Here is a 245607-nt window from a genome sequence, read left to right as displayed (position 1 = left end):
GGTGCAAAATGGCTTGACAACTTTTACTATAAAGCTTTAAGAATCTCTTTTCTGAAACAGGTTGATTGGCTGTGAGGCTAACCTGAAGGGGCTTTCTCTTTACCTACTGAAATGATGTGAGGGTCAAAGTGGTGTTCTTGCTGGAAAGTACAGACAAGTTTACCGTGCACTGCTCCCTCGTTAATATTGACCCTATAACTTGGAGAGTATTCCATGAATGAGACTCGAGCAAATGGCTTTTGACAATCATTCTGATAGAAAGGATGAACTGCTCCCTGTACTATGTTCATTTTCTCAGAATTTGTTACTGAGTACAAAAGGCCTCTGATGAAGTGAAGAGAAAGGTGCTACTCTACATAACTAAAGCAGCAAAACCTGTGCCCCTGCTATTCTGGATTTAAAACTACTCCCATTAGTCATTGATGCTATTTGCTGGTTGTGTGAAAGAGCTACATACAGCCGCCTCTTCTTTACTGGAATGTTACCTCAAGTTGGTTTCCAGGGTAGTTAGTGAGTTCACCACGCAGTGAATTCAGAGCATATTACATTTGGTGATGGTGGGATTCAATCAACCTGAAATGGGACTGTGCACTATGTAGCTTAGCTATGAAGGTATTTCCAGTGGCTACACCAGCTGTTTCATGTCCTCAGCTGGTGGCACATTAGTTCTCTCTTGAGGCTGGAGTAATGCCATTTATTATGTGATGATTTTGTGAGGAGATTTCTTTTGAGAGTAAGGCTCTGAAAAATTTTTCTGCCATTGGTTCTCACTTCTTCATAAAACTTACTTTTACTTAATTATTATAGAACTCTGTATAATATACTGCACTTGCATAAATGGAAAATACATTATTTTACAGTAATGTACTTTGGTAATGGAATAGAGTAGCTGAAAACGAGTAGAAGAAATCATCCAACCAGCCATCTCTGTTTCAGACATCCATGCTCTCTCAAACCTAGACTGTCTACTTTGGGTAAGAGGGAGTATCTAGACTGCCACAGAAAATCTTTTATTCTATATTATTTTGAACTCACTTATACTTCCACAGATCACACTGACTGCAGCAGTTAGATTCTGGGGAAATTGCAATCTTTTAACATACTTAGCGATTGCTGGCTTTGAAGGCTTCCTATAGAAGGTGGTTATCTTGTCAATGGTCCAAGAGTAGATAAAGCAGAGATGGCAAAATGGAGACTTGTGAATATGCTTTCCAAGTAATTTAAGTGCCAAGGTACTGAATGCAATGTAATTCTGTGTAACACTTCTGCTTGGGGACAACAAATACTAGGCAATCTCCACTAAGTTTGTTTCTCTGGCCAGAAATGGGGTCTGTAAAGTGCAATTAATAGAACGCACAACAGCTGGGATCTCCCTGAAGCCCATGAAACAAATACCTCTATACTATTTAAAGAAGAGCAGCCTTTTGGTTTCCATTTACCTGCATGAAGACAGCCTTTCATAGTCCAATGGACAGTCACAGTCAGTCAGATTCCAAACACTTACATGGGGGGGGGGGGGAAAGAGAAATTGTTTGCAAGGTCTTGGAGTTCTTCAAAGCTGTGTTGTCCAATGTATGCATTGCCAGGGTTGTGCATTTGTGCCTCATGTGCTACAGCTGAGATGTGCCTTTGAAATGCCGGTGAGGTGAGCTATAGCCTTACCGCTACTCATTTCCTGCTCCAGGGAGATAAAGCATTGTGTGCAGTTCCTCTTCCTTACTTGTGTACATCTCTGAGGAAGAGGGGAAGAAGAGTACAGTGTAGGTGTGCATATAGACTTTTTGGCAGAACTCTAGCTAACAGCAACATTTTTCCCCTTCAAATGATCATCCATAGGTACAACCTCACTCCAAAACAGGGCCCATGTACCTTGTGGTGAGCCTTGGATTGTCCTCTGTTAAACAGCAACTAACAGATCTTAACCAAGCAGCATCATCTTGGGCAGTTTCATGTATATATTGCATGGTAAAGTTATGTACTACACTCCAGGTGGCTGCCCTGCAGTTATTGGTTATGGAAACTGTGCAAGGATGCTATGGAAGTTGCCATTCTGGTCATAATCAAGTCTGTCAATGTTGGTTCCATCTTGTGGGTTTTATGATGCAGACAGGTACATGGTTGGACAATGTCTGTACTGTCACTAGGCCCATTAGATCTCTCAACTAAGGAAACCAAAAAGCTGTGGTGACTTTCTGAAAGGTTTAGTGCTGTGTAGATAAGAAGACAAGGCCCTTTGGACATAAAGCAAATGTGAGGGCGCCTCCACTCAAGAAGAAAGAGGTCTGAGAGAGAGACTGAGAGCTCAGATCTAACCCAGCCCTTTGCCAAAGTGACCATCACCAGGAAAGCGTTTTCATGGAGAAGTGGAGCAGAGTACACATTGCCATAGGTTCAAACAGCAGCCCATTCTGAGATAAGAGGACCAAATTTAGGTTTCATTGTGGAATGGGATTTCTTATTTGGAGGAAAAAACTTTGATCAAGACCTTGAGAGATCTCAGCACTTTCATACGAAAAAATATGACAGCCATCAACCTGAAGAGGATTGGCTGAGATAACCACGAGGTATTGTGATGGAGCGGATGGATAGTTTGCATACTTGAGATGCCGCAGATCTCCTGGAATAGAAGACTGATTAGGACTAAGCTGCTCACCTGGGACTAGCTATGAAAGCTGATGAACTACCTAGGAAAGTAGGTCCTCTTTTCTGCTGTAAATAAGAACATCCCTGATTTGGGCAGAGCACCTCCACTCCATCTCAGAGCCATATAGGAACCAGGCTGTGAGGTGAAGGAAGTGCAGGCTTCAGAGGAGTGCTCTCCCTCTGCTCCCAGTAGGGAGACTAGCCAACGCCACATTTTGTCCAGTTTGCAGACTACCTGTGGCATCAGAGGTGTGAATCAGAAGGCAGGCAGGAGGGTTTACCACCACAAGATGAGGGAAGTATTAGCCAGAGCTTCCTGCAGTGTAGAGACATGCACTTCCTATTGATACCCAATTCAGTGAATTCTAATTTTAGGCCAAAGATGGATGAGAGAACTAAGATCTTTATCTCCACTTGTGATATAGAGAGAAATCTACTAATACGGCCTGCCCTGGTAATAGAGACCAAGGTGCTATGCTGCAGGACAAACGTATCTGATGCCAGATGCGCTACTAGTACAAGTAGACCATTTTCCTATGTAGATGGGGCAAATCTTGCTTTGCCCTGCTAATGTAAAACATTAAGGTGGTATTTTGCCACTATCTGTACCTCATACACCCAGATGCACTGAAAGAAAGCTCTTACTGTCCTGAGACTATACCTTGATAGTCTTATCTCCTTTGGTATTCAGAGACCCTGCACTCAGATGTTGCAAACCTGAGCTCCCCAGCCTAACAGAAAGGTAAGTCTGTCACAATTGTCATAGGCAAATGGGAGGTGAGAAAAGGCAGTTCTTAGCACACAACGAGAAGAAAGCAGAGACAAAATTACAAGGGGAACATCACTTTCTGACTAACAGGATGTTCCCTGTAGAGAGAGGACCTGGGGATCACAGTGGACAATAAGCTGAATATGAGCCAACTGTGCCCTTGCTGCAAAGGCAGCTGTATTAATAGGAGCATTGCCAGCAAATCAAGGGAAGCAATTATTCCCCTCTATTCAGTACTGGTGAAGCCACATCTGGAGTACTGTGTCCAGTTTTGGGCCCCCCACTACAGAAATGACATAGACAAATCGGAGAAAGTGAGTCCAGCCGAGGGCGTTGACAATGGCTTATGACAGGAGTGGGCAACTATTTTGGGTGGAGGGCCACTTACTGAGTTTTGGCAAGCAGCATAACAGGCACCCTGGGGCAGCTAAATATTAGTTTTCTAAATTTTTTAGGGGCCTTGCAGGCCAGATAGAATGGCTCGGTGGGCCACATCAGGCCACATTTTGCCCACCCCTGGCTTATGAGGACAGGATGAAGGATCTGGGCTTAGTCTGGAGAAGAGAAGACTGAGGCGGGATTTAATAGCAGCTTTCGACTACCTGAAGAGTCATTCCAAAGAGGATGGAGCTGGACTGTTCTGACTGGTCTCCAGTTGTAGCAAAGGAAGTTGAGGTTGGATATGAGGAAACACTTTCTCACTAAGAGGGTAGTGAAACATTGGAACAGGTTACCCAGACAGGTTGTGGAAGCTCCATCCTTAGAGGTTTTTAAGACCCCAGAAGACTGTTTTGGTTGGTATGATCTAGTTGGAGATGGTCCTGCTTTGAGCAGGGGGTTGGACTAGATGACTTCCCCAGGTCACTTCCAACCCAAACTTTCTATGATTCTGTGAATATACACTTCACAAGGCAGCATTTACCTTCAGTGCAACCTGGGTTACAGTATTACACAAGTACAAGGTAAATGGTAGGAAATTGGGCCCCACACTGTATTACAAATGCCACAGGCTTTCACACTAATTACATTTGTAAGGTCCTGGCTGTATGTCACCCTGTTGTGGGAACAGTAGTTACAAAGATTTAAAAATCTCCTTTAGTACTATGGATGTTTCAACTGGGAGCTACACTGTCTGTGTCTTACTGTAATAGCTCTCTTGATGGAGAGTAGAACAAAGTGACAGCTTCCTTTTTTTTTAAACAGTAGCTCATAAAGGATTTTAGAAATAAAAAATACTTGTTGCTTTTCCTGCTGAGAACTCTTAATCGTTTTCTATTCTATAGCAACTTTTTGCTTTGCTGACAAAATGGAATTGGATTCATCACTACTGCTTTCCTCTAAAAACTATTTTCAGATGCAGTGCTGCGTGATCCATGAAGTTTTCCATGACAAATTGTTTTAGGAAAGCACTGAGAGGAGGTTTTATGAAATTACCTCCTGAGAAGATTATCTTGTTCTTCACAGAACTGGTTCCAGCTAAACAGCAACAATGAAATTTCTTTTGGTCCTTAGGCTGCCAGTGAATGGGCACGGTTATCCATAACAACAAGTCAAAGAGAAGGTTGTTTCTGGGAAGCGGACATGACAAATAAAATTGCAGGCACTATTCATCCTTCACCTAGATATCAGTTCTTGCCAAGATTTGGTGGCTTTATAACCCCTGACAGGGCAAGAGGCCACAGAGTACAGCAGCATCTCTGCCATTCATTAAAGTTTTCATGATGTCCTCTCTCCAGCAACAGAAACATGGAATCCTAATTTCAACAAGAATAAAAAGGAAGAAGCAAATGTTTAAAAATGAATTTGAGATGTGCAACTATAGAGCAGGATCAACAAAAGCAGTTCATCCTTAAGGGCTTCTTTCAAAAGGAACTCAATTCCACAACCTCTTGGCTCATGCATCAGTTATCGTCAGGGATAATTGGATCGAGTGCGGATGTCATGCCAGCATTGCATTCTCCCTGTTTCCATGATTATGTACATGGAACAAAAGACATTCCATTTCCTTAATTCTCTGCTTCCCATTATCATTATCATCCTTTCCTGCCACTTTGCTCCTATGACTGTTAATAGACTTCATCTTGTCTGTCCAATTTAAAACAGCGGTGCACTCACCACATAGTCCTTGGGGCTTGACCCAAAAGCAGTACCCATAGTAGCAAATGTTTGCAGCATCAGGCCCTGTAGATTGTAATTTTGGGGGGGGAGGGTGGGATTTGGGGGGCAAAGACCTGTCCTTTTAAAATGCCCTATAATAATAGTGCTGGGTCACAAAATGCTTGGATAAAGGACTACAGGTAGATGTTATTTACTCAGATTTTAAAAAGGCCTTTGACACAGTGTCGCATCCAATTCTTATAAACAAACAGTTGCAACGTAGTTTATTACACAGTCTGGTGGGTGGAAAATTGGCTTATGGGATGCAGCAAGAGAGTGGTGTTGGATGGGTCATTTTCGACCTGGAGGGATATTCGTAGTGGAGTTCCCCAGGGCTCGGTCCTGGGGCCTGCACTGTTCAACATCTTTATCAGTGATCCGGATGTGGGTGTGGAATACACGCTGTCCAAATTGCTGACAACACCAAGTTGTGGGGTGAGGGGGGCACGCTGGATGGGAGGGACAGAATCCAACTAGATTGATGAAAGCCTGCTGCGCCCCTGCTCCCCCCCAGAGACCATCCCAGCAGCTGTGGAGCCCCCCCCCACCCAACCTCCAGCACAGCCAGAGATAAGCAGGGCCTGTGGTGGGAGGGGGTTAACCCCTTAGTGAGTGGGAGGAGGCGGCTGAGTGGAGCCGAGCCAGGTCTCGCCCTGCCCAGGCCCCTACTTCACCCAGCCCCCCAGGGAGCCATGCAAACAGGCTGCACAAACAGGTGCACTTGTCTGCCAGCGCATGAGTTAGCACAGAGTTTGTGCAGAAGGCCGAGTGGGAGGACCCAAGGCCCAGCCTGTGAGCCCCCTGAGGTAGAGGGACTCAGGCCCAGCTTGCCTACCAGCAGCATGCCGTGGATGGGCACGTCCTGCACCCCGAGTGTCCCCTCGGGCTCTGTAGCCCCCCACTCTGGCACCTCAGAGGGTCCCCTCGGGCTCTGCGGCTCCCCCCCGCTCTGGTATCTCAGAGACGGCCACCCAGACAGTGCCCATAGTTCCGGGCTCCACGCAGACGGAGCCCCTGGCTCTTGGCTGCGGGGACTTCCTCTCCCTTTTTCAGGCTCTGGGGCCTGGGAGGATGGCCACCTCCCCTTGTGAGGTCTGCTCCCTTTTCGGGTCTCTGGCATGCCAGCTGGAGGAGCTCCAGGCCACAGTCCAGAGACTGTGTGCAGGAGATAGACTCCTACTGCCAGGCCCTTCTCCCCCAGGAGCCGGAGGGTAGGCCACCATCTCCCTCCAGGACAAGGGAGGACTCCAGGACTTCCCACTCTGTCCAGTCAAGGGCATGGACCAAGGTGGTCAAGGGCCCTAAGGCCCACTGCAACAAGGCCCCTGCCCCACTGGAGCTTAGCAACAGGTATGCACCTCTTGCAGCCTCAGCAGAGCCTGCTGAGTTGCCAGCTCCCCAGGCAACACAGGCTCGACTACAGCTACCACCCCCACTCTTCCCAAGACAAAATGTGAGGTGTTTGTTGTGGGAGACCACATCCTGAGGGGACTGAGGGAGCAATCTGCCGCCCCGGCCCCTTAGCCCGGGAAGTCTGCTGCTTCCCGGGGGCCCACATCCAGGACATTGCAGAGAGGATCCCTAAGCTCATCCAGCCCACAGACCACTATCCCATGCTCCTTATTCATGTGGACACCAGTGACACAGCTTGGAGCACCCCCAGCCAGGTCATGAGGCGCTACAGGGATTTTGGAGCGGAGCTAAAGGGTCTGGAGGCACAGGTGGTGTTCTCGTCAATCCTCCCAGTCTCGGGCTATGGGCTGAGGAGGGAGAGGAGCATCCACGTAATCAACCAAAGACTGCGGAGCTGGTGTCATCGGGAAGGCTTTGGCTTCCATGATCACAGCCCGCTCTTTGGTGAGAGGCAGTGAGCTGCTGGGAAGAGATGGCCTCCACCTCTCTCCCCTGGGGAGGAGGCTCTTCTCAGCCAGACTGGCTGACCTGCTCCACTGGGCTTTAAACTAAGCCTGCTGGGGGATGGGGGGACTACTGCCACTGCTGGCCCGCTGAGCGACCCTTGCAAAGCCAGCAGACCAAGGCACTTAAGGGAGCCCACCCCTGCCCCAGCCCTGGCACAATCTGTGGGCAAGGCAAGAGCCCCCAAGGGCACACTTGCCTGCCTGTACACTAATGCCAAGAGCTTGGGGAATAAGCAGGAGGAGCTCGTCCTCCTGCTCAATGCAAATAATTATGATGTCATAGGGATAACGGAGACCTGGTGGGACTCCACCCATGACTGGACCTCGGGTATAGAGGGCTATAACCTGTACAGGAGGGATCGTGTAGATAAAAGGGGCAGGGTTGTAGCTCTCTATGTTAAGGAAAGCTACACGTCCCTGCAAGCTGATGTTGGTGACCAGGGTGGATGACTGGAGACCCTCTGGGTTAAAATCCGTGGGGAATACGGCACAGGGGACACAACGGTGGGAGTCTACTACAGACCTCCCACTCAAAGTCAAGAGCTTCACCAGGAGTTCGCCTGGGAACTGGCTGAGGCCACACGCTCCAGGACCATGGCCGTCATGGGGGACTTCAATTACCTGGACATCTTGTGGGAGGATCAGTCGGCAAAATCCGAGCAGTCACAAAGCTTCCTCTTGTACGTGGATGACCTCACCTGACTCAAGAAGTCTTTGGGCCCATGAGAGGTAAAGTGCTGCTCGACCTGGTACTGGCTACTGGGGATGACCTAATCGGCAGCCTAGTCATCGATGGGAAGCTGGGTGACAGCGACCACGAGCTGATCACCTTCACCATCCGCCGTAAAGCTAGCAAGTCAGTCAGCAACACGGAAGTCCCTGACTTCAAGAAAGCCGACTTTGACAAGCTCAGGAGGCTTGTCAGTGAGGCCCTAAGGGGCCACAACCCCAGGGAGAGGGGAGTTCAAGAATAGTGGTTGCTACTCAAGGGAGCAATCCTCAATGCACAAGCTAATTCTATTCCAGCTCAGAGGAAAGGCAGAAAGAGGGCACAGCAGCCCCTCTGGCTCTCCAGGGATCTAGTAGACCTCCTAAGGCTAAAAAGAAAGACCTACAAAGGTTGGAGGATGGGATTCACCTCCAAGGAAGATTATTCTGCGCTGGTCCTGCAGGGAGCAAACCAAGAAAGCCAAGGCTGCAACTGAACTCCAACTAGCTTCGAGCATCAAGGACAATAAAAAGTCCTCTCTCAGATATGTGGGGAGCCAGAGGAAAAGCAAAGACAACATTGGACCCCTGCTGAACCAGATGGGGCAACTGACAACTGACGCCCAGGAAAAAGCCAACCTATTAAATGGGTACTTTGCGTCAGTCTTTCATCAGTCCCATGGGATGCCCATCCATGCCCGCCACGGGACAGGGCGGTCCAGGTGAGGGAGATCCCCTGCCCTCCATTAATGCTGACCTCGTGAAGCAACACCTTGAGAGGCTGGATACCTTCAAGTCAGCCGGCCCTGACAATCTACTCAAGGAGCTGGCAAGCATCATGGCCCAGCCTCTGGCATGGATCTCTGAAAACTCCTGGCGCTCTGGTGTAGTGCCTGAAGACTGGAAGAAGGCCAATGTGGTGCCGATCTTCAAGAAAGGGAGGAAAGTGGATCCAGCTAACTATAGGCCCATCAGCCTGACTTCTATGCCCAGGAAGATCTTAGAAAAGTTTATTAAAGAGGCCGACGCCAACATCCTAAGAGATAGCCAGCATGGGTTTGTTGCAAGTAGGTCTTGCTTGACCAATCCCATTTCCTTCTACGACCAGGTGACCTATCACCTGGACAAGGGAGAAGAGATTGATGTCATATATCTTGACTTCAAAAAAGCCTTCGATCTAGTATCCCATGATCACCTCTTGGCAAAACTGGCCAATTGTAGCCTTGGGTCCACCATGATCCGCTGGCTGGGAAATTGGCTCCGTGGTCGGACCCAGAGGGTGGTAATTGATGGAAATCACTCATCGTGGTGTCCTGTGACCAGTGGGGTCTCCCAAGGCTCTGTCCTTGGCCCCATATTGTTCAACATTTTCATTAATTATGTGGACATTGGAGTCAGGAGTGGACTGGCCAAGTTCGCTGATGACACCAAACTTTGGGGCAAAGCATCCGCACCTGAAGACAAGCAGGTGATCCAGGCTGACCTGGACAGGCTCAACAAATGGGCGGACGAGAACCTGATAGTGTTTAACATCGAAAAATGCAAGGTTCTCCACCTTGGGAGGAAAAACCTACAGCATCCTTATAGGCTTGGCGGTGCTACGACTTATAGACTCAGCAATCCTATGACCCCAGCTGACTTCTTGCCCTTCGGGCAAGGGGCTGGACTCAGTGATCTTCCAAGGTCCTTTCCAGCCCTAATGTCTATGAAATCTAGACAGGTTGCAGAGGTGGGCAGATGAGAATAGGATGGAATTCAACGCAGACAAGTGCAAGGTGCTGCATCTAGGGAGAAAGAACCAGCAACACACCTACAGGCTGGGGAATACCCTTCACAACAACACAGTGGGAGAAAGGGATCTTGGAGTCATTGTTGACTCCAGGATGAACATGAACTGCTAATGCGAGGAAGCTGTCAGGAAGGCTAACCGCACCTTGTCGTGCATCTACAGATGTATCACAAGCAGGCCCAGGGAGGTGATCCTTCCCTTCTATGCGACAATGGTCAAGCCACAGTTGGAGTACTGCATCCAGTTCTGGGCTCCAGAGTTCAAGAGGGTTGAGCATTGAGAGGGTCCAGAGGAGGGCCACTCACATGGTCCAGGGGCAGCAGGGGAGGCCTTCTGAAGAGAGGCTAAAGGGCCTGAACCTATTCAACCTCCACAAGAGAAGGCAGAGAGGGGAACTGACCATTTACAAACTCACCAGGGGGTACCAGTGGGAATTGGGGGTCTTCAAGAGGAGGCTGGACAGATATTTGGCTGGGGTTATATGACCCCAGCACCCGTTCCCGCCCAGGGCAGGGAGTCGGACCTGATGATCTGTTTAGGTCCCTTCCAACCCTAAGTACTATGATACTATGACACCATATGGGGGGAGGTAAACAAACTAGACAGCAGGGAGCAAATCCAGGCTGATTTGGACAGGCTGGGGAAGTGAGGAGAACAGAACAGGATGCAGGTGAACAAAGGTAAGTGTCATGTGTTGCACCTAGAGAGGAAGAATCATCAACACTCCTACAGCCTGGGAGGTACCACTTTAAGTAGCACAACTGCGGAAAGGGATCTGAGTCATAGTCAACTCCAAAATGAACACGAGTCACCAATGTGATGAAGTAGTAAGTAAAGCTAACCACACTCTTTCTTGTGTAAGTAGCTGCATCACAAACAGGTCCAGGGAGGTGATACTCACCCTCTATGCAGTACTGGTTAGGCCACAGCTGGAGTACTGCATCCAGTTTTGGGCGCCGCACTTCAGAAGGGATGTACATAACCTGGAAAGGGTTCAGAGGAGGGCTAGTTAAAGGTCTACAGAAAAAACCCTACAAGGACCGCTTGAGGGACCTGAACCTCTTCACGTAAGAGAAGTCTGAGAGGTGGTCTTGTGGCCATCTACAAACTCATTAGGGAAGCAGAGCAGAAAATAGGGGACACAATGTTTACCAGTGTGCCATCACGGTAACGAGAAACAATGGCCACAAACTGAGGGACAGCAAATTCAGATTGGACATCAGGAAAAAATTCTTTACAGTGAGGGTTGCCAGAATATGGAATACACTTCCAAGGGAGGTTGTGCTGTCCCCTTCTTTGGAGGTATTTAAGAGGAGATTGGACAGACACCTGGCTGAGGTCATCTGACCCCTGCACTCTTTCCTGCCTAGGCCAGGGGGTCAGACTCTAATAGGTCCCTTCCAACCTAAAATCTATGAAATCTATGAATAGTAATTGGAAATCCACAGAGGCTACTTCCAATTTTGTATTTATTTAAATATCACATGCTCTTAAATTTGACATGTACCTTGTTTTGGGAAGGCTGAATGAGGGGTAAAAAAGACTTTTCCTTTTAACCAAACTGTTCATAATCCGTTTCCTTGCTTAAGACATGCACACTAATTTTGGGGAAAAGGCGAGTGTGGTACATGAATAAATAAGGTAATCTAAAGTGCTATTTTGTTGTTCTCTGAGGACAGATGCAAAAGGTCTTTCTATGGAATACAGAGGTGTCACAGCATGCACAGAACCGCTCAAACAATACAGCTTGGCAGGACAAAAATGGCAATCCATCTGCATAACCTGTGGCAGCAGGAAGAAAGATACGTGTACCATACAGAAATATAGGGGGAAAATAAGGGAGAAATTGTTCAAGCACCGGGATCCAAAGATAAACCCTGTGTTCAAACAGAGCAGAAGACAACTTGAATGGGTGAAAGCCGCCTCTGCCCTGTAATTCTGAAGTATCTCAGGACTCTTCAAGAACTGAAGTGGGAGACAAAACCCAGGCAGTTTTTTAGACCTATTAAAATAGGTTTCTAAAGACAGATCTACAGCTCATCAGTTCCCTACCCTGGGATGTGCAACACAGCAGTTTTAGTCCAAATTGTATTAAGTCTTCCAGCTTTGCAGCTACAGGTGACAGACTACATATACCAAAAGGGGCACCAGCACTGAGCAGGATGCTTGCATGCAGATCTCCTACTAAAATATCTTGTTAGGTAACGAAAGACAGCAGCATTCCCATTCCCCCACCCCCACTAGCTTTGCTTCTAATTTCTCCAAACACCTCTACGGTACAATCACAGGAGCAGTCATTACATGGTTTGTACAAATAAAATGGTTTAATTGTAACTACAGTAAGGATATTTGCACTATATACATTATGTTCACTCCTTATATTATCAGTTGGCCATGCATGCTTTATTGCACATATAAATAGAGTACAAAGATTCATGAAGATTTCTTTAGCCATACAGGTTAAGACTGCGTAAAAAAGCTGTATTACAAAATATTTAGAGCCATTTACAGCCAACTTTCAGCAAATACTGAAGGACACTATCAGGAGAAAAATCAAACTTTAATTATGAAAAAACAAAGATTTGTTAAAATAATAATTACAAAGCTTCATGTTGCCATATATACATTGTAAAAAAATACTCAGGAACCTGCATTTTACCCTTTAAGATGCAGCAATGAATATTCCTATTTATATAGTCAATCTTTGAATGCTTATTTTTTAAGTCTGATATACTCTGAGTTGAAAACTTATTTTCTTTACATTGTTCAGGCTTTTTGACAAAACAGGTATTTGTGCATCTCTGTCAAACATTAAAATACATTTTAATTTAGTGTTAAAGTGCACAGTACATTTTAATAGGAAATAATATGCTAGCTGCCAATCAAAATTACAATTTAAGTCAATGTTCCCTCGATAAAACAAAAGCTTTTGCTTTGGTTGAAATAACTGGATATTCCATACATACTTTAAGTCTCATTATCCTGGATATCACTTATCCCCCTAACAAGTTGCTCTCAATATACTCCAGTACACCAGCAATTTGAAATGTCAAAAATGCTTAGTCTGCATTCAAATAGTGTATATTATTCAAGCTTAAAAAAAATCAGTTACTGGAATATGGGGATTTTTAAATGCCTTGTCTTTGTGTGAACATGCTTAAAACTCTGCCTAGAATATGGAGTATTGTGACAATGATGCACTGTTCTTTCAAACAGCTTTAAGCTTTTTATTTCTACCCATCCACTTGCTACTTAAATCCCTCTCTACATTGTCTCACCTGTGTGTAATGCACTTCAAATGCTACTTGCTTGAATGTAACACTGACCCTAACACCCGTCCTTTTTGCCACATACATCTTCCCTGCCTTGTTTGCCTAAATGACCTCACCAGGTTTTCATACAAAGGAAATTGATGTTCCAAATATTGTGAATACCACTGTGCTCAAATGTATCTACCTAGAATATTTTTCCAACAATGCTTTGATAATAAATTAGGCATTTAAAACTTCTGAAGTTAAAAATAACATGACCCCTTATTTTCTGTTCCTCAGTTGGGACAAGAAATCTAGATCTGGCAAACATTCACCACAAAATGTTATGCTCAGTGTTATGTGAAATCCCAAAGGAACTACATGGACTATAATGAGATTATAATCACTGTAGTAAGCACAACACCAAGCAGTGAGTATTTGACAAAGGGCCTTTAGGATGGTAGGCAATCTGAACAACTGTATCTTCTCTTGAAGAAATCATCAACTGCACACATTTTGGCTAGCTGGTAAAACTTCCTATTGTTTACTTCCTTGTGCTATTTTTTCCTTAATTTGTCCTGTAGTGCTCTCTTCTTTGAATATCACTCAAGTTACAGTGCAAAATTCGATTTCAAGACACATGATGCTAATGCACATCATTTGCTTTGCTGTGGTAAAAGTTTAATGTCTTGTGCATAGTAAAATAAGTATCAATCAAAAATAGTTGTTCACATTTATGTTTTCAAGTTTAATCTTTCCTTATTTATTTATTTCTAACAACAGCTATATACAAATAAAATGGGTGTGCTCTAAACTTCAACCAATTTGATCTAACGGGGGAAGGAGGGAGGTGCTGCTGGAATGTAGGAAGCTAAAGAAATGCAGACAAATGTTACCCATGTTCCACACATCTGAAAATGAATGAGTGCCTTCCCAGCCAACAGTTCTTTTCATAAAAGCACCTAGTGTCATTTATTGTTACGTATTAGAAAATACGGCTTCTGGAGGTCTAATACTACTGCACACCAACCAGAATAAAAAATAACTAAATATTTATATTAAAATAAAGTGTTTAACCACAAAAAAGCAGTAATAAAATACAGTTTCCTAATTTACATTTTGCATCCAAAGGATGAATAACAATTCACTAATAAATAATATTTATATAAATATTTTAGGTCTGGGTATTTTTAAAAAGCAATGGCCTGAAGCAACTGCAAAAAAATTAAGGTGGTATAATTCCAATATTTTTCTTTCCAAAAAAAAACCAAACCAAACAAACAAAAGAAAGATGGTTTTTACTTTAATCGGGTCAATGTATCTTGCTGCAAGACAGCTATATTCCACACTTATGGAAGTGGCAGAGAGGTGGTCGTTTTAGTAACTACTGTACAAGTGACATAAATGCAGTGAAGTGCCAATCTGCTCTATAAAATTATTTGTTTTGTTCCTGATTTATAGCTTGATACATGTTCAAAATCTGAAAGATGAATTTCAGGTCAGGTATGCAGGAATGCTTTCTTGGAGCAGTAGTGTATTGTTCAATGCAGTGTGAAAAGATGAGCAGTGTGTTTTAATACTTGGATGGCACAGCAGAGCTGATTACAGCAGACCTCGTGGTTTCACGTGAATAAAGCTTGTTTCGTTGTAGTTACGTCTAGTAATGCTTGAACGGTTATGCTCACTTTTACCAAGCCCTTTTCTTCTAGGATGTGATGTGGTAGGCAGAGCTTCTCCTAGAAGGAAAACAAAAAAGCAAAGATTAGACTTACTGCTTAATCTTTTGGTATGTAAGCATAACTAGAAGAGTTATTTCACCACTCAGGACTCATTGTTCTATTTTATTTTAAACTTTCCAATGGAAATTATTCCCTCATGCTTCTGATTTATTTGGCCTAGTTTGAGTTTTTAGCTGGTCTGGTTTACTACAGGGCTAAGAGGTTACCATCAGTCTTACTGCTAAAGTTCATAATTAATTGTCAGCAACAAACCTGATATTGGCATCATATATCATACACATATTAATTCAGATTTAATAGCCTAAAAAGCACAGATAGTGAGCGTTGCAGGCACTATGAGATATTGTGACAATCACCTATTAGAGTTTTAAAAATGCAAGCTAAAATCACAACCCTACTGAAGTCCAAAGTTTTGCCACTGATTTCAAAAGAGCCAGTATTTCTCCCCAGTACATGCACCTTAGAAAGAACTCATTAGCATCTACAGATTGAATGGGAACGAAGTTTTGCGGTGAATGGATATATTTCATTCTGAAGGATTCCAAAGTGCTTTAGAAACTTGCATTGTTTTTCAAAGGAAAATCAGTACCTGCCCACTAAAACGAAGCAGCCACTGTCAGGGGGAAAACCTACCAGTTGGTTACAGGACGTAGGATTGTAACACCTGAAGAAACTAGTAGTAGTCTGCCTCTGACAAGGGATAATACCAGATCTTCCCAGAAACTCCATAGTGACAATTATGGAAGAGCCTAGCCACAGAGTAATTTTTTTTCTAACCCCGATTGGTTGGTGGACTGTTCATGTTTCCCCTAGTAGAACTGGGAACTAGTTCTTACAAATGGTCTAACTGTTTTGTAGCTTGCTACACTTACAATCAGTCTGACAAAGGTATTTAGGGGCCTGACTTACCATTATGCTTAAAATCAAAGGTGCGTTTAGTACCTAAATTCTTCTTGAATCTGGACTGTAGCCTCTGAAGATATCCAATGGCAATGAGTGCTATATGTTACTATGCAAAAAAGTATATTCTTTTATTCTCTGTTTTTTAAAAGTTGTTGTTTTGAATTTTCCTGTGAGTATATATCATCTCTAAAAAAAAACCAACCCCAAAAACTGGGACCCTTTTATTCCTATGATAAACTTTTCTTCATCTCTAATCTAATCCTTCATTAACCATCTCTGAATGCTTTCTCATCTTGAATTAACAATCCAGGTGATTGAATGCAACAGGTTTATACAATAATGGTGCAATATTATTCTATCCCAGTGGCTTCTGCATCATATCAAATCTCTGCTTTTTAATTAAGAGATCAATGGTAACGGTGCATAGTGGTCTGCAGGAAGTTCTGAGGGATGACAGCTGTCCACTGGTTAAAAAAAAATTCACATTACTGTTACTATCCCATCACTTAATGCATCTTACTTCTGTCCTTCTTCCTCCTTCCACCCTTCTTGCTACTGCATATTGACTTTCCCCCAAGTGATACATGTGATAGTTTCCTGAAGGGTTACATTTCAGTTAAAACCCAGTGATCTGTATGAAGAGCTGATGTTACTTCTTCCAGTACTCAGGATCTTGATTTTGCTACCAGTAAGAGGTTCCATTGTCACTGTGCTTCAGATTTAACTTTAGACTTTTTCTTTAAGACTTCTCTTAAAAGTGCTTTAAAGTTGCTAACGGTCCTCTCTAGCTTCAATGACCCATAGTAATTTTTAACCATATGTCAGATTTTGCTACCTTCACTTCCTTTCTCAGAAAACTGATCAATACGGTAAGCCACGTGGATGTGTTGGGCACCCCACTGTTAACCACAGCATATAGTGAAAACTGACCATAAATTCCAACTCTGTTTTCTGTCTCAGCCAGTTTCTAATCTAAAAAAGTGCATTCTCTTTCACACTAAGACTAGTTGTTTTATGTAACAGCTTTGTGTGAAGAATTTAGCCTATACTTGTAAACAGAAAGTTCCATGGTATCTTTAATGCCTGTAAGTCAGGACATCAGCCATAATGGGGTTGTCTTCAACACCACAGTGACAAAGTGCTCCAGGCACTGGTTCAAAGCTGTCTATAGAAAGGGAAAAAGTACCACTATCTACTGTAACCATCATTAACACTTTCAGTCAGAAAAAAAAGTTTTTCCTTTGTAGCCTTCTCTCCAAAGTTGCACCTAGTCAGATCCTACTTAGTTTGAGATTGACATACAAAAACACAAAGCTAAACAGCGACAGGCCACAAACATCCTGTCATAGCCAACACAGGCAAGTTGAAAACATTAAAATTAACTGCAAATTTTATGCATCAACTACATAGCATGAAAAGAAAAGACAAAAGTCTGTTCCAAAATCTTGCATCAGGCTACTGCTGCTATAATTTATCCTTGAGCTCTAGAAAGGAAAGTAGTGTTTTGTTTTTTGAGTTCTACTTGTAACTAGTTGCGATAGGGAAATGCCTATAAGGAAACACTATATGGTGTCCTACATAAAAGATGTTGTGCAGGTCTCCTATAGATGGGTTACCTTGTTAATTGGAGTCAGTAACTTCCCCCCACTCTGTTGCCCCTTTGCCTCTGGTTTCTTCACTAGTGTGTTAGCTTTTGACACTACAAGTCATCACTGAATTCAAAGCTGTAATGAAGCACACTATCTCTAATAGTAGCCTCAAGGCTTATTAATGCTGTCAGTGCCTTCAGCAAGCAAGAAAGGGATTTAATCTTAATTGAAATCATACAAATAATTTCATTGGGTTTGTTCTTGTGTAACTGAGATATTAGAGATTTGCTAACTCGCAGGCAAGACTGTCCTTAACTATTACTTTCTCATTATACAGTCATATCTTTGTGCAGAGGTATATAGAAATTGTAAACCTTAATATGTATCCTTAGATGCAAGCTGGCAAGCACCTTCATGTAGAACTGGTAGTGGGAAAACAGATGAAAAAGAAAAAAATCTGGGATTTTTTTTAGTTTCTGGGATAAGGATTTTTTTTAGCTTCTGGGATTAAGGATAACAAAAAGTCCTTCTTCAAGTATACAGGTAGCAAGAAGAAGTCTCGGGGTAACATTGGACCCCTATGGGGCAGGGCAGGGCAGGGCAGGGCAGTTGGTGACGGACACACGAGAGAAGGCAGAACTCTTCAACAAGTTCTTTGCCTCCATGTTCCTGTCTGCTGACAACGGGGTGCTCTTGGGTGATAGCGTAGAGATGCCCAGGAAGGATGCGAGTCCCCCGACTGTTAGTTCAGACCTAGTTAAGGATTACCTGGCGGGCTTAGATGTATCCAAGTTGGTGGGCCTGGATGACCTTCATCCGCGGGTGCTGAGGAAATTGGCTGGTGTCATTGCAGAGCCATTGGCACGGCTGTTTGAGGACTCCTGGTGCTCGGGCCAATTCCCGGAGGACTGGAAAAGGGCCAATGTGGTCCCTATTTTCAAGAAGGGGAGGAAGGAAGAGCCTGGCAACTACAGGCCAGTCAGCCTCACTTCTATCCTGGGGAAGGTCTTTGAAAAAATTATCAAGGGCCACATTTGTGAGAGCCCTGCAGGGGAAGTGATGTTGAGAGGTAACCAAACATGGGTTCGTGCCAGGCTGATTCTGCTGGTCAGGCCGCAGCTGGAGTACTGTGTCCAGTTCTGGGCACCGCACTTCAAAAAGGACGTGGAGAACCTGGAGAGGGTCCAGAGGAGGGCCACTTGTATGGTTGGGGGCCTCCGTGGCCAGCCCTACGAGGAGAGGCTCAGGGACCTGAATCTCTTCAGTCTCTGCAAGAGGAGACTGAGGGGAGATCTTGTGGCTGCCTACAACCTTATCAGGGGCCAGCAGCAGGGCCTCAGGGAAAGACTGTTCACCAGGGCCCCCTTTGGAGTCACCAGGAACAATGGCCACAAGCTGAGGGAGGATAGGTTTAGGTTAGATATTAGGAAGAACTACTTCACTGTAAGGGTGGCCAGAGACTGGAAGAGGCTGCCCAGAGAGGTGGTGCTCTCACCTTCCCTGGAAATCTTCAAGAGGAGACTGGATGGGCACCTGGCTGGGGTCTTATGACCCCTGGCACCCCCAGTGCTCCTTCCTGCCCATGGCCTGGGGTTGGACTAGATGATCTGTCTAGGTCCTTTCTGACTCATTGATTCTATGGTTCTACGAAATCAGTTTAAAAAAACATAAAAATATCAATAATATTCACATCCATCAACACAGAGGCTTATCCAGAAGGACAAGTACAAAGTTCTTCACTTTGGACAGAAAAAATTACATGCATAAATACAGAGTGGGAAATGACTGGCTAGATGCAGTACTGCAGAGGACCTGGACATTACAGTAGACCATAATCTGAACATGAGCCAGCAGCGTGCTATTGTTGCAAAAAAAGAGCAACAGCTGTTGTTGCTGTTGTTTGTCCTTCTAATTCAAAGATGAACATGACATCACTGGTTAGTTTGGTTTCTGTGAATGTGTGAATGGCTGATCAAGGCAATTTGTGCTTTGAACTATTTATAGCACACTGAGCAAGAAGTGCCACTTTGGGTTGCTTGATCAACAGTGGATGTGCTGCTCTTGTAAGATTTACACTGTCTGCACTTCTGCTCTGCCTCAACAGTTCTTTTCTGCTCACATACGCCAACTCCACCATGGATGAGGCTTCGCCAGGTAGAACGATCACAAGCACTCCAGTCTTCCCAGGACTTGGGTCAATGTTGAAACATTTCAAGGATTACTTGAGAGAGTTCCTGAAGCATTTTTTTGGCCTCCCTGAGAATACTTTCCCTCCTTTAGCTCACAGTAAAAGATCTTTGGCAGTTGCTCATCTGACATCCTGGTGACATGGCCTGCCCATCTCCTCTGTGATTTCATCAAGAGTGTGAATGCTTGGAATGCTTGCCTGTGCAAGAACCTCAGTGTCTAGGACTTTATTGTGTCATCTTATTCTCATCAGTTTCCTCAGACACCATGCGTAAGTGGTTTAGTTTCATAGCATGGCATCTGTAGACCGTCCAGGTTTTGCATGCATACATCAGAATTAGCAACACAATGGCTTTGTAGACCTTCAGTTTTGTTTGCTGATTGATGCCTCTATGCTTCCACACGTTTGCGTATAATCTGCCAAAGGCAACACTTGCTTTAGCAATTCTTGCATTGGTTTCACCAATGATGTGTACTGCATGTGACAGTGTACTGCCAAGATAGGTGAATATGTCCACTGCCTGGAGAGCTTGGCCATTCACTGTGATGGTAGGCTCTACATAATCCTGCCTTGAGCAGGGGACTGGTGTATCACTTCTGTCTTCTTGGTGTTGATTGTGAGACCAAAGTTGTCACAAGCTGAAGAGAAAACAGTTCATACTCCATTGCACATCAGACTCAGATTTGGCATTCAGGGAACAGTCATCAGCAAACAGAAGGTTATGAACAGTCACTTCCTGTAACTTCCTCTTCACTTGTAGTCTCCTCAAACTGAAGAGTTTGCCATCCGTCCAGTAACTGATGTCAATCCCAGTGTTGAAAGGCATCTATAAGCAGGCTACAGAAGAGCATACTGAAGAGGGCTGAGGCCAACACACAGCCCTGCTTGACTCCACTGGTGACTGGGAATGGTTCAGATGCTTCACCGTCATCCCCAGTGTGAGCAAGCATACCATCATGGAATTGCCAAATCATTGCAATGAATCTCTGGGCAAACAAATTTTGCCGTGGTCTTCCAAAGGCCTTCCCAAATTACTGTATCAAATGCTTTTGTCAGGACAATGGAAGTCATGTACAGGTTGGAGTTTTGTTTCTGGCATTTCTCCTGAAGTTGATGAGCTGCAACCATTGAACAAAGGCTCCTGCCTGAGAGTCAGTGTGGTTTCAGGAAAGGACACAGGACCATAGACGTGGTGTTTGCAGCTAGTGAAAAAAAAATAGCCACAATATACTGGATTGCATTAACAGGAGTATCACCTGCAAATCAAGGGAAGTGATTCTTCCACTCTATTCAGCACTGGTGAAGCCTCACCTGGAGTAGTGTGTTCAGTTTTAGGCCCCACACTTCAAGGACATGGACAGTTCGGAAAGAGTCTAGCATAGAGCAACAAAAATGATAAGGGTCTTGGAAGCAGGACTTATGAGGAAAGGCTTAAAGACCTACAGTGATTACTCTGGAGAAAAGTACACTGAGGGGGACTTGATAACAAACCTCAAATATCTGAAGGACAACTAGAGAGAGAGGATGGAGATGGGTTTTTCTTGGTGGTTGTAGGGAACAGGTCTAAGAGCAAGGGCTTCAAGTTTCAGCAAAAGAAATTTAGGTTAGAGATTAGGAGACGTTCTTGATGATAAGGGTGGTCAAGAGCTAGAACAAGCTACTTAGATTAATTCTGAAATCTCTGACCTTGGAAGTTTTCAAGAGTCAGTTAGACTTACACAACTGAGATGGTCTAATCCAAGGCAATCCTGCCTTGAGCAGGGGGCTGGACTAGGCGACCTTGTAAGGTCCCTTTCAGCCCTGTTTTTCTGTGATCCTATTTGCATACCTCAAGTGATTCAAAAATTCCTGCCAATCTAATACCTCAAGATACATCTGCTCTCAATACCCGCATCTTAGAATCTCTAGAAAAAACACACTGACGGTTATTTCCAGAAATAAAGAAATATACGTATTAGAGATTAAAAGCATGATATTCACATATTCAAAGTGGACATAATTCTTTTAAAACTCCCTTCTAGTCCCATCTGCTGTCCTCTCCTATCTCCTGACTGAATGTCAATTATTTCATTTCCTTTGCATTCTCAGATATGAAGCTACTGTTTAATTATGCTATTGCAAACTGACTAGAGTATCTGCAAATCAAAAGAGAATAGTTACAGGTCTTAAATAACAGACTACCAGACCTTACTGGAAAACATTTTTTAAAAACGGATAAATATTTCACTTTCAGAACACATTCAAACGTATCAGCTGACGGAGGCCAAACATGCAAACAGCTCATTTTTAAGATTTAAATATATGCAAACATTTTTAGCAAAACCTTTTTCACCCTTCATGCAGCAGTGGAGCTCAACCTTTTAAAGCCATAGGCTGGACACTTGTGAGCCAGCACTTAGGACCACCAATCCCCTCTGGGGAGAGAGAGAGAAGGGACATAGGAAGAGAACTTAAATTTGCAGCATCTGCCTAGGGGAAGGGAAGAAAAAAGAGGGAGAGAATAAGCAGCGCCAGCTGTAGAGGAGAGGGGAGGAGAGGGACAGAGCAGAGAGGGCTGCAGAGGGTAGCAGCACAGCACGGCAGCACAGCATGGGGTAGGGAAAAGGACTTGCCAGGCTGACCTGCTTGTTTAGGATCCCCTATGCCGCAGGCCAAATCCAGTCACTTTGAGACCAGCTCGGGCTTGTGGACCATAAGTTAAATGCCACTAGTCTATACAAATTCGGAAAGCTCTTGTTTTACCTATCAATCTTTCTTAGCTACACTGTGCGTTTATTGTCCTGCAATTAGTCATAAGCCATAAGAGAACCAATATCATTTCTTCCTCCTTTATGAAAATACATTATCTAGTTCAGTGGTTCTCAACCAATCAGCACACTGCTGCGCCCCATGTGACATCCTGTTACAATATTTTTTTTAATTGATACAGAACAAGTAAGTTGTGTGGGTACAGCCTACATGACACGGTGACAGCTACAAGTGTGGCCCACTATGGCAAATAGGGTGAGGACCACTGATCTAGCTCTTGACTACTGCGATAACCTAAGATCCAAGTATAAAAGCAACAGCTATGAGCTCTATTCTCAAATACTGGAAGCTATTTAAGGGCCCATAAAAAGGCTACAGAATTTATTTCTAATTTACAAATAGATCAGAGTTAAGAAAGACAAAAATCTTTATAAGAAGCATGATTACATTCCCTGCTGTACACCTGCCTATTTCTGTTAGTTCTTAAAACTTTTGTGTGTTCAAAGCCTTCCACATTATTCACCAAAACCTTGAAACTGTGAAGTTAGAACAGATAATATGCATAAGTTGACAAATATTCCAGCATTGATACTGGATAATGAATAATATTCCTCACATCTCATCATCTAACTCACTAAATTATCTCATTCACCTCAAGAAGTCCAAGTCATGAGCATTACCTTCCAAGTTTGCTCCACACCGCACATTATTTCTAAAAGGCCAGGGAAAGTTCTTACCTTAGCTGTCAAGGTATTTGGATGAGACCCAAATATTCCCACTAGAGTAAATGACAGTATTTCTGAACTTATCTAGAAAGCTGGCTTCTCTAGGCAATTAGACCTCACCTTCTGAGAAACTTGCCCATCACAATAATAAAACTGCAGGTGACAGACAGACTTTGTATACCTTTCTTAATGTTGGAAACAATTTTTCCCTTTTGCACTATCCAAAAAAATCCAGAGGAGGAGTCAGCTCTTGCAAGTCAAGTCATCAGTGAAGTTTCCTTGCTGAAAAACCAGTGGGGAAAGACAAGAATTGGGCACTAACATTTAAGACAAGTGAAGATCCTTGAAGGTTGTCAATCACAGAGAGAGAAGCCATATGTTCCACACAACAGCAGATATACCCTGAAGAACTAATCAGAGATTGAAGGTCTGATTTTGCTAACTATGAACAAAATACAAGCAGGAGACTTGCAACCAGGCTAACCGATTTCCAAATTTAATTTCTATTATGGGAAAAAGAGAGACCTGCTCCTGAGATAATTTGAAGGGAAAAAGAATGTACTTTTCAAATTTATCCTGAAGCAGAGAACAAATTTCTTCGAGTCCACAATGAGCCTACAAAGAAGGAGGCAGCCAGTACGTTGAATCACAAATCTACCAGCAGTAACAAAGTGAACGCAGAGTAAGCTAAGTATAATTACAAATTTAAATGTTATCCTTAGAGCAACAAGAAGATAGTTGATTTGGCTGTGCTGGAAGAAAAACAGGAAATGAAAGGAAGCTAACAAGCAAAGGATCCAACACGAGTTTAAAATGGTATATGTACATCAGTCTCCTTTGATATTATTTGCTGTAAAGTCAAGTTTAGCATTTGAATTGTATTAATGTAGGATAGCCAACAACAGCAAAACAACAGAAATATAACTGTGTTTGTTACACAACGGAGGGACTGCAGCCACTGAATTAGATAGCCACATAGTAAAGCAATTTTAATGTATTTTATTTTCAGATGTTAACATTCAGGACCCAAATGTATCCGTCAACAAAATGAGAAAGGATGAATGAAATACTACAAGGTGGAATATTTCTTCTTGTTTGTAGACATATGGCTATGGAACTATGGAAGAATAAATATTCTGAAAAAGTTAAAACACTGATATATGCAACTTTTCACAGAGTACAGACAAAAAAAATCAATCGTATGCTTTCCCTGTAAATACTTAGAGCTATGTATTTTGAAATGTATAGTCATTATTTCAATGAAGAGGAACAGCAATTTTAAACAGGTGCTTGTCAAATTTGCGTGCTAAATCTTTCTTAGAAGTCTGAAAATCAAGTTTCTTTAATAAAGAATTAACCATTTTCTAGTTAGCAAATGTTTATTTCCCACCCCTTTTCCTTCCCATAGAAACCTAAAATTATTATGCCTTTTTATAACTTCCCTTGCTCATATCTGAGAACTGATTGTTTGCACAACAGTAGAAATTGTTTATGTTGTGAGAAAAGGAGAACGAAAGTTCTTGCTTTGTGTATAGATAGTTCCCATAAGAAGTGGCTTAAAAAAAAAACTTCCTGTTGACTAAATAGTATTCTTTAATATAGATATTTAGGATCAGGTTTTTAAAAACAGACTTCAGATATGTAGGTGTAATTTCATTCACAGTTCTAACAGAATCTGCACAGCAGTCCAGTCAATCTAAGGATCCCGTTACATTTAGGGCATGGTTAAGGTGTTAAGCACACCATAAATAGGCTGTGTGAAGTGGCTAGTATTTGCTTTGGATTCAGCCAATTTGGGGGACAGTGATTCGAATCACTGTCCTGAATCAATTTGGCCAAATCTGATTTGGAGATTTGTCTCCTGCTGAATCAGTTGAATCTTCGAATCAAACAGGCCCCATCCCCTTGCCTGCTCTCCCAGCCCTGTCAATGGCTGCCCAATCCAGCCCCAGCATCCTGGCTCTTTTTTTCCTTTCAAAAGTCCTGCTCTCACTGACTCCTATCCTGCAGGAGGAGGGGAGGGGGCCTCTGCCACAAGCCCTGAGAAGCCCTAGTGGTCGCTAGTGTGGGGCTTTTTTTTTTTTTAAAGAGCTGGGACACTGGGGCCAGACAGGGCAGCCATTGACAGGGCTGGGAAAGTGGGCAGGGGTCAGGGGTGCTCAGGAGGACTGGGGGAGCAGGCGCAGGCACAGGATGGGGCCTGGCAGGGGTCCCCCCCATGGTACATTCTCACCTCCTCTAGACACCCTGCCCACCACTTACCAGCATGGAGTCTGTGTCCAGCTGCCTTCAGTGGTGAGCAGAGACTGCCTGAATCTCCCTTAATCTTTTCTGAATTGATCTGGAGGGCTTCGAATCAATTCAGACCTTTTTATTGGCCTCCCAATTCGATCTCAATTTGGAGATTCAGCCACTGAAATGGGCTGACTGTCCTCTGAATCGAATCGACAACTGAAGCTTCGCACAGCCCTAATAGCAACCCTGTCACATGTGAAAGTCCATTTGATGACGTGATAATAGCAAATGAGCCACAAAGATATCCCACATATAAACATATACCTGTCGTTCATTTGTATCATACCTTAAATTAAGAATGTATGGCATGTTGGGGCTGACCCATTACAGATCAGGATCTGGGGCAGCTGCCAACACCTACCCAATTGGTGGGTAGGTACAGCCCCAGGTCCTGGAATCAGCAATGCCACTTGGCATCCCTCCCATCTGCCTCAGAGGATCCATAAGTCTGACATCAGGCTCCCTGCACCAGGACCTTTAAAAAGTCAGTATCCGGCTGGAAGCCCCAGATGCATCCTTTTTTTTTTTTTTTTTTTTTTTACATATATATCCCAGGCCACCTGCAGAAGCAGCTGCTGAGTTAGGAGTGCCCCACTCCCCAGCTGGTGTGGGGCACAGAAAGCTGGGAGTGATTTTGGAGATGGACTATAATATTTTGCAACCCCTAATTGTGCAATTGCTTTAATGTCTGTCAGCAACTAAATGTAACAACAGCTGTAATTAATTGCAAGGGGAAACATTCATAAGCACAAAACTGTGGTACACTTAGACATTTAAATTATACTGAGTTAATGGGGAGGAAGGGAATACTTTCCATATGCCAGCTGCTTTACAGAAACTATTTTGTGTGTCCATTCCTACCCCACAGTAAGTAAAAGCTAGAATAGGACAATTTATCGCTGATGGAACAAGGATAAGTTTTCATGGTGTAGCCTCCATTTACTGCAGCAAAGGAATGGACATGAAACACTAACTGTTGAGCAACTGGCAGACAGTGAATCCCATCCCATTTCTAAATTGGTATAATTAGCCTGTTTGCTCATATCATCATATCTCCAACTGAGAGGGCAGGTTGGGGCTCTTCAAGGACCTTTCAGAGCCATAAGAAATGTCTTATGATTCCATATAATTTTCAGACAAATCAAATATTTTGCCTAAAATACTTGATAATTTCACTTTAATATTCTAAGAACATAAGAACTCTAATTTAGAGAGAAGAACCGATTCCAAAAATCCTAACAGTGATAGAGAATTATATTAAATAGCAACAAAAAAAGTATGCATCAAAAACCAAAATGAAATGCACCAGAACCTTTCACATACCCAGTTTTGTGAGCTGCATACAGAGCTGATGAATAAGTAACTGTAATTTGTATGGTAAATAGTGGGATTCATACCTGAAAATTTCTATAATGCAGCTCTTCCCTTTCCACTCAACATAACACTCAGATGGCATTATTGTCAGTGTTGTAATACCTAGATCTCTCATTTTCTTTACATGCTTATATGAAAGTTGGGGCACGGTGTGATACATATTCTATGGGAATCTCTGCTCATGTATCAGCAATGCAAAGAATCCTCTCTGGGGGAATCCTCCCAGTTGTGCATTTCTCATTGGCATTCACCAACCTGGGATGCAGCCTGCAAGCACAGAGGAGGGAACCCCTATGGGAGTTCCCCACTCCATATTTTCAGTTCCCCTATGGGAATCCTCCTGTAGGGTATACCTGCAAAGCATGTCTGAAGGGGGTGAAGGGATTCCTCACTTGCGGACACGTCTGAAATCAGGGTAGGGCACCTAGGGCTATTGTATGGTAGGACTGGGCCCCTGAAGCCCTAGGATTGGCAGGAGCCTGACTATGGGGTGACACCCCTGGCTGCATCTGTAAGCATCAGTGAAGTGGATCAGATTTGCCACAACACATCCCAGCACAGCTGATGCCACTCAAAAGCGATGTTTGTTTCCAGCCTTAGTCACTCAAAGCCTAATTCAGAGATCACTGGAAGTCAATGGAAGCTTTATCCAATGACATTTAGACCTGCTTTGGATCCTGAAAGGGTCTCAAGCTAGGACACCTTTAAAAATACATTTCAGAAGCAAAGTGGTAGGTTAGGAAGGTACTGAACTGCATTAAATACTTGCAGTGCCAAGATAATGGCACATGGTATATCTAGCTATTATTTGGCTTGCCAGAAATAATATAAAAACCATAGTAGTATTTTAACAGTGTTTGTGCATTAATTAAACAATAATTGCATATTTTTATTGCACTAGGGACTGATAAATCAAGATCAAAGGAAAATGATGCTAGGCATTGAATAAACATAGCAAATTGGAGTAATTACACTTACTGAATAGATTACAGAGTTTTAAAATTTCCGGATGATCATTCTGCCATTGTCACCGTAATCGAAAGCCATTCGTACAAGGAAAATGTGGATATCCTTCACATTATTCAAAAATGGGTATGTATGTGGGCATACTATAGGACACGATACTTTTGCCAGTGAGCCATAAATTCAAATAAATACCAAGTCTTTCCACACAAATTTTTCAATGGACCCAGTAGATGGAGCTGTAAGTGTTATAAATAAAGTGTAGGCTTGTGATTCTCAATGTTTTGGGACTCAAGGCACTCCTCCATAACTTCTGTGAATTCTATTTAAAAAGCAAATGCATGTCTTATGGTGCTTACCTCCTTGCAGAGGGGCTCACTGGTTGGGGTTGGGGATTGGATAGGCAGGATCAAGCCTGAGCTTATGCTTAATGTCTCACACCTCCTGACACTTTTCAAAGGATCTAGTGACAACACAGTTGAGAATCATGTGTGCAGACACAGAGTTCAGAACTGACCAAAGCAATCCAAAGCAGATGCATAAGGTACATATTGTTTTTATAAATCAGTTTTGCTCCCTCGGTAGGTAAACAGATGTAAGAGAATGGCAGACTGTTTTGTTTTTTTTTTAATTGTACATTATTGTTCATTCACCTGTCTATTTACACCAATGATACAGTCCCTATTATGAAGAAACTGTAATATATTTTACTCATCCCTGAGGTATTGGAACTTGGGGAAAAAATGACTGGCTTAGTCTGGCACCTCTGAAGCAATGATTCAGCTCCCATTCCAAGTGCTTAGGCTAGTAAATCATTCAAAACATTAGGGACGCAAATCTTGCTTCTTAGCACACTGGCAACCTGGCAACGATTGACCTATAACTTCTGTTTTGACTTGATGTAGAAGATTTTGGATACTCTGAGCAATTAATCTAGTAAACGTTTTCACACTATAGTCTAGTAAACTATGCCCTGACAGAAATGTATATATCACGTTAGGAATTCTATTACAGGCCAGTAGTAAAAAGTTTATTCACCTCATATTCTACATTTTAAATCCATAGAAAAATACTAATGTGAATACCATGGGAAGAGTTCATGGAAGAACTACTGCAGCATGAAAAACACTGGCAAAAAACATTTATTTACTTTTCTTATTGGAGCTGAAAGGGTGAAAAATTCTGGTCAAAACACAATCAATGAGTGTTTTGTCACTGACTTCAGCAGGGGGCAAAATTCTACCTCCCCCCACCCTCCCAATATGTACACTGGGTTTTAGAGGATCATATTGCTAATAGATCCTGAACTTATTCAACTTATGCCCCTTTCCACAGCTGTACTTGCAGAAGGATATCACATGAAGACAAAGATCTACGTTAAGAGTTTCTGAAAAGGGATGCCTAAAAATTATATTCTTCAGCACTAATTAAGGAAATTAATTAAGTATTACCTACATTTAAACACATGCAGCTCCTATGGATGTGTGGAGAGCCTGCTCTGACATGCTGGAAATCCTGTGCGTCAGAGCAAACTCGATTAACTGAATCTGGTGAAGCACAGAAACTGATGTGTCCCAGCAGCTTTCCGTGTCATGTCTATCAGTGTCCCTGCGCTAAAAAATGGCGACAGGGTACTCTGAAATAAAACAGTTCAATGAGCTTTAGTTCAAAGCACCCCACCACCATTTTTTCAGTGCAGAGATACACGGAGATGCTGTGGTGTGACGTGTGGGCGCTTTTAATTAGTGCAGCTCGCTAATTAAAGCACCTGGTGCCGCATCCCAGAACATGTGTAAAGATGCCCATGAATGCTCCATTTGAAGTTACCTAGATTCATCGCATTTAAAATTAAGTACATGCTTAAGTTCCTTGCTGACTAAAGGGTGAAAGTTATAGACCTATATCACTGGTCTGGTTAAGTACTTAATCATTGAAGTTTCTGCAGAGGACTTCTGCCAATAAAGCAGAGATGTATGTAAAAGGAGATGTTGAGTGCTCAGCACTTTTGAAAAACAGATCTTTTAGATGTCTAAATATGAATTTTGTAGTCTAAATTTAGATTCTCTAAAAAAAAATCTTGGAGCTAATTATTAGCTTCTGTAAAACAGATTTTAAGAGTCATGGGAGCTGAGCACAAACCCATTTAGAGAATATTTAGTTTTTACAATGTTATAGGGTGGGGATGCATGTAATTTGGTACTAAATTATCAATGTATTACTACAACAATTTGTAAATAAGTACAAAGATACTCTATTCTGCTGCTCTTATTGAAGATTGTATAAACAATTCTCAAATGGTGATAATGCAAGTAAGGAAGGAAATCTTGTTCCAATCATCAACAAAATGTTATTTTAGGTAGCAACACTTTCAGCTGTAAATCAAAGTTTTCTTTTTTTGGGGGGGAATATATATATATATATAAAATGTGCAATATATAATATATATAAAATAAAATTTGCAGTCTGAAGAGGACTTTTTTTCCAAATCAAGCTTCAGGCATATCATATTGCACATTTAAGGAGTCCTTAAATCATTTTATGTGATATCATTTAGGACTCGGCTAGAAATAAAAGATCCTGCAAAGTAAACTAGGATATGAATTTACAACACAACAATTACTCTGCACTTGTTCCCAATGTGGATACTCTTAACATTCACAGTAAATACAAATCAGATAAATACACTTTTGTAGATTCGTACTCTACTTTGCGGTAACTTCCTTAGGAAGACAAGCCCTTAACTTGATGAAAAAGGTAAAATAGTGGGTTGCGGTATATGCTGTTCTATTTTTAATAAACAGATAAAGGGAGCTTTATTTAAGATTCTACTCTTTACCTTCAAATTTTTATCTGGAAGGTATTTTGTTATTTGAATTTTGTGGGAAATTCCAGAAAGAAATGAGTATGTTTATTATATATCCAGGGCACTGGCTGTCTTGAACAGACTAATTTGATATGTATTATTAACATCTTACTACTAGGGACCAGTGGAATTTGCGCTGGAAGCATGTTATGCAGCAGCTCCTTTAATCTCGCTGTGTCCCCCACATGTTCCCTGCTGCTGATTGGTGGAGGGGCCTTGTTAGCCTCACTGCTCACCCCAACGGCTGGGAGGCAAAAACCGCAGTTTGAAATATACAACGATTTTTGCTTTCCATCTGGTCAGCAGCAAATGGCAAGGCTGCTGGGGCCCCTCCACCAATCAGCAGCAGGGGGCAAAAAGTGGCATATTTAAAACCATGGTTTTCTCCTGCCCACTGATCAGAGGTGAGCAGCAGGAACCCTCTGCCAGTCAGTGGGGGTTGTTGGGGGGGTGGACTTCTACAAGATTAAAGGAGCTGCCATGCAGCACACTTCCTGTGTTAATTCCAGAGTTCCCTACTTATCACATGTTGGCTGGACTGGTGTGGTCAGGGATGATCTTGCCTTGAGCCGGGGAGCTGGACTAGATGGTTGCATGAGGTCCCTTCCAAACCTACTTCCCTATGACGTATGTAAATGAATAAATATAACTGAATGTATAAATTATAATTATATACTTACTATAATTTCTATAATGGAGGACAATCACACGAGTGGTGTGACTTACTTAACATTACACACACACACACACACACACACACACACACACACACACACACACACAACTAATGGCAGACACAGATATGCCAACTCCCACTATGATGCCCTATTTACTGCACTTTGCAGTCTCTATTACCTTCATTTCTGAAAAGTCCTAAAGACCCTTACAAATTTGGGGCTCATTTTACCCAGTTCAGCATTATAGCCAGTGCTTGGGTAGAACATGAAAAAGTATTTAAAAGTACACAGCAACACTGCACAGTTCTGTACAAAAGTACAAAGGTAAGATAACTATAACTAATGGAAAGTGAAAGAAAAATTTAGGAAATGAAAGTATAATTACCATGAACCACAATTTGACCAGAACATAGGCCCTTGCAAAAAGCGCTATGGATTTTTAATGGTTGTAAGGGCCCTGGCTTTTAATTCATCTTTTGAAAGATGGCATTTCTAACAAGTATCATTCTTAATATAATACATGCTGCAAATTTGGGACTGACTAGCATAATGCTGCCTTTCACTGAACTGCCAACATCATTTCCTTCACTAGCTGGATTTTCCACAGTTTCTCACATGCAGATACTGGATAGGTTCAATACTGCTTAGTTTGTATGAAGTAATGAGTTCACAGCCCAAAAGGGTATAGATGCAATTTACTGCATCTCCATACTCTGTGTGTAACCCAGGAAGCCTGGATGCAACAAGCTGTGAAAACAGGATACACATAGGCATTTAAGACTGGCCTGAGGTTAGGAAGACGTGTCTTGTACCATCAGTTAAAAATTCTACCTTCTCTATTTAAGAGATTCAAGAAAGGTTACAGGGGATGGAAGTTTGCAAGATAAAGGAAGGAAATTAAAGTACCTGTAATGTGTCACAGATATAGCAGAAAGTTTGTGTGCACATGCGAACAGGTTATGCTGTTAGCGCATTCCAGTGATAAGTTATATACATCAAGACTACAAAAAGTATGTGGAAAAGACAAAAGCCTATTAGATCCCAGGAGCGAAAGGTAGAAGTTGATTGTGGGGGTTTCTCCCCGAGGGCCAGCAGAGTGTCAACAGTCTTTCGAATGTGACGAATATCCGACTGCAGGATGTCATACGGAGAGCAGAGGTCAGCCTATCCCGAAGGGCAGCCATTAGAACAGAAAAAAACAGTGCATAAAATTAAAAATACAAAACTATAAAGTGTTTGATAAATAAAGTATCATAATATTCTGTTACTAGTATAAATATGTAGGAACAGATTAAATGAAGCAAGAAACACTCCTTTGTTTCTTCTAAATAGTTAAACTAGGGTACAATATTAAAATGGTAACAGAAATATGGGACACAAGCTAAGCACTCAATCCTGCAAACCGTTAAACAAATATTTTAATGGGACTAATTATAGGATTCAGATTTTGCGAAAGCAAAGAACAAGTCAGATCTGTTAGCAACTCAGACAAACCATGGTACTGAAAGCTGAAGAAAAAATACTAGAAAAAGAAACCATTAGAAATAGATGTAAAATTATTCACCTAATACTGTAAACACCATAAAATCTGGTGATCAAATAATTTCTGTTGGACAATGCCCTGGTTGGAAATTTAAAAAAACTATCACTTAAAAGCATAAATATTAATTTTAAGGACATTTCTAAGATAAGCAGTTGGACAACCAAATTTCCTATTAAATGTTCTAAAATTTAAAACAATATACTGTATGAACATATCCATCCTATCATTACATATATTTTGGAAGCTATTAATGATTTGGGGAACAATTTTGTTTGGAATACAAGCATCAAAGCAAACTGCACCAAGCAATTATCATGAGGCAGATACGATATGTTATCATTAAGCAAAATCAAAACCAAGTAGCACTCTGATAACTTTAAAATTTGAAAGACCTGCATAATGTGTCTTGACTTGTATCTTAAGTCAAATCTCTCCTGCCCATGTAACCTCACTATCAATTTCCAACTCAGCCAGTCTATATACACATAAGAATATTTTTTGGAAAAAGACACAGTAAGCACAGACAGTAGGAAAGACAAATCCCCATTTCAAAAGAATATTTCAAACTGGTCCTTAATAAACTGTTTTGTTCAAGTGTACTTGGATATTAAAGGAAATGAATGTCTGGGATTAAAAATGAAAATGTTTAGATGTCCAATTTTATTACTACGAATCTTCAAAATGTAGTTTAAAAATATGTCATTGATCTTTTGAAAGTATGAAGAACAACTGATGTCTGTAATGTGAACAACAAAGTAGTAGCAACTGTGTTGCTGATGTACAAGAAGGAAGAGAATTCTCTTTTCTTGGCAGTGTTGGTTTTGGATTTAACTGGAGTAGAAGGATGTAAAAGGCGTATGTTTTTTCACACAAGTCATGAAATGCGATAGTGGGGAAAAGATCTCATTAGCTGTGGTGGTACCAGTTTCCCCTACTCACTTTTTCCAGGGGGGCTGCACACTTTATATTCAATAATTATATAAATCTCAAAGAAACACCTGAATTATGATTAAAAATAGAGGAAAACACGCATAATTTAAAAGCAAAATAAGCTTTGTTTAAAATTTTGACTTAAAGCATTAGATTGAGAACATATACTGGTAATAAAGTTCAGAAACTTTTTAATTATAAAATTGCTTCCACAAAACTAATTTAGAGCCCACAAACTACTAAAAAAACCCCTCATTGACTAGCAGAAATGAAACGTATATACTTTTACTGAAGACACTAATACATCTGAAGACACTAATACATCTAATCAAAACTCTGTAATGAAATAAGATAAATTTAATACCTGATAAAATTATACACAATAATGAAAGCCTGAGATGTTCCGAATCTAAACTTAGGTTCACTTATTAATATTAGACCATTTTCTCTCTAATTTGAGACAGATATCATCAGAGCAAACTGCAGGCACAAATAATTTCAGTTAGTGAAGAACAAAGCAGCTGGCACCAGGTCTAACTTTACAGGGAGCAAGGAATCTGCTGACCAGCCATTAGCAAAAGGAGAAGAATCCAGGCACAGAAGCCAAAGCATGTAGGAGAAGCAGAAGCATGCAAAAGGAGTATTCTACAAGAACTGCCAGGCAGCATTTTAACCAGTGAGATTAGAAAAAGCCTAAAGACCATCTGACTGTTTTGCATATTTGCATACACTCTGTGGTAGTGAAGCATTTGCAGAACAAAAGCACATATTTCTCAAATTAGCAAATATTTCAAAGCATGCTATTCCATTTTTACCTGCTTGTACTAAGTAAAAAGGATTATACTATATGTGTCTCTCTATTGCTTCTGTAATGGAACTGGGGATAGAATATTCCATTGCTTTTTGGTAACTAAGGCATTCTGATTTACATAACCAGCATTTTACAGACACTGTGAAATTAAAGTGCTAAAACAAAACTCAGCATAAAGATACATTATAGAAGAAGCATCAGGTTGAAATACTCTGCCTTCCTCATTAAAGAGTACGTACGCTGTTATTAGTCACAACTGAAGAGTTAAGCATACCTTTTGACCCATTTATCATCAGCTTTTTTAAAAAGTGTCTGAAGCTGCATGCCTAAATGGATCATGCAGCTGCCAAAGCTGCACATGCAGAATAAACATATACAGTAGAGGGTTTTAAGTGTAAACATTGCGTGTCTGGCATGCTCAGACTGCTTCTATTGTGCATGCATCAGCAATACTTGCACAAACAAATCAGATTTATAGTTTTGAAAACCAAGCTCATAATTTTTGACACCTAAGAATAAAATCTCAAGGGTAAGTACTCAGGATTCTACCAAAGTGCACAGGACTTTGTGTGCACATTATAAGGCATCTGAGAGTTAGGGCTTAACCTCTTGAAATATACCACAGGCCAAACGGTATGTACTGCTTAACACAGTGGGAGAAATTCATACCTGATAAAATTTACTGCAAGTCCATGGAAGCCTCAGGACAAACTCTGGTAAGGTAACTGGTTGTGCAAATGGGTTAGGGCTAAGTGGCAAAATAGTGCATTAACTGGGATAGAGAGAGCAATGTAGGAATGAAAACAACTAACAAGTGACATCCAGCAAGCAAGAACTTCTTACCTTACTCCAGCTAATAGGTTGCTATTTTTGCTACGTTCTTACTTGTTACATTCTCACAAACACAGAATTGTTTGTGGTCGTGCAATGAAGACCCCATTCTAGAAGCACTGCATTTTCATTGTTGACTGTTTTTATAACTAAAAACTATAATGCTGCACTGGCATGATGGTTTCTACATTCCTTCCTTCAGCAATCTTATTTTTCTACTTTAAAAAATATCAAAGATAAATGAAAAAAGCACAACTGTAAGTGAAACAAATGTACATACATGAACAGAAAGAAAAAGTGTGCTTTTAGTTTTACTTGTGAGTTCCCATACTACCATTAACCATTCCTAGCTTTTCACTGATTTTTGGCTGATACTCTGTTAAATTGATTTGATTTTTGGGTAAAAAGGTATAACGTAATTGTACATACAGTCTTCCATAGATATGGAGCTTGCACATAACAGCAATAAAAACTTTTGTTAACTCTAACCAGCACCAGTAACTTGTTTTGAGTAAAAAAAAGCAACCTCTTACCAACTCCTTTGTGCATCTGAGCTTAAATAGGTGACTATATTTGAGACAAGGATCAAATTCCCCATTCCCCACCAGAAGAAAATCTTAACAACAAACTCCACCACACTGGTCTATTAGATGCATCTATCAATGATAGCAAAATACAAAGTTTGAGGATTCTGCTAAAATGATCAACTGTGAAATAATTAATTTATTTTTACTGGGTGTCAAAATTAACACTACACTGAAATCAATAAGGGCAATTTGTACTAGTCTCAGAACTACAGTTTTCAGCTGTTTTAGGCATTGCTGCCTGGGTTTATACTCACTAACATTTTGAAGATTATGTCTGAAGTCAAAATGACTCTAAAGAAAACAAAGCAACATTACTCCTAAAGAGAGTTTACATCTTGGATCATATTTATGAAAGAAATTCAAAGGAACAAACATGTGGCAGCTTATGAACTGACATAATCATATATCCAGACCTCTGAATAATATTTTGTGTTAAAGAAAAAACTTTGGTTTCTCTGTCCTGGAAGCAGCCATCTAATCTGACATCTGATGCCAGATGCTTAAATCATGCGAACAGATGCTTAAGTATCTCAACAATGTGTTCATAGATATTAATATTGAAGTAAATTTGAAAGCAAAAAGGCAAGTGTGTGCCAGTGTACAAAGATGGACTGTCTTCCTACACTGAAAATACCGTATACCCTGCTTTTGCTAGAAAACTTCAGCAAACTATCTGGATGATCTTTTTCTCTGGGACCTAACCCCTTGTGAAAAGGTCGTCCTCCAAATCACCCTACATGTTTACATCTTTATTCTACAGTATATGTTTCTGAACACCAGTCACCAAATTCAGGGAGCATATATTGCCTTAGCACCAGCACTAAACTGGAAGCAACGCTGTTCCTAAACTGAAAGCTCCGTTCTGTGCAAAAACCAGCCTAACTTAATGATTTTGACTTCCTTCTTACAAGTAAACATTCAGCTGACCATTACAGCAATGTATTTTTCCTTCAGAGGCATCTGCTAACATGACTGGAATAACATTAGAAAGGCCTCCCTATGGTATGATTTACTAAGTGCAAGAGCTGCCAAAAGGGGAGCCTAGACAGTGCACTAGCATGCTGAGTTGAAGGTTTAAACGTGATGTGATACTGCTATGCTGTAAAGTAGTAATGCAAGTGACAGCATCATATTTCCAGAAATATGAATTAACAGTGAGCCAATTATGTCTTTTAATTTAAAAAGTTGCTAATAAAGTTGGGCAACCCACAGAACAAGTACTATTACTGACTGGAGACAAATATTGCAGATGGTCCTAGGAAAGTATAACAGAGGTCAAGACAACAAAGTCTCAGACCCATATGCGTTTATGAAATTAACAACCTGGTTCCCAGTTTTACCCCTGCAATGCCAGTAGGAAGAGTCAAAATGCATTAGAACTGATACTCTCACCAACCTGTATCCTGCATTTACCATGGGCACTTGGCACTTTGTCACTATAGGGACTGGTTCTGTTGATGATACAAAGCTGTTAGGAGCTTCACTAGAGTTGAAGACATGGGGAGGAAAAAAAAAGCTCAGGTACTATTAGGCAAGAGGGGGTGGGTAACTGGTCTGCCTGGTGATTCAAAACACAGTCCAAGTATCTCAGATAAAACTGCTTAAAAGAACAAATTCCCCCATGCAACCATCTTACTGTTACTCACTCAGAAGTCAACTGCCACTTACTGCAACGCTTATATAGGGTGCATCCAGACAAGCACGGACGTTTGTTTCCCTGGGGAAAAGCAGCAGCGGCACAAAGTGGGGAACTTCCATGCCACATGTGCTTTGGCACACCACAGGTTAACCCGGGTGGAACAGGAGAGGCTGGGACCAGCGACTGTGCTGGCCCCGACAGCCTTCCTTGGGGTTGTGGGGGCCTCTTAGGCCTGCAGCTGTGGCAGGAAGCCTGGCCAGCAGCCAGAGCATGACTCCAGCTAGCAAGGCTCTGGTTTTGAGTGGCATGTGCTGCCGCCATGTGCACCAGCCCGCTTTCTTCTGGTGTGGGTTTTTTGACCCTGGGATCTCCCAGGGTTCGCCACCTCCCCAAAGCTGCGAAGTAGCAGTCCAAGGAACGCCTGCACATGCCACGTGTGGCATACCATACCACTCGTCTGGATGCGGCCATAAGGTTCAATATGGAAAATGTTTATGACAGGAGATGCTGAGAACTGGCACTGTTCAACTGGCAGCACAAAATGAATCATTATTTAGCAGTTTTCATGCAAGTGAAAGCCTACATGCCATTACCTATTTACTAACAAGTACTGTGAATAGACTCCTTCCTTCTACAATCCTTCAGGTGTTTATCCACCACTTCTCTGACTGCAAAAAAATACAGATTGTGTCTTGTAAAACGAAGCCCAACTGGCCTGACAGAGGTCTGACCTCTTGTGAATAGCATGTTTCATTCCAAATGTCAGAAACAAAAAATTGTACACAAATCTCTTTCCCTGTTGTAATGACGTTTCTGAGAGCCTACAAGACCCAGAAAGAACCTTGCTGTTTAGTTTTCTCTGAAGGATTAGCGACAGGCACTTTAAGAACCCAATGGCATTCAAAACATAATACAACCATTGATTAATGCACCTTCTATACTTAAAACAGGAGCTCTTCCTGGACCATGCTGGTCCATTGCCTCCTAAAAATGAACGTTTAGTGGTGGAAGTACTTGAAGCACAAGATCAGTCATGTTAGCAGATAGATTTAAGATAGGCTTCCCTTATACATGTGTTTTCTTATTTTCAAATGCCATGATCTGTATATAGCTACATATGACAGGATACTGTCCTGATTCTATGGATTTTTTGAAGAACCTGTATATTCCTCTATCCCTGTTACAACTGTAGTTAGCTGAGACCATAGAGTGATAAAAAAATATTAAAAAAACTATTCAGACTTTGTAAGGATATGAAATTGGATCAACAAATATTCTTCAGGATGTGGAGATAAGTGTAACAAGAAATAACGGCAGGAAGTACAATCTAAAATTGGAATGCATCGCACACCCATAACAAGGGGCAGTTTCACTGCAGAACTTCTCTCCAGTTTACTCCATTCCTCAAACCGGATTCTCCTGAGGCAGTCAGGCGAGGTAAGAATGATCAAGAGGCAGATAATTTTTTATTGATATTTTTGTAACCTACTGCTCCTAGACATTTTTCGTTTACCTGACTACGTGCCTTCTGCTTGCTTCCCACACACACATACATATCTGGCTTTCACTAAACACCGAGTTTCCAACATACATGGTTCTCTTTCTCAAGCACAGCACATTCCAAACACTTCCTCTCATCTAAGCTCCAAAACAATGCATTTTCACAAAGCATCTCAGTTTGCCAATTGGCACACACGTCTAGTAAACTTGAATTCTCAAAGGACAGAGATTTCCAAAAAAATCTCTCAAAGTAGAAACCTTAAATAATTCCCTTGGTATCTATGTAAATGAACTTTTTCCTCAGTGGAAGATAACATTCTTTTATTTAAGTTTAATCTTTGACCCTTTGTTTAAACCTCAATGCAGACTTGAAATAAATAAGCAGTTAATCAAATAGTTTAAAAATGCATGAAAAGTTTACGATATTAGAAGAGAAAGTTACACATTTCATTGACAGCTGAAAGAAAAAGAAGTAAATTCAACCTCCCACCCTCTGGTTCTCAAAATACTGAAACATAAATAGTTATTGCCAAATAAGTTTACAGCAATTTAAGCAAGGAAATTCAAAATGAAGAGATCATCTCATCCTATGCCATCATATAGTAATGTGGTACTGCAGGGTACTACTGTGGTACTCATATTAACACAATTTTCCTCAGAAATTTTCCTATGACATTTAATTTCACCCCACCCCCTTTTGAAAAAATAAATAAAGGATATATTAGTGGGGAAGGTAAAAAAAGTGGTCACTACCTCTCCCTTTCTCCAAAAGGCTGCTTCCAAGCACCTGAGACCTGTATTCTAGTGCTGAGTATACTTTGAGGTGTGAAGATCAACAAACTTCGGTACATGTTCCATGCACACTAGGTTTAGACTCTATCTATATGGATCCTTACTTTAGGAAGACATGTTTTGAACTTGAAAATGATAATTTACAACATGGAACCTTTCTAATATCCTGCATTAACATTTTGTGAGCAACTTATCATACAGTAAACATTAACAAACAGTGATAGCTGGCCAATGTTAATCATTTAAGAATAGAGAAACAATATAATGGGATAAAGAATGTTGCAATTCATGATGTTAACAGCAATTCACTGTAGTTAAAAATGACCCTCCCCACAACCTCTTCCAAACTGAAAGAGACAACATATCATTGGTTTTGCAGTCCTTCAAATAAAGAGTAGAAAAATGTTTGGTTTTTTTTCATATTTAGTAAAAGGACAGATTTGAAATATTTGCATTAGGTTCATTCCTGAGTTTAAAACCAAAGTCTTGATTTTATATTCAATAAAAGCAGAACTTAAAAATAAAGCGACCCTTAATTATACTGTGAAATGTCATCAACAGCATGATGAAAATACTAATATGCAGTTTCCACATCTGTAGTTTTATATTTTACTGCACTGAAATCTTGTCTATGATACCTCATGCTGAAGATGAACTGTTTGACATAAATTTTCCTATACTTTTGTAAAAATGTTTTCAGAATCTGGGAAAGATTCTAAACTGCACTAACGTAAATTGGCAGTAATTAAATTGGATAATACAGAATTATCAGAGTGTAATTATGATGATTATATTCATCACATTTTATCTTTCACAGGTTTAAAAAACACTATGCCTTTATTTTACCATCGCAATAGAATCTCAGTTGTGCACATCCCATTAATTCACAGAGAGAATGACTTCCTCTCCTTAAATCACAGCAAAAATAGACTGCTGGGATGAGGGCTTGTTACTACCAGTTAGTTTTACAAAATGTAAAAGTATCTAATAATTTAATACAAAGTATTAATGTATTAAAATAAATGAGGCTTAAAAGCTAAAGGAACCAAGCATAACAGTTTTTACTGTAAAAACCTTGCCAATTTTTCTTAACATTACCTATTTGTTGTATTGTCCAGTTGTTCCCTATACATACAATGAAGTATTGGGAATACTGCAATACTAAGACACCCATATCTCCTTACTGAAAGAGAGAATGGCATGTTTTTAAGTGCTTTGAGGACTACTCAAGCTAAGTACAATACAAGACGTACTATTACTACTACTAACAGTTTTGTGATACCACTTGCTTTTGTTGCTGAGAGTTCACCAATTCATGAAATTTAGCAATCTGCTAATGAGCTCTCCAATCATGAGAGGAATTTGACCCTAATCCTGCAGTGTTCTTGAGTATATGCTTAATTTAAACACTGATGCCTATAAGTACGTCTACAGGCTTACAAATATCTTGCATGAATACTTCTATGGAACTACCTGTATGCTTTAAATTTTAAGTACATACAAAAGCACTGCAAAACAGAGTGTAAAAGTAATTCTGTAATATTTTATAATATATATGTGAATAATTTTAGCATCTATAAAAAGTAAATATCCTTCAGCTATAAAGTAATAGCTGATATATGCTTTTTAGTGCATTTCACCTAGGAATGGACTTAATTAAAAATTACCTCTGGTATTCCCAGTTTCCTACATGCATCCAGAAAGTTTTCTACATTTCTCCTGCATTTTGCCATGCTGAGTTTAGGCTGTCAATAGAAAAAAACAACAAATCCCTAGATTAATATGAAAGAATCCAGTGATATACAGTAGTCAATAGAAAACTCTGTTTATGACATAACCCGTCTACTGCCAATGCCACATGTTATTTTTTTCCTGAAAACATATACTGTATTTATAAAATGTAGAAAACTTCTTTAGAATAAAACGTGACAGTAGAAAATGGAAACAGAAGTGTTTTGACAATGGAAGCCAAAGTCTTCTGTAAAAAACAACACAATAAAACAAACAAACCACAAAGAAAAAAAAAATCAAGAAAATACATTGGAAAAAAATTTTGTTTTTAGAAATAGTATAAGAATTCTTTGATGTCCTTAATCCAAGGGTTTTCAACCTTTTTGGGTCAGTGTACCCCCAGCAGTTGGACGCTGAGTGGGGTGAGGGGAGTACATGTGGTCAGACACTGAGTGGCAGGGGGTGGAGCATGACCGGATGCCAAGTGGGGGTGGGGGGTGAACATGGAGTGACAGCAGATGCTGCATATGATCTTCCCCCACTCCCTGCGTCCGGCTGGGTGGGTGGCACCTGTCCAGGATGCTGCAAGACAGAGCTCAATCCCCACCTGCCTGCACGTACCCCCTATGGCTTTCTCAAGTATCCTCAGGGGTATGTGTACGCCTGGTTGACAATCTGTGCTATAGTCCATGGGTACTCAATTCCTAGCCTACAGACCCGAGTTATCCAGCCCACAAGGCTCCCCACAGGTCCAGAAATTTGGCATCAGGGGAAGTGTGGCACCACTCCCTCACTGCCAAATTTCCAGAACCACTGGAAGCCATGGGCCCTGTTCATTGGAATGGGTGCCTGATCCCAGTATGCAGGGCTGGGCAGGGGCAATTCTTGTGTGGTAGGTTGGGAGGGGGTGGTACCTCATGGCCTAATTCTTGTGTGGTAGGTTGGGAGAGGGTGGTACCAAGTTCCTGGGGCTGAATGGGGGACAGAAAGCCAGTGCTGGAGCCCAATCCCAGCATGTACGGCAGGAGGGGGTGGCCCCCAAAGCCCACTCCCAGCATTTGGAGGCAGGAAGGGGTGGTGCTGGGGCTCAATCCTAGCATGTGGGGGTGGCACCAGGACCCTAGAACCCAATACCAGTGTGTGCAGTAAGGAGGGGGCAGGACTGGGCCCCAGGCCTGATCCTGGTATGCAGGGCATCATCTGGCCCATAGGGCCCAAAGGTTTGAGCATCACTATTGTAATCAGATCCCTGCGAGTAGGTCATTGCCTCTGAGGACCCCAAAATTACAGAACAAGAGCATATTTCTCTTGTATTCTATCTGCAACAAAAAAGGAAGAATTGCCACATTTAGCAGAAAATGTATGTGTTGCTAGATGGGACTGATAAATCAATACATTGTTAATGTTAATAGCATTGCTATTCAATATCTTTGCCATATGTATTACATGCAGCATGTTACTAATCATATTGAAAGCTATGACAGGAAAAATTAGTGAGGCCTCTTGCAAGGAAGTTAAGGAAGTATGGGTTGGATGAATGGACTGTAAGGTGGACAGAAAATTGACTGTATCGTCAGGCCCAATGGGTAGTGATCAATGGCTCTATGGCTAGCTGGTGACCAGAATCAAGTGGAGTGCCCCAGGAGTTGGTCCTAGGGCCAGTTTTGTTCAATATCTTCAGTAACAAGCTGGAAAATGGCATAGCACACCCTCTGCAAGTTTTTGGATGCCATCAAGCTAGCGGAAGTACACTGGAGGGTAAGGCTAAGATTCAAAGTGAAATAGAGAAATTGGAGGATTGGGCTAAAAGAAATCTCATGAGGTTCAACAAGGACAAGTGCAAAGTCCTGCATTTAGGATGGAACAGTCCCATGTACTGCTACAGGATTGGGACCAACTGGCTAAGCAGCACATCCACAAAAAAGACCTGGGGGTTACAGTGGACAATAAGCTGGATATGAGTCAATAATAGTGTGCCCTTGGTTGCCAAGAAGGTTAACAGCATAATGGGCTGCATTAGTAGGAGCCTTGCCAGCAGATTGAGGGAAGTAATTAATTCTTCCCCTCGACCCTACACTGGTGAATCCACATCTGGAGTACTGTGTTTAGTTTTGGGCCCCCAACTACAGAAAGGATGCAGACAAGTTGGAGAGTCCAGTGAAGGACAATAAAAATGGTGAAGGGGCTTGGGCACATGACTTACGACAAGAGGCTGAGGAAACTGGACTTATTTAGTCTGGAGAAGAGAAGATTGAGGGGGATTTAATAGCAGCCTTCAACTACCTGAACAGGGGTTCAAAAGACAATGGAGCTAGACTGTTCTCTGTAGTGGCAGATGACAGAACAAGGAACAATAATTTCAAATGCAGCAAGGGAAGTTTAAGCTGAATATTAGGAGAAATTGTCTTACTAGGAGGGTGATGAAGCACTGAAATGGGTTACCTAGAGAAGTGGTGGAATCTCCATTCTTGGAGGTTTTTTAGGCCTTCCTTGATAAAGCCCTGGCTGGGATGATCTAGTTGGGGATGGTCCTGCTTTGAGGAGGGGGGTTGGACTAGATGACCTCCTGTGGTCCTTTCCAAAACAATTTTTCTATGATTCTAAGTGTGGGGGCTAAATTTAAGGGAAGTATTGTCTGGAACAAAAGTCTTGTCAAAAGATATTTCCTTGCAGCTCAAAAAAGGAGGGAAAAAAATCTGAATTACGTTAAACATATCAGTTGTTTAGACAATTAATACATACACTTCAACTTGCTACAGACCAGCTTATTCATAACATAATGGTTAGTGTACTTTAATGGATATTTGAATATTGTTTGATAAATCATCAACTTCATGTTTTAAAAATTGCTGACTTACTACTGCTGGTGAAGGTACATGGATACTTCCTACAGATCGAGGACGAACGTGATTGACTAAATGACAGAGAACCACCCCATCCATAAGAGCAGATCCCAAGTCTTCAGGCAAACAGATCTTTAGTCTTGTTTCAATATTCTGTAAAGGAGAACAAGCAAGTCACCACTTTTATACCAAATTAGATTGAATGGACAAAAAATCCAAAGCAAATATTCATAAGCTGCATTACAGTCCTCATGTGCCTTTTCCCAATTAAAACCTAAAGTGACCACCTAAGTCTTGCTTTGCCAAAACTACTGATATTTTCTCATTCATACTATGGCTTAAAAAATGCCTACACTCCTCTTCTATATTATCCACTATGTTAACTGGTGGCTGACTCCTGTTGCCACATGCTACTGATTGTCCCCATTCCACCACCACAGCCTGGATCACAGCTCTTCATTGGCCAGACCTATGTTGCCAGCCACTGAATAATACTGTTAAAACAGTGATTTTGCACTATTAAATCAATGCTAATGTGAAAATGGTCTCTTACCACTACTTTGGTGGGTGTACTGTTTACTTCTTAATAGATATAACAGAACTATTTTAACACCCAGTGACAAACCATGTCTTTGTTGTAAAATTGCTGGTTTAAATGTGTTTGTGTTGTAAAAATGTTCAACGTCCAGTTTCCTTAAATAGCTAGTACAGGTGGAAAGAATTTAAGACAGACTGAAGAAACCAAAGCTGCCTTCCCTTATGGAGAAGTGATGCCCTTCCAGTAACAACTGAGTAGCCTTCAGATGGGGTTGGTAAATATCCATTGGAGGTGACACGAAGAGGCATCAAGGGCACAGATAAGGATGGGGCAAATGGATGGAACAAAGTGAAAAGCTGGAAGTCCCAAGAGAAGGCAAAGTAAAGTCAAAATAACTTTGCGGTGCTCTTAGACTGTGTAGTCTGGACTGGAGACAGATTATTGGCTTAACCCTTTGGAGGGGGCAAGGACTCTGCTTTCTGTACTGCAGTTGCTCAATAAATGACTGTTGAAAAGGAACAGTCTGTTTTGCTTTTTGGGGACTTTGGGGTGCAGTTATTTTCCCTTTGATGAGGTAATTTCCATGTCAGAAGCTGGAAGGTAACTCCCTGAGCGAGGACCAGGGACCACAGGCCCACATCTCAGGGGTATAAGGAGCTAAGTGCTAACCTCACTCTGGAAGCCACACCTGGGCTGGCATCAGTGGGTATTCAGAGACTATACAAGGCTGGGAGTCCCAAGCAAGTGCTCCCCTGGTGCAATCTTTGATGCACCACACAACTGGGTAATTCTGCTGAATAAATCTCACTCATTGTCCTTAGATTTTTCATCTCCATTTTACAGATAGTGAAAATGGGGCAGAGGTTTACAGATTTTAAGGACACAAAAGACCACTTAGTCTCAATCGCAAAACAGAACACAAACCCACACCTCCATCATGCCACTTCTTAACTTCCTTTTCAATTAACTAAAAATATTGAGCTTAGTATTTCTCACAAAGGCACATCATCCACACGGAATCATTCTTATAAACTCTTCACTATCCTTTCTGAAGTTTGGCTATCAGAGCTGGATCCAAGATTCTTGTAAGTGTCAAACTAATGATGCATGCAGGAGTAACATTTTCTTTTACTCCTACTTGGAATTCCCCTGCTAATACATCCAGCAACTGCTTTCATCCTAATGCTATGTGAATCTCCAAAAGGTGGCCAGAAAACACATGCTTTGGCACCGAAGTCACAGCCTACCACTGTTACATACCTCCCGCAGTTGTTCTACAAGTTCTCTCTCTTCTCTCATCTGTTCCATTTTCCTTCGAATTGTAAACTGAGGGTCTATTGATTCCAAATTTCTCTGTGGTCTTAAAAATACTGCGATTAAAGAAAAAGATATTTAGTAAAAACAAGCCAGTTCATGATATATTCATTTTCATAATAAGCAAAATTTCTATACTCTCACAATCATGTCTATAGAGGCTGAAACTTTCAGTACAGAGATGGAAAACTTGATTCAGAGTTGCAGACAAAACACAAAGTTGCCTGGTGATGCTCTTAACAGAATTCATACCTCAATGAATTAATTATATGGATATCAATGGCCAAATCCTATTTGGGAGAAAAATTTTGCAAGTATTTGTCCCTTAATGACTTTATTCAGTAAGCTGTGGATTGTTTCACCTTTCCCATAGCCACAGGCACAGTTCCTTGGAGCAACGGCATCAAGTCTCTGAACATTTTTATTTTGTTCCAGTGACTGTTTTGCATGTTTCTCTCTCAAATAAATATCTGGATGGCTACACCCATCATGTTTATTTAGCAGACTGCAGATGCCCTGGTGGACAGTTAGTACCCTCCATTGCCAGACTGACTTTGAACCTGTTCACATTTTGGGAAGTGACAATCTAGAAAGAGCGAGACATCTTGTTTTTATTACTTCTTTTAATATAATGCAACACCGTAGGTAGGGGATCACTGACACTGGGGGTCAAACCTAAGACCTCCAGTTCTAGACACATTAGTCTCTACTGCCTGTGCAAAAAGATTCTGCATTGTTAGCTCCACTCTGTAGCACAATCAAGCCTGCAGCCACTAAGAGGGGAAAAAGCACATACTAAGCAACCACAGGTTACACATTGCCATGGCTAGCAAAGTTTAACCTGAACTTCCAAGGATATAGCAGCCCAAATGAACCACTACTTGTTGTGCAATGCCCCTGGGTATCTTGGCAGTGACATCTAACCCAATGGCACAGTAGCAAGCATGGGTTATTAGGTGCAATGTTTGCACGGGCTTATATTTTGCTGTAGTTGCTTGCTCCATGTGAGTGCATGTCCTCCTCTCTCAGGACTGTTTTCCCTCCTGAATGAAAGATTTCCTTTGCATCTCTATACCTATAGGTGTTAGGTCCTAGTACTAGAACTGAAGATGTCCACAGCCACCTCCCACCAGGCTCAACCTCTTACCCACTGCATTATACAGTTGGCTAAGATGGTGCCAGGCCTTAATCCGAGACTGGAAGAAAGTAAGGGGGTGGCCTTCTATGACCACTAGGTTCACTAGGAGGCAGAGAGGGGGAAGCAGACCAAAATGTGTAAATATAAGTAGAGAGACGGCCAACAGTGGTTAGTAGTAGCATAATCAGGCCCCAGGGGAGGTGCACTCAGGCCAAAGGTCAGTGAGGATCTAGTCAGGGAACTACTGGAGGGACTGGACATATTTAAATTAGCTGGTCCTGACGATCTTCACCCCAGAGCACTGAGGGAATTAGCTGAGGTCACTGCAGGAGCCCAGCACAATTTTATGAGCACTCATGGTGCTCTGGTGTGGTGCCAGAGAACTGGAAGAGGGCCAACATGGTTCCCATCTTCAAAAAAGGGAGGAAGGAGGACCCAGGAAACTATACGCCAGTTAGTCTTACCTTGATCCTGATAAGCTTTTTGAGAAAATTATTCTGGCACATGTCCATGAGGGGCCAGCAAGGGAGATTATGCTTAGGGGCAACCAACATGAGTTCATTTAGAGGCAGGTCTTGTCAGACCAACCTGGTGGCCTTCTACGACCAGGTCACAAAATCCTTGGATGCAGGGGCAGCAGTGGACATAGTCTTCCTGGATTTTAGGAATGTCGTTGACACCATCTCTCACCCCATTCTCATTAAAAAACTTGGGAACTGTGGCATCGACACCTACAGTCAAATGGGTCGCTAACTGGCTGGAGGGCTGCACCCAGAGAGTGGTGGTGGATGGGTCATTTTCGACCTGGAGGGATGTGGGTAGCGGGGTCCCCCAGGGCTCAGTCCTTGAGTCTGCACTGTTCAACATCTTCATCAGTGACTTGGACAAGGGGGTAAATAGCACCCTGTTCAAATCTGCTGATGCCACTAAGATGTGGGCACGCTAAACAGGAGGAATAGGCTGCAAATCGGACCTAGACAGGTTACAGGGGTGGGCGGATGAAAACAGGATGGATTTCAACAGTGACAAGTGCAAGGTGATGCACCTGGGGAGGAAGCACCAGCACCATACCTACAGGCTGGGGAACTCCCTTCTCATCAATGCAGAGGCAGAAAAGGAACTTGGAGTCATCACTGATGCCAAGATGAATATGGGCTGGCAGTGTGGGGATGCAGTCAAGAAGGCCAACCGCACCTTGTCATGCATCCACAGATGCATCTCAAGCAGGTCCAGGGAGGTGATTCTCCCCCTCTATGCAGCACTGGTAAGGCCGATTTGAAGTCCAGTTCTGGGTGCCACACTTCAAGAGGGATGTGGACAACATGGAGAGGGTCCAGAGGAGGGCCACTCGCATGAACAGGGGGCAGCAGGGCAGGCCCTATGAGGAGAGGCTACGGGACCTGAACCTGTTCAGCCTTCACAAGAGAAGGCTGAGGGGGGATCTAGTGGCCTGTTACAACTATTCAGAGGGGACCAGCAGTCATTGGGGGAGTCTCTGTTCCCCCCAAGCACTACCAGGAGTGACTAGAAATAATGGTCACAAGATCGCAGAGAGTAGGTTCAGGCTAGACACCAGGAGGCGCTACTTCACTGTCAGGGCGGCTAGGATCTGGAACCAACTTCCAAGCGAAGTGGTGCTGGCTCCTACCCTGGGAATCTTTAAGAGGAGGCTAGACAAACACCTTGGTGGGGTCATTTGACCCCAGTACTTTTTCCTGCCATGACAGGGCGTCGGACTTGATGATCTGCTCAGATTCCTTCTGACCCTACAAACTCTGAAACTATAATGAAGGTGGGGCAACTGGGGTACCATCAGGGTAAGCCTAATTCTTTAATGTTTGATACAGGCAGAACTTATGCTGATGAAGTATGCAGGCTAGATCATCAACTGCTAACAAATTCCCTTATACAGGTCCTACAGCATAACCAGTGTAAAAATTCAGAAGAATTCCATTCAGGACACATACATGGAAAAAAACCAAACTAATAATTAAGGTGGCATGAATGATCATGTTATTCTTGGTCTAAATGTTTACAACTACATTGGCAAAAATGTTAACTAACATTATTTTAGTTGCAAATGTTACATAATCATTATTTATCACAGAAGGAATATTGCAGGTTTAGATTAGAAACATATCTCCATAGTATAGTCCATTGCTGTGTAAGCTACCCCCTGCGTACACACATGCATGCATATCACTACCAGGTATCATCTATACGTACAAAAGGAAGCTTGTTAAAGAAGATTTTTCAGACGTTTTCTAGTAATCTAAATCGTTCTGGAGTTGAGAAATATTTTACTAAAATTGTTAGACATTAAACAGAAAAACACCAATCAACATTTGACCAATAGTTGGAAAAAATACCAAAAACACAATTTAAAGAGCTCAACTGTAAAGCAAAGTAAGCTCTTCCATTTTCAAGGACAAGCAGAGACATTTTGCCATGTCTTCCATTAAAATCTACACGGCAAAGTAAGACAAAGTCAGATTAGGTTTCCATATATCAAGTTAATTTGTTTTAATTGTTCCTAACTATACTTTAGGAATGATAAAAATCTCATCCCATGTATAAGTGTTCAACAATATTTTATACTGCAAAATTAGTAAGCATATTATTGTAAAACAGAGTAAACAATACTTAAAATTCTATAATTAATATTTGGCTTATGCTGTTTACTCTCTAGAACAAAATGAAAGATGGCTGGTAAACAAATATTATATTTACACAGAAACACATGAAAATACACACTAACAAACTGTGTTAGCATCTCCATTCCAGTTGCAACAGCAGCAACGTTTCAAAGCACCATGGCCACCGGGCTAAGTTTTCTATTCTAGTCTGCATCTACCTTGGAAACTTAGTTTCATAGTTAGTAGGGTCGGAAGGGACCTGAGCAGATCATCAAATCTGACCCCCTGCCATGGCAGGAAAGAGTACTGGGGTCAAACAACCCCAGCAAGGTGATTGTCAAGCCCTGTCATAAAGACCCCCAGGGTAGGAGCCAGCACCACTTCGCTTGGAAGTTAGTTCCAGATCCTAGCCACCCTGATAGTGAAGTAGTGCCTCCTGATGTCTAGTCTGAATTTATCCTCTGCCAGCTTATGACTGTTATTCCTGGTCACTCCTGGTAGTGCTCAGGGAAACAGGGACTCCCCCAGTGACTGCTGGTCCCCTCTGAATAGTTCATAACAGGCCACTAGATCCCCCCTCAGCCTTCTCTTGTGAAGGCTGAACAGGTTCAGGTCCCTTAGCCTCTCCTCGTAGGGCCTGCCCTGCTGCCCCCGATCATGCGAGTGGCCCTCCTCTGGACCCTCTCCACATTGTCCACATCCCTCTTGAAGTGTGGTGCCCAGAACTGGACCCAGTACTCCAGCTGTGGCCTGACCAGTGCCGCATAGAGGGGGAGGATCACCTCCTTGGACCTGCTTGAAATGCATCTGTGGATGCATGACAAGGTGCGGTTGGCCTTCCTGACTGCATCCCCACACTGCTGGCCCATTTCATCTTGGCATCAATGATGCCCCCAAGATCCTTTTCTGCCTCTGCACTGACGAGAAGGGAGTTCCCCAACCTGTAGGTATGGTGCTGGTGCTTCCTCCCCAGGTGCATCACCTTGCACTTGTTAGTGTTGAATCCCATCCTATTCTCATCTGCCCAACACCGTAACCTGTCTAGGTCCGATTGTAGCCTATTCCTCCCTTCTAACGTACTCACATCCCCCCCATCTTAGTGTCATCAGCAAATTTGAACAGGGTGCTTTTTACCCCCTTGTCCAAGTCACTGATGAAGATGTTGAACAATGCAGGCCCAAGGACCGAGCCCTGAGGAACTTGTTTCTTGTCGTCAGTCTATCAAGCTCTATTTATCCTTGCTTACAGGATCTGCTAAACTAATGCTTATAAATAAGAGTGTTGATCAGCTTTATTTGGTATGTATCTTCTTTTTGAGATGATGAAGGAAGAAACAAAACCTCCTTTCTATATTGTAATGGGCTTACATAGTACAGGATTAGGAAAGAATGTACCATACTGGGTAACCCTCAAGTTACCGTCTTTGCGCTTTTAGTTACAAGTCTTGTGAGAGAAGACTCAAGTGAATGCTAACGTTTGATCTTTGTGAAACATTTTCTTCTGCTATAGGATTTATTTATAAATATGATCACTGTCTGGGGTTTTTTTTTGGGGGGGGGGGCAGTTAATAAATGACAATCCCCAAAACACAGTCAGATGCCTAAAATTTTACATTTTGTACATAAAATGTGAAGAACCAGCAAATATCTACCTATGGAAAATAAATATCACTTATGAGTAAGACCAAAGAATCATATACGATGAGCATAGCCAATTCTGGAAGCAAACAAGCTACTTGAATTAACAAGTGAATAAAACAGTCTCAAGTTTCTGCTAGACCTCATAAATAAAAGACAAAATGTTTGTTCATTCGGAAGTTTCAGTAATGCTGTGTAGGCAATTATTCTGCATTAGTCGTTTGCTCCTGCAGGGGGAGCCCACAGCACATAGATCTGTGGTTCTCAAACAGCTCTTACTTTTCACTCATTTTTGACTACTGAAAAATAGAGCAATTTTCCTGTTGCAAGAACTCAAAAAGATCACACCAGGTCAGAATGCCTTTAACACCATGGACTCTTATTTGAAATCTCTTGTTTAATCTTACGAATCACATTTGCACACCTAACAGAGCTTTCATGGCATCCTGCAGCACCTCTGAAAGGATAGCAAGGCACACCAGGATGCCACATCACCCTGGCTAAGAATCACTGCCATTGATGCATCTCTCAGCCAGACTTTTCCTTCAGATATTAGTATCAGAGTACTATTGTCTGGCCACATTTCTTGTCAGTTAAGCTGGCTAAAAAAGGTATAACGTTAGTCTTAATAACATTTTGTTATGTATTTTTAGCTTGATTTTCACATTAAATAGGCAAAAATATTTAGTGTAATCCAAAATTCATACCCTTGTATTTAGTCTGTCAGTAAAGCGCAGATTTAATGTTATCTAATTCCCAGTTGGGTGCCTACAATTGCTAAGCAGGAGTCATTTTGCACCTGAAATGAATTTGTAACATCATTCAGGGCCTTTACTGTGGCAAAGACTTTACTTGCGGGTACCATCAAGTGCCAAAAAGGCCTTATCAAGTACCAAGTAAATTAAATAATATAAAAATTATTTATATACCTGCAAATATCTGTGGTGGCAAAACAGGCTATAAGTAATAAGAAACACAAGCCAAGGCAAGATGAAAACTTGTCAATAATAGTTTATTCTAATTCATTCAGTTCAGATTTCTTTAATATATAAAAGATGTATAGCTAGAGATATCTGCATACCATTAAGCAGAAAGACAAGCCAATTGTTAAGGCACTAGCCTAGCACTTGGGAGACTTGGGTTCAAATTCCTAGGCAAAGTGCTTATCCTCTGCACCAGGGGTCAGCAACTTCCAGCCCCTGGAGCCTTTCAATTAGACCTGCAGAGCTGTGGCTTCAACAGCGTTCTGCGGCAAGGCATTCTGCCCACACCAGGTCACAGTTGGCACCTGAGGGGTGTTCCAGTGGAAAGGAGCTCTCCTTCCACTGTGCTGCAGTTGGGCAGCAGGAAGAAATGGCAGAGGCAACCAGATCCCAAGCTGAGTAATTCCAGCTCCTTACCAAAAAGCATTACCAATCCCTACCCTAAACATGTAAAATCCTCACTTGTAAGATGGCAATAAATAGAAATTCCCTAACTCACAAAGGTGTTGTCAGAATAGGACAGTAGACAGCACCAAGCAGGTACCTTAGGTAGACTGCAGAGCAAACTTTTAAATAAATCAGGAGTGGTGATCAAGCCAGAGACCTAATAAAAAATTATATCCTGAAACTTCTAAGGTATATACAACACTAATATCTGCAGTTGGCTGAAATCTCCCTGATTTGAAACTGTTCTAACTATGCTTCAGCTTTTCTGCACTGTTCTTGTTCTAATAAGACAGTATAATTACACCACTAACCTCAGGTTAGCACAGATCATATTACCTACTAAATTCCTATCAAGAGAAGTTTAAGCAAAAGGAAAATGAATAAATCTGGATCACTCAGCTGGTGTAATATAATTGAAATTGACTGCTACCCCAGATTTAAGCAGCTAATGAGGTAGCTTCTTGATTCTGATATCAAGGTTAATAGGCCTGATTCTCCACTGTCTTGCATCTCTTGTGATTTTTTACACTTGGGGAAGACCAATGCAAAACAAATTTAATGTTTGATCAAATCAGAATAGCAGCATTTTGCAGCCACTTCGTGCAAACATAAATGGCAGTGCAATGCAAAAGAGAATGCTTCCAGAATTCAAACATACTATCTGCATTCTCAGAAAACTTTCCATATTGTCTAATTCTTAAAAAACATTTTCCTTTTAAGTTGTAAATCATATTTTGTGGTTTGTCTCCTTACACTAGGAATAAACTAATATACTTCAATGGGTAACCCATATGAATTCAAGAGCAGAACTGTATTTCAGCAGGAAGAACTCAAGTCCCCTTGTTAAGATATAACAATAATTTGACTAGTTTTCACCCCTAACTCTAAGCAATTCCTGATTTTGCTTCTCTCCAGTACTTTATTAAAATACTGGTAAGGGTGAATAAAGAATCTGTTACTTCTACATTAATTGTGTTTTAAGTTTGAATTATGTGCGGATTGAATTGAAACAGTGTTCAGTAAGTAGCTTAGCATCTAAAGACTTTAAAACCATAGCTCTGTAAATTCCACCAAAATGGGACGAAATAAATACAAAACAAACAATGGGAAGAATTTGGATAAGTTTAGAAGACAAAGGTAACAGAGAGCAAATACTCTTGATTATTTAAAAATGCAAAATAAAATCCAGTCAGGATTTTAAAAGACTTCTACTTATATACCAGTACAGCAATCTATCAACCCATATAATCTATTGTACTAGTAGCTATGTCACAGAAAGGGACAAAACTATAATAGGTCCCAAGAATCTAAATTGTGAAGAACAGCCAAAAGTTAACAGATTGTTTTTCCAATAAAAAAAAAATACATAGTCCTCCACGTCAATGTTATAAGACTTTTGCATGTCACTAAAATCCCTTTCATTCTTCAGAAGCAACCAGGGTTTTTTCTTCAATAATATACTAACTGTGCTCTACTGATGCACCTGTAGGTAGATCAGTCAGATCTTTTAAGTGCTACATCCACCAGGATCACCAGCCATTTGTCATTTCCTATGCTGAAAAGGATTATCTTTAAAACAAATGGATGCTCTGGAAGATAAATCTCTACCATTTAAACTGGACGAGGACTGGTAATGATGTCACAGACTTTCCAGAACTGGAAAGAACTGGGAAGCCTTACCAAACATTGTCCAAACTTCCAGTTAGCAAAACTTGTGAAAGTTAAAAAAGCAGTGAACAGAAACAGTAGTGAAAAAGGACTAAGATGGTGTTAAGATGCTAATACTTCACTAAAATCAACTTCAGATAAGTTTTTAGTGCTTTCTCTGTTTAAGGCAGACTTTCAGGGCTTTAGATTATAAGGTCAGAAGTATCAAAAGTATATAGTTATAGATTCCAGTTTAGAACAATATATGTTTTTATATGCTATGAATAAATAGTGCCACCAAATGTTCTATGACTCTTCAGAAAAGGGTCTTATCCTTCAGTTCCAGATGTGATGTTTTAGTCTTAGAAGCCAGACAAGTGGGAGTACTTGGCTGCCAGATAACAGGCTACAAGAGACCTGTTTTTATTTCAAACAGCTCAGCACACACAATAAATTATTAATCAATGTCCCTTGCTTAGTATTCAGAAAATGTGCTACATACTACTCTACTTTATGTAACAGTATTTTCATAAAAAGAATGTGAATTCCAATACTTGGACAGATCCTAAGGTGCAGTGTACTAACAACCAGTGTACTTGTGAGTATCTTAGAAAACTGTGAGACAATCACCTCAATGACTTTTTAAATCATGCCAATGCTTTCTACGTATTGTCTAAGAAATCCATCTATTTTTAGATTAATTTCAGAAACAAACTGTGCTAAGACTATTTCAAGTTATCATGTATTCTGTAGGCTGGATCAACTAGCAGATCAACAGACATACCCTCAAAGCAAAGAAGGGGGAGCAGAGAAAGAAAAAGGAGAGGAATCCCAGTATACAGCCTATTCTTCCCTGTGGAAAGACCTGCAACTTCTACAGTCAAGCACTGGACTCTTAATGAGACATGGTAGAGAATCATCCTGAACTGAGCAACTGCCAGCAATGATAATGTACCAGGGAGAATTAGCAATACCTGCACTCTGCCAAGTACTTAACACATTCATAAAGGTTTGCTTGTGTGAGAAGTATTCTCTAATAGTATATATATACTTTGTTTATTACAAAGTGGTGTTTAGCAAGCTGGACAGTCCTAAGCCAACCACATTTTGCACCTCTAAAATGATGATGATAAAGAAGAATATGTTATCGTGGAGACAAAAATGCACAACTGCTCATTTTAAGCAATGTTTTGTTTATTAGATATGATGTATTTATCATCTGGTAGTGCAGTGTTTCATAGGTCTCATGTACTTGCAAATGTGCAGAAATTTAATCTTCCTGGGATAAAGTATATTGGCTGAGCTGGCTGATAAAACTCTCAATAACGTCCATCGCCAGAAAAATAAAGCAACAAATCCAGCACAATAATCCAAGCTATTCCCATATTGATCTCCGCTAACATTGGATAAATAATACTAGCACAGCTACTCCCTATCCTCTCCCCCCAAACATTAAATATAGGATTTGCTTTTTTTGTCTGGAACAAACCAATGCCTGAGGAAGGCCAAAGTAGGTTAATATTTTTTTATATTGATTTCACTCTGACAGGATACCTCTTATTGTCTAAACAAATATCTAAACTCTCCTTTCACCTCTGAATTCCTTCCTTGGAGAAAGAGATGGTGTTAAAAATGCTATGAAGTAAAATGTCTAGGTGGCCAGAAAGGCCTGCTAATGATGTTTCTGGGAGAGTTTGCCTTCTTTTGTAGCAAGGGGGAACAACTCTCTTCCTCAGATCTCCTGAATGCATTTTAACAACCCTTGCAGCGGCAAGACACTAGCAGCTCTTGTCTCTCCACTTCACCTCTGGCAGGTTAAGTTCCTTTCGGTGTCTTTGAACAATATGCCCTATAATTGTATGACAAGGTTGATTGTGTATTTTAGGAACAGGTTAGACAGAATGGTTTCAATATGGGTGATCCTGCCTCAGCACAGGGTTGGACTAGACAACCTCTGGAGATAACCCTTCTAGCCCTACTTTTCTATGATTGGGTTTTCCTCCATGTCCTCCTTAACAGATATTTTAAGACTGCATAGGCAACATCCTTTTGGGCTGGACTTAGATATTTCACTTCAGTTTTTTTTGTTTTACATGAAAAACACAACATGTATAGCATAGTGAACTAAAGCAAACATTTTACAGACTGAGAATGAGCTTCCCCCCTTTGTTTGAGGCAAGACCTCCTACTGCAAAATGACTTCTTGTTGTTTTCATTATGTTGCTGTATATCAGCTTTCACTTTTGACACCATCAGACATTATTCTTAATTATTATCATCAGTAAGAGCACCTCAATTCTAAGTACACTTTTACAAGTAGGAAAGATGACATCAAAAGATAACTCAGGAAAAAGACTACTAAAATGTATTAAAACAAATTACACATGCAATCCACCAATTACTTGTAAGCAGCTTTCTTCTTTACTTAGTCTCAATGTCTTGCACCTGACACGTACTTAGTAAGAGGCAAGAGGTTCTCACAGATAACATCAGCAGATTTTCTGTTGCTTTTGTAATTAGGATAAGAACTAGAAGTTCAGTGATAAGGTCATTCTGGAAATTCACTTCAATTGACTTTTCACACAATGTCTCTGGCCTTCATTATGCATGGGAAGGGCTGATGATATACAGATAACTTCTGACAGACAGGAACCACCCTTTATTTCTTCCTGATTCAGTTCTCTTAGCATTGTCTCCATTTTAATTTTACATTCCAATATCCCTTCTCTAGTTAAGCTAAGTATGCACCTGGATACAGCATTGCAGATGGGAGGAGGACACATTTTAATTACTGTCATATATAGTATGTATAAAGAACACATACTCAAGCACTAAGCAAGAAATTAACAAAATTAACTGTTGCAGTTAATGCAGCTTTCACAAGAACTTGAAAATAAGCAGAAATTATTCATTTTATGATTGAAATAATTCTAAGATTGGTTATCATGAGAAGAAGATACTCAGACAATCTTGAAAACACTGAGAATCCTAGCTGGTTTACTGTATTTACTCAAATAGAAGACAACCCTGATTATAAGATGACCCCCAATAATTTAGATTCTTTATATGGAAGATGCATACATTTGTTACAATCTTCCAGGTATAGAGCCTAATTATTGGAGGTTTGCTCTGAATCTGTCCTCCTCCTACTGCTCCAGCAGGAAAAATAAATCTGGGGGTTCAGGTAGCCCTTTGCTCTCTGCTTTCCATTGCTGAGAACATGTTGCTTTTGGCAGCAGTTTAATGATAGATCATGTATTTAATGAAATTTCCTTGTATATGTCCAGGGATCCTGGTTTTCTCTGATAAAAAAATCCCCAATTTTCAGATTAAAAGAGTAACCTAAAATCCATGTTTCCATGATTAAAATAAAATACCACTATATCTGTATCCAGGATCCCTGTATAATACTATAAGACAAGAGCATTTTACCCCCAGGCCAAATGGGGGTGGGAGGTAGGGGAACCTCATCTTGTATTTGAGTAAATACAGTACCCATATACATACCAAACAGTAATTAACATGCTCCACCTAAGTGTTTGTTTTTTAACCCCTAGTTTTAATACCCCTGACATTAAGCATGCAACTGCCTGTCCTACATCCTTAGCTGTGGGGAGCACACAAACACACAGTAAATTCAGTTTTCTGAAAACATAAAAATTAAGTAAGTATATACATATATATTTTTGTATCACCTACCATTGTCACTGTCTCCTTCAGATGGGATACTGTAGCTATAGTTGTCCCATGTTTGTGCCTGTGTAAGTGTGTCGAAGGAGATAGGAGGAAGAGTGAGGGATGGGTCTGTGGGGAGTAGGGAAGGGGTGAGAACCAGTCCATACACAGTAGGTACAAGGACCAGGGTAAACCAGAGGGGGCAGCAGCATTTCATATGTGGTATTAGGATTGTATGGTAATGACGAGGATGCCATTCAAATGTGATTAATATAGCATGTATAATTTTGGAAGAAAAGAATGAAAGATGGTGCACAGAATAAAAAGAATGAAAAATTTAATGTTAGTACTTGCAAATCATACATTATATAAGCAGTTAATGCTGTTAATCTTAAAAAGATCATTGCAACCGTAGCGCTCAACACAATTGTGTTTACAGCTGGCATTTATTAAGAAAAAGTACCCATAGATTAAATAGTGTGGGCAAAAGAAGTGTAAAACTTGATGTTGTGAACTGATAACTTTTTTCAACAGTGTAACTGTAGCAATGAAAATTAAAAAAAAAGAGACTAAAATGTACAGTTATCTCTTGCACCCTTTAAGCAAAGGGCACTTTTTCCACACAAAGGAACAGACACAGACTTTAATAAAACTAGTAAAAGTGTATTTTTAATTTTAAAAATGCCTCCTACTGTCTATTACATGCCTAATTGTCATTATATTAACCTTGTGATACTCCTATGTGAAGAAAGCCCCATGACCACATTTATTCTTTGTCTTCAGCATTACTGTTTCCAACTCAAGCATTTCCTCCCCCGTTTTCCATATTGCCTTATCTGCTGTGCTAGTCCCACGATTCTCACTTAAATCATCCTTTCCCCTGCACCCTCCTCCCTCACACAAGACCTTGCAGTTTCTTTCAGAGATGACTGACAATGACACCACTCCTCCAATCTTCCATTCTACTTTTCTTCCTTCTTTATTGGTAAACTGCATCTGCTCCTCCACATCAGAGCTTCTTGCTTACTCTTCAAATCCATCAAATCACCTCCTCAACCCCTTCACCTCCTCATTTAATTGGCCCATGGTTTTCCATACTGATTAGCAGAAGCACCTCTGCTCCAGCTTCTCCAAAACCCTCACTGCTCCCTTACAAACCATAATCCTTACAAACCATAGCTGTTCAAGATCATCTTAGCAGATCACTCTGAAAATGTAACTTGCCTTTGATTGATTGTTTTCCACCTCCTTCTCCTTGTTTTCCAAACCTTTCACAACTATACCCTTCCCTTCTCTACCAAGCCACTTTAGTATCTTCCCACATGGCCTCCTGTCTTGTCTGCTGCACCAATGATATAAGCTTGCAAACCCTATTGCCATCTGTTTTACACATGGAAAACCTTCCTCCCCAGACCTATCACAGCTGCTGTTTTGAATACCAAGCTGCCTTGCTAATTCAACTGAAAACAGGAAAAGTCCCTTGTATCAAACAAGGTTCAATATACACATCAAAACTAGTATTTAGTTTAAAAAGCAATCCTGCATATCAGTGAAATGAAGGGTTTTTTAAAATATTAAAATGTAAAAAAGGCAAAGACAGCATTAGTAACAAACAATCCCTGCTCCAGCCCAAATAAATGTATGCAGTCAGACTGAAAATAAAAAATCCCCCTCCAAAACCTGCACTGTCATTTCTGTGATCTGACTGAAGAAAAAAAAGCTAATTCAGAAATAATACCATGTGAAGTGCCACATAATCTTCTCTCCAGGCATGGCTGCTCTTAATGTTTATTCTCTTAAGACATATTTGTTCTAAACCCCAGCTCATTCTGCCTCTAGCTACTCCCAGCTCACTTACACCCTTCTGGGATAACAAGGCAAGCTGTATCAGTTTTGGATACATATCACCCAAAACACTTGCTGGGGAGAAAGCAAACATCATAATCAAAAGGAGGATGATAGTTACTCTTCTTCTAACCAGTGCATGAAACAAAAATTATGACTGTGTATGAATGGTTTTAATTGTTTCTCAACTGCTATTTCCTACTTGGTTTCTCCATTGCAATTTGTAAGCTAAAAGTTTTCACAGAGATAAAAATTAAAGTATTTCAGAGAGATGTGTTTTAGAGTTCTGCTTAATTAAATATATTGTAGCATATCTTCATTTCCTGTGGAATTTTTAATGTAAATGGTTTTGTATCTTACAGTTTTGCTAGAACTTCAGGTGACCTTTGAGGACACAATAACTGCTCCTGTTAGTTAGTTTTGGCAGTCACTCCATTCAGCAAAAGTCATGAAAAAAAATGGCACAAAACGAAAGTAGGAATGTATACTTCTAAAAGCCACAAAAGTTGTAGGAGGTGTGAATACATCCAAATTCTGAGTAAAGTTGAGATTTTAACATGAAAATGATAGCAAGCAGTTGAAAAAATGTTTCAAATGTATTTAAAATGATGCAGATATTAACTGTGTATTGATTTGCACATAGATGGAGGGTAAAAGATAAAATTCATGAACTGATTTGAGTCTTTTCCTCTTCAGGCATGAAAGCATTTCATAGCAGCAAAATTACTGTTTAAGGGAAAGTTATATTACTTGGTTTCTTACACTTTTCATTACTTTCAAGCATTTTCCTCAGTCACTTACGTGACCTGGAAAAGTCTGCTCTTCATGAAGCATATATGAAAAAAGTCTAATTTGAAATCTAATGAACCTCATTTTACATTCTCTTTAGCAGGCTGACCCTCTTAAAATGCTAACTGCCAAAAGCCAGGGAAAGAATATTCATTACCTTTTTGAAAAACATTTTCTTTGGATACCAAATTAGGCACCAGATACAGAGGTTTCCTTGTTTTGGCTAGATTTAAGCTATAGGAATAAAAGGACTTTTAGCCATGAACACAGGTTTAGTATTGATTTATCCTTTGAAAGCACTTTGCTTTGTATATGTAGTGCAGAGCTGGAATCATTACTAGAAAACCAGTACTTCATTTAGTACTACCTATCCTAGAGACCCACATTTTTAAAAAACAATAAAAATAGCCATATAGAGGCTACTTTGTTAAATTTTAAGGAGAACCACACAGGAAAAAACAACAAGAGTCTGCTGAGGGCATATTGACAATAGATTGTTGGAAAAACTTAACTATCCCCAAAGGCATTTTCTTTTCTTTTTTTTCAGATATCCTTCTCTGTTTTTGTTTTTAGAATACGATTTACAAATTCTGGTTAAAATAATTTCAAAACACATCTTGCTCTGTTATTGAATTATGTGCTCCTATACAATTTAAACCATAAAACTAAATAGCTAAAATGATTATTTCAGTGCATTTTTAAAAGTTCTTTCCCACAAGGTTACAGATTACTTAACCAAGAATGCTATTAAACCTCAGTTTTACATCAAACTAAACCATTTTACAGGGTTACACAGCATACTTGGCTTCCAACACTAGCCTTGCAGCAATAAGGCATATAACTAAGAACATTAATTAAGCAGAGAAGAAAGCTTTAAAAGCAAAATCATATTAACTGGAAGGATTACAGATGTATCAAATGAACCAACTCTCACTGGAAAAGTTCATTAATACATACATACAGTTCATTAATTGTACAAGGCTCACACTAGGAATCACAATAAGATCCATAACCTAAGTATCAAAACAAGAATGTCTGCACTTCAGTTTAGTTCACATCTTTTGATTATCCTGCTTAATTTGCATATAAAATATACAGTGGCTTTAAATACCCTCTATATAACACAGTAAATGTTCAACAACATTTTCCTTGTTTTCATTAAACACTTGATTTGTTTTACTAAATTCTATGGGTACAATTTCTTAAAATACATTGAAATATGAAATTGCTGCTGTTTTTGCCAAAATATTTTTTATTATAAAAACTACAACCTTCTAGTAGTTTACCAGCATTCAATTAAAGGTATTAGTGGTGAAAGAGAGAAACCAGAATTAGTCTTAGGAAGCTGAAACAGTGAAAAATCTGAATAGGCTACGTTTTTCTTAAGAGACAATGTGAGATGATTTCCAATATTGCTATTTCAGCAAGCAGAAGATAAAAATTTAGTCATCCTTGTGCTGATTCCATATTTAAAAAGTGAATTTGTTCATTCTGAACACTTTAAGCAGTCGAACACCGTGATAGTTACAATGGGTTCTTATGAACTTTTCTGTTTGTTGAAATGTTAATAATTATGCAGATTTAATGCATCATGGATTCATTCTGAACCCACACCTATATTAACTTCTATTTATTTTTTAACATATGTACTCCTGTTGAAAGGCTTGTGAATATATTTCCATAGCAATTGCACTATAATTAACAAAATGAACCTTATTCATATATACTGTCCATACACAGCTATAAAATACTTCCATACCTGCCAACAAGATAAATACAGGATCCTCCAAGTACCATATCAGGTAGACAAAATGATTTAATTGTATAAATACAGTATAAAAATAACCCATGCAAATATGCTGAAAGCTTAGTGTTGCTAAAATACATTCTCAAACTCATGAATTTAACGCTGCAGTTCTTCAAAGGATATTGGGGACAGAGTTTTCACCTCCTTTCTTATCAAATGTCTACTGTAGGTGAGTATTTACCATCAATAAACACGTGTTAAAGTGAAGAGTTTTATTAATTCCTGTTGAAAAGGAACAAGATAAAAGCAGCAAGTATTCTTGAGTTTGCCAGTAAAAGTAGGCTGTTGAAATTTTGTCTTTCCCACAACATTACCTGATCGCGGCTTGAGGCCAAATGGAGCTGTTTTGTTTGTAGTAGGAGATGCAGGTGGAGTGCTGTCCCTACCCTGTGTTTCAAGAAAACAGATAAGAATAAGTGTTGAATACCATACCTTAGTGCTGCTGTTTAAATACAAATTAACAATAACAGTTTTAGGGAAAAACTTGTTGTGTTTCATGGTTATAGGTTCAAATTCTGTAAATCTAATTCACCCCTAATTCCATAATATGACTGCAAAGTGGTTTCTGAGAAAAGACCATAGGATTTACTCTTATTCTAACTACTGATTATTTCTCAATTTTCTATCACAGCATCTCTGTTATTATTGCATAAACATTTTACATAAATACTAATTCATAACTACGTGAAGGATTTTAGAGTAAACAAGGGGAAAAAACACTTCATTATGGACATTCTGTTGTTTCACAGCATTTCTCTTCCTTCTAAATGTGTTTCCCACAAGCTATGATATTCTGCAAAAGGGAAACCCAACTGTATTTTAGCAGCAAAAAGCAGAAAGAAGAATGTTAATCAGACTTATCAAGGCATCATACCTACCCCTTGCAACCTGCACTAGGTTTGAAGACTCCAAGCATAAAGTAGAAAAATAGTAAAGGTATGGGAGGGCATAAGTGAGTGTTAAACATATCACTAGTCAAAATTAGATAATAAAGACACGTGGTAGAAATCAGCCTTAAAAAGGACCTGCTGGGGTAGCAAGAGGAAGTGGAAGTTCAATCACCACGGTTTCTATGGAATTACGCTGACAGAAGATGGGCAGAAATTTGCAAAAGAGCCCAATGTTATCAATGATCATGCCCTTTCCCCTGGTAATTCCCAGAATTTGTGAGCCACTTGCACCATGTTAAAATGGGGGAGAAAGCACTGGCTGCCCAATGAAACTACAAAGGACAAATCTCCACAAGGAAAACCTCAGAGCTTTCATTTCCTTTGGCAATGGCTTCATGATGGGGATAATAGGGGTGGAATGGAATCCATAATACAGGATGATGATTGCTGGAATCTAATCTGGTCTGTAAATGTAGGTCCCTTGAAAAAATGGGTTATCACCTGGGATCAATGGGCACTACCCAGCACAAGAATGAATCTTGACAAAATACAATGAAATTAAAGAAAAGGTATACATATCCTTGCATATAAACATGCTGTGGATGACATCAGCAATAGCTCCAGGGTTGTAGTTTCTGGTTTTCTCAAACATTTATGAAAAAGATGACCAAATGAAATAGGCAAATACAGCTAAAAGAGTATCATGAATGAATTTAACTTGAATGCAGCTGTGACATGCTAACTGTAGGTACTGTATTTTTAAAGTCACTGTGTCATTTGTCAATATGTAAATCAAAATCATGTCTTATATAACAGACGCACAAACAACAGTAGCATCCTACCTCATCGTGAGAACTTTGTCCTCCTATATTCCAAACAATCAGATCATTCTGTGTGTTTTTAAAAAACCAGAATGGTACAATAAGTACATTTCTTGTACAAGCACAATACCTGACACCAAACGGTGTGGACAAAAGTAAATATTAACCTCTTTAAAGACAGAGAGGAGTGCTGCTTGGAAGCGCACTTCAGCTGTTATGATCTAACTTATAGCCTTATGATCCTGTATCAAACAAAAAGTCAGTTAAATCAATTTAAATTGGATCCTGAATGAAACCGGATTAAAGCTGCAGGATGCTACACTTACATCATTGCATTACAGAAACATTCAGAGGTAACAACTGCATCATGGCAACTATTAGTATCTCTTAATATTGATACTATTGTTATGTCCATCTATCACTCAACACATTTCTAAGGAGCATTTTTGTTCTTTAAGTAAATTTATGTCCTAAGTTGGGAGTACCCCTATATCTCTATTTTCATCAAAAAGTATTAGAGCAAAGAGGTGCTCAAGAGGAAGAGGCGCTACAGTTAGCTCTTGAAATTAGCAGAGATACGACCATTTCCATTTTTGGAATGGAAAAGCACATATACTGACTAAGATGGCTATTAATTTGTTAATCTTTCACTGAAGTGATTTTCCCTGAAGACCAACAGGTTTATAGTTCTAATCTTAAAAAGCTATCAAACTTTTTTAGGAAGAGAAAACTTTCCAATTATTTTTCTTTGTTTAGCAACAAAATAAAAGCATTCTTCCAGTAACCTATTATATGCAAGTTTGTTGGTACATCAGACTCATAAATGAATGTAATATAATCTTTCAAGACAGAATTGGTCCAAGGGCAGAGAGGTTAGTATTTCAAGGGGTTTTACCAAAGTCATAATTAAAACAAGTAGCAAGCAAAAATATTTTAATACAGATCTACAGACAGGAAGTGATTTGCCAGGAGTTAGTTATACAATAATAGTATAACAATCTTATCTATTGCTGATGCCTTAACTATGATTAGACTGATAATGTGTATTGCATATTTGATAAAATAGTTTACAAGTACAAATGCTGTATGATGCATATGTAAGCCAGTGGGTAGAAACATCATCTAGGTAAGATAAAGTGAAGGCCAAACTATAGTTCAGTCCAAGGTCTTTCCTCAGGGCCAACTTTATAAACACAAAAAGATTTGAAACAAAAGAAAAGTAACTTGGAACAATCAGTCCCAGCCATGAGAAATGTTTCTAATTCTCAACAAGCTAGGAGAGAAAGAGAGATACCTTTTCCCCTGGCTTTAAACAAAGGACAACTCTCAGGGTCTTACCTCAGCCCTTATCTCTACACTGAACCAGAATGATTCTTAGACATCAGATCCCACTCTTACATAAATCTTGTCTGAAGACAGCAACTCCTCAGGTTAAAGGGGGCTATAGCTTTTAACAGACATGGTATTCATGCCAACATTACAGCCCAAACCTCTGCTTTAGTCTACATAAGTTGTTAATCATATATCTAAATTTGTGCCCATCACTGTTGATATAAAGTATTTTCTATTGCATACAGTATACAGCTGCCTGTCTTTCCTCATGACAAGATGGGTAACTCCTGCAAAACAGCAAGTGCCTCCAACTCCCATTTGGCATCACTGGCAAATCCAGAGCACTCTCAATTTCTAAGGAAGTTAGCACATTTCAGGATTAAATTTCAGAAATCAAGATCCTTCTAAAAGCATTGAACATCTTGTTTTATAAAAATTCAGTACTGCGGAAAAACCAAAAATATTCTGAAGCAGTCTAGTATTAGTTACAGTATGAATAATGCACTTGGAATGTGTTTCAAAGTGGTGCAGGATATGATACAAGTTGAGTTCTGATATGGGAAACAGAAGAAAATTATGATATTGAACTACTAAAATACATCTTTCAGAGAAAAAGCAAAGATGTGGACAACTATGAAGACAGACGTCCTAATATTGGGCACTAGTAATAAACAGGAGTGGGAAGAACATATTACTATGCTCTCTAATTCTTGTTGCAAGTACTATACACAGTAGAAACCAATAATTCAGGATACTAAAAACAGATGAATTAAAAATAATGTTCATAATTCTTAAATACTGGAGGACCAACATAGGTACACACAAAACCAGGACACCTTGAAGTCAAACTAATATCTCAGCAAGTAATTAGTTTGCTTTTTAAAAATGAAATTATTGAGTTTTATATACTGCATTTATGAAAACCTTGGAGCATACAAAGTTTGGAGCATTATTTTTAAACATTACTAAGAACCCAAGCATGTCAAGTGTCCTCACTTCCCCTACAGAATGAAACTTAGGACAAAAATGTACAGGACCAACAAACAAATATTCCTCCCATGGGTGGATGTCCTGAATTTCATTCCTCTCCTTCAGAAACTAGTTCTTTTTAACTTTTGTTCTAAAAATAAACCCTGAGATCCATATCAAGGCCTATTTCACAAAATTAATCAGGTTTTCTCTTCTCATTACTGTCAATGAATTTCTTCCAGAAAGTCCCTCTTCAAATGAGTCCTATAGCTAGATAAACATACTTTCCCAGGATCATCCATACCTGACTTAATGGCTGCTTTTCATTCTGTTCAAATGTAATTTTGGCCTCCACTTTTGTTTTCTCCATAATCAATCCCCTCGTCTTTTGGAATTCAAGTTCCTTCTCAGCATTTTCTTTCTGTAACATACATACCCATTTAGATTTTATGCATATTACTGGTGAAGAGAAACAAATATACAACTCTTCCATAGCATGCTCTCAAAAGTAAGTCTTAGAAATACTGGGAAGAACAAATAGGGAAGGAAACTATATGAAAGATGCTCAGTATAAGTGGTTACAAGCAGATAATTTTGGAAGTCTGAACAAATAATTCTAAAAGGAATACCAACAGTTTACTGGACAGGATATAAATCAAATAGTAAGCAACTAATACTAAATTGAGTTCCAAATTGTTGTCTAATTATAATTCGGTGTAACAATAAAAGAAATATTTTTTTTCTGTTTTGTAGTTTGTAAAGAGCTTTAGGAACACTCGAATGCCTTACTGTTTTCTAGCTACAGAGCAAGTGGGTAGAGAAAGAACTAGCACAAGTACATATGGTAATGACTATCAATCTACTTTTAAGGTATATTATCTGAAATATTTGGACAAATAAAAAATAGTTGTGACTGCAGAGACAATTATTGCTAGACAACAAATGCAGATTAAAGCACTATTGGTAACCTCTAGAAGCTAAAGTCCAGAAGAGCTATCAAGGTAGCATGTTTTTGGGGGTTTTTTTAAGTTCTACAAAAAAATATACGTTTTCAAAAGAATTGCATCTATTTCTATCCCGAAACCACTACATTTGTGTACATTTTTACTATTTACATTTTTAAATTTTTAACAGCTAAAAATTAAGGAACCTGTTGACTCATTTTCCATCTCCTCCCTGCATATTGTGAATATTACCATATAATACAACCTACCTGATAGATACGGGACATTTCTGTCTGCATTTGGCCACTGTATATAGATATAAAAAAGAAAGCACAGTAAACTGTAAAGTGTAGAAATTTGAATGTTAGAAAACCCATTATTTTTCTTAAAAAGGTAGATAAACACACTTTACTGTAGACTCCTGAAATTCTAAAGCTGTTGCAGGTTCCACAGGATACAGATTCACACCACTGTCCTCAGTAATATCCAAGCTTAATCTGCAAAGTTTGAAATAAAAACAATGCAGTGGGGTACAGCTTTTGATAAGGTTCTACAGAGTTTAATTTCAAGCAAAAGGAGATATTCAATAGTTTAAATTACCTTTTAACTTATTCCATACTATTTCTTACTAACATCGTTAATAAATTATTGTAGAAATATATTTTGATTCTTAAGCTTCACAGCTTCATATGTGGAATCTCATCTTGAGCAATGAATGGGTTCAGAATGCATGCTCTAGTTAGCATAGACACTACCTACTTAAGTACATTTTAGAATCTTAGCCCTTAGATACTGGAAGCATCTACCCCTACAAGTGATATCCACAGGCACAGGTTAGGCCTAGGTCTATGCCTAACAGGGACAGCCTCAGTATGGGATTCACAAGAGCTTGAATGCTGAATGGGAGGATGCCAAAACCAGCCAGCAGGAATGCTGAAGAAGGGGACATGTCTGAAATCCTGTCTCACTCCAGAATTTAGGGCTGCAATGAAGCACTTAAGTAAGGCACATATAGAAGACTGAGATTCACAGCTCAAATACCTCTTTCATAAAAGCACTTAAGTTGATCCTGACAGCACAGGTAACTCACTCTTTTTTAAAACACAGTTTTGGGTGTTGCCACCAGAGGCTAGTGGTTAGAGCACTTCACTGGCTACCTCACCCTGAATGGATTCAAACCTAGAAGCCCCTACTTCCCAAGAGAATAGGCTAACCACCAGGCTACAGGTTATTCTGTGCTGAGGACACTCTCAGTCCCTCTTGATGAAGCCAGGCCATTAGAATAGGTAAGGCAGCAAAATTCATGGGACCACAGAAAGCATGTAAGCAAAGACTAAGCCTAGCTTTCAGGGTGTGGGGTTACAGCACTGTTTCTGTATTGTATCTAAACACCACTAAATGTAAAAATGCATAGACAGTATTTAAGTAGTTCAAAAAAGGCCACAGCAAGATCTCTTCTCTACTTTTCCCTCTATTGGTTTTGTATGTGTGTGACATGACTGGCAATCATCACGAACAATAAACAAGCCAATGGACAAATTAACAGTTCAAATATATTTTCCTCAAAATCATCAATCAAAAACCTTCAGAGTAAAATTAATGGAATTCTGAAGTATTATAAAGGTCTATATGTATTTTAAATGCCTGTTCTCTGTTCGGAAGGGAGGAAAGGGGGAAATATGTAGCTTACAGCAGCAAGTCAAACTGAAAAACAGAATTATTTACAAGATTAAGAATTGTTAATTTAAAACAGATTTTTTTTTTTTTTTTTTTTAATTAAAGGCAACATCTGCTCCAATTTTAAGAACAGCATACCATGGGTGCAGAGCAAGAGCAATACAATGCTGCAGCACTGAATCCAAAACTGATATCAACAAGCTTTTCTAATAAGTGCAGTTACTTTCTCTTTTACCAAGTGGAGACAGCTTCACCGAGCTAAAGCAAACAGTTTAATAAAGATTACTGCCCAATAACAGCCAAAGTAAATTCATATTCTCAACTAAACGGGGACAATTTGCAAAGTGAGCATGCAATATGGAAAGGAACTGTTTAAACTAAAGACAATGCTGGCATGAGAAAAAAAATGGTATCAATTGGCCATAAATAAAATTTAGGTTGGGAAGTAATAAGCTTTCTAATCATCAGAGGAATAAAATTCTGGAACACTGTCACAAAAGGAGTGCTCTAGGGGAAGTAAAACTGATTCACTTTTCAAATGAAGATTTACTAGTTAATGAAAGGGAGACTATGATGTGACTGCCTGCAATAGCAGAGGACTGGACTCAGTGACCTACGTGATCTTAACTAGTGCTAAGTACCTATTTTGTAGAGCAAATAAAAAACAACCTGATCTTGTGCCCATTCAAATAAGAAAGACTTCACCTTTCTCCTGTTCTCATTATGAATATATAAAAGAGCTGATACAGTTCTCTCCTGATGCAACCTTACAATTTTAAACTGTCCTGGACAAATCTTTAGAAAACACACCATACAGCATTACTGTGCATGGATGACTTAATGCTTTTTTGTTCTCATTTGTATTTTTCTATTAGGTTTGCAGTTCCTGTTAACTACATAGGAATCCTGTGCCTACATTCAGGGTGAAGCATCTCACAACTTTCCTTAGAAAAAATGCCACATACCATGTTTACATCAGTAGAAGACAAGGCTCCCCACCCCACCATTTAACACAGGGGGAAAAAGTGCCATGCCTTACCATCAAGCATAAGGAAGTGGGGCAGGATGGGAAGTGGGGGTAGGAGATAGCTGTTGGAGCTGAAACCGGAGTTGCTACCTGCCCCCTGCCCCCACCTCTGCATGCTATGGCACTCTCCTTCCCTCTAGTCCCCAGCCTCCCCACAACATTACTTCAATCTCTCTCTTCCCCCACTTCCCCCCCACACTCCTCCTTACTAGGGTAGCATGAGGCTGAAAGTGGGGGGAAGGGGGCAGGCACAATGGCCAGTAAGTGGAGGGGGGGGGGTCTAATTTAAGATGATCCTCCAATCAGATTCCATCATGGAAAATTACAATACATTTATAAAAGATATGTGTGTAGAATCTAATTATTGGGGAAGGCCATCTTAAATTCAGGGTCATACTGTATTCAGGTAAATAAGGTAATTACTTTCCTTTTTTTTTTCCTAACAACTTGTCAGGTAAAGAACACCTAATACAGTAAAAGCTCTGTTATCCGGCAACCATGGGGGGTGCCGGTTAATCAAATATGCCAGTTATCTGAGAGTTATACTTAAATCCAGCCTGGTGGGTTGGAGACATCTTTGCCTGTTCGGGCCGCTGCCCCTCCTGCCGTGTCTGGTGTTCCCAGGCTTTCACTCCCTGGTGTCAGTGCGCCGGGGGATGGGGAGGGGGGACCTGCGCAGGCTGCTTTGCCCTGGGCCATGGTCCACAAGGAAGAAGAGGGACTCGGTTCGCGGTGGCAAAACCAGAAGTGCCACAGTGAAATAAACACGGGTTAATAGAGCATTCCAGATGGTAAAGTGCTGGATAACACAGCTTTTACTGTACTCCAGTTCTGAAGAACATCTTCTATATTAGCAAACCACTGTAATAGCCAGACACTTTCAGATATCAATAAATACAAGAAATACTTTTGGTTTGTTTTTTTGTGGGGGGTGGGGGAGTGTTGGATTTGACCTCAAGAGTTGCAACTGCCTCTTATAGAAAACTCTCAAACATTACTCACATCACGCTGTGTCATGAGCATACCTGTTGGGATCTTGTAATAAATCTACTGCTTCTCTTAGCTGATCTATCATTGCTATATCAATATTTGGCTCTTCTGATGAATTTGTGCTATAGCGGGAAACAAGCATAGGACACAAAGGCATTGCAATGAATTTCAGAGAAGCTAGGATTTAATTTGATGGACTATATTTTCAAATTGGCTGCTTAAATTAAGCATATGATGTATGTGAAGGCAGTGAATTCAGAAAATCTCTCCCCCTTCCCCCAGCTCCCTACATACTAAGCAGATAATGATTCCTCCGGTACAGCATTTTAATTAAACAGCCTCAGATCTGAAGCTGAAATAATACATTAACTAACAATGCATTACACCTTGCCTTTTCTATAAGTAAAAAAATAAGAGCAAAACAGGCCTTACCTTGTTTTCTCATGTCTAATACTTTTAGACCTTTAGAAACTGTCTTCACTCCACTAGCCAATTCAACCAAGGTATTTTTTCTTTTAATATTTGGCAAATACTGATTTTAAACCTGAACTTACAGCATCTTCAATACAAAGTTCATTATCATTCTAAATTATGTTGTATGTACTCTAATCAATGACTGAGGTTTATCATCAATCTTTTAATCACAATTAAATACTATTATAGTAGAGCAAATTAAAAAATGGGCAAGACAGTAGGATTTTCCTCTAATCACTATTTTTAAGATCTGTTTGATACACTTTAAAAAATGCTATAATAACATTTAAACAGGGGCAGTCAGTTACCAGTAACCAAAAAATACTTGTGTTTCCTTTAAAAATAACAACATTATTCATTCTTAGACAAATATATTAAATACTTTTGACTATATTAATAACATTTTACAGATAGTAAATTTTTTTATATATATATATATGTTTTATTATTTTACATATATTTATATACACATCATGCTTCTAAGTATACAGAATTAGAAGCTGATAAAGAAATTCCTTAAAAGCAGAATTTATTGCAGAATTTATAATTTATGGTAAAATTATATGGATTATATCTTTTAGGCATATAAATACTTACATGTCTTCGGTTTGCCATTGTGTGTCCTCTTCTATTCGTAGTAATTCATCACATTCCTCTGCTCTGCCCTATGAATAGACATACTGAAGTTAAGAAGACAACTTTGCAATTAAGAACAGATAATAAGTTTCATTTCGGCCTCAGCAGTGACCTAGTTCATTTATGAATTTTGAGTAGTTAGATGAAGCAATCTAAGATGTGTGTTTCATTCCTACCTCCCCACCCCCATTCTAGGATACCCCATCTTTTATTAAAATGTTAGATTTTATTGAGGTCAACTGTCCTTAGCCTCTTTTAAAGGTAAAAAGCAGCCAAATAACATAAACATTATATTCCTGAATGCCCCATATTTCGCCTATATCTTTCTGGCACAGGCAAACAAATCATTAATTAAAGCAGAAGATGATTTTTCTCTCCATTCCACCATGTGCTTTAGGAGTAACTCTAATGAAATCAATGGGGGAAAAGAGGATTTGGCGGGGGGGGGAGGTGGGGGGAACGACACTAAGAAAAAAATAAACCCCAACTTTAAATTCCTCTGCTTTCACAAGATACGGCTTGAGAAAGTAAAAGTTCTATCATGTGAACTAAAGAGTTCAGCAAATATCGCCAATTAGAAACCAACTAGAGAAATACCCTGCCCAAAGACTGCTCTTGCTGTAGTAGGGCTGTTAACTGTCAAAGATCAAAGTCTTTGATTTCAGATGCCGATGGCAAAAGGTCAAATGGCAAAAGGACAGAAGCTAACACAACAAACTCTGTAATTGTAATTTATCCCTCTGCATTAACAGTGCTGCATATACACACCCCTATCTGTGCCTCATTTCAAATTACTTGAGTTCCCACACAAGAGAGACACTAACCTTGAACAAATTGCAGCGTGGTACCGTGACGTCAAAAAAAGATATCGGTACCCACGGTGACCAGATAAAAATGAAACTACTTTAGTGAAGTTGTAAAATTAAATAATATACTATGCACGCCATCCTGTGACCAAACAGGACCAGTACCACCCAAGTAAAAATAACCCCCCTTTTTCTGAAACCTGAACAAACAAAGACAGCACAAGTGCCAACTCGTTAATTATTCATGCCTGGCGTATAATAATTGGTCACCTTTGGCAAATATAACTTTGAAAGAACTTCCTCCCAAAGCAGAGAACTGTGTATGCACTCAAGAAGAACAGATTATGCACAACAAATTTTATCTCTCCGCCTACGTATCTTTCTGGCGTATCTCTGTCTTGCTGGCCCGTCTATCTCTCTATCTCTGTCGTAATCTTTCTTATCAAGAGCTCTCGGTAATCTGCAGACTGCAATGGCTTGTGTGAATCGCTCGGAAGCAACTGTCTTACCCATCCTGTAGATGCTGGGTAACATGATATCTGCATGCTGTAACTGAATAAATCAACTCCTCTGCCTACGCTGCATCACATCAATAGCGTAAGTAAAATAAATTTTCTGTGTTACCAATACGCTGTGTTTAAATCCTCTGACTCCTGCTCACCGTTATCACCCACCTGTCCGGTTATAAACCCCCTCCTCGCGCCAAGCCGGTTGTGCCGACCCAGGCTTGCAGGTCAAGGGTGCACCGGCATTAGGGGCACGACATTAACTACAGCCTGTACACTGGTCTCAGCTGTCAATATAGCAAGGTGGTATTAAAATCCAAATCCTGTAAGAATACTAACCTGGGCAACATTTTCACTATACAAACTGTGCACAAATGAACCAGGACTGGTAACACTCTTCGCAACAATGTGCAAGAGGTGCTGACTTATAGCTGTGCTGAAATCACTACTGGAAAAACACCAACCAGCATATACAGTATGCCACAATATGGGACAGTAACATACCACAAAGTGTGCAATGTTGGCAGCCGATCATGTGCCACTCAACTTCAGTGTGGGAAAGGAATAAAGGAAGAAATATTCTTCCTCTTACCCTTGCTGATTCACCTCCACTTGCATATTTACTCAAGTTTTGTATGTGGGGAAAGAACGTCACCTTTAATTCCTCTATGTTGATCTGACATTATGCCACATACACTGCCGTAGAAAGGTGATGTGACCAGTAGTGAGTTAATGCTTATAAAGTTTAGAAGCTGTAAAGCATTATATAAGTATTAATCAGAGCTAGGAGATTTATTATTATTATTTACCAGTATTATTATTTGTGAAAACTTCTTTTGATAATATAATTAAAGAAAACAAAGGAAATATTTTGGTTGCTTATTCATGTTGCTTAAAAATATACATTTTTGCCCAGGACACTGGAAGTGGTAAATTAAAAAAGGGTCAGGGGCAGGGGGAGGAGGGAACAGATAGGACGCCATAATGTCCTTGTATTTTTCTTCAAACTTTTCCAGTACAAAAAGGTTTTATAAAGTGAAAAAGATCTGAAAAATCCTCTGCATGCATCTCCCACCCTCCATTTTCAATTCTTCCCACCCCACAGAACAAGGGAGGGGTTGAAAATGAGAGCAAGCTAGACTGAAAGAGAAAGTTAACTTTCATTTTGAAAAAAATATCTCTCATGAGTGATATACCTCATATAAAAAGAAGAAATCAAAGGTGAGAAGAAATCTAGAAGAAAGGGAAGAAAGCCCCATGCGAATAACATATGGCTGCAACACTCATTTGATGTCTTCCTAATACAGCATGGCAAAAATATCCATGATTAATCTAATGAACTGGAGATAGTTCACCCCCCAATGACTTCACAAGTATTTGCTTCAATTAGCTTTAGTAAATAAAATATCCAAATCATAATTAGCTTTCTGATGTATCTGCAAAATCAATCTGAAAAATATCAAATAAATTACTGCTTTAAAATGTATAGCGTGTAACTTTTAAAAATGAAACCTACATCTATCTCCAAGTTATGAATAATATGTATTAAAGTTATATCAAACAAGAATGCACGTCTAGTAGAAAACAATCATTAAACCAAGGTTTCCTGATTTAAATCATTATTTAAATTGATTTGATTTAAACCAAATCCACCTTGCCTGTGACCATAATGGAATACATTAGTTCTAAACAGAACCCAGCAGGACTATCCAGCAAATATATTTTCATAGGCAAACAAATGCCATTCAAAGCTTGGCATATAACATTCCAGAGAAATCCTTCTATTGATCAACTTATCTGTGTATTAAATCATTTTTGGACAGATTTAATCAAGTAAGCTGTATTACATAATGAACTAAATTAATTTCAGGTGTTACAATATGACTGTATTCATTAGTGATTTATATGGATTTTAATGCAACTTTCTCAAAGACATATTACCCAGATACATTACGCAAAACCCAATGCTACAATTAAAAAGAGCAGCAGACTATAAGGAAATCAGGGAGCACTCAACTCAAAAAACCACAAAAGGGGTATAACTCTGCAATTTATGATAACAATTCATAGAACCATTATAAAAAACAGCCAGACGTGTAAGCAAACTAAACCATTCCCCAGGCAGATGAAATTTACACAGCTGGACACAGCAGGCTGATAACCAAAGTGCTCATTAACCGTGGCAAGAATACAAGAGCAATATTTTTACAAGGATTAACTAGCTACCCACAAGGAAAGTAAAGGGGCAAAGCCAGAACTTGGCCCATGTGCAGTCATACACACCCTAAAGCCACCTTAGCTTTTGTTGGCAATGATGCAGATCATGTATATTAGCGTATAAGAAAAATATTGATTAAAAAATCCACTGCCTACCAACAGAGTCTGTTAAGAAAGGCAGTCGCTGAATCTTACTGCAAGTATTTTTCTAGAGACATAGTACTTTGTTCAGCTTACCAAAAAGTAGGTGATATCCTTGTCTTTAAATATTTCTACATTTCTCCTATGAACTAAAATATTTCCCTAGCTACATCCATTGTTCATATTCCACCATCTTTTCATAATTTCTGAGACTTAAGCACCATTGTAAACTTTGCACCTTCGAAACAATTGCCCAATTCAAAATATAAGAAAAACTCTCATAGGCAAGTGCTGCACAACTTGCCCATGAGAGAACTGCCATATAATAATTTTATTTAAAAAAACAAGATCAAATTTTAAGGGGAGGAGAAGATGCCTTTCACAAGGATCAGAATAAGAGTTATGGGTAACATGATCTTCCAACTTTAAAATAATGGTGATGATTAATCTATCTGTTTATGTTTTCACTCTGTGGCTAAACCGATGACAATGAATATCAACTGCACTTCTCTTATTAATAACACTGTGCCAGCAGTTTGTCATTTCTGCTTCTTCTGTGCTTATGAAAGTAGTATTGAGATTCTTTTTCATTCAATATAAATCAGACTTGCCTTGATGTAGCTTATAAATTCAGCAGTGAGAGTATCTGATCCATCAGCAAACTGGTTTCCTGCTTCTCTTGATTTATCGTTGTCAATTAGAGGAGGTGATCCCTGATGAAATTCCACTAATGGGAAATGGAGTAAAAAACACAAAGATATCAAAATGATTTCTGACCCAGCATTAACTGTTCAACTGAATTTAAATCAGGTTTAGTGAAGGAACTTCTTAAATGCAGTAGGGCTCAGTAACAGCTGAAACTGAACTCTAAAGGACACAAGAATTGTCAAAATAGAAACTTAAAACTTTTGGACTATGCTGGACTGGACCTAAAAAAATATGTAAATGTTGTATGCATAAAGCCTTCATGTTCAAATATGTGGACAGATTTCAACCTTATACAAGTGCAACTCACAAACAACTCTATTGATTTCAATGGAATCGCTTCCAAGCTACACCAGCATGAGAGGATGAAGCGGTCTATTTTAAAGACACAACAAATACCATTAGCAGCACGGAAATGGAAATACAGGCTAGGGTAAATTTAAGACAGTCTAGGAACCAGAAGCCTGATCCACTTATTTGCACTTTAATCCAACCTCAGAGTTACGTTATTATGAGTACTTTGAATTCTTCTAATACCACTCAAAAGCAACCAATACAGAACCTGTCAGCCTATTCCAATACTGTATTTACTCATGGGTTATGCAGACCTTTCTCCCAAAATCAGCCCTCCAAAATTTCAGTGAGCATCTTAATCAGAGAAACTGATTTTTCTTCACTGGAACAAAAGCAGCAAAGACTACAAGTATGAAGACACCATGCTCTAATGGCTAATGTGATACTTGCATGTAGTTGTTTTCCACAATAAGTTTGATTAAGTTTGTGCAGACCCAACAGCATGATTTGTATCAATAAAGAGAATGGTGCATAATTTAGAAAAGTAAAATTTTACTACTATATTTTTATTTTTAAAATAAAAATAAAATGGAAACATGGAAAGTAATACAATACTTTTCATGTTCTGAAGGACTCTTTTATTCAATTTCAAATAAAATTCAAAGTACTGATTTTGACCTATACAATCCTAAACTGATTTGGTGTTGACCACCAGAGAAACCAATTCTCCATATTCATGTTGCTAAAGGTCAGGTGAGGTGTCTGTGTTTTGAATTTATCTGAACTGGGATCTGGAAACAGGGCAGGCACTTCTGAATTTCCATCTTAATGATTTCAGGACATGGACAGAAAACATCTTCTTGATGGGGTTTGCCTGCAGTAGGATTAATGTGGCTTAAATATCATTTTTAATACTAAGGCAGACAAGTTCTTTGGGTAATTTTTAATACTAAAGTATACACACACTCAGAGCTTGCCAGTAGGTGTATTTTAGAATTAAAGAAAACAATGTAGTCTAATGACAGTAGGCAAATGAAGTCTGTAATAATGAGATTAATAAGAAGGTTTCTGACCTGTGCTAAGGGGTTGGTACGTAGTCTCAGAAATACAAACAAAAAATGCTAAATAATTAAAATATTTCAGGCATAAATGTGGTAAACTAAAAGTGTGTATTTTAAGTACATGTTTGAGGAAGCTTAGAAAATTGTGTTGGGATTTTTTGTAGACGACACCCATAACAGCATTACATACAGAATTCCTGTTACTGTTAACCTTCTCCCCTTTGTATTCAGACCTTTTATTGAGTTTGTGTTGCGACCCAAATCTTCTTTTATAATTTGATCTTCTTCCATAATGTTTGACATTGGTATATTAAGGCTGAGGGTATCTTCATCAGATGGCTAAGAATAAGAAAGAAAAGCTTTAATTGAAAATTAAAACAAGAATGAAATGACAAATTATATGTTTATTAGAGATTCAAATTTTTAAAAGATTCTATAATAACCTAGAGGTAGGAGGCTATTTGTCCTATATAGCTACTTATAATTCACGCTATTTAGGAAAATGGTTAAGTTTATAACCTTTATTTGTTTAAACCTATATATGCAAACTATGGAAAAACTCAAGTAAAGTTCAGTCGCACCTGCATTTCTTTTAAAGATGCCATCATGATTATCTGTGCCCATCTGAATTTGCTCAAAACAGTTACAGTATGGCTTTATATAACTTGACACAATTTTAGATTAATACAAATAGTATAAATTCTTTTTGAAAATATCAATAGTTATTAAAGCTTTAATTAAAACAAACAAACAAAAAACTCTAAAAAGGTTCTTGTCAACTCATATGGTTTTTATTGCTTGTTTTAACATCCTTGCCAAAAAAAGAAAATTAATTTTGCCCAATACATTCAGGAATTTGAACGACCTTTCCCAAGAATGACAAAAGTTAGGAGTGATTTAACTTAGTATTTCACAACTCACCTATGTTTTTATTATTTAAATCAATATATATGTGGGAACATTCGTTTACTTAGATTTAAAATAAAAATAAAAGGTCCTCATACAAAAAGCTCAGGGTACAGTAATAATTACAATCAGAGTGCTGAAACCCAACAACTTGAAAATAATTACCTATGAGAAATAAATTAACTTGGGCAGTCATTAAGCCAGGCTAACAGTAAAGTCCCTTTCCAATCTTGCTGGGACATCTCATTCCTCCCACAAATCCTGTCGTTTACCACAGTTGGCTTTTTGCAGTGCATCCAGAAAGCCAACATATTCAGGATATTTTTTTACCAGAAATTCAAACCTCAGCTATTATTTATCAATTCTTATTTTTAAATATTGCAATTCTGTGATATACTTTCTCAGAAACATAATCAAAATTCTGAAAATTAAAGATTCAGCAAGCGTGTGTGTGTGTGTGCATGTGTAAATGTGTGTGAGTATGCGCGCGCGTGCTCGCATGTGCATAGTTTAGGAAAAAATTTAGAGTGTTCAAAGGCAAATGCATTCTACCTCATTTGCAATCAAATAATTCCTTTCATGGGCTATTTAAGTCTGGGTTTTTAAATAGGACTAGTTGTCTACACTGTTCTGCAACTCATTCCCGGGGTTTCCAGTATCCTACCATATATGACATCTCCAAACCAATTCTGAGTATTCAAAAATCATCACAATACTTTCACAGATGAGATACAGTATCTTATTTCCTTCAGCTAACAATGGAAGCTGTAGATAGACTTACACTTAACACAGATCAAAAGGCAGACAGGATGAAGAGTACATTTTTTTTATATTAAAAACATAACACTACTGTAGCATGAAAGCCAAACAAGTTTCGTTCCTGATGAAGCCTTGTAAACGGTACTTCAATCCTATTCTACACAGCTGGTGCTAATGCACATTCTGGGATGAAGTGGTGGACCAACATCTAAATCTGCACTGTCATCGTAAATCCTAGTCTTCTTATCTATACCTCACATACTACTGTTAATGGAATAAAAATACTCAGTTGTTCTAATGATTTTTAAACTCAAGAAGGAAGCCTTAAACTAGAAAAAAGGTGAACAAAGGGTTATCTTGTATTCCTAAAGAATAATGAGACGCAGGTAAAAGGCGATATTATTGGCAAAACAGGATTCATCGTCTCACAATTGCCAAATTTATTTTTTCTTAAAAAAATAAATGGAATTAGATGTATGTGTGTAATATTGGAACTGCCCATACCTTCTTAAGCTTTAAAGAAATTACCCTTTCAGCACTGTCAGAACAGCTAAATCAGCTAAATAGACTACATCCAACTTGCTTATTCATTCCATTATCCTCTGCCTACTTTCTATATGGGCCCAAATGAATATTTGCAAGCTTCCTAAAATGTATATTAGTATTAAATGAAATAAAAACTTTGTATCATGTGAATGAAGGTTCCCCTTATTTAAATTACACAAAATATTACACATTTTATTAAAAAAAAACAATCCATGAACATAGAATGTTATAAATGTTCTCAAATATGAAAGTGTCAGGGCTGGATTGTTGCCGTAGCCATGATGATTCAGGGAAATAAATGAGAAGCAAGGGTTTCTTTGGTGATATCTTTTATTGGACCAACTGTATAGCTGGGAGAGAGATTATATATCACAAGAAATCCCTTGATTCTCACATATTCCTGAACTATCTGGACCATCCAGTTGGGTCTAATCTGTCTCCTAACTATATAGTTGGTCCAATTAATGATAGAACTAAAAAAGCCCCTTGTTTCTGAAATAGGAAGATAAATGAAGTTGTAGTTTGTTTTGATGCTTTTAACAAGCTGTTGGTTATATTAGTTATATTAAGTTATAAAAATGTGGAGTGGTAATCACAATGCACAATAAACATTTTGCAAAGTTTGATTAGTGATACAGGTAGTAAGAGAAAAGAAGTGATGTCATTTACTGCTACACACATTTGGGATTCATGATTATCACCTCCCATGTTCTCTACTAGCAGGCAGATACAATTGGATAAATGAATAAATAAATGCCATATAATTAGTATTCATAGTACAAAAAAGGGGCTGTTTCACCCTTGTAATTTCCTTAGCACTTCTTCTCCAATGTAGGGCTGTTTAAATTTAATTACAGGAGAACAATCCATCATTAAAGATGTTATTTACAGCCCCAGAGAAAGCTATACAATAACAGTTCTTCATTAACAAGGTTAGTCACTTTAAGTAAAACATGTTGGAAAACAAAATAATTTGTCACACTCCTTCAATGGAATTTATGTTCTCAGAAATGTTAGAAACCTATTAAAAACTTCATTTCTTGTAAGAAACTTGCCAAAATATTTGGTGATTGATGTATTTTTAATGCTCTGTTTTAAATAGTGTAAATTGTAGTGAATGTTCATTATTTTCAGTTTGCTTTATTATCCATAAAATCTATTACACTACCTTCTAAGCAGCAGCTTCTCTAATTTCTGACAGGCAGATAAGCACTTAGACAAGCACTAACAATCATAAAAGCTTTCTAAAAGGAAAAAATGCATTTCTTTATTGCAATCTGAAGACTTTCACTTAAATCAGACCAGAAGTCCTATGGAAGTTCGGCCAGGTTTCTGAAAAGCTACCCTTTGAAGAATATTTGCTCCTCCTTTACTTTTATATACTTAGTACCAAAAAGTGTGGGTAATGTGTGCAAAGCACAATGCAGTCATGTCCAGGAATGCCTGAGCTAGTTCTTCTTAGCAGTGTTAATTAGCTTGGGTGGAGTGTTAGCACTACTTTCAGTAGCCAAGGTCCTACATTCAGCTATTAGGGATGTGCAAAATGGGCAGTATTTGATTCAGATTCAGCCCAAATCGGGGACAGCCATTTGATTAGTTGATTCGGATCACTGTCCCCAATTCAATTCAAATGAATCTGAAGATACAATGCTGATTAGGGAATAAGTGATTTGCCCATAGACACAACTTTAAATGTTTTTTCTACATACCTCAAGGTACCAGGTGTGGCTTGTTAACCCTGCAATGCTGAGGTGTATGGAGCATCCCACAGGAGTGCACAGGAGCCCCCTGCATGCTCAGTGGTGAACCCAGAAGTGGATTGGAAGCACTTCCAGTTCACTTCCGGGTCCACTGGGCAGCAAGCAGGGGGAGACCCCAGGGGGCCCCCCCAGACTCAAGGGGCACCAGTTGCTGAGCCGGGAAGGTGCAGGGGGCCCCCCACATGCACTCTCCAGAGGACCCAGAAGTGGAAAGGAAGTGCTTCTGGTCCACTTCCGGATCTGCTGCCAAGCACGCTGGGGAGCTCCCCACACCATTCACCCCAGCATCACAGTGTTCACGAGCCGCCTGGTACCTTTAGGTATTTAGAAAAAACATTTAAAGCTGTGTCTATGTTCAAATCGCTGAATCTTTCTGAATTTCTCCGAATCAATTTGGAGTGTTCCGATTCAATTCAGAGAGATTAAAGGGTCTCCTAATTCGATTTAGAGGTTTAGCCACCGAATCAGGCCGAATCGAATCAGGGACCAAAGCTTCACATAGCCCTATCAATTAGCTCACATATGTTATTATTCTAAGCAGACATACCCAGCGTGCCCCATGTGTTGATCTTTTTCACTACCCTTCAACACTGCGATTGTGGGACCCACAAAAAAAAGAATAAATCCACAGATGTCCATGTAAGAGTTCCTAGTGTGCAAAGGTGGGTCACAGCTAGGATCAAGGGAGGCCACCCACCTTCCTATGAAAAGAGACACTTTCGAAAACATTAGAAAATGACAGCAGCCTTTCCACAAAAATGAAAAGGAAAACATATACCATTCATTATATGACTACGTGATATTACATTTTATTACTTAGGATCAATAATGTGGGAGTGGTACATGCTATACAAAAACAAAGGCATGCTCTTTATAATCTGAAAGACAGGATAAACTGTGAACTGTATTACACAGTTAACACAGGCAATGTACACATGTTCAACTAATCTGGGAAAATTCTCTCAGGTTTTTTTCTCCCGGTAGAAAAAACTTACTCAGAGACATCTGAATAGACATCCAAATGCTGAGTGCTTACAGAATAAAGAGATGAACAGTGCAGATACTGCACAGCAAGGGGCCCCCCTGTACATACATCTCAGTGTGCTCTGCAGGCTCCCTCAGTCTGCTGGGAGATAGAATGGCAGCAGTGCATATGGTAGTGCTGATTGTCTGATGTAGACTACTCACTCAGCCTGCATCTCCTGGCAATATAATGTGAGGTTTGTGAAGAGGTCTATGTTCTGCTCCCTACTTGGACTTAGTAGCATCCAATGAGTGACACACTGTATCCCAGGAGGTGGGGGAGAGACAGAAGCAAAGCACCCTGAGATACTAGAGAGCTGTGCTATGACATCTCTAAGAAAAGAACATACAGAAACATTCTCTCTCTCATTCACTCCTGGGAGTGATTTAACCCTGATTGCTGCCAGGTTATTTTTCTCCTGGAGTAATTATTTTTGCTCTGGAAAAAAAATCCTGAAATCTATATACTTATGATTTTTCCTGGGAGAGCAGTGATTCTCCCAGGAGAAACTTAATATCCTTATGTGGCCTTAGTTACACATTTCCTATTCTCTTTCACACTCTTTGCCATTTGTTCCTTCTTATTCTCTCTCCTTAACCCCTCTAGTTTCAGTTTCTCTACGCTACTATTTTTACAATACCTTATTCCTTCCCCAGCCTCTCACCCTATTGCCCACCCTTCTTTTTCTTTCAAAAATACCACATTCTGAATCTCAGTCAACCAATTCCAAAGGAATTTTTAGGAACATACACCTCAAAAAGATCAATTCTCAATTCAGGGCTTCCAAAAATGTCATGTCAGCAACAGTGTCATTCTAGTATCTGTTTTCATGAATATTTACAGAATCAAACAGTCAAATTAAAAAAAAAATTACAAAGCAGCTATAAACATTGGGTCTGTGATTTCAAGTGGCATTTTGGGTAGTGAAATGATCAACAGTACACCAAGAATTAAAAAGTAAACACAAGAATGGAGAAGGAAGAACTTCACATTTAACTCTATTGAAGACACACACAACTTTGCACTGCTTTTCACTTATCATTATATTACGTTAACAACTAGATATCAAGTGTTAGATTTTCAAAAATGCGATATTAGAAGTCTAATTTACATGAACTGGGCTACTTTTGGCACATTCCAAAATCCTGCATAAGACAAACAGTAATCCATTTCTGATGAATTTCTGTTATTCAGTAATGGACTGTTAAACTACCTGAAATCAGTGTTTTGACTTCCATCCTCGGAAGGTATCCAGAATAAAAATTGTTTTTTACCCTCATTGATTCCAAGTCTACTGTTACAAAAAGTGCTGACAAAGGTTGGGCTGCATATTTCTAATATCTAAAGGGACATTTTACAAACCTAGCCAACTGCAAGTGTAAGCCAAAATGATTGAAGAGCAATAATGCAGACACTTTACCTCTGTAGCAGACAAGCGTTTATCGCCGTTATCACTACCAACACCCGAATCAGAATCCTTCTTATTTGGATAGATGTCATCCATGCTAAATGTAAATAAAAGCCAACAGAAAACTCTCTTAGTATGTAACGAGAATCTGATGTTGGTATCACAGAAGTCAATGGTAAAACTAGTGTCTTCCAAGGCACAGAATCAGATACTTACTATGCTAACATAACACATTTAAGATACTGTTGGGCAAAAGTTCAATTGAAAATGGAACAGACATAACACTCCACAAGTTATTCAATAAAGATGTCTGGCAGTACAATTAAAACATTTATTAAGACTGAGACACAATCTACAATAAAGTCATTTTTGCTCTCACGGAAGGTAAAATTTGCTAGTTGTTAGCTAGTAGTTTAGCCCCACTAATACTATTTAAATTCCTGAACTGACTTCAGATCAACCAAAATGCTGAATTCAGACTATAGTCAACAGAATTGTAATCTTAGAATTAATAAACTAAAAACTAACTAATATTCCAGAGTTCTTATGTATCTCTGAAATGTAAAGTAATTATGACATAGGAACCATTTTAATGTGCATTGATGTAAAAACAATCTTTGTTGGTTAATGATGTAACAAGGGAATCATAGTAATGTCAGGCACTTTCTGCTGTTTTTATTGCCAGATATGACCACTACTCATTCTATAGTAACTGTCTGTTATGTTCTCCTTTTTATTAAGATAGTACAAGTATCATCATATCTTATTTCAGTTTTTCATCACAGAGTTTTTTCCTAGTTATGAAATTAAAAATCATTATTTTCATCACAGATTTTTCTAGTTATGAAAGTCCTAAATCATGTTTAAATCTATCATTTAGGCATAACAACCAGTTTCATTTAAGCTAGACATGTTTATCAAGAAAATGAAAAATGACATTTTAAGATTCTCTAAGAGCCAGGTCTCTTATTAGGTCTAATCTTTCACCATCTGTTGTCAGTAAACACTGTGATTGCCTGTGAAAACAATCTGTTGACATTTCTGCAAAGTTATGTATTTATTTAAAAACCTTTAACCAGAAGATTTTTCTTAATAGCATGAACTATTTTTAATGTATTTTCCATACATTTTGATTTCTCATTGGCTACTGCTTGGCTCTGTGGATTTGCATTCGCTAAATAAATAAATAAATAAAAGTGGCTGGTAAAGATGCTAGTAAATGAAAAGTACATTTGTTTTCAAAGGACATGTAACAATTCAGAAAGTATATTATAAAATATGATATATTATATTACATTACACTGCCTTCTCGACAAGTAAGTTATTTGAAACTAAAGGCCTGATTCACCAATATACTTTGGCTACCCTGGCTGCTCTAGGGATATAAAACAGAAGAAACAGCAATAGGTTGTGACTGCTTTTTACTGTCCCAGTGTACTTGCCCTTAAAAGTTAACATTTTAACACAATCAAAGTTATTAACTTATTCATCAGAAATACAGCATGTAGCATTATTCTGAGTTTCTCACTCAGTCTTTAAATATTATATTTTTGCTAATTAATTCATAAACTGAAGTTAAGGTCGCATGGACAATTAAATAATTTAGGATAAAACCCCTTATTTTAGCTTCCAGAGACAAAATGAGAAGGGAAAGATGCAAGGCAACAATGTGGATTTAAAAATAAATACATTTAATCTGAACCCACAGACAATAAAATGCCTTCATTAAATAACATGCTTATCATATGTGGGAAGGGTGATATTTCATAACTACTCAAAATCATATTAGTTACATAAATATCATATTTATTCTAAATTATGATGGGGTTTTCTGGAATAAAACATATTAATTTGGATCAAACTTTCATTCAACAGGTTACATAGTTGAATAAAAATGGAATAGGAAACGTATTCTACTTGTTCTAGTCACCAAAAACATATGTGAAATAATTGAGTGTAAGCTCTTTATACTTACTTCTCCTCCACAGGTTGTTGCAAGTGTGGACGTTCTATGGCATTAAGATAAAGCGAGTCTGCTGTTTTAATCTGACATGCCTGTATGCTCAGGTATTTGAATATGTGCACTTTACCCTTTGTGCAAATCTATTTGAATGAAGGGGAAAAAGTTGGAAGAAACAATTTGTTCAAAATGACAGGGTAGGACATTTTCTCTTAGATTCCCACTTTCTAAAAGTCACAATGTATATCTTGCCATTTTAGAGAAGTAGTTAAATAGTAATATTAGAAACAATGAAAGTTTTAACTGCAGCACTGTAATTCAAGATGGTCTGGACAAAAAAGTTTACGTCAACTAGACAAAACAAATTCAGAGTAATACAAAGCCTCTCTGACATCAAAAATGATGAAAATCCACACAAGAAGGGATCATATCAACCTATTCAATATTGACAGTCTACAAGTAATGTACATATTTTCTCCAACTGAGAAATATTACATAACATATATTCTGTAGTTTCTAAGTAAGCATGAAAATGATTCTTTTAAATTAACTGAAAGGGCTATTAACATGCCCCTTTACATTTAGCTATAATTTCTTTACAAAATGTCTATACACTTTTGAGACGGCTATTAACATCTAATAATTTTTCTGGGATCTACCTTCTAACATGAGCATCATTTTTACCTTGCCTTTAAACGGGCTTTAGGGTTAATATAAAATAGAACACATTTTGCTTACTTAAGCAACTGATCTTCTATTTTTATTGTATGCAAATAACAATTGTCAATGAACAATCATTTTAGCACTTAAAAAAAATTATAGTTAGAATCTGTCATTTACTGAGTCAAAGCAACAACAGAAAACAGTGTCCAGCAGAAGATAACCTAAGTACAGTGAAAGTTCCATGAACCGGCATTTAAGTATCTCACTGTGGGACATATTTAGTGATGCAACCCATTAGTTCCTATGTGCATCCATCCTATACAAGAGGCTTTACAGATAAAAGTTTTGATTGGGTTATTCTCTAGGCTGCATGTATTAGTGACCTGTGACACAATGGTAAAAATCACATCCAAAGTTTCTGAAATAGTGTCTTGACTTATCGACTGTAGCTATGGAATAGAGGTTAATCCAGAAAATTTTCAGTGATCCCCCTCCACCAGTATACAATATCCTGTTCATTAAACATTAAGCAGTGAACATATACAGAAACCAAAATAAAGCCCTACAAATAATGCATTTGCAGTTTAAAAGGCAGAATCGTTTAAGCTCTCTTTTCAGATGTAGTATGTCCAAGTGCAAAAGTTGAGAAGATGTATTTTATATCTCAAAAAGAAAAAGCCTAGCTAAATCTATGGGTGTAAAAATTAAAATTTATAGATCACTACTGGACTGACAATCTTGAAAAACAAGAAATAAAATAGTTTTATACTGCAGTAATTAAAGCAGACTGTGCTTGACATTTGCTATGCTTCTGCTCTCATGCTAAAAGAAGAATTTGAACAACAGATGTTACTTACTTGGGCTGGTGGTGACTGAAGAGGATTATTCTCAAGCAATAATATTTGTAACTGCATCATCTTTCTAAAACAAATTGGAATCACGAGCACTTTATTGCAGGAAAAGTCAAATTTTACCAAGGGAAGCTCTACTAGTTCTAAAAGTAACAGAAAGATCATCGTTATTATATTATTTTTTTACACAAAATAAATGAACCAACTACTGATTACTCCACTTCTAATGAGAAGAAGTAACAATTCCACAGTAGACTAAATCCAATTTATCTTCTAAGCACATGTACAATCTTGTAACTTAAATATATATATTTTGCAGGCCCTCACATAAAAATATATTCTAACAGTCTCTACATACTGACATGGACAAACCTCAGCAATTTCAAGTATCTAGGCCAACTAAGCTGCTATACTGACAGCTGCTTGAAATTAAATCCAATACCTCTCATGCTGTAAAGGAAAGCTTGGCTATTTCAATCTATACATTCAATAAACTCAAACAGGTTTGTAAAGAAATTCCATAACACATTAAATAAAAAGCACACTCTCCAACTTTCGTTTCTAGAAGTCAGAAGGACTGTTACCAAGATTGGGTAAAATATACTGTATGCATTCTTTGAAGGAGAACAGGCAGGCAGTGGCCTTAAACTGCTCTGATGGAACTATTTTGGGGGGGATTAGACTATGCTAGAAAAGAAGCATGGCTCTCCAAAGGAAGCCTCAGCATCTCAAATTACTGACTTAGGGTTAGTGCTGATGGGACAGACTCAGGGAATTTTGACAGGATCTCCCTGAAGGTAATGTTTCCATAAAAGGAATGGAAATGGGATTAAAGTGCAAGAAGTAAAATGAGCTTAAATGTATTCATCACTTTTCCTATCACATGATCAACGACTGTCATGAATCAAAGCCAGACTGAGTAACTGAGTTTTCCTTTTGCTGGAAAACTTTACTACTGAATCCAATTATTTTCCAGGGTTCTCATTATCATTAAAGAATGTGAAACTGCTGAATAATCTGGTCTGTACTTTAATTTATCAGAAATTTTATCTGAGTAAGAATTTCAACATTAGTCTGTCAGGCAGAATTCATGGAGGGAGGGAGTTGGTCTCAAATTTATCCTATGCTCATACACCTTGTAAATTCAAATTTACGTCAGGTTTCACAGTTTGCTACAGTTTGTTTTGTTGTGTATGTATCTCTATATGCCATTACTTCATAAGAATCATGTAAAAACTGCTCCACAACAGTTTACTGGTGGCCTGACAATCAAATACTAGGAAACAACAGGTGAGTGCATACTATCCTTTAAGTCCACCTTCTATTTTGCTTCAAGATGGTTAAATTAATTCTAAGATTCTGTGGGGTAAATCCTCAACTGGTATCAAGTGTTGCAGATCCATTGCGAGAAGGGAAACACAGCGACTGCTAGGCTCGGACAGTAGAAAAGGACATTCAGAATATTCTGAAGCTGTAACAACTTACAATAGCTGAAGATCTGCTTCCATGCTATTTGTTATCAAATGCTATTTGCTAATACTTTAAAGGCAATATCAATCACAAAAGAATCATCACATTAAAAAATAGAAACTGCACACCTTGCTTCTCCTTGTAAAGTAAAAATGTTGCAATTGTTTTAATGGGCAGTAACTTGAAATGGAACAAATTTTAACGCAAGAAAATTGATATTTTTAATCTTATTGATTTACACAATCAAACAAATGCAAATTTTCAACATTCCAAATTAAAAGAATTTTAAAGTTGGGGGGGTTGTTTTGTTTTTACCTTGTGGTAAAACTTTGAGGTAATTTCTTCTGATATTCAGTTCTCTTAGAGATTTCAACTGACCTATCTGCTGTGGTAAAGCTGTGATTTCATTGCAGCTGACATCCTATAGCAAAAGTAATTATGGAAATAATGAAATACCAGCCCCTAAGAATTGAGTCTTACAATGCAAAATACAAAGAAATTTGTTGGTATCATTACAACATTGTTTTTCAGGGTAACAAATCTAAATTAATGTAACGCACCGTATGTTGCAAAATTAGAAGCCTGGTAAAAATTATAGGTGTTACATCACGTAAAACTAAGACACAACATCTACTTGGACACAAGCATATTTAATATAGTACCATTTGAGTTCCTTGTTTAATTTTCTACAAGTCTTTCTGTTTAACAATAAACTTCTAAAGGATTTTAGGATCAGTGTGGAGGGGGGTGGAAAGCTGCAGATAGAAATAATTTCCTAACAGCAAGCTGCTTGTTTCTGTTGTACTTCAACCTAGATTACCTGAAGAAAAGTCCAAGGCAGGGTATATTAGAAGTACATCTTTTATGTTAACATATACTAACATCAATTTTTATCTTCTTTCTTTAAATCTTAGTGATAGCAACTCTAAGACATAACACAAGTGAGACAATTTTTAGGTAGTAGTTTACAAAACAGATGTAGGAAGAGGTTCAGAATTACTATGTATACAATTAATATTTTAAAATCTAAATGAAGAAAAATATTTTTTCTCTTTTTTACAAAGTACTGTATTAGAAAAAGGAGGATGACCCGGCAACTCTATGGACTACAGCAGGGGTTGACAACCCCTGGCATGCAAGCCGAGTGTGGCATGCAAGGCCATTTTGCTTGGCATGCCGTGGCCAGCCCCAGCTCCAGGAAGCTGCTGCCAGCAACAGAGCCTGGGCTGCTCCCCACAGGGCTTGCAGAGTCCCAGCTGCCTGCTGGGAGCAGCTGGGATCCCGACTGGCAGCAGCTCCTCAGAGCCAGGGCCAGCTGCAGCTGGGAGGCTCCAAACATCTGTGCCGGGCTCTGGCACCAGCTCCGCACCAGTGCATGCAGGTGCACCTTTAAGTGGGCGGTGGGGGAGGAGCCTGAGGCAGCGCAGCCCCAGTCTCTCCCCCACTCTCAGCATGGAGGTGATGAGCAGCAGGCTGGCTACAAACAGCTGCACCGGGCTCATCACCTCTGTGCCAGGAGCAGCCTACACCTGGACTACAGTAATTCAAGGTGTAAGAGAAAGAAACAAAGTGCCCCTCATTTATAAGACTCACCCACCATATGACAGGAAATACAGATAGCTAAAAAGACATTAGGTTAAAAATAATCAAAACAAAACAAAATAAAAAACCTCTCAAATATCCCTGAAGCTCAGTGAAACAGGTTTCTCGGTTATATAAGTGCTTTACATGCCGTCTTAGTTGAGATGCTTCAAGTTTACTTTATTTGAACAAGTATATAATATGCTTTTACTTAGAGAAATATTCAGGAGTCAGGGTCCTAAATTCGCCAAAAACATGCAATGCAGCAAAAACCGAGAGCATGTCACTAGGTAATTTCTGATGACTAATATGCATGTTCCATCAGCTGCATTCCTCTGTTCCAACAGGTTGTTAAAATTTGTAAAGATACAGATAAAAAAGATGCTTGTGCATTTCTACAATCCATCCACTAGTAAGAACAAAGCAGATTATGGTAGTGGAGGACCAGTGACATGATGCTAAAATCAGATGTGTAAAACATTAGAAAATGAGACCTAACTCTGATAATATCCACTGAACTTCCTGATAAAAATACTACTGAGAAAAAAGTAGTAACCGTCTTGAATCAATTTAAAAACTAATGGAATTATCCACCATCTTTATTAATTTCTTTATGGTGTCTCCCACGTATTTTTGGGAACCTCCCATGCATTCAAATGGCATCAAGCAGGAAAAGCTCTAATGGAATCCACAAACTATACCCTAAAACTTAGTCATCATGATGAAATATAAACATGTTACTATATATCTTGGAGTTTCCAAGTAACTGAAGTTCTAGAAGACCTTACTGTCCTAGGCCAAGTACAGATATTTGGGAATGTTAGGGGGAGATTAGATCGGATTCAAAATGGCCACCTGATCCAAAGTAAGTCAGGATGTAGGGCTAGCAGGGGGTCTTGGGAGGCAAGATGTGGAGGCAAGTAGGCTGGGGAGGGGAAAATTGGGGGTTAGCCGGGGGATGAAAAGGCAGGTATGATCAGCAGGGGGGGTGGAAGGCAGGCATGATCAGCAGGGAGAGTGTGGAGAGGCAGGCGACCTGTGGGAGGAGTTGAGGGAGATTAGGGGGCAGCAGGGGTTCACGGAGGGCAGGTTACTGGGGTCTGGGAGGGTCTAGTGGAGTCAGAGGGACTTGCAGGCTCTATGGGAGGACTTGAGGGGGGATCAGAGGCTATTTTTAGCTCCCAAGACCCCGGTGGACGTAGCCTCATCCCTCCAGCTCTTCCCTTCACCAAGACTGACTTACTCAGCTCTGGAAGCAGTGAACATCACTCCAGTGAACCCGGGGAGCAGCATGTGGGATAGAGAGAACATGGGAGGGCATGGGGGCCAGAAGGCTAAAAATAGCTAGGTCCCAGGTGAACAGGCATGAAAAAGCACAGCCCCGGTGGGGGCAGTGAATGCTTTCCTAGCCCTGGGGTTGAGGACTTGAGTCAGTGGTTGCTTTCCTAGTCTGGGGGATATCCCTGAAGTGGATATTTCAGGGAACAGCTGGGACTGTACCCTCCTTAATAGGGTAGAGTTACTGTGGCTGGCAGTGACATACTTATACACAAAGCATTGCTCCACATGCATAATCTCCCCAGAAGCAAAAGAGCTGTGCTTCCACAGTGCTGTGGCTACACTAACTAGGCCACTGGCAACACCATGCAAATACAACACTGATACTTTTCATTTGGGAGATGCTATGTGCATGTGCAGTTGAGCACCTGAAGTTTGCAGTGTAGGTGTGACCACAGTATAGACATGGTATTTCATTTTCATGTCAAATAAAGAAGTGGCAATAAAATGAAAGGGTACTGTGTAATTAGTGTACTCCCTATTCAGAGCTGAAATTGCCCTAATTTCAATTATTTTAAGAACATGGACCAAGACAGAGCCTATGTCTATGTCATATTTTTCAAAAGAACAATTGCTCTGAGGTAGATTTTATAAAATTAAGATGTAGTACAAGATGACATTGATCAATACAAGGTGTGAGAAATTAACAGATGCATTAATATGAGGAATAATATTTAAAGTAAATGAATTAACATTCTATGTTGATACATTAACCAAAAGTCTAAGTGCCTGAAATCTTCAGTCAATATTATTTTCTGTAATTACAACATTTCCAAGATCATTTGAATGTATAGGTTTTGATTTACATTACCAAATATAAGGCACTGACAGACTTGGAAAAAAACAACCCCCACCCTGCCAAAAACCCGTGCTTTACAGGAAGCAGCAATGCATTACTTCAACCTGGCTCCACAATATGTGTATAGATTGGGTGCTTTAGTGGGGCTTTTTAAATCAGCGATTAGATAAAGGCACCAAAACAGCCCTACTAAAGTGCCCAATCTATATAGACATTGGGAAAGCCAAGTCTAACTAACGTGCTGCTTTTTCTGTGCTGGACTCTGTACAGAAGTGTGGTGAGTTTCAAGTAAAGCACCGTTTGTTTGTTTTTCCTCTACATCTGCAAACAGCCATATTGACTAACTCTTAAGTAATCTGACTAAATATCAATGAAGCTCTGGGATATCTATCTATCTCAATCTCCAATACTTATATTCCTAAGGAAACATGGGTTTAGTTTTTTAAAAGCAAGTTTAACAATCTTATCATACCTGGTGAGGGAATTGATGTAAAGACATGTCACCTGTTAAGTCACAAGCAGATCAGTACCTCACCTTTGAATCTCAGGTTAGTGCATTTTATATTTTTATAGATATATAGATATACACACACATAGACCTTAGCTAGAATCTATTTTATTGTATGGAATCTAGCCCCTATGTAGTACCAGATCAGTACCCCACCTCTGTAACTCAAGTTAGTAAGTGTGTGTGTGTGTGTGTGTGTGTGTTCTCAAGTTAGTATGTGTACACACACACACACACACACACACACACACACACATATTACTAACTTGAGATTCAGAGGTGAGGTACTAATCTGACCTTCTGGACTTTCTTCCCCCAGGAAATCTTTACGGAAATTATCAATTGATAGTGCTCAATTTTGACCATTTTACAAGGCATTTCATACAATCATAGAAGTAGGGTCGCAAGGGACCTTATAGATCTTCAAGTCAGACCCCCTGCCTGAGCAGGAGAAATAATGGGCTCAAATGACTCCAGCCAGGTAGGCATCAAGCCTCTTCTTAAAGACCCCCAGGGTAGGAGCCAGCACTACTTCCCTTGGAAGCTGGTTCCAGATCCTAGCCACCCTAACTGTGAAGTAGTTCTTAAGGATGTCTAATCTAAACCTACTCTCCAACAACTTGTGCCCGTTACTCCTTGTTATGCCAGGGGGTGCTAGGGGAAACAAGGTGTTTCCCAAACCCTTCTAAGTCCTCCCCTAGTGAGTTTATAGACTGTCACCAGGTCTCCCCTCAGCCTTCTCTTGTGAAGGCTGAACAGGTTCAGGTCCCGCAGTCTCTCATTGTAGGGTCTGCCCTGTAGTCCCCAGATCATGCAGGTGGTCCTCCTCTGGACCCTCTCAATGTTGTCCACATCCCTCCTGAAGTGGGGCGCACAGAACTGGACGCAGTACTCCAGCTGTGGCCTGCCCAGTGTTGCATAGAGGGGGAGGATCACCTCCTTGGCCCTGCTAGAGATGCACCTGTGGATGCACGACAAGGTCCAGTTAGCCCTGCCAACTGTGACCTCGCATTGTCGGCCCATGTTCATCTTGGAGTCAGTAATGACTCCAAGATCCCTTTCTGCCTCCATGCTCTCGAGAAGGGAGTTTCCCATCTTATAAGTGTGCTGCTGGTTACTACTGCCCAAGTGCAGCACCGTGCACTTGTCAGTGTTAAAGTGCATCCTGTTTTTGCTAGCCCACCCCTGTAACCTATCCATGTCTTGCTGCAGTCTTTCCCTCCCTACTACCGTGCTCACCTCACCCCAAATTTTGGTATCATCAGCAAATTTAAATAGGTTGCTTTTCACTCCGTCATTCATATTGCTGATAAAGAGATTGAACAGCATAGGCCCAAGGACCAAGCCCTGGGGGACTCTGCTGCCCACTTCTCCCTAGGTCAAATATTTATCCTAAGCAATGGAATGAAGATGTAACCATCCCAATTTTTAACAAGGATGAATGAGAGATCCTGCAGCATGTTGCCTAATTAGTCTTCCAGCCCATATAAAAGGGAGACACTCACTCTGTTATTTTCAGAAATCCATGTTTGTAAACAAGAACCTGGGAGAAGAGAGAGCTGGTTTTAGAAAAGTTTATTTTTGCATGAACCATTTTTCTCAGTGCTGCACTATTTGGCATCCAAATATGTGAAACAACAAAATAACTTATATGTAACTATATAATACATGACTATACAGTGGGTATGGCAAGGATGTTTGTTTGCTCTGCTAGTTTCTTAATCTATTTCTGGATGACCTAAAACACGTGGTACTAACAGAAAATCAATTCCATGCACCTATGCTACTGAATGATTTTATCCCTGTTTTGCTTTCTGCTGACGATGCATTACTGTCACAATCTCAGATAGGTCTTCAAAGGTTACTAGATGCTTTTCAGCAGTATTGTCTTAAATAGCTTGGAAATTAACACTGCTAAACCAAGGTACTGGGGGTTGTTTTGGAAAGGAAAGGAGGAAATGGGAATGTTTTTGGTTTTTTGTTTTTACAGAAAAAGGAAGTGGAGGTTGTATCCTCATTTAAATATCTTGGGATCTATTTCAATAAAAATCTGAGCTGGCATAATCATGTTAAAATATAAGCATTAAGGCAAAACAAGCTTTGGATGAAGTTTTATTCTTTTACATTAACACTGGTAGATGGACAATACTGGCAGCACTAGGGACCTATAGACATTAGCTAGAGTCTGTTTTACTGTATGGAGTGTAGCCCCTATGTAGTTCATTCAAAAAGCGGGGGAGGAGGGGGGAGAAATTGCATTACTGTTTAAGGTAGTTTTTTTTTCTACCCAACCTACAACTGGTGGGACCCATGAGACCTGAAAGGGGGCATCTTACTGTGAGCACTTTAGCTCAATTAAGAACTCTAAATTAGCGCATAAAAATTAGAGCCTGTACCCCTAAGCAGCACATTTTTGAAGTCTCTCTTCTGAATAAACTTATTTGAATGATTAAACAACATACTTATGCTCCATAAAAATGGCCTGGGAAACATGCTGACAGTGAATGACCCAATATTCTCCCTATATTTAGAACAAGACATGAACATAAGAATTAAAGATGCCAGCATGCAGACAAATATTCAGGCAGTGAAATCTTCTCAAACTTCTCCTTTTTTAAAATTAATAAAACACTCTTAGGACTAGAAACCTACCTATCTGAAGGACAAAATGACAAACAAAGAGGCCATTACTAGACAACAATTCACTCAAGAGATGTGCAGTTGTTACGGGCAGGTGGTGTCAGACCCCATATACAACCAGGGTATGTTCCCATGGGAAGAACAGGAAGACCTATTTAAACTGCTATTTATGGTCCTGCTCATTCTTTAATGAAAGAAGAATAAAACAGATTTTCTTTCAACTGAAAATTTTGAACTGGCAAATGAAGAAAAAACCAATAATAATTCACAGCCTGTCCTATACTCCCTGGGTATAGGGAGTATTGTGCAAAGAATAAGGGCCAAACTCAAAAAAATTTCCTGCTGTTATTCTTTTACTCTGGCACATTGATATATTTTACCTATTTTTTGTACTTCTATAATATGTTTGTTTTAATTTAAATAGGTAGAATGTGTAATTTTATTGCGTGCTTTTATGCTGTCTGTGCAACACTGGTCTCTCTCTGTGACACTGGTCAGGCAGCAGCTGGAGTACTGCGTCCAGTTCTGGGAGCCGCACTTCAGGAGGGATGTGAACAACATGGAGCGGGTCCAGACGAGGGCCACCCACGTAATCAGGTGTCAGAAGGGCAGGCCCTCCAAGGAGAGGCTATGGGACCTGAACCTGTTCAGCATCCACAAGAGAAGGCTGAGGGGGGATCTAGTGGCCATTTACAAACTAGTCAGGGGGGACCAGCAGGCATTGGGAGAGTCCCTGTCCCCCAAGTACTCCCAGGAGTAACAAAGAATAACGGTCACAAGCTAGCAGAGAGTAGTTTCAGGCTAGATATCAGGAGGTGCTACTTCACTGTCAGGGCGGCTAGGATCTGGAACCAACTTCCAAGAGAAGTGGTGCTGGCTCCTACCCTGGGGGTCTTTAAAAAGAGGCTGGATGAACACCTTGGTGGGGTCGTTTGACCCAGTACTCTTTCCTGCCATGGCAGGAGGTCGGACTTGATGATCCTCTCAGGTCCCTTCTAACAGTACCAACTATGAAACTATGAATAATCATACATTACATAGTTCTGTTATACTATATATGATTCTATTTTCAATTTGTCTGTACTGTTTTAGCGAAAGCTGTAAATAAACTACCTGATTGTGACTACAGTGTCCTAGTCTGTTTCAAATGCCACCTAACAATGAGACAAGAAGAACCAGAAGATAGCATATCTTGTAGGGCAGTGTTTCTCAACCCATGAGTCATGACCCAAAAGTGGGTTGCAAGAATATATGAAAGGCTCATGAACAAACTTTAAAAATAGATTCTCCTTTAAAGGAGGTAAACATAAAAAACCATGGATTTCCCCTTGCAGGCTGGCAGAGTTCCAGCCTGCAAGGGGCTGCTAGGGCCTGGGGGGATCAAGAAGAGTGGTATTACACATGCCAAACACACATGCACATGGCAGCCAGCAGCATGGAGAGGAGATTCTGCAGTTCCGTGCAGGGGTGGAGTGGGCAGCACAGATGACACAGAGTGGGTGGGGGGTACAGGCAATGTGCTGAAGGAATGGGGAGGCATGTGCATCCCCTGATTTGTGCAGCTACAGTAGGCACAGGGCTGCAACCTGGCCAGACCAACACAGGCAGAAGCCACCTCTGTGGCCCAGCACTAAGATCCAGAACAGGAGGGTGAACCAGGATGGCAAAATTTGTTGCTGTCATCACCAGCAACCCCATACTAACTGTGCCTCCAACACCATGAAAAGTAATGGACTGGGGGGGTGGGGTGGGGAACTGCACTGCTCTCGCCTCCTCCTGACATTATTGACTGGGCTGCAGCACTACCCCAGAACCATGACTCGGCCACTACTGCCATTCCCCTTACACTGCAACTCCACCCCAAAGGGGAGGTGGGGTGGGGGTCAGCATGGGTAGCAACAGCAATCACAGAGGCCAGGCCATGGCACGAGGTATAGTCATGGCCCAGCGTACAAGCGGCTGCTGGCAGGAGGTGAGGGCAGCGCAGCCCCCAGTCCATTACTTCTCGCACTGCTGGTGGCAAGGGGGTCTGGCAGAAGCAATGAGTCTCACCACCCACTCCACTCTCCCGTGCCAGTTCCTGTCCACTCAGCTGTGGAGGTGGTTTCTGCCCATGCTGGTCCAGCCAGGCTGCAGTCTCATGTGCTCCCACAGCAGCCATATCTGGGAGGGTTTGTGCCCCCCTATAACCCACCCCCTGCCCTACACACTGGAGAGCTGTGTCCTGGGGTGCAGGGGGCTGTTTTCTACTTAAACTATTTACTGGGTTACAACTGGCCATGGATGTTTACAACTGGGTCCTGGTACAAAAAAGATTGTGAACCACTGTTTTAGGGCATGATTTCAGTGGCAACAACATTTTCTTGAAAAGCTAAGCGAATGCCTTATATACTCTAACTCCTATTCTTTCAGTTGATGATTTGCACAGTATCAGCAAGCTCCAAGATCTGGGGCAAAACAGAAGCCAATCAAATTTCAAATTCAGCCGTCTGAAATGGAGCTTTTGCAATACTATTCAAAGGTGTGCTTCAAGAACAAAGAAAAATTAACAAGAAAAATGGGGAGCAATAAAGCTCTCCTTGACAGTACCAAATCACATATGAGAGAAACAAAATTCACCTCTTAACAGGATCCTGTTGCTGCCAAAAGTTCCTTTCCTTGTCCAAACAGAGTCAGGAAATTATTTTAGCTTTTAGATAAGGAAATTAAAACTCCTTGTTAATGAGTGCAATGGAAATCACCTCCTGTGCAAATCAGTGTGAAGCACTGTTAATTGCATTGTTCTCAAACTAAATATTATAAGAGGTTTACTACCCTATTTTTAATTTAAAGACTTTAAACAAGTTCATAATTAACCACTCACTTTTTGGAGTGTACAGATTAAGATAAAGTCACCTTGACATAGAGATATTGTAGGGTAAGGGTCTCTCTAGAAGCATACTTCTATGAATGTGTGAACTGTTAAACATGCCTACGGTTTCAGGGAAAGGGATTTTTTCAAGGAAAATGAATACGTTTTTGCAACTCCAAGGACAAATTTGTCTTGTGGCCTTTAAAAAAAATCCCAAGAATAAGATTGATCTATTAAGATGGAATATTGGTAGTTACAAGATATGCAGAGACAGTAGTGTCCCTTCATCCCATTAAACATAGCATGTAACACTTTTTATTTTTATTTTGTTTGGACATTTATGACAAATCAAGAGCTGTATATTTATTTTCATTAGACTTTGCAATACTTTGCCTTGGTTTTCTTTCTTCGTTTTTAGGGGTATATTTACTTCATCTTAAGCTTTAAAATTGGAACCAATGTTATCAGTATTACGATCAAAGAGTTTTCTAACTTTAAATTAAAAAAAAAATAATCAGGGAGCTGGCTGTTTTGTACCAGGCTTTCAAGACCATCTGTAGACAACTGAAGGCTAATATTTGCTGTAGGTCAGACTTATTGTAATCGTTCCATTTTACTCTTAATTAGTCATTTCCTTCTTTGACAACACAAACTCTCTCAAAATTAATGACATTGAAAGGTTAATTTCTATATCAAGTGAGAGATGGTGGTCAAGTAGCAGTATGCAAGCAAATTATCACTGGTAGATTAATATAGTTAGCATTTTCAATTTGCCTACAGTACTGGCCCTACATGATCTCAAAGGGTGAAATTCAGAACAATACTTAAGACAATCACACACACCACTTTAGACCTATGTTAATGATATAACATGCACAGAGGAGTTGATGCAAACCTTCTACATTGAAGTAAAATTCACCCTTCAGATCCATCTACAAAAAAAACCAACAAAAAACCACAACTCACTCACAATGCAAGGTTTTCATAAGCAGGCAAACTGTCCTCAAGACTGTGCAACCTGAAACCCTACTGAAAGCAAAGGAATGTAACTAAATAATTGAATGGCCACAAGATAAAAATTATGAACTTAACCAAAAATGAAAATATTGCGAGTTTCTACTGTAAAGGTAAAAGCTTAAGAGAAGGTCAAAGCATTATTCAAATCTTTTAAACAGGATATAACAGATTTATACAACATACATAAACTTGTTCCTTGGAATAAATTTGGAGTAGGTAAATAGAACATATATAAACATATACAAGTATGATATGTGGCAATAGCATCAGTCTCCACTGTTTTGGAACATTTTTAGAAAGGCAATTTTTACACTTTCTTGGGCCCTCAAAAATTAACTCTGATAGCTTGATATGACTGGAAAGCCTCGCCCTTTTTTTAAGGAGGTGTTGGGCATGACAGTTTGATCCCAATTTTCAATTAAGTAAAATCCCTCAAAATCCATGCCTCCTTCTGGATGCAATTTGCGTTGCACAGAATATCCAATGTTGCTTTTATTTTTAACAGCTAAAGATCTGGACAAGAGCTATTAATCTTACTAAAAACACTGCAACTTCCATGCATGAAGCTGTTTTCAGGACATGCAATGCTAATCCATGTTGTTGGTACATGTCAACCTTACTCTGGAATGACTCCCAGGGATGAGAAAATCTCTGATGAAACAGCTAGCATGGGCCCAAATGACATGTCAAAATACAGCATGGAACCATGGCCAATAGAACCAGACTGTGTGTGCTAAAGATATGAACCGTGGGGCAAATCTGGCCCACAGAGCTCTATCATCTGGCCCTCTACCTGTGGGTCTTGGCATGATTCCAGCTCCTGACCAGGATCTGCGGAGCAGCCACCATGTACAGCACAGCTCCGAGTCCCTACACTGCACGTGGAAGCTGCTCCGGGACTCGGGGATTGTGCAGCAGAGCCCTGCAGCAACAGCTCCAGAACCATGCAGCATAACCCTAGAGTAGCCACTGTGTGCAGCAGGGCTGCTCCAGAGCTGTGCTGCAGTCAGCAGCCACTCCAGGATGCAAGCGTACATGGCACCTACTCTGGCCCACAGACCTGCCCCCTGCCAATCATCCAGCCCTGGAGGCTGGATGAGTTTTATACCCCTTTTTAAAGTATTCTACATCCATATCTAGAAAAGACAAGCAAGTGGATGAGCATGGACTTTTAGACACCAAAGTGATAGCCAACTTGGAAATACAAAATAGGTGCAGTAAAAGAGAGACAGCACTAGTTGGAACAACAATGAAATTTTTATTAAGCATTCAAGAGTAATGTTGGAATAACTGTTTCTAGTATTTTAGAATACCAAGGGCTATTCTCAAAAGGGTACACTTTCAGAAATAAGTATCTCAGAAAATTTACATCTCAGTAAATCTGTGACATACGAAGGGGAGGCAAAGAAGAAAGGGATGGAAACATTCAAATATACAAAATTTTTTACATACAACCTTCTGATATTGTTTTTCAATTAAAAAAAGAAGTAAAAATACCAACTAAATCACACTCCTCCACCTTTGTTAACTGGATATCTTGTAGCTACCACAGAAGCGCTAGGTTTTAAGGAAACATCTGACATCAAAGAGGACAGTGAGCTCTTCTGGATCAGTTCAGAGAAGCTATTCAGTGCATGCAGGGCAGCATGAAACTACTGGTGAGAGGAACTGAACATGGACTGACAAGATCAACTTTGTTAAGGGGAACATAATGCTGTTAAGAAGTAGAGACTCCTAGAAATATATATGAAAGGGCTGACATGGCATTAGAACTAGATGCCACAAAACAGGGAGCAAGCAGAGAGGGATGTGAAAAGGTAGGGAGTACAACAGGTAAAGAATGCTGTACATAACAGCTTTTCTTTGTATGAAACTGAAAGGGTGATGTAGGTTACAGACAAGCTGGAGAGAAGATAAGAAAACATTACTGTATAACCATCTGATGCCCTTAAGAAGTTCAGCAGATAAAACTCATGAAGTGTGTAATAGGGGTGTGCTGTTTCATGAGATCTAAACAGGAAGTTGTCTGCAAAGTTGCTTACACTGTAACCAGTAAGAAACAAAAAAGTCCAAATCAGTAACATACCAGTTCCATTAACTGTTTTAGCTGACCTATCTCTTCTGGCAGGGAACCTAGCTTATTGTTACTTGCAATTAAGACTTTTAGAGGAAGACCACACAGGCAAGCTGGCAAAGAAGAAAGTTGATTTCGACTGCAACAGAAAAAACAAAAACAAACATTAAAAATGCAAGTCACATTCTAGCATATGCTCACTTAGAAAATCAATTGCATATGAAAAAACCGAGCTACTGAGATATCTTAATAAATCAACATGTATGAATATGAGAAGAACATTAAAGTTTTAGAATAAAAATGGCATTAACAGAAAACAACTGCACATGAAAAATGTGCACATCCTGAATAATACAGTTTTTTTGAAATACCACCCTCTGTGAAGAAAATGAATTAATTTTATCATTTCAAGCACATGCATATAGAGCAATTCAACAAAGACTGATGACAACATATAATAGCTGTTTCCCTTCACCAGAAATGCAGTAAACTCAGGGAGGTGCTTACAAATATTAAAAAAAATCATACAGGTTTACTGTAGTAAACAGAGGTCTCAGAGTTTTAAGCCAACTGAAAGCCAAACCACCAATTAGTCAAAGGGGAGGGGACGGGAAGGGAGGGGGAATGGGGCACGGACTAGAATGCCTACTGCTCCCATAAATGTAGCTATATACATTTTAATCAATGAACATTCTATTCTCCTATGATACCTTAGATTAGAAAGGCTAAATACTTTAGCCCATTACTTAAGCATTTATTTTCAGTGACTTGGTCAACAGGAACAGACCACAATATTTTCCCTATCAAGGGTAGTAATACAAAGTCAAGCAATCATATTTAAAAATATATTTTAAAGTTTTTAATTTTTTAAATAAAAATATAAAAACTATGAAAAGCAAACGAGTGTTGTTCTCCCAGTACCCCACAAAGTTTCCAGTGAGTTAGGAAAGCTATCATTTCATTTTGCAGATGGGACAACAACGTACTAGAAAAATTAAAATAACTTAAAGAGGTCACAGAGGAAGTATGTGGCAGAGGAAAGGTCTTGGGAGATTTCTACATGTGCTCCAGAAGCTGCAGGGGCACTTTAATTAGTGAGCCACACTAATTAAAAGTGCCAGAATGTCATGTGTATCAGTGTCCCCTGCACCGAAAAATGGCAGCAGGACGCTTTGAACTAAAGCTCATCGAACAAGCTTTAGTTCAAAGTGCCCCACTACCGTTTTTCAGCACAGGGACACTGATGCATGTGACGCAGAAGGCTGCTGGAGCGCATTTATTTCTGTGCTCCAGTGGACTCGATTATTCGAGTCTGTTCCAATGTGCTGGATTTCCTGTGCACTGGAACTGGCTCCCTGCACGTCTATAGGAGCCCTTGATTCCCAAGTCTGACTCAGAAGTACTGCCCCTACCCCTTTTCACGTGCCTGAAAGACTCATTTGTTACTACTCTTTCTTCATTCTCTGCTCCCAAGTTTGATGCCATTTTAATGTAAGAATGGAGGTTAGCCTGAGACTATTTGGGTAAAAATAAGAATCCTGTGTGTATTAGAATATGCATTAAGATTCACTTACCCAAGGGAAAGGGTAGAAGCTGGGAACCTCTAAGGGAGTTTATACACATGTTCCAGGAAAAGGGGGGGGTAGGAGCTTTAATCAGAGCAGCTCCAAGAACTCCTCTAATTAAAGCACCTGGAGCATCACATGCATCAGCGTTCCCATGCAGAAAAATGGTGGCAGGGCACTATAACTAAAGCTCATCAAATGAGCTTTACTTAAAGCAACCCTGCTGCAATTTTTCAGATTGGGGATGCTGATACATGTGACACAGGAGTCAGCTGGAATGCAGTAATTACCATGCTCCAGCAGACTCGATTCATTACAGTGCATCGGAGCATCCTCACTGCATGTGTATAGGCACTCTAAGTTCCTTTCTCTGACTTCTTCTCATGGCTTTGACTTAACCTGGTTTGCAGTGGCAAAGCACATCAACACTTCACTGACGATGATTTACCATCTTCCAGAATCCGTAACTGATTTGTTACATTTACTGAAACAGTGCTGAGGCAGTAAACTCTGCCAACATTAGCCAAATCTAGTCAGAGAGCTGCAATCATTCATTTCAAAAGGGACTAAAATAGGTACATAATGACAATACTTAGATGAAGATTTAACAAAATTTTTTATGTTGTTGAGCTGTAGTGGGTAATTTTTCTCTTTTGGAAAGGCTATGAATAATAAGAACAAAAACACAGCAAAGTTGTATTGCATCATCCAAAAAAGGTCACAGAAATCTTACAAGGGGGTAGGGTGGAGGAGTATAATGCAGTTTCTATACAGTTTGTGTGTAGTCAACCAGTTCAACAAAGGACTATGTTCCCATAATACTGTCAAGGAAAAATCTTAAGTTTGGTGCTGCCATCACAGGGAGTTGAAACTACAGACAGGCCCCCAGAATGTGCCCTCTGGGTGACCTGGAGGCTTGTCAATCACAGACCATGAGGTAATCTGATCTAACGCACATGCTCAGTTCACTGACTGCATGATGTAATTTGATTAGAAATTTCTCTGTGAAGAGCGTTCTGATTGGCCACTAAATTCTTATAAAAGGTTTGTGAGCCGCCACCCGGGTGTGGTGAGGTAGCGTGTGTGTGTTTTGGAGGAGAGACTGTGCTCGATCCTGTGAGCAGAGGCTGCGGACAGCAGGGACTGTGAGGCGCAAGCAGAGGCTGCAGACGGCAGGTGGAGCAACTCGTCTTTTCGATTTCGGTTACGGGACTGTTTGGCTTCGATTTTGACTTCGGCTTACTTAGTTCTGGCTTCTCATCTCCGACCTCAGTTTATGGACTGTCTTTTGGACTGGCGTCACGACCCCGTTCCTCGATTCACTACGTTACAGTTTTGTTGTTTGTTATCCTGTTCATGAGCTGTTGACCAGCCCTGGGACTAGCTAATGGGCAGCCGCACCTATCCCTCAGGGGGTAGAAAGCAAGGGCTCGCTAGTGAACCCCGTGGGTCAACAGACTCCTTTGTTGTTTGCTATACTGTAACTGAAGAAATATCTGAGCCTCCGCTTCCCAAGCGTGAATAAATAAATCATCTTTGTTTAAACTTCCCGTACAGCTCACACTCCACCGCCACTAATCCCACCTGTTCGTATTCCAATTGCCACCCCAGCCCACCGTGACCTTGGGGCCCGATTCACTCGGTGTTCGGTTACCCCGACAAATACCAACATAGAATGTATACAGATTGATTAATTTGCTTTATACCGAATTATTAGGTGGGAGAGAGCTGCTAGTGTAAGTAGCCAACATAATCAGTATACTATGCTATATTGCCATTGGTGCCGACAGCCATATTTCTGCTAGTTCCCATCTCTGAAATTGTACTGGAGAACTATTTTATCCTCCTCAAGAAAACATACTCAATTTCTTCTTACAGGCTATCTTCAATTCCCACCTCCATGTACGAGAGGAAAAAAAGAAGAAAAAAATTACCTTCGTTCCATTTAAGAACTGTCTAAAATTTAATACTTTAGAGGATGGTTTAATGACGAGTGACTTTTTCCCCAAACAGAAAATATATCAGCCAAGTTTAAGTTCCAGTAACTACAAAGTTAGAACTTGAGGGGAAAAAAGAAGCTAAGTAATTACAAAAAGTGAAAGGGTCAAAATTTGTAATTAAACTTAGAATCATTTTACCAGATTGCCATGGGAACAATGTAACCTCAGAGAATTTGTCTCAATAGTATCACTCCTAAATCCTCTTGGAATGATGAGTAGAGCAAAGGGTTAGTGGGGTTGAATGTATATAAAATGGGCAGTAGAGTTCATTTCACCAGCCAGCTGTAATGCTATGTATAAAATAAGCCATCAACATTATTATCTTACTATAAGTGCAGGAGTAAGGAAAAGGTACATGGAGAGAACAAGCAGAGAAAACTCTGTTCCATTAATGTCAGTACATAGAAAGGAATAATTTATTGCAATTAATTTTTTTTTTAAAAAATCCTTTGACAAGTTACTAGATCCAAAGATCCCTTAAATGATAGCTTGCATTCAACCATACAATAGAATTATTCCAATCATTCATGGATGAGATAGGTGTGGCCAGATACCCTGAAAAGCTCACTGGCTGAGAAACTTCCGTAGAAATACAGACTATGCTTCTGTCTGGACTGACATCTTCCAGTCTGTATAGCTATATGTACTAGAGCAATAAACTAAATTCCTACTGAAGAGCATATTTTTATGAACTAAACAGGAATTTTTATTTTACTGAGCAAAGAAATGCTGTAAACAAGAGAATAATTCAACTAAGGAACAAAATGTTCCTATTCTCTTCTTTCTGCAAAACTAACTGTTTTCTTAATGGTTATTTTATATCAGTATGACTACAGGGACTATTCAAACCCAGCTATACATAGGTTTTTTAAGTCCTTTGTCTAATACTGGGAGCACCCTCCTACCAAAGGCAGCCTCCACCATGGTCAGTTTGAAGAAGGTATGTCAACAAGGTGCCAGATCTTGACTGAAGAGGCTGCTACGGCTGCTCATATATGGCCTCTGATGCTTGTTTTGGAAAGAGAGACTAACCTGTGGGCTTCATGGGGGCACTATCTCCACCAGTGGTACATTTTGATTTGATGTTCTTTCCTGTAACTCAGAAGTATATATGCTCTTTTTTTTCCAATTCAAAATAAAATGTGGCCCTCCAGCAATCAGACTATGCTTTTAGGATATCATTCTATGGTTTTTTGAATGTCTAAGTGACCAGATTTGTTTATCTACATTGCTGTTTAAATTTTAAAAAAATGCTACTTACACACAGATAGGCAAACTACTATGCACATAGCTCTATGCCTGTGAACAGCTACATATGGTTTTAATGCAGAACACTGCCATTACTGAGATCACTATTTGGATTCTCTACAGGTCCGGTATTGCAGACTCCATACGTTTTGGGGTTTTTTGTTTTCCATTTTGTCCTTCTCCAGACTGAACTATACAGTAGGGTGGCCCAATGATATCCTCATAGTAGATAGGAACCAGATCCTTGTATCCCAATGCTGAGGGAACACCAGAAATGAAACAAATAAGGCAAATACATATCTGAAACATTTTTCAAGAGTAATTCTAGTAAACCCTTCTGCAGTATAGGGGGAGAAGGAAAAGTTAGTTGCATCTGAACACACCTTCCTCTCTCACTGACCAATAAGTCTGATTCAACCTATGTGTTTTCATACAGTCAGACAACTCAGCTGCAGAACTTGTAGATAACAAGACAGGAGTCAGCTACACCTTGTTTACATTTCACACTGCTGAATTGGAAAGCACCTTGCAGGCTGATATAGCACAGAGAAATTTGCTGGGATTAATCATTTGGGTCAATCAGACAGGCTCAAGATATCTACTCCCTGATGGCTTCTTTTTCAGAGACTAACAGCCATTCCAAAGTACAATACTTTGCAATGTGAACAGTTTGATGCTTGTGCTCTATGCTACTGAAATGTCAGCAATTTCTGACTTCCAATGATGTCTAGTCATTTTTGGGGCTTCACTGGTTCTTAAAATATGATCCAATAGAATAAAATAGTTCTTATGCATATGATACTGTAGATATACATATATGATAACGTGATCTATGACTGAGTCACTCTATCCCTGTAGGTCCATTTTTCTAATACTTAAATCAAGAATAAAATATATATTTAAAATATTTTATTTTAAATAGTTCAGTTCTAGATTGCTTTCCCCTGAAATATATGAAACCCACCAAGTTCTTCTCACCTTCTGTCAAAGTGTTGCATTATCTACTTATGTGGGAAAGAAATGCACCTCAGTTCTCATTTTTTGCCTCAACTCTTTACTATGCATGGTAACTCAGAATATGGAAGGCAATCTCATATGTGTATTATACATTAAACCAGCGGTGGGCAATTATTTCAGGTGGGGGGCTGCTTACTGGGTTTTGGCAAGTTGTCAAGGGCCACATGGAAAAACCTGGCCCTTGACAGGCGCCCCACCCCCTAATTGCCAGCTTGAGACCAGAAGTCCCACCCCCTAGCCCTCAGCCTTTACCACCAGAAGTCCCTCCTCTTGCCCCCCCAAATACTCCTTTCAGCAAGGGGTTTTGCTATCTCAGAACCAGAAAAATACCTAATTATATTCTAAAAATCAAACATCTACAACATATTTTTGTCCTGATTTACATGCGTTTGTGTGAACAAAGAGGTCGCTGTACAATAGCTTAAAATGAAGTCTTACTCTTGCACATTGGGAGGGGCATGGGGTGGGTATAGGTTTGTGGGGGGGTGTGGATGTGTGGGGTGAGGGAGTACGTGGGTGTGTGTATGGATTTGTGGGGTGCTGGTGGCTGCATGTGGGATGAGGGTGGCTGGGGTGTGAGGGGGTGTCTGCATGTATGGCAGCGCGAGGGTGGTGTGGGTACATGGGAATGATGGGGTGTGTGTCCTATGAACACACACACACACACGCTCTCCCGCTCCTGGCCCTGGACTACCAGCACAACCCCATGCTCCCACAGTCCAGTAATGCAGCCTGGGTCCGCGTAGTGCTGGAGCAGGCATGCAGGGAAGCAGTAAAAGCCAGGGCAGGCAGAGGCTTCCATGAGAGGGGGTGAGGCCCAGCCGGCCGGCCTAGTTCCTGACTCCTGCCAGCTTCCCCTGGGTCTTACTGCCCCTGGCTCCGTCATCTTTGACAGGCAGCCAGGAACACATAAATATTAATTTTCTAAACTTTTTAGGTGCCCTGCAGGCCAGATAGAATGGCCTGGTGGGCCGGAGCCAGCTTGTGAGCCATAATTTGCCTGCCCCTGCATTAAACCTTGAAGATCTGGGGTATAAAAACTGCTTGGCTGGTCTCTCAGCAAACACAATGAAACACTACTTTCCTTCAACCAAGGAAATAAAACTGTATTTACATGCTACTATGGGAGAACAAAGTACTATTCTTATTCTCCTACTTCATAGATAGATCTTAAAACAGCATTTCCAAGCACTATATTTATCACTAGACAAAAAAAAAATCTAGCGCATGAAAAAAATAATAGTTCTTCCATGCTCTGAAACAGAAAAATAAGGTCAAGTGGTATACCTACAATGATAAATAATGTTTGAATTCCTACAAAATTCAGAAGTCATCCATGAGGAGAAATGCAAAATGCTGCATCATAATTATTTGATAAATTATCATTAAATATATAAAGTATATCTATTAGTAAAGTACATTAAGCAACAACAGCATGGGTACATCTTCCATCTTCATGGACCTAGAACAGCTCCCTTCTGGCTGAAACCTGCATCAATACCATGGCCCTGGGGAAGGGAAGGGAAGGGGTCTGAGAGATATAGAAGTGGCATAATGAGCATGGGCAGGCACAGGCACAGGCACAAGCAAAGCCCTGTGGCTCCATGGACCAGATCTGGCCTGTGGGCCCTATTCTTCAATATCAGAAAGCATGACTATTAAGCCAGAAAGAGAAATATGGGCCTGTAATAAATGGTGTTTTTCTTGTGAGAATGGAATACATTTGTAGAAGTCAAAAACATTTTTCTTTCCACTACAGAATCCTCATTGTGGTCAACAAACAAGGAGGAAGTCTATTCCCACATGAGAGAGAAAAATACTTCAGAAGACTATTATGTTGCAGGGAGGTGGGTACACAACCTTAAATAAGAATTTTAATACATTTCTTCTTGTTTATGATTCTATAATCTACTGTGGCCCTATTTTATTAGGTTATTATATACAAATTTAAATGTTACCACTTTGTCTGCAGTTGTCCTTGCTTTGTAGTAATACACCTAAATCACACAAATTGTACTTTTTGCAGTGAGTTTTCCAACCATAATTCCAAAATGCAATTACATGTGCAAGACGTAAACTTGGCATATTTCTCATACTAACTTGTTTATACGTATCTAGTTGTAACAGCATTTCATCAATTGTAAGTGCTAAATTCTAACAGAAAAAAAATATTTAGAATGACTACGAGTACTGCTGTTTCTCAGACGACAAAACTAGAGATAAATGACAACATACTGTAAGTTTGAAAATATGTCGTCAGTACCTACAAACCTGAAAATGGAACCTAGCAGCCTAAGTAAAAACAAAAAAAATCCTGCATAGCCATGGCCCACCCTTTAGAGCCTCAGACTTCCTCAAAGTATGCTTATTTCTTATAAATCACTACCCTCACAATCTTGACTCCCTTAACAGCAAATCAACCTTCACTCTGTCCTTAGATAACTAAATTCTGACACACTCCTCTACAGCACAAACACTGTAACAAGTAATGTATTTACCCAAATCCAAGACAACGTCAAATTTAAAAGAACCTGCCAATAGTTAGATTTTAGACATGGAAAATTTATAAGTTTGGTATAATTATCCATCGATAAAATCTAATTATTGGGAGGTTGTCTTAAATTCTTCCCCCCACCACCACCACCGCACCAGGGAAATAAAGTATTTTTTAACAAATATTTAAATAGCTCAGTTCTAGATTGCTTTCCCATGAAATATATGAAACCCACCAAGTTCTTCTCACATTCTGTCGAAGTGCTGAATTATCTACTTGTGTGTGAAAGAAATTCATCTCAGATCTCATTTTTTGCCCTCTGCTGCCTGTTCCCTCACCACCACTTGACCTCCTCCCCCCAGTGCTTGCTTTCCCCAGCACCTGCCCTTGCCTGCAACTGTATGACTTCTCCCCATCTGCCCCCACCCCCCAGTGCCTGGCTCCCCCTGCCTGTTCCCCACACTGTCACTCCCCTTGCTGCCTGTGCTCCCCACCACCCTTTACCTTTTCATTGCAGCTCTGGCTCTAGCTCTGGCTCCGCTCCAGCCAGGGGCATACAGCATGCAACATATGCTGGCTCTGGCTCCTGCCCAGCTACCCAACAGCAGCTGTGGTAGCACCAGCTTGAGTCCCAGCACTGTAGCCAGGGCTGGAGCTGCTATTACTTGGCCACAAGGGAACCAGAGCCAGCATGTGGGGGGGGTGGAAAGGAGGGGGGGTGCAGTCTCTTTACTCTACCTTTAAGTTCCCTTCTCTTTATTTCCCATCTGGAAAGGCTCCATTAACCAAGTCCAACTCCGATGACATCTGGGCAGAATTTTTATTCCTTCAGAATTAATAGAAATTTCAAGGCTTACTACTAAGCCACTAGTCTAGTTACCCTTCTTGCCATGTATTTTCATATTTTTATCTATTAGCTAAACTTGTTTAACCACACAGGGATATTCTGAGGAAGAATGTTTATAAATCATATGAAATATGTAAAGTTCTTGTGGCAGGAAGCCACCTTTGTTTCTCCCCAAAATCTCTGTGCTGTGACAATTTGATTAGGATGGGCCCAGCAGAGAAGACACACCTTTACCCTCTCTCTTTAGGTAACCTGAGCTCGCTACATTCCTGAGGGAGGGGGGAAACCTGCTCCCTCTGCCTATGTGACTGGTATCAGCTACCTGGGTGAGGGGCTTCTACCTGGTGGGCTAGAGTCTACTCAGCAACCAGTGAAGCATTTCAAATTGGTTGGCCAACAGCCAACAGGTGCTGGCCTCCATTGGACCAGGTGAATGAGGTCACAGGGGCTATGTAACTGAAGACTGCCCAGGAGGAGGGGGCAGCAGCCATGCGGGGGACTCAGACTTAGAGAGGAGTTTTACCATCTGAAACTGGCTCTCCCAAAACTCATGAGCTAGGAACAGCCTGCCTTAAGAGGGAATCTCCAACAGCCTCTGGATGATGCTTGTGAGTAAGCTACTCGAGATCTGATTAGATGTATAGCTAGCAGTAACTCAGATGCGTGATCAAAAGGCTACCTCAGAAAGACTGTTTTGATCTATGGGATTTCTATGATATTGCTCTATCTTGTACCCTACTTTCACCATACCCCTGTAATCAATAAAGTCCTCCTTTGTGACCGGTGTAGGAGACTTATTGAGGGGTGGGTCTAAATTATGCCTAAGAGGCACCTTAGGTCTGTGGACTAAGAGGGACTTTCCTTTTTGGCCCCTGACTTGGGGAAGTGCCCAAGTGGTTGTACTGGGTCGAGTACCCATTGGGCTATTAGGCCTGTGTTTTCCTGAGGACACAGGGCCGAGAGAGTCCCTTCTCAGGATGGTGGCAGCTTACGTTACCCCAGGCTAGCGAGTGTGCTCCAGGAAGGGGGTCAGCCAGATGTGAGGCACCCCTAGGGAGGCACTCGGAGCCTGGAAGGTGGTCAGGCACAGTGAGGTGGGTGGCTTAACACAGGAACACCCCCTACTGGCCCACCACAGTTCTAATTTATTAATTTGGAGAAGCAAATTTTGTTTGGTAATATCCTGATGTTTGTGCCTAACCATGTCTTTGGGAGATGCATCAAACAAGCTTATGAGTACAAAATGCTCTTCCTCATGTCTGGGAAAGAAGCAGATCTACCCAGTATTTAGCTGAAGCTATAATAATTACTTCTGTTTAATTCCATTATGTAAATGGAAATATTTTCTCTTTTTTGCATATTCACTGGACCATCATTGCTATAACTATACAATGACCCTACTACAAACTGCTTATTTAGCACTTATTTGATAAAATATTAATGTCTTCCACCACCAACTGGCTAAACTCAAATAAATTTGTTAACAACTATCCTGAAGAATTCTCAAATATCTAAGCATTTTGGCATGTCCATAAAGTATTACTACGAATACCCAGAATTTACATGAGTATCCTAGTTTTTCAAAACTACAGTGTCTTTGATATGACCCGAAATTATACTTCTTTCTAGAAGTAATGAGTAAATGTTTTCACAGTTTGGAACACAACCATATTGCGGTAAAGACAAGGCATATGCTGTAGATATCAACATGGATTTTTTTAAAATTTAAGCTTATGAAGGCAAGGCGCATTTGCTCTACATGTGTTAATTGCTATCAAAATCAGCATATGTGCGACATGTAAAAGTTCATTACCCTCACAAAGGAATCAGGAATAATTCCATCAATATTACACTGATATAATGAGCATCATGATTTGCTGAGACAAAACCAGGAGAAATAAATGTTATTTCATCATCACAGCTTCTCTTTTATATAGTAGGCAATTAAGTGAGTCAATGAAGTTTCCAAAGAAAAGCACAAAAATGACATGAGAGAGGCCAGCATGCTTGAATTTGCACAGGTAAAGCAGTGAATTTAACTTACCTCAAATTCAAATAAGTCAACATTTGTAAATTCACTATGGCATCTGGAATAATTTTAATACAATTGTGGTACAGATTCAGTGTTTCCAGTGACACAAAGTGACACAGCTCCATAGGAACTTCAGTTAATCTATTTTTGGACAGATCTAAGGAGAAAAAAAAAATCAAAATGTTACTTATCGTTTGAAAGTACAAATTCTGAAATTTGCAATTCAAAACAAAAGACCACAACCCAAGACTGACAGACAGCTGGATATGGTCTCCAAATTGTAGCTTTCTTTAAAAAAAATTACTAGGAATTTTCCTTGCAAAAGTTACAAAGATGGTATATGCACATTAGAGAACAACTCATGTAACTTCGTTCTGTTACATAATCTGTCAAACTAACCTTCCCAGTTTTTGTTATGATTTTTGTCCTATCAAATTATACACTCTCAACAGCTATTTCAAAATTCTGACATGGAACCAACTTGTGATGATGCACAAAGTTGTGGAACAGCAACAGGGGCACTGCTGACCTTGGATGTGTTCCCTCCACTCATAGTAAACACAGACAAGCTTAAGCACAGGAATACAACAAAAGCCACAGACAATTTCACCAGCTGAAAAACCTGAGCAGACTTTCAAGTGAGGCAGACTGACCTAGAACAAAAGTCAGGTATGCCTAACAGCATATAGGATGCCCTCTCTTTCTCCAGACTTTACCCGAAAGTTATTAACCTTCTTTTCCTTTTTCATATCCTTATGGGATAAGGTATTTAGCAGTAGTCATATTCATTGGAATCTGACAGAGCTGCACCATAAGTACTTCTCCTACAGCCTTGAACTGGTGACCTCTGGGCTCTCAATCATGTGCCTTAGCACCCACACCATCCCAGCCCCATTATTGACCAGCCAGAGGGAGATGAGAGCTGACTAGCCTGTTGACGAGTCCTCATGAAAGGAAGCCTCTGCTTAGGCCTCTTGAGCTTCTGTCTCAACTTCCTCTGCCTCTAAGTGGCTGCATGGGAAACGCTATGTTTGTAGGATGCTGTTGGTCTTTCAGAGGCCTAGTGGTTATTTTCAACTTCCTCACTACAATTTGGTTAAAACAGGAGAGGGAGGACTTTGAGACTCAAATGTATCATTTGTGGCAATGTTTATTTTGTTATAACAACTTAAGGCTAGTTTCCAGCACAGACAAAGGGCAAAAAAGGAGAACCTTTCAGTTAACCCACTGATGGGGCCAAACTTTCACAAAACAAAGTACTGTTTGGTAACTTCTGTCCCCTTTAGGGTTTGGTAAGAAGATTCAAAAGAGTAAGGTGAGTTAAATACTATGGGTACACTGCAAATAATTTATCTCAAGTTATGATTTACATGGTAGGTGTCCAAAACCCCTGCATGGACCCTACTTAAATCGTTAGCACACGGCAGTCCAAAGAGGCAAGGAGGATAGCACCCAATGCATGTTAACAAAGTTGCAGCCCACTACTTTAAATCCATATCCAGGCCTCTCTTTCTTAATCTGTGTGCTCTAAGCAATAAAGTTTCCGTTACAGCTGGCATATGCTTCAAATTCTGAAGCCTCACAAAAACATACCCATGGAACAGTTGCAAGATTGCTGCTGCTCATATTTCAAAGCATTTGTGCTTCAAGAGCATGCCAAATATACCTCCTCTTCCACAGATGAATACCTACTGTGCAGAACCTTTTCAGGAAAAGAAGCATTTATTTCTGAAGTCAGTCATCACTACGGTCTTCTAAGGACTCAGTTTAAGATTGCTTTGAGTGTTTATTTTTCAATGTATTTTTGGAGCGCATAATGGTAATCTTTTGCACAATGCTATTTAATTTCCTCATAATCAGAAAAGTGGAGACTTGATCAAGCAACCCAGTTAAGTCCTTTGACTGTCAACCTTTCAAGCACATCTTTGGATTTAACTCCATTATACCAGCTTCATGACATCATGCACAAAACAATTTCCTCCAGTTAAGCACCCTCAAACTAATTCAAACTGATTTCAGAGAAAAAAGCAGTGCTATCAAATACTGACAAAAACATATACCTGTCATTATTGAATAAGGCTTGCCACACTTGCCATTGGATAACTCTTGCCATCCTGAGCTTCAGGCCTCCCTCCTCCACTCACTACACCCTGACACTTTCAATCCCTTTCTCTGCTTTTACAGCACCGATCAGGTTTACAATGCTGATAGAAAACTACCACAAGGATAGATTAGTGCAATCCACTTGAATAAAACATATTGTAGTGCCCATTAAGCAAAGTCCTCCTTATTGCCAGCTCTTTTTGAAGTCATAGAGAGCCATGAAACTTGCATCCATTTGACTTCCTCTTCACTCCCACAGCTGGCCTGCACCTTTCTTTCCTGTTTCCAATGATTCCTGCTTCTTCACCAGCCTTAAATGGCTGGCAAACATTACCAAATGGGGCCCCAAACAGTTCACCGAGAATCCTTTTCTGCCCTGTCTCTCAGTCTGGCACATATGATTACTGTGGCCCCATGCTCATGAGGTGAAGCCAGTCCAGGGTCATCTTTTAGTAAAGTAAATATGGTATATGCACTTGTATCACATTAGATTTAACACATACTAGACAACTGGATGCTGACATGAAAAGATGACTTAATGTTTTTCATCATACTTGCTGCTCAATTACAACTAACAAAATTTAAAAAAAAAATCAACTGAAATTAGCCTAAATTCCACTAATGCTACTTATGAAACTAGTTATTAATTACGCAGTAACTGTCATTTTACATTCTAATTCCTCAAAACAAAATCAGTATTATAGAATCATAGAATTGTAGAACTGGAAAGGAACTGTAAGATCAAGTCCAGTCCCCTGCAATGGGCAGGAGGTTATTGGGTTCAAAACAGTGCCTGTCCAGCCTCCTCTTGAACCCCTCCAAGGACGGTGACTGCACCACCTCTGCTGGGATTGTTCCAGATTCTGGCATACCTTACTGAGAAGAATTCCTTCCTTATATCTAGTCTGAATTTACCCTCTAAACACTTATGTCTATTGGTCCTCGTCCTCCCTTGAGGTGCCTCCTGAAGAGTTGCTCGCCTAAATCTTGATGTTTACCTCGATGTACTTGTAGGCGGCTATCAAATCACCTCTCAGCCTTCTCTTATTCTAACTGAACTGACCCAGTTCCCCGAGTCTCTCTTTGTAGGGCCTATCCTCCATGACCTTGACCATGTACGTGGTTCTTCGTTGTACCCTCTTGAGCTTATCCATGTCCTTCTTGAAGTGCAGTACCCAGAACTAGACACAATACTCCAGCAGAGGCCTCACCAGCACCAAATAGAGAGGGAGGAGTGCTTCCCTGGATCTAATGGACACACATCAGCTGACGCAAGCCAGAGTTTTATTTGCTTTCCTGGTGACCTCATCACACTGCTGGCTCATATTCATCTTCTGGTCAATCATAACTCCCAGGTCTCGCTCAGATGCTGTGCCAGCCAGTGGGCCACCTCCCACTGTGTAGTCATGGTAAGGGTTCTTCCTACCCAGATGAAGAACTTTGTACTTATCCTTGTTAAACCTCATCTGATTCTGTTTTGCCTGTGAGTCTAGCCTGTCAAGGTCACACTGGATATTGCCCCTATCTTCCAGTGTGCCTGAATTTCCCCACAGCTTGGTATTATCCACAAACTTAGCAATTGAGTTTTCCACAGCCTCATCCAAGTCATTAATTAATATATTAAAGAGCATGGGTCTAAACCACCAATCTCTGGGGGACACCACTTTAAATTGATGGGATGGCCTCACTTTTCACTTATCACACTTTTCACATCTTATCTTAAAAGTATAACAAACACTTTTTGTGTTGGGGGAAGGAAAGTTGTTCGTTTTGTTTGTTTGGGGTTTTTTGGGGGGGAGGTGTTGTTGTTTCTTTTTTTTTTCTTTTTTTTTTTAAATGAACAGCTCAGTTAAAATTCCTGACAACTAAAATTAATCTGAGCAGATAGAAGAATAATTATGGTGGGGATTTTGAATTGCAGCGTATTTGCTGTTCATGAAAGTTAGGAATAAAAAGTAAAAGGTGCTGAGGCAGCAACTTATGCTAATGAGGTAGCAAGTGAATTAATTTTAATCACAATTAGAACATTACTCCAGTTCAACTGACTTTGCTGACAGTATTCTTGACTTTGATTCCATTTATGTTCAAATACAAAATTAGGAAAACAAAAGCAATTTGGAGATGAGCATACTGCATTTCCTCACATATAACATGATTTGCAGTATGTTTAACAGTTACAAAAACTGCCTGACTGACCACCTCTGGTGACTCTCTTGTTCGGAGTTAGTTGGGCTACATGTGCATTAAAATACATTGGTTCAAAGGGGCGAGGGAAATATATTCTAGACACAGTTCCTTATGCTTTTTTAATTGAAACATCTGACTAATTCATTGTAGCTGATATTAAGAGATTTTCAAACTACATTTGGCTTCACAAAGTTTTACTCCTGCCAAGAAAAAGCTTGCTATATCTCCAAAATAAAGTAATGAAATGCAAAAAAATAAGCAAGTCGGTCTATAAAAATATTAGGTGGAATTAATCTTTCAACAGTCAGCACAATTTTGTAGCAATTATATTGTTTTTGTATCATAAAATTATGGTACTGAGTTGGAGACTAGACAAGAACCCAGTACAATACACAAAACAAACTTCTTTAGCTGTGGATGAGCAACAATAAAGAGAAGAGCAGATTAGAAAATAAAATTGTTGTTGTCTTTTGTTACATGTTTCTACGGTGGCTAGCACAGTGTGTTCTTGGCCAGTATATTGCTACCGTAATACTAATCACAATCATCTCCAGGGCAGACTGCATCTTCCTATGTTTACACTGTTCCTATTATAATGGAATCATAACCCTATAACAAACCATTTGCTGGTGAAAGGTCAATTAAGTCAGCTAACACAAAACTTGCAATACACTGACCCCAAAAAGCTCCATCTGTCAAGAGCTAGTACTGCCTTTAGAGTTCTAACATTATATTTTTCTTGTATGATTAACAGTACTGGGCTCTTTTTTGTGTTCCTAAAGTAACTAACCAAATCTGTTTTTTATATGAGCCATAAGAAATACTGTCATATAAAAAAAGCCAAAGTTCACATAGATTAGAATAACAAAGAAATATATTTGACCACATACACAATCAACCATATCTCATACCACATTTTTAATAATGGAGATTGTTTACAAAAAATAAAATAAATAAATAATCTTTTAAGATTTCAGATGATGATAAAGGAAAACTTCTATTGCCGTAACTATACTCAGAATGTACACATTGGTTCTTGGACAAATGAATATAAATATATCTGCCCATTACTTACTGGAAACAAAAACAGAGAATAAATATTAATCTGCAACAGAGTACAAATTCAATATTATGCCAATACATGTAAAAAAAAATAAAAGGCAAGAAATCAGACCATGGCATAGAATTAACATAGGACTAGTTCTAAAGAAGGTAGTATAATTGGTACACAGATACCATTGTGATTGGCACAGTGGATGTATCTAAATCAGAACAGGTGGAGAATTCAGGAAGTTCATGTAACAGAGTCACAGAACACTAGGCCTGGAAGGGACCCCCAGTCACCTAGTCTAACCCCCTGCCCAAGGCAGGATAAATAAATCAAGAGTCATGAATCAAGAGGCATGCTAACTCTACCCTGATTGTACAATTCACCCATGGAGTTAAAAGTTCTGGGAATACCTGGCTTTTATTTTGCATATGTGTATCTATGATATATTAACATGAATCCTTAGCTTATACATTCTCTCTAGTTTTGTCTTATCCCAAAGAAGTTTGTGGTTCCAAAGCTAGTCCTTACTGATGACAACAGAAATCATAAATTGGTACTAACGGCAGTGAGAATCTCTGACAGCTTCAGAGGTGTTGACTTAGGAGTACGTTGAAAAAGAAGTCATTGTGCATGTGGAGCTCCAGCAAGAGACACTGACATGCCAGTGAACTCATGCCAGTGAAGGGCTGCTCACATAGGCTTTGTATACAGATACTGAACAACAACATTTTAGCATATAACTTTACTGTGTTCAACATAAAAAGGTGACTCACAGAACAAGCAGTCAACATGCACGTCCCACAGATAACATAACATTTAGACAAGATGCAACAAGCAAGGACACGCACAGGATCACAATAATATATAGTGACTTCACTAGTTCATATTTCTTAAGACTTAATTTTTTTGTCTGTCATAATATATTTTCCTCCTCATTGCATATACTGATTAATATAAAAATAAACTTAAAAAAATATTACTTTTACTGTCATAGCTCAATAAAAAACACAAGATACAACATACATTTGCATCTCTCTGCCATTATTCTTAAAACTAATGCATTAAAATCAAAGTATACTGTGTGCCTAGCTGTTATAATCAAAAGGCTTATCTATATGAACTCTCTTACTTCTTGTTTCACTTGCTGCCATCATAGCATCATGGGTGAGTAAATGAGCTAAGCAAAGATATTCAGGGAAGCTAAAGGCAATTCCTCAATGAAGTTCAACTTTTTAATGATAAACTCAAGGTACCACTTGCTAACGCAATATGCTGTTATTACATGATGGTGACACCATGGGGCACCTATACACGAACAGCAAGGCTGCTCTGACACGCTACAATTACAGTGCACCACAGCAGACTCAATTAACTGAGGCTGCTGGAGGGTGGTAATTACTGCACTCCAGCAGACTCTAGTGTTGACAAGCTTTGGTTACAGTGCCCCCACCACCATTTTTCAGTGTGGGAAAACTGATACACAAAACGCTCCAGGTAGGTTTTCGGAACCACTCTAATTAAAGCATCCCTCCCCCCCCGCCAACACACACACACACACTCCTGAAGCACGTGTACAAATGCCCATGGCCATTAGCAAGATTTTAACAAAGGATATAAATAATTTATTGCACTTGAACTAAAGCAAAAATTGAGTTCTGAAAAGTAAGACACTGTACAGTCAGTCAGTCACCAGAATCAACCACTAGGGGGAGACCTAATCTCAGATACAAGTGGTTCTCAACCCTTTGAAACTCAAGGCGCTCCTCAGAAAGTACCAGTTTTTCATTTTGGCTCATTTTTTGTCTAGAGGAAAAAACAGCAGCAATTCTTCTGTTGTAAAGAACTCAAAGGCCACAACAGGTCAAAACGTGTTTGACTCTATGGATCCCTATTTGGAATCTCCAGCTTTATCTTGTGACTCAAGTGTTTGCACCCTGTAGCATCCTTAAAAGGAACTTGTGGTACCCTAGGGTACTTCAGCATACTGGCTGAGAATCACTGTTGTTTACTCTGCCAGTAGCCCATTATTCCCCGATAGAACAATGAAGCTGTTTAAAAATCAAAAAATGAAAAAGAAAAGGACTAACTACATATGCAAAAGCAAGATAAATCACCTTTCAGTTACAAAGAAACTTATTTTACCTACCTATTTTACACAATTTTCAAAGCATGAGTCCCTCATTCATTCATTTATAACCTTTACTGCTGGAAGCCCATTGATATACTGACATCTGTTAATGCCACAATCCTGAGAAAAATTTCACTATCATAAAAGATTCCCAATATTGTATTATGATGTAACAAGACAAACCAATACAGTTTCTGAGATGCTCACTGAGTACTGAAAGAAGCGAGATACCTACTTAAGGCAACTGGCACATACTAAACCTTGATTTATACTGTTTCCCAAGATCCCAAAACCTACCTCATTTGCCTGTACTACTTTATTCAAACAAAATTTTAGCAGTTATTAAACATACTGCTTTCTACTGTATACTGCTCTGCAACCCCTCAAACTAAGGTAAGTATAAAAGATGCATACTCTGTATTTCCTAACCATACTCAAAACCAGGGCATGTGGTTATAAAAATACTAAAGATTAATATAACATCCTCGGGCACCAGAAAATGGGTTGACTGCTTAATTAAGTGCCATTAAAAGCCCCCTGGTTCCCTCCTTCCCCAAAATGGAGAGAGAGCCAAAAAAGGTAATGCGGTCATACCCCCTGCATGCTACTGAATGCCCTAGGGTGGCTGGGGAATGGCTCTGTTGCATGCTTCCATTCTTTGGTAGAGTATGGAATACCTTTCATAAGACCACAACATCAGAAGTCTGGATCAGCTGGGTGGGAGTGAGGGTGAGAATAAGAGATAGTCACTCTCTGCAACTACAACACTATTCCTGTAGCTTTCAGCAAGGAATTTTTGGCATAAATGTTTAACCATTCCTCCATCTTGTATTCACTCCTCAGGAAAGACACTTTTTAAAGCAGCTACTGGCAGAGAACCTAAATACAGAAACACAGCTCCTAAGAACAACAGGACTTCTTCCTGTAGACCTCTAGACAAAGGGTAAGAGACCCCAGCACCTCTGCCACTCTGAGAGAGAAAGGCATATGCCTCCAACCAACAAAACTATCCTGAAAATTAAGCAGATTTTCCCACCCCATGAAGGGGATATAACATTTTTCTAACTCCTTAATAAACAATTAATTTTAAGAAGGGGATCAGCAGATTAAATCAGGGCTGTCCACCTGGCAGCCCACGAGACATTAACATGTGGCCACAGGCTCCAGCCCGCCTGGCCACAACTACCCCCATTGCTGATGCAGGGTTTCTAGGGCAGGGCAGCACAGCAGGAGGGCAAAGAGGCAGAAACAGGTAATCCATACTACATGCGCAGGAAACTATGTATTAATTCTATAAAGGGTGGAGGGGAGGAAAATACCCTTTCCAAAAGACTTTCTTCATTTTTCTTTCAGACCAATCCAACACAGCAGGAACAAAGAGTGTATTATCTCTGAATCCACTTACATCTGAAGTCTCAAAATTTGCATTTAGCAAAGACAGGACTGATAAAGACATGTTTGTAACAGGGATAAATATAGCAAGTCACACAGTGGGAACACTGACTTGTATGGTCAAAAACAAATCTTTTAAAATACTTACTAATTATTTTTGGACTACTTTATGAGATATAATATATTTACAGATGACAACTCATAATGGAAATTATAATTACAAGTCTTGGAATTTTCCTCTAAACATATTTAAAAGAGTAGACAAGTCACACAATAACATAAAATAAACACTCTACAATAAAGGAAGAAAATATCTTTGGAATGCCAATAAGCTAGTCAGTTGTAAACTCTATTGTACACTGCATGCATTTTTAATAAGTACTGTTTCTTTTACTAAAGATTATTTGGTATGTTTTAACTATCAGACAAAAAAATGGATGAACAAATGAGAAAAGGAAAGAGTTGGTTCCTCTGCACAACTAAAAGGCATTACAAACCATTGTTTAGCATTCCCCATTCCCAAAAATAAAAAAAATAAAGAGAACCTTGTAAAAAGCGTAAGAAACCAAACCAAAAAATCAAAACAGTAGTTTTATCCTGTAAAGGGATGGGATAAAGGTTTTATAGAGTCCACTAGGGACTTAACTACCACTACTGACTTTCACATGAAAGTGCTCAATTGCGCAGCAATGGTTGCCTGTATAAAGCCCTAATACAGACAGCTTAACTCAAATTCCATCATAACTACTTCATATTGCAAGACAGAATAATGGGTTGCTCCCCCCCCAAAAAAAATCCTTAGGTCAGAGCAAAGTGCAGACCAAGAATGCACAAAGTTTAGAGATTCTTTCCACAATCAGAGTCAGGAAGGTACAAGCTATACATAAGTAGTACTATTTACAGTAACATAACTTCTAATTTATTAGTAGAACAGGATAACACAGAATATATTTATAGTACCTACTTCTGAAAAGGTTTATAACAGTGTTTACATGTAAAGATTTATTGCACCCTCTCTCAGAATTAAATACTATGGATTTTAGTTTTCACTCACGCTCTCTGGTGGCCAAGCTTACTTCAGGAGCATGCCACCCCATACAGTATTTACAAAATCTAATGCTATGCTTAGGTACGTAGTCCACCCTTCTAGATTTTACCTGGGAAAAAGACGTTCAACTACTATGAGAACTGAGCCTTACACGCAAGTGAAATTAGTTTGGAATTGGCTGACTGTTGTGACCAACAATCCTTGAAACAGACACTGGAGTAATGCAGTCTAATTAGAAGTCCTCTTCCCCACCCTCCCCACCCAAAGAGTCTCAGGCAAAGAAGTTCCCAGAACTCTCAAACAAATTTTAGTCCCCAAAGCAGAAAAGAGGAGGTGCTGTGGGAGACGAATGGAAGAGGGCAAGAGGGGCAGAAAACCAGCCGTCACCAGAGTGATTTACAGCTAAAACTCACATGACAGGCACATATCCTGACCATAAACAATATCTATCTTGTCCTTTCTAAAACAAAAACCTAGTCTAATATTAAGTGACCTACACTACGGAAGAGGCTCTCTGATATGAACAAACAAGAACTTCTTCCCCATCCTCATTTTCCAGCAGTCTCAGAAATGAATTATTCCTGTGGTTGTTCGGAATTAGTTAAATCTAAAAAATGCCACCCCACCCTGCCTTCTGTCAGCCTTCAGACTAACACAGTTATCTGCCTCTCTGATCATCATGGTAGTTGTTAATGGGTAAGTAGCAGACTCAAATCACTATCATTTGCCTACTTCCTCTCCACAAGCTACCTAATGGAATGGAATGTATTAGTCACTGCTCCATTTGCCTTCTGGCTACACTAGCCAAATCTTGTCCCAGTTGCAAACGCAAGGCTGTTCAGAATCCTATTCGCGATGGGCATTATCCACCTTACCAAGTCTCCTCACATTCAACAACCTAAAGTCCAAGATGTTATTTTTTCATGTACATATGTGAAACTAGGTATTGTTCCATGCTGTATAAAATAGCTTCATATTCAAGGGGGAAAATGGGAACAACAACAACAGAAAAAAGACTTTTTTGACCTTTGTTTTTTAGATTGAAGGCATACAGGCAAGGTTACAAAGAAGCGACCTGCTGCTAATTTACAGTGACATAGAAAGTCAGAATAGTACTCATGTAATCACTTCCCATTCTTTTTTCCTCAACTCCACAGATGCCAGGGTTAATCTATGCAATAAATTATTCATGCTCTCCTTCCGTTAAGGTTCTTAAACCCGCTACAAAACAGTAACAACTCATCAACACAAATATGCTTAATGCCAGAAAAAGATGACTTAGCATGCACCTAAGCAATTAATTAGTTGTACCGCATTAAGACAAAAAGTTACAGCATTACAAAGAACTGTTAAAAACGACAGCAAAAGGCAAAGCTACATTTTTTCAAGGGCCTTATCAAACATACTAAGAAATAAACTCTGAAGAAACTGTCAACAATTCAAAACAAGCAGATCATTTAAATTGCAAGAAAAAACAATTAGATGGTATTCATCCCTTAAATTTAAAAACATTAAGAATGAGGTGGTTTAACTGAAAATAATTGTGCAATATTTTATTGCAATCAAATGCTATATCAGAAAACTGAAAAAACAGCTAATGTTTCCTCTACCATTAAAAACAATCTAATAGCAATAATTCTTACAATTATACACAAGCACTGCCGCAATGACCTTTATTCTCTTTGACTTCTCCCCCTATTCTCTAAAGGACCCACCGACTCGCTGATTCCCATGTTCCAATATAAATAATGTTTTATCAATCATTTCTGCATCCTTAGGTATTTGCTCTCCAAATTCCCAAATTACGCTCCAAATTTGAACTCTTATAATTTCCTTTACACATTTTAACTGCTATAGTTTTGTTTCTTTCTCTACTTATCCAAGATAATTTTGGGGGCTGAACAAATACTTTTACTTAATTGGAGAAAATCATCTTCTTTTACTGCTACTTTTTTATTTAGGGAGAGCCTATGTTTAGTTTTTCTGACCCATGGTGTGTACAGTGATTTAGTTCCATCAATGCAAAGCCCAAAAAGAAAAGTGTTTAAATCAACTTAACATGGTTTTGCTCCATCCTCTCATTCCCCAATTTAAGATAAAAGGAAAAATTGCAGTTCAGACAAAATGTAAGTACACACACACACACACACACACACACACACACACACACACACACTAGTTTAATAGCGCATACAAATTAATTTGTTTCATCAGTGCAACTTCTTAGATAGGCCCTGAAGGGTAACCATGATTTCTATGTTTTAATAACCTCTAGGGTTGGTATAATGATATAGAAAAAATCTGTAATATTTTATTAATTTCATATATCCATATGAGTATGGTTTGATAAGTAATATGTTCTAACGTAGTTTGCTATATGATTACAGGGGGTTAGATAAAGCACAGATTATGCTGCACTTAGGAAAGCAGAGAAACACCAATCACCATTTATCAATAATTAAAAGACAGTGCAAACAACCAACTGCTTTAATTTCTAGTCCCAACCTCCCCTACCTAACAGGACACAGCGGGCCTGTCTAGTGTCTACACTACAGAGTCTCTGCTGCTGCAACTGTCACAGACATGCTGAGAGAACTTTCAAGTATAAAATGTACCATATGCATATACAAAACATTTTTTAAGCCAGCATAGTTGCACCAGATCTCTAAACAACATAAACTAAGCCAACAAAAGCCCCCCTATCGGCATGGCTTTGTCTACTCAAGGGGGTTTACTGATACAGCTATGTCAATGACGAGAATATGACTTTCTTTACACACACCGAGCCAAAACAATTAAGCCAGAAAAACTTCGTAGTGTAGATGCAGTCATGGATGAGTTCAACTGGGTTCAAAGACATACAAGAAGAGATCAGACTTTGGGGTTAGACAAAAAGGATTCCATTTTAGAATGGAATAGAGCAGCAGGGTTGGCTGGAATGCAGACAGGCTGCACACGAGATTAAGCCTACCAGTTAGACTAGGCACCATTCATCTGGCTCACGGGGAAAAAAAGGTTCAGTACCGTTTGTCTAGAACAAGCTGGCTTAAGAAACAAATTTTGTTGGTTGTCAAGAAATTGCTTCCTCAAACAGTAACCTAATCTGACAGTGTAGTTAGTATATGATGGGTCCAAATCATCCAATACTGTTGTTTATTAGATTTATTCACAACTCTGATCTGTCTCAACACTATCATGATTCCTATCTATCACTACCATGATTCCTGTGTAATTCTATTAGCGTGTTCTTGTGACAAATCTAATGCACTATACTTCAGTCGTGTCCAATAAAAAGGAATGTAACAAGAGCTATGTTTTTGATCTGCTGTCTAATCAGAATTACATATGATTTACATATTTATGTTCAACAATATGACAAAGCAACGTTTTGCAATCCTGCCTACTTAATGATGGGTCAGACAGGTTCTGCCACCCTTATTCACAAAGAACAGAACCTAACCACTTCAAGTAATCTTGACTTCACTAAACTACTTGCAGAATAAGATACTAGTCAATATGAGGAAGTGGGGGAGGGCAGGAGAGATGTAGTTCTCGTCTCATGTTTGGGGTAAGAGGCAGTTCTTTGAATGAATAATAAACCATCATTTTCCCACCCCTCCCCAAGCAGGTATTTCTAATGTATATAAAACATTTTATTTCTGACTCAGCAAATATGAAATCTAAGCAGCAGAGCATGAAGCCTGTTAAATCCCACCAAATAATCAACACCTCCTCTTACAAAAAAAGAAGATTACACTACTATCTGTTGTCAATGGATATTCAATAAAAAGATCAGTCTATATTATTTGCTTATTTTGGCAGCAGTCCCTCAATACAAGGATGACAGTTTTCCAGTAGATAAAGAAGTCATGGATGAGTCTTGAGGTGACTGAAGAGGCCCATCCAAAATCTTCATGTTCGACTGCACACATTGCATACAGTTCCAGAAGGAAGGAGTAGATCCTGGTGATGTCAGGTCATAGCTCTTTCCCTTTGTCTCTCCTGCCTATTCACCTCCACAGTGAGGTGACTTTGCTCAAAATGATCGATGTCTTGTCATAATTCAGAGCACCATTCGGGACAATTCAGTGCTCGAGTCTCCCAGGCACTGATGTTAATATTGCATTTTTTTCAGACTGCCCTTCAAGGTATCCTTGAATCTCTCCTACCCACTCCTAGAAAGGTGACCATTGCTGAGTTGGGAGTACAGGATCTGTTTCAGCAGCCGATTGTCAGGCACCTTATGACATATCCTGTCCAATGAAGCTGTTGCTATAAGATGGCTTCAGCCTTGGTGGGGTTTGCTTGAGCTAGAACATTAGAATTCATTCTTTTGTCCTTCCAACTCACATGGAGGATTTTCCAAAGACATCGCTGATGATAACATTCCAAGGCTTTCTGGTGTTTCCAATATGCTTATTTAAGATTTTCAATTTGCTTACTTAAGATTGATGTAAATAATAAATGACAGCAGTCACAAGCTGTTATTTTCTAGCCTCCAGAAACTAATGCAACAGTTTACTGGTAGTTTATACAATGATTTCTTAAACTATGAAGCATATTGGGCATCAATATATCTGAGGTCTATTTCTGGCTCAGGGTGACAGTAGCATCTAGTGCTTGCCATCTCCACAGCCATGCACACCATTTGACAGCAATATTTTGCTGTGGATGGGACCAGGAGACCTACTGTCCAGTCCTAAGCTCTGCTAGAAACAAATTTGGTGCAATATCTCTGTTTGCCCTTCTTTAAAAATAAGCAGAAACCGATAAATATGTTAGGCCAAGTTTCATAATTACTTTTACTGAGCAAAATTAAAAGCATCAGCAAGAAGAATAAATGAGACAGAACACTTGGTCTGTCCGCATTCTTAGTCTTACCTGCCTAAACCAGGGTTTGCTCCTGTATGTGGTCTGATGCTTAGCTCTCTCGGGCTAAGAAACAGGCCCAATGCAGATGGAAGGGTAAAAATTTTTGGCAGTAAGTCTCTAAAAAGTCTACCAAGCATATGCCAATGGCAGTTTTCTAAAGACATGTAACAAACAAATCTGGATACATTTATATGAGAAAAGCAAAATGTACCTCGCTGATACCAAAACTTCAGCCCAAATAGTTAAGCAAAATGATAAGCAACTGAAAAGGAATGCATGATGGAAAACAACAAAAGATCTTTGCACCAGTACTATCAGCTTTACCTATCATTGTAAAGGTAAATCCCTTAGAAGATAAACAAAAAGAATGAAAATAATCATATTTATTTAAAGCACGACTCTCCAGCTGGCAGCCTGAGTGGAGTTAAAGTGCAGGCCATAGGCTCCCACCCAGCTATCACTCCCCCCATTACGAGGAATTAACTAATCAGATATTTCACTAGGAAGAAACAAAATCAGCTCTTCATGTATTTTCCCAGGAGTACAGATTTACTATTTAATTCTAATGCTTTGGACTTAAGTTCTTTGTAGGTCTCTAGTTTAATGGGGTCATCTTGCACTCATTTAAGGGCACACTACAATAACCAAGTATGAGGGCAGTTGTTACAGTATATGGCAATCTGTCAACATAAAATGTACATGCAAGTCCTTGGAATGTCAATAATGAACTAGCAAGTGACAGACAATTTTATTTTATGCTGGGTCCTCTTGCACAGCAAAAAAAAAAAAAATTGTCCATGTAACCTCAGCAATTCCAGATATGTTGTGGGGAATGTTATGCATAAAGATATGTCCTCTGTTTGAACTGGAAAAGCAGGATGACTGAATCCATTGTTTTTGTATATTGCACACAAAGTGCAGCAGTCAGAAAAAAGATGTACAGCTTAGATTGTGAAACATTTTTTATGTTAAGAATCTTGCATATGGGTGATTACATACATGACAAATAAACAAACCATGAACAAATCGTATTTTATATAAACTGTACTTGGGTTTATTTTCCAAATGTGTGGCAATGTCTCTTGCACACTAAGGCACATACTGCAGTATTTTGTATGAGTAACTACACTTTAAAGATGAGAATCCATTTCAGTACCCTGTCATTGAATTTTTACTGAGAGAGAGGAAGGCAGCACAGGATGACACTTTACAGACAAACTTGTTCAGAATGGAATTAATTTTTCATAGATGACATCAAACGCTATGAATGGATTGAGAGATAGGGGAAGACAACTATTTGTTTTCAAGTTATGTAGAGATTGGGGAAGTTGTACTTGCAAAGTGTTATTAAACTTTGAAGTCTGGTTGACACTGACGCTTGCATGTATTGAAGATGAGAAGAAAGAATGCAAGGGAGGTCAGAGAATGTTTGTTGATTAGGTCAGCCTCAGTGAAGAGAGCAATTGATAAGCAACTTCAAATGAACAGCAGAGCCCTGTTTGGTGTAACACTGGATCAAAATCAACAGCATCAGGAGTCGAGTTCAGAAGCTGGACCCAAACTGAACCATTAATAGATCTGTGACATATGTACTAAGTAGGGAAGGTTCAACAGGGCAGTCGAGGGCAAAGAGATTTAATGGTGGGGTTCTACAGACCACCCAACCAAGGGGAAGAGCTAGACCAGAAATTCTCAAGTCAGCTCACAGAGATAGTTAGGTTAAAGGATGGAGTCATCACGGGTGACCTGAACCTTCCAGACATCTACTGGGAAGAGCAGTCAGCTAGGTCTGACTGCTCACATAGGTTCCTAGCCAAAATGCAGGACCTCCATCTAACCCAGGAGGTGCACAGCCCCACCGAGGCCTTGTTGGACCTGGTGCTGGCCACAGGTGACGACCTGGCGAGAGGGCTGCAGGTGCTTGACCACCTGGGTGAAAGCGATCATCGCTTGCTGGAATCCACCATCCAGCACAACGTGGCAAAGGCCTACAGCAAGGCAGCAGCCCTAAATTTCAGGAGGGCAGACTTCCAGAGCTAAGGGGAATAGTCAGGGAGGCACTGAGGTCCCGGAGGGGAGGGGAGCCAGGTGTTCAAGAAGAGTGGTCGCTCCTTAAGGAGACGATCCTCCAAGCCCAAAGGGAGGTAATCCCAACACGGATCAAAGGGAGCAGGAGGGTGCAAAGGCCGCCATGGGTCACCAAAAGCATCCGGGAATGTGGCCTAGCTCAAAGGGAGGCGCACACCCAATGCAAGGGGAGGGGCCATCACCAGGGAGGATTATACTGTGGTTGCTCAGGGATGCAGGGGGGCAGTCAGGAAGGCCAAGGCAGACATGGAACTGAGACTAGCTTCCTGGATCAAGAAAAACAAGAAGTCCTTTTTTAAATACATAGGGGGCAAAAAGAAGGTACCGGGTAACGCGGGACCCACCAAAAAATTCAGTCGTCACACCAGATGACAAAGCTAACATATCTAACAATTTCTTTGCCTCCATTTTCCTGAGCAGGGATCGGAACAGCCACCCCCACTCTGGACCATGCCTTAGACCCAAGGGGAGGCGCACCTAGGCCAAGAGTTAGTGAGGAACTAGTTAGGGAACTTCTGGAGGGACTAGATGTATTCAAATCAGCTCATCTGGACAATCTCCACCCTCGAGTACTGAGGGAATTAGCTGAGGACATTGCGGGACCCCTGGCACGACTTTATGACCACTCATGGTGCTCTGGTGTGGTGCCAGAGGACTGGAAGAGGGCCAGTGTGGTTCCCATCATCAAAAAGGGGAGGAAGGAGGACCCAGGAAATTATAGGCCAGTTAGTCTTACCTCAATCCTGGGCAAGCTTTTTGAGAGAATTATCCTGGCACATGTCCACGAGGGGCCAGTGGGGGAGATTATGCTTAGGGGCAACCAACACGGGTTCATTAGCGGCAGGTCCTGTCAGACCAACCTGGTGGCCTTCTACAACCAGGTCACCAAATCCTTAGATGCAGGGGTAGCAGTGGACTTCCTGGACTTTTGGAAAGCCTTCAACACTGTCTCTCATCCTGTTCTCATTAAGAATCTGGGGGACTGTGGTGTCGATGCCTGCACAGTCAAATGGGTCGCCAACTGGCTGGAGGGCCACACCCAGAGAGTGGTAGTGGATGAGTCGTTTTTGACCGTGAGGAATGTGGGCAGTGGGGTTCCGCAGGGCTCGGTCCTTGGGTCTGCACTGTTCAACATATTCATCTTCAGTGACTTGGACAAGGGGGTAAATAGTACCCTGTTCAAATTTGCTGATGACACTAAGATGTGGGGAGATGTGGGCACGCTAGAAAGGAGGAATAGGCTGCAATCAGACCTAAACAGGTTACAGGGGTGGGTGAATGAGTAGTCCAGAGTAGTCTGGACCAGATCATAGATGACTACAGGGCTCTGGGGGCCAAGCTTACACAGTTGGGGGCCCAGGTGGTCTTTTCGTCCCTCCTCCCGGTTAGTGGACGCCGTCAGTGGCAGAGTGCCTGCATCCATGCGGTGAACCGGCACCTCTGGAGTTGGTGTCGTCACGCCAGATTTGGCTTCCTGGACCATGACCCACACTTCAAATCAGAGGGCATCCTGGGGCATGATAGTCTCCATCTCTTCCCCACAGGTAAGAGTTTGTTTTCTTACAAGTTAGTTGACCTCCTCTGGCAGGCTTTAAACTAAGTTCATCGGGGGATGGGGATCCACAGGAGCAAGAGAAAACTCAACCAGGTGCGGGACCTGCCCAGAGCTCAGGTATATACCAAGGGACCAGTTTTCTCTAAAGTAGGGGGCGTGCCCAGGGCTCCCACAGGGGGATTAAGGTGTCTCTTTTTGCCCCCTATGTACTTAAAAAAGGACTTCTTGTTGCTCTTGATCCAGGAAGCTAGTCTCAGTTCCACCTCTGCCTTGGCCTTCCTGACTGCCCCCCTGCATCCCTGAGCAACCACAGTATAATCCTCCCTGGTGATGGCCCCTCCCTTTCATTGAGTGTGTGCCTCCCTTTGAGCTAGGCCACATTCCCAGATGCTTTTGGTGACCCATGGCGGCTTTTGCACCCTCCTGCTCCCTTTGATCCGTGTTGGGATTACCTCCCTTTGGGCTTGAAGGATGGTCTCCTTAAGGAGCGACCACTCTTCTTGAACACCTGGCTCCCTTCCCCTCTGGGACCTTAGTGCCTCCCTGACTATTCTCCTTAGCTCACTGAAGTCCGCCCTCCTGAAATCCAGGGCTGCTGCCTTGCTGTAGACCTTTGCCACCTTGTGCTGGATGGTGAATTCCAGTAGGCGATGATCGCTGTCACCCAGGTGGTCAAGCACCTGCAGCCCCCTCACCAGGTCGTCGTCCGTGGCCAGCACCAGGTCCATCAAGGCGTCTCCCCTGGTGGGGCTGTGCACCTCCTGGGTTAGATGGAGGTCCTGCATTTTGGCTAGGAACCTATGTGAGCAGTCTGACCTAGCTGACTGCTCTTCCCAGCAGATGTCTGGAAAGTTCAGGTCACCCATGATGACCACATCCTTTGACCATGTGAATGGTAACAAGACGGATTTCTACAAGTATGTCAAGAGGAAAGCCAGAGAAAGTGTGGGTTTCTTACTGAACGGGGAGGCAACCTAGTGACAGATGATGTGGAAAAGACTAAAGTACTCCGGACCAGCTGATTTAAATATATCTAGTCCCTCCAGAAGTTCCCTGACTAGATCCTCCCTGACCCTTGGCCTAGGGCCCCTGCAGGACACGCTAGGAAATTTGGTTGTCACACCAGATGACAAAGCTAACATATTTAACAATTTATTTGCCTCCATTTTCCTGAGCAGGGACCGGAACAGCCACACCCCGCCCTGGGTCCCCCTTAGACTCCAGGGGAGGTGCACCTAGGCCAAGGGTTAGTGAGGAACTAGTTAGGGAACTTCTGGAGGGACTGGATGTATTCAAATCAGCTGATCTGAACAATCTCCACCCTTGAGTACTAAGGGGATTGGCTGAGGTCATTGGGGGTGTCTTTTCACTAATGCAAGAAGCATGGGGAACAAGCAGGAGGAGCTTGCTCTCCTGCTTGCAAGTAGTAAAATCGACCTGGTTGGCCTAGGGGAGACATAGTGGGATGAAACATTTGACTGGGCATTAGACATAGAGGGCTATAGGTTACTTAGAAGAGATAGGAAGGGGAAAAAAGTTTGGGGGGTTCACCTCTATGTTAGGGAACAGTATACCAGTTCTACCTTCCAAATGGGACCACAGGAATGTTTAACTGAGACCCTGTGAGTGAAACCTCAAGGAGGGTGAGGGGAGAGGGATCTGGTGGTAGGGGTTTACTACAGGCCACCATATCAGGAGGAAGAGCTGGATCTGGAATTTTCCAGGCAGCTTGGGGAGGGAGTGTGTGCAAAGGATGTTGAGATCATGGGTGACATGAATTACCCTGACATCAGCTGGGAGGAGCAGTCGGCCAGCTCTAGCCACTCACAAAGGTTCCTGATGTGCGTACAGGACCTACACCTCGTGCAGGAGGTACTCGTCCCCACTAGGGAAAACGCCATATTGGATCTCGTGTTAGCCTCTGGGGATGACCTGGTGGGGGATGTGCTAGTACAAGGAAGGCTAGGGGACAGTGATCATGAAATGATCCAGTTTGCAATTCAGAGAAAGGTGGGGAGGATAACGAGCACAGTGCAAATGCTTGACTTTAGGAAAGCCAAATTCGATGTGCTCAAGGCAGTAGTCAGGAGGCACTTGGAGCCCAGGGTGTAGCTGGTATGGGGGTCTAGGAAAGGTGGTCCTTCCTCAAGGAGGCTATACTTGGGGTGCAGCAGGATGCAATTCCACTGCACAGAAAGGTGGGAAAAGGGGCCAAGAAACCTTCATGGCTGAGCGCGGATATCCAGGTTGGCCTCAGGTCAAAGAAAAAAGTGTACTGGCAGTGGAAGCAGGGGGCAGGTACAAAGGAGGAGTACACCTCCCTGAACCAAGCTTGTAGGGATTTGGTAAGGGAGGCTAAAGCAGCACTGGAGCTTAGATTAGCTTCTGGGATTAAGGATAACAAAAAGTCCTTCATCAAGTATATAGGTAGCAAAAAGAAGTCTTGGGGTAACACTGGACCCCTACAGGGCAGGACAGGGCAGTTGGTGATGGATGCGCAAGAGAAGGCAGAACTCTTTAACAAGTTCTTTGCCTCTGTGTTCCTGTCTGTTGACAATGGGGTGCTCTCGGGTGATAGCGTAGAGAGGCCCAGGAAGTATGCGAGTCCCTCGACTGGTAGTTCAGACCTAGTTAACGATTACCTGGAGGGCTTAGATGTATCCAAGTCGGCGGGCCCGGATGACCTTCATCCGCGGGTGCTGAGGGAATTGGCTGGTGTCATTGCGGAGCCATTGGCACAGCTGTTTGAGAACTCCTGGTGCTCGGGCCAAGTCCCAGAGGACTGGAAAAGGGCCAATGTGGTCCCTATTTTCAAGAAGGGGAGGAAGGAAGAGCCTGGCAACTACAGGCCAGTCAGCCTCACTTCTATCCTGGGGGAGGTCTTTGAAAAAATTATCAAGGACTACATTTGTGAGAGCCCTGCAGGGAAAGTAATGTTGAGAGGTAACCAAACATGGGTTTGTGCTAGGCCGATCCTGCCTGACTAACCTGGTCTCTTTCTATGACCAGGTAACGAAGAGCTTAGATGTGAAGGAGGAAATCGATGTCATCTTCTTGGACTTCCAGAAGGCCTTCAACACAGTGTCCCACCCAATTCTGCTGGGCAAGCTGAGGGACTGCGGCATTGAAGAATGCACAGTCACATGGGTGGCAAACTGGCTCCAGGGGCACACCCAGAGGGTGGTTGTGGATGGGTCAATGTCCACCTGGGAAGGTGTGGGCAGCAGAGTTCCCCAGAGCTCGATCCCGGAGCTGGTGCTGTTCAACACCTTCATTAGTGACCTGGACAAGGGTGTGGAGAGCACCCTGTTCATGTTCGCTGATGACACCAAACTGTGGAGTAAAGTGAATACACCGGCAGGCAGGGACCGCATCCAGGCAGACCTGGATAGGTTAGAGAAGTGGGCGGATCTGAACAGGATGCGGTTCAACAAGGACAAGTGCAGAGTTCTGCACCTGGGGAGAGGGAACCAGCATTATGGTGATAGGTTAGGGGCTGACCTTCTCAGCAGCACAGAGGCAGAGAGAGATCTTGGAGTCATGATTGACTCCAGAATGAATATGAGTCGCCAATGCGATGAAGCAATAGGCAGAGCCAACCGCACTCTGTCATGCATCAACAGGGGCATCACTAACAGGTCCAGAGAGGTCTTGCTCCCCCTCTATGCAGCGCTGGTCAAGCCGCAGCTGGAGCACTGCATCCAGTTCTGGGCGCCACACTTCAGGAAGGACGTTGAGAACCTGGAAAGGGTCCAGAGGAGGGCCGCTTGTATGGTTGAGGGCCTCTGTAGCCAGCCCTATGAGGAGAGGCTCAGGGACCTGAACCTCTTCAGTCTCCGCAAGAGGAGACTGAGGGGGGATCTTGTGGCTGCCTACAACCTTATCAGGGGCCAGCAGCAGGGACTCGGGGAAAGACTGTTCACCAGGGCCCCCCTTGGAGTCCCCAGGAACAATGGCCACAAGCTGAGGGAGGACAGGTTTAGGTTAGATATTAGGAAGAACTACTTCACTGTAAGGGTGGCCAGAGCCTGGAATAGGCTTCCCAGAGAGGTGGTGCTCTCACCTTCCCTGGAAATCTTCAAGAGGAGACTGGACAGGCACTGGCTGGGGCCTTATGACCCCTCCCACCCCCAGTGCTCATTCCTGCCCCTGGCAGGGGTCGGACTCGATGATCTGTCTAGGTCCCTTCCGACTCACTGATTCTATGATTCTATGAGAATAGGATGGGATTCAACACCAACAAGTGCAAGGGAGGAAGAACCAGCACCATACCTACAGGCTGGAGAACTCGTCAGTACGGAGGCAGGAAAGGATCTTGGAGTCATCACTGATGCCAAGATGAATATGGGCCGGCAGTGTGGGGATGCAGTCAGGAAGGCCAACCACACCTTGTCATGCATCCACAGATGCATCTCAAGCAGGTCCAAGGAGGTGATCCTTGTCACCACACTTCAAAAGGGATGCAGACAACATGGAGAGGGTCCAGAAGAGGGCCGCTCGGATGATCAGGGGGCAGCAGGGCAGGCCCTATAAGGAGAGGCTACGGGACCTGAACCTGTTCAGCCTTCACAAGAGAAGGCTGAGGGGGGATCTAGTGGCCTGTTACAACTATTCAGAGGGGACCAGCAGTCATTGGGGGAGTCCCTGTTCCCCCCAGCACTACCAGGAGTGACTAGAAATAATGGTCACAAGCTCGCAGAGAGTAGGTTCAGGCTAGACACCAGGAGGCACTACTTCACAGTCACGGCGGCTAGGATCTGGAACCAACTCCCAAGAGAAGTGGTGCTGGCTCCTACCCTGGGGGTCTTTAAGAGGAGGCTAGGTGTACACCTTGCTGGGGTCATTTGACCCTAGTACTCTTTCCTGCCATGGCAGGTGGTTGGACTCAATGATCTGCTCAGGTCCCTTCTGACCCTAGAAACTATGAAACTACTAAGTACAGAAGGGCTCTACTACCTGGAGGTTATCCAGTGTACCTGAAAGTGATTTTTTCCTGCTTTCAGGGGGGGTAAGGGCATAAGATTAACATTTTCTTCTACTATGGAATTTATCTAAAAATGGTGATTTTCTTTTTAAAAATACATATATTTAAATAATGTTTTCCTTTATGAAAAATATACTTGCTTAAATTAAATACAACTTAAATATAAAATATTTTAAGTAAAGGACTAAACTTGTTACAGTACCCTAAACTATTTAAATAAAAAAGTAAATACACTTTCACAAAAGTGAAATATCTGATTTGTTAATTCCTGGTAATGCAAGTGAGAGCCTGTGGCCTGCATTTTAACCCCTTTTGTGAAAAATAGCACCTTTGTGCTTTTCTATATAAAGAAAAAAAATCAAGGGGAAAAGCATCTAAGTTTTGAGGTCAAATATTCAACTTTTTGAAACAAAATATGGCAGATGCTGCATTAAGGGTTTGATCTTCTGGGGGACCTACACTCGTGCTGCTAGATATAAGAGACTGGCAAAGTCACTTCAGGTACTAGGACCTGGTCAGACACCATCATGTATTTCATTAGGAACAGCCACTGAGCACACCTGGTTCGTCATACACCTATTTTAAATGCAGCTGCTTTATACAAATCATGAACAAATAGTAAATCATAGAAAAGAAGCAAATCTATCATGCACCATTTCCTAACACAACAATGCAAGAATCTGAAGTGAATAAGAATTTGAAAATATATATTTTAAGTAATTATTCAAGTTTAATATATATATAACTGCATAATCTACTCATTAAATTTAGTGCATAGCCATACCTATATACATATATCTATATCTAGATATAGATATGTCTGCATGTTATCAATCAGTGAGAATGTACCTCTCTAGAAAATAACTGGGAAAAAATTATTTAAATAAAAACTTTCCACTTTGGAACTTAAAACATGAATTCAGATTGCTTTGGTTTAAAGCAATGTACCTTGTTCTAAAATCCAAGGCTGCAGGGGTGGAGGGAGGGAGGGTCATTTTAATTAGAGTAGTTCCCAGAGAGTCACTCTAATTAAAATGCCTCATTGTCACATGTATTGAGCCCCCACAGATTTAAAAATGGTCATGGGCTGATTTATCTAAACCTCATTCAACAAGATTTAGATAAAGTGCCCCTGCGGCCATTTAAAAATGTACAGGGGTTTATACATACAACAGTGAAGCCACACTGGATAATTCTAATTAGAATGTGGAGCAAACTCAATTAATCAATTCTGCTCTACCACATTCTAACTAGAACACGAACCAGCACATGTATAGGCAGCCCAGGTTACTCCACCTGGGCCCCATGGGAACCTACAATGCACTCTCAATTCTATTCTATTCCAAGTGCAAGCATACAATGACTACCCATTTTGGTTCTGGCTCTTCTTCAGTATGCTACTCAGAATACTTTAAGCTGTGTAAATGATTCAGTATCTATTACCTGGAGGGGGAAGAACCCCACCTTGCTCCCCTGTTCTGGGTTTTTTGTATTTTGCGGGGGGGTTTGCCAGAAAAAAAGCTGGTGGCCTTTGGAACACAGCATAAGATGCATCTGTTTTAGGAGGAATGAAGAATGATTTGGGTTTTTTTTTTTATTTTAAAAAATTTCAATAACAGGCAAAAATTTAGAAAAAGTAGCAAAGGGCAGGAACAGTTTTTTTAAAAATATACAGATATGTTTGAGTTTTTTCTGTTGTTTTTCTATAGACACTGACAGCTTTTCACTAAAGAAAATGAAAAAGTATTTCATCATTCTATACCATGTTTCAGCTTACTGAATATATCTAATCACTTTAAAGGTTCTATAGAATAGATGTATTGTTTTGTATATATTACAGTTGTAATAGTAAAGTTTGTTATATGTATGAAAGAGAACAAAAAGACAGGCTACATTCTTACAGATTGAGTCCTACATAGAAAGTTTTAAAAAATCTCTCCAAAGTCTGCATCAGCTTCACTTAAATGTTAACGCTCTTTGATACTTGGTCGCTAGGGAACCCCTATTATATTTGGAAGATAAAATGGACATGACAAAGCTGTCCTTTACAAAAACACAAATATATTGGAAGAGCTTCTCAAAATCTCTGCTTACATTTGCAAACCAGAAAATAAAACAATCCTATGTTTCTGATCAGTTTTCCTCCTCTTTTGTGGGAGAGGAGTAACTTAATGACACAGAGCATATCAGTGTGGGGACAGGAAAAAATATTGCAATTTTAAAAAATTCTGCATTATCACATTGAAATGGCAGATTTATTTGTATTTGGCAGATTCATTTCCAGTTTTTTCTTTATGACTAAACACTTTGTGAGGGGTTATTTTTTTTAACTAGCTTTACCATAACAATTACAGTAAAACTATAGTCATTCAGATGCCAGTATCTTCCAAATCCATGCCTCTAATAAGAAACTCCTCTCTAAACCAGTATATAATTTAAGAAATGAGTTAGGAACCACGAGGGAAGAAAAGCAGCACATTAATTTTCCTTTTGGCTCTACCTAAGGAGGGATATGGTATCCCAAGAACCACACTGCTGCCCTTGATTATGCTATTCTAGTTGCATAAATGTGTCAGATGAGAAACAGGCCACAAACCTTTCATGACTGGAATGGTCTGTCTGATAACCACAGAACGTATTGCCATGCCTCACTGCCCCTTGCTCCTGCTTCTCTGGCCAGTTTTCAGTTGGCACATGACAACATGACTATTTAAGCCAATTTGAATTCAGTAAATAAGGTGACTGTGGCTTTTAAGATGTGCACTTAATCCTTTAGGCTAAGCACAGACATTTGGGGAGGTTAAACTGGGGTTAAAATGGCCACCCAGTGCCGACCTTACACTTACAGGCCTAGTATCAGTGACCGGCAATCAGTCTAAACCTGTAACTCTACAGAAGTTCCATGCACACAAACCGGTCTAAAAATTGCAGAACCCAGTTTAACATAAACCTGGAACCATGTATTTCAGATTTATTTGAATTAAGTCAAAACGGTGCATGGAACTTCTGTCTACTTCCCTGGCCACAGCACCAGGGCTGCTCTTTTCACCCCATCCTCTCCCCTAATTTGTCTGCTTTTTGCTTCCCCCCCCCACAGGTCATGCCTCCCCTCCCATTCCTCATGGGTCATGCCTGCTCCCCCCATCCCACCTGCAGGTTCTGCCTGCCCCTACCCCTTGTGGGTCACTTCTGCTTCCCCCACTACACCCACTGGCCATGACTGCTCCTCCCACCCCACCCACAGGTCATGCCTCCCCCATTCCCCAGTAGGCTCTCGATCTGCTCCAGCCTGCTGGACCCCCAACCCCCCAGCTAACACCCACCATCCCAACTTACCTGATAACAGGCAGCCCTTTTGAATCAATTCAACCTCCCCTTAGCACCCCCAAATGTCTGTACTTAGCCTGAGATCAGTGATTGTAAACCAGGGCGCTGCAGCACCTTGGGATGCCTTGAGAGCTTTGCAGAGCTGCCAAAGGGTGTTATACAATGTTAGCACTGTTAGGTGTACAAACATGATTCACAAGATAAACCCAGATATTTCAAATAGGAAAGCATAGTATTAAAAACATTCTGACCTATTAAGCTCTTTCTGAAACCTCTTCAACACAAGAGTTACTCCCTCATTTTTCTGCAGTAAAAAAATCCAGTGAAAACTAAGAGCTGACATTTTCTGAGGGGTGTCTTGAGTCTATCAAGTTTGAGAACCACTACTTTGGATACCTCAAGCAAATTACATAAAGAAGAAAAAAATAGATTGTTAATAAAAACTCAGAATAAACTGTAGGTAACTGTAAGTTCTACACAATAATCCAGTCTGCCAGCCTTAGGGTTGAAGCTACCCAAACTCCTTTGAAGTATACAGTCACAATGAATACAACATCTTAGTGACTTTTTTACATGTCAATAAGGACAGTTCAATCCTTGTACAAGAATTCAAATATTCCAAGATAAAATAACTTGATCTGGAAGATTAACCTTTTTATTATTATTTTCAACTTTTATCTACCAAAATTTATGTTGAAAGTTCAACATTTCTAAAAGATACTTGCCTTTAGTATTAAATACTTAGGGTGAGGAAAGAAGTAATAACTGAAATATTTTTAAAACCTCTGAAACGCACCAGAAGAGCCAGCTGTACAAACATACGTACCTTTGAAACTACCCAAAAGTGGCTTAGGCACTCCAGAATCTTTTTTGAAATAAGGTACAACTTTGAAGCATTTTACTTCTTGTTAAATGTAAACAGGGAGGGGGCACCCATAGATCAGGGATGAGCAATTATTTCAGATGGAGGGCTGCTTACTGAGTTTTGGCAAGCCATCGAGGGCCGCATGACAGGCAGCCGGGGGCACATAAATATTAATTTTTTTTAATTTGTAGGGGCTCCATGGGCTTGACAGAATGGCCTGGTGGACCACATTTTGCCCACCCCTGGCATAGATCCTCCAGATCCCCACAATGCTTGGCATGGCTTTATGAGCATTCGTGGTGCTCAGGCCAGGTGCCAGATGATTGGAAGGTAGCCAACGTGGTCCCCATCTTTAAAAAAGGGAGGAGGGAGGACCCAGGCAACTATAGGCCTGTCAGTTGTACCTCAATCCTAGGGAAACTCTTTGAGAAGATCATCATGGAGCACATCTGTGATGGGCCAGCACAGTTTCATTAGGGGCAGGTCATGTCAGACCAATCTGACTGCCTTTTATGATCAAGTCACAAAAGCCTTGGATGCAGGTGTTGCCGTGGATGTAGTCTTTCTGGACTTCAGCAAGGCCTCTGACACCGTCTCCCACCCCATCCTCATTAAGAAACTGGGTGACTGTGGCATTGATGCCTACACAGTCAGATGAATTGCAGATTGGCTGAAGGGTCGCACTCAGAGGGTGGTGGTGGATGTGTCATATTCAACCTGGGAAGAAGTGGGCAGCGAGCCCCCCAGGGCTCGGTCCTTGGGCCTATGCTGTTCAATTTCTTTATCAGCGATATGAATGACGGGGTGAAAAGCAACCTATTTAAATTTGCTGATGATACCAAAATTTGGGGTGCGGTGAGCACGGTAGTAGGGAGGGAAAGACTGCAGCAAGACATGAATAGGTTACAGGGGTGGGCTAGCAAAAACAGGATGCACTTTAACACTGACAAGTGCACGGTGCTGCACTTCGGCAGTAGTAACCAGCAGCACACTTGTAAGATGGGAAACTCCCTTCTCGAGAGCATGGAGGCAGAAAGGGATCTTGGAGTCATTACTGACTCCAAGATGAACATGGGCCGACAATGCGAGGTCACAGTTGGCAGGGCTAACTGGACCTTGTCGTGCATCCACAGGTGCATCTCTAGCAGGGCCAAGGAGGTGATCCTCCCCCTCTATGCAACACTGATCAGGCCACAGCTGGAGTACTGCATCCAGTTCTGTGCGCCCCACTTCAGGAGGGATGTGGACAACATTGAGAGGGTCCAGAGGAGGGCCACCTGCATGATCCGGGGACAACAGGGCAGACCCTACAATGAGAGACTGCGGGACCTGAACCTGTTCAGCCTTCACAAGAGAAGGCTGAGGGGAGACCTGGTGACAGTCTATAAACTCACTAGGGGGGGACCAGAAGGGTTTGGGAGAGACCTTGTTTCCCCTAGCGCCCCCTGGCATAACAAGGAATAACGGGCACAAGTTGTTGGAGAGTAGGTTTAGATTAGACATCTGTAAGAACTACTTCACAGTTAGGGTGGCTAGGATCTGGAACCAACTTCCAAGAGAAGTGGTGCTGGCTCCTACCCTGGGGGTCTTTAAGAGGAGGCTTGATGCCTACCTAGCTGGGATCATTTGAGCCCAGTTTTTTCTCCTGCCCTGGCAGGGGGTTGGACTTGAAGATCTATAAGGTCCCTTCCAACCCTACTTCTATGATTCTATGAATGCTCTGCTCTCCCCCACTCCCTCCACAGAGGAGGGAGGGAGAGAGGGACTGACAATCTGGCAAGCTGGCTGACAACCCACCATACTGTCTAGCCACTGGGTTCCACTCTGGGCCTGGCTGCTCTGGCACTAAGCTTCCCCCCTTCCTCTGCCACTTCCAATGCCAGACTCTCCAGCCCCAATCCCCTCTAACTTCTTCACTTCACTGAAAGAAGAGGTTTGAGGTATTGCTGCTGGAAAGCCTGGTATCATCATCAGCGGGCTGCCCAGCCCCTGCCACCAGGATTCGCCACTCCCTTGCCCTGTAACTGGAGGAGGGAGTATTGTAGCCAGGAAGCAATACAGGAGGTACACGTATTGCGTACAACTGAAATAATATCTTTTTTAAATGCTTCCACGCCTGTTACACTCAGAATTAATTCAAAGGTCACTTCTGTCCACATGCTTAATGTCAGAAAATGCCAACCTACACCTTCATTTCCTTTAAAGCACTTATCAAAAACAGTAAGTAAACACAGAATCTCTGTTGTCATATCAGCTCAAATGAATAGATAGATTTCTACAAATCTTGTTTAACTAGATATGGTCTAGGAGATGGTACAGATCCTCTAGTCCTTCTCCAAGATTACACTCAGACTCGCATATAGAAACTTAATATTGTCAATATAATTCAACTTAAATTGAACTGACAATGGACAACTCTTAGTGCTACCTCCAATTTCAAATAAGAAGTTTTTCCTCTCATCAGAAAGAGAACTTGCAGGTACATGCATTTACCTAAACTGCCAGGTTAATGATTTTTTCATCCTTATTTTCTGCTTTGCAATTTTTTGCCACTCTCATTAGTAATTTTTTGAATAGCTTTTGCACTTTAATTCACCAAAAATTAAACAAACATTTGCAACACTGGCATAATCTTTTCATATTCCAAGAAAGTTACAAAAAAATAACTTATCTGAGCCACAAGACAAAAAAAATGCTCTAATATAAAGAACTGTAAAATCTTTTTTGTTTTTCTCTCTCTTCCAACTTTTCTTTGCAAAAAATATATTTTCATTAACGTATCATTAATTGAGTGGTTCCAAAAAAAATCATCTCATTTTGGCCAAATTAATTTCCTACTTTAAATGTGTATCAAGTTCTGAAAGAAACTGAATGTCTGACTTTAAAAAGCTGTTGCCCAGTAGTTGGTGCCCTGGAAGGAAAATAAGACTACTATAAAATATAGTTTATAAGTATAAAACTTCTGAACAACTTTGCCAAGTCTCTTCACAATGTTGACTTTATTAAGGAAAAATGTCAACTATGCTATTATTAGTGACATTCTAAATATGTTATTAAAATACTAGCATGAAATATGTCAGCTGTTGCTTGGAATGTTTTAAGTATTCAATTTTAAGCAAATACTTAAGACAAACTAACAGCAAGAGGGAAGGAGACAGAACTTACATAAACACTTTGTATTTTACAGCCTTCCCTGTACTTTATTATGAAGAAGAGAAAAAAAGGAATTCTGAAGCACATTATACATAAATCTAAAACAATCCTCCTTTTTTAATTTATTTCAATATCACCATCATACCAGAATACTGCATGATTAGAATGTATAAACATTTAACTTCATATATAGTGACATCCTGTATAGCTCTGCTCTGATAGCTTGAAGCATTTTCATAAACAAAAACAGAGAAAAAAAAGACAACAACCACAATATCAAATCATGACTTCTTCCTTACTAAAGAAGGATTTTAATTTATTTAGTGTTTGCTGGTAAGAATGACCAAAGTTGCCTACTTGTAATACCAACTATTTATTTATTTGATTTATATGCCACCCTTCCCAACAAAGGCTCATATAGCTAATTATATCTTTGCTCATGCTAGAGCAGACCTGTACACTTGAAAGTTCAATTAAATATATCTGCAGCTTGAGAGAAAGAGAGCATGAGCTTGAGCAAGAGAAATAAAACCCATGAGCCAGCAAGAATGAGCTCCCATCTAAACTTATTTCACTGGGACTGTCCAATTAGAATGAGAACACAACACTGAAACATGGAACAGAATCCAAAGTAATTTTACAATGCCCCATTTCCAAGCAATCAAAACAAGTGAGAGACTGCAGCAAGCTATATACTTAGTTTACTGCAAGCATTTATTTTTCTGTTATGTTAGAGGAGTGACAATCTAAATTGCAAGGTAACTAAAGTTACCTTATTAACAAATAAAACAATGGAACCAAAAAAGGATACAGAATCACAGACTCATAGAAAATGAAGGCTGGAAGGAACCTCAGGAGGTTATCTAGTCCAAACCCCTGCTTAAAGCAGGACCATCCCCAATTGGATCATCCCAGCCAAGGCTTTGCCTACCTAGGTCTTGAAAACCTCCGAAGGTGGAGATTTCACGTATGTACAGATTACAGGCAACCCTCGCTTAGCACTCTTAATTGGTTCCAGAAAAACTAAGAGGAACGGCATTAAGCAAAACCGATTTTCCCAAAGGAAAGAACGTAAACAAATATAATTTGTTCCCAGGGCTCCCCACTTGTACTATAATATCAATGAAATCCCCACTAGGACTATAAAAACACTGAATTCAGACATCTAAAATGTATGTAAACGCTTTATTTAACACTTTGTTTATCACTTTGAACTTTGAAATAATGTATAAAATCACAAAATAAAGTAATGAACGGTATGCAAAGATTCATTTTCACTTTCTGGTCTTTGGGCTTCCTTCAGCACTCAGAATCAGGGCAGTCTGGGTTAGTGTCAGTTTCAGGGGATTTTTAAGTGTTTGGCTGAGGATTTTTTTGCGGGGCAGCTGCAAGGGTTGAAGCACGAGTTCTGAGTTTCCTGAAGTAGGCATCTATTGATAGCTGCACTTTGGGCTGCTTCTTTTCACTGTAAAGCAAGCCTGTAACAATTGACTTCATTGTTAACTCCTCTTGCAACTGCAGAACTGCACTACATGTCAGGGTCTTTCTCATCAAAGTAGGAAAGAAAAGCTTCAAGATGTCTGAAAGCTTCAGCCATGCCTTTGCTGATTGAGGCCCTTGCTGGTTGTACATCTTCCTCAGCATCTTCCTCCTCTCCGTGGCATCTCTGCTGTTCTATTTGAATTAGGTCCTCATTGATTCCAACACGGAGGAATTGAGCAATCAACTCTTAAATGTCCTCTGGCTCAAGTTCATCAAATCCAATTTTCCTTTCAGGCTCAGTGATATTGTCCTGAATTGTCACTACTGGTTCCTCAAACCCTTAGGAATCCTGGACACAGTCTTCCCAAAGCTTTCAGCAGATACAGTTCATTGTTTTGGAAGCAACTTCATCCCAGGCACTTGAAATGTTATCTGTTGCCTTGCGGATATAATAGCCCTTCCAAAATTCTTTTAGGGTCACAGCACCCTCTCTATCTGTAGCCCTGACAGCCTAGGCAAATGTTTTCCTTACCTAATAAGCCTTAAAGGCAACAATGACACCCTGGTCCATCGTTTGTAAAATGGGGGTGGTATTGGGGGCAGTTTTACATTATAACTGAGGTCATCAAGTGTGGTAGGATGTCCTAGCGCATTGTCTAAAATGAGAAGTGCCTTGTGAGACAAATTGTTCTCAACACAATATTTATCAACTGAAGGAGAAAAATAATCCCTGAACCAGCTCTGAAAGACTGACATTGTCACCCAGGCCTTCTTGTTAGACTTCCAAATGACTGGCAGACTGCTTTTAAGATACCTCTTGAGAGCCCTAGGATTTTCTGAGTGGTATACACAAGCAATGGTTTCAATTTAAAATTCCCTGCATTACCACCGAGCAATAAAGTCAACCCTTGGACACCGTAAAACCTAGCATCAACTTCTCCTCCCTGGAAATGTATGTCCTAGAAGGCATCCTCTTCCAAAACAGGGCTGTCCCATCAGCACTGAAGACTTGTTGAGGCATATAACCCCCCTCCTCAATGATTTCCACAAATTTATTTCTATAATTGCAAGCTGCTCCCCCAGAACGGAAACACTATGCAAGCTACTGTAATCTTTCAAACCATCCCTTACTTGCAAGAAAAGATTCAGAAGCAGACCCCTCAGGCAAATTTTTTTTTAAATCATTATACAGACTCTTATAGCCTTCTTCTGAATAAGCAGCATATTCAAGGGTATATGGCGTTGAGTTGTAGCCTCAATCCACATACTTAACAGCCACTCCATTTCTAACATAATTGGAGCCCTACTCCTACTAAGTTTCAAAGCATTTAAAGGAGTTACAATCCTCCAACGTTCTTTTATTTTGTCTTTATTTTTCAATATGGTCCTAACAGTTGACTCAGTCAAAGTCAATGCTCTGCATATCTCATTTTGGCATTCCCCTGCTTCAATTTCAACACAGACAAGTGCAAGGTGATGCACCTCGGGAGGAACTGGCACCATACCTACAGGGTAGGGAACTCCCCTCTTGTCAGCACGGAGGCAGAAAAGGATCTTGGGGTCATCATTGACTCCAAGATGAACATGGGCTGGCAGTGTGGGGAGGCAGTTAGGAAGGCCAACCACACCTTGGCATGCATCCACAGATACATCTCCAGCAGGTCCAAAGAGGTGATCCTCCCCCTCTATGCGGCACTGGTCAGGCCGCAGCTGGAGTACTGCGTCCAGTTCTGGGCGCCACACTTCAAGAGGGATGTCGACAGCATGGAGAGGGTCCAGAGGAGGGCCACTCGCATGATCAGGGGACAACAGGGCAGGCCCTATGAGGAGAGGCTACGGGACCTGAACCTGTTCAGCCTCCAAAAGAGAAGGCTGAGAGGGGATCTCGTGGCCTGTTATAAACTAGTCAGGGGGGGATCAGCAGGCATTGGGGAAGTCACTGTTTCCCCGAGCACCGCCAGGAGTGACCAGGAATAACGGTCACAAGCTGGCAGAGGGTAGGTTTAAGTTAGATATCAGGAGGCGCTACTTCACGGTCAGGGCGGCTAGGGTCTGGAACCAGCTTCCAAGAGAAGTGGTGTAGGCTCCTACCCTGGGGGTGTTTAAGAGGAGGTTAGATGAACATCTTGCTGGGGTCGTTTGACCCCAGTACTCTTTCCTGCCATGGCAGGGGGTCAGACTAGATGATCTGCTCAGGTCCCTTCCGACCCTAGAAACTATGAAACTATGAATTTGCTTCAGAACAAGCAATTCAAGCTCCAGGATTACACTTCTGCACTGTTTTTTCTCAGCACTTGCAGTCACAGTCAGTTGCACATTTCTGACTCATGATGACTGATTTCAACAGTGAGTTCAAAAGACAAAAGCAAGACGGTGACAAGCACCTAACATAAAAGCTTTTGACGAAGCAAAAATGGCAACGAGGCTGCGCTCTGCCAATGTTCCCTGTTTGATACCCACATGCCTTACAGCAAACCTCGCTGAGCGCTAAGTGAAATCAGATATCAATGTGAAATAAGCGCTATAGCGAAATAGTGCTAAGCAAAACAGTGTTAATGGGGGGTGGGGGTTGCTTGTACTCAGCCTCTGCCTTGACTCTTGTTATTTCAAGTCTGTCTATATTATATCTAGTTCCTAAACCCTGAAGTGGTCAATTTTATCCATCACATCTTGATATTCAGGTAATTAAATGTCACTTTTTTCTTCTAAACTAGTAAGAACACACTTCTTTTTGCCTAGATGAAGGACTGACTCAAGTCTAGGAAAACACAGATCTCCTTTTTATACATACTGTGCTTTTCTTCTCATTTCAGAACGGTAGCCACTAATGTGGCAATTTCACCACTGTCATTGGAAGCCTCCTTCGAATCTGTAAGCTCTTTTTCTAAACTGCTTGAGCCTCATTTTTGAAGAGTCTTCATGTTGGAGGCCCCACTTCTGTCTCTGGTGTTTTTTGCCACTGGCAAGTGTTTCAGGCTTAGCCCCTGGGAAGGTCATATACCTTTGGACTTACACCATTTGTATTTCAAGGTCTATCTTTCTGCCCCCTGCTCCTGACCCCAGCGTTGGGATTGCTTGAAACTACCTGTGCTTAAAGTTCAGTATATGCTTGTGTAGTCTGCTATATCAAAGCCTAGATAATTAAAAATTACATGCTGTATTAAAATTCAAGAACCTAACGTCTATCTTCTGCAAGTTTGACCTTCCAATATATGTAGGTTTTCTTTTAATTGCTACTGTTAGTAGTACATGGAAGAATACTATGATTAGTTGCACGAGTATCATATTTACCCAAATAAAAGATAACCCTTAATTTAAGATGAACCCCCCAAAAAATAGCTTCTATACATAGAAAATGTTTGTATTTGTCATAATTTTCCATACATACAATACAGTAATACCTTGCTTAACAAATCCTCTGGGAGCAAAGCTCCTTTATAACAAAGTTGGCTGGAAATGAGCTCCCTGCAGGCTGACAGAGTTCCAGCCTGCAGGGAGCTAGGAGGAAGCAGAAGGAAGGCAGTGTGACAAGGGGTACCACCTGCATGTACAGTACATGCACGTGGCCCAAGGTAGCCTCAAGAGTAGCTCCAGCAAGTAAGTGGGCGGGGGGAGAGATGGATTGAGGCCCCTGTAGGGAGAGTGCTAGGCAGGGTTGGGGCTGATGCCCAGCCAAGGGAGGGGTGCTTGGGGCCCAGGGCCACAATATGCAGCAGCAGGGCCCAGGAAGAGAGATGTGATAGATTTAAGAGACCTAGAGAGATGGCTAGAGGACATCACAATGCCAGAGCCATGGCCACTAGAGCTATGCGAAATTTCACCAGGTGTTTCATTTCAAAGCTGTTTCGAGCTCGAAACGGCAAAATCAAAATGAAACAAAAGGTTTTGAAATAGCTTTGAAATGAAACAAGGGCACTCAAAAGGTTTTGAAACTTTCGAAGCTGGGCTTACTTGCCTTCAGCAGCAGCCCCAGGCAGCAGAGACAGCCGCCTCCCATCTGGCACACAGAGCCGGGGATCCACACCCCTGGGAGAGCTGCAGCACTTTGCCAGACTCCTCCCAGCAGTGCAAGCTCCCAGACCTGTGTGCCGGATGAGAGGAGGCTGCCACTGCCACCTGGGACCGGCGGCAGCAGCAATCTTCCCCAGCACTGAGTGCGGGCTGTGCCCAGAGCAAGTCCCAGACAGCAGAGGCAGCCTCCTCTCATCTGGCATGCAGATCTGGGTGCTCACACCCCTGGGAGGAGTCCAGTACAGCCTGGCAGCCCTCCTGGGGGTGCGAGCCCCTGGATCTGTGCCCCAGATCTGTGCTGCCTCTTCCACCTGAGAACAGTGCTGGGTGTGGGCTGCACCTGCACTAGAGAAGATTGCTGCTGCCACATGTCCCAGGCAGCAGTGGCAGCCTGAGCTTCCTCTTACATGGTGAGCAGATCTGGGGGCTCGGCCCCCCTAGGAGAAGTCTGGCACAGCCAGCTATTCCTCTGTTTGCTGTTCCTCTGATTGCATCTGTGAGGTGTCTGTCTAGGCAGGACTACCCATGGTCAAAGCTTCGACCTAGGTCCTGGTTTGGCAATGAGGAGACTGCAGCTTGCAGGTTCCTTCCAGTGACAGCCAGATGCAAGGGTACCTATGATGTGAGCCATGCCTCCTGGTGGTGTCCCTCAGGAAGCAGGTGCAAGTGCTACAGGAGGCAGTGGCAAGGGTCCAAAGCATCCTCTGCCCTGAGGACTTCATCGATTCCATGCTAGATAAGACCTCTAGGACTGTGGAGGAAGGACTGCCAGAGGCAACATTAGAAGGAAAAGGACATGGACTCCCACAAAAGTGGAAGCTTGTGACCTCTGGTAGCAAGCAGAAGTTTTCATCCCCACCTGCAGCGGTTTATCTGGAGAACAAATATGGAATCCCACAAACAGGAGTACCTCCAGTTGGTAGAAAAGGCCAGGCCAGGAATTTCCAAGGCTGGGAAGTTCAAGACTACTTTCATCAAGAGGAAACAATGAAGATGCAGCTAGCAAGAGATGTTTCATAGTTAGTAGGGTCAGAAGGGAACTGAGCAGGTCATCAAATCCGACCCCTTGCCATGGCAGGAAAGAGTACTGAGGTCAAACAACCCCAGCAAGGTGACTGTCTAGCCTTGTCTTAAAGACCCCCAGGGTAGGAGCCAGCACCACTTCGCTTGGAAGTTGGTTCCAGATCCTAGCTGCCCTGACCGTGAAGTAGCGCCTTCTGATGTCTAATCTGAATTTACCCCCTTGTCCAAGTGTGTTTGAAGACGGGAACCACATTGGCCCTCTTCCAGTCCTCTGGCACCACACCAGAGCACCACGAGTGCTTGTAAAGCCGTGCCAGGGGTCCCGCAACGACCTCAGTCAATTCCCTCAGCACTCTGGGGTGGAGATCCTCCAGACCACCTGATTTAGTCCCTCCAGAAGTTCCCTGACTAGATCCTCCCTGACCCTTGGCCCAGGTGCACCTCCCCTGGGGCCTGAGGGAGGCCTAGTCGGGGGGCTGATCCAGTCCCTACTGAGGAAAATGGAGGCAAACAAGTCATTAAATAGGTTAGCTTTGTCATCTAGTGTGACGACCAAATTTCCTAGCATGTCTTGCAGGGGCCCCATATTACCCGGTACCTTCTTTTTGCCTCCTATGTATATAAAAAAGGATTCTTGTTGTCCTTGATCCAGGAAGCTAGTCTCAGTTCCATCCCCAACTTGCTGACTACCCCCCTGCATCCCTGAGCAATCACAGTATAATCCTCCCTGGTGATGGCCCCTCCCTTCCATTGGGTGTGCGCCTCCCTTTTAGCTAGGAGGCATTCTCGGATGCTTTTGGTGAGCCATGGGGGCTTTTGCGCCCTCCTGCTCCCTTTGATCCGTGTTGGGATTACCTCCCTTTGGGCTTGGAGGATCGTCTCCTTAAGGAGCGACCACTCTTCTTGAACACCTGGCTCCCCTCCCCTCCGGGACCTCAGTGCCTCCCTGACTATTCCCCTTAGCTCACTGAAGTCCGCCCTCCTGAAATCCAGGGCTGCTGCCTTGCTGTAGACCTTTGCCACCTTGTGCTGGATGGTGAATTCCAGTAGGCGATGATCGCTGTCGCCCAGGTGGTTAAGCACCTGCAGCCCCCTCACCAGGTCCATCAAGGCGTCTCCCCTGGTGGGGCTATACACCTCCTGGGTTAGATGGAGGTCCTGCATTTTGGCTAGGAACCTATGTGAGCAGTCTGACCTGGCTGACTGCTCTTCCCAGCAGACGTCTGGAAAGTTCAGGTCACCCATGATGACCACATCCTTTGACCATGTGAATAGTAACAAGACGGATTTCTACAAGTATGTCAAGAGGGAAGCCAGAGAAAGTGTGGGTCCCTTACTGAACGGGGAGGCAACCTAGTGACAGATGATGTGGAAAAGACTAAAGTACTCAATGCCTTTTTTACCTCAGTCTTCACAGGTAAGATCAGCTCCCAGACTACTGCACCTGGTAGCACACTTTGGGGAGGAGGTGAGCAGGCAGCAGTAGTTAGGGACTATTTTTAAAAGCTGGACATGTACAAGTCTATCGGGCAAGGTGTGAAACATCCAAGGGTGCTTAGGGAGCTGGTTGATGTGCCAGCAGAGCTGCTAGTCATTATCTCTGAAAAATAATGGTGATTGGAAAATGCCTCGGTTGATTGGGAAAGGGCAAATATAGTGCCCATCTTTATCAAAGGGAAGAAGGGGAACTACAAACTAGTCAGCTTCACCTCAGTTCCTGGAAAAATCACGGACTCAAGGAGTCCATTTCTAAGCACCTGGAGAAGGTGATTAGGAACAGTCAGCATGGATTCACCAAGGGCAAGTCATGCCTTCTATGATGAGATGACTGGCCTTAGCAAGGCTTTTGATGCAGTCTCCCCACAATATTCTTGCCAGCCTCAGCAAGTTTCCAGATGACACCAAGCTATGGGGAGAAGTAGGAACGCAGGTGGGCAGGACTAGGCTGCTTTGCCCCAGGCCATGGTCCACGAGGAAGTGGGACTCGGTTCACAGTGGTGAAACCAGAAATGCCACGGTGGAACAGATGCCGGTTAATAGAGCATTCTGGATGGTAAAGTGACACATAACATAGCTTTCACCGTACTTTATTTTATAGTATTAGGGGGTGATGTGCTCCGACACAGATCTATAGCTTTTGCACACTTGTGACAAATTAACTATTATAGCAAAAGAAATATTCACACAGTGTGACAACAATAAAATGATAATATCAATAATGTATAGGCAAGCAGACAACATAGTAATTCTCTCTCATTGAACTTATGCTTGAAACCATTCCAAGACTAACAGTGTTAATGGAAAGTAAATCCTTAATTGTATCACTTAATCTTCACATCATTTATTGAATATTTTCAAGGAATTGCTCAACTGTAGCAAAGATATGCAAAGGCAATGCAGAACATTTTTATAAATGGATTTTTAACAAGGCTTCCAAATGGCTTAAGTAGGACTTCTCCTATAATTTAGAGTAGTCTCAACCACATCCACAAACATCCAGATAGCCCAGATATATTCTTTCTAATAAAATTCCGCACACTATACTAACATCATCAGAAACTCAAATTATCAAAAAGCAGAGACAGACAATATCTTATGAAACTCCTCAAATTCCCTTCTCTTTGACCGAGCGCTCAAGCATGGTCTTTCTAAAATCCAATTGTAATAGCTCAATTCCAAAAAGGCTTCTTAACATTTCCAACACTATCAATACCACAGCTGTAAGCTGGCTTAATTAAAACCAGGTTTTTACAGTTATACAGGTTTCCCTCAATTTACACGGTACATGTGTTCCTGGAGAACAGCACATAAATCAAATTCACATAAAGCAAACATACTTTATAACATAGCAAATAGGGATACGTTCCCATGGCGGTGAGGGAGGGAGGGAGGGAGGCTCGGACTAGGGAAGGGGCGGGGGGAGAGGTGCAGGGCAGCCCACTGGCAGCTCCCAGGTCTGCCACAGGTAGCAAAGCAGAAGGAACTGTGAGTGGGTGCAGAACGCTGGATGGAGGAGGTGTGGCTCTTGCTGTTATGTGCCCGCCGGGAAGGGCTGTGTGTGGGGGGCTGCACCAGGCTTTTCCCAGGGGAAATGGGATCCCAGATCTGAGTGTGGGACAACAGCAGGCTGCTGCTGCAGGCTGGGGCTGGCAGCACCACTAAGCTTTCCCCAGAGCTCGCTGGGCAGGTTGGGGGGGGAGGGGCTACAGCAAATTTTGGAGTGGCAGCAGGCCCCTTCTCAGCGCCACCACCTCATCCCTGCAACCTGGAGCTAGTGGGAGCACCAGGCTCTTCCTGAAGCTCCAGGCAGCCAGTGGCAGCACTGGATGGGGGGCTGCTGCCACCCCAAAATTCACCACAGCCCCCCAAACCTGCCTGCTGAGCGCCAGGTAGAGCCCAGTGCCACTGCCAGCCTCTTATTGTCCCATACTCAGGTCTGGGGACCCACACCCCGCCCCGGGAAGAGCCCGGCACAGACCCCCAGCCCGCAGCCCTCCCGGGGGCCACATAGCAGCAAGAACTGTGTCCCCCTGTCCCGTGCCCTGCAGCCACTCACAGTACCTGCTGCCTTGCTGCCTGCTGTAGCCTGGGGCCTCCACTTCTCCCTGCTGACCCTAGTCCCTGCTGTAGTCGCTGCAGAAGCAGCCAACACTGGCTGCCTGTAGCCACCAGGCTGCACCATGCCCAGAACCTCCAAGGGCTCTGCTTTTCCCCACTCACCCCAGCTGCTGCAGCAGGTCTCAGAGCAGCCAACACTACCTACCTGCACCACGGCATGACGCAGGCCAGGGGCTAGGAGAAGTGAGGAGAAGCAGGGCCCCGATCGCGTAAGTGTGAATTTACCTTGCATATGAGGAATTTGGGGTAGAGAAAGGGTGATCGCATAAGAGTGAATTCGCATATATGGAACCCGCATAAATAAAAGGAAACCTGTAATGTTGAAAGTAAACAGACTAAAAGCCATGGAACTAGGCCAAAACTACAGAAATATAATACAGGCTCACCGGCAGCACATGGCTAGGTCCAGGGCCCACAAAGGTCCATAGCCCTGGCCCCATCCTGGCGCTGCCAGCAGGCATGGCCCCAGCCCTAGCCCTCACCAGAGCCACTGCTCATGGCCCCAGCCGGTACCATCTCTGCCGCCCAGCCCGGCAGCAGCACTAAGTTAGGGCTGGCAGTGGCGGTGCCGGCCAGGGCCAAGTTAGCCAGCAACATGAGCCAGGGCCGTCAGCAGCGCTGGGATGGGGCCAGGGCCATGGACCTGCTCAGGCCCCAGCCCCAGACCCCACCTATGGCGGTCGTGCCACCTGCCAGCGGGCCCGGCCCCAGCCCTCACCACCGCCGGCAGCAGCTGGAGATGGGGCTGGGGCCATGGACCTGCTCAGGCCCCAGCCCCATCCCAGCGCTGCTGGCGGCCCTGGCAGCCAGCTGGGGCCACGCTGGGCTGGTGTGGGGTTAGTCTGTGGGCCATATCAGACCAACAGATCCCTTCCCTTCACTTTCCAACCTCCACACCATACCCGATCTGGTGGCTGCTCCAGCCAATCTGAGACCTGCACTATGCGTAGCACAGATGGCCAGAACAGGTGCCAAGTATGGCCTAGTTGGGCTGGCATAGTAGCCATGCTGTACACAGTGACCACCCTGGCCATCCACAGTGTCCATTCCAGCAGTCTAGAAACTTTAATGCATGGCTCAGGCTGGAGTGAGCACCACGTGCACCAGTCTCAGAGCTGCCAGGAGTGGTACCATCTGTGGTGCAATCTGGACATGGTGGCCATTGTAAGCAACACAGACGCTGGTTCAGCTGGACTACACAGCACAGAACTCACATTTCAGCCACCAAATCAGGTATGCAAAGGAGGAGAGAAGGTCCATGGGCCTAATCAAGCCCATGAAATGGCCGCATCCAGCCTGGATGCGTTTGACTCCCCTAGTTTAAAGCCCTTCTCATGATCCTTCTGCAAAACTTTAAAGTGTTAAAACATCATTTGCATGTATATAGCATATCATTTTCAAACGATAATGTCCTAAAATTAGCATTTACCATCCTTACAAATGAGTTCTTCCAACAAGCTACAATAATTTCCCTTGCATTTGTGATCTAAGTATGTGCACTAAGATTTATGTGCACGCCAAGATGTATTTTGAGGTTGGGTGAAGAGTTCAGCTTTTATAATTCATTACAAATGTGCCTTGCTGTGACTTCCTCCCACATACCAGTAACACTCTGGGACCTTACCAAATTTTGTCCAAGTTTTGCTGTGGTCTGAACAAAATACATTGTTTAGTAATGTCTAGAATCATATTGACAGCACCCTCAGCCTAGACTTCATTTCCCTCAGGGAAAATGAACTGCGGGTATAATAGAATGTGTGTTTTTAAAAACACATAAACAAAACATCTCAATTCAATGACATTTAATTTCTATGCAATTGCAATAATCACATTTACTTTAAGCGCATATAAACAGCTTCTGGTGTAAATTCTTCAGCTACAGTCTGGAGCAGGCAAATGAGACCATTGTTCATGAAGATGAGAAATGTGTATCTGAGGCACCTGCAGTCTTTTAGTATCCCTTGGATTATGCTGACTATGTGCTCTTTCATCAGTGAGGGGAGGGAAGGGAAGTGAACTCCACCCAAAGTTCTTTTTAAAGGCCCTTTCTTCAGTACACACTTTTTTGTTTATAATAAAGGACAAGTATAACACTACATAAAATCTTTCAACTGAAGAATGCTGGCCACCTGCCCTAAAAATTGTTTCCGGACTCATCCAGACACAGGGTAAGGAAGGATTCCTCCTCCCTTTTCTAGGTTGTGCTTGGTCATATAGGCCTATACCGCTTTCATTACAGAATGCCTTGGGGTAGAGACTACTCCTTTCTCTTTACTTTCTAACAGGACTCAGACACTGACAAACAATTGCAATCCGCATTCATATAATTAGAACCCAGTTCAGCACATCTTGATTGCAAGTTTAATATCATGGGGAAATAAGCCTATTAAAAAAAACCTAACAAATATCTGCATAATTTTGGTAGCAATCTTACTTGATGGGCTAGAAACTTCCAGTGGGAATTTGTCTTTGCTTCTTACCTTGGAAAAAACTGCCCATTTCATCTTTTATATTTCATAGACATCAGGGTTGGAAGGGACCTTGGAAGATCACAGAGTCCAGCCTCCTGCCCAAGGGGCAGGAAGTCAACTGGGGTCATAGGATCCCAGCAAGATAAGCATCCAAATGTCTCTTGAAGGTGTTCAATGTAAGTGCTTGAACCACCTCTGACAGCAGGCTATTCCAGACCTTGGGGGCTCCGACAGTAAAGAAATTCTTCCTTATATCCAGCCTGAAACGGTCTCGCAGTAGTTTATGACCGTTCGACCTAGTCATCCCTTGGGGCGCTCTGGTGAACAAATGTTCCCCCAGATTCTGGTGGTCACCCTGATAAACTTATAGGTGGCCATCAGATCACCCCTGAGCCTACGCTTTTCCAGGCTAAAGAGCCCCATAGCTCTCAGCCTGTCTTCATAAGGTCTGTTTTCCTGACTTCTGATCATGCGCGTGGCTCTCCTCTGGACTCTCTCAAGCTTCTCCACATCCTTTTTGAATTGTGGGGCCCAAAACTGAACGCAGTACTCCAGCTGCAGCCTCACCAAGGCTGAGTACAAGGGGAGAATGACGTCCTGAGATTTGCTTGATATGGTTAGAATAGATAATGAAAATCAGTACTTATTTACAGATATGACCACAAAATTTAAATTTCTTTCTACAGACTACTTTCTCTCTTTCTAAGCCTTGTCACAGGGCACACTTAATTTTTAGATCATAATAACCATTGCTGTGCTTTATTAAAAATTAGAATATGCTCTAAGCGAGGGGTTCTCAATACCCAGACCACGGCATGATGCTGGGTTGCAGCAGGTTGGCTGCCGGTCCGCAACATGGCCAGCTGCTGGACCTGAAGTGGCCATGGACCAGCAAACCGCGGTCCCCCACAGAGGCAGGGAGAGAGGCCGTGACTCCTTCCACAGGGCCTGTGACAACACAGGCTATCCTTACCTCTCTGCCAGCCTGAAATTCTGGCCATGGTTGGCTGTGACTGCTGGGCTGTGGTTTGCCCAGCCACTGCCGCTTCCAGGCCACAGCTTGCCATGACACAGCATAAAAGCTTTTAAACCCCTGCTCTAAGGAGTGACACAGTCATTTTTACTACCATTTCCAACACTACCTCCAGCTTGCTGACTGTCAGTTCCAGCACTGCACTGGAGTTTTGAAGCAGCTTCAGTGCAGAGCAAACAAGGTTTTTAGGACCTGCAAATATGGAAGACCAGAGTCTTGAACCAGGTCCAGTACAGTTCTGGGCCTAGGGCCAACAAACTGACTGTCAATGCCAACAAACCCTGGTCTGGTGTCAGGGCTCAAGACTTCAATGCCAATTCAAGACACTTGGCATCCATATTTGCAGCTCCTAAAAACCATATCTGCACCACATGAAGCCGGTTCAAGAATCCAGTACAGTGCCAGAGCTGGGACTGACAGACATTGCAGCTGGGCCAGTTGAGTGCAGTCCCAGGGTTGGAACCAACAATCAGCTGACTGCTCATATTACAGTAACTCCATGGAGCAGTCTGATGCCAGCAGAATACAGGTTATTTAGTACACTGTAGAGATACTCCTCCTGCATAAAGTTCTAACTTTGCTACAACACGATTGCTCATAACACAGGGTTTACTGCTTGAACATGTGGACACTCGTGCTTTAAGTGCAGTTAAAAGGTACTAGGTCTAATGTGCAACATGGTCCTCTCTCTCTCTCTCACAACCCGCCCCCCACATGCAGACCTTCTCTACCCCATGTTTACTACTACCTCTAACACAATCTCCTACAAGGCCCTAACCTACAGTTGAACAGGAACAGCTTTTTCTTTTTAAGCACAACAGATACCAAGTGCACTTCAGTATGTGTACAACATATAGCTGAGTCCTACCTTACATTGGACCCATGATGCACTTACTACATTTTTAACAACATTTTCATGCTTCCTCTCATGCTGCCCTTTCATTTTAGCAGCCCCCTATATACATTTGCAATGCTCATTCTTTCCATCTCTCATTAAACCTCTTTGTCATGATACTTGCACACAAGCTGAATGAATAACCTGCTGGTGTTTTGCAATCACTACCTACCATGCTGACCAATACTATCTCATTGTTTCCTGGTATCCCTGTCTATCTGTAGCTATCCTGTCATGTAACTGGATTGTAAGATAAGAAAACTGGGCTAGAGCTAACAGGATGAAGTTGAATGTGGACAAATGCTACACCCTGAGAGAAATAATCAAGAACACAAATACAAAATGGGGGACACCTGGCTGGATGGCAGCTCTATGGAAAAGGACTTGGGAGTCTTGTTAGACCACAGACTCAATATGAGTCTGCAGTTTGATACAGCCGCACAAAAGGCAATACAGTTTTGGGTTGCATCAAAAGAAACATTAGGTAAAAGACAAGGGAAATGACAGTGCTCTCTACTTGGCACTGGTTAGGCCTCATCTAGAATACTGCATGCAGTTCTAGGCTTCACATTTTAAAAAGGATGTGGAGAAGTTAGAGAGGGTCCAAAGGTGGGTAACAAAGATGATCAAAAGCTTGGAAGACAAGTCATACAAAGAGAGGCTGAAGGAGCTAGGCATGCTCAGCTTGTGGAAAAGGCACTCAAGAGGGGACATGATAGCAGTGTTCAAATACATGAAGGGCTGCCATAAAGAAGAAGGAAAGCACCTGTTCTCTCTTGCTGCAGAGATAAGGATGTAGACTACTGGCTGGAAGTTGCAGCAAAGTGTAGATTGGATATCCAGAAAATCTTTTTCACTGTTAGAACAGTGAGGCAGTGGAACAGACTGCCTCAGGAAGCTATGGACTCTCCATCGCTGGAGGTGTTCAATAGGCCCATTCGAAGCAGCTAGTGTTTGCTTCGGATTTGGCCAATTCGGGGGACAGTGATTCCATTTGGTGATTTGAATCGCTGTCCTGAATCAATTTCACCAAATCTGATTTGGAGATTTGGCCGCCACCAAATTGGCCAAACCTCCAAACAGAACAGGCCCCATCCCCTGCCCACTCTCCCAGCCCAGTCAATGACTGCCCCGCCCAGTCCCAGCATCCCAGCACTTTAAAAAAAGAAAAGAAAAAGCCCTGCACTCACCGGCTCCTGCCAGGCAGGGAGACTATACCTACTGCCCCGCGCTGTATGGGGGGGACTCTGCCACAAGAAGCCCCAACGGCCACTGCAGCAGCCGATAAAAAAAAAAAAAAAGAAAAGAAAGCTCTGCACTTAAGTGCTGGGATACTGGGGCCAGGTGGGGCAGCCATTGATAGGGCTGGATGAGCAGGCAGGGGATGGGGCTTAGCAGGGGATAAGCTCTGGAGGTCCTTTCCACCCTACTTCTCTACGACTAAGATTTTGGGATAACAACTGTCTTTGTTCTATGCCTGTACAGCATCTAGTATAATGAGTCCTGATCCACAACTAAGGCTCCTAGTTGTTATAATGTCAATATTACAGTAATAAAGTAGATAGAAAGAGGCATGGCTAGACATTCGCTTTATATTTAACAAATGAAGCCATTTTCAACCACAAACAAACCTGTTTCGTAGGTCTCTCTACATTTTGCAAATACTCATTGTTACCTATAAAAAATGGACACCACTTTGTTATGGATCTATAAAATATAAAATCAGAAGAAAAAATTAATCTTAGAAATAACTAGTCCGTCCTTTGTGATTTAACAGGTTTCCTTTTAAAATGTAATAAAGAGGCAGTTTTCTCAACCCTCATTTATTTAAGGGGTCAGCACCCATTTCTCTTTAACCTTTCCCCCTTCACTTTTCATATGTTTGATTTAAATTGGTTTTAAAATTCTGAACAGCCTAAAATGTCTTTTCCCATTCAATCAGTCAGATTTCATTTGCTTGGTATTGATTATGTTATAACCCTGTCCGTTTTTCTGTCTCAAAACTCTTTCAGGAAAAAAAAACCTGACTGAATTTCTTATGTTAAGATGAATAAAAGAAAAATTTGAGAGGTTCTAACCTGTATTGCTTTGCATGTCATAGGCAAGCACGAAAGCCACACATTTAATGATTTTTCCCCTTTTGGGATACTTTTACAAAAAAGTTGTACATTTTAAACAGTTAAACCTAACTAGTAATGATGTAAAAACAAAAAAACCCACAAAAAATGAGGACTGTCACAAAGCGGTTTCATAAATAATGGCTTCAAAAAATATCACTAGAACAACAACATGTCTCAAGGACAGGAAGTCCATCACATCTAGCATTAGCTTCTTCAGATCTGAGAACGGCTCTTTCAAAAATGAATGCAGATTAATTGCACAGTGTTCCCATTCAGGAACCACACCACTCCCATCCCAGAATGAACAGTCATGTTAATGGTAAAAGTAGCATCAATAAGGAATGTCTGAACCATATCAACTCCAGATAAAAATCCCAATGTCTTGAGATGAGACTGAATTATTTGTTCAGTGGACATTTACCCCAATGATTCCCTGTTTCTTTCCATTTTACTGAAAGAATAGAATGTCCCTGAGCAATATCATCCACTCTTTATCTTGATACCTTCTTTGTCAGTCTTTCTCTAAATAGTCTTATCTCCCACAGGTTTCCCTTACTAACTTCATATCAAGCTGATTGACTTACAGCAAATCAAAGCAAAGAGATCCACTTGAAACTACTCTGGAAGTCAGGAAGTTAGACTGTGCGCAGACAACAAGCAGTGTGACTAAAGCCACATGAAAAATTATTGTATAATTCTAGAGTTTATAAAAACACTAATTTGGCACACAAATATCAAATCCACATATGTGGTGTTTAATATATTAAAGACTCAGGAGAGTTGCTAAATAAGTAAGTTTAACGCTTAAGGGACTACTTTAAAAGTTGCTTTAACAAAACTTACCACAAACCTATTAAAAGAATTCATGTTTCAGAATCTGGGTGGCAAAAGGGAGGGAACGGAAGAACGTTGTCATGACTTAGAAAGTTTATATCTAACCTTGCTGCCAGTGTAAAATTCTTTCTGGAGGGAGTGAATGGAATTAATGGGGATGGAATTCTTATACCATGACAGAAAAAAATCTCAGTTGATGAAGTACAAACAAAACAATATAAACAAGGTTGAAAACTCTTTGTAGTACCATACCATGTAATTCACTGCCAGTCATTTCTGCAGATTCTTTGAAAAATATTTTTATCGTGACTTATTGTGATCTTACATTTTTCTACACTACTTAAAACTCTGGATGTACCCACCAGATGAGTTAAGTTTGCGAATAGTTTCTGGTTTCCATGTTAAAGGCAGAAGAATCGTGAGGTGCAAATCCTAATATACTTGGCTATTAGGGAAGTCAAAAACAATGCTCCTAGAAAAGAGCAGATTAATGCCTCAGAGCTTGTATTGCCACACACCTTGAATACAAATACTCTGCAAATTGGAATCATTTTTCAAAAAAATTATAACCAGAAATATCCCTAAATTCTTCAGCTATGCCTCACAACATTTCTTTTTATGTCACCATTAGAGACTTAAGCCAAAAGAACTGTTCTTGAATTTTTCTAGATACTTCTCTGGACAAAATTAACAAACAGCTGAACTTTAAAAAAACAGACTGCATGCATCAGTGCCCTGTTATGAGGTACAAACACTTCGCTAAGTTGGAAAAAAAAACCCCACCAAACAAGAAATTCCCCAGGAAGTATGAGAAAAAAAAAATGCAAGCAACTGTTAAGGAAACATCACATTGAAAAAAGTGGCAGGGACACTAGCAGGGCCACACAGAGAAACTGTTATTGCTATTTTTGCTATTCACAATTCAATCTTCTAAATAAATGTTTAGTCTCAAATGTAAGAATGTCTACAGACAAAAGATGATCACCTCTTACAGAATTATGTTACTGCAACACTCTCTCTTCCCTTCTCAACAAGAACAACACTGATTTTGGAAAACATCCAGCTTTTAATACACAAGCACTACAACAGCAAAATGAATGAAAATAAACAGTATCTTCCTTTGAAATGATACAGAACATGGTGCTCCTGATGTACCTACAGGATTTTGTTTTTCTTGGCTGTAATTCAGACAAACTTACTGGAAAACAAAGCTACCTAATACATCTAAATGAAAGTTGCTAAACATCATGTCAAGAAGAAACAAAAATCTTTGTTATAAAATGTATAGTTTAACTCAAGAAATGCACAGAGCACACATAAGCATTAAGGAATGAAAACTATACTCAAGCAACTACTGATTCATTTCGTTATGGTCTCAATTTCAGTTTTATTTTTACTCTCAGAAATAAAGATCTCAGAAACAAGGTTTTCTTGCCAGTAACACAAATGGGCAAGACTTCAAAGAGGTAAGGGGAAGGAGGCTGTGGCCAGGAGCAGCTATAACAGGATGGAGGTCAGGGATCAGTAGCTCTGCTACAAGCTCCTTATTGAGTCCAAGCCCACAGAGGCTTGCCAACTACAGCTCAAAAGCTCTGAACTTTCACAGGTGGAGAACTGTCCAAGGGAGAAGCTGGAGAACTAATGCTTCTCCTCATTTTCCCCATCAATATTGCCACTCTGACAATGAACTGTGGAGTTCCTTCTGTAGCTTGCACCAGGTAGGTTGAAAACAGTATAGAGAATTTATAGATCATTGTGAAAAACAAAGCCACTCCCTCCCCACTACCTGTAAAGGCTCCAAGATCCACCAAAATTTAGAGATTCCCTGTGGCATGCAAGTTTGGTGGTATCTTGTGGCATTTATAGATGTGCTCTGGGAATGGGAGTGGGGCTTTAATTAGAGTGGGTCCGAGAGCTACTCTAATTAATGCAGCTGGAGCATCACGTATATTAGCATCCCCACTGAAAAATGGCAGTGGGGGCGCTTTAACTAAAGCTCGTTGAACAAGCTTTAGTTAAAGTGCCCTGCCACCTTTTTTCACTGCAGGGACATTGATACATGTGATGCTGGAGTCTGCAAGAGCATGGTAATTACCACGCTCCAACAGACTATTAATTGAATCTGCTCTGACGCACTGTAATGACAGTGCATTGGAGCAGCCTCTCTGCATGTGTATAGGCGCCCTTGGATTTTGTGTGCCGCCCTCTGAAAGGTTTAAAGGCACCAGCTATCCAAGCTCTGGTTACCTTGTATAAAACTGTAAGAAAATATCAAAACAGAGTACATAACAGCAAATTTACACATACTTCAAGCAAATGATAGATTAAAGTTTGTGCCATGCTTGGACATTACATGCTAATAAATGCATGTGTTCATATCTGTACTGTTGCTCCAAATAGACCATCTCCAGAAATTATCATTAGTTTGGGGTTATCAAAGTGTTCATGTTGCTAAGAAGGGCTCCAACATTTACCTACCAGACAAAGGAGGGCAGGTCACTGTTTTGATTAAAAATGGATATGACAAGGAGATGATTAGAGTCACTAATTCAACCCACAGGAAAAATGAACAGCAACTTGCCTCAGCTTGCATGCAGAGCAGACTCAATTAATCAAGCCTGCTCTGAAGTGGTGGATGTCCAGCATATTGCAAGACAGAAAAGTACATAAATGCCCAACGTGAATACAGTCTGAGAAGTTGGTACTGGAACTTCAGGATAGGCAATTGTGTCATAGGTTCCAGATCCCAAACAGAGCTGTAGAACAAAGAATCTGTATCCCTGAAGCACAATTAGAATAACAGTATCTCAAGTACTCAGACTCCAGAGACTTAACCCACAGAGGGATTCAGAGACCAGGCCCCTTTATAACGATCAGTCACATGGCCAACTGGTGGTGCTTGGCCAAACACTGTCACAGCGCCCCTTTGTTTCAATTGAGGCTTTTTCTGCTGTGCTACAATACTAGCAGAGATCCTAGTTTTGGTACAGATGAAACCTGCTCATGGGTTTTTGTTTTGTTTTGCTTTGTTCTACCTGGTATCACTTCTCTAACTTGCTCAGACGCTCCATGGTTTCCAGCACCTGGGTGGAGATATCTGGTTCCAGTTACAGTGGCCTGGCCAAACAGCCTGATCTCTTCCTCTTCCAGGACCAAGAATAGATGTACTGTGAAACACCTGAGCAGACGGGTCTCTCGGTAGGGCCCTACATGACTGAGGTGACCTGGTCCCAGCTGTTCCATCTGTGGCACCTTTCAGCAGCAAAACAGGTCTAGGCTTACTCTAAAACAAATGAATGCCAACCCGTTTGGTAAGTATGCCACAAATTATTCCTGCACCCTCCCCAGCTGCCACTCTAATACCTTTCCCGTGCCTCAACTCTGCTGCTCTGCTTCCTTCCCTGTGCTCCTCACCTGATTTGATTCTTTACTTTCTGCTTCCTGCCTTATCTGCCACTTTGTTACTTGTTTCCTCCACTCCCCAACCTCCTACATGCCACACAGAGGCTGCCCATGCCAGAGGTTAGCCACGCCTGCGCTAAGATGCTGAAGGAAAGGACACCCCATTAAACAGGGAGAAGGCGTTATCTACCATCCGAGGTGCTGTCTCTAAAATGCTTGAGCAGGCATAGCTTAAAATTGCATCTCTCAGCCTAAGCACTTGTATTTTTCACATCAGATTTTGCACTTAGAAGGGATGTGCAGCTCTCCCACAAACAAAAAAGGCATCAGATATACTCAGTGATCAGGGGAGTTACTGTATTTGTTCGTTAAACAGCGAAGTTTTCCCCCATTCAAAATGGGGGGAGGGAGGGGGAAGAATCAAACCTTGTCTCATGATCAAGTACAGAAATACAGCTTACCTGAAATCAGAAAACGCACAGGGGATGGCAAAGTTAGTGAGGCAGTGCAGTCAGGCACCTAGCACGCGGCCAGCTAGAGGGCACTTGGTCTCCCCTCTGTGTGCAGGGTTCCTGGCCGGTCAGTGCAGGGTCACTCCAAACTGTTGTCTGCCAGTGTGTGCCACCACACATGCAGCTCAAAATGCCTTGGCAGGTGCCAGCCAGGAACCATCCTCGCAGAGTGGGGTTTCAGGGCAGCACGTTCTGAGAGGCTGCCCAAGCGGTAGGTGCCAGAACAACTTGTCACATGCTGGGAGCCTGGCCAAGTCCCTTTGTGTGTGCCAGGTTTTTCCAGCACTTGCTACTTGAGCAACAACTTAGAGCACCTCAGTACGTGCAGTGTCATTTTGAGCTACAGGTGGGGCTTCCAGCATGGAGTGACCTTGCAACAGCCAGCCAGAAACCCTGCACACTGCTCAAAATGACCCAGTAGGCAACAGCCAGTCACTGTCCCCACATCATCAATTCTGGATAAACTACCAATAAGTGCATGAGTGCTAGAGCCATATTTAGCCATCTATACCTACAGTCATGTTCACTTTCAAGGTTATTGTTTTCAAATTTCCTCCTTACTTTCATGTGCTCAGGGAGAGCAAGATCTGACAGTAAAGAGAGGGGGAAGGATTTGCCTGGGGGAAAATTGGGGAAAGCAGATAGCAAAGACCCCCCAGATTTATTTCCCCTGCTGTAGCTGTAGGAGGGGGACAAATTCAAGACAAACCTCCAACAATTGGTTCTATGCCTGGAATATTATAACAAATTCATACATTTTCCATATATAGAATCTATTATTGGGGGGTTGTCTTATTATCCCGGTCATCTTCTATTTGAGTAAACACAGTAATCCTTTATTTAATGGCTGGCATGGTAGTTTCTAAAAGTTCCACACACACCCTCTCCCCGTAATGGTTTCGTTTTGTTCTTTTAGGAATACACATTGAAGAAGAATCAATGAAGAAGAGAGCAAAAACAATTTTCTGCATTAAAACTAATTTAAAACAAACATCTGAAGTGCAGAAAAAATGGCAAGCTGGATATATCCCAGCGATCAATCTCACTGGACACAGTAAAAGCAAGAGTCAAGATCACTGCACTCCTTATGCCCCTCATATAAAACACGTACCCTGCCCCAAAAGGTTACATTAAAAAAACCCCTCAAACTTGGAGCGTATGAGCACCTAGTGAAAGAGCTACTCTGCTCAATGCAGACAACACTAGCTTAGCAAAACTACTGTAAAGCAAGTATTGCAGCTTACAAAACTATTGTAAAGCAAACCTTCAGGACTTCCTAGAACAAATAATTTTACGGAAGCTCTTTAGTTTGGTCATTGTCTTTCTAAACAATAATAACACGCTTGTTTCCTCAATTCACCATGCAAGTTGTTTTGTTTTTTTAAAGGCAGCAGTTCAGTAGTTTAAGGCGGCTTTTTCCAGCCTTTGTTATCTACCTGCACTGCTTTTAATCATATCCTGTCATCTTGGGACAAGTACTAGTTATAAAAACCCAAAACTTAATCTTAAAAAAAAAAGTTATTGCACTTAAAAAAGGGAAGTCATGAATGCCTCATTTTTAGGGTTATCTTTGAAGAATCAAAAACCAAAATATTGCTGGTGACGCACAAAAAGGCCCCTCCAAATATCCAATTATGATTTATCTTGTGGATTTTCCTTCCTCTCAGATGCACCACATTTAATAAAATCAGCTATACAGTAGCCTGTTCCCTTTGCACAACTGAGCTCCTGAATTAACAGTTTTTAGTGTCAACATATAACTTTACTAGGGTCACAAGAAGGATAAACTTGACTCCTACTGCTTTCAACAGAAAATATTTTTTAATTAATAGTATTTCTAAGAGTGGCTGGTAATGAGGGCTTAGGTAGCGAGCCACCTTAGGGTATAAATTTATAAATTAATCCCTTTTGGGGTAGGTCCAATGCATTTCTGTCTGTTTTCCCTTATGTTTTACCTACTTCTGTGATACAATTTTTTGCAAATCCAGCCCCAAAAATTCAAACTACTTTCTCTGTTTTTGTATAGTATATTGATGTCAGCTCTAAAACAAAACAAAAGCCTATTAAAACATTGCCTCTCTTTAGCTGTGTTCATATGGCGCCTATTTGCCTAATTCAGTAAGAAACTGTTCCTCTTCTGATAATAAATTAGCATTTTCAAAAACTAAATATCTAAATTTAAATATAAAAAGCTAGAAATGAAAACAGTTGATCTTCTGAAGATATTATGACCCCTGAAGCTCCACTGTGCACTGGAAGAGGTATCACATTAGTTTGACCTGGCTCCCCAGTGTCTGTATAGATAGGCCACTTTAGTGGCGCTTTTTGGTGCTTGTGATACCTCTTTCAGTGCAGAGCTGTTTGTTTTTTTCACGTCTGTCAGCGGCCACAGTGTCTGAGTTTTTCCAGTGAAGTATATTTGTCTTCAGAACACTTCTTGGAAGTTAGAAAGTAATATCCTCTCTGTTACAGATGGGAAACTAAGGCACAGAGTGACAAAGTGACTTGGCACTAGATCAGCCAAGAAGGTCTGTTGTGGAACAGAGAATTAAAACTGCATCTCAACCTACTGCCCTAACTCCTGAGACAGCCTTCCTCCTATGACAAGATTGTATAAATACTTGCAGCTCCCCTGAAGTAAAGGAGAATCATTACCACAGCACCACACTTAACAGAACTAAAATTAAGATTAAAGCAGCTTTCCACTCTCTTCTTTTCATTCCCTTATAAAAAGAAAACATTTTTGAAATAGCTCTCTTAGATTGACATACAATATATACCTCCAAGGTTGGTGAAAGAGAGGGAACAGTCTGGCAAACTTTGGAATATCTATTGTTGCCCAATAATTAAGACTTGGGCTTCTCTTATCCTCTCTGATTCTTTCACACCTATGCCATCTTCCCCAAAGCAAAAACAATGCCTTCACATTTCACATTATATTTTACCATATGCTCTTACACTGTAGGCAAAAATCAATATTCATGTCACGCTACTAAAATGTAGTGAAATTCTCAGAAGACGGTTAAGAGGCACTGTTAAGTGTTAAGAAGCACCGTTTTGTCTGCAGGGATTTTATGGATTTTCTACTATCTTCTGTCAGGTGTTACTATTGTCTAGTCCAGTTAATAAAAAAGCTGCTTTGTGAAGGAATAAATGAAGAGTTATGTCAGGCCAAGATTCAACTGGCACTATTTTTCCTTCATAAAACTCCTCTAATATGGAGTCCAGGTCAGATGTACTTTTCTTGGCACTTACTGGTAAACAACACACCAACTCACAAGTGGAATTTTGAATTTCAATTCCACCAAAGTATTCTTTCCGAGATATCAAACATTCAACTCCTTACTGTGAAGGTCTGTTATACAACTTTCAAACACAGCATTAGCCAGTAAAGCCAGACTCACTGGGCAAAGCCTAATTTGTCTGTCTTACCAGATGTCTGCTCCAAGATGACATTTTATTTTCCTAAGGGGGAACTGTCAGGGAGAGAGCCTGTAAAAAGGAAGAGCCAAGACCGACAGCAAACAGCACACTTGGGAGGAAGAAGGACAGGAGAGAGAACCCCTTGTCTTATCAAGAATAGAAAAATGTACTATAACCAGGCTAAGAAACTAACTTTTGTCTAGACAATCCAAGCCACATCCAGTTTAAAACATTTCTGGATTTCTCCTTTGCTGTTGACTGAAAAGTTACACTGACAAAACTTTCCATACATAAAAAAAAAGTATAATCTTCAGAGGACATGTCCACAGTGGCAAAATTCAGACTCATAATTTAAAAGTGCAGTTTACCACCCATAGCAACTGGACAATATAGCACATGTCATCCAACCCTGCTCAGATTTGGACAAGATATTCTGGTAAAAAACATACACCACCACAGCTTTCAATATTACTGCTGGTAGAGAATTATGAAGACAATTTTTCTTAATGTAGACAAGGCCAAAAATGTTAAGATACATGAAAATAATTTTTGTACGTAATTTGGAGAAGCACTTCCAGAAAACAATCTTGGTGCTTTATTTATAACAAAGATTAGATAACCTTTGCTATCAAATCAAGCTCTTTCGCTATTAATGTTCCTGGATAGACTTGAAGTAGCATTCATATTCCCTAATGAAAAGTAAACACACATTACTGCTGACAACTTTGATATAGCACTGAATCAGCGCATTAAGAATAACTGGTCTATTTTAACCTTAGCTATCACAATCATCCAAAACTTCTTTCTAAACTGTGGTTACTTTAGGCCATAAAACAATCTTATTGTTTTGTTTTAAATAAGGAAGAACTTTTGTAGCTCTCTCTTCTCTGTAGTTCCCAACTTCTTTTATTTCAAATTCACTGACAAATAATAAACCATTACAAATAATGTCAGTCTGAAATCTGCACAGATCCTGAAGCAAAGCTCTGCCTAATACTGCACAGAGATGTCACACTTCCTTTCTGTCCCCGCCCCCCTACCCTCCACTTCCTCCTTCATTGCGTTTGAATCCTTCTTCTTGGGGGCATCCCTGGGAATCGCATATTATTCCTCAAACACTGAAACACAGAATAACTCATCAAAAAATCAGAAGTAATTTTGATGTCGTATTCCCTCTTTATTTTGAAAGTAAAGAAGGTGAAACCTTTAAAATATCACATTCCAAAAAACACAACTAGATTCTAAGTTGTTTTACTTTTTAAGCACAAAAATTTGATATGTAGCTTACTTGGTATCATCTGGTGTTCACAGGATCATATGGAAGTAGGATAAGAAAAGTCTACACAAGGTCTTCTACTCCACCCTATTTCATCCAAGTTAAATGTTTTTAAAGGTATTTAAAAAAACAAAACAAACTATGACAAATACATATCAAATTTACTAAACCTCATGAAAATAAAAAAATAATCCATGTATTTTTACTGCTTCTTTCCTCAGAAGTGAAATCATTTTTATTACTAACCCTGAAACCTGTAGCAAAAGAACCCACGAAATCAATGCAAATGACTGACCTACCCATGCTATTAAGCAAAATATCCAAAAGCCAAATAACCTCCACCTGTTCTTCACAATTTTTTTAAATACCGTTTGTATATATTTTGTTTACCCCTTCAAAATTAAAGTATAAAACAATTTGATATTCTGCATATTTCACAATAACAACAAAACAGGCAATGTCTATATAGCCACTGAGGAACAACGTTACTTTTTCCTGGAAATGCATGCACTGTGTTATACAAAATTAGACAGACAGAAAATTGCATTAATGCTCAATCAAATTATATTCCACAGGTGAAAAGACATACTGATACACTAATCCCAATTTATTTTAGCAGTCAACGCAAAGCTTGAGATTCTTTTCTTCAAATCAATTTCTGTATTCCCTTTGCCAAATATTTTTTTCTAATTGAGAAGACGGCTGAAATTATTAATGTAGACCTTTCTATACAAAAATCTTTAAAGTACAGGAATAAGAATTTGTGGGTTTAAAAATCCTTGCAATAGACCATATTTGAGATGAGAAAGTGCAGTACCAAAATAAAAAGTGTAACAAATATAAGCATTTAATTACATGTCCCTCCTTTCAATAAAAGGGTTTACTGTGTCCAGAAAGGAAAAATGTTCACAATGACAGGAGAAAAAATATTTTTCTTTGCTCAAAAGCAAACACTTGAAAAAGTAAGATACCCACTTATATCATAATGCAATTCTGCAAGATACAAAAGGTTCATATCTACATTTCCAAATCTAACCAAATTTCAGAGCTTAGCTTTACTTTAATAACCATGAAAAAACTTCAGTAAGAAAGGTCATTAATAGGTGTGTCAGGTACATTTTCTCAGAGCTGAACACAGTGCCATTCAGGTTTAGGTGAAAACCGTAAGTGAACTCAGCTTGAAGGGTACTGCCTCACACCAATAATGGTCCTGGCAAAAAAAAATTCCTTAAGTATGATCTTTGGTACAAGTGCTACTGTGATAGACGCATATACCTCCAAGGTCAACATCAGAAAGGAAATACCATGGGGGGAAAAAACTGGTATCAGAGTTTTCTTCTGAAACCTTTGGAGACAGAGGACTGCTCCTCATCTATCAAATCCTCCCTTAATCTTAGGTACTTTTGCTATAGATTCTACAGCTAATATATTACAAAATACAAGCTGTGCTCTAGTTTATTTGGTCTTGGAATAAAGACAAGTGATTAGAAACAATCCTTTAAAAAGGCCAAACAACCCTTCCTTAAAGGTCCACACTAAGTAGGGCTGTGGCACATCCATACTCTTCCTATGAGATTGCAAGACCCTGGGAAGGGGACAAATGAGTTGAGCATTCTGCATGAAGGAAGGGTTTGATACATTGACTCAATTTCTCCCAGTTTTGTCTCTCTGGAAATGTATTCCTTTTTCTTCCACATCATCACTTTTTTCATGCATCTTGTGAAGTCACAGCTACCAAATTGCCTCCTGTTTCTAAAGGAAGATTTGTATACCCTCCTCAAACTTCACAATGAAGGGAGTCTCTTTATCCATCAACCTTGACCACAACTTTATGAAGTGGTTTCCAGAAATTTTTTGCTATTCTTAGCAGATTAAAAGTTACATTTTTTTAAATCAGCACTGATAATTACTTAATCAACTTACCATAAATGCATGATGTGCAAGTCGTTTTAGAGCTCAGATCTTTCAACAAGCACATTAACAGACCAATATTCTAGGTGAAACACTGAAATCTATTACAGCACTGTCTTTCCAAACCTAATATCAGCAAGTCTGCAGGTCGTTTACTTTCACATTCTGATCAGGGATAATCATCCAGATATAGTTTAGCTTGTGTACATCAGGCAACACTTTCATGAGCACTTCATTAATGGGTTTATAATTTCTAAAAATGCTATGTAATTTCTGTCTTCAAGCAAAAAGGTCTGTGCCTTTTTCCAACTGTGTTCTCCTCAGTTTACGCAAGGCTCGGTAACCATCACTAACAACCTTCAGAAACAAAGCTATGTGCAAACAAGTGATGGGTAAGTTACATCCCTGACAAATCTTTAGCATCTAATTTATCAACCAACACAACTGTTGTTTCAAAAGAGACAGAAAAGATGTCTGATTTACCAAACATTAGCACACTTATCATGAGAAACTCTGATACTTTCTCTGAACACTTTCTGGTGTTCTTTGTGGATATCTAGCACAATTCTTACTTCAACCGCTAGCTGGAAGGACAGCAAGTCAGCGTGTAAAGATGCTGGTCCAGGCAGTGTCAATACAGTACAGTTCCATCTTACATGTATTTAACTTACGCAATTTCAACTATACGCGCTCAGCTGCTGCAGCTGGCCGCCGGGTGCTGGCCGGGGCACGGCGCATAGCGCGGTGCCACGTGGTACTGCCTGCACGTGCCTCCACGCGCTGGCATGGCTGAGGGGCTCACATTCAGCTGGCTGCCCTGGCAGGACGAGGCGGCGGAGGACGAGAGGGGCGAGGAGTGCATGCGGAAGGCACAACTGATGCACTGCATGCACAGGCTGTGCAATGCTGTGCATACCTTGTCTGGGCCCTGCGGTTGCGGTGGCACCAGTGGCTGCTCGGCGCCAAAGCCCAGAGATTTCAATTATACGCGATTTCAGCTATACACACTGTCTTCAGAACGTAACCCCCGTGTACGATGCAGCTGTACTGTATTTCTTAGTGAACTCATTAAGTACCTTTTGCTGAGTCCAAAGAAACTGGTTATCAATACAAATGCCAGTCTCCACATAAGGGAAACATATGCAGACTCACAAAACTGAAGAGGAATAGGGCCCAAAAAGATATCAAGTATACCCTCAATCAGGCCATGGACGATGCAGCTCACTTCTCCATTTCCAGCAGATGATTTCTCAGAAACATGAAATGTATAACCACCCTTCCATAGTTTCATAGTTAGTAGGGTCGGAAGGGATCATCAAGCCAACCCCCTGCCATGGCAGGAAAGAGTACTAGGGTCAAACAACCCCAGCAAGGTAATTGTCAAGCCTTGTCATAAAGACCCCCAGGGTAGGAGCCAGCACCACTTCACTTGGAAGTTGGTTCCAGATCCTAGCTGCCATGACAGTGAAGTAGCGCCTCCTGATGTCTAAGCTGAATTTACCCTCTGCCAGCTTGTGACCGTTATTTCTAGTCATTCTTGGTAGTGCTCGGGGGAACAGGGACTCCCCCAATGCCTGCTGGTCCCCTCTAACTAGTTTGTAACAGGCCACTAGATCCCCCCCTTCAGCCTTCTCTTTAGGAGGCTGAACAGGTTCAAGTCCTGTAGCCTCTCCTCATAGGACCTGCCCTGTTGTCCCCTGATCATACGAGTGGCCCTCCTCTGGACCCTCTCCATGTTGTCCACATCCCTCTTGAAGTGGCACCCAGAACTGGACACAGTACTCCAGCTGTGGCCTGACCAGTGCCACATAAAGGGGGAGGATCACCTCCCTGGACCTGCTTGAGATGCATCTGTGGATGCATGACAAGGTGCAGTTGGCCTTCCTGACTGCATCCCCACACTGCCGGCCCATGTTCATCTTGGCATCAATGACGACTCCAAGATCCTTTTCTGCCTTCCGAGGAAGGATAAAACCTTTGGTACTATTTAGAGAAGCTGTGCCCTTCACACTATATCCCTCTGGATTCTACATCAAAAAGCTAGGGTAAGCCAATTCACCTACCCACTTAGAACTCTATAAATATGTTAGTACTTGATGCTTCACAAATATTAATAAGCATGTCTTCAACTTACTCCTGCAGACAAAAGAGGTACTACATGAAAAAGATCCAAAAGTGGAGGCTTATGGCCCCCTTATCTCAGGAATGGGCTGAAAAGCCACAGAACATAAAACTAACTGTAGACTGACTACCAATTTTAAAATTTGTACAGTCTTCCTCTTCTTTCCTAGAAAAATGTGGTTGCTACTAACTCCTTCTCTAGCCAGTTCTAGGCATTGTTTCAATGAAGCATTAGTCATTCCATCAATGGGGAAGTTCTGTGAACTGAAAAGGTATTCAGCCCCTAAGATTACAATAATAATCATGGTCATCCAATAAGATACAGCGCTGTGGTAATTCTGGTTGAATGCAAAGATTCCATTGAAGTAGGTATGCAGATAAATGATATGGGAAAAGACACTGTAGCAGAATAAGAGTGTATGGAAGAGGAGTCCAAAGCCTCAGATACAACTCCTCACTACTCTACACTCTGAAAAAGGCAGAGATTTTATGGACTAAAACATCAATCACATTTTAGGACGTCTGCAAAACTATTGCAGCGTTTGTCATCTTTACTTTCCCAGACACTACAGAAGTGACATGCTTACCAATCCTAGTACAATATTTGTAGAAACACATTACAGAACACAGTGCCTTAGGATGCCCTCTAATGGCTTTCTAATCAACCTAGGTAAATGGAATCCTCCTCTCTACCTTGGGATGATTTCCTGCTTTAAATCCCACTATGAAGATTAACATGGATAAGACAGAAGGTGAAAATTCTGTCTTAACTTAAAATTTTCAGTCCAAGGTCCCCATATCAAATAGCCTGACCTTCCCATAGAGGACTCCAGGCCTCCCCCCCCCCACACACCCCCACATACTGCTTCAATTTCAAATAGTTTAAAAGGAAAGAGGGTGTTCCTCCAGGAAATCCTTAGATTTCATGTCAAGGCTCTGCTGCAATGATTTGCATTCAATAGCCCTTTCAAACTCATATAAATAGTAAGTACTTTTCAACTTTGAAAGGTTCTGTAGAGTTCATCATAAGCAGGGATCCTGGTTTTCTCCAATTAAAAAATCCCCAATTTGCAGTTTAAAAAAAATAACCCAAAAGCCACATTTTTCCATGATTAAAATGAAACACCACTATGTGCAAACATCACTATGCAGTGTTTTGTTTTAATCATGGAAAAATGTGGATTTGGGGTTATTTTTTTTAACCAAAAATTGGAAATTTATTTATTTTTTTAATCAGGGAAAACCAAGATCTCCAATCATAAGTACAAACTCAGAACTAAAGTTGTGGTCTGACTTCAGTTGCTATGGAGACATGAAATACCCAACAGAAAGTCTACCTGACTTGAAAGCTGATGCATCTCTGCTTTAGTTAGTCTCTAAGGTGCAAATCTGCTCTGCCTTCTTCAAAACGCCTACCATGAACAAGATTTTTCTCCCCAGTCAATGTGATAGGGATAAAGTAACCTCATCTTAGATTCTGGGACAGAAAGCTGCAGCTCTTGCTCTGGCACCAGCTCAGGGGAGACTGCAGGGTGCACAGGGGAGGGGAGTACCAGGGAGGTCATATAGTGTGGGGTGGTAGGAGCACAGGGGAAACTGTGGAGAGGGGCAGAAGGAAAAGGCAGCAAGTGAAAGGAGGGACAGGTAGAAGGGAGAAGCAAGTAGCAAGAGGTGCAGACACAGTGGGCGAGAGGTGGCAAGGGGAACACAGAGGCAGGCATTCATGAGAGAGGGGCAGGAGGAAAATGACAAGCAAGTGGCAGGTATGGGGCAGGCGGCCAGCCTCCCTCCCCGCAGGGGCAGTAGGAGGGGTGCAAGTGTAAGATGACCCCCAAAATAATCAGATTCTATACATGAAATAATTGTAACAACTTCATAATTTTCCACGTATAGAATTTAATTATTGGGGGAGTCTTAAAATTGAAGTTGTTTTGGATTCAGGTAAATACAGCATCATCAGCAAAAATCATTGACTCACATATTTCCTGGACCATCACGGCTACAATATCATTCCAATATTACCTTACACTGAAGTAACAGTCTTACACTATTAGAGGTTTGGATCAGCTTTCTGGCAATTTTTTTAAGTTAAGCAGCACAGTCTCTCTTGCATGTATTATTTACATGCCAAAAATTATTCTGGTCTCTAAATTTGGTGGGGCCAGAACATCTGTTTGTCTAAATATTCAAGGGCCACCAAATCTGTTGGACCTGCGCTGAACTTAACCAAACCAAAATCAATGGCTGGCCACCTAATAAATCGATGGACAAGAGGACCAAGGAGTGGACCCAAGCTCCAGCATCTAATCAACTGGATGCTCGGTCCCTGAGTAATGGACAATCCACACATGGATGAAACTTTAATGAATTAAAACAATTTATTAAATACAACAACAAATCACTATGAAATACTAAAACCTATCACTTATCCAAATGCAATTTACTATACTAAGGACAGACAAACAGACAGACAACAAAGGAAAAGCGGGGTGATAGTTATCTTGGAAGATTGTGAGGTGATACAACTGGGCTTATAATAAAACAAGACAGGATGACCCTCAAACAATCTCCTGTCTCTATATTGGTGATGCAGTCTTTGGGTCGAGCAACGTCAATTCACTCTTTTATCAATGTCAGGAAACTCTGGTCACAAACTACTGCTTTAGGTGAGTAGTCTTCCTTTTCTATCTCACAGGCACTTACTCTCTCTACCACACAAGTACTCTGTCTCTCAAACACCTACAAACCCACAAACAGACACCCTCCGACACACACCAGCCTCCCATGCACTCACTACCTCACAGGCACTACCTTTCCAATCGAACTCTCACTCTGAGGTGAAGATTCCTTTTATACCTGCTCTGCACACCGCACTCAAGATTTTCACATGACACACACACAAGTAATTGCCACACGGCACACAGGTATCTTCCACATGGCACGCTATCTTTTCCACATGGCGCTCTACTTCCTTTACCTGCAGGCCACAGGGTCACCAAAAGTTCAAATGGTGTTCACAGCCTTCCAAATTCAGAGCTGTGAAAAACTCTGTTGACTCAGTAAGTCTTGCAATACCTTTTTAAAAAACTGTAGCAATAAAATACAGGAAAATTTGCATTAAACAATGTGTATCTTTCCTGCCAACTTTACACTAAGCTTCAAGCTATGTCTTAAGTATGTCTAAAAACAGTAAATATATTGAAACGGCAACAATTATAATATTACAATAGAGAAGATAACTTTTTCTTAATTCCAGTCTTAGAAAAAAGATATACAACAAATGCTATGAACCTAATACTATACAACTTTACTAGGTCACTTCAACTGTTTCTTCTCCCATATTTTTCTGGTTCTCTATACAGGATGTAAGAAGTTTAAAACAGAGATGATCTCTGTTTTGATAGGTGCCTTACAAGTGTTTGGGTAGAGATGCATAGAACACAGATTTTTTTTAAAGCAATATTCTTTAAGTCATAATCCAGATACATTTACCTTAGTATTGCCAGATGAACTTACCTATTTATGCCTTAAAAAAAAGATTAAAAAAAGATTTTCATGAGGGCTGTATTAGCCAGTCAAGCTAGCAACCTCACGACTATGGACAGAAGTTGCACATAAACCAGTTTAAGTGATCAGAAACCGGTTTCAATCTGTAACAGAATAGAAGTTCAGTGCACATATAACAGTTTCAAAATGGCTGGAACTGGTTTAAGATAAACCTGGTTGAATATAGTATCAGACTTAACTGTTTTAGGTCAAACTGGTTTATGAAACTTCTGTGCCAGACCCCTTCCTGGGTCAAGTTAAATCGCAGTTCCCCAACATCCCAAATGCTTTGCAGCCTGGGCTAGGCTGTGCTCTCTGCTCCAGAGAACAGGGCTGGCCCTGACCCTCTGCTCCCTAGCTGGAGCAGTAAGGGCTGGCTCACTGATCCCCACCACGCAAACCCCTGCTGGGATCTGGGGCCAGAGAGGGGGGTTAAGCTTCCCTTCCCCTGAGTATAGAACTGCCCTGCCCTGCCCTGCCCTGCCCTGCTTACTTAGCGGTGGCTGTGACAGTGGACTACAAATCCCAGAGGCAGCTGGAAGCAGGAAGAGGAAGTGATGAGTAACCCTAGCCATGAGTCTGGACTACAAAACCCAAAGACCTTGCGGGCAGCAGGAAGAGGAAGCAAACACACAGCCCATGCTGGCTATGTGCCAAAGAGCCATACTCTAGCACCTCCTGGCTAGGGTGGACATCATAGAGGACATTCCGGTTTTCAGCTACTCTGTCCTCTATTGATACAAAACCCAATGCCTTTATGTCCTCTATTTTTCTCCTGAAAAGAAAAAAAGAGGACATAAAGGGGTTGAGTTTTATATCAATAGAGGACAGAGAACAACCAGACATTCCTCTATGATGGCCACCCTACCCCCAGCATCTGGCTTGAGCCACTGCAGGCATGTGGCTGCATTTTATGAATCAAAAGCACATGGCTGTTCATTTGCTTATTAGTTCAATCTCTGCAACGTAGACTAACCTGCAAACAATGAATCAATTCAGCTTTGGGCTTTCTGATGGTCTACTTAGCCCTTACGTTACTTAAACCAGTATAGGAATGATTTAAGTCTAAACAAGGAAAGAACCTAGGTTCGTTTTTCAAAGTTACCTTTGTAAAGCTGAGGTCAGAAAAATAAGTGCCTGAAAGCTCAGATTCTGGACACAATTCTGAGGCAAAACATGAAACCTGTAACATATTCTTAAACTTTGAATCGCAGAACCCCTAGACCACTGATTCTATGCACATACAATATTTCTGGTGACATGGTAAAGGAAGTATGTCAACCTGAGAGTAGTGGCTTAATTATCTTTAAAATAATGATATCCATAGTTTAATGCAAGGAAAACCTCTAGAAAACTCAGTAAAATGACTCTAGAGCAATACATCCGTTTTTCAGTTTGGTGTTAAAAATTTGAATACAGCACAGCAAGATGAAAAGTCCAAATGCTAATAAGTTACTAAAACTTGGATCATTTACAAATGTGAATCTTGTAATTACAACACAGAAAAACAACATTGCACAAAAAGTGTTTTTTTATGCAAACTGCTATGTACAATTAAAAGCAGCTCTAGGCATTTCCCCCATAACAACTACAAGGATACTAATTTCCTGTCTCCAAAAAACAGGAAGTGATGTCACTTTTGTCTGCTTCACATCGTCTAAAAATAAGGCATGATTTATATAATGTTCTCCTCTTGCTGTACTCACAAAGATCCTATACCTGCAGCTAACATATTGTCCATCATTCTCACCTTCTTTAAATTTAACTTTACCCAGATGAATAACCAATACAAGCACATAACTAACTTACTTTTTGTTTCATTAGTGATTCCATTATATTACTTGTTTCCCTCTCACCATTAAATGCTTAAAGACTGAATAAAATGGCAACAGCTGCCAATTAAAAAAAAAAAAATCAGCCACTAAAATCACCCCAATTTCAGGGAAAACCCAAATCATTCTGTGGTACAGGAACTCAAATCTTGAACAGTCAAATAAATCTTTTATGAGTGGTGACACTAATTAGCCACTGGCATTCAACAGTAAATTATTTGGTTTACATGCAAGTCCAGGCTTAGTGGTTAGACAGGATGATTTTTCTGGAATGCAATTATGGTTTTAAAACAAGCCACAAAAGCAAGAAAAATTTCACTAGATATTTATTATGTAAATAGAGGCTTATGCATTTATATTAAAGCTATTCAAGTATCTGTCCTTTATATAGCAGGGAAATGCTGAGCAAAATATAAACAAGTACCTAGTCTGCAGAGATGTTTTTCATTCAGAAAGGTAAGTAAATAGAATATTCTTGTGATCTTTAATAAAGCTCAGCAGTTTCTGAATACAAGTTTGCCAGAAAATACCTTTGCAAGCATCTCAAACATGGGCAAACACTAACTACAGAAGATCTTTTTCTCCGTCCTTCTCTTCCTGCCATGCATTTTGTTATACATGAAGGAATACAAAATGGCAACAGTTATAATAAACTTTTTTATACTTAAATATAATAATAAATAATAATAAATAATAAATATACTTAAACATTTTAAGTAACCCAGTTACTATGGTAAAACATAATATAATAAAGAACAAAAAATATTGGATTAGCACTGATGCCCAGCTACTAGAGTGAGGAGTATATTTGTATTCTCAATCATTAGGTTGGACACAAAAATGGAGTAGAGTTCCATTTTAAATAAGGCATCATTTAATCCTAAGGACTTTTTCAAAAGTATGTAGGCCTCTAAAACTAGGCTGTGTTACTGGCCCCTGGAAGACATTAAAATGATCACACAACTGCATTGAGACCAAGCCACGACCTCTTCTCCTTGAGGTGCTGAATCAAGGCCAGGCAGAACCCTGGCTCCCTCTGGCAGTTGGATGGGGCATTGCTGCACACGCCCCAGGTGTCGGATCAAGGCCAGCAACCACATCTGGCCCGTGGACAGACTGGGCAAGGCCCATGTGGCCTGTGAAGGAAAAGGTTGAACACCACTGGACTTTGCACTTGTACTTACTGAACCTCATGAGATTTCTTTTGGCCCAATCCTCCAATTTGTCTAGATCTCTCTGAATCCTCACCCTACCCTCCAGCGTATCTACTACTCCCCACCGGCTTGGTATCATCTGCAAACTTGCTGAGGGTGCACTCTATTCTATCTTCCAGGTCACTGGTTTTCTCTGATAAAAAATCTGCAATTTTCAGATTAAAAAAAATAACCCCAAATCCACATTTTTCCATGCTTAAAATGAAACACCACTAATATATATGCAGATAGATATATAGTGTTGTTTCATTTTAATCATGGGAAAATGTGGATTTTGGGTTGCTTTTTTAAATCCAGAAATTGGAAATATTTTTTCTTTAAATCAGAGGAAACCAGGATCCCTGCTGATGAAGATATTATACAAAACTGGCCCCAAGACTGACCCCTGACTCCACTTGATAGTGACTGCCAACTAGACATCAAGTCATTGACTATTACCCCCTCATCTTGACAACGCAGCCAGTTTTCTATCCACCGTACAGTCCATTCATCCAACCTGGACTTCCTTAGCTTGTTTGCAAGAATGTTGTGGGAGACTTTAGCAAGACACTGTGGTGTTCCTGACACTTTGAGACGCTGCCCGAGACACAGCTCGCGAGTGGTGTGGGGATAGACTGCAGGTTCACCTGACTGGAAGAAAGCCAGCCTGGGACTAGATAAGCCCAGTGCCTGAGCCAGTCAGGGACCCTAGCCCTGAAAGCCTGAGAAGAGTTCTTGGCAGTAGGATAGGAGGATTCGTGAAGGACCTAAGAAGATAGGGGAAGCAGAAAGACAATGCAAGCCTAGGAATTAAAGAGTATTACCTGGGGCAAAGAAAAAAGGGTTTATGCAGGCAAGTGGTCTTTGTTTTACATTGGTAATACTGTTTGAGTTACAAGCCTTGAGGTCTGCTAAAGACAAGTTCAAGGCCTATAGATAATTCCCCAGCCCAGAAAAGGGGCTAAATGGAGATAAAAGGCAAGGGAGTAGTGACTACCAACTCAGAGAAGGGAGCTGAGCTGGGCACAGAGGGTTCCCAGCCTAGAGGAGGGTTGGAACAAGGGAGTAGAGAGCCCAGTAGCCCAGAAAAAGAGCTGAGAGGGGATAGAAGGTAAGGGAACTGTGCCTACCAGCCCAGAAAAGGGATCTGAGCAGGGCACAAATGGTTCCCCAACCCAGGAGAGGGTTTGAATAAGGGAACTGAGTCACACAATAAAGCTACACAATATGCCCTTCAGGCTATAGGTGCCCTACAGGGGCACTGCCAGACAGAGAGGGTCTATTTCCCCGATTGAGACTAGTGGGATCCAGGAGGGACCCACTGGGGAGTTAACTGAACTCAGTCTCTCTCTAAGGCTCATGGACAGTCTCCCTTACTTAACTTCAATAACAACAAGGCACGGCAGGTGAGCAGTTAAAAGTGGGCAACCTCAGAGACAGAGCCAAGTAGGAGTCATACAGCCACCAGAGGACATCATGGCCGCCCTTGTGGCTTGAACCTGCTACAGAGACCATATCAAAAGCCTTGCTAAAAATCAAGGTATACCATGTCCACTGTTTTCCCCATGTTCACAGAGCCAATCATCTCATCATAGAAGGCAATCAGGTTGGTCAGGCATTTGACCCCAGTATTCTTTCCTGCCATGGCAGGGGGTCGGACTAGATGATCTGCTCAGGTCCCTTCCGACCCTAGAAACTATGAAACTATGACTTGCCCATGGTGAATCCATGTTGACTGTTCCTAATCACCTTCTTCCCCTCCATGTGCTTAGGATTCCTTGAGGACTTGCTCCATTTTTCCAGGGACTAAGGTAAGACTAACTGGTCTGTAGTTCCCTGGATCCTTCTTCCCTTTCTTAAAGATGCACACTGTATTTGCCCTCTTCCAATCACCACGGTTTTCAAAGATAATGGCCGACAACTCTGCAACCGCATCAGCCAAATTGCTCAGCACCTTTGGGTCTGTCATGTCTGGCCCCAGGGATTTGTACATATCCAGCTTTTCTAAATAGACCCTAACCTGTTATTTTGCCACTGTTGCCTGCTCACCTCTTCCCCAAACTGTGTTGTCTGGTGCAGTAGTCTGGGAGCTGAACTTGCCTGTGAAGACCAAGGTGAAAAGGGCCTTGAGTACTTCAGCCTTTTCCACCTCATCTGTCACAAGGTTGCCTCCCTCATTCAGCACATAACAGGTCAGGAAGCAAAGCTTCCTTCCTCCATAGTTCCCTGGGATGTTTATACAGTTCCTAGTAGTAACATAACTACTCTACATTAAGCGCTGTACATTAAGGAGGAATACACATCCTCGTCAATTAGCAAAGAGTCAGAGGAGGGACACACTGAAGTGCTCTGGGTTAAAATACAAGGCAGTCGAGGGGAAAGAGACAACAGTGGGGGTCTACTACAGACCACCCAACCAAGGGGAAGAGCTAGACCGGGAATTCTCAAGTCAGCTCACGGAAGTAGTTAGGTCAAAGGACGTGGTCATCATGGGTGACCTGAACTTTTCAGACATCTGCTGGGAAGAGCAGTCAGCCAGGTCTGACCGCTCACATAGGTTCCTAGCCAAAATGCAGGACCTCCATCTAACCCAGGAGGTGCACAGCCCCATCAGGGGAGACACCTTGTTGGACCTGGTGCTGGCCACGGGTAACAACCTGGTGAGGGGGCTTCAGGTGCTCAACCACCTGGGTGACCATGACCATCACCTGCTGGAACTCACCATCCAGCGCAAGGTGGCAAAGGCCTACAGCAAGACAGCAGCCCTAGATTTCAGGAGGGCAGACTTCAATGAGCTAAGGAGAATAGTCAGGAAAGCACTGAGGCCCCGAAGGGGAGGGGAGCCAGGTGTCCAGGTAGAGTGGTCACTCCTTAAGGAGACGATCCTCCAAGCCCAAAGGGAGGTAATCCCAACAGGGATCAAAGGGAGCAGGAAGGTGCAATTCAGCCTCCACAAGAAGGCTGAGGGGGGATCTAGTGGCCTGTTACAAACTAGTCAGAGGGGACCAGCAGGCACTGGGATAGTCCCTGTTCCCCTGAGCACTACCAGGAGTGACTAGAAATAATGGTCACAAGCTGGCAGAGGATAAATTCAGATTAGACATCAGGAGGCGCTACTTCACGGTCAGGGCAGCTAGGATCTGGAACCAACTTCCAAGTGAAGTGTTGCTGGCTCCTACCCTGGAGGTCTTTAAGACAAGGCTAAACAATCACCTTGCTGGGGTCGTTTGACCCCAGTACTCTTTCCTGCCATGGCAGGTGGTCAGACTTGATGATCTGCTCAGGTCCCTTCCATCCCTACTAACTATGAAACTATGAAAAATCCAACAGGACTCGCACTGCACCAAACACCTCTCAGGATGCATGTCATATAATGCACTATTTCAATATGCACTGCAATAAACACACCCACCCTGCTAACCAGCATTATCCATGACTCCTCTCACCCCATTGGTGAGGTTCTCTTGGATCGTAATGCCCCATTCACAATTTCTCAGCATTCCCTATCAGGGAAGTGTCTTCCAGTTCCACTAGGACCTATCCAGCAGAAATTCCCAGCATGTCAGCCCTTGGCTCTTTGGCTCCCTGGCTGGAACTGACCTCCCTTCTAAAGGTGCACCGATACGTCAGTCCAACATCGGATCGGTACCGATATAAAGAAAATTGCCTGCATCAGAAATTGGCCAGAAGTGGCTGATAATTTGTCCGATAAGTGCCCATGCATGCACGTAGCCGCAGCACAGCATGCAGGCAGCAAGGAGCAGAACCCACTGCATGCAGCTGGTAAGTCTGTTATGGTGAAAGGGGAGGGGGGAGGAACGGGTGTAGACAGGGCAGATCAATGCCCCAATGGTGAGGGAGGGAGGGGGTGGGCAGGGGCTGGGGCAGATGTTGCCCAATTGGGGTGGGGAGGGTGCGGGATGGAGCTGCAGTGTGTCAGGGTGGGAGGGTTGGTCCTGCCACTGCTTGTATCCTGAAAAGGCATGGGGGGGGAGTGCTCCCAGAGCTGCACAGGGCAATGTGGGGCAGGGCAGGTGGGTTGGAGCCGGGGCTGCGCCAGGCTCTTCTCGGCAGGGGCTGGGCTCAGGGCAGGTGGTGGCAGTACTGGGAGGGGGGCTACAGAGGGGGCTGCAGCCACCCCAAATTTCACCATAGCCCTGCTTCCGGCACCGCTGCTGCCAACCTGGAATGAAGTCCTGGTTCAACCTGGAGTACCTTCATATCCTAACTTGGATACACTTCAAAAAAAGATATGGATGAAGTTTAAAAGAGAGCAATAAAACTAAAAACAAAGCATGACATATAACAAATTCTGAAAAACTGGGATTATTTAGTCTGTAGGTATGAAATCAAGAGTCTTCAACTACAGAGTCCTTTTTCCTTTTAATTAAGGAGGGAGGCTGTTCAATAATTTTCTGTGTATACAGGGGATGGGACGAGAAGCAACTGTCTTGAAATACAATAAAATAGACTAAGGTTAGATATTAGACAGGACTGGAAGAGATTAACTACAGAGTCTATAAAATCTCCATCACTTAAAATTTAAAAGCAGGTTATACACATATGTGCCTGGGATTGTTTAGATGGGGACACTCAAACCTTGAAAAGGTCATAGGACACTGAATTCAATGACCTCCTGAGGTCCCCTCCATACGTATTTTTTCTGATGCTAATGACCTTCTATCTTTATTTTGAACAGGATTCAGCACCTACAGGTATCATTGACTACACTGGGAACAGGAAGTAATACTTTAGGTTGGGGGATGAGGTGGGGCAAAAATAAAAAAAATTAAAACCCAGTTGACCTAACAGTGAGTAGCCAAGTCCATTCAATTCTCCTTAAGAAGTTTCAAAAGCTTAACATTTTCAGATGTGGCAGGGATATCATCTTCAGGAATTCACAATGCATTTTTCTTCCATCTACTCTAGTACAGGCAGTCCCCAGACTTATGACACAATTGGTTCCTGAAAACAGCGTCTTAAGTCAAAACGTTGTAACTCAGAAACGATTTTCCCACAAGAAACAATGTTATAAATAGGGGATTGGTTCCTGAACCAAGACCCGATACCCTGTTTTCACCAAAAATAATCCAGAATTTTGTACTCAATCAATTATAGATGAGTAATATAGCTCCATTAATGTATTTATATTGTAAACAGCAATCATACTGATTTGGAAGGACTTCTTTGAGGTGACTCTGCTGGACTTTTTGAAGTGTTCTTGGCTGGATTCTTCTCAAGAGTCTTGGCTACAGGTTTTTCTGGAGTCTTGTCTGCTTTCTTAAAGAAAGTGTCCAAGGAAGTTTGGACAGATGTTCTCCAGGGAGATGCGTGACAACGACTTGTTCACTGGCATGGCGTCACATCAGATAAAGCGTTGTAAAAGTCGAAACTGACGTCAGAAAGTTGAAAAAGAGTGTCTATTTATAAGTGTTGTAAGTGCGAAATGTTGTAACTTGAAACACTGTAGGTCGAGGGCTGCCTGTACCAAAGCAAACTACAGTTTTATGCACAATAGTCCTCTTCACTTTAAATATACATAATATCAAGCAAGTGCCCAGTTGGTTAATATACTGCCTCACCCCTCATGTTCTAGGTGAGCAACACTACAGTAGCAATCTTAGCTCATTGGGACAAAGGCATCTGAAACAATGTAGCACCAAATTTTAAGAATATACACAGAAGTTTTCTTTTACCAGGAAAGATGAATAAGAGGTGGCAAAAGCAAGGAATATTTTAATAATAAAAAACCCTATAAAATATTCAGAAACCATACATTAGATAAAATCTAGATTAAGATGGTTCATTAGATAAAATCTAGATTAAGATGGTTAACTCTCAGTTCAGAGTCTATTCCCTAGAATCATCTGGGTTTTTTGGGGACGCTGGGGGGCAGTTTGTAAAGAACAAACCACCTACAACTCAGGAGAGTTTTCTGAAGATCTCACCATGCACACACACACTGTAGGACAACCCTAATGTCAGCTGTTCATCTGAGTGAGAAACTCTCTTTAAAAAAAAAAAAGAATTCATTCTCATGATGTTACCATTCACTAGAAATCTTGTTTTGGTGAGAAATATACTGTAGAACTTACATACGCACATATAAATACATCTAAAGACACACACAGGTTCTCATTTAAATGAGTCTGTATTCTTATTTGCAAAGGTATTCATATCCCTAAAAAATTAAAGGTCACACTGATTGTTTTTCTCATATATTTGCTTAACTAATTAGATTTACACCTCTCGTGAATGTATCATAAAACTGTCTAGCAGCTCTCCCACACATTTTAACACATTACCAACCTTAATTTTACATCAATGAATCACAGATTAGGAAAATGTCTTTCATTATTTCAAATACACACATAATACCCCATAGGTATCTTAGGTATCATGATTCAAAAATATTGCTTTACTGTGTACAACAGTACAATGAAACTGTAGACTTGTCATTTTAATTGTACAATACTTAGATTATACTGAGATTATAACTCAATCTGGGAAAGTAGCAGTTTTAACTATATTTTCTTCTTGCAAGTTCCCAATTTATCAGACCAAAAAACAGGCAACCGTTCACAATATAAGCCAGAACAATCGGCTTTAGTACATCTTTACAGGCAATTAAAAGAAGGAATGATCACTTAAAAAGAAAACAAGAATGAATTCAATGTGAAACATCTTTGCAAGAGCTCCATTGGAAATAGTATATTGTAATAATAACCAAGTTAACATGAAGATTTAACAGATGAGCCCTGGACTATCAGTGAGAATTTATTAAATTCTAATCTTGGTTCTGGCACTAAGTTGCTGTATGGCTTTGGACAAGCCACTTAATTTTTTAATTTATCCTCACTCTTCCTCACGATTACAGAGGCAGACCTTGAAAACATTTCTGTAATTATTAACTGGTAAGTATTTTATAGCACTTCAATAACACAAAAGGCTTATAAATGACAAGTCATATTAAAATCACTTTCAATCTTAGAGAACATGAATTGGGACTTGGAATCCTTTAACCCAGGGGAGGGCAAAATACAGCATGTGGGCCAGATCTGGCAATATATTCCAACTTGTAGGTGCCCACCAATTAATTGTACCCTTCCGAGCCTACACACCTTGTTCCTACTATAAGGGGCCTGGCTAAGCCAGCACATAGCTTCTGGGCTGGGCTGATGCTTCCACTGCTGCAGCTGCCAGGGGACCTGCTCAGCTTCCATGGCATCCAGCATTTCCTCCAGGCAGTAGGCAGGAAAGCAGCAGGGGCAGGAGGAACTGTGGCAGAGGCATGGGGGAGCTGCAGCTGGGCAGGGAGTATGAAGCTAGGGCTGGGGCTGGTGGGAACACAGGGCCTGCACTCAGGGGGATGTTGGGAGCACTGAACTTGGGTGGGCAGGATGTGTGTTTGAGAGACGGTGGGTGTGGTGACCCCCCACACACTTCACCCCCCATGGCACACAGCCCCTGCCACCACCAGCAACAGCAGGCAACAGCTGGCCCACCTCTGTCACGCAGAGCTCTCGGTGGTATGTGCACAGTGGTATGTGCACAGCTACCAGAACTCGCGCACCACCAGGGACAATGGAGTCAGCTGCCTTCCCCAGCATGTGCAGCTACCAAGACTTTGCTGGAAGTGGCAGGAAGCAGGGAAAGCAGCTAGCTCCATCACATGGGACTTCCCCCAGTGGCATGCAAGTGCCTGGAGCTGCACGTGTGCTGCAAGTAGCCCCGCACAATAGAGGAAGGTTGGCCTGGCTGCGTTCCTTGCTGGAGCCACATGCCACCAGGCAGCAGCACCTGTGTGATCCATGAGCACCCCAAGCACCAACTGCCTGCTGCTGCTGCCACCACCACCAGCAGGAGCTATGTGCAATGGGGGTGGGGGAGTCCCCACAGCCCCCCACCCACAAAACCCACCCTGACCCCACAACCCTCCCCTACATATATACACACCTTCAAAACATACCCTATTGCCACCACACATACATGCAGCCACACCCCCTCACAAGCCTCCCCCATACACACCCACCCCAACCATACCCCCCAGATTTGAGCAGGGGCAGATGCAGGCTGCCCACCACAGGACTGGCACTCCTAACCATGCTGCCCTCCCTCTGGGGGCCCTGTGCAGCCATGGTGACATGCCCTCTGCCTGCCCAGCAACAGCAGGGGCAGCAGCAGTGTGGCCCACTATGTCACCCACTGCTGCCAGGTGGGCAGGGGGAACAGGTCTCCCAAGAGAAATGCAGCAGAGCAGGGAGCCCCAAACCCATACTGGTCAGCCCACATTCACTCCCGCCCTGTGAAGCTCAGCTCCAGCCATGCCATCAGTGTGGAGTGGGGGGGAGGCAGGCATGTGTACCACCTTTACATTTTTAAAAGGTGGTCACCCCATTTTTAGTATATGATTTGGGGTTTTTTTCCTGATTCCAAGGTGGTGCCCCCCTTCCCCCCCCCCAGTATTCCCAGGGGCAAGGAAAGGGACTTTCCATGGCAAAGATCAGCGGTTAAGGGCAGGACTTACGGTCCCAAGATGGCAACCAGGGGGCAGGGCACCTGTCAAGGGACAGGGCTACCCATACAGCTCTCAACAGGTCACCAAAACTCATTAAGCAGGCCTCTAGCCGAAACAATTGCTCATCCCTGCTTTAAGCCCTGAGCAAGATGGTACCACATCATGTTTTGCATAGCTGCCTGCTTACTGATGGCTTGCAGAAGATGGTTTCCATGCAGAAGAGGTAAGTTAAAATGTATTTTTCAGTAACAGTTTCAGTAGTGTATCTATAAGAGCATTGATGATGATGGGCAATCACTCGTGAATGAGTAAAAGTGTCTTCCAAGGATCTCATAGTTTCATAGTTTCATAGTAGCTAGAGTCGGAAGGGACCTAGGTAGATCATCTAGTCCGACCCCCTGCCCTAGCAGGAAAGAGCACCGGGGTCAGATGACCCCGGCAAGGTGCTCATCTAACTTCCTTTTAAAAATCCCCAGGCTAGGAGCCTGCACCACTTCCCCTGGAAGCTGGTTCCAGGCCCTAGCCACCCTGACTGTGAAGTAGCGCCTCCTAATATCTAATCTAAACTTACCCTCCGCCAGTTTGTGACCGTTATTCCTGGTCACTCCTGGCAGCGCACGGGGGAACAGGGACTCCCCCAATACCTGCTGATCCCCCCTGACCAGTTTGTAGCAGGCCACAAGGTCCCCCCTTAGCCTTCTCTTGTGGAGGCTAAACAGGTTCAGGTCCCGTAGCCTCTCCTCATAAGGCCTGCCCTGCTGACCCCTGATCATACGAGTGGCCCTCCTCTGAACTCTTTCCATATTGTCCACGTCCCTCTTGAAGTGTGGCGCCCAGAACTGGACGCAGTACTCCAGCTGCGGCCTGACCAGTGCCGCATAGAGGGGGAGGATCACCTCCCTGGACCTGCTCGAGATGCATCTGTGGATGCATGACAGGGTACGATTGGCCTTCTTGACTGCCTCCCCACACTGTCGGCCCATGTTCATCGTGGAGTCAATGACGACTCCAAGATCCTTTTCCGTCTCCGTGCTGGCAAGAGGGGAGTTCCCCAACCTGTAAGTGTGGTGCCGGTTCTTCCTCCCCATGTGCAACACCTTGCACTTATCAGTGTTAAACCCCATCCTATTCTCATCCGCCCACCGTTGCAACCTGTCAAGGTCAGTGAGTCTGCAGGTGGTTCCATACCCGAGTTCTAGATCCACATGTCTTGTGACAGTGAGGACAGGTGTCTCCAGGAGGAATGGGCATTGGATGTTCTGATGTCCTTTTCCTCTTCTGCCTGTCAAACGGCTGTTTCAAAGCATTAAGGTCCCTTCCAAAGAGCCTTCCTCCATTTTGGTCATTCCTGAGCAAGGGTCTCCCCAAGTGTTGATGTTGATGTTACACCTCTCTATGTTTGCTTTCAAGATGTCTTTGAAGCACTTTCTTTGTCCTCTGCTACTTCACTGACTTTCTTTCAGCTGTGAGAAAAAGATTCTCTTTGGAAAGTGGGAGTCAGGTATGCAAACAGCATGACCTGTTCAGCGAAGTTGGTCTTGGATGATCATGGCCTCAATGCTGTTGGAATTTGCTTTGGCCATGACACTGATGTTTGTGCGTCTATCCTCCCAGCTCATCCGAAGGATCTTGTGAAGGCACCATTGGTGGTACTGGTACTTTCCAAGCTCTTGAGATGTCTTCTGTACGTGGTCCAAGTTTCCGAGCCATATAGCAGAGCTGGAATAACAATGGCTCAATAAACCAAGAGCTTCATTTCAGCAAGGATGTCATGATTTAAGAAGACTCTCGTACTCAGACATCCAAAGGCTGCACTTGCACATTTCAAGTGGTGTTATATTTCCGCATCAGTGTCTGCCATTGATGAAAGATGGCTTCCAAGATAGGCAAAGTGATCCACATTCTCCATTGATTTGAATGGGGGGGGAGGGGGAATTGTTTCCCCATTTGAAGCAGGTTGGTAAAGGTTGTTTTTCTGATGTTTAGAGTTAGCGCAATACTCTGGTAGACTTTCAAGAATACATTAAGAATGGTTTGGAGGTCCACTTCAAATTAAGCAATGACAGCATTGTCACCCACTTACTGGAGTTCCATTATGGATATTGTCATGGTCTTTGTTTTGGACTTAAGTCTGTTGAGGTTGAAGAGTCTTCCATTCATCCTATACACAATTTCAATTCCAGGTGGGAGCTTTCTGTTGATGAGGTGCATTATGGTAGAGATAAGAGCATTACCAATTTGCAAAGCTTGCAATATTTTTTAAAATATACATACAAGCTTTCAGTGTATTGTTTCATACTATAAAAGCTTTAAGATTTAGATATCAGCCTACAGAAAGCATAGCACTCATTCAGCTTTAACCTGGAGTGAGGAGAGTAAGATATCATGTTCATGTTACCACAATGAGGCTTCTATGCTAACTTCTAGACAGTTACAGAATTTTTCAGTCTCCTGAAAGCATGTTTTTTCACTGAGGTAAGTTTCATCATCAGTGAAGCTTATTTAAAAGGTCAGTGGCTCTGTCTATAAAAATCTATGAAATTTTACAACTACTGAAAGTTTCATGTCAATTATCAGAAGCACTAAAAACATAGAAATAATTCTGATGCAAGACCACTGTTAATAATTAGCTTTAGAACATTTCAATTAACTTAGTAATTGCCTTAACTTTAAATATGTCCTTGATGAAGATTAAGTCTATACTTAAATGCAAGTGATAAAATCTTGGCATTAAGTGCCCTAGAATGAGATAGTAATGTAGCCTAAGAATTATACCTAAATGTCAAAACTGATGAGCTCTCAAGAAAGGTTTCAGCTTATGTGCTGTGCAACAGAAATACATTAGAAAAAAATAGATTCCAACAGTTCTTTACAAAAATAATTCTACCAATGAACAAGAAAGCTACAAAGAAGTGCCTTTATTTCAAACAGAGACATTTAATTTATGCAATATGGCTTTGCAAATCAGATTAAATTATATTGTACTGCCTGATATCAGATTTAGGTAGCAAAGCAGAGCTTGACAAATCCATATGGCAGAAGCATAATACAAAAAAGGTAAAGCCCAAACTTGTTAAAATTTGTCTCACTTCTGTAATTTAACTGGGAAATCTCTAAAATAGTGTTCATGTATTTTTGTTATGCTTATTGGAATAAAATTTTGCAATAGTTACTTAGGCAGCGACTTTTGATTTTTTAAGAAAAGAACGATGTCTGTCTTGCATTTGCATGACAACCCAAATCACTGTTCCCTGGCCATTTATTTGGCTCTGGACAACTTGATACTGAACCAGACACACTGAAAAAGAATTTAGACATACTTAATTACAGTCAATCTCTTTTGGTATCATAACACAGCATTCAGAATTTAAGGTGTTCATATATCAGCAACAATAAAGAACAAGGAATGACTTCAGAAGGCACACATTATACCAGGGCTGGGCAATTATTTTAGCTCGAGAGCCACTAAAGTTTTGGTGAGCTGTCGAGGGCTGCACACACAAAATCTTTCAAAAGATATCATTTTAACAAATTATATATAAAAAGCAAATCATATACTACAAATTAAACATCTACTATAACACAGTTTAATATTTTTTCAAAAAATTTTTTTGTCCTGATTGGTGCGTTTTTGAGTAGTGTATATACAGCTGATTGCATAATGACCCAAAATAAGGTCTTACTCATATATTATACACGCATTTCAAATAATTAACCATAGTTACATTATTCCTTTGAATACAACAAAAAGTCTTTAAAATTATGTATTTCTACTAGAAGGAGCCAGCATCTTAAAACCAGAATTTTAAAAAATGATATGTTCTTATATGCATTTGTGAGGTTGAAATAAATAGAATAAAAATGTTTAAAATACTTTACTTTTTTTCTTAAAAGCTGAGAGTCCTAACATTTTGTTGCATCTTAAATTCAAGGGCATCCTATAACTTGAAGGAAACTGGTATGTCCATATTCAATTTAGAATTTACTATAGCTGTTACTGACCTCCTGTTTCAACAGAACAGTAACCCCTAGATGATGGGTAAAATTAGCAAAAGAATATGGTATTATTAACTTTTTCTATTAACAAAGAGATAGGCATTGAGGAATAATTAGCAGTTGGCACAGAATGAATGAAAATAATCTAATTGCTTTCAGAGATGTTCTATTTTAGCTTCTCCATTTTTACTACGTAAAATTTAGAGCCTTACCAGCAACACAAGTTTGACAGGTCATTTTAACGACATGCTCTCCAGCTTGTAGGAACTACACATAACATAAATACTGAAGGCACACTTTAATTAAAAAAAAAAAAAAAAGCAGCTTCCCAAGTATCCAGATTTCAATACATATGGAGGAGATCAACACCTTAAAACACATTTGTCAGATTTTTGGTCAATAAACCTATACAAAGTATATTTTAAAAATGACAATTATAACTGCTATGTATAATTTTAATGACTTCTTTATAACTTAGCTCTTAGTAGCTGTTATACATGATATTTTAATGACAATCTATACATAATAGTTTCCAAACTTAACAGACATGGAAATTATCTGTTAATTTCTATGAGCGTTACTTACCTTGGTAGGCTTGTATGGATTTAGGCTGCTGGCTGAAAAGTGGCTAAGAATTTACTCTACAAGGAACCAACAAATAGTTGCAGACAGAACTCAATTAACTAATGCTCAGACATTATCAGGAATGCAGTGCAGCAGGAATACTTCCAAGATCGCCTCAGAAAAATGTAGCCCGGCCAGATACAGATGCCCTACTCAGAAAACCAGTCAATAGCTTTGCTGGCTACACAACTCTGGGCAAAGGGATTTGAGGAAGGTGCAAAAAAACATACCTGTAAGTTAAGAGGGAGTGAGGAAGAGATATTAACTAGGGTACCAGTCCAAAAGGCAGAAGTGACATGGGGTATCTGGACTCACCCAAGCCAGTGCTTAGAATGTCTTAAATAGAACCCACTTAAATTATCAAGAAAACTTTATATTCAAGTACGATTATATGCATTTTAGGGCTTGTTATTTCTAACTCTAAATTCTAACTGATTTGTGCCTTTGGATTAACAATACATTACTTTTAAAAAGGCTGTCCCCTTTCGATATGCGATACAAAAACAAGGGTCCAGAGACTCAATTTAGAAGTAGAACAAATTGTAGAACTCCATTATTAGAGAAAAATAGATGCAGATTTGTCATCTGAAAGTATGCACTAGAGAGGGGCTGCAAAAGGATGTAAAGCATATCTCATTCTATAATTCTAACAATTAAATCAGTGGCTATGCATCTGTAAAAGTGAATCAAGAGTACACTAGAAACTGCTCTGAATTATTCAGTGGTGATTCTTCATTAGAACAGCAGAGCTTCCCCATGCCTGACTGCACCCAAAAGCTTGCCAAGAACTTTTTTCCCCAGTTGGTCTAATAAAAGGTATCACATCTACTCAAAAAATCTTGCCTAGAAAGTTTAAGTCGCTCTTCCCTGAACGTTAAAAAAACCTAAAATTTCACCCTTCCCCATCCTACAATTTAAAAAACAAATATATAAGAATGGCAGTTTTCAGAAACCTTCACCTGCTTTTTACTTTCAATTATTTTTGTCTGGAAATATTCTGATAATTGCTATTTTAAAAAATATCACCTAGTACCATCAAGTGTAAATTGTTCAGCACCTATTGCCTGCCCTTTCTTCTATCCTGATAAGCTCTAACATTTCTTTAGTGAACATGACATTAATTCACTATTATCACTCTGCTTAGTTATTAGTTTCTGAAGCAGGATCTCAGATCAAACTACTGACAAAGGCCAGCACATCAGATTGCTTGAAAAGCAGAAGATTCAGGGTAAAAGAAATACTGAATATGCCACCTGCAGGTAGAATCTGGTGTAAAGTTGAGAGAGATGGCAGGGATGAAGAAAAAAAATATGGTGGCAGTAAAATTTTAGAGTTGGAAAGAATGCAACACATGGGAGAAAACAACTGATGAGAGAAGGGAGGAAGAAGGAAGCGTGGGATTTCCATTGTGGACAAAAGCAGTGGGAGTGTTTCATGTTTCCCTCTTCAGTATCGAGCATTATGAGGCCCTGATTCTGACTGAGATCTCTGGGTGCAACCTAAATAAACGGTACTGGGAGTAAAGATTTGACAGTTAAACAGTTAAGCATAGACCCTCTTTCTTTCTTTCTCCAACTCCATTTTCTTCATGTTTCATAAACCAACTGTTCTTTATGCTATTTCTTAAACTATTTCTTCAGTTTGACACCTCAGGTTGTTGAAGTTCCCCCATTAAGTCGCAGTACTTAGTATCATCATAAAGCATGAGCTACCCTAAGCCTTAACTGCCTTTTGCCATCATCACACGTTTAGGCTATGCAAGCTCTGATCATCCTACACTTAGCCTCACATTTTCCTGAATAAATTCCTACTTCTGGTTTCTAGTGGCCCAGAGTGACCACTTGAACGCTGATAGCTTATATTCAATACAGATAATTGAAGGGCTTGACACACAGATCCTACTCTTACACATCTCATGAACAGAATATATTTAAAAAAATCTGATGTCGTCTACATTCCAATACAGGTGGAGAAAGGCATACCATGTTTCTTAAAAACAGGTTCTCAAGAAACCCGTACTGCATAAAAACTAAAACATCTTGGCTGCTGACAGATGTGAAAAACAAACAAAAAGCAACAACAAACAAACCAAACTTTAAAGCAGCAACACGCTAGGTCAACCTGGCTCTGCAGCATCTGTCAGGAGCTTCAACAGAGCTTTTGGGAGCTTTTATCTAAAGTTGATTCAATCAGCTATTAAAGTGGCAAAAAAAGCCCCACTAAAGTACCCAGTCTATACAGACAGTGGGCAAGCCTGGTCCAACTAATGCACTGTATGCACTGGGTTTGGCACTGGAGCACACCAAGTTTAAACTAAAGCACTGTTTTATTTTTTTTCACATCTGCAAGCAGCCACTTGTTTATAAAAACAGAACTATCATGCATCAGTTTTCTGTAATATTTGAAGAGAAATTAATTTAATTAAAAGAGCATGCTTCCCTGAATCTGCTTAAAACCTACTTCCCTACAGTAGGTAACCTTACCATTATATCCTCAACTGCTATGGCAAAACAAAACACATGCTAAAGTGGGGGGCTACAACACACACTCCAGTGTTTTAAAAGCAGCTGACAGACATACTTGTGAAATGTAACTGTTTGGCTGAATCAGACAATCCAACATTTTTTAACTTGGAAACAAAATTATTTAGAGGGCTTACTAATAGCTTTCAGTTTAAACTACTTGCTAAGAGATTCAAAGAAAATAAAGTGAAAATGGAGTTCCAAGAACTCATTTAACTAAAAATCTAACTCTGCTTCCTAGCTCCCTGCAGACTTCTATTAAAGTATCAAATTTTTCTCATAAACAGCACACTTTCCCCAAAAAACAGCTGTTGGAAATTATAATGTACGCAATATGCAAAAAATACAGTAAAAGTGGTTTCTGCTAGTTATTGGGCAAAAGCACAAGTAAAATCTGCACATGATTCATAGGGAGCAGAACAATGAGCAGGCTCCACTCCTCACCTCCTGCTACTCTATGACTTAATACTAGATCTGTATTACTTCATTCTGCCTTTCAAAAACAAGGTGTGTATTTTATTCCAGCATGCACTGTATGCAAGAATAATATGGTGCAACAGGAAGATACATTTTTATTCTAAGCAATAGTTTTAACACAAGGAAAATAATTTAGCTGGAAATGCTTAAAAACATGGAAATCTTTTAATGTACATAACTGTAAAATTAAATTAAGTCTTTTAGAATGTGATAATTAATTTTAGTACGAATAAAGTATTTTGGTTTGCTCACCAGAGAAATGTTATTAAATGTGTTAAACTACTGTCTAGTCACAGAAAAATGGAGTCCTCTGCTCCATACACCAACCCACTAAGTCTTCAAGCACCCTTTGTAACAGGCCTTAATGCTCATCCTAACACTATTTTTTTTTTTTTGGAATAGAAAGTCACAAATTACAAACAACACAGATTGATGGGATAACATACTATGACAGGGAGCTGATATAGAGGGATCTGAATCATTTGCTGTGCTGGGTGCAGTGAAAATATATTTTAATACCGACACATGCAAGGTCACACAAGAACAAAGAACACAGTTGAGAGGACAAAAATCAGCAATCTGAGACATGTCTCATGATCAAGGACAGCAAACTAACCTCGACATAAGGTCCCAATGAACTGTCAGACAAAAATGGCTAACACAAGGAGTGGGGAAGGGATGAGAGGCAAATGCTTCTTTAAGGACATTTGTGAACTGATGACTGGACTGCTAGGACCATTGCATCTATGTATAAATAAGGATGCAACAGCTGAAGAACCACTTGATGAGCGTTCACAAAAAGGGCTGCAAGAATGATTTTGGATCTGGAAAAAATGTCTCATAATGAGAGGTTAAAGCCTGTTAATCCCTTTAATTAATGAAATAAAAAGTTTAGCAACAGTTGCACACCAGAAGTTATCTGGCATTACTGGCTTTTTCAATCTAGCATGCACTACTAGAACAAGATCCAAAGGCTACAAGTTAAACAATAGAATGGAAATAGCAAGCAAACCCTCTTGCATATGTAATTAACACATAACCATCACCTGAAGATCAAGCCCTGTTTCTCAAGGAGATGCTCTGGTTCACATACAGATTTTTGGACTAGCTATATGAAGAACACACTGGGTCAAATTTATGCCCTCTGTTAGGCACAAATTCAACATAACAGTCCTTTCTGGCCTTAAAATACTATTTGAAACATCAAAACAGCTAAAAAAAAAAAGAAAAAAAGTCAAAGTATTTCAATAATGAAGAAATAAAAACTGCAGTATGAAATAAGCAAAGAAACCATCTTGCACAGAATGACAGAAGGCTAACATTTGAAACATATTTCGTATGAAAATCTCCCAAAAAGCTATTTCTGTATGTAAAAGGCAAATAACAGAATAACTAACTGTTTCCCTATCAGGGAGGGGTTTGCTTTTTTGTTTTCTTAGTTTTTTGTTTTGGGAAGGGGAGGGGGAGGGGGAGAGAGGGAGGGAAAGGGGAGTAGTTTTCTCACCCCAGAACACTGCTTACTCTTATGAAACTCATGGGAAATGATCAAAGGGAAAGACAGAGGGTAATTATGTTCCCATATCTTCCATGGAATGATAAGGGGAATTGGATTACTCAGTTGCTGAATCCTGTAATACACTGTTTCACAGATTTCATAGACATTAGGGCTGGAAGGGACCTCGGAAGATCATTTAGTCCAGCCCCCCACCCAAAGGGCAGGAAGTTAGTTGGAGTCATAGGATCCCAGCAAGATACGCATCCAATTTGTTCTTGAAGGTGTTCAGAGTAGGTGCTTGAACCACCTCCGCTGGCAGACTGTTCCAGACCTTGGGGGCTCCGACAGTAAAGAAATTCTTCCTTATGTCCAGCCTGAAACGGTCTCGCAGTAGTGCTGTCAGTCTGTTTCAAAACTTTCTTTTACATTCAAATCAGTCCAGACCCAATAAACTCATTTACATTCACACATCAAAATAACAATTAAACTTGATGAAAAACTAGCCCCAATATCATATACACAGTACAACAGCTGAGAGAGTTGTTACATCTTCATAAAGCAGAACTCTTCACTCTCTAACCACCAATTCACAAGCACACTCTTCATTGCAATCCAGAAACTGCAAAGACACCTAACATTTTCCACCCAGGTTTATACAGCCAGAGTATCAATCAATCCATTCCATTTGTCTACCTCTTTCTTGACAATGAGAATAATTAACAAATAAGATATCTTTGTTCTAATTATAGGATAAAGGAAGCTGCTGCCAGGAAAAACAACATTCAAATAACATTATTTCTTTGTTCACCATAAAACAATGTTGATATCAAGACAGCCAAGCCCTGGCTAAACAAATCAGGCTATTAAAAAGCTATCCAATTACTTTCTAAGAATATTCAGTGAACTTAAATCAACATTTTAAACTGGTAGTTAAATCAAGCAACAGTTCTGTCTCTGATTCCTTGAGTATATTAAACCAGAGGTGTCAAATGTACGTTGTGCCTTGGGCTGGACCTGGACCATGAGGCCAGATCCAGTCTGGGGCATGAGGAAGCAGCAGTAGCAGCAGCAACTCCACCTCTGACCGGCAGCGCATGGTAGTTATGGCAGCTCTGAACTAGGCCACACATCAGGAGCCCCCACCACATGCTTCATGCTGGAGGCAGAGCTGATGCATGACCCATGCCAGTGGCAGCTCCCGATCCAAAGTAGGGCACGTGGCAGGAGGCTGGTGACAACAGAGGTAGAGCTGAAGCAACTGCAACAGGTGAAGTGGCCAGAGGGTGACCAAGGCTGAGTCAGCTCTCACTTACCATCCTGCCACTAATCACCTCAGATTCTGCAGCAACCAAGCCTACATCAGCCATGCCTCCAGTCGCCCACAGGTATTCTGGCATGGACAGAGTGGCTCCAAAGACCAGATCCAGCCTCCGAGCCATATATTTGACACCCCTATATTAACAAAATATCTAGCTACGGCAAGTGTCCTCAAAACAGGGTTGAGGACACCTACACACTTTGTTGACCCTAGGTAAGAGAAGATCAGCTAGAACCTCAGGATATAATAGCTAACAGCAAATCTCTCCTAAGGCTTTACTTCCACATCTAGGACATATGCTCTAGAGTCAATCATTTTAAACATACCTTTTTATTAAAAGGTATGCATTTTAAGAAGTGTGAATACTCCTCAACCCTTAACACAGACATAACAGTATTCTTGTTCTTAGTCTATTACTTGTTTGGCAGTTTTAGATCCTTAACAGTGAACAACTTTATGTCCCCCAATTTCAACTGTACTCTCAAAGTATTTTGCATTCCCTAAGAAATTACCTAAGTATTACTTTAGAAACAAAAGTCATTAATATGGCATCCAACTTCTCAGAGGATTTTAGAACATGTATATTACAGTTCTTTGGCTAGGAACAGATGTTGCATTTGTCCCTGAATAAACTATGCCTGTGTTTATGTCAAAATAACAGTATCCCAGGATTGGGACACACATTGCCCTCCCAATGAGGGGTTAGCAAGTGACTGAATGCAGTGTCGTTTTTCTGCCTCTGATTCAATCATGGGATGACTGTACAGATATACTTTCAATATCCTGAAATAAACTGTTAGCACCTCTTATCTGGGAAGCTTTTTCAGGATTTGTCCTGAGACAATGGTCATGACATCATCTGTATGACTGCACCTTATCCTGGGATAAAACAGTTTGTCCCAGGATAAATGTGACATTTGCTTGCAGCCTTTGTGAGCTCTTATTGTATAACAATGGTTTTCAATTAACAATCCATGAACCTTCTCTTTAAAAATCAGAGAAAGAATTGTCTAAGACAGTGGTTTTCAAAGTTTTTTTGCTACATTTTCATTTACCTGCAAAATATCACTGTTCATACCCCACATCTGTCAACAAGTGTCAACACCAGTGTCAACACATGGCAACACCATTACTCACTGCATGTTGATCAATCAGAAGCTTGACCACCATTATGCAAATTTAGGTGTGTACCCCTTAACAAAGTGCTGTGTGCCCCCAGGGCTACACAGTTCCCAATCTGATAATCCCTGTGCTAAGGAAAGCACCAATACATGTTCTAATCCTAAATTCCAGCATTAAAGTTACTCTTGCCATTTGCCATGACTTTCAAAATATCAAAAACTGTAGGTAAAAATATAGCTTAAAATTTTAGCCAAAAAATGTAACTGTAGTAAAGCAAAGCTTCACTGAAGGTTCACTAAGCAGTACCTTCTTTATTTTCAAACATTTGTCTTATGAATGATTTTTCAGTCTTGCAAACATGAGTTGCAATCCTCTTCAAATCCATTCTAACTATAATTCATAGTAGCTTCCCCAAATCACAAAAGCACATAACAATATACTAGTAAAGATATTGGAGTATCAATTCCAAATGTATTTATTTTTGTAAATTCATTGTCACAAGAGAAAACAGACCTGGTCCAGCAGAGCTAGGAACTTCAGAAGGCTTGCCTCGTGTACTATGCACGTGGTCTTAAAAGCAAGGTGCACATTTTAAGAATTTGCACAGTAATCCCATGAATCACTTTATTTTAAGCCCTTTCATGCAAAAGCTAACCTTTAAAATTCTTAATACGTTCTTCCCAAGAAAAGGTACATTTGCAGCTACTTGCTTGGAACAACTTTTTTCTATAAAACTCAAGTTTCCCAAGCTTCCTAGATAAATGTGGGTTACACTTCTCTGATAAGCTAGACATGGGCAATGTCATGTGGTTACATCTCCCACAAGTTTACATTTGCATATATAATTAAAATGCTTCAGTCAAAACTACCAATTACTGGAATTTTACTACCATACAGAACTGCTCAACACCAGACAGAACTATAAGATTCCAGAAGCTGTTTTTAGTTCTTGGGGACTAAGCCAAAAATAACCTTTTCAGTTTACCAGGAAGTTAAAAATACCAAGATACAAAAGAGGACAGAGAGCACAGAGCATTTCTTTCCAAAATATTGATTCTTTAAAGTTCATAGTCTCATGTAGCTAATATCAGATTCTCAACCAGTCACCAATGCAGACAGAGGCCCTTTCACAAACTGCATATTTCTGAGTCCTAATTTCATATTTTCCCCTCTGCATTTTAATGAAGTAGTCCAGCTGCTGCTAATGTCATCTTTGTGCCTGCACTGCATTAATGCTAAAATATTTACAAAAAGTGGTACCCAAGCTCTAGTACAGCAATGAAAACTTTAGAGCATGTGCCTTTATCCTTCCTCCACACACCCTCAGAAAGAAATCTTTTAAATAAAATGCCAGTTCATTCTCACAAACATTTATAAAGAATACTGTAATCTAATTGTTAAAAGAGAACGGGGGGGGGGGGGAAGAGTGGGGAAGGGGGGGTAAGGGAAGGTTACAGTTGTGTTCTCTCCCAACTGTGCCACTGATTCATTTCGACCTAGGTCAAGGTTTTCAATGCCTCAGTTTACAATCTGCAAAGGCGATGGGAATACTTTATACCTTTGAAAAACACATAGAAATGCTGCAGCTGACAAGTGGTATACTTGCAATGTAATAGTATTACTAATCTGTAATAATGTGGTTTTAGTAGATGTTTTAAGTTACTAAAACCCAAAGAATTAGAAATATTACTTAATTAATTTAACACACATGCATGTATTAATTTAACACAGATGTTGCAATACCAAAGCATAAAAGGATAATTTATAATGAAGTGTTTTCCTCACTTCAGAATTTAATTAATTATATCAGGTCACAGCCTTAACATGACATTTAAATTAATGTTAATTTTTCTTTAAATCAGTAGTAACTTGCATTCAAGAGTTTGAAAAGAATTTCCCCAGAACAGAGAACAAATGTACAAGAAGTGAGTAAGTTCCACAGGACTGAAATAAAGCTGATGTTGTATCCAAGTTTTGGCAAGCTGTTGAGGGCCACGTGGGTAGCCCTGCCCCTTGGCAAAAAATACCGTGCCTCCTGGATGCCATCTTGGGACCGTCCTGCCCCCTAACACCTCCCCCCCTCACACACACTCACACACACACACTGTGCTTGCCTCCTTACTCTCTCTCCCCCCTTGCACGAACACACACACACACAGAGTACCTTCCTGGCCCCAGGGTACTACCATGCCCCTGCTCCCGTGGTCCAGCAATGCAGCTTGGGGCTACAAGGTGCTGGAGCAGCCGGTGCAGAGAAAGCCTCCACAGGTACAGACTTAGGGGTGGGGGGGGCCGGGAGTGCGGCCAGTCAGGCTGGCCTTTCTCCTGACTCCCGCCAGCTTCCCCTGGGTCCTACAGCCCCTGGCTCCTGTCATCTCACAGGTAGCCTTTAGCAGATAAATATTAATTTTCTAAACTTTGTAGATGCCACACAGGCTGGATAGAATGACATGGGGGGCCAGATCCAGCCCACAGCTCTTATTTTGCCTGCCCCTGTATCAATTCAAGTTGCAACAAGGGAAGTTTAGGTTAAATATTAGGAAAATCTCTCTCACTAGGAGTGTAGTAAAACACTGAAATAGACTACCCAGAGAGATGGTAGAATCTCTACCCTTGGAGTTTTTTAAGACCTGGCTAGACAAAGCCTTGGGTGGGATGATCTAGTTAGGGATGGTTCTTCTTTGAACAGGGGATTGAATTAGATGACTTCCTAAAGTCTCTTCCAACCATAGTTTTCTATGATTCTATGAATCACCTGGTAACCAGAAGACAAGCAACTAATAAGCGTTTCATCTGTCCAAATGCCACAACCTGAACCTAGAAATGGACTGTAAGGCATATTTACTGAGTAGAGGCTCTTCCCTAGGTAGAGTAGGGAGGATGAAGTGGAAGGGAATGCTTATGTTTGTTTGTCACCAATAACAGTTTTGAGATTCTGGAAATTCTTCCCCATATTTCATTGGGACAAATCCAAAATATTTAAAAAAAAATTAAGGGACACTCACACCCCCACTTCAAAACAGCCAGTCTAGTGCAGTGCTTCTCAACCTCATCAGACTCAAGATGCCCCAACAGTGCCACTTAATCCTGGTGGAGAATCACTGCACAACACCAGTGATTCTCAACCAGAGTGCCAAGGCAACCTGAGGTGCCCGGAAATTCTTTCAAGGATGCCGTGGGGTGCTGCACAATATTAGCACTGAAACTAAGGAACTGATATTTTCTCAGGGGTGCCTTAATTTAAATAGATTCAGAAACCTTTAAATCTAAGATCAAGAAAACCTTTAAGTCTAAAAAGATTAAGACACACTGGTCTAATGATTAGGATATTTGCTTGGAACCTGGGATGAAGTCCCCTTTCTGCCTAGTTTAGAGCAAGGAGCTGAACCCAAGCCTCTCACATCCCAAGTGAACCATCAGGTTACTTTGAGGATTGGTGGTCCCTGTTGCTGTCAGTGTCTCTGGTGTATTTGATCAGAAAATCCACCTAGGAAACCCTTCTTAATGACAATTTCATCAAACCCAGCCTGCATATGTTATTTTTCCAATTAAAAAATTCCCAGGTAACACTAATCCTAAGAAGCAAAAACTGTTAAAATGGAACTGGAAACAATGGCATATAATCAACTAATGTAAGCTCTAGGTAAACAGCTAAGTCACTCATTGGATGTATAAACAGGGGAATAGCAACGTGACCGGAGAAAGCATATCACCTACAGTATCGCTGGATGACAAGGTCCAGTTCTTGTCTGTCCCAGTTCAAGACGGTTTAAAGAGCCACAATATTAAGAGACCCAGAAAATAAGCTTTATATTTAAAAACTCAATATACTTAATCTTAATCAAAACAGGTAGAGGGGATGATAGTATCATGGCCTGAGTACTCACATGGGAAACAGAACTTTGACAACAGTGTGCTAATCCAGCATTTCTGAGACCGTGGGTCGCAATGCAGAAGTGGGTTGCAAGAATATGTGAAAGGGCCATGAACAAAGTTTAAAAATGGCTTCTCCTTTAAAACAGAAAAACATCAGAAGCCATGGCTTCTCCCTTGCAGGCTGGCAGAGTTCCAGCCTGCGGGGGGGGGGAGCTGCTTGGGACCTCTCATGCCCCACCTACCTCCTCCCACCTCACACACTGGGAGTGGGGACAGTGGGTCAGGAGCCAAGGGCACGGGGTCGGCACTGGCCATTGATGTTTACAAATGGGTTCTGGTACAAAAAAGGCTGAGAACTACTGCTCTAATCAATCTATCAGAGAAAGATACAATAGGATCCAATGACTGCAAATTGACACTAAATTCAGACAGGAAGAATGTACACATTTTTAACAATGAAGTAACTGCCCACTGGAATAACATACGTTAATAATAGATATTAAGGTAAACTATCCGTTACTGAAAAATTTAAAGCAAAATGGAATGCTTTTTAAGGCATGCCTTAATTCAAGCACAGCTACTGCACTTGAAGCAGAAATTCTTTCAGAAGTCAAACTAGATGATAGGAATATAGGACTGAAAGGGGGCTCTTGGTTCACCAACTGCAGTCCCCTGTTGTCACACACACCATACCATAATCCCTTTCATAATGATCCCAATTATTTCTTCCATCCTTTAAATCTATCGATCTAAAAAAAGCCACTCCTATTTTCTTCCGTTTTGTTGCTGGATTGCTTTGCTTTTTGAGACTCATTTACAGGAGTTCAGCTGGATCTGACTGCATTCTCAGTACAGTGAATTTAAATGATAGCACCATAAGGCACTATTATTAAAAACCACTGTATCTTGTTTTACTGTGTTTCTCCCCTCCCTGGTTTTCCCATTTCTTCCTTAACTCTATTACTATCTGTTCAGTTCTGCTGTCTGCTTCATCTTGTTTTTGAAACATTCTCCAAAGGCTTTCACCACCTTCAATGGTCACCATTTCACTTGGATATTCACTTTCAGATACAGGGTTTAATAATTTCTGCTCTCCGCACCATTGGTCCAACTTGTTACCGGCACTTTTCCTCAACATACTCAACTAGGGGTGTTCCTCCTTTGACATTTCCTTTCCTCTTTGTATTGGTTTATTTCTTCTTAGTCTATCAGATGCAGTTTAAAAAAGAATAGTAGTTCCAGTGCAAGTGAAGTGGTGAAAGATTTCAACCCAGCATTTGATAAAAAAACAAAACAATGTAATACATCACAAAATGAAGTTTGTTTTTTTATGTTTAAAGTCTGATGACTTATAACACTTTACAGTAAACTAGTAAATGCATTATATTAGAAATATGCAAACGGTTATTTGCAGTACTGTACAGAAAAAGGTAAGCTTTAGAATATTCCAAAAGATATCCTAAACAGCTTTTTCTACTTAAAAATGGTTACTTATTATTATAAAAGGAGCACTCACTGGCTCCATGTCCAGTTATCAAGGAGCAGGTTATTAAGTGCGGTTCCCCAAGGGTCTGTCCTGGGTCTGTTATTGTTAAACATCGTCATTAATGATACAGACAATGGGATTGAGTGCACACTTAGCAAATTTACAGATTACACCAAATCGCAGATACTTCGAAGCATAGGACCAGGATCCAAAACAATGAGATAAACTGGAGAAGTTGTCTGCAAACCACCAAATGAAATTCAGCAAGAACAAGTATAAAGACTTACATTTGGGATGGAATAAGTGCATACACAAATACAGACTAGAGAATGACTGGCTAGGCTGCAAAGAGGAATCTGGGGGATATAGCAGCCCATAACCAGAATATGACCCAGTGTGCTCTTGTTGCAAACTCCTGCGCCCCTCCCCCCCCAGCAGTATATTCTGTTGTATTAAAGAAGTGTCACTTACAAATCATAAAAACTAATTCTTTCGCTCTATTCAGCACTGGGGAGACCTCACTTGGAGAACTGTATCTAGTTCTGGGCTTCAGACTTCATGAAAAACGTGGATGCACTGGAAGGAGTCCAATGGAGCATGATGTGAGAGGGGAGGCGAAAGCCCCCTAACTTGCCCCAGAACCCCTCCCAACACGCCCCAATAATTACCACAGGGACAGCAAAGAGCAGCAGCTGGGGAGAGACTCTGGGACAGGGAGAACAGGCTCAGCAGTTCCTGAGCTGTCTGAGCCTGCAAATCAGCGGGTGCAAGGGGTGTGGCCTCAGAGCTGCAGGCTACTCAAAAAGCAGCTGATCTTAAATGTTCAGCTTTTTCCTAAGTTATGGTTAACCCCGGATGGGGGTGTGTTTAGTTGCCCAGGCCTCAGTCTGAAGATGAAGGACGGCCTGAGGAGGACTGACAGCCAGAAAGACCCAGCCCTTGGAGGCGGGTGGCGTGGATGAGACGGGATCATCCAAGAGTAAGACCTGCGGAGAGCAGTGTCTGCCCTGGTCGTGGATGTGGTGAAGGTGGGGTAAAGGGAAGGTTGGAGCCCCATGAAGAAACCCAGGGCTGAGATCCCCTTGGGCCACCTACCAGGAAGTGCCTCCCAAGAAGACATAAAACATCAAAGATAGGGCAGGTGAGTAGGAGCAGCACCTTGGTGGTGCCAAATTCGGCTCTCACCCTAACATCTCTACGGAGAAGGCACCAGCCAAGGAGGAGTGCAAGAAGCATCATTTCTCAGGCAGATCTTCAATATCAGTGATTAAAACACGTCCAGTATTACCGAAGGTTGATTTAGATGTTTCAATTTAACCTACTGAAAACATAACAGCAGAGTAAATCTGCACCACTCTAAACATCACCCTTGTGTTTAGCAATAACCATATGTTCCATATAATAAAGAACATCACTTTAGATTTTTAAAAATCCCATTACAGAGATTTATAAGTTTGTGACCTCCAGACTCATTTGTTGTAATTACAGCAACTCGTATCTAGAAATGAAACTACAGGCCCTGAGAAAACTATGATCTGGTATAAAGCCCAGAAGCCTAACTGTTTAGCAGTACAAATCACTGTCAGTACAGAACACTGGTGTTCTGCCTCCCCCACTGAGTTCAGTTTAAGGTCTCTACTCTGACAGTCAGGTCCTCCATTGGACCTGGCTCTAGCTGCCTCAGTAATAATTTCACCCCTCAGTGCCCAGGACCTCCCACAACAACTACTTCACTAGAACCATAAACCTGTCAGCCAGTCTGCAATCACAAGAGTCACAATTCTTACAAGTGCTGCAAAGTCTTCTCCAGATACAGGAATGAGAGCAGACCTCATGTTCAGAGCTAAATACAAAACTTCTCTCTTATTTGGCCATCTCAGTAAGGTCTTGACACACACAAGCTTAAAAAAAAAACATTTTTTCTACAGGCTGGATTGGAAGAAGAAAGATTGTTATTGTTATTTCTATTTTTAAATACTTAGGAGGTGCTCAGGCACTATAGTGATCGGTACCATATAAGGGGGTAGAGAGAGAATTAAAAAGGCAAGCTGGCCAACAAGACAGCCTGAAGAAAAACAACTAGACTACAAAGGGTAGTAATATAAATTCTCAAAAAGACACTTCCCAAAAAGTTATATATTTACACACAATCTTAGCAGGAAGTAACTATTTTCAGGGAAAATACTGCGGTGTTAAAACCAAGATGAATTCTGAACCACTCTGCTGTAAGTAAACAAATGTTGGGCTATGCACTACCTCCCAAACATTAAACTGAGAGGCAATATGGTCCTATTGGTGGCAGGGGGGTCAGGATCTATTCCCAGCATTGCCATTGACCCGTCCTACGAATTAGTCACTGCTCTCTGTCCCAAATTTTCCATCCACATGGAAGGGAGACTCATTCATAGGGTCACATTTACAAAAGTATGTGTGTCTACAGATACTAAGGATCCTAGCAAGATGTTTTTTAATGCCTTTATCACATTGGAGCCTAAAACCCACTGACTCTTACGAAAGTTAGGTACATAAGAATAGAAAAAGACATCGCCAAATCCTGGGAAGGTGTCTTGGTAAGTGAGGAAATCTCTACCTTCCATGCTTACCAAGATACAGCCTGGAGATCCTGCATTTGGGTAAGTGGGGAAGGTCAAGCAGGTGCTCCCAGCGCTTGACCCTGCCTGGGAATTCCTGGGCTACATAGGACCAGGCCCCTCACCTGCCTAGGGAAGCTGAAGGGTGAAACAAGCTCCAGGATGCCTGTGATCTTATGCCACAAAGAAAATGAGTGTCTGCCACTAAATAATGGCAAAAATCAAAACCAGCTTCATTGCAGTCACTATTTGTGTCAGGACAAGGTTTGCTTGGCCTTTGTGCCTTTGTTTATGGCATCACAAAAGCAAATGAAAGGCAATGTCTGTTTCAACCCTGACTTCCTGAAGCACTTTTGCCAATGCCATTACAATTCCTCCTGCTCATCCATGGTACATTAACACCTAAAATTCACATGCTTGAACCTATGTGACATTTAGTTCCCCATTTATTTGTGCTAAACAAAAGCACGTGCAGTAACAGAAAGCCAGGACAGAAGCAAGTGGCTTTAAATTACTGGCTGATGCACTATGTGATCTCTGGAACTGAACAGTACACGTCAAGGACAGCATGGCAGATGCTTTATGCAAGGGCCTCTACAGTCAAAACATCTAGCCCAGACCACCGATAGAGTCTATGGTCACTGCCCTGCCACCTCAAGCTCGCCACTTCTCCCTGGGTTCTTATGGTGCAAGGAAAATGTTAGGGTCTCCAAGGTAAAGGCAGATGCAATCACAAATAATTCAATCAAGCTGCAAGTCAGGAGAAAGGTGAGGACAGGTGAATCAACAGGCACAGGCAGGAAGGGAGAAACAGATGCAATTGACCCAGTCTTGTTAACTCTTGGGGGTGGGGGTAACATTACTTACATATTTTGCATTACCCCATTTAACTGCATTGGCTATATATGGATCACCAGGTGCGTAATACCTTTGTATAGTTGACCCTCATAAATTTCAAAACTCATTACAAAGTGAAAAGAGATAGAACAATCAACACTCCTTTCTCTTCAGGACTCCAGCTTTAGGTCTCAAATTTAATTTAAAATGTCATTAACATCTGTTAGAGGCCTGTCAATATTTATGGTCCTAATTATGACAGCCTGACCCCAATATTCCCACAAACTGTAAGAAGGAGGTAGGTTTAACACTCTAATTCGTCTGTTAACTTTGAAACTGACTGAATAGAGCTTACTGAAAGCAAATGCAACTGGACAGCTGAGTGGTTAGTTTATTACTACTAAATAAATTCTAACTACAAGAGTTGGTCTAAGTAGCTGGGTTATATTGGCTATTCAACTTACAACTTAAGTGCTGATTTTTTTTTTTAATTCACTTCCACTGTCAAAGAAGCCCTGTTTTATTTCAGTTAATTGACTCTTATTAACAGACATCCAGCACTGCCAACGAAGCCTACACTCTGACCTCAAAGCAGTATGGACAAAAAGGAAAAAAAAAAAAGTCCTCCCAAACAGTGAGGAAGAATCAAGAAACATGGCTGTGGTCACCAAGAGTGCCAGCAGGAACACAGACAGCATCAGCGTTCTGTGGTCTGGGAAAGGTTTTTTTTCATTCCTTCCCTCCTTCCACGTGATCATGCTGCTACACACAAGACCAGCCTTAGGGCTTGGAGAAGAGTCATCAAGAGGTTACTTTGTAAATTACGAAGATGGAAAATTGCCATCAACTTCCCAGCCACAGAGAAAGGGGAGTCCAGCTGCTTATACTGAAGGTCATGCTCCTCTTAAAAATGTTAAAATAAGAATTGAAAAAAAAAATCAATTCTTCTGTTGTATCATCTCATCCTCTCCTAATCTTCCTCCAGTGTTTAACACTAGAATGCTCTATAAACACTGACTAATGTTTAAGCTTCATCACCATGAAATAACAGTCAACTCTCTCTTCTGACAGCTGTGAAAGTTGGCCAAACTACAAAATGTAACCAGCTGAGAACAGATAAAAAAGGGTACCTGGTTCCTATTTCCGCACACTACCGCTCACATGATCATGAGGTCACTCACTGCTCAGTAGAGGAAAAACTAGAAAGGACTTGTAGCAGCTGTAGCACCACCGGTCTGATCCCCCCCCCCCCAAAAAAAAAAAATCACACAAATGCCCTTTCTAGGAGGCTTTCCACTAACACAGTGGAAAAGGAAAAACAAATCTTAGTGACAAGATACCCACAACAGAAATCAGTCAGCATCTATAGAAAGCTACATTTACATGTTAATATTCAGCAGCCAAAAAGAGTACACAGCCTTATTCATTTATATTTGATTATCTTTGACATTCTCAGGGTCCCAAAGCTACAAGAGAGGGACCTCACTGACCAGCTTCATGAGCCTCCCCAAAAACCTAATGACATCAAAAGTGGCATGCTGTGGTTACAAGCTGCAAACAGCCTTTGTACTCCAAAAGAGCTTTTTTATGCTTTGATGAAGTTCTTCTATGAAGAACTGCCTTTCAGAAAAATAAACTCGAATATATGCTTATATAAGGCTGTATACACCAAAAATATATTTTCAGTAATTTTTTCTGAAAAGAGCAATAAGTTTTGACAGCTGGGTAAATGCTGCTGAACTTCTGTTTGATCTCATTTTTTCCATTATGTATGCTTCTGTAAATTGCTTAAGTTTTTAATGTTGTATTGTGCCCACTGGAGAAGAGAAGCATTTTGCATTTATTTAAGGAACAGAAAACTTGCAGTAAAGAATTAAATGTCAAACATGTGGGCACAAGAAAAAACACACAACAAAACATCTTCAATTTTTTATTCAGTCTCATGATTAATTCCCAAAGTACAAATGTTCTCTTTTTTCTGTAGTCCCAAATCACTTTAGTATTTTTTTTAGTTCAAATAAAATAAGGCAAGTTGAGCTTTGCTTAAAAAGTCTCATTCAACGAAATGACAGTAATTTAACCAAATTATAATTAATTGACGACTAATAATCCACCATAAATGTATGAAGAATGAAAACTGGGAAGTGGGGAGTAGAGAAATCAATGCCCATTCAAAGCAGTAATTACATTTTCCAGGAAGGATGGAGGAGGGAAGACACTGGGAAAGGGAAGGAAGCCAGAAGGTAAAATATCCACACACTTTTTTCTTTAATAACCTAAGCAAAAACAAAATCCTTAGAGAAATGCTTTAGGGGGAGAAGGGATTTTTTTTATTTGATTGTCCCATTATTTATTACTCTCCCTATCAACCCATACCTATCCTACACATAACCAACTGACCAGAAACTGATATAATAAACAAATTTGCCAGAAAAAGAAGACAATGAAAAGCAACTGTGTTAAGAAAGAGGTTGGAGGGTATTAATGAGTAGGTTAAAAGTGACAAAATATGTTCAGCTCTGATAAAAAGAAGCCATGGAATATCTGATTGCATGGGAAAATTCATTTTAATCAGTTAAAACTAATTTCAAAAGGAAAACCAAAAAGGAAACGTCAATGAAAGTTAATAGCAATTAGAGAAATGAAGCTACTAAAAAGAAAGCAAGGTCAAAACTAGTTAAAGCTTTATTTTAAAATCCATAATAATCCAGAAAGAGTCACATTTCTATAAGATTCTGTAGAAAGTGCTAGCATGTGAGATTGCAGAAGATTTTTACTTAGCTTTTAAAAAGGGCATTTTAGATAGAAGATAGAGTTCAAAGTGCATATTCAGTCCTAGTAATTTTATTATTTGAGCACCTTGAAAGAAAAGCCAGAATCTGATTGGTAACTTAAGCTTTCATCCACAAACAAAAAAAATCTAAAAATTAATTAAACATGGATTTAAACTATTAAAAACAATTCTTCCACCTGTTTTGTATTAACCAAGAAATCTGTGAGTAACACTATTTTGTACTTCTCTTTCAGTGATTTGGTTAAACCAGGTAGCATCTAGTGCCCACATCCTACAAACTTTTATGCAAGTAAAATAACAGGTAATCCCAATCACAGAATCATAGAATCAGTGAGTCAGAAGGGACCTAGACAGATCATCTAGTCCGACCTCTGCCATGGGCAGGAAGGAGCACTGGGGGTGGGAGGGGTCATAAGGCCCCAGCCAGGTGGCCATCCAGTCTCCTCTTGAAGATTTCCAGGGAAGGTGAGAGCACCACCTCTTTGGGAAGCCTCTTCCAGGCTCTGGCCACCCTTACAGTGAAGTAGTACTTCCTAACATCTAACCTAAACCTATCCTCCCTCAGCTTGGGGCCATTGTTCCTGGGGACTCCAAGGGGGGCCCTGGTGAACAGACTTTCCCCGAGTCCCTGTTGCCGGCCCCTGATAAGGTTGTAGGCAGCCACAAGATCCCCCCTCAGTCTCCTCTTGTGGAGACTGAAGAGATTCAGGTCCCTCAGCTTCTCCTCATAGGGCTGGCCACGGAGGCCCCCAACCATACGAGTGGCCGTCCTCTGGACCCTCTCCAGGTTCTCCACGTCCTTCTTGAAGTGCGGCGCCCAGAACTGGACGCAGTGCTCCAGCTGCGGCCTGACCAGCGCCGCACAGAGGGGGAGCAAGACCTTTCTGGACCTGTTAGTGATGCCCCTGTTGATATATGACAGTGCGGTTGGCTCTGCCTATTGCTTCGTCACATTGCGACTCATATTCATCCTGGAGTCAATCATGATTCCAAGATCCCTCTCTGCCTCTGTGCTGCTGAGAGGGTCAGCCCCTAACCTATAACCATAATGCTGGTTCCCTCTCCCCAGGTGCAGCACCCTGCACTTGTCCTTGTTGAACCGCATCCTGTTCAGATCCGCCCACTTCAACCTATGCAGGTCTGCCTGGATGCGGTCCCTGCCTGCCGGTGTATTCACTTTATCCCACAGCTTGGTGTCATCAGCGAACATGAACAGGGTGCTCTCCACACCCTCGTCCAGGTCGCTAATGAAGATATTGAACAGCACCGGCCCAAGGACCGAGCCCTGGGGGACTCCACTGCCCACACCCTTCCAGCTTGACATCAACCCACCCACCACCACGCTCTGGGTGCGCCCCTGGGAGCCAGTTTGCCACCCATGTGACTGTGCATTCGTCAATGTTCATATGAACAGTCAATACCACTGATAATAAGTATGATCATACAAAAATTATTCACATGAAAAAGTCTGCAGGACAAGCTTTTAGAAACATAAGCAAGAAAGAGCCTTCACAGCAAGCAATAACATAAGCTAGAAAGAAGCTTCAGGAAGAGGTTCTGGTGCCCAAGAGACATAGCTACAATTACACATCTCAGTAACAGTTTTTTCCTTTTAGAAACTAATATGCTCCTAGAATTTCCAGTGGTTGTATAGAGTATAATTGTATGCTATTACTCTAGGAGTATGTGATTAGCATGCCACTGTCTTTTGCATAATGCTGCCTATAATACACGCGATAAGAATAGCATTTTTTTAAAACTGCTTTTGCAAAGCATCCATACTGATGTGGCTTCAAACATCTGACTAAAATTCAAAACACTATATGAAGAGGTTTTGCTATGCCTGAGAAGACTTTGGATACTATACACCCTCTACTACTTATATGGTATGCAGTAAAGAGCCTGAAAATGTCAAGTTTACTGGGTCATTCATTTTTCTCTCAGACAAAATTCAATGAAGACAAGATGATTGAAGTATGTCGCAGTTTCACCTACAGCTACAAGATTAGGCCCCTGTCAGCAGAAACTACTCAATGCAAAGAAGAAACAATGAAATTAAATAAAACAGTGAATATAAGCTTTGCTAAAGACTTGTCTACAGGGGAAGTTAAGTAGAATAGTTAAACAGCTAGTTATTTTAGTATAAAGCTTCCAGTAGACACTGAAATAACTGTGGAAGAAGGTATGAGATCTTACCAAATAAATTACAGGTTTCCCTCGCTTCATGCAGGTTTTTTATGTGAGAATTCACTCTTATGCGATGACCCTTTTTATACCAAAAATTAATTATATGTGAGGTAAATTCACTCTTATGCGATCAGTGTGATGGAAGCCCACAGTCAGCTGCTTTGTGTGTTGCACTGTGAGAGTGGCGAGCACCAAAATATAGTCTCCTGTGTGGGTTTGTTCTCCTCACTCATTGTCCGAGACGCATGTTTCTGTAGTTGCCATCCCCTTTATGATAGTGCCCTGTGCTTGTGCTGTTGACAAGTACCAAAATTGTACACCAATAACATACAGCAGGGGTGTTAAACTCACCTTTGCTCTAGGCCAGATCTTGACCTTGAGGCTCCTCGTGGGCCAGATCCAGACTGGGGCATGCAGTGGCAGCAGTCCTGGCCTGGGGTATGTGACAGCAGTAGAGCCAGAAGCCAAAGAACTGGGCCCACAACAGCTGTGACACACAAATCAGCCTCGAGGGCTCTGGCCCCAACTTCCAGTAGCCTGGCAGGCTGGATAAAGCAGGTCTGCAGGCCATATATTTGACAACCCTGCTGTACAACTTCGCTGAAGTCCTCTTACAAATAAGAAATAGGCACTTTCTATAAGCCTTTACTAGAACTTCTAAATGAATATAACTTTTTCAGATATTTCTCACATGCAAAGTAGACTACTTTCTTTCCTACATATTCACATTGCACGGTGGTATCAGATTTTCATTCATATACCTGGATTTCAAAAGGAGTTTTAGCATTGACTTCAGCGGGAACAGAAAAGACTCGCAATGAATAAACAGTTCTGCAACACTGTTTTAAAAAGCTGTCTGTTACCATGTTTAAGGGAATCCAAGACAAGTTTTTTCGCCCACCGTCAGCCTGAGGAAAAAAGCGTCTCATCTTATATTTGCATATAAAGTGAAGGAGATGGGTGGGGATGGGGATGGGAAAGCAGGGGGCTGCTGGAGCTCTGGTCCTGAGCCCAATTCAGGTGCCTGTATAAAAGCATGAAGGTTGCTCCAAGGCGCTATAATTATAGCACATCAGATCAGACTCAATTAATCCAGTCTGCTGCAGCATGGCAATTACCACACACCAGCAGAATCCTGCATTTCATATATCAGTGTTCCCACACTTAAAAATGGTGGTGAGGACACTTGAACTAAAGCATGTCAAATGAGTTTTAGTTCAAATGCCCCGCCACCATTTTAAGGGTGCAGAAACAGGAGATGCTGCTGCACTTTAATTAAAGCAGCTCTTAAAGCCACTAGAATTAAAGTGCCACTCCCACCCCAACCCCAGAGCACATGCAAAAGTACTCTACAGGGTCAGAGGCAGACCCACAGCAGCCTGCCCTCCCCCTCCACTTTCCCTCTGCAGCTTCTGCCCATACTCTCACCCTCTTCCCCCACTTACTGTCAGGCACAGCTCAGCACATGGAAATGTAACTCCATCCCCTACCCAGCCAATCAGCGGCATGGATGCTACTTTGTGGCCTGGTAAGAGTCATGCTTCCACGTGCTGTACTCCATGAGCCTAGAGAGCATACAGCCTAAGCAGCATCTGACAGTAAACGGGGGTAGGGGAGCAGAGACTGTGGGGAGAGGGTGAGGAGGAAGAGGCAAAGACTTTAGGGAGCTGGGGGTGGGAGGGTGCAGACATCAGGGGACAGAAAGGCTGCAAGGGGAAGAAGTGGGGGGGCAGAGAGCAAGGAGGCCACCTACCCCGCCACCCACTGACCATTTGATCCCCCAAGCCCGTTTCCATGCTGTATCATTGAGGAGGAAGTGAATAAGATGAGGGTGGGCAAAATATGACCCACGGGCCACATCCAGCCCACCAGGCCATTCTATCTGGCCTACAGGGACACTACAAAATTTAGAAAATTAATATCAATCTGCCCCTGATTCCTGTCAAAGATGACAGAAAACAGGGGCAGTAGGACCCAGGGGAAGCCCCAGCAGGCTCTGGCAACAGCAGGGCCTGCCCAGTCCCTCCTTCCTCCCCCACCAGATGGATGCCCCTGCCTAGCAGGGGCTTCTGGACTGGGACCGTGGGGGTGTTCGTGGCTGCACCACCACAGGAAGTTCAGGTAAGAAGGGGAGCAGGGGGAGGCGGGGAGTACTGCAGGGATCACCCCAGTACCTGGGGCCGGGCCAGCTCCTGCTAAGCCCCACAGTCCGGCCATGCAGCCGGGAGCTGGCAAGTAGGTGGAAAAGTGGTGATGGGGGGCGAGGGGGAGTAGAAGCAAACTGGAGCATGGGGCCTGTGCCAGTGTCCCAGTGCCAGCACCAGCAGGGCTCAGAGCAGGGCAGTAGGAGCACAGGGCAGGGGTTTCTGGAGCTGGGGTGGGCTGCACCAGCAGGGAGAGGGGGGAGCTAACCTGGCTCCATAGAGCCCCTGCTGCCCTGGACCCCACGTTCCTGCCACTGTGCTCGGGACCCTGCTGGTGATGGCAGTAGAGCAGACGCTGGGCAGCACAGAAGTGGTGGTGAAGCAGCCACTTCACAGCCTAGTGTGGCACAGGCTCCAAGCGGGCAGCCACAGCAAACACTAGCCAGTGATGGCGAGCGAGGGGGCATGCTTTCCTCCACACCAAGCAGCAGCTTCTGCTGAGCTGCTGCTGCCGTGCCTCAGCCCCGATGGACGAGCCCAGAGCTGGCACAGGGCCCAGGCTAGCAGCAGCAGCAAGGAAGGAGCTGGTGCTCAGCGTGAAGGAAAAGAGGCCACTCCCGTTCCCCGTGGCCAGCACCCCATGCTGCAGCCGCTCAGAGCCTGTGCGGGGCTGCCTGTGCCTGCTCTCTGTTCCCACTGCTGCCCCACCGGGTGGCAGTGATGTGGCAAAGAGGCAGGACAGCCCCATGAGGGCTGCAAGTGGCTGCAGCATGGGACGCCAGCCACCAGGAGGGGTGGGGGACAAGGGGTGCTTTTCCTCCCACACTGAGCACAGGGTCAGGGCTGCATGCTGCTCTGTACCTGTACCGCAGAGCTGAGGCAGGGGCACTGGGAGTGAGCAGGCACACAAGAGCCAGCAGCAGCCAGGCAGGAGCGCAGGGCCTACACCAGCAGGGCCCAGAGCACAGCAGCAGGAGCATGGGGTCCCGACCAGCAGGTGCTCTATGGAGCTGGGCCAGTTCCCCCCTCTCTCTGCTGCCGCAGCCTAGCCCACGTCCATTCCACCCCACCTCTTTCCCCACTTTCCTGCCAGCCACTCTGAACTACATGGCTCCCATACCCATGTCACATGATCTGAGCCTTACAAGAGACCCATACCCACTCACACACATCCAAACAAACCCCAATATGCAATCACTTCTGCATAAATACCACAAATGCCCACAAATCAGCACAAAATATTTTTTAATTAAATTAAAATATATTATTATTGGTGTTTGATTTTTAGTATGTAATTTATTGGGGGTTTTTTCCCCTAAGATGACAAACCCTTTTCCCCAAAGGAGTACTACCAGGGGCAAGTGGGAGGGGAATGCCAGTGGCAAAGGTCAGAGGTTAGGAGTGGGACTTCTGGTCCCAAGATGTCAACCAGGGGGTGGGGGCACCTATCAAAGGGCAGGGCTACCCACGCAGCCCTTGACAGCTCACCAAAACTCAGTTAAGTGGCCCTCTGCCCAAAATAATTGCCCATCCCTGATTTAAAACAACCCTCCAATAATTAGATTCTATACCTGGAAAATTATAACAAAATAGCCAATCTCCCATCAAGAATGACAGGTGGGGGATGGACGGCCAGGGACAGAGGCCTGCATCCAGCCCCACCCCACCCCCATCACCTTCGAGGGACAGGCTTGCTCCCCACCACCCCGCTTCAGGGTCAGGGCAGGGCCGGGCCTCACCCCCTCACCCCCATCTGCTGGCCCCACCCCCCCATCTGCTGTGTCACAGCCACCTGAAGGGCCAGGGGTGTGTGGCCAGTGGTGCTGGCCTTGCCCCCGCCCCCACAGTCCACCCCGTTTCTGCGGCCTGCAGGGAGCAGGAGGACAGGGCCAGCACTGCTGATCTGCTCCATCTTGCTCCCCTCACTACTTTGGGGCTTGGGCCGCTCCCCCCACCCCCACCCTGGGGTCTGGCGGGGACAGAGCTCGCAGTGGTGGCCCCAACCCCACTGCCCCCCATCCCCCCCTCTGTCCCTGCCATCATGGTGGTGCTCTGCCACCTGCTGCCTATAACACTATTCAAACTCTGATTGGCTGCTGAGACAACCAATCAGAGTGCGTATAAACTGTTACAGACAGACAGATTAAGGCTTTTATATAGAATTATAATTTTTCCATATATAGAATCTAATTTTTGGATTTGAGTACATATGGTAAGATGACGGGGAACCCCTCATCTTGGATTTGAATACAAGGGGGTAGGCAGCTGCTGCAGCTCTGACTCTAGCCGACTTGGGTTTGGGGTTGGAGTCAGTACGGCAGTCACTACTTTTCCCAACTGCCTCCACCCCCCCATCCCTGCTCACCACATCTGCCTCCACCCCCACCACTATCACTTACCCTCTGGCCCCAGTTGTGGTCACAGTCCCCGCCCAAGGCACGGAGCATGTGCTGGCTCTGGCTCCTGCCCAGACATGCTGCAGTGGTAGTAGTGGCAGAGCTCTGGCCTGGGTCTGGGGACAGGGCTAGAACTACCACAACTGCTGCTACATAGCTAGGCTAGGGCTGAAGCCAGCATGGGCTCCATGCCAGAGCCACAGCTGGAAGATAAGCAACTGCCCAGGTGCAGGACTGCAGGGGAAGACAGGTGAATGGGGGGAGGTGACAGGAAGGGACAGACGCAGCACGGGGGGGGGCACATGCCACAGGTTGCAGGCACCATGGGTAGGGTAGATTAGCATGGATCAGGCTACTTTATTGTCCTGATACTTGCCCCCCAATGCTGTTTGCCCTGCTGCACTAGGGGAGAGACAAATTAAGATGTCCCTCCAATTTATTAGACACCATACATAAAAAATTCCATACATAGAAAATATATAAACTTATTATAATCTAATTTTTAATTCGAAGTTGTCTTGGATTTGAGTAAATACAGTATCTGCTAAAATGTAATTACACTGATAAGGAAAAAAGCTTTTATTTTTACAAACATACAAAAACACACACACTTTTAATAACAAACATCAAGAATCAGCTTCATACTTGTTATTACAGAAAAACAGTGGTTGTGATACTTTTTTATTAGATGCCCCAAACTGTAAGTATACTTATAAATTAAATTCCAAGTATATACAAACTTTGAAAAGTCAAGTATTAAAAAAGGAACACTACCCACTAGTCAGTTCCCAAAGGCTAGGGAAAGCAGTTACAAGTAAACCAGCTTAAGTGATCAGAAATGGGTTTAAACCTGTAACAGAACATAAGCTGAGTGTACATAAACCAGTTTCAAAATGGACAAAACTCATTTGAGATAAACTTGGTTGAATGTAGTATCAGCCTTAACAGATTGAGATCAAACTGGTTTATGGAACTTGTGTCCCATACCCTTCCTTTCCTGGTTTAAGTTAAATAAGAGTCCTCCCCCATCCCAGCATGCTCTGCAGCCCTGGGCTGGGCTGTCCGTTCCAGCAAAGCAGGGTTGGCCCTGCCCCTCTCCTCCCTAGCTGGTACACAATCACTACTCCAGCTGGCTGAGGAAGGCATAGGGCAAGAAATCCTGTTTTGGAGTGCTGCCTGGTCTGCCTGGCAAGGGGGCAGCAGCCCTTGCCAGGTATCCCCAACCCCTTATACCCCTTGGTGCTCCAGTGGCTGGACCAGGCAGTGGAGCCAGACCCCAGTAGCCTGAGTGGAAGGGGAGGATTTAATCTCCCCCATTACAGGGGGAGGGGGACAGCATGGGCACCAATAGGCTCCACTCATACACCCGGGGTCACGGCAGCTACATGCCAGTACCCTAAGGGGAAGGTGGAATTTAATCCTCCTATTGCAGGCAGTGGCACGGGCTCCAACACAGCATTTGCTCGAAGATCACCTCGGGCAGAGCCCGCAATCCAGCACCTGGCCCAAGTCCCTCCAAGGAGAGGGGGATGTGACCTTGCTGCGGGAGTAGGGGGCAGGAGGAAGGGGGAGCCCGGCTAAACACTGCCTCAAGCTGCAGCAGTACCAGCCACATCCAGCTGTGCATGGGGGCCAGAGTTTGCAGGCAGGCTCCAGCTGCAGCACAGCATCCCACCCTCCTCCCTCTCCCTGAAGCGGAGGGAACTACTGTGGCGAGTAGAGGTAAAGCACCTGCCACCCATCGCCTGCTTGCAGCAGCACTGAGCACTCAAAGCAGGCTGCTGTGGGTCAGGGGTATGTGCAGCAGCAGGGAGAAGCAATGGACTGCTGCTGCCCAGTCTGATCCAGCCCAGCCCTGTGGCCCAGGGGTGCAGCCCAATACAGCCCCGCTGGCCCCGCGGCCCAGGGACATAGGCAGCGACTGGCCCACAGCAGCCCTTGACCAGGCAGCAGGTGACAGGTGCCTCACCTCCACCCACCGCAATAGTTCAGTCTGCCACCACTGCCAGGAGAGGGAAGGTCGGGCTGCTGTGGTCTAGTCACTGACAGGACTGCACTCCTGGGCCACAGCCCCTGCCAAACCTGACTGCTGCAGTCCACTGCCTTCCCCTTCTGCTGTCCACACCCCTGGCCTGCCTGCCACCATAGTTCTCTCCACAGCTACTGCAGCTGGGAGAGGGAGGGGGGCAGGGAGCCACACTGCAGCTTCAGTCCACCTGCAAACCCTGGTCCCCACGCATGGCTGGAGGCAGCGGGCTCTGACCTGTCCCCTAGGGCCGCCCCAGCTCATGCCACAGCAGGAGGCAGCAGTGAGTTGGGTTCTGTAACTAGTCCCCTCCTCCCCTTCAGCCAGGTCACATCCCCCTTCCCCAACCTTTCCCTACAGTCTGCTCCTTAATTAAACCCCACCTGCTCCTCAGGCTACTGGCATCTGGACACTGTGGCCCCAGATGCATAAGAAGAGCCTATCAGTGGAACCTATCAGTGCTCATGCCACCTGCCCCCTCCGGGGGGGATTAAACCCCCGCTTCCCTCAGCTTAGTTTCTCTCCAGCTTAGGGTTTGCTCTAGCACTGCTTCTGACCTGAGCCACTACAGGCACGTGCCTGCACTGCCAGAGGCAAATATCCATTCACCTGCAAATTGGTTCAATCTACGCAAGTTAGACTAACCTGCAAATATTGAATCAATTCAGGCTCCAGCTTTTTGAATGCCTGTCCCTAGCTAAAAAAGGCCATTTTAACTAAAACAAGTTGAATTTTCATGTTTGTTTTTAAATGAAAAGTGGGGAAGGGTTGTTTGTCTTGTGAACTTTTGTAACCCAAGCATGGTGCTCCAGCGATTGGACCAGGCAGTGGGGCCAGACCCCAGTAGCCTGAGTAGAAGGGGAGAATCTAATCCCCCCCATTACAGGGGGAGGGGGACAGCATGGGCACCAATAGGCTCCGCTCATACACCCAGGGTCACGGCAGCTACGTGCCAGTACCCTGTGCCAGTGCAACATAGTTAAGAAGCGAGAATGACAAGAGTCTATTTGCTTTGTCCGAGCTGAATGACAATAGTAAAAAAAAAGGTATCATAATACTTGGGTTTAACGAAAAAGAAAGGCTACTGTCAACCTGAGCATGCCCTTAAAGGAAAAAAAATAAAGAGAAGGGGTGTTAAGGTATTTTTATTCTCTGGGTATATTATTCCACCTAGGTTTCTTGGCTTTAGAAAATTCTGTAGCAAGAAACCTATCATAAACAACCTCAAGCCTTGCACTGGTTCTGTACTGTTAAATAAATAATCATGGCCATGTCTTCTTTACAGTGTGATGCAGCTGGTTTACACACTTGGTCAGGTATTTGTTCAGGGTGCTGAAAAAATGAAGAAACATGTCTGACTAATGTTACATATGCCCATAATAAGGAAAACATCCCAAAAATTCTCTGCATGGCTTTTTTTAGCTTCCAAAAATATAAGAAGCAATATGAATTAGGAAAAACAGGACTAGATGGGTGACTGAAGCTAAACCCCAGCTACTGCGGAAAACCACACAGTAAAATCTACTTTATAAATTTCAGTTTCCAGACGCTCATACAAAATCCCACTTTTGATTTTGCAGAAACATATATGATCTTAATTTTCAATGAAGAAAAATATTTCATTTATGGTCATCTAAAATATTAAGAACCTTGTCAAGAAACAACTTTGAAAATCTTTACTTATGGATCCCATGATCTTGTCCATGCTCAGAACACACTCTGTTGGAAAACCTGTAGCTGAAAAATCCAAGAAAGACGCTGCCAGAATGTACCCTGGGTTTCACTTTTCTGGAAATCCCCTGCTATTTAGGCCTCTGAACTCGAAGTTCCTGCCTGTCTTGGCTATTCTGAACTGGACACTGTTCAAAGAGAAGCTCAGCCATGATTAGCAAAAGAGGTTTACAGTAAAAAGTCATCCCTGCCAAAGCACCAAAGGCACAATGGCCCAAAAGCAATTGAATATGCCACACACAAAAGCCACACATTGTGATTTGAAAGGAAGTACCCAATTTAATGCAAAAGAACATTGTGCGCACAATATGAACATTTAAGGATGGAGAGACAATGATCACTGTCAAAAACATGTGCTAGAGCTCCTGGGCTGAAGCCAACTATATCCTCCAACTGTTTATATATTCTGCTTATGTAATGCAACAAGTGAAAAGATGACAGACCTTCCAGAAACACATCAATATATAACATAACTCACAGGACAGGCTATTCACATTAATGGGTTGCAGGGTGGTGTTATAAGACAATAAACATCTGCTTTAACATTTTAAATACATCTCCCAGCCTATTATAGAGACTAATCGTAACAGGACAGTTTGTGCTACCAAGATATGGACTGCTGCTGCAATCCTCATTGGACATGAAGCAAAAACAGGTTATTTTCTGAGAAGGTCCCCTTCCCAAGAGTGGCTACACTGCAATCCACCCATGTTTGGACCATTCAGAATCACAGAAAAAAAGGGCTGAAAGGGACCTCAGGAGATCATCTAGTCCAATCCCCTGCGCTCAAAGCATGATCATCCCCAATTATACCATCCCAGCCACGGGTTTGTCTACCCATGTCTTAAAAACCTCCAAGGATGGAGATTCCAGAACTTCTCTGGGTAACCTGTTCCAGTGTTTTATGACCCTGTTAAACTTTCCTTGCTGCAACTTGAGAACATTATGCCTTGTTCTGTCACCTGCCACCACTGAGAACAGTCCAGCTCCGTCCTCTTTGGAACCTCCCTTCAGCTACTTGAAAGATGCTATTAAATCCCCCCTCATTCTTGGGCATTTGTATACAGGCATACCTCAGAGATATTGCGGGTTCGGTTCCAGACCACCGCAATAAAGCGAATATCGCAATAAAGTGAGTCACACAAATTTTTTGGTTTCCCAGTGCATATAAAAGTTATGTTTACACTATACTGTAGTCTTTTAAGTGTGCAATAGCATTATGTCTAAAAAAACAATGTACATACCTTAATTAAAAAATACTTTATTGCTAAAAAATGCGAAGTGAGCAAACGCTGTTGGAAAAATGGCGCCGATAGACTTGCTCGACGCAGGGTTGCCACAAACCTTCAATTTGTAAAAAACGCAATATCTGTGAAGCGCAATAAAGCAAAGCGCAATAAAACGAGGTATGCCTGTACATGTTTGCACCACAGCACCAGGCACTTTTAAAAGCGCCCAGAGCTGTGGCATATGCATTTGTATAAATGGTGAAATGGGCATCAGTGCTGAAAAAATGGCAGTGGGGTGCTTTTGAACTAAAACACAAAGGTGCTTTAGTTCAAAAGTGTACCACCACCATTTTCTCAGTGCTGACACGCATTTTGCCATTTATACAAATGCATACGACACAGTGCCAGAGATCCAGCATGTCAAAGCAGACAAATGTATGTCTACAAATGCCCAGTAAAGTCCAGTTCTCTCAGCCTCTCCTCATAAGCCATGTTCCCCAGTCTCCTAACCATGACTGTTGCCCTCCACTAGATTGTTTCCCATTTGTCTACAGCCTTTCTGTAGTAGGGGGTCTAAAACTGGACACAGTATACCAAATGCGTCTTTACCAGCGCCACATAAAGAATAATCACTTCCTTTGATCTGCTGATAATGCTGCCTACTAATGCTGCCCAGTGTGCTGTTAGCCTTTGCATTTGTCTGCAGGAGATTGTTTTTTATTAAAATCCTTCCCAATCAAATGCCATTTTTCAAGATATGCATTTAATTTATCACCATAAAAGCAAGGCCAACAGCTTAACAACAGATCTAAAAACATTCCTGTAAATTTCAAATTAAAAAAAATGCAGCAAGAATGGAAAATTTAAAAGGATGGGAAGTTTAATTTTAAATGATGGACATAAACCTTTATTTGACTCCAGGAAATGTCACGCTAACTCTCTTCCAGTTAAATTATGTCACCTTGCCCTCAGCGTGATGGGACACTAGCCCGGATGGCCAGTTTGGCTCAACCTGACAGGGTGGTTCATGTTTCTATATACGTTTCCTTTACATTTTGTGTACCCCAGAGATACAAAATGCTCTTGAAGCCCTGACACCAATCTCTGTGGAAGTATTTGAGCACCAGCAAGCCTCACAGGCAAAAGGGAAAGAAGCCTGCCCTGGATATAAAAGCAGGGACCTCCATCACCACCAAGACAACCAGGGACCCTGCCTGCCCCAGGTGTGCATGCAACACTGGACGAGCCTGTGCACCTCTATGGCAGGCACGTGGGGGCCCCTGCGCAGGCAATGCAGGTAGCATGGCAGCACGCGAGCATCCCCTACCGAGATGCTCCCCCTCTCCAGCCTTGGTACCCACAGACACCAGCATAAGACATGGTTTGATCCCCTACAAGACATGAGACATTTCCTAGATCAGTGATTCTCAACCTTTTTTGTACTGGAACCCATTTGTAACACTGATGGTCAGTCCCAAACCAGTGCCCCTCACTCCTGGCCTGCTGCTCCCCAACCCCCAGGCCCCAGTGTGTGGGGCAGGGGGGGTGTGCATGTGTGGGGGGGAGCCCCAAGCAGCCCTTACAAGCTGGAGCTCTGCCAGGGATTCCCCCATTTTTCTCTTTAAAGGAGAATCCATTTGTAAAGTTTGTCCCACCCTTTCATACATTCTTGCCACACACTTGCAGGTTGCATCTGAGGGACTGAGAAAGGCTGGACAAGAAAGGACCTCCCTTCCAGCCCTGCTTCTCCAGGATCTCCTTGACACCTGCAGAGACTGAAAGAGGTGTCGTCCCCGCCCCACCCCCGCAGGGGAGGCAATAGGGAGAGTCCATAGGGGCTGAGGGGGGTGCCCCCCCCGCGTTGGGTGGGCGGGGCAGCTGGGGGCGGGGCCAAGGTGGCCGTCGGGGGGCGGGGTGGAGCAGGGCGGCGGGCTCCGAACCGCAGTTGAGGGGCGCGGGGCTGCGCGTTGAGGGGCGTGGCCAACCGCGCCCAACCGCCACCCGCCCCGCCCGGGCTCACCTGCGCGCACCGTGTCCGAGAGGTCGTGGCTGAGCGCGGCGGCGCTGCGCGGGAACTCCTTCAGCTTCCTGGAGCTCAGGTTGAGGCCGCCGGAGTGCGCCGCCTCTTCCAGCGCCCGCTCCAGCCCGCGGTTCAGCGGCAGGTTGAAGCCCAGGGACGCGCCACCGCCCCCGCTCGCGCTCCCACCGCCGCCGTGGTGCTGCTGCGGGTGCGGGTGCAGAGCTCCGGCCGCGGGGAAGGGCTGCGGCTCACCGCCCAGCGTCGCCATCTTCCCTGCCTGCTCCGCTACCGCTGGGGGGCCGCCAGGGACCTGGTCCCGGCTCCGCAGCCGCCGCCACCGGGAGGAAAGGAGGGGGGCGGGGGCGGCCTCAATGCGCGTGCGCGGCCGCCGGGTTCTGCTGCGGCTCCCGGCGCCCCCTGCTGGCAGCGCCCCGCCCCGCCCCCCCGGACGGGCGGAGCCGGGCGCACTCAGGGCTCTGAGTCGCGGGCTCCGGGCTCGCGGAGGTGGGGTGGGTTCTGCTGGGTTAAAAGCACTTGAAGGAAGGCCGCCAAACTGCGCCCCTACCCTGGAAAGGGCTGGCAGCCACAGGCAGAGCGGGGGGAAGGGAGGAGAGTGAGGCAGGTGCTACCGGGGCAGTAAGGGGGAGAGGGGGACTCACGGGTGGCTGGCACGGGTGGAGAGGGACTGTGCAAAGCGATGCACATGTGTTTGTACGCACGTACGCCCAACTGTGAGGACCCCCAGGTGGGCCTTCCAACTGCTGCCCCAAGCTGGACTGTGGGGAAAGCAGGCCCCTGGTGGGGGGGATTGCCAGGGCAAGAGAGATTTAAGAGGCCAACTTTGACATCCCTGGGCAAAACTCTGCTAGAGCCAGCTCGTGGGAGGACAAGCCCCACAGCTTCCCTGGGGCTGCAAGGATGGGGTTGATGCTGACCTTGTAGGACGGGCCATCACATGCCACTGAGCACCCTTGTATTTTGCTCAGTGGCTTCCATTGGACTAAGGCCGGGGTTCAAATTCCTGTGGCCTCAATGGGTGGAGGAGGAGAGCGGGGCTGGAGTCCAGGCCCAAGGACAGGCTTCACATGTCAGATCTGACCCATGGGGCTGGTCCTGTGTAGGCACCACTTATAATACATACACTGGACAAACTGCGTATGGTGCTTGTAGCATACGCTGGCCCCAGGCCTGCGCACTGTATTGCTTGCCCTGGCCCAGCATGTGGTACATGTACATGCAGCAAGTGGTGCCAGTGTGGGGTGCAAGCTGCATGTAGCACCTATGCTCAAGCAATCATGCATGCTGGATCTGGCACATGGGGTCAGTTTATGGGCCTGATCTGGACCAGCCTTGGGTCCAGCATTCAGGGCTTGTCCAGTACAGGTATCACATGCAGCATGCCCCTCAGACTGGCCCCACACTATGTGTAGCATGTGCTGGATGCATCAGCAGTACTGCAGGCTGGATGATACAGCTCTGTGGCCTGGATCTCACCCACAGGCCATATCTTGACACTAGACTAAAACACTTCAGCCCTTCAGAAGCTAAATTGTTAAATGTGGCAGAACAGACAAGGACAAGGTGCAAAAGGAAGTGATCATCACAGTGATAGCACTTTTCACTAAAAGGGTTAAGGATTTTGCATTAATAAATGGCCATGTTAGTCTTTAACATATACTCTGATGTTACACTATTGCAGGGGGCAAGGCAATGGCAGCAATTGTTTCATGAGACTGCATCAGCTTTAAGGAGAAGGTGGTTCAGTTAAACTGCTTCCCAAAGACTGATGTCCTCATATGACAGAGTACTTATATAACAGGTAATGCAGGAGAACCTAGAGAATTCACCTTTCATATGGAAGAAGGAACAGAGCCTGAACATTGCATTCTTTTGGCACTCTTTTTTCAGAAAAGAAGCAGATCTTGTATGTAGAGATATATGTAGTCAGAAACTAAGGATATTGCAAAAAAAAACAGGGCAGCATTCTAGATTTTGTCCCTAAGCAGCAGGGTGTATGAGGGGATGTATTTACAAACTGTCTCTAGTTCACAATGGGAAAGCTATGAAATTGCTAAAGGGGCTGGATAAAAAAGAAAATATAATAAGGACATCCATACTATGACTTGTAATGGCCAAATATCAGCATGCTGGATGTAGCCAAGAAGACTGGGAGTACCCAGGTAAACTCCTGCAGTGCTTGAAAGCATTTTTAATTAACAAAAACATTGGATACAGAAGGCATTTTTCAACAATTGTAAATAAGACCCTGGAAAAACAATACATCAGTATATAGCCAGAATGTACAAAATGGCTGACTCATGTAATTATCAAACACTACATGTAACAGACAGCAAAAGAATAAAATCTACAAAAAATTGTGCAAAATCAAATATACAAAGCAAAGGAAATAAATGCAAAAGATGACCTATGTTTACTAAAAAATACATATCAATGATAAATATCTACCAAATAGCATCATATGATGTAATTATGGCAAGAAAAAATGCTGGTATTTACAGACAAGAAAAAGGCACTATACTTGAGGAACCATGCAGTGTCTCAGGATGAGATTTTGCTTGTATATGACATTAATGCCATGTGAAAGAGCAAAAATGAATGTTTTTGAAGGTCAGATTACCACCAGGGCATGTCTATGTGGGGAAATTAATGCATGGTAAGTTAGGAGACAAATATGGGGAAATAATCACTGGTCTACAGTAACTCCCTATATGGATACTCGGCATGTACACTGTACGTGTCTCTGTGTCAGGTAGCTTACTCCATTTTCAGAGTGTAGTAAGCCACTTCAGATTCAGGCATTAGACAGGAGTAGCTAATACACTGTATGTTCAACCCCAGAAAACACAATATAAACAACAAGAAAACCTAACACAAGTAGAGGGTAGGGCATTGGCAAGTGTGCCAGTCCAGGAAGCTGTCCTTAACACTTCAAAAAATAAAAGCTGCAACTGAGCAAAGCCAAATTAAAAGTTCATGATGGCACAGTCATAATATCACTAAGACAAGGTAAATTATAAGCAAAATATCAAAAGCAGGCAGAAGTTTCAGATGTAACTGGCAGCACAGAAGCCACTGTATTGACTCCCACAAGTAAACTCATGAACCTTCTGACACTAAACCCAGGACCAACCATTCATAATACACAAACAAAACAAAAGTGTATCCAGAGCAGGTTGTGTTCTGTGACATCCATGTGGCAAAGCTGCTAAAAAAGATTACCAAGTTGTGTTTGAAGGACAGAGCTGTCTTCCAGGCATGTTATATCAGGAAATAGATTATCAATTCAGTAAATTTAGTCAGTTCAGCAGTTCAGAACCTGCTGCACAGAATACCAATCCCATTAAAAGAATACAGGGAAGGACTAAAGTAAATAATAAAAAAGCCATAATTAAATTCACAGAACCTTTTAGCTGAGTATGCAGCAGAGAAGACTTTGAGAAGTTGGGCAAACTGTATATTTCTATAGACCCAAACATTTTAAATAAAGCTCATTGAAAGTGTTCACCATCACATTTCTACAATGTGAGGAAAATGACCTGGCTCTGAAAAAAAAGCAACAAAAAGCAACAACATTCCTAGTTCTTCATACCAAAAACTGATACTTCCAAATTCTTTTAGCTAATTCATCCCATTCTAAACACCAACAGGTAGATAGATACCAATTGGCTGAGTGCCATCTGGGATCAAATTAGCAATGGAAGAATATCAGTGTTCAATAAGACATAATAACAGCACTCATCAGAATCAGTGTCATCACTAATGCCATTTTGGTGTATGGACTCTGAGACAACAGTGTAGAAGATATAGCTGATCATGACCATAGGTTTATCTCAATGCTGGGAACCAGAGCTGAAATAAAACCAAAGATACAATTGTGGTTGACTACAATGCCATACCTTGGACTCTTGGGTTAGGGACAGAAGTTACACATAAACCAATTTAAGTCATTAGAAGCTGGTTTAAATCTGTAATAGAACAGAAGTTCAGTGCACATAAACCAGTTTCAAAATGGCCAAAACTGGTTTAATATAAACCTGGTTGAATGTAGTATCAGACTTGGGTCAAACTTGATTTGGGTCTAACCGATTTATGCAACTTCTGTCCCAGACCCCTTCCTGTTTTAAGTTAAACCAGAGTCCTCCAGCATCCCAGCATGCTCTGCAGCCCTGGACTGTGCTGTGCTCTTTACTCCAGAGAGCAGGTCTAGCCCTGCCCCTCTTCTCTCTAGCCCAAGCAGGTGTGGGGGCTCAGCCCTGTTAAGGCAAAGTGTGCAAGGAGAGGGTTAATTCTTCCCTCCTCCTCCTCCCCTGCTTCCCCCACACTACAGTCAGGGTCTGCCTGTCTGTGGGCAAGCAGCAGAGGTGGCAGCTGGCCTGGGCTGGCAGACCTGAGCTGTGGTCCCTGGAGGCACAAGGGACAGAGGGAAGAATCAGGCAACGTGGAGGGGCATGTGCCCCCCCAAGATTGGCTGTCACTGCTGCCGGTATCTGCAGGCAGTCACTGCTTGCCCCCTCTCCCCACTGCTGCCAACACTGCCACAGCCACCTGCAGACAGTCCTCACTCACCCCACCCTTGCTGCCAACATCACCACAGCTGCCTGCAGGCAGTCCCGGCTTGGCCCGCCCTCACTACCTACATCATGTGGCTGCCTGCGGGGGGGTCCCCAGTCACTGTAGCCACACCCTTGCTGCTGCCACCTGCAAATAGTCACTGTGCCCCCCCCAGCCTCTGGAGGCATGAGTTGTTCATGGGAGGAATTAACCCTCTTCCTGCCCCCTTCACCTTAATGGGGCCATTCCCCCAGCCTCTGCTGCTGGAGCAGCAAGAAGGCAGGGTAGGGCAGCAGCCTCTGTCAGGGTGCCCAGGAGGGTGTTTATTCCCCTCTTCCTTCCCTGTTCTACAGGCAGGGATTGCAGCCGTCCCACCCACCAGGAAAACACAGCTGGGGTGGAGCAGCCCCCCATTCTCTCAGCCCCAGCACAGGGCAGGGAGTGGGGCTCTGTGCAGTACTGCCTGGCTCCTCCATGGGATGGGGAGAGGGGGGTCTGTGTGGTGCTGGAAGGGGACCTTTCCCCCTCCTCCCCCCTCACCCACAGCTACAGGGAGAGGAGCTATATGTAATACTGCCTGGCCCAGCTAAGTCTGGGCACAGGAAGCAGCTGTCACTGAGCTGCAGCCCCTGAGGAGGGCCTCACCCCCGCAGCCTGGGCCAGCCACACTCAGCCCTGGCTGAGGCACCTGCTGGCACACATGCCAATTAGTGGCATGCAAAGACATTTTCCTGGATACGCCAGGAGCTGTGAGAGGAAAATGTTTTAAAAAAACTTTTTTTTTTAAGTTGCTGCTCCAAAAACTCCAGAGCAGCCACAAGTCCCAACACCACAGCAGGCACCAGGGGGCAGAGTCAGGAGAACACAGGCAGAGGCGATGTCTGCATTCTGCTGACCCTGTCCCCAGGCTGCACCTTCCAGCCCAGCCCCTGGAAGGGAGCCACAGGTGGGCAAGACTGGGACCCAGGCAGGCGCTACATATGGCTTCTGCTTTGGAAGGTCACAGATGACTCAGCCCTGAGCACCAACCATGGCAGCTGTTGCTGGGACCCAAGGGGCCTCCACGGCTGGGCCCTTGCACCAAGGGCAGCTCTGCCACACTCACGGCACATGGGGAGGCTAAGCCCAGAGCTGGGAGCTCTCTGAGCCCAGAGTCCTGCCCCGGCCAAGTGGCATCCCCTTGCAGGCCAGATCCAACGTTGGGTGCTGCTGGGTGCCCACGCCCACCCAACACAGCCCGAGCCTGCAAATCCCTGGAGCAGCCCCCACTTCCTGGATGGCCTCTGCTCTCCTCTGGTTGCCACCTTCCCAAGAGCCCAGCTGGGCCAGCCCACCTGCAGCACCTCCCTGCTTCTCCCTGCGCCACCTAGACCCTGACCCAAGTGCCCAGTGCTTGGCACCATGGTGCCACCCCCCCACGTGGGACAAGGCATCTGTCTTCCTGTCTGCCCAAGGCAGACACACAGCTGGGCCAGCCCAGGCTGCAGGGATGGGGCCCTCTTCAGCGGCTGTAGCTCAGTGACAAGGAAGCTGAGCCCTGTCAGTGAAAGCAGCCTGGCCCAGCTCACACGGGTGGTGGCTGGCCGGGCAGCGGGCTACCTGGGCTGGCTTGGAGCCGCCAACGAGCCCAGAGCCCAGCAACTACCCACCACAGGCAGGGCCAGGGCCCGGGGGGTTCCTGCAGCTGAGCCCTTGCACCACGGGTGGCTCTGCCCCTATCACGCTGTGCCCAGCATGCAGGGAGGCTGAACTCAGAGCTGGGACCCCCTGAGCCCAGTGTCCTGCCCCAGCCAGGCTGAGTCCCCTTGAGGGCAGGGCAGCTGCAGCCCATCCCTGCAGAGCTACGCGGGGCAGGCTGGGTCCCACCTCAGGTGCCACTGGGTACCCTGTCCACCCACCATGGCCTGAGTCTGTGGAGCCCCAGGACAACCCCCACTTCCCACCCAGTGCCTGCTTTCTTCCTGCTGGTGCCTTCACAAGGGCCTAGCCAGGCCAGCCCACCCGTGGCACCTCTCCTACTATCTTGCCATGCTACCCAGATCCTGCCCCAAGCACTCAGTCCCAATGCTCAGCACACCAGTACTGCCCCTGCGCTGGCTGGGCCCTCCCTCCCAGCCCCAGGCCTGGACTGCCTCTGCTCCAGAACCATTGGGGAGGCCTGAGCATCCTGGCCTTGGTGGTTGCTGCTGGGGTGTCACTGCCTCCCTCGGCTGGACACTGCCTTGGATCAGTGGGCCTGAGCTGCAGCCGATAGCCATGGGAGATGTGGGTGGCAAAGGACACACCCTCCTCTTTTTCCTTTTTTCTGTCTTCTGTTTCTTGCTCTCTCTTTTTCTCGCTGTCTGTTTTTTCTCCTTTCTCTTTTCTTTCATCTTTTTCTCTTTTCTTTCTCTTCCCCTTTTTTCTCTCTCCCCTTTTTTCTCTCCTTTTCTCCTTATATCTCTTTTTTCTTTTTTTTCTCTTCTCTTTTCCTCTCCTCTCTTTTTCCTCTTTTTCTCTCCCCTCATTTTTCCTTTTTTTTCTTTTCTTCCTCATTTTTCTTTTCTCTCCTCTCTCTTTTTCTTCTCTCCTTTTTTCTATTTCTTCCTTTTTCTCTCTCTTCTTTTTCTCTTTTTTCCTCTTTTTTCTTTTTCTCGCGCCTCTCCTTTTTTCTCTCTCTTTCCTTCTTTTTCTCTTTCTTTTTTCTCTCCCTCATCACAACATGCTTAAGAAAAAAAGAATACACAAGAACAAAGCTAGTATATGAAGTTTTATGTATTGTCACCAAGTTTAAAATTTTTAGAAAACCTGGTATTTAATGTACACAAAGCAATGTTTATGATTATTAACTATAGTAATATGTAGTGTGTCCTGCCATGTACTCCTGCCCCGGTTTTGTTTTTCTGGCATGCAGGCACTTTGGCACCTTACAATGTAAACATTGTGGTTTTTTCAGTGCTCCAGCCAAAAATGTTGCCTACCCCTGTGCTACATTTTAAAATGTCTTTATTTAATACATTGTGCAATGAGGGGTCAGCTTTTCACCCAACTGGTCATTTTTGAAGCTGTTTGCAGCTGTGCACTTGTGTTTGGTCATAGCTATAAACTGCTTTCTGTGGACAGACTGAGCAAAAATTGTCACTTCTGTCTGCACCTTAAACACACACAGAGCTTACCACATTTGTGTATTAATATATATATATATATATATATATATATATATATATATATATATATATATATAACCATTTAGTGATATATCTTAAATATGACAAAAGGTAATATGAATAGTTTGTTTCCCAATAAAGGGAATTATAGTATGTTATATACTGTTAGATAAAGAACTCTATTTTCAGGAAGTGCTTAGTGATAGAGAACAATTTATGTGGAGGAAGCAATAAAGCCTGAATGTTGACTGGTTTTCTCACTTATGCTTGAACACTGAACAAAGAGAAAAGAGACAGATTTTGCCCATTTCAGTCCCAAGAAGAAGGTGGGGAGAAGAGAGTGAGAGAGACAGAGACTCAAAAGCCCCAATCCCCTCCTGTTCACATTCTCCTAATATAGAAGGGCCTCCCGGAAGGAAGTATATTGGCAAATATGTAGCAACAAGAACTAGAGCTCAAGGCTCAGAGCCAGTTAGTTACTAGGGACTGTGGAACACCTAAGCATTCCCCTCATCATTTCCTAAGTAATTATAACTCATCTTCAAGAGCTGCCCAGCTTCTGTTTCTTTCTCCCAGGTGTCTGCCTGTCATAGGTAAGTGAGGAGAGATGATTCTCCTCTAACTCTGTCCACCTACTACAGAGCAGGGTAAAAAAAGGGGCATAGGTCTTTCTGCCTAGCCACCTAGTGTCTCTCTTGAAGAAGTTCCTCTCTGGTGAAGCACTGTTAGTTACTTGCCCTCATCTCCAAATCAGTTTAGAACAACAGGGTTGCTTCAAAATATAGAGCTATTCAGGACAATGTATTGTAAAGTCTTCTCTAAACAGGGCATCTACCCCTAAAGAGAAAATAATGGGAAAAGATCAATTAGAAGTCCCAAATGTCAACAAAACCATAGGCATGTTATTTTGTTAGAGATTAAGTTTGGCCAAAACATTACGCTACACCTTATTTTTTTAATTCTGACAATCACTTTTAATATTCCAGTTTTAGTTGGGGAATACTGTCAGTGTATAAAACCATATGCTCCTCCACCTTCATAGAAGGCAGGCGTAGTATTGGACAGGTCAGTAGGGTGGCATTTAAAAAATTCTAGACCACCCAGCAGCCCATAGGCCCTCAGGAATTACTGTTCTAAATTAGATTGACCCCCAAAACTGCACTAATTTATACTGGAGTCTGAACTAATCTCTTGAACAACCTGGGATTTGGAAGATACAAAAGTGGCATATAACCAGCCACCTTTGCTCCTCCCTCCAAGTCTGCATTTTCTACCGTGCAGCTCCTACAAAAGAAGAGCAAAGAATCAGGCTCAAAGACTCCAATGTAACTGCATTTTAAATATCCCCAACAATAGTCTAGTGAGCTTCACTGACCCTAATTCATGCCACAAGCACTAAGAAACATAGCACTTCATGTATTATATTACAGAGTGACAAAGACTAAACTTGTTTCAACATAATCTATTATCAACAATACTCTGAAACAATGGTTCCCAAATTACAAGTTGTGACCCGCACCAGAAGTGGGGTTACAAGCTAATTGGAAGTTGGTGTCAGTAAAGCATCACAGTCTACACATGCACCAATATTAGGCCAGGACTAATCTACTCTGCCATAGGATAGTCCCTTCAGACACAAGCACTATCCAATGGAAGAGTAAATTAGTGTGATTAAATGCATGTGTAAAAGGGCAAATTGCACCAGGTCAGCTGAGCCAGCAGGGGACCAGGCTCCTGTCTACTGCTGAGCCACATGGCTTGGCAGATAGCTGCAGGAGCCTTATGGCACAGGCAGTTCCTCCACCACCCAACAGAGGCCCCCAGAGCTCAGGCCTGATCCCTTATGCCCCCTGCAAGCCCAGTGCTGCCCCTGGAGCCCCCTTCTAGCCCAGGGCTGATACACGGGCATCTGTAGCTGGAGCCACCCCTGGCTGCTGCAAGGGGGGCAGAGAAGGGCAGGAGCAGCCCTGGCTTAAACTGCTTCTCTCCAGCTCAATTTTGCTCCTGACACTGTACCCAGAAGTAGTTTACTGCAGAGCAATTTGCTCTACAGTTTATTTAGTTGCATTGATTGCACATGTAGACATACCCACTGATAATTAAGTAGGGCTTAACAACATACCCTAATGGAAAGTTACAGGCAGGGAGCACAAGGGCATGGAGAAATGTAACATTTGTTGTGCTCCAAGTGCTTCTTAAGAAGAGACAAGACCAATGTGACCAGCTGACCACAGCTTCAGATCAATCTTTTGCTCCTCAAAAATGATCCTGAATGAAATAAGAACAAGTCTGAAGTACTTTACTGTGAAGCACTTCATGTTACATTTGCATCCTTCAGAACTGATAGGAAGAAAAATCATCAATTAAAATTAAAAACGTATAAAAGAATTGTATATATTTGATCATCTTCAACCTCAGGACTATCATTTCCTTCCGACAGAGACAGTGGACCTAAATCTCTGTCACCAGGAGTAACTTCAAGGAAGTCAGTAGTTACACCCATAAAACTGGTGCAAGTAAGATCAGAATGAGGCCCAACGTCTCCTTTTACATTGGTACATGTGGGCCCCGGTATTGCTCATGGCTGCAGAATGTTACTGTAGTATACATGATTATTTACAATAATGTCCAACTGCTGCAGGATTAGGAGTAATAGTCATGTTTCTTTTCTCTATTACACGCCATATAAAGCAGCCCCCCACACCAGATTATTACTTATAATTTGGGGGAAGCATGTACTGATTGTGTTGCAGGGAGGTGTCTTGAGGCCTTGCTGTGCTAGGAAATGTACAAAATGCAATTTTAAACACACACATTTTCTTGCAGGGTTGGAGTATTAATGCATAGCATTATATATAAGGCATACCTCCTTAAGAGGAAATAAGATACATGATTTCTAGCACAAGGGACTACACAATAAATTTTTTAAAATTGTTTATATGGGACAAGCAAGGCTTTTGCAGTGCTGGGGCAGACAGCAGTTTCTATTATTTCCTCTTCCTCTTCCTTCATATAAACACTGTAGGATTGTGAAACAGGCAGACAGTGGAATGTTTTCTCATTTGTATATGGACATGGTTAACAGCCTGATTTTTGACATATCAAAATGAGAGAGAGAAGACTGATTAAAGTGTTTCATATCCTGCATGCAACAGAGATAGGGAGGATGCATTGGGTATGTATGGGGTGCTAAACTTTTTCTCACTAAAGGTCTGATCCGGTAAGGGCATGACCGCTTTCTGTTGGTGGTGAAGTTAGTGGAAGTTGAGAGTGTCTAACGTGCAGAATCTGAACGTAGTTGCATAAATCCATTCATTTTCAGCATTATATAAAATGTTATTCTACTTTCTGTTTTTTATTTATTTCCTATTATTGTCTTTTTTCTAGATGTCAGATGACCATCTAACTGTAAGCGATGGATAGCTTTAACTTTGTTCCTCATATGTTGCTTCTTATCCATTAAAGGCACCCTGCCAATTGCCCATTATGCCTCCTCCTATTGTAATCTGTTCCTTCTTCCATGCTATTGCCTATGCCTACTCCATTCAAACACCTCCTTACTTCCTTCTGCAAGATCTTTAAATAATAATAATTAAATATTAAAAAAATAGAGTGGGGGGAGGAGGGACAGCATGAAAGCATGTAATCTTTCCCTCATCTACATTTTGTGCACCTCTATGTATATATAAATCACTGAATAGTCTGTCTTGTCTGCATTATATTTACCAGGCCAATCCAGGTAGGTTGTACATGGGATGGAACATGCTGATATTGTCAGAACACCAGTCTACTACTTCTGTTAGTCAAATAACCCTAATAAATGAAAGAGCAGAGAGGGTTGGTTGGATAGACTGGATGAAGCTTCCAATATCAGGATGCTCTTACTTAACACATTTCTCATGTTCCTATAAGATGTATATGTGACTATTCCTGTGTGATGGGATGGAAATTATAAGCTTTATCTGTTTATTTGGTCCCTTTGAGATGTCCAGGAGGGAAAAAACAGCCAGCAAAGGAAATTTTAAAATTCTTCTAATACTCTGAAGGAACAGGAAAAACTAAGAAACAATTTTCAAAGTAAATAAAACATTATATGTTGTGAATCACAAGATGGAATTGGAGTTTTATGTAAAAAAAATTGAGAGATGAGTAGAGGCAGTTTGCAGTCAGTGCTTTCTTTGTGATGTATCCATCATTACTAGAACAGCTTCCACCACCTCTGTACATGCAAAGCAGTAATTGATTTTGTCAACTCGTTTAATTTGTCTGACTTGCAATTAGAATGAAATCTTATTTCTACTCTGAAAAGATTCCCTTTCTCCTCCCATATTTATATAGTGTTCATACTAATTGTGACAATTTGAGGAGAGGTGGGGGTGAAAAAAATTGTCTATTGCTGGCACCCATGCAATTGTGCAGCAATCAGAAGTTGCCATTGCCCCTGTGCCCTGAGTGCCACAGTTGTCTCCCTGTGCTTCTGCATCAAATATAATTCAAATGCACAAAGATTCACATTTTGCTACCCAGCAGCTGGGACAGCTCTCCCAGCCATGTGAAGATCAAGACAGTCCCAATTTCCACATGGCTGGAAGGCAGCTGCTTGCTGGACTGGGACAGCTCATCCCAAATTAGGATGGGTCCTGATCTCCACCTGGGAGGCAGCTGCTTGGCAGCTGAAACAGGTCTCCCCTGTTTAGAGATTAGGACCAGCCCGTGTGTCCCCTGCCAGCCCAGCAGGGGGCAGAGCAGCAGGGGACAGAGCAGGGCAGGAGCATCCGTAAACTGAACGGCTCCCATCAGAAGTAAATTTGCTCCCAATGGGCACACGTTGAGATGCATGTGGGGGCCAGTTTAATGTGCCTGAATTTTCTGTGCAGGAAATTAAGGCACATTAATTCCATGTGTAGATATGGCCAGTGTCTACATGTGCGGCTCTGTAAGGCTGGAGTAAACAAATAAATGCCACCATAGGATAGCATTTGTTTCAACACAAGTACTATCCTATGTTGACATTATTTAGTGTGCTGCAATGCATGTGTAGATGCTGATGGGGCTGGGTGGGACAGAAGGGTGCTTCAGTGTGGGGGCTGCCAGCCAGCTAGCTCTGCACTGGAGCACCCTTCTGCCCCACCCAGCCCTGCCAAAGCATGTTGAATTAGGTTGGAGCAGCCCCAGGCTGACATGCTAATCCCCTGACCCCTTGCCAGTCAGCGCTGCTCTGATCCTGCTCACTGTGCTGCAGTCCTGGGCGCAAATGCAAACGTGGCACCTGGAAGCAATAAACTGGTGCAAACTGCGCCATAGTTTATTGGGTTACAGTAGTAGCACATGTAGACACACCCTGTTGCATCTACAGCCAGATAGTTATCATTTGAATCATATTCCTGTTCATCTTACCAAACAAGAACAATTGCATTTATTACCACTACCCTTTTTTGGTGCAGTTTGAATAGTTACGAAAAGTCTTAATCACACATGTTAAGCAGTGAATCTAGAATATGGACAGATTCCAAACCCAGTCCTGCAAGGTGCAGAGAATCCTCACCTCTCTTTGGTTTGAATAGAAGATAAGTATGCTCCACCAGTAGTGCAACAATGGGTGGGTGAGAGGGACATGAGACCCAGGCACTGTCAAGGAAGGGTGGAGGGTTCCTCCAGAATGGGGGCCTACCATCCCATCCCCCTGGCACCTCCCTTCCTGCACCAAGCACCTCCCATACATTAGTTTCAGCTTTGCCAATGGGGAGGGCAAAGCACCAATGACAGGCTTAACAGTGCTTCAGTTGGCAGCACATGCAGCAGGGGCAGTGGCTAACAGAAACAGGCTGCTGAGAAGAAGTGGCAGAGACTGTTAATCCCCTTGCTTCCTTTTTTTTTGCTGCCAAAAATTAGTTTTTAAATGGCCACTCAGCACACAATGGTGGCAAAAAAGGAGGTAATGCTTCCCCCTGCACCATAAAGATTGAAGTGAAGATTTTATTTTGAGTTCTCTCTGTTTCAGCAGCTCTACAACCTTTGTCATCACACACTTGATTTTTTGGGGGATGAGAGGAAAGCTTTTTGTTCTGCCTAGTTGTCAGCTTCTATAGCCTTCCAGCCAGTGCCATGAATATTTTTGGCTAGATAGAGCTGTCCACGAGGAAAGCTTGTATGCTTCTCCTACTCAGTATACCTGATTTTAGCCAATACGGTTAGTCCACCAATTTCTCAGAGTGCTAAGTTTAAGTTTTCCATGTGCTTTTTTGAACTTCAAAGGTAATGAAAAGTTATAAAATGTATGGTGTTTACTTTAGCAGACGGTGTGAGTGTGAATATTTTAAGCACTTATTTGCCAAAATATTGAAGTGGCTATTTTAGAGCATCTTAGAAATATCTAGTCTCAAAGGAATTCTCTCACAAAGGGTTATTAACCTGATAGATAACACTGGTTCCAAAGCACATGCATATTCATAGGCCAATATTCTGACATGCAGCATATCTACAATTCCCCTTAACGTCCGCAAAAGACACTGATGCTCAGAAGAATCCTGATAACTACACCCTTATGTGTTTTTTTTAAATGCATGTTAATATCCCAGGAGTACTGAATACACTAGTGTACATATAGTGGAGATATAGTCCCAGCCACATTGCTCAACATTGCTCAACAGGTGAGAGATTATGTGAGGATTCCCAGGTAGCACACACAGCAACGTAGTTCTGCTGAAGTCTAGTAGAGCTATGCCATTTTACATAAACCAGAGTTGGTTTTATGATTGCAAACACAAACCAACTAGTTAAAATAACAATATTTAATTACGTTCAAAAGTTAGGAAATGCCAGGATTAAGAATCTCTCTACAGTACCCTGTGAGTAAACATCACAATGCAGTTCTCAATTATTCCATCACATACTTTTTTTTCACTAGAATATTAATATAGCTCCTGTATCCACCTTTTAAAATGGATATTGGGAAACTGGAGAGAAAGCACAAAGAAGAGACTCAATGCTGAAATGCCCTCACTAGTAAAAATCTGTCCTTTATTTTCAGTTTGAATGCCTGCAGTAATCTTTAGAAGTACACCAGTACATCAGTCCAATATTGGATCAGCACCAGTATAAAGAAAATTGACTATATCAGAAATCGGCCTGAAGTGGCCTATAATTTGGCTGATAAATACTTGTACATGCACACAGCTGCAGTGCGTCATGCAGGCAGCAAGGAGCACAGTCCCAGCAGCTTGGAGAGCTGCATCCAGCTGGTAAGTCTGGTGTGGTAGAAGGGGAGGGGAGAGGGAAGGGGTGTGGGGGAAAAAATCAACGTCCCCCAGTGAGTAGGGCTGGGGCTGGGGTAGGCACTGCCCAGCTGGGGTGGGGTGCGGTGGGGTGGGATGGGCATGGGGCAGAACCACAACTCATCTGGGGGTTGCAAGGAGCACCCCCAATATCCTTTTTAAGATGTGAACACCAGGACTTTATATAGGAGTCTAGCACTCATCTTTCTAATGTCATATACAAAAGTAAAAACAACTTCTTACTCATTACTTCCCTGTTTATTCATTCAAGGGTCACATTAGCCCTTTTCACTGGGCTTTGCTATTGTGTTCAGGTGTTTGTCCACTCTGAGCCTTAAATCCTTTTTTAGAGGCACTGTTTTCCAAGAAGGTGTTTCCCACTCTGTAGACACTGGCCTGCATACCTATTCCTAAACTTATAAAATTGCTTTTGGCTATATTAAAACACTTGTTGCTTGAATGGGCTTATCTTAGCCAGTGATCCAGATCACGCTCTGATTGCCTGCCTTCAGCATTTTTTGCCATTCTACTAACCGCTAGTTATCTGCAAATGTTATCAGCAGGGATAATATATTAGCCTCCAGATCATATGTGAAAATGTTGAATCACATCAAGGCCTCTTACTGATCCCTGAAGAGCCTCATTAGAAATAGATACCATCATCCAATGATAATTCCCCATTGGTTACTACTCTGAGTTCTTCCAATTAAGGCAGTGGTGTCCAACCTTTTTAAGTAGATCACCTTCAGCATTTAAAAGCAACCCAAGATCTACCATTCACCACCACCGCCACCCCTGTCCCCCCCTGCCCAGCAGGTAAGTCTGTAGGAAGGGAAGGCCAGTGGGCAGATTGAGGCAGAGGGAGAAAAAATTATTTAGGGGAGCACCTCCCTATCAGGAAAATCCCACCTGGCCAGGGCCCCGCTCAACTTACCCCTGTTCCTGCCTCTGCGGCACTGTCCCTCACCACGGGGGCCTTGATCTAGCCCCTGCCCCTTCCCTCTCCCACGGACTGACCTGCTGGGCTGGGATGCGCACGTGCATACACGTGAGCACTCAGTGCCTCATGCCAGCCTCAGACTGACTCCAAGAGGCTCCAAGATCTACCATAAGAGGTTCTGAGATCTACTGGTGGATGAAGATCCACTGGTTGGTGACCACTGAGTTAAGGAAATTCCTTGCCATATTTCAACACCACATTCTAAAGCGGGAGAACTTTAGGGCTTCTTGAAGAAAAAGACATGAGATTCTAACATAATTATAGTAATCCCTTTCCCCCAGCCCAAGTTCTGGAATCAACTGAAATGTTTTGGCTGCAATTAAAAAAAATAAACCTGAACCAGACACCATCATCGAAAGTTTAATTGTAAATTATTACAGTTTGACAGAATTATAAGCAGCTGTAAACAGGGCTTTATAATATCAAGGCACCTTTCAATAGGCAGTGCTCCTAGGCAAGCGTATTACACAAATCTTTTTTTTTCCAGATGTCCTTTAACAACTTTACTGTTTATGACTTGTAATTTCTCAGCTTTATATTGCATACAACTAAAGTGCTGGGAGAAGCACCCAGAAGAAAACACTAATAAAGTGCAAAGAAACTGTTGAGTTTAAAAGAAAAGATAAAAATAGTAAATCAGGGCTGTCTGTGGGTCACATGTGGCCCCCCAGGCTCCGAGTTTGGGCACTGCTCCCCCTGTATACTCGAACTGCCATTCTTTCCACCACAGTCTCCAAGTTCCCCCTCCCTCCTCCACCTTCTGCTTCCTGCCCCTGTCTCTGAGGAGTGGGATGGCATGGCACAGCTTGCACAGGAACCTACAACCACAGCAGACCCTGCACAGCATAAAGGCACATGGCATAGTTTGCAGACCATGCAGTATGCAGCCTACAGGGTGTATGGACTACAGAATATGGCTTTGACCCATGACTACTCAGAAGTTGGACAGTGCTACATTAAATAATTAACAGCAGCTTTTTAAAGAGAAAGAGAGGTTGGGAGATGGCACATATAAGGAGTTAAAAAAAATGAAGAGGAGCAAAGTATGCCAAAGAACTGAGACTGGAGGGCAGAAAAGAAGCAAGACACCAGTATTTCTCTTCTAATCAGGTTCTTAAGCAACACTCCTCACCATGGTATCCAAACACCTATTTTTAAAACTGGAAATAAGAAAATGAGTCACAATGAGATCAGTGTGAGGATATGAGCTAAAAGAGTGAATAGGGTTGTGGGGAACAATGAGAGACAAATGTAGGAATGACTGGTTTGGGAGATAGCATTACATATTAAGAGTAATACATTAAAATAATTGCACACTTGAGAAGAAAAGAGAAGATATGAAGCTTATGTTCAGTCTTCCAATAATCACTAAATAATACAGCATTGAGCCACAACAGATGTGCATTCTTAAAGGCTCCCTCTACACATGCAGATAAAGGTGCAATGGGACCTAATGTATAATCCATACAATTGCACCTTCTGCCACACCACACATGCATGGCAAGAGGTGTGATTGTGGGATTGTACACTAGGTCCCATCGTGCCTTATTGCTGGTGTAGAGGGAGCCTGGGATTGGGCTCCCCCTGCACTAGCAAGAGGCAACCTTCCAAAGCTGGAAGCCCCCTAAGCTAAGCATCTCCTAGCTGCAAGGATGCCTTACACCCCCACAGCTGGGAGATGCAGCTACTGTGATCTCCCAGCTTTGGGGTTTTCACATACCCCTGAAACTGGGATATTGCAGCAGCAGTGATTTCTGAGCCAGCCCTGGGGTTTCATGCACCCCCAAGGCTGGGAGATCACAACTTCACTCCGTAGTTTCTGGGATCTAGCTGGTTCCTAGTACTGTGAGGCAACAGGGTTAACAGCTGCAGGACTCTGGGTCCCAGAAGCTGCAGGGTGATGCTGGAACCCAGAGTTGGCAGCTGCTGGGGCTGAGAGTCCCCTCAGTTATGAAACTTGCAGCTCCAGCTGAGCATGGTACAGCTCTGTGTCCAAGAACCCCATCAGCTATAATGGATCCTGCTACATGTGCAAATTAAATCTGGAGAGGAACCAGCTATAAAGTTAGCACACATTCTTTATGTCTAACTGTATAGCTGGTTGGAGCCTTTTATGACACAATAGATACTTTGAATATGTAGCTGGTCTCAAGGTAATTCCACAGTTAACCAGTTAATTGCATGATACCTGTAATGTGTAGAGGGGGCTAATGGTTCTTTCCTACACCTGAATTCTTTCAACCTGCTGAGAACTGCATCAATTGTCTACTATAGAACTCCTCCTGGGTTTTGTGCTATTCACATATGACCCATTTTTTAAAAAAATGTTACACTTACCCTGTTACACTCACTTTGACTTGATGGCATTTGACAGTGATCAGCTCCAGAAATGAGAGAAACATTTTTTGGTCAGAAAATACCGATTCATCAGAAGTTAAACTTTTTGAGGATAATGGCTAGAAAATGATATTTAGAGGCTTGTTTTTAAGGAATTGGCTTGTGGGTAAAGTAGATATGCATTAGAACAATGGTCCAGGGTAACAGCAAAGGGTTCATTGATTTCTAAAAGGCTGTTTGTGACAGTTACTTCAAAGCCCACTGTGTCTGACACAGGCAAGCAGCAAGCAGACACACAGGCTGGGAAATTGAAGACATGTACCACACTGTCCCATAACATAAGATAAGGTGGCACCAGGTCACAGTGCTCAACTGCAATGAATCCTTGGGATTTCCAGTTTTGGGGAACAGATCAAATTAAAAGAAGACCAGGAAAGCCCAAATTAGGATGTGTGCATGTGGTGGGTTTGTGAAAAAAAGGAGTATGCTCACAGGACAGAGCATGGACAATATGACAACTACAGAGAGACCAGTCAGCAATGCCCAAAGATGAAGAGTCATCACAGAGGCAGAAAGATACAAAAGGAAGAATTTCAGAGCAGCAAAAGGTCCCTGAGAGAGG

The 245607-nt window shown here is 41.9% G+C and overlaps 1 protein-coding gene across 4 annotated transcripts; it reads right to left on the bottom strand.

The window, feature by feature from the left end:
* Positions 1-12293: 12293 nt before the first annotated feature.
* Positions 12294-227045, bottom strand: LRCH1 (leucine rich repeats and calponin homology domain containing 1). 4 transcript variants are annotated; one of them, XM_090025761.1, is made up of 21 exons: positions 226657-227045; positions 113824-113968; positions 102621-102747; positions 90116-90221; positions 88337-88473; positions 86832-86959; positions 84869-84953; positions 78687-78792; positions 77005-77120; positions 72685-72752; positions 71649-71735; positions 68327-68416; positions 68189-68225; positions 67280-67396; positions 63278-63350; positions 58547-58651; positions 46306-46415; positions 44523-44660; positions 41601-41678; positions 32207-32464; positions 12294-14972 (listed from the first exon to the last, which is right to left on the bottom strand). In XM_090025761.1, the coding sequence occupies exons 1-20, from the start codon at positions 226922-226924 to the stop codon at positions 32258-32260; spliced, it is 2328 nt and encodes a 775-aa protein (XP_089881887.1). In that variant the 5' UTR covers positions 226925-227045; the 3' UTR covers positions 12294-14972; positions 32207-32257. The 4 variants fall into 4 exon arrangements, with proteins under 4 accessions (XP_089881887.1, XP_089881860.1, XP_089881870.1 ...); XM_090025734.1 differs by lacking the exon at positions 58547-58651 and having other exon boundaries at positions 226657-227038; XM_090025744.1 differs by lacking the exons at positions 58547-58651; positions 71649-71735 and having other exon boundaries at positions 226657-227039.
* Positions 227046-245607: the final 18562 nt, after the last annotated feature.

This window comes from Crocodylus siamensis, chromosome 1 (genome assembly GCF_052110815.1).
Source record: "Crocodylus siamensis isolate JL-2025a chromosome 1, ASM5211081v1, whole genome shotgun sequence".
In the NCBI taxonomy this organism is placed as follows: Eukaryota; Metazoa; Chordata; order Crocodylia; family Crocodylidae; genus Crocodylus; species Crocodylus siamensis.
Note: the sequence above shows the minus strand (reverse complement) of the source record. Positions and strands in the feature narration are given on the sequence as shown.

Coding starts and splice junctions, on each gene's coding strand:
- LRCH1 (XM_090025761.1), bottom strand. CDS start 226,924: ATGGCGACGCTGGGCGGTGAGCCGCAGCCCTTCCCCGCGGCCGGAGCT. Junction 78,793..84,868: donor AACGCTTGTCTGCTACAGAG/GTAAAGTGTCTG, acceptor TCTTATTCTTAG/CCATCTGATGAAGATACCCT. Junction 41,679..44,522: donor ATGTACCTTCACCAGCAGTA/GTAAGTCAGCAA, acceptor TTCTATTGACAG/CCTAAACTCAGCATGGCAAA.